Source organism: Opisthocomus hoazin, chromosome Z (assembly GCF_030867145.1).
Source record: "Opisthocomus hoazin isolate bOpiHoa1 chromosome Z, bOpiHoa1.hap1, whole genome shotgun sequence".
Taxonomy (NCBI): domain Eukaryota; kingdom Metazoa; phylum Chordata; class Aves; order Opisthocomiformes; family Opisthocomidae; genus Opisthocomus; species Opisthocomus hoazin.
The window spans coordinates 71,530,023-71,818,380 of NC_134454.1; the positions used below are offsets into that span (position 1 = coordinate 71,530,023).

Below are 288,358 nucleotides of genomic sequence, written 5' to 3' on the forward strand. Positions count from 1 at the left end.
AAATCAAGAGTGATAAATCTATACTGTAAATGCTTGTAGTTCACAGTTCCATTGGCTCTGACATTCCCAGTACCAACTTATGCATATGTATCATGAACCATTGTGAGCAAATATAACACCAGTCTCGCCACTGCCTGCATTGCGTTGCACTGAATGACACCCTGACTCAGATTCTGATGTGACAAGATTCTACCTGGAGATACTCAAAATGCCTTTCTGTTTGAATTCCACCAGATGGAAGAGTTAGAAATGTCCATTACTTTGGAAGAAAATGAGAGCATTTCGAATATAGCTTTTAGGGACTAAATGGCATTTTCTCCTTTGAGTAAAATTTGGAATAACCCTTAAATAGATTTTGGTGGGGTTTTTTTGTTTGTTTTTTTTTCCTTTTTCTTTTCTGGTGCTTAAGCTGCTCTTTCTGAGAAAAGGTGAAATGAAGTCATAAGAACCTGTGGCAAACGAAATATTTATGGATACCCATATTCCTATTACTAATTCACATATTTACAAGAAATCCTTTAAACGCGTTGACCAAATGCAAATGCTAGTAATTAGATCCGGCCTCCCTAAATATTCCCATTATTGTTTCAAATGAAGAAATTTTTCTTAACTTCCCTTACTCAAAAAAGCTGTTATTCCTGGCATGGTATGATTACCCTATTCTTCTTCAGCAGTAACTGCATTTCAGTGGTGGGTGAAGAATGATTTTTACATGTACAGTCTGTAAAACTCTTTGGGATCTGTCATGATGAAAGGCGCTCTGTGTACAACACTACTATTAACTTATTGTATTTCATCAGGTTATTCTATTTCATATCATGTCACTCTACTGAAAAAAGCCTTGCCAAAAATAAAAGTCATGCAATGTCATCAATTGAGAAAACAGACTCCTTCAAGAAGCAATGTAGCATGCAGATAGCATGGAAGTCCCCAGGAGTTCAGGCTGGCATTGCTATAGCATGTAGGGACATCTGCAATTTCAGCATATATTAGGTGTAAAACACTGTGTTTTCTAATGTACAGTGAGATGAAGGATAAGAACTCAATTAGATTGTCAAGAATGCTCAATATACCAACTTTTCAATCAATACTCCTTCAGAACTACTGGAAATGATCATTTATATTTTATTAGTTTATGCAGATGGATGTGATTTGGCAAATTCTGAAACAGTTTGTTAAGCTTTTTAGCAGTCTTAATAAGAAACATCTGAGTCTTCTTAAATGGAAAGCTTCCATTCAATTATTCATTACTTTGAGATAAAATAAAACTGTTTGTTACTTCCATTTATTTTAGTGGGAAGTTGGTGCCTATTACCTTTAATAATCCTCTTTTTTTCCTAGCTAGTTCTTTGTAATGCTATAAATTGTATCATGTAATTTTTGTAAAATTTATGGAAGACTGTTGCAGCTAAAGAACACATACAGTGAAGATCAAACTTATGATCTGATTGATTTTTGATAAGACTTGTGACTGCGACTCCTGAAACCGTAATCACATTCAACCAACTCCTGGCTTCCCAGATGTATTCCAGAATGGCTTATTTTAAAGAAGGAAACTAGACCAAAAACAAGATCTAATGGATTTCCAAATAAAGTCACATCAACACTTTGTTGCTTGTTTTGCAAATCTTTATACAAACAAACAAGTACTACTGTGATTAATTTATTGTATTCCCAACGCCTCATAAATCTACAGGCATTCTGTGACAATATAATAACAAGTTTTGATTTGAAGGTTGTAGCTAATATTCGAGCTAACAAACTTTCCTTTCCTTAAGGCTGAAAGGTGGATTTGTTCCAAGACCTAAGCAAGCGGCAGCGCATTGCTGCACTGCCACTAGCAAAGACCAGGGCTGTGCTTGCAAATTTGGGAACCACCTGATTTTGGGGTGCATTTGCCATCCCGATGATGGGAGGAGGCAGTGATTACACCAGGTCTCTGCCTCTTAAAGGGTGTGTTTCATGGGAGACCAACCAGCATAGCATGCTGTCCCCTCTTTGCTTTGCACTTCCACACTTCCAAGCTATCAGATGGCCCTAAATTATTATCCTTATTTTAAGTGAAAGGAAAACTACAACACATGGATCATATTTTCTGGTAAATCACGCTGTCCTGGGAACAGGGGAATTAAAACTGAACAAAGGGATTCTTCTCTTCACCTTTCTAATTCTGGCCTATGCCTGAAAGTGGTCCTTCCTTAGTGCAACTTGAAACAGTCCAAAAATTAATCAAAATTAGACGAGACTGAAATAGCTCTTCGTAGGCTGTCTTCTGGGGAAAGAACTAGCTAGTAAATGCACCACAGCCATAACTTCTGCAGACTCCTTATCAGGACCTCATTACCTGCATTGGAATAAAAGTGGTACATGGATTAAAGTTGTGAATGCTGCTGCATGCCAAGGGGCAGGCTGCACTCTCTTCACAGCTCTTCTTTAAATGCATAATAATGCAGTGTTAACATAGAAATAAAAAACTATGTTAAAGTAACCTAGTATAAGTTAAATTAAAAACTAAGGTTTCTGATTTCAGGAGCAGATGCAGCTATACCAGAATATTTTTACCACACTTTTGTTAAAATCTCACAGGGTATTATTCTCAGCCCCCTGTGGCTGTACGCACAATGGGTGGACTGAGCATTCACTCCGCATATGCTGCTTGGCTTTAAGTCAGGCTTCTTAACAGTATCTCAGTGGCATTTTCCCCAGGCCAATTCCCTTTGTTGTGTTTTCTTTATTTACAGGAAAAAACTATATGTCACTGAAGAACCACATGAGGAACAGTCTTAAAATTGTGACACATCCTTCATCTCAATGGAAATGCCCTCAGTGTTTCACCTTAATGAAAATATTGTAGGGCTGCATTGAAATGTAACTTCTTATAAGCAAATGCAAGCAAACCCAGAAAACATACACTTGCTACCCTAGACTGAAGTGTATTAAACTCTACTGCTTCACTTTGTTAGAAAGGACTGATGAAAGAGAAGAAAATCAGCAAATGTAAAGCTATAAGGAAGAAGGTGAGGATGTTTCAGCAGGAGGTAAAAGGGAGTTCTGGGCAGAGGATGCTAAAGAGCTGCCTGCCCCAATGCCTTGTATGAAGGGAATAAAGGGGGTTTTAAGACACCTATCTGCTCAAGACCAGTAAAAGAAGAATCATGTATGACATTTTATTTTCCAAAAAGTTGGTTAGCCTAACCCACCACAAGCTTTTGCAAACTGCACTGACTGGGATCTTTTTGGTAAAAATTAGGGTTCTACTACTTCACTGAACTGCCATAAAGAATTAGCAAATATTTTACCTTTAATTCAAACAAATCTGCTAGTAACTGACACTTAATAAATATAACTGACTAGCAAACACAGTGTATCATGGTAATAATACAGTCAATAAATTCCATATATTCATATTTATAGAACCTCTTTCAGGCCTTGAATATACTCTTGGCTTAAGGCTTGATTACTCCACACTACTTCTTACAAAGTTTTAATCTCCCATTAATGGTCAGAAGTTTATTTTTTGTTTATGACTATTACGTGGTTTTTATGGGTCAAGCAAGAGGCCTCAGGAAAAATGCTGGGATGGAAGGGAGGGGGAAGTGCTTTGAATGTTGATGAAGAATTAATTCAGAACTGAATTCATCCAGGCTTTTAACAATGTTTTCTTTCTGGAAAGACATTAGAGTTATTTAATTCATGTGACCTCTATGGCATTGGGGACAATGCTTTGATTTTTTTTCTTTACTATGCTTTCTGTTTTATCTTTTTTATCTGTTATATTTAGAGGTCTTTGTTACTTATCAGATGTGATGTTTAAACTCTGCTGTAATTACCAGCTTTTTTTTCTTTCTCACATTTAGTTTATTAATGTTGTTACTTACATCAGATTGTCTAAATATTTTGAGAACTCTTCAGGGATTGATACAGGGCAATTAATATCTACTGTTCATATTATCTTTTCTTTTTCCCGTGCTCTCAAGATCTTATCTTTAATCAGATGAAAGGGATTGGAGAAGGAGAGGAATTCAAGTCATTTGGACCAGAATTCAGAATCTAAATGTCTTCAAGGTTGTGCTCAGCTGTTTTGGTTTAGCCCTCTGCAGTGACAGGGACCATCTGAGGACACCGGATTTGGGTCCAGGTTTGGATTCCTTGGAAATAAGCCTCACACACAGAGGCAAAGATAAACACACAAACGTACACACAAATGTTCAGGCTGGACTGGACCCACCTCTAGTTGCATATTTATAAAATTGATTTGGTATCATAACAAGGCTACAGTGGAATAATCATAGACAAAAATAGATGGTCAAAGACAAACTAGGAAACCTCTAAGACAAAAACCTAAACACTATTGCTAGACTTTGTTCCCTCTTCTATTAGCCAGGCTGGCACACAGAGCTGGCTTATTAATTTCATGGCATTTTATTGATGAAGCAAAATATCTTCCAGGAGACACTGAAATTTAAAATGTTAAAAGATGCTGGTTGTCTCTAACGAAATACAAGACAGCGCTGAATATGCGCTCAGCAAGAGTGCACTATCCACCGCACTTACTCATGCACACAAGCTCCAGCAGAACAGAGAGAGAGCCAAACCACTGAAGAAGTTACTTCGCAGCAGACTGAAACCTTTCCCTAGAAAAAATGTGGGCAACACCTGATAAAACTGACAGGAGCTAGAAAAAGCTCTCTTTGACCCCGTAACTGTGGGAGGCTAGTGAGATGCACCTGGTATTGACTAGTGGACAATTATTAAATACTGACAAAATGACAACTAACTACATCATCTGGAAATACTTAACCAGGAGGGGAAAAAGAAATTCCTGCAGAATTCAGGGCACATCAGCTGTAGTTCCCCTTTGCTCTTCAGTCAACTTGGCAGTTCTTCCTTCTTATCAGCTTCTTCATGTTTCGTCTTTTCCAGACTTCTAAACTAGTGTATCAGTCAGTGTTTAGAGGTGGAGGGATCAAATCCAAACCAGGGTCTGAATCTCATGGATCATTTTTGAGCTACTACTGGACTTCATTCTGTAGAGTGGAAGGGCTGGAGCAGTTCTTTGCACCGACGCAGACCTCACACTTCTCTAGTGCCTGCCAGGATTTAGGGGTTCTGCATTCCTCCCAAAAGCCCAGAAGCATATTCTCCTAACCCAAGACTTCCTACCATCCCCTCATCTTCCTGTCTTCATCTTCCCGTCTTCCCACCATCCCCTCATCTTCCTCACTTCATCTTCCTGTCTTTCAACTCCTTGGCACAGCACCTTATTTTTTCTCCCCTCTGTCCACTGCTTTTCTGCCTCCCAAACCTGCTCCATGTTTCTGCTCCCACCCTCTCTGGTCTGTGGCACCTGCTTTGTGGGCAGGCTTGGACGTTGGGAAGTGCCAGGTAGCTTGCTGTTCCCAGCACTTCTATAAAAGAAAAATGAATTATCGTGGGGCAGGAGCCCACGCATTGCTAGTAAGGACAGTGCCATTGGCATCTGATAATGAAGGACAGAAGACAGGTTAAACAGGCCAGGTCTGAGGGGATGCTAGGAAAAGAAGATGGTTGCTTGGACTGCCTGGGATTAGGGCTGGCCTTGTTAGCATTTGCACTCCAGCTGGTTTCATCTCGGCTAACTCCAGGTAGCTGGCCAGGTACCTTAATCAGGAATGTATTCATTGTTAGCTCCCTCTTGAAAGAGAAGGGAAAATATTTCCAGAGCGTTATTCATCTCACACCTAAATCCCCCTGATTCTCTTTCTTAACAGACTATTAAGGTAGTCTAGGGCAAACATGGTCCTAATTTAACTCCCTCAGTTAAACTGTGTGAATCAGATCTTTGCATCGAGCTCATGCCCCACAAACCTTAACTCTAGATGCACAGAACTGAGGAAGAATGAGAGGAAAAAGTGTAGACCTGCAGGCAAGAAAGTGATGCAGCTGAATCCTGTGTGACACTTTTATTCAGCCAGTAGCAGAGCGCATGTCATTGCATGAGCTGGCACCACGCATTGTGTGTTGGGACATATGGTAACCAGAGAAGCCACAGCGCTGCTCAGCGCTACAGGCAAAAAAACGTGCCGGTCTTTGTTTCTTACATCCCCAGAGACTCAGCCAGCAAGAAACAAATGTTGAGAGGTCTGAAAGAAACCACAAAAATGAGTCACACAGTGGAACCAGGTCTCCTACTCTCTGAGGAAGACACACAAATAATGACGTTTTCTGCAACTGAACAGCTTGCAACCTAATGGCTTGAGAAAAGGAAGAGCCCTGAATGTTGGGCTGGTTCCAGCTGTGGATCAGCATTTTGTGGTCCAAATCCAATACCTGGACAGAAAGCAAAAATCTAGACCATGCCTCAGCTGAAGAAAAACATGAACTTGATGTTTTTTTCCTGTCTCAGGGCTGACTGCAAACATTTAATACCGCTGACCATGTAAACTGCAGTCAGAACAGCAAGCATACAGAAGTATTTTGGCATCCAGGCTCTTAAGAAACAATGACCTGGTTATGATCTCAACAATACATCGATAGATCAGTGTTAACCCCATTCAAGAAAACGGTATTAGGCTGCTAGAAAGGTAGTTTTTGTGCAAACAAATTCTATTATTGGTGACCAAGATTATTCAGTTCTTACATAAGTTCCTAAGAAAAGCGTCCCACTTTTAAAATAACCATTTAATTTGTAAAAATCCTCTGGCTGTCTCATTTTCTTCTCCACAGTTAGTGATTTTATTTTACTGACTAATAAGGGCCCATTTATGGGCTGACAAGTTTGAGTAGGCAATAAATGTGTGGTCCTGGGTACAGGGATTCATTGACAACTGAAGTGCAACAGTTGAAGAATTTAGCACTTTCTGTGGAAGCCCTCAGAATAATAGACTCATAGAAGAACTGGCACTGGAAGGGAGCTCGGGACATCACCCAGCCCGAGCACTTGCTCAGAGCAGAACTAGTTTCAACATCAGGTCAGCCCGCTCAGGGCTGAGTTGAGTTTTGAATGGAGATTCCACATCCCTTCCGGGCAATCTGTTCCAGTGCTTGCCCAGTAGCATTCTGAAAATACTTTCCTTGGCATCGTGAGGGGTAATTCCCAGAGTAATAGCAGGTGTCCAATTATTTGAACTGATTCAGAAGTCCAGTGCTTGCTTCCCAAATAAAAAAAAAAAAAACACAGAGAAAAAAAAAGTTTCACCTAAATCTTTCCTGGAAGAGATTAAAGACAGAAGTATTTTCTTCTGGAAACTTTAAAAATGCATGTTACAGAATTAGTCTTCTTCCTTTCTCCCCATGAGAAAGCTGCTCTTGGAAGAGCAGCCTTTTCAGAAACTGGTGTAGCTGGAAACTCTAGAGATGCTAGAGCAAAATTAAAATAAAAGGGGCAGACAATGGAGATACTAAGGTTTTTGTTTTCTTTGTATGAATCTGTTGCAGAGTAACCTACAGTTTTGTGTTTTAACTCAGTGTTGTGTATTGGAATTAGAACAACAAACATCAAAAGAGACGTCATTGCCAACCATGGTGTGTTGAAATTCTGGGAATATTTACTCAAAACAACTACACTCCTGGCAGTTCATTCTGTTTCAAGGCTGTTTCAGTCTCTCAAAAACAGCACGGAAAATAAACTATTATTTTAATGGGCCCTGGCTGCAGAGCCCTGTGATGAGACCAATTCGTTGTCAGGGTCATTTTAAATCATTTCTGCCATTGATCCCTGTTTTCCGAGACTGTTTACAGCAACTATCCTGTTCTTTCCCCGTGACTAAGTGTAACACTGATGTAGGGGGCAATACTGTTGTTACATGACAACAGTTAAAGGCAAGTGGTATGAGAATTACCCAGTTGCAAATTTTACCAAGCAAAGGTACTGAACTTGAAATAGTTGCAAAATTTATAATATGTATAATTGTATTATTATCAATACCTACTATTTGCCTCTCATATACTCTGCAAATTTGTCCATCCCACCAGAGGGATTCTAGTCCCATGGGATTGCTCAGTGTAATGAAACCGGGGATCTCCATGCTCATCCCTCGGTCCAGGGAAGGCTAGTGAATTCCCAGCACATCAATGACCAACGTGTGCAAGTTCTAGGATAGTTTTGCAGCAGATGTTAGTGACAAGCACACGTCAGTGAATATGCATCCAGATTTCTCACCTGCAGACAGGCTGGTGTTATACTTAGATTTCTTCTGTAGAAATATATAGGCCTTACTTAACAGTGCGGGCAAAGGCACCCGAGTGATTTGTTTTTGCTTAGAACACCTCTCAGTATCACACTCTCCATAAGTGCTAACAGGCTCTGTTGCTTGCGACTTCTGTGCTGTCTTGCCCTCTTTCCAGCTTGACATATTTTTAAGCTTTAAGGTTATGGTGATCTAGTCTGCTTTAGTCTGCATGGCAATGAAATTATACAAACTGGTCTTAAATAGATACTTACGAGCATAATTTTGTGTATTTTAATCATATTTATTTTCCTCTTGGGGTAGCAGTACTGTGAAAACTCTTGACACACTGGAAAATACTTAGCTTAAAAGATTGTTAAGCTATTTGAAGTACTCCAGTTCCTATAGAATGAAGTACAACCTGTTCCTGATAATTTACATTATTTTTCCCCTTTATATTCTAATAGTGAAAATTGAGATACCTTCCTCCACATTTACTAAATTGTAGCAATGTCTCTGAAGCCCCAGTAGTCTGACTTTAACAATCAAACATCTTTGACAGTGATAAAGACAGAGCTGAAAAGTTCTAAGATGAATATGTAGAAACAGTGGTATTGCAAAGTTGTTGAAAGAAAGATTCTGCTTTTCCATCCCAGGTTCTGCTTCTTGAAAGTGTTGCTCTATCTCATTCATGTGCTGGTAATATATGGCATATCTATATACAGTCCTTTCAAATATTGGTCTTTGAATGTGAGGAGATGAATTTTCTTTTGGAGCTGCCAAAAGCAATGTGCTATAATTTGTCCTAGCTTCCTGAAGAGACCAAAGAGAAGAAGGATCCATAGTAGGAAGAGGCAAAAAGACAAATCTCTGTTCAGCAACATACAAAGGCAATTCCAAGGTGAAAAGTTTTCACAGCTTGCATGTATAGCTAAAGTGGTGCTGTAAATTGCATCAAGCATTACACTTTCTTCCTCCCTGCTGGGTCAAAGGGAATTGTGAAAAGCTAGAACAGGTACCCATGAGGTATAGATGATATTGAGACTGCTCAGTAATTACTTGAAGTTAATTCTGGCACTGTTGCTTTCAGTTTCACAATCTCCAAGATCCCAAGAGAGTCTACAAACCAGGATTGTCACATACCAAGAGATGCAAAAATGCACAAGAGCGTAGAAGTCAATCACAAATCACAGTTCCTGAGGTACACTATATCCCCCTTGGCACAAATACGTTGGATTGTAAAACTAACTCTTTTAGCTTAAAACTCCTCATCTTGCCGCAGAGAAGAAGTATCACTACACTGAGAAACAACTTTTCGAAAAAGAAATCACTAACAGCTCCATTCTCTCTCTGCTCAAACCCAACGAACGACCCAAAGCAAAAGCTCAGAGCTACTATAGGCTTGTAAGCTACAGGTTCCCACTAACCATATTAATTTATGTGTGGCTGAGTGTGTGCATCGTTCAATCTTAGTAATAAAGAGGTTAAAACCAGACATAACCAGTTTCAAACTGGACTGATGCCAGCGCTGCGTGAAATTGAGATGGGAGTTCAGAAGGTCTAAACAGAGGCATTTTCCCTTGGTCCTGCAAGGCACTCCCAAGAAGCTTTTGCCAAAGGAAAAGTAGCAACAGAAGCACCGAAAAAAGAATGATTGCCTTGGGGTCACTGGAGGAGGCTGTGCAGCATTTGAGCCCCTATTAGGTTTGTTATAGATCATATTCATTTCCCAGGTCTGAGTACTGAGCCCAAAGGAAATTCCATATCAACTTCTACTTTGGAGAGTTTACTTTTACATGGAAAGCTTTATTCCAGATTAGTTGAGTAATCCATAGGCCCTCCCCTAATGGTAGAAAGTTACTTGATATTCAAGAGATTTCTCCTCATGACTTCAAATACCACTTCTTTAGTTCAACTAATCACTTGTGAGTTTTTAATTTGATTAACCGATCACAGGGTCTAGACTTATTCTGAAAATACAGGACAATTTTACTTCCAAGGAACCACCCCTAGGTCTGCTCACAGTCATGGCCTGTGTCTGGGGGTACCAGCACCCTGACTCCAGTTGTACAGGTCAGCTGGTGATGTGTAAGGGCAGCAGATGAAACGCAGTTGACTTCATTAACTTGCACCTTCATTTCTTTGACAACAGCATGCTCAATCTTTATGCACAAATTTTTAAACAGCTTCTTTTTTGAATTTAATATTGAGAGAACTGTTACATTCTGGTATCGACACCTGAAGTTATTCTGAAATCTGGCTTCACTTTTCTGTTCTTAAATTCATGAATGACTAACAAAAGACTTTATCATTGTGAGTTTCTACTTACATATGATTGTTATATTGGCAATCCTTAGTTAGTAGACCCACGAGCAGTTTATTTTGGCATGAACCCCACACTGTTGCTGAAATAAATGATCCCACCTTCCCACTGCTTGTTCCCACCCATACCTTCTCTCCTGAGCTGGCATCAATGTCTGTGCAGCTGCATGGTGAACCGATACGCTTTCTTTGCAAAGTTTTTCTTGGCTGCGGCTAGACAGCTTTCAGCAGTTACCACATTCGATGGTGAAGCTGGCTACACTAGCTGAAAATGCTTACAGAATTAGAAATGCTACACGTGTATGTACTACTTCAACAAATACTTTTGTTAGCCTTTTAATACAAGGCCAGTAATGATTAGCATCGGGTTGACTGAAGTGTATCCGCTCATTATCAGAAAAGAGGTAATCACTAACTGGTTACCCCCAATACTTTAAGGGTTTTATGAATTTTGACAAGACTTGTAAGTGCAAGTTCTACAGAAGAGACTGTAAATGTCCTTACTGCAGAGCACATACCCTGTATGTATTAAGCAGACATGGTACGCTTCAAACTTTCCAGCTATTTTGACTTCTCACTGTTTAGGAACACAGGCTTAAGAGGAAGTGATGAAACTATTCTTAGGATTAGCCATGCATTCTGGCCAGCCAGGAAAACCTGAATTTCAGTGGTGGTTTTACCCTGGCATCTAAAATGGAAAAGCAAAGACACATTCCTTTATTTTAATCAATACTCACTTTCCATTTGTATCAGTCCTGCAGAATTTGATTGAGGGAGATCAGCTCTCTAAAAAAGACCAAGGCTTGCAATTCCCAGAGCCCTGTAAAGTTGCAATACATCAGTACAGAGCATGCTTCTCTCAAGCTGCTACAGCCAGAAGTTCTACTACACTCTTGAAGCATTCTGCAGTGCATCATCTAGACTCACTGCAAAGGTGGGGAAAAAAGGGCTGCTGCCGTCTGTCCTTCAGAGCATACACCAGTCAGAAAAAAAGTATGTCCAGGTCCTGCTGCTGCCTGGAAAAAGAGGCTGCAGTTCCCTGGCTGTGGGTGTATATATATTTATTAAATTAAATTGTATAAATTTTTATTAAAAATAAAAATTTGAGGAGTCCAGAAAAAGTCCAGATTAACAAAGGGGAGACCAGGGGACAGGCTTGAGGCTGAAATGTGCTGAGGAAAAACAACTGTGACATGCACTGAACTAAAAAAAAACAAAAACAAAGCTTACACCATAATTCTACTCAAATATCATTTATACTAGCAAATGTTTGTCTTTACCTGGCAGTTGGAAAAAAAATGCCATAACTGCAGTTTGCCCTAATATCTTTACCAATCATAATACTACTTGATCTCCACGGTAAAGATATCTGGTAAGTCATTTGTGTTAACCCATGGAAAACATGTCAGTGCTTCTGCTCATGAAAGGATTATTCTTTTAATAAACAGATTGGGTTTTTTTTCTGTTAATTTGCATTTTAATCATTGAACTGCATTATACCATACAGCACTGGAAAAACAGGAGTCTGTTAGGAGACTTTAGGGCTTGTATCACACAACTTTCATGTTGTTAACACATTCGGATTCAGTTTGTGAAATGGTCCATTTGAATCAACCAACTCTATTTTTGAATTCAAGTGCTAAGGAAGAGAAACTCTTAAGCATACAGGAAGATCCATGCTTTTACTGAATACCTATTAGCAAGAAAGAGTTGGTGAGGAAAACATTACACATGACCTTGCTGTGAATCTGGATTTAGGATCCTGCTGATTATGCCAATTTGTTGCAAATTAGTGGTTAGGTTGCTTAAAGAAACACTGTCAAAGGTATTTGCAAGAAATTATTTTTAATAAGAATTTATAAAATGTGATTTAACAAAGTTCATTGGCAAGGTACACTCTATTACTTATTAAATGAATGGAATACAAAATCAAAGTAGGATTGAGGAATAATGCTTTGTAGACAGATTGGAGAAAGATGTAAGTGGTAAGCAAGACCCTCTTATTGAGTCACAGGGTTCAGAACAGAACCCTGCAATTAATTCTAACTTTTTCCAGAGTTGCCACTTCCCAGTACAATTACTTTTGTGTGTTCAGACCCTGTGCTCTTTGTTTGCACGTGTATGACGACGCATCTGCATTGCTTATCTCCAACACTGCTTTCTGCTGCGACACACTGGTGTCATTATTTTGATGTCATTTTCAGTACCTGGGTCTCCACATACTAAATATGAGAAAGAGTACAACTATTAAAACTTTCTTAAGACTTGTAAACCATGTAGAAGTGGTCATTATTCAGACACGAGCTGCAAATGCAAATGTCACCTACAAACTGATGGGACTATTTCACTTAACGTTAGCTGTCTAAAAGTTAGGTGTCTAATCTAGTCCCACGTAATCCCTCCATAGTCAGTGATGCTCCACAGTTGCCTCTAGACAGTAGGTATCTTACCCACCAGCGTAAGTATCAAAGTTAGGCCTGTGTAAAAGACCTGAACTGCTTTCTGAAGATGGCTCTACCTCTTCATTAACTATAGGATAAATCCTGGCAACAAATAAAGACTCGTTAAATAATCCTTGGACAGCTAAATTTCGGTCAAATGGCTCCCATTCTTTCTGACAGACCTCAGGTCAGAAGCTTCCACAGAAATCGCTGCTACTCTAGCCAGTATTGCCACCGGTCTGTGTTACAGCTTCAGTTTATACTCTTTTATTCTTCATCCTTGTCTTAGTTCTTGTAGTTCCTGTGGTACCTTCAAAATCTCCTCTAGAGGAGTTGTTAGTACCACTGTGACTCTAGAGGCCATGACTCACATGCACCCAATGGATTTTGGCACGCAGAGTGTTATCAGGTTCACAGTTCCCCTCAGGTATGAACACTCCTATAGTGCTTAAAGTACTGACCCTCTCAGGGTTTTACTCGTCAACAAATCTACATTTTCTGCATTATTTCTGTTGTCTCAGTGTGCATACTGAAGTCTTGGTTTCCCTGTTATGCACCATCAGCTTTATGATCTTCTCTCAGCACCTGGAAATTTTATTTTCTCCTATATTATCAGCTATGTTGAGCTAAATTTAGGTCTGACCTATGTTGACCTTTCAAATTACCATTTTTTCTTAGAAAAAATAACCTAAAGATTCTTTAAAGTCACTATTTTCCATCAGGATTTGCAATAGATTCAAACCTTAGCAATTTTTTAATGTCTGCTCCAATGCTCAAGTTTGTTCTCATGCTATGAAACATGCTTCTGTCTATGTATCTGCACTGCAATAAGGACTGAGGATAGTCCTCAGCTCAACACCTTTTCTGACTTTTCCAACTACGTGTCTTTCTGTGAAGAAAAACATTTCCCAGGCTTTCTCCGCTTCAGAGGACTATACTATACCATGATATCTCTGATCTTTAAACGATGGTATTTTGTTTCTCTGCCACCAGAAGAGAGTATTCACTAAAAGCAAGATTAGCCCCCAGAGGCCAGTTTCTCCAGACCACCCCAACAGTCAATGGAGAAACAGTCTTTGGCCAGGGGCAAGCAAGAGAATCTTCTGAATCACTCTTCAGAAAAGCCTATGGGTTTCCACTGTTTAGAGTCTAAAAAGAACAGCCTCACTAGGCTATAACAAGTTTTGTGAATACCCTCTAAAGCACTTTGGAAGTTCCTGAGAAGTTTGTTTTCCTTCAAAATGCTGTCCAGTTGACTTCAAAGCAGAATACCCTTTACATCCCTTCATGTTGTGTGCAGTCACTTCTGTCAAATAACCCTGCAGTCTGTTTGGGAAACCTTCCCTATTTAGCTAATATTTTGTTACATCGTCCTTACTGCATGCAGTCTCCTTGCCCCTGAAGGCGGCCTCAAGCCTTTGCAGTTTTGATTGCCTGATGCTTTGGGAGCTGGGAGAGGAAATGCGATCGTTTCTGTTCTGTGTTTATGTTGGTCAAACGTTTCCTGGAGTTCAGTGGGGAAAGGAAATGGACAATCTTAGTCCTGAATCCTAACCCAGAGTAAAGCACCTATTACTCTTTGCTTTTTCTAAAAGATTATGTAACTTCTACACATGACATGGGTGTTGACTGCATATTTTTGTGGGTTTAATAAAAATGGAGTTAAAGCCTTGGGATTTTTGCTTCCTTTCAAAGCTCAGAAATAATTAACTTTACCAATTTTAATGAGAGTTCACTTACATTCCATTACACAGACAGGTTAAAAATAATTTTATTTCTTTTAAAAACTTAGCATCCCCACATCTCTACTTGATTAAAGTTTATTTTAAGCTTTTCTGTTGAATGTAGAATTTAGGGAAAGTAAAAATATTGCTGCCCTAAAGAATCAGAAAAGAATAAAACAAAACATGGGAACTGTAACATTTAACAGTTCAATCTTTACTCTAGCTCTGCAAGTATGAGGATGGAGTGACCACTGACTGATGTGTCCACTTCAGAAACAGAATACACACTGGTCTGAGAATAAGATGTCAGCTGGTGCCCTCATGTGGATATGTGCACCATTATATATAATAGAAAATGAAACTTTTAGTCAGGAAAAAGGAACAGAAACTTTATCATCTCAGTTCCGCACACAGGATTTCAATAGTTTGCTTCAGACAGGCTTTCACTATTTGTTTGCAGTGTGGGCAAGCCCATATTGCTTAGTTGTAAGCAGAATTTCCTGGTTGGATGCCAGGATATAGCATGGCTCTTAATGAAAATCTGAAGTACAAAACTGAACTCATTCTTAACTGCACAGCCACAATCTATCTCCCTCGCAAAAACTGTTGATTCATATTAAAACGTAAAAGTTATCAAGTGACTGGCTTTAAAAACTAATCACAATACTTTTTTCCAGGGTTTGGAAAAATGTCAACAGAACATAATCTTTCTTGAAAAAAATGCCTTTTTTATTTACAGAGTAAGCATTCCAGCTGTCAGCCAACACAGAGAAGAGTTGAATACATACAGGGCATATAGGCTGGCAGAAATAATTCCACTGTGATCAGCCTCAGTGGAAGAAATTGTCAGTCAAGATCTAGACATGTTTTTCTGGAAATGTGCAAAACAAGTGAACAAAAAGCATACAACACTCCCAATAACAATACTGATGATTCATTTTTATATATTGACTGTATGATGATGACCATCTGCAGACTGTCAGCAAGTGTCCTATGCAGACGGCAGGAAGGTAGGTATGGATGGGAACACAGCATGACGCAAGCTGCAGCCATCCCCGTGGCTAGGGTCAGTGCAGATATACTCCTAGTGTCTCCTGTGCCACTGTCTCTTCAGAGTGCTTATAAAAGTATATGCATTTTTGACTCTATAACTCAAAAACGGTAAACTTTAAGTGTAGAATTAATCAGGGTGTTTAAATACAAGTCCAGCATCCTACAGAATTAGCTATTTAATCCTTACATCTTTAGAGTAAAGAAAAGACTGAAGCCAAACCAACTAGTATAACAGATACCGAAAGAATTAACCATGCGATATAACCAGAATCAAAACTTAAGCTGGACTGCTATTTGCAGAATATCCTGTCACAATTGTGCTGTCTGTGCCCCCAGAGGCAGGTAAAGATACTGATCTGAAATACTGTAAAAAACCCACCAAAACTTCCATATTCAAGCCCAGCAAAGTAGCGACAACGATTATAAAGAATTAATAGGTAGGTTAGCTGCAATCTATAATTGGATATGACAAGTTTCTACCTCAAAACCCAAATTCTGAACTAGTGGGTAAAGAGATTGGTTATATTTTCATTTGCCACCCACAGATCAGAGTAACTCCTGTGGAATTCCATGGGCTTCAGCATGCGAAATGTTTCTAACCTTGTGCAATGTTTCAAATTCTTACACATTATCATAATTAGAGGGCAAACAATTTAATCTGGGAATATAAATTAACACTCTATTATTTATCTGCAAGCGTTTCATGGCTCCCTGTGCTAGGTGCTTTACAAAAGGATAGAAAAGCATACAAGCCAAGAGAAACACTACAGACAAAAGAGAAATTTTATCTTTTTACACACAATATCGGAGACGTGGCATGCAGATTTGATAGCATTCAAAATTCTTTGCCCTTACCACTATTTTGCTACACACATTCAAGGTCTTTACAGGAAGTAATGCATTTTTGATATTACATTTTTTTTTCCACAATGACAGATAACACATTTGATATTTTAAATGTTTAGATTATCCAGAAAAAATACTAGCTAGGTAGTTCAGTACCAGGCACTTTAAAATATGAGGTTCTATGGCTTAAAATGTGTGCTTTCCCTTGGCATCAAAGATTGCAGAAATAGTTTTTACCTTAGCATCATCACTGAATGCCCTAATGCCCTTTCCCATCATTATTCAGAGCGTGTGTTATACCGCTTGATGATCATCCAAAATTCCATAGCTAGCTTTATTTGAATGATGCTAATGTGCATGCTGGTTTAATGCAACCTTTAGCCATCCTTTGGAGCAAAGGACAGTATGAAAATGAGAGGTCATCTTTTTAGGAATACTGTAGCTGTCAACAGAAAAGGAAAATATTTTACACAAAACCTGAAAATTCATGGATTTTTCTAAATCTCATTTAAGAAGTTACATATTTCACTTACTGCTGTTGCTCAATGAAAATAAATTCTTGTAGAATAGACTTGCCCACAAATGAGACAGTTGAACAGAAAGAGTTGTGTGCCTATGAATTACAGTTCCAGACTGCTTATACTCTGCCTTACAGCTGTGTATTCTTTCTCTGTACTTGTGTAATGCATTTGTATTGGAAGATCCTCTTAAATCTGGATGATCTATTGGTTTAGGGAGCTACAGATTAATTCCAGATGTGGTCATGGTCTTCTAGCCCTTCAAAAAGCAACTACCGCACCATCTGTTTTGTAATAGGCAATTTCAAAGAGTGCCAAGGGGAATGTTAAAGACATTGGTCAAACGGCCACATATACCTCACACACAGGAATCCTAGAGGTCATAGTGCCTCAGACAGATTCATGTTTTGACTTTTTTCTCTCCACTGTTGCACCACAGAAACTCAAGGAACAGCTCTCCTTCCTCCCAAAATAGGAAGGAGATGCTTCCCAGATTATTAGCAGCATTGACATGTATGAGGCCAAATTCAGACCTGAATTCAGTGGAATGACTGGAATTCATGGTGACATATCTCTTACACCTGCCCCTCTTTCAGTTCTTTGTAGATTATCCCAAACAGCTTTGTGGATTTTTTTTTTTAAATGAACTCAGTACCAGGAGGCTAAAGCTAAACTGACTTCAGATCTGGCTGGTTGCCCAAGACAAATGAAGGGCGCAACAGGTAATGAATGGTTATTCCAGATCATGATTGTTTTTATTTTTCCTGGTTATTTCAGCAAGCTTGAAGTAAAGGAACTGTGTCTGTTCTTCTAAGTACAGCATTATGCATCAATATCTACATCTCGGGTGTATAACAAAGATGCATTCAGGTCTAGCACCAACATAGCTTAAAATCCTCACAACAGTAGAACTGGAGTAAAAGAAGTTCTCTGAAGACTTCCTAAGTATAAAATTGAACTTTAGAGCAGTAACCCATGATTTATATGAAATAGTCCTGAGAAAAGGTATAAAATGAAAACAAAAGGAAACAGAAAATCTACTAGAGGTTAGACAATCACAATCTTGTGCAGTTCCAGAGAGTCATTTTTGCTGCAGTGACATTAAGTAAATCATTGGTAAGCAGAAGTAAAGATTAACAGTATGTTTCCAGTTCATTCCTCTTTGTTTTTTCCAGTGCATCCAGTCATGTTTTATACCAATTCTTGTAATAAATTATTATAAAAATAGCTTAGGATTAGCAGACTAGTGTACCTACTTAAGTTACATTGACTTTGCTGTGATTCTCTCCATTCAGCAGAACACTGCAGCATGAGTGCCTTAGACTGTAAGCTAAGTGTCTGGGTATACTCCAGGTAGATCTTCAAAGTTTGCTGCTGGTAAGTAAGAAATAAATTAATAGGAATAACAGCTCCCTCAGCATTTGCCTCTCCTTAGTATTATTAGAGTTGAATTTCTCTTAAGCCATGGTCTACTTGGGTGGTGTAAGGGAATTCCACACAGTAAGATTTGCACATTTTCAGTATTAAACATTATTAAAACAAAGAAAGGTTGGACATTGGAACAGGAAATGTCTGCTTTGGGGGGCTCCATCACACCTTTTAAAATTGAAGACATCCAAAAGAAATACATTCTCAGAAGCTAACACACATATTGGTGTGGGAGCATGCATACACACACACCTGTTAGCTAAAGCAAAGGGCACATGACTTAGGACAAGATTTAATTCAAAATATTAGACTCCAGAAATAACACTTTGAACTAGACAGTATACATTGCAGTTACTCACAACTACACTCCAAACCAAAGGCTGCAAGAAGAAAATAAGTGCCTGAAAGAAGGATCCAAAACTTTAAGGGAAAGTCACGTGGAGTTAGCCTACAGAAATGCCAGAGAAGAGAAATCCCAGTCTTTACAGAGCTAACATATCCTCTCCAGAGCTATAGAAACATCTCCTTATTTCATCTTACATAGGTATCTGTACTCCAAAAAAAACCCACAAAGCAAGCAAACAAACAAAAAAAGCACAATCTGAACAAAACTCACTCTTGCAAACCAAGCGGTGTAGTAGTCACACCTCTTGCTGAGGCTGATGTTCCCGGAAGAAAAGACCACCAGAATGAAGAGCTATTTAGGGAGAGGTTTGGTTTAGGCATTCATATTATACCTCAGCTTAATTCCTGCTTTTATTTAAGAACTTTTAACATCTTTTTATCTGTTCTAGAACATAGTTAATAGATTATCAGAGTCACAAATCCTACGCTATTCCTGTGCTTTCTAGGCACAAATTCTGCCTTTAACTAAGTCATGCAACACAGACCTGAAGACTGACCCATCCTTTGAAAAATACTCAAGTATTGACTTAGGAGAGTTACCAGTTGGAGCTCAAATAAATAAAATAAAGATAATCACTACCACTAACCCCTCTCCCCTTATTCCATGGTGGACTTAACTCTAAATTCAACCCTACATGTAGCGACAAATCTTTCAAAGCTCACTATTTTCCAGGACAAGAGGATAATTTGCTCCAGCTGAGCCCAGCACTCACCCACTTCACTCCAAGGACAGGCATCTGTGGCTCATCTTTTGCACAGGGAAAGAACGTACCAGCCCCTTGCTAGCTACTGGCTGCGTCATACACACCTTGTCAAAGTGATCTACTTCATTTAAGATGTACAGATCCAAAATTACACAGCCCAGAAAATAAAGAAAGCAATCATTTTATTCACTTGACACATGCCATCTTGAGTTCAATTTGTTACAGTAGTTAATAATTCACCAAAAAAGAATAGAGTTTTAAAAAATAACTTCTTTGTTCCTTGCAGCAGAGGATTAAGACATGGTGCGCTGGGCAACTGGTATAAGACAAACGCTCCACAGAAGTAATTGTATTTCTATTGCACATTTTTTGGAAAACTTTATCACTTTCATTGTCTTTGTACCTCAGAGGCAAGAATTATTACATAGAAAGGTCTGCTTCCTTTCTCAGCCATCTTTTGAAATGACTGGATAGTAGTTCGTTACTTGTGGGCATTTGTTTTTTTTTGCTGACAGCGCTGCATCCAGTTAGGACGGATATTTTCCACCTGACCACCCGCCCAAATCACAACTACCGACCACAAACTCTGCGTCGCCGATACGGCCCGCGGAGTTCACCTGGCAGAAGGAGCTCCTCCTTGGCTGTGGTGAGGTTTACAGATGTCACCGAGCCCACAGCGCAGAAACGACCCCGGCCACCCAGGAGGACACGGTGCCAAGGCACAACCACCGCCGTGGGTCTCGCCACTCTCTGCTCCTGCCTGGCGCCAGGCTGCGGCAGCTTCGCCAGCGCGCTCCCGCCATGCTGTCTTTCCACCCCGGCAATCGATGAGGGCGTACGGCTGCCCACGGGGAGATGGACGCTGTGGCAGTGTCCGCGTGGAAAGAGGGCCTACCTACCCCAGAAATCCCGCACCGGCGTTTCGATGGAGCTCTGGCTTCCACACGTTATGTGCACCTACCGCGAGCACGTGCAGCGGATGTATAACGCGTGCCAGGCAGCGGACGTGTAACGTCTGCGCTCCCCACACGCTCTGGGGACGGAGCCCATGTGGAAACCTGGCTCTCAAGCCGCCGCCCCCAAAACCACAGGCTGCGTTTGGGGAGCGAAGCCACGGCCTCTCACCATCCCCCGAGGGCCCCCTCCCGCCTCCGTTACCCACGCGTGCGGGGGAACGGCCCCGCAGCGCGGCCGCCCCACGCCGCTAGGCCCGGCCGGGCCGACCCGGGCCAGGCCTAACCGCGGCGGAGCGGGGCCGCGCCGCCCTCCCGGCCCAGGCCGCAGGGGGCGGTCCGGGCCCGGCGCCTCTCGCCCGGGCGCAGGCGCCACCGTGAGCCCGCGGCAGAGGGCAGCCCGCCCGGAGACGGCGGCTCCATGAGCTGCCAGGTAGGTGCAGTCCGCCGGCGGCCCTGCCGAGCGGGCCCCGGCTAGAGGGCGGCGCGGCTCCCTCGGCGGGGCAGAGGCCTGGGTGGCGGGAGCGGGGCACGGATCCGCGCTGACTTGCGGCCTGCCGCCCCCTCCCCGCTCCCTTTCTGACAGCCGGGGCGGGGGGACGGCGAGGGAGCTTATCTGCGTTAACAAAAACCGCCCCGGGGCACGCGTTGTTTTGGTTCCGGGTGCGTGTGCGGTGTTCCCTCGGCAGGCCCCGCGGCGCTGACGGGCGCCCGTCTGTTCCCCGAGCAGGTGTCGGTGCTGTACTTCGCTAGGAGCGCGGAGCTGGCGGGGCTGCGCGGCGAGAGGCTCTGGGTGCCGCGGCAGCTCACCGCCCTGCAGCTCTGGGAGGAGATCGTCAGGCTGCACCCCAGGTACTCGGGGGCGCCGGAGTTCGGCGTGGCTGGCCTTGGGTTGGTTGGTTGGTTGGTTTCTGGAGAATACAAATTTCAGCGCTTAGAGCGGGGCCAGGGCACGCTATCAGTTCTTCGTAAAACCAGCGGCGTTGCCTCCTGCTTGTAAGCGGTAGCAAGCGGTGTTTTGGCCGGTTGGGAACGCTGTAGCTGGATGGGTGCGCGAGGAGAGGCCAGGTCCGGTGGGCCGGGACTGCGGGCGAGGGGTGCCGGGAGGCGCGTGGCAGCCCGGAGGGCCATGGCATGCGGGAAGACCGAGCCGCGCCACTGACGCAGGTCGGTCAGGCCCTGGTGCTCTTTGGGGGTGTCAGCAGAAATCCCCCCCTCGGGGAGAGGCTGAGGGAGGGTGCACAGCCTGGTCGAGAGTCAGTCTGACAGGCACAGGTGCAACGCTGTTTTGGAGCGGGGAGTTAAAAGAAAACACGCTAAGGTAGAACAGAGGTCGAGGCCCTCGGGATTTAGTGCTGAATGCACTGGAATTTCATGGACTTTGGACTTGGGTGCCCAGGTTTTCCTTCAGGCACCATCCTCCTTTATTAGATCTGCTCTCAAAGGCTATGAAAAAAGTTAACTATTCAGCAATGGCATGTGTTTCCAAGTGAGAAGCTCTAACCAAATCTTAGACCAGGGGCCTTTTTCTCACAGAGAGTTGAGACTAAGTGTGTTTTGGGGGAAGAGACAGTAGGGAACGAGCGTAGTTTACTTTGCAGCCTATTACTCGATGTCAGAAGCAGCAACATTAGTACCTTTGGTTGGTTTGCCATAGTATGTCGACCTTGTCCTTTTATGAATGATGACTTGGGGCAGTGTATTTTGCATGTGCAGGTACTGCACAGCGACCTGCTTGGAAAATGCTTCTGCTCCTAGCTTTTCTGGAAGAGCTCAACATAATTGCAGGGCATTGACCACAGACTTCTATTCACATTGCTAATGGATATTCAAGCTGCAGCTTGAGCCTACTTGGCAGTGCTCTTCAGTTCCACCCGTTTTCCTCAATGAGTGAACTTGCAAGTGATATTAATTAGAGCCCATCCTTCTTATGGGCACTTCAGTTCCGTAGTTGCCACAGTTCCTCAATGGCTTGCTTTGTTTTAGTACAGTTTCTCCCTTCAGTGTGCCTTCTGAGTCAGTGCTACTGTGTTTTGCTCAGCCTGTGCCTTGCCTACTTTTGTCTGTCTGGCTGGTAGGAAATAAGATGGTTTTTACTTGTACCCTTTTGGCGTGCCTACTTGTTTCTAGGCAATACAGCTCTCCACTGTCTGTGCCAGATTTTGTAGTCTCAAACAGTAACAGTTATCCCACCTGCACCTTCCAAAGTAAAACGTTGGCATTCTTTTTCTGGTGTCTTAGCAGTGTTGCCCTCATACTCGCTATGTGATTGCACTTAGTCACGAAATTGACTCCCTGCCTCATGGTATCCAGAGGTGTGGACTTTCACAGCAACATCTCACAGATGTGAAATCAGAAAATACATAGAAGATCTGCCAGAATACACACCGTATCTGCTGTCTGAGTTTTGTTGCCACCCCTTATCAGTCGCGAATTTCAGACCTGTAGCTACAAAGGATGCAAAGCCTCATAAAGTCTTGATATTACATAACAAGAGCAACACTTTGACAACCACTGAATCTTCATGAGATCTCACGAACAGCATCCTGCAATGCTTCTTGACATGTAAGAAAATTGCTCCAGTCCAGCCAGACTGAATCAGGGGAACATTTCCTTCTGATCCCAGATTGGGTGGTTGCTGCCCGTTGAGTTACCTGCTTCTTTGTTAGAAGCTGCTGAAGTGGGTGTGGTATATGTTGGTTCATTCTGACGTAGGCCTATGACAAATCCAGTTCCTGACTTCTGAAAATTATACTGAGTTCGTTTCTCCATAGCCACCACAAGAAGGTCCAAGAGTAGGAGGTGGATGTTGTATTTTTGAAAGTGCATTGGAAGCAGAGTTGCGTAAGTCTTGGTGGTATTTACCTCAGCTGCCCTAGACTGTGCACCAGTTTGTTGTTTAATGAAATCTCATGGTTAAATGCAAACACTCTACTGAGAAACCTGTTTGTGCTCCTGCCAATCCCCCTCAGGCTTGCTGTCATCCGGGATCAAGTGGTTTTTGCTGTTCGACAGGAGTACGTGCTTCTTGGAGATCAGCTTCTGGTCCTGCAGCCCGGAGACGAGGTTGCCATTATCCCACCAATTAGTGGAGGCTGAATCTGCCTAAGTTCTGTTAGGTGGGTATCACTTCTTGCTGCGTTTCCTGTGGAGTGTCATCCTGTGCTAAAATAGTTCATGGATTGTGTATGATGTCCCAATAATCTTTTTTGTTTAGGTCCAGAGATATGATTGCAGTTCTCTCCCTCCACCCTGGTACTCTTTCAAGAGAGTGTAATTTGCGTTTCCTGCTGGAGAGAACCGTTGTGCTGACCAGAAGCTGTAAGCTCGTGCACCAATAAATGATTAACACATATGTAGTAAGTGGAAGAAAATTGCCAGAGAGGTCAGGCATTGTTTTGAATGTGGGTTTTAGGTCTTGTTAATCTTCCGTAGTTGTTTCTGGCTGTCAGTAGATACCCAGCTTGCCTAAATAAGACAATAATGAAGAACCTCCTGCCACTTTTTGACAGAAAAGATGATACAGAAAAAGAATTGACTGCTGCTTAAAAAAAACCCCCAACTTTTGCTGTCAAAGGAACAGGTGTCCTTAGAATAGCTTTATTTCTTTGCATGCTTTCAAGTGCAAGTGCATATATTTACTGCAGCTTTTTCCATTACTGCTGCTCAAAATACTTCTTTTCCTCCTCATTCTTAGGTGAACTGATGACTGGTTTCTACTTGGAGAAATTAGACATGTCTCCTGTGTCACTGAAACAGACTGATAGTATGAGGTCCTGAATGTCCTAGAGAGCGTATTAAACTTTATGATTAGAACTCTAATTCATGTTTATCAGAAATCTCCGTTTTAAACTGTGTTTGATTTCAGGATAAGATAGGGAGGAGGGTCTGACAGTCTTGACACAGGTTTACTAGCACAGTGGTCCATGCTGATTGATTTGATTGTACAGTTAGACTGGGGCCTCAGACTAGTTCTAGTTTTGTCGTACTGGACCAGAGTTTCCTACCAGAAAGGAACCTGTATGCATTAAAAGCCAGGTCACTGCTTGATACTTGCAGTTAATGCTCTCTCAGCAAGTCTGTTGAGAAGTGAATTTGCCATGGAAACTGGTCTTCTGGGGTGAGGAAGTAGATAATGCATGCTTTCTGCAGAAGTTTGGGCATCAGCACTGGATAAGTAGCAGTTTGCCAGTGCTGGTATTGCCAAAACCAACCACAGAGTCTGTTTGGTTTCAGCTTTTCTAGTGAGCTATGGATGAAAGCGAAGATGTGCCAAAAGATTTTATCAAGCTCAAGTCTGAAAAGCTGTCTGTAGATGAAGTGTCAGAGCTGGTCATTTCACCATACTGTGGGGCATTGTCTCTGTTCATTGGTGAGTTTAATATTTCTGAGCTGGATCTCTGGTGTGTTAATGGTCTAATAAATGGAACCTAGATTGTCCACACCCCAAACTCTGTGGGGTGTTTCTCAAATAAATAAATTCCTGGAATGAACCCAGGATGTTTAGAAAACACATTCTGAATTATTTAGAACAAGACCATGGCATCTCTTAAAACAGTTGCACTGGGACAAAGTGGTGAGAAGCTTCCCTGCTGGTGTGGCTATCCTAGGGCTGAACAGAGCAGCAGCTCTGGAGTACAGGACTGCTTCGGAGCTATTCTCCCATCCACTTGGACACAGCTTGTTCAAGGTGGGAAGTGGGATGTTATGGCTATGCAAACCACAGGTCCACACTTGCATGAAAGCTCTTGCAGCTCAGATCTTGGTTGAAAGTAAAAATGTACTAGTTTTCCCATGGGCTGGTGAAAGTCAAGGCTGATAGCTCTGTCCTGTTGCTTAATGTACGTGGTACAGACCTTGAAACCCCTTTGTGCTTAAACCTTAGTGCTACTGGGCACCTGAATAAGGAGCACTTAAACTTTGCATGGGAAAATGCAATAGTAGCAGCTTAGTTACCGTGGAAGATATCCCAGCCTTGGGCATTACAGACTGCAGACTTGTATAATGTGTAAACTAAATTATTCCTTGTATATTAAAGATTGCCCTTGTTCAAAGAATCTGTTTACACAGACATGATTAGGGGAGGTATTCATATTTGTGCAGTGGTGACCTTGACCATAGCAGGAGATCCTGGGTTTTACTCAATACTTATATGTAATACATTATTATATAATAAATACATAATATACAGGATAATAGAATACATATTAGAAATAGATAATATGTATTTATTAACCCAGTGCTTTTGGTTGATAAATCATTTGTGTTTAGGTACTACAAGAAATAATTTTGAAGGGAAAAAAGTGATTCACTTAGAGTATGAAGCATATACTTCAATGGCAGAGACCGAAATAAAGAAAATCTGCAGAGATGTTAGACAGAAATGGCCATCAGTCAAACATATTGCAGTGCACCACAGACTTGGGTATGTATAGCCAGACCCCATCCTTCTGCAAGTGGAATATTAATCCTTGTCTGGTGCATGGCTGTGCTTACATAGTTGCAGAATGTGCAGGAGTCTTTATAAACTGTAATGCAGCAAAGCTGACTGCAGGATCAAGCTCTTGCTGTGGAGCTAAGTTTCAGAAATCGTCTATTCAAAAACATGTGTGTTGGTAGTGTTTGCTGCAGTCCTGGAGGTTCCTTGAAGGTGCTGGTGGGGAGAACGGATTGAGATTTCATTCCAGGGAAGAGGAGGCTGTTGGTTTGTTTTGCCTTTTTTTAAAGAGGTGAAGCTGGCCGCACTTTCTTTTTTCTTCTCTCTTGCATTGAGATGCTGCAGAATATTCGTACTGTCAGATTTAAGTCAAATTATGCCATAGGTAACCTGAAAGCCTAGACTATGGGGAGGGGAGAGGCATGGCAGTTGCCAGCTGTGCTTGCCAGTGAACCTTCTGTTGTTCCTTGAGTCTTGGTTAAGCATTTTCTGTTGTGTTCAAAATGTGGAATACTAGTGTCTGACATGCTCTTGAGCTTTCGCTGTTCATCAGGTTTCTCACTGAAGCTAGCAGGATTCGCAGAGTCTATTGCAAATGCGTATTTGTTTTTCTGTCAGCAGAAGGACCTTAGGAAGTGATCGCAAAGGGTAGTATTACCTCTGAACAGTAGTTTCCTTAGGTTTCCGCTATAGTCAACAGAGAGAGTGATTCTCTTGAGGGCAGCTCAAAGCATTTAAGCTTAGATTTTTCCTGTGAACTGTTTGCCAGTGGAGTCTTGCTACAGAGGGAGGGATGGGAAGCAACTTTTGGGAATACTACCCTTGTGAGGAGCAAAACAAAACCTTGTGCTACTTCTGCCAAGTTTGGAAAACAACACACCAAACAAAATGTCCTGATTTGAAGACAGAATTTGCCAAAAATTAAGTTTCATTGCAAAATGTGCGTAGTTGCAAGCACTTAATTTCTTCTGTCAGAAATTTTTGTGCAAACTGAGATGATGTCTTAGGTCTTCAGATAAGAAATGGCTGTCCCTAACTTGTTATTGTTCATTATTAAGCCAGTTTCAAGTGAGTTACCTGTGCATTGTTACAAGTTAGCAGTTTTCCTCTCCTAATTCCGTAGACTTTATTTAAAAAAAAGAAGATAGAATGGAAGAAGAAAGCCTATGTCTGGTGGGTTTATTTATTGTAAAGCGTGGAATTCTCACATCTGGTACTGATTTTGGTTGTGGTTTTCTTTCTTTTAAAAAGTGTGTAATCTTTTGGACATGGCTTGACACTTGCTCAGTATGAATGAGTCAGGAGAGCGTGTGGCCAGAACACTGACGTGACATGGCCACAACTTTTGTGTGCTCTTGATGTTAAGCATTAGCTAAAGCTGCTGTTGTTCCTCTTCTCTCCCTAGTGTGGTTCCAATAACTGAAGCAAGTGTAATTATTGCAGTCTCCTCTCCACACAGAGCAGAATCCCTTGAAGCTGTAACGTACTGCATCAATACCTTAAAAGCATCCGTCCCAATATGGAAAAAGGTATGTTTGAGGACAAATTTGATTTTAGGCCTGTGCCAGTCTTCAACAGCTGGTCTAGAGGCTGCTGCTGCTCTTCAGGGAAGGAGCTGAAGCATTACAGGCAGCAGTTGCTCCTGATGGGTTGCCAGTGTCTAGCACCAGTGGGTTTCCTCTAGTGCAGCCAGGCCCATCTGTGGCAGGAGGGGCACCTGGAAGGCCCTCCCTTGCCTGTACCATCCAGCTCCTCTTCCTTTTAATGCCATCCTGGGGTCAAAGTGAAGGAGTCCTGAGGTCTCCTCTTTTGAGTGGCAAAACTCAGTTCTGCACAGGCTTGTGGAATAACTTGGAGTCAGCTTTGCTTTAGACAGCATTGCAGTTTGCAAGTAAAAGTGCCATTTCTTGTCTTTCCATTTCCCCCTCATCCCTGTGGCCTTGAGAAAGCACAAAGCATTAAGCAACAGCACACAATGAAGGGATGAGCAGAGGTCCCAGAGCTAGTATGGGCACACAACAATGTGTGGAGAGACCAGCCCTAGTCTAGAAAGAGCCTTATTGCATAACCACAGTATTGGGTGCAAGCAGTGAACATTACCTCTGCCTTCTCTCCCAGGCTGAGCTTGGCATGTGGTAGCAGTGATGTTCTCCGCATTAACCCCACTTTCCTGACACCTCTTTTGGGAGTCTGGAGTTCTGTGGTCTCAGAAAGAATAATCGGCAGCTCAGAGCCCTGCTGAATTTGCAGCTTAGGACTGAGCAGCAGTCCAGTCTGTCCTGAAGATCTAATACTTACTCTATTTTGTGTATTTTTGTCATATTTTTAATATTGACGTTTTGTATACACTTCAGTACTTTCCTAAAAATGATGGTACGGTAGGTTAACATAGTGACATAGAATCACAGAATGGCAGGGATTGGAAGGGACCTCTGTGGGTCATCTAGTCCAACCCTCCTGCCGAACCAGGCTCACCTACAGCAGGCTGCACAGGACCTTGTCCAGGGGGGTCTTGAATATCTCCAGAGAAGGAGACTCCACAAGTGGGCAGCCTGTTCCAGTGCTCTGTCACCCTCAGAGAGAAGAAGTTCTTCCTCATCTTCAAACAGAAATTCCTATGCTTCAGTTTGTGCCCATTGCCCCTTGTCCTGTTGCTGGGCACCACTGAAAAGAGTTTGGCCCCATCCTCCTGACACCCACCCTTGAGATAATTATAAGCACTTATAAGGTCCCCTCGCAACCTTCTCTTCTTCAGACTAAACAGTCCCCGCTCCCTCAGCCTCTCCTCATAGGAGAGATGCTCCAGTCCCCTCATCATCCTCGTAGCGCTCCGCTGGACTCTCTCCAGTAGCTCTTCATCTTTCTTGAACTGGGGAGCCCAGAACTGGACAGAGTACTCCAGATGAGGCCTCACTAGGGCAGTGTAGAGGGGAAGGACAGCCTCCCTCGACCTGCTGGCCACACTCCTTTTGATGCACCCCAGGATTCCATTGCCCTTCTTGGCAGCCAGGGCAAACTGCTGGCTCATGGTTAACCTGTTGTCCACGAGGACACCCAGGTCCCTCTCCGCAGAGCTGCTCTCCAGCAGGTCCACCCCAAGCCTGTACTGGTGCATGGGGTTGTTCCTCCCCAGGTGCAGGACCCTGCATTTGCCCTTGTTGAACCTTGTTGAACATGTGAAAAGGGCAGTTTCATATGTGAGTAGTGTGTACTCTACAGCTTTTACATAATTTCCTCTAGATCTCTTTCTTGAATGGACTTCAGTTTAGATGGGCCTTTCTAAATTTAATGAGGCTCAGTCCGAGGTTCAGCATCTGCCCACATGTGTGTCAGTGTGTTCTAAGGGTGCTGCCCTCTTTGCTGTTTGCCAGCCAAGTGCTGTGTAGTCCTGTTGTGATCAGTAAATAATAGCACGATGGCTGTTGTTTGGCCTGGCTTGTGGCTGTATGTTGCAGTCTCCCACAATATTTCCTATTCTTTGTTTATATTTGCAGGAGATTTATGAGGATGAGTATTCTTGGAAAGAAAACAAGGAATGCTTTTGGGCAAATTCTGAAAAATAACTGTACTTTTTTAAAAATAAAGTGTTACTGTTCCTCTGTTCCTAATGAGCATATTGGCTTAGATTTGAGTTGTTTTTACAGAGAATCTATATGTTTTTAAGCAGTTGTAATAGGCATTTCAATCTGAATAATTTAATTATGACTGAATTAAATTAATGAGTATTAATTAGGGTTTTAAAGTGTTCTTGACTCTGCTTTGAAATCATCTCTTTGTACATTTTAACGTGGAGTCAGTTTTTAAAACAGTCTTCCCTAAAATTCTTGCTTGCGAGGTGTTTAGTCCTCTGTGATATATACTGCTTTAGTGCCTTTACAGTGGTAGTCTGTGTTCTCTGGCTGCGTGGGAGGTCACAACAGGACAATTGGATTTTTTTTAAATCTTCAAAAAAGTCCTGAGTAGTTTAATTTTATATGACTGTAGCATAAGTTTGCAAGCTTTATGCTATTTTGACATCTTGTAACATGAAAGCTAGTTGAAGTAGATTAAACATTTTGGTACAGGCAGAGAAGAAAGTATAAACTATACCCCAGAGTTATTAACTTTTTAGTAGTGGTTATGTTCCAGTAGCTCATTCTCACAGAAACATTTTTACTTTGCAGCTGATATTACAAGTCCATGGCATTAAAAATATATGGACAGACCTTGATTCAAGTTAGATCTAATACTCTAGCAGCAACAAACTTGCATTAGCAATAACATGCAAACCTGTAACTACTTAATGATGTGTAGACATGATTAACTTTGAAGAAGCTTTTATGGCTGCGTAATTGTATAGTGCTGCATTACAAAAAAAAAGCCAGCTATTATTACAAATAGACAACTATCAGTTTAATTATAGTAGTTTGACTTTAAACTTGTTGGGATTCAAAGTCAATGAAATGGAGTAGTTTCTCAAAGGAAAGTGAGTCTATTGAACTTTTGCAGTTTATATATGCATTTATATTCACATTTATGATTGTAATAGTTTTTATTTTGTTACTCTTTTCAAACCTAGTTAAAAGAGAAAAGGACTGACATAGTATGCCTGTGCTTCCACTGGAAACAATGGGCTACTCATCTGAGTAAGATCATTTTATTTATGATATTGTACTGTGCCATGATAGTGTTTAGATGCTAAGAGTTCAAAGTCCCATTTTGTATGGCATTCTTACTAATACTGAGGGGCAGTTTTATCTAGTCATCATTATCAATGTAGACAAGGTAGATACAAAGGAAGGGAAATGAGGTAAAGCAAAATGATTTGCACGAATTTATGTATCATTATATCACACAACGCTTAAGCCTCAGCTGTATAATCAATTTCATTGTGTCTGTAGTAAAAATCTATGAACAGCTGCTAGCTGAGAAAAATGGGTGATGATCTTTTTTCCCCCCAGTGATCTCAATCAGTTTTAATACTCGTGATGGCTTCTGTATCTGGATTAAGTAAACCCCAACGAAACATAAAACTTCAGGCAGAAGTATGGTTAAAGTGTGCTTGTTAACTTACTGATGCGCTTTCCTCAGTAGAAGTGAGCGAGTCATTCCTCTGCAGGACACCAGCTGCTTCTTGCATGCTTACACATATGCAGCCTCCAAACCATGTGGGCCCTATTATGTAGGCAGCACTGAGCAAGTTCAGGGTTGAATTTTCCTTCACTCTGGAGGCTGGAGAGAAGCCCTCTGCTATTTGAATGTCATTTTTACTGGGAATTGTACAGAATCGTGAGTACGGATCACTTCCTCTGTCAAATAATTCTTTTTGTTTTTTAGAAATAAATAGAAATACTCAAACTTTTCCATTTTTGGTGTTCATTTCTCCGTGTTTGTGTTTGCTGTTATTACCATGTAGATAATTAGCATATTAATTTCACAAAAATAAATGGCTAGCTTGCCTTGCAGTGGATGGTTTATGAACGAAGTAAAATCCATGAAGTGCTTGATTAGTGGTGCTGTGCTCTGATACAGAAAAATAGTGGTATTTAGAACAGTTAAATGTACTTGGGGCCCTGTGATCAGGGGCAGTTCCTGTGTTGAAGTAGTGCCTCTCCAGTGCTGCAGTCTCCTGGAAGATTTCTCCAGGGTGACCTTAAGTGCACCTTCCCCATCAGCAGTGCAGCTGGGAAGGAGGGTGTAGGAAAGAAGAGAAAGAATAATTGTGTACTTCCCCACAGTGACCAGGAACAATGAATGGAAGAGATGTTGTACTGAGTCACAGCTGAGTGTTACAATGTGTGTACGCTGCCATGGTCAAAACAATGAAATGTCATTTTGTGTCCCTAGCTGTGCATGAGGCAAGTACTGCTTTGTTCTGGAACAATGATGTATCAGTCTTGTGTAACTTTGGGTTCTTCATCTGGCATCTAAAAGCGAAATGGAAATGCCCCTAGGAGGTGTGATGTGCATAATTAAATGTAAAATGTATCTCACTGAAATTTAAGTCCATACTCCGAGCTTGGTGTTCCGGCTCCCTCTGTAGGGCTACCCGCTCTGCTAGGGTAATATTATCATAAGAGGGCAAATTACTGTGTTCTAAGATAGCTGCCTAAGGCTATGTCTGAAGTGACCCAGAAGTGCTTCCAGATTTCCAGGCCAGGGGATGAGCCCCAGCTGTGTCTGACGGCGTGTCTGGGGAGGATGTGGCCGCGCATGTCCTGGCTTCCACACATGCAGGACTAGGCTGCTGGATGAGGGCTACCTTGTGTTCTGGTGAGGTCTGTGAGTGGGATGATAGGCAGCTGCAGATCAATATCCAAGGGAGTCCTAGCTTTCTGGGGCAAGTCCAGCTGTTTCTCTGCCTTGGCTATAGGGGAGGGTAATCCCACCCCTCTGTGCCTCTGCCAGGTGTGTCACAGCGTGCTGCAGAAGTGGTGGCTCCAGGTGCAGACAGATGTTCCTGGGAATAGACGCTGCAGACCAGAGGGTCATCGTCTGATTCCTGCAGAGATCTGCCAGATGTGTGGAAGGGATGCTCATGTCTTCAGAGCAAGAACTTGTTGTTCTGGAAAGATATCTTGGTCCTGGCTGGCAACATTTGAATACACTGATCCATCCCTTTGTCTGGCAGAATGTCCATATACCAGCATTGCTTGATTTTATAAGTTCCCTGATATTGGTCTTTTGTTCTGCTCTGTCCCCAGGAGAAGCTCAGCCCGATGCATACTATGAAAACGGTGACTGATGGATTGCGATGAACTGAACGGGGTCGGGGGGGGGGGGGTCGGGGGGGGGGGGATGGGACCATGATGTGGGGAGCCTACCCAGGAGATGGCAGCCAAGAGGTGGCAGCTGCCAGGTGCTGGCTGTGCTGGGAGGCACAGGCACTTGCTTCGCCTGTCACCCATGAAAGGGCCACGGTCGCACTCGGGAATGAAGCCTTCAGATTGCTCAACCTTAAACTAGATTTTTGGCTAGGCTTTTCTCTCAGCTCACTTTTCCCGTTGCAGGAATGTGTAGTTTTATAGACGTAACACATTCATTTGCTCTATCAAAAACATTAAAAGGAAAAATCTGCTAAAACTAATTATTAACAAAGTGAAATTGTCTGTGAAACCAGACAGTGCTACTTCTTGCCCCCCAAAAAGCTCTGAAAACTTGATCTTGAGCTCTTCTATTAAGTGTCCTGTGGAGGTATGTGGAAGAACGAGAGTTAAGAATAGGCTGATGACTATAAATCAGCAGCTTCTTTGAGTGCCTTAGGCTTGCTTTTTAAAAACAAACCAACCATACAATTTGATGTTGTGAAGTGTTACAAAAATTAACATCCTGATGTATCTTCATAGTAGTTCTGTTTTAAAACTTCCATTTTGACTATTTTAAGAGAAAGAGGCAAATACATTTTACAAACTGCTAGCACACCATAGCCTGTGATTGCATATGAATAATTGATCATAAATGAGGGCAGAAAGGTTGACTTAAAAGATAGGACTCAACTCCTCTCAGGCTTTGAAAACTGATACAAGGACATACTTGGCTCCATTTTAGGTAGTGCTTTTTCAGTAGTATTTCTTCTCTTTAGGGTGCTGTTTAAAAATAAATGAGTCTGTGTTCAGCAGTATTCTTGTTTTTATTGTAGTAACGCTGTTAGGCTCTCAGGTAGGCACCACAGTGATACAGTCCCTGCTCCCTTAGAGCTTACATGCTAGCTTTCAGAAGTCGGTTTGATTACAAACTCTTGTACATCCCCATTCTACACTTAGGCTCATATGAAACTAACTCTGATTTTGGACTTGATTCTAGTACTTCAAGAAGTCAGCAGCTAGATTTCAAGACCAGAATCAGATGTAACTTGAGTTTGCTCAAGGTATTCCTGACTTTTCTTGCTTCAGGCACAAACGGAAGCACATGCTGAAGCTCAACATTTCAGAATATTATTTCACCTGTAACATGCTGTTTTATAAAACTAAAAAAAAAAACCAGCCTCTTGCGCATAGTACAAAATATACATAATATTTCCAGCATTATTTGCGGCTTAAAAGTGCAATAGACTCACCTATTACAAAAACTGAATTAGCTACTTAAGTATTAATTGTAAAAGAAAAAAAACAACCTAGTAACTTGAAGTGGTTAGGATACAAAAACCTTACCCATTGCTATGCCTTCCCCTTATTTTGGGAAAAAGTATTATGTCCAGGCTGGGGGGAAAATCGTGTTGTCTGGGTCAACATACAACCCAGTGAAGACTAGTGAATTGAATCATTGCTACCTGATTGATAAACTGTTAAATCCCCAAAGAAGCTGGATGTCAGATACGGACATGTACCTCCCACCAAAGGTGGAAGAAGGAAATCTGGCTGAATGCCTGAATTTCCCTTGCAAGCAGCACCAGAAATGAGAGATGCTCCCCTCTGCTGCTTTGTGAAATTCCCCCTCTTGCCTGGAGTGCGTGACCCTGGTTATGCAGGAGCTTCCCACACATATGGATGTAGGATTTTGTTTTCTTCCTCACAAGTTTATACAAGAATTGAGGCAGACAAATTTTTATCTTTACTTTCAGAGCATTTTCCCTCAGGGTTTATAATTCCAAGTCAGAGCTTATTCTTTAGCTTTATGCAATTGCCTCTTTTTTTTTTTTTTTTTTAACTTTTAAAATAACTGTTTTAGTCACAAACTCGGCTGATGGCAACAATCTTGTTTGACAATCTAGATCAGAATCTGGATTGTTTTTTAGGAAAAAAAACCCCACCCCAAAACATAACATTTCATAGATACAAAATAAATCCAAAACACATACAAAACTACACTGAGTACAATCCAGCTGTCACTGCAAATGGAGCTGTTATTTGCCAAAGAGATGGCTGTCTCCTGACTGGTTACTGATTAAAGAAGACTGAGTAAAACTTTCAAACGTGCTCAAGCCTAGTTTTTGAGGAGTCCCTCAGAAATTTATCTGAAAGGTGCCTAAGCATAATTACAATCTAGCTTTGGGGAAAACATGATTTTGGGTTCTGAATCAGGCACATTTAAATGTTTTACTCTTCAAGTAAATCACCTCCAGTTGGAAACAATCTCACTTGCATGGCAGCATACATAAGGACAACACACACGTCTTCTCTCACAATCGATAATAAGCATCGCTGCCAGCTGTGAGAAAGGCAGCCAAAAGGCCAGTTCCCCTGACTGTTACCAGTCTTACAGCATGGGCCTTGTTAAGATTGAGCTTTCATAAAAACCAGGCAGCATAACAGCATGTGATAAACTTGAGGTGTGTGACCAACAAAGCCACCCAAGTGTTGTGCTCAGAGCTCCTTCCAGAGCACTACAGTACTTTACTGTATAAAACATAAGTTAACTTCATCAAGACATGGACATACGGGACCAAATAAAATGTGACAGGTAAGGAGGTCATGCTGAACTTTGGTCTCCTGGAGGGCACTGAGATGCTAAAGAAACAAGTGCAGTAAACAATATACAGAGCTTAGATCTTCACTATCCTCAGTCCTAATATGCATACTTCCTCAGTTGTCATCCCCTTTAGTTCACTTCATGGTCTTGCAATATCTTTTGGTACAGAATTAAAGGCAAGATCTTGACTGTCTTCCCTATTTACGTCAAAAGCCAAACTGATGTCAGAGCGATTGTGAGCATAAAGCCCAGGGTAACAGTAGTGGTAGTGCTTCTTGAGATGAAATCTGAAAACCCAATCATAACATTCCAGAGAACATGTTGCAAGTGATTTGAATTTAGTATTTTCTTGAGAGAAGGTATGCAGAAGGCAGTTATATACATACCATTTGGCAATATTTCACCAAAACAATATACTTCAGTAATTTAGTTGTGACCTTAGTGCAAGGAATATGGTGAACTTTTGGAACTGTTTGCCCATCCAATTGTCCTGTGGCACCCAGACAGACATCTTCATATGCAGTTCCCACTTTATAGATCAGTTGACAAAGGTTTGCTGGTGCAAATTATTTCTCTAAAACAATAAGGATGGAGCTAGTCAATGAAAAAATGAGTTTTCTTCTCCCAGTCTGGAAGCAGTATTCACCACACATTCATCATCAACTTAATAGAAAATGTCCTTGACACATATGGTACTTGTCAACTGAATTACGAACTGATGCTGTTCCACAATAATCTGAAATAAATTGCTCTGTTTCACTCTGCAGTGGATCAGGAGAAGGGCTGCTGGCACAATATGTTACTGTAAACTCCGGACCTGCCAGTTCTAAGGGCTAAGTTTGTTTGAAAGGCAAAAATTTACAAGAAAAGGCACTATAAATCATTTTTGAAAGAAACAAACTGTCCTGCAGTTACTCTTATAATAGAGTAGAATCTGTAAAATATTTTCATCTATAAAAAGACAGTTTCATTAAAAATGTTTAAATGTTACTAAGCTTTAAGGCACTCCAGCTGAAGAACCGACTGGATCGCAACTGTTGGTGGCTCAGATCTCTCTTTATCGACATGACTTATCATCTTCAGTCTTTGTCCTTTGTGAGTTCTGTAATTTCATCGACATCTTCTATATCCTGTGTCATTTTCTCATACTGTCTCTTGAAGAATCCAAGCTGTGAGAAGGATTCAATTAACACCACATCGCAGTGAGTCATTCATAGTTGTATTTCTCAGCTAAGCTAAGTAGCGTGATGGTAGAAATGCACATGTGTGCATGCACACACATACAGTGTTTGATTTATAGACAATTCCTAACTCTAAAATGAAAGGAGCTGGGCCTTAAACTCCTGCCTCGTGCAACCAAACGCCACAACAGCAGTGCTGAGCAGCCAGTTGTCTCCCTGCCAAGATACAAGCATCTCCATGCTGCCTTGGTGTGCCAAGGAGCCCTTCAAGCACATAGAAGAACTTTTCTGTCCCCTTCATCTAGGTGTCCTATGTAAATGACTTTTTGCCATTGCCCTACTCTCTTCTCTTTTTGTCTGTTCAGTGTATATCCTCTGCTCCGTGCTTCTAATCCCCAGCCTTACCCACTGGGAATGTCATGGGAGTTCAGAGCCCAGCTGGGGAGTTACGGAAGGAGGCAGGCAGTGTCAAGAGGAAAAAAGTAGATGCCACAGGCCCTGTTTTGAATCATTGGAAAGTCATTTATCATTTTCACCTTGCCAATTTCTATGGGGATCCACTTCAGAATTTTGATTTTTAAAGCCCTCTAAATGCTCCCATCAAGGGTGCAATGCCAATGCAGTATTATTTGTACCACCAAACTGCATGTGTGGTTTTGTTCGTCACCAGGGAAGAGAGATGCCAAATAAAATAGCCCCTTTCTGCTTTTCTTTTTAAGAATATAAACACCTACTTACTTTCCACAAAACGGCAACCAATACTAACAGCAAGAGGAGGCCAGCCAATATACTGCCAATCACAACACCAACTGGTATCTCAGCTTTCTCATCCGGCTTCATTATTGTAACTGGGATCTGAAAGCAGAGAGATTGTGTGTTAGGGGTTAATGTTAACTGCATATAAAATAGGATTTATAAACCAAATACTTCACTAATCAAGAATAGCTGGACTGCACGCATTCCAGGATCAATGACTGGAACACACGAGGCAGTTACAGCCCTTTCACTGGTGTACACAGGTACCTGGTTACACCACCATGGCACACAGCAGTGCAGTTAAGGATTAGGGGCCCTCGTCACGCCTGGCCATGCACAACAGGCAGAGAAGCAATGTCTTCCTGCCAGCTTTCTGCCTCTCCAGTAACAGGAGGTCTTTCAGAGTTGTCCCTATACTGCACACCATCACTAGATAAACCAGATATGATTGCATGCAGGTGGGTAGTAGTCTGGTGTAGAGCCCCATCTGCTGAAAACAGACTTCTGCTGCATTAGCTGGAGAAGAACTACTTCCAAGTGTTGTCAGAGCCTGTTATCTGTGGTCAGCGACTGTAGGAGGCAATACGAATCACAGAGGCCAGACAGCAGCATGCACTCACTGCATCTGCTGAAATTCTCCCCTCCTGCTGGGCAGGTGCCTCCGTCTCCTTTGCCTGCTGTTCCTACCTTCTGGGAAACTACTAACAGCTTCTTAGATCTTCTCATGTTAATCTGTGTTCTCCTGAGTCAACTGCATCAAGTTTCTGTAAGATGTATGGGTCAAACAGGAGTGTTTCTAGCACACCTGTGTTTCCTGAACGGCAAGCAACACCGCAAGCTCCCAGAACAGCATACAGTGTCTGGAAGTTAGTTTTCAGGTGATACCCTATCTAGTTGGATTGGGTATGACCAACTAACTATACAGTCACGTATAACATAGTTGCTCAGGGAGACATTGCTGTAATATTTATGAACTGTCAAATCTTTGGATTTAATCTTGGAACGACATGCATTTAGCATGAAGGTTTTTTCCTTCCTGAAACATGATAAAAGAAGTCATGTTGGTTTACTTTCTCAGGGTTGCTTGCTCAGTGCATTTGTCTGGTGTAATTTAATCTTAAGCTTTCTGGGAAACTTGCGCTGGACTGACATCTCAGTGATTTAAGTAATTTCTGCTGGAAGGCTCCAGTGTTGTGCTAGGTGTGGCTATGTGTATTCATTTCATTGAGGCAGGATGGCTTTGTGTATTTTCTAACCGAACGGCCATAATGATGATTATAGCAGGTTAATGTTCTGTCCTCCAGCTGGCAGTCCTTTCCAACTTGGAAAAAGTCTGAAAGCTTTTATGCAAAGATACTTAAGCAGTTTCCCCACATAGCATCACAAGGCAATATTCATTCATTCGGCTACATAGCAACCCAGCTCATCCAAACTAAAGAGCCAGTCTCATACGTATGTGCAGTTTGCCTGCTAATGCTCTCTCTGTTAGATTAACAGTGAAGTGGCACTGTTGGGAAAGGTAAATCGATGCCCAAGAACAAATACCTGCCCTGAAGTCAAGTTGTGGTCAGTAAGACACCACGTCTGGGATTCACCTCATCTAGTGTTATATATACAATATAGTTCCTTGGCTTCCAGTGGAAAAGGATAGGCTCTTTTAGGATCTAATTCACCCTACTTATTTTCAGAATCATCTTTAAGATGAGATGAATTGCATCTCAGAAATACCTATTCTTTCTACTGATTAGAGTTTATAGAAGGGCTAACTCTGATGTGCATGACTATTGTAGATATTAAATTGGATGAATCCTACTGCCCTCATCTAAAATAACAGGGTAAGTGGGGAAATCCACTCAGATTGCTTCTGCACTGTCCTTTTCCCAAGGAAGTGTGAAGGGCAAAGAAGGAGTATCACTGCTGGCCTGCCAAGAAGTGTATGCAGTGTTGGGTACTGACTGCATCACTGAAGTGTCCAGGCAAACTGTCTGCCATAGAGAGAGTGTACCTCCACCAGCTGGCACATTTTCCAAGACTTCTTGCAGGGCAAGAGGCTATCGAGTAAAGATCAGGCTGTAAGCCTCACCGAAAGCCACTGTGTTTCTTAGAAGCCCTGTGGATAACTTTCAGGATCTGTTCAGCCACTGCCTTGGAGCTGTAAAAGTCCCAGCTGCAGATGTTTCAGTGGCTGGCTAAGGAATCACCTTTTATTTGTCAACGGAGTTAATCAACAGTCATTTGAATAATTAAATTCTGGTTCTCCTGAAATCACCAACAAAACTGCTGGTAATACAAATTTTGCAGTATCATGCTCCAACTGTGGAAAAAATACCTAGTAATCGTGGTTTATGATCTACCTGAAAAATCTGCGCAATTGATGGGAATATTTGTATTGTGCATTAATGAGTTTCATCTCCTGGCAGAAATAATACCATGCCACAAAGCTGAGGCACTCAGCACACTTCAAATACAGGCATGTAATTTTTCTGGAAAAGCATGGCATTATTTCTGGAACTACACATATATTCCCTGTGCTTCTTCAGGCACTGGAGGTTTCCATGAATACAAATGGGTCTGTTTAGAGCTTCTGTGCACAAGAATGGAGTGATCCATGAGAAAACAATGACCAAAAATAGTACTGAATTATGGTCTTATTTCCACATTGAGACAGATCAATCAATAACCGCCTTTATACATATTTAACTGAATTTCCCATTGCCTATGAATGGGCTATGCTACACATTCTCACAGGTATTTGACTCCCTTACTAACCTGCATTTTGCTTTTCAGTGGCCTTGGTTATTTTTATGGATAAACCAGGCTGTTAAATGCTGTAAAAATAAATCTAAGCTTAGTATTGCCAAGGGAACAGTGTTCCTCTCAAGACAGGCCAAGAGAACAAGGTATCTTTTATTACAACAAGACTACAGTGCTAATGTATTCTTCAAATGTTGTTTATGTTTGTATACAGCAGATGGAAACCTTGGTAGAAGGATGCTACACTAATAAAGTGGTGGTTTGGAGACATTTATTGAGATTAGCTGTGTCCATATTGTCCACATGACAGCCATTCCAAATGCAAAAAATACTCCACATTCTTTTACAAATGAGATTATTTGCTGAAGACCTATGCCAAACATCTGTCTACAAACGTCAAACCAAATACACTTACAGAAGTAAGACTATAAATCAGATTTGCGAAAATGTTTCCCAGAGCTCACGTATCTACAAAAATTAATTCTGTTGTGGAAAGAGATCCAAATTTTGGTATTTTCATGAACAGAAAGCTAAATGAATTTCAGAAGTTTCTAACTGTGTTTTTCTAATAGTTCTACAATGTATTTGAGATCTACAGATTTTAATTAAGTCTGGTTTATATAGTTGTTGGCTGAAATGAAAACATTTTAGTAACTTAAGGGAGATTCTGTACAGCCAAAAGGATACATTAGTTCAACATAATCAAATATCACCATAGTTTGTAATTTGCTATGTACTCCTGAAGGACACTGAAAATTACATATTATGACTTTAAGACAGTAAAAGAGAAGCTGAAAAAATAGAATTATCTATCACTTACAGTTAGCGTATTCTCTCCAATTATAAACAACTCAGGTTTATGCGTATCGATTTTTGCCTCTGCAGAGAGTAGTAATGTCTGGAAAGTTAACTGAAAGAGAACATTACAAAAACTGTAAAGCTCTATTACAGGGCAAATCAATTAGAATGTAGACATCCCAAAATAATTATCTTGCTTTGAAATGAAGACTTCAGAACCAGAAAATATCACAGTATTAAAATGAAAATGATCTTTTTATTTGTCCTGAGCTAACATGTCTATGACAGTAATAATGTATCAGTAATCCAGACAATTTTGCTGTTCTTACTTACTAGCAATGAAACTGAAGAATGAGCTTTTTTTCTTTAACATATAGTTCAAGCAAAACAGGAGGAGTTGATTAAATATCCATTTTTATAATTATTTCAAAGCTGTCACTGCTGCTAGCAGGGAAGAGATGGGGGGAAGAATAACAGTGAGAAAGGGAGAAATAGCTCAGCAACAAAAGACAGATGGGGATATATCCCTGGCCTTTGTAAGGAATGGAAACTGGATGTTCTTTCCCTTGTTTCGCCCCCTCACCTCTACCCAATGCTTCCGTTTTTCCCCATTTATTTTTTCCTGTCACTATCTGTTCCTCTCCACTGCTCAAATTCTGACTTTGCTCCCTCAGCTTAAACAAAGACGACAAAAGCCTTAAGCCAGTTCCCATTTGGAAAGGGACCTTGTGCCTGATCCCGCTTCCCTCTGTGCGAGTGCCAAGAGTAGAGGAGCGCGGCTGGGCAGGCACTGCCACCTCCCCGCTGCTCTTCTCCCCGTGCGTGCGACAGGCATGGAGAGGCCCGATCTCCTGCAGCACCTCCGGGAGTGGCCTTGGGTTTGTGGGACCACAGGAGCTCCTGCCAGCCACAGCAAGTGCCATGCCTGCTCTGTCATTTTGCCTCCTCTGCCGTTTCACTGTGGCAGGGACCGGTACAGTGGGCTTGATGGAGGGAGTGTGAGCAGCTGCGGGTCCACAGCAACCAATGCACACTGGAATGACTGCCCCTGCAGCATGCAGTTACTGCACGCCTGCACTGTGGCCATCTACCCAAGTGGTCTGTCTTGTGCTCCTAAATGTTTAGAAACCTGTCTAAGCACTATTCAAAGCACCTTGTTAATTCCTAAACACATCTTTCTTTGCTTTGCTGTCCAGGTACCGGCAAGCCTGCAGTCCCCTTCTTGGAGAATGTCTAGTTGCCACTAAATACAAAAGCTGATTATGTGCGTTACTGAGTGCTTGCAAGAATATTTCCACTGAACATTGACAAACAAATAGAAAATAACAAAGTGGGAGATGAGAGGAAAACTGTGACGTGTGGTCTTCCCTTCGCATCACCCAGTGGTAAACACATTATTTCCACTCGCTTTCTTGCGAGGGTAACAACCTTTTGTTCAGGTCTCCACCTTCTGCCTACCTGACAGCATTAACAAGTGGCCTTGACCCAGCTAATTTGAAAAATACAAACTTTAAAGACAGACAGATGCTTTCCTTCACACACTTGCATAAGTATATTACATTATCAACCTGACCTTTTCCTCTTAAAAGCTGAATGCTAAAGCTGACAACAGCCCTGCTGCTGAATGTCAATACCTGCCATAAGACTTGCCAAACTAAGGAGACTGCGTCATGTTCCTGATGCTCTAGGCAAACCCAGGACTCCAAGACAGTTTGGTTGGTTGCCTAGCTAAGAAGCAAACACGGTCTCATTTTTAAAATCTGGTAATTCATGATGAGTTATATCCTGGAGGACACATGGTGATTTAAAATGGGAAAGTTGAGATACTATTGATGGATATTTTTAAGCATGCTGTAGGTCTTTAAGGAAGGACTATTTCCTTGACACCAATTCTAATAAAAACAAAAAATCAATTAAAAAAAATTTCCACACCTTCTCTTACAAATATAACTGGCAGCACTAACAGGCTTTTCATATTTTGTTGTGACTTAAAGTGATCACTATGTAGGCTGTCATGTTCAAAAGCTAAAAGCAACATTATTTTCCAGGCTATGACGATGGTGTACTCTGCTGTCCTGTGTTGGGTTTCGTGGAAACTGTAGTTCCCCTTGAATGAATTTAACAGAAGCAGAAAGTGTTTTTTTCAGCTGTGAAGATTGCATTATCACAGCATTTTCTTGGGTTTTGTGCTGGACTGGAGGCTATCAGCTCTATTACGCAGCCTCACCACTTACTTTACTTTTAGATTCAAGTTTTCAATCTGGAAAAATACACACAACAATGTAAGGTAAAGGAAGGTCTTTCTAGATTGGAAAGTCTCTTTACTGAACTTTGAAAAATATCAGGAGTAACGAAATATTTGAGTATTGGATCCTTCATGAAGATGCAGCTGATACTCACGGCAGCAAAGGTTCCATTCCAGATTCGGGTGGACACGTTCACAAAGTACTCTCCCTTCAGCATAATGTCTTCCAGTTTGCATGTGATAGTACTGCACTTCACATTCTTACAGTTCTTTAAGGGGAAACAGCAAGGAGAGGCAACAGCATGCATTAAAAATACACTTCAACAAATGTTCTTTTAACATCCAGATTTTTTGCGGTGCAGCCATGAGTCTTACTCACCAGTTCTTTGGAAGCTCTGAAGTTCTCTTTTGTGAAAGACGCAGAATAAGGTATTTTTCCTATTTGCAATGGATTTAGCTGAGCTTGACAAGTAACACCTCTGGCCTGGGAATGATGGCAGGAATGAAACTGGGTGACATCATACTCAGGAGTATATAGTCATTGTAATAATATATATTTCTGGGATGAGACTGTGGCTGTGAAAGGCTGTATTGTGAATTATGTAACACTGGATACTTCAGGAAACTAAGAGACTGTATGTGGTTTTGGTCAGAATTAAATGGCTCTTATTGTAATTTTTTTGCCCAGAGACTGACCTGAAGGGTTTGTCCCAGTCTAAAACATTCCATTTTTACTATAACCTTCCCAGGAACTTGGAGAAGGACCTAGCTGGAGTTCCAGAGTCATACGAAAAGCCAGCCATTGACTGTAAAGATAATCCACATCTGCCAAGTAATAGACTAGCGTACTGCTGACATCGTGGTCCTTCTCCTTCCCTTTCTGAGGGAGGAACAAGGGGAAAGGGCATAGATTCTCTGAATGTCAGCCACACTATGAAGGAAATAATTGATGTTTATGGTACTGATTAAGCCCCAAAACACAGCAGTTCATGTAATTCAGTTCTTTACCTGGTCTGTGGTGACTGCAGTTACATACATCAGTGGGTTGTCTTTGCTGGTGAATTCTGGAAGATAGATTTTTACAGATGCCGTCTTTACTGGAATACTTCCTGTTGTTACCTGCAAAGCAAATAACTCACAATTAATTCAGGTATCTGTACTTCCGTATGCATAAATTATTTGGTATAGCAAGAAAATCAGAAATCATGGAGTATGGAAGAACTGCATTCCTTTGCATCAATGTTTTTTGCACTAGGCACTTACTAGGGTAGTAATTACATTATGCCAATAGTACTGCATAGCTTCAGGTCGCTGCCTGTTTCCTTAGCAAAGCTCACATTAACTGCATGAAATATGTTTTGAAAAGCAAATACTCTGCCACAGTCAATAGGCCTGTTATTTAGTCCTTCAGAGTAGCAGTCACAGGAATGTAAACTGAAGATAATTTAAGTTTCTTCCATGTTGCATATTTGGATCAAAGGTTTTCTGAGTTATGTAATAAATGCTGTGATCTGGCTAATTCTTGCATCTGGTTTGAATGTTTAACCCTTGCCAAACTTAAAGTTTCAAAGTCCAAGCCTGCAAAGACTTGTTTTCCTTTATCAAGTTGGTAGAAGACAAATATGCTTTGTGAAAAAACAGTCTAAGTTGGCCTGAAGTTAAGCATTAACCATCTTCTAAATACGTAAACAGTGCAGGACCAATCCCTCCCCCATTCTACTTGTGCAGTAAGTGCAGACTTCATCCTTAACCTCATAAAGACTGTAAGCATTTATTCCCCAGCTATTTGCAGGTTTTTTTTTCTTACTTGACTGATTCAAAAGCATCAAAATCAGACACTGAAATCAGGAATGTTTTTGCAACTATGTTTTGGGACCAGGCTATAGGAGGAGGTGAGGCAGCTTCCCGAACGAGAACCAGATACTAACCTTAACTGAGAAGTTGAATGTGGGGCCAATATCTTCAAAATTATTCACAGTGGAAGGAATGTTATGACCAGAGTATACTTCATAAAAGTTGATGCTGGCAAGCCTAGTTAACAACCATAAAACAATACATTTCAATTTGGCAGCTGCTTTGAAAACATATGTTACTGCACATGCCTTTGTGAAACAGGTCAGAAGTACAGTCAGAGGAAAAATCAGTCACTCGTACTGCTGTTTGAATATTACCATGCTGGTTAAGAAAATACATGGTGTACCACAGCCTGGAGCCGGAGCGAGCATGTGAAGGTAAGATGGGGGGAGCTCCGCTCAGCCTCCCGCATCCCGTGGTGTTTCAGTGCCACACCGCAAGCTCCGCTCCCAGGCACAGACGGCGACTTTCAGCCTTGCAGTGGTCTCCTGCCTCAGAAGGAGCCCCCCGACAGTCCCCCTTGGTACATCTGTAACAGCAAATACTGACCGACTCTGAAGCGCCCTGACATCACAGACCACAGGCAGGCTCGTTTCCACACTGCCTGGATGTGCAAACACACAGCACCCTGCTCGTGTGCATGGTACATACCATGTAGCCTTCTGTCTCCTCTGGGACACTTTCTTCAGTATCTATGGGTTTCAAAATTTCCAAAGTAACATGAGGGTGGTTGCAACCCACCACAGCATGAAATTACAGGTGTGCGACGGAAGGATGCGGTGCGAGGGCCTGTTGATGCTCGAGGGGCTCGGCCAGCTGGGACCATGCTCAAAGACAATGGAAGCATCCCTGTGTAGTGCCACACATCCATGCACTGCTACCTGTGAGCAGCTCCTCTGCTGAACCATCCAGAACTGTGTCTGTTCTTCATCGTTAGCTTTCATTAGGAGGCTAATTTGGGCAGCCAAAAAGCAAGCTGGGGAGTGAGTTAACAAGAAGCAGATGCTATCATAATTCCTACATCAGCTCTTCCTGTAGCACAAGGTGTAAATCCATCCTCTTTACCAGTGCCGCTCTCCCTGTTTAATCTGAGCAACACCTGTGCATACAATCCCAAACTAACAATGTGTGCAGTCTCACAGAGGTGCTTCTTGATCAGTTTTGCTCCTCCACACTGCACGGTGGGTCCTTTTCAGTCCTCCATACTTCCTCCCACAGGCCCTTTCCTTGAAGGGCCTCCTCACAGGGACTGCTAGGAAAACCCACGTGAAGCATTTTCCGCTTCCTTACTGCTCAAAGCTCCAGTCCTTCCAGGATGCACAGTATCAGCCTGCTTGTCCTTGCAGGAGTCACTGGTAAGACTGATTCCCACCTCTTCTCCTGGAAACTCAGGAGTTTTTCCCTAGAAAGGCTTCACTTCAGCAAGACAACACTTTGTTCTCAACCTCTGTATTTTAAGAGGTTGCTCCTCAGCTGTATTACCTGCCTCAAGAAGGAACTATCTCCAAATAGGTACTTCCGAAATGGAAGAGTGAAAATGAGCTAACTCCAAGGGAAGCATTTAAAATTGTACCTTGGCTTAATGTATATTTCCTTTAGTTCTTTTAAAGTGATTAATCTCCAAGAATAACTATTCCTTTTATGGCAGCAGGGATTCCTTCATGCCTTGACTTGCATATGAAATTGCATTTTCTCATACTTAGGAACTGCACCTGAATTCAAACTCCTGTTTTTCCTTGAGTAACTCTTTTATAGACTCCATGCCTGGCCTTTTCTGAAGCAATGAGTGTCTGTTCATATTTCTCAGCTAATGAAATTTGCTGATTCAAGTTTGCACCATCTCAGTTTCCTAGAAGGCCGCTTAAGTTGCTGTGCTAGCCCCCTACTCAGACGCTCCTGAGCCTCTGTGCCACTGCTAACTTTGGTAACAAACACTCTGCTTCTGCCGAAGTCTCATGCAACCTTCTAAGGGAGCCGAAGGAACTTGCATCACGGACTCAAATGCTTCTCTGCAATTAAAATGATTCGAAAAATTCTGCATGACTCCAGAATTGGTGCATCTAGCCACAGTGAATGCAGGGCCTCTGAATATTGTGAAACTGCTGCTGTGGCCCCTGTTCCAGCTCAGGTCTTCCAACGCTGCCAACAGTTCTCGCAATTGTGGTGATCTTGGAATATTCGTTTTCTGAATTCATTGTTGCTGTGCATTTTTAGCAGCTTTCTCTTTTTCAAATTTCTGTCATTCTTTGAATAATTACTATTTATTTTCTATCAGTTTACGTTTACAAATTTTTGAATGCTTCGGGATGCAAAAGCATTATTCACTAAGAACTGGTGACCAAGTGCATCAGATGCAACTACATGTAGTTTATCCGCTCCCAGACACAGTAATTCAGTAATTGGGAAAGATAAATTTTTTCTTTGATGAAAAGTAAAATATCCTATCTTGATCTGAGAGTGAAACCAGTCTGTTTCTGTTTCTGTTTCAGTGCGTCCCAAATCACCAGGGGTTTCCAGGGCTCAAGATAAGAGGGCATGATATGAAGAGCAGTCTTAAAAGGAATTTTGCCTGTCTCTCTCCCCCTGCCCGCCCAGCCGTCCCTCCTTACAAAGTGCCCTTCCCAGGGTAAAGGGCCCCTCTTGCACAGCCCTGACCTGACTTCTGCGTGGAGGCGAAAGGGCTGACACCAAGAGGGAAGGGCTAGGTGCGAGCCAGAGCATCTCTGCGGGTACATGGGAAAGCGGGGTGTGCTGCTCCCGATGCCAGCACAGCTGCAGTGAGGAGCAAGGGCGAATCTGCCATGTTCAAATTACTATCTCAAACTCCTAACAAGAGTTTGTATTTTTGGTCCAAGTTCAGCAGACATGTCCATAATTTTTTTTTTCTTCCCCCCTCCTTGCTGCAAGTTTCATCTGGGGCATTTTTTTCTTTTTGTTGATATTCTTTTGTTTAGTTTTGATCACTTTAACTCCAGTTTTGATCCAATGTCACCACATTTGAGCCCAGAGGCCCAACCTTATTATATAATATACACTAATCATATTACCAAAACCACAAGCACTGTTGGTTTTTGTACCACTTACACTCACGTGAGCATCTGTAACAACTGTGCAGAGGTAAACACGGATCCATGATTTCTTACTACACATTCCATAATTTTTTACTTATAAGATTATTGGAAGAACATAAAATTCTGCTGCTGTTGATGAAATGGGAATTTCTAGCGACTTCCAAACTGAAAACAGAGTTTCACTATCTTTTCAGTGGCCTTTCAAGACTGTTACTACATTCAAATGCCTTGGCAAAATGACAGTGACTCTTTACATTATTCAGTGTACCTTGTGAAGTGAATTTCTGCATCATACCGCAAAGGAATTGATAAGTTGACGTGGTTGTCCAACTCCTGCTCTTCCTTACTTTCGCTGTTCATCAAAAGACATTTAAGTCAGGTGTTACAATATTATTTCATATAAATAAGGCATTAATACCTAACTTGCTTTCATCAGATTATATACTTTACCTCAATGCATGAAAACTTAGAACTGCCACATTCTGAAGATTTTTCAGGTTAAAATCAAAACTAATATCAAAGGATACCTATGGAAGAGAAAGGAACACACAGTAAAATGAGTTAATGGTACAACACCCAAAGGACTTCCCAATAGCAATGAAATTATTTATATGTGCAACAATCTAGAATTGCCCTGTGTATCTGAATTCTCCACTGATTCCTGTGTAATATTTCAGTAATTTCTAATACTCCAGAATTGCTTTATTCTCGCTTTCCCCTACAAATTGGCATTGTTACATAAAAAGGAGCTATTTGCATTTTTGAATTGTGTATAACTAGCTACAAACTGCAACAAAAGGTGTTCAGGATTGCTTCAATTACATACTTACACAGACTAGCACTAACACAAGCTTTGTATTCACTCTTTTCTTCCATTTGTTCCAACAGGTCCACTTTGACCAATGCCATTAAAAATTCAGAACAAACTTAACTTTCTATATGTAATTAGTTTTTTTTTATCCCCCCCCCCCCCCCCCGACATCATGTTTCTATTCCTTCTAGCAAGTTTCTTATTGCTCTAGTTGGCTGTGCTAGAGGCTGGAAGCCTACTTCTGTTCGGCCCTTGAGGAATAAGAAATTAAGTTCCACAAAACCACAGATGCCCTGAGATTTATGGTATATATGGGAAAAAGGATACATGATCTATCCTAGGGCTGTGTGGGCCACCCATCTCCTCTCAAGGCAATACTGCTTTCTTGGAGAGATGAGATTCCCAGAGCAGGAGAGGGAGCTACCCCAGGTTCACGCAGCAGGAGGAGTTTGTTGGGAATTGTGCTCATTCCCCAGGAGGCTACGCATGACACTCTCTGCTTCTGTCTCCAGCCCTCACCCTCCAAGAGTTACAAAGCTGCAGTAACATTTGGAAGCCATGGGTAGGGACAAAGGTGCTTCAGGAGCCTTTTTTCCTTTAATCTGGCAGGGAGTCACAGAAGTTTAGCCCTCTTCTTTTAATGCCTCTGAAACCCAAAGGGAAGTTAACTGTTGCCAAATCTAAGAAATCTTCACTAGCAGTAAATGCAGACTTAGGGGAAAACAACAACAAAAAAGCTTTTGTGTAACATTCAAGGTTATTTAAACATGCTAGCTGTACCTGTTGTCCTGCTCTGAAAACAGGATAGCTTATTTCGCAAATGATTGTGCTTTGTGCTGTTCCTGTCTGACACGAGACTTCAGTCCCATCACTCTGCAGAGGAAACAGACAGAAAAGTCATCTTAATATCAGGTTTTGACAAAGCAGAGAGCAAGTTCCCAGTCTGTATCTTCAACAAGACATGTATTACACTAAGGAGCAGTACAAAGAGGGGTTATGGCAGTAACTCCTAGAGATGGAGCAGACATGTGGGCCATAGGCAGAGCTAGGAAAGAGGCAGGAGAAAGGTGGTACAAGGACCAGTCCTATGTGGTTTCTTGTGAGCTGTAATGATCTTGTTAGAACTTTGTGCTGGGCTTGGAAAAAGGAATACAGGCTAGAGGTTCGAGACCATCTAAGGAACCTGAAAGTGCACAAGTTCACGGGACCTGATCAGGTGCATGCTTCAGGTCCTGAAGGAACTGGCAATGAAGTTGCTATGCCACTACCCATCATATTTTAGAAGCTGTGGCAGTCTGCTGAAGTTCCCACTGACAGAAAAAGGAGAAATGTAACTCCCATTTTCAAAAAGGGTAAAAAGGAAGACTCCTGGAACTACAGGCCAGTCAGTCTCACCTCTGTGCCCAGCAAGATCATGGAGCAGATCCTCCTGGAAACTGTGCTAAGGAACATGGAAAATAAGGTGATTTGTGACAGCCAGCATGGCTTCACTAAGGGCAAATCATGCCTGACAAATTGGGTGGCCTTCTACGACGGGCTTACTGCCTTGGTGGATAAGGGAAGAGCAAATAATGTCATCTACCTGGCCTTGAGCACAGCATTTGACATTGTCCTTCACAACATCCCTGTCTCTAGCTCTCTCAACATGGATTTGATGGATGGACCACTCAGTGGATAACAAATTGGCTGGATGGTTGCACTCAAACAGTTACGGTCAACGGTTCAATGTGGCAACCAGTGATGGGTGGCATTCCTCAGGCTTTAGAGGTGGGCATATGTGAACCTCATGAAGTTCAACAAGGCCAAGTGCAAGGTCCTGCACATGGGTCAGGGCAATCCCAAGCACAAATACAGGCTGGGCAGAGAATAAATTGAGAGCAGCCCTGAGGAGAAGAACTTGGCAGTACTGGTTGAGGAGAAGCTCAACACGACCTAGCAGTGTGTGCTCACAACCCAGAAGGCCAAACGTATCCTGGGCTGCATCTAAAGCAGCGTGGCCAGCAGGTCAAAGGAGGGGATTCTGCCCCTCTGCTCCGCTCTGGTGAGAGCCCACCTAGAGTCCTGCATCCAGATCTCTAGCCTCCAGCACACGGAAGACATGGACCTGTTGGAGCAGGTCCGGAGAAGGGCCACCAAAATGATCCGAGGGCTGGAGCACCTCCCCTGTGAGGAAAGGCTGAGAGAGTTGGGGCTGTTCAGCCTCCAGAAGAGAAAGCTCCAGGGAGACAATACTGCAGCCTTCCAGTACCTGAAGGGGCCTACAGGAAGGATGGAGAGGGACTGTTTACAAGGGCTTGTGGTGATAGGACAAGGGGTAATGGCTTCAAGCTGAAAGAGGGTAGATTTACATTAGATATAAGGAAGAAATTCTTTACTGTGAGGGTGGTGAGGCACTGGCACAGATATCCCAGAGAAGCTGTGGATGCCCCCTCCCTGGAAGTGTTCAAGGCCAGGCTGGATGGGGCTTTGAGCAACCTGAACTAGTGGAGGGTGTCCCTGCCCATGGCAGGGGGGTTGGAACTAGATGATCTTTAAGGTCCCTTCCAACCCAAACCATTCTATGATTCTATGATTAACTTGTACAGTGCTTTCTGACAGGATTTTTACAGAACTTTTTCAGACATATTTACACAACCTGAGAGCTACTTAAGTACTCTCACTGTAGAAGTTAGTGTGCAGAGCGGAACTCTATCATACTTTTTGTAGGAAAATCCGCAATACTTAAGTGTTTATTTACTAATTTGCAGAAGATTTACCATGTCATCATCCTACATCAAAGACAAACTCTTAGACCATAGACAGTTAACATCCCCTTGAAAAGTATTCCTTAAAATGTACTCTTTTGTTACAAGCATCCCTAGTAGACATTTACTATTCATCAATTTTGCTACAAAACCCCCTCAGACACCACCCATACATTCTCAGCTTGTGCTTTTCTTCCCGCTTTGCAGCAGGCACATTTTTGGTCAAAAGCTTCACTTGCAGGCTGAAATACTAAGCAAATGGGATTTTAAAGCAAAAAAAAAAAAAATCCTAGCTCCAGTGTGGTCTTTTGGCACGAGTGGAATGAGCAATTCTGCTACATAACAGGATGGGGAGGTAGAGGGGCACCCTCAGCGCTGTGTGGAGTACTTCTGCCAGTTCATTGTTCAGGAAAATGCTGCTCTTGGGCAGTGATGCATGCTCCTATCCCTCTTCTCCTGTCAGTGTAGGGATTGCTCTGGATTTCACCCCTAGGATTATCACGCACCTCTCCCATAGTGGCCTGACCACATAAGCCAAGCGCTGAAGTCTGGATTTCATCCTTCATGAATTGTTTGGGAGCAACAGTTGAGATTATAGATTTACTGCAATCCCCAAAATAGTATGTATAATTCCTTTCTTTTCCCTTTTCTAAGACAAAATTAATTAGAAGAAGAGCTTCTGGTATAGCAATCATTTCACTCTGATTGTCTAGCTGGAACATATTGTGTTGGCAGTAACGCTATTTCTATATCCAAAGGCTGTGCTTTAAGGCCGCATCATAGATGCTGCATGCTTGATTTATCAAATACAAATTCCCTGTGGCACAGCAACTGCATTCAGGCATGCTGTTGGGAGTCAAGCAGAAGATGTGGGTGCCAAGGCCTAAAGTGAGGAAAAGATGACTGAAATACTGAGGTGAGGTAAAACTCGACAGATTGCCAACTTTTATGCTGAGTTGGCAGTGTCTCTCCTTGACCTAAATAAACTGATATGCCGAAGGGAATAATTCTGGTATCCAAGAAAATAAATTGGGAGAGAGGTTTGCACACACATTCTTTCCTGGGACAGGCTCTACTAGAAAGAAAAAAAAAAAATTTCTCCGAGAACCTCAAAAATCAGTGGTAATAACAGAAACAGTGAGGTTGGGTATCACATACCGGTAAAGACGATGAAGCAAAAAACAAGTTGTCTGAAAATGTAGCCTGGATTCTGGTGTTATATGCATTTTCTTTTTTATTTCTCAATTTCACATTGAACGTTAGTCTTCTGTTTTTGCTGCTGACAACAAACTGCTGTTTGCTGTTGGAAAATAAAGTCCATTGTTGTAAACAGAGGTACCAGAACAGCTGTGGATCATGAAAATGTGTTGCCTGTAGCCAACAACAAATAACAATCACAGCAAGACATTTCCTACATTTTACGCACTTAAATCCTCTGCTTCCTAAACCCTTTGACATAAGAAAATCTGTGATAGTGTTTCTTAAAACTGAATGGAGTTAGTGTCTTCTCAAAGTGCAGACCTTGATTATGTATGGTAAAAGTCACTTTGCTGAATTTTCAAGGGCTCTACCCTGGCACGAATGCGGGCAGAGCGCGGGCGGCAGACCCGACTGGCAGTTCCAGGAGGAGGCAGCCCGCTCTCTCTGTGTACTGTACATGTATGCATATATCTGCACATGGACTTGCAATATATGCTGCCCAAATATCTGGCCTCAGCTCCCCCATGGCACAGGCTGCTGCAGGATCCTCACTGCTCCCCATGGAGGGACCCAGACTGCTGCTGCAGCTGCTGCTGCTCTCCCAGTGTGCTCCCTCTCCCGACAGCAGCCAGCCAGTCACGATTCTCCTGCATGCTCACTGTGTGTTCAGCCCTAAGGTACCAGAACCTGGGTTCGTCTAAGCTAACAAGAGTCTGAATTCTACATCTGTGTTCTTATCATACCTCTTTTTCCTTGATTAGTTATTGAGACAGAAATGCTATTGCTTTTTTTATCCCTGCTATGTCTAAGTAGATGCTGAACTATAAAGGCATTCTCATGTCGAAATTCATCCAAAGCCTACAGTCAAACCTGCTCATGAAAATTTAACTCCCACCCTCAACACTTCTGTTGATTCAGCTCTTACCCATCATATGCCTTCCGCTGAACATTCAGAACAACATCACAGATACAAAGTTCATCTTCACCACAGTCTTTAATAAAAGGAATCTACAAAACCAAAAAACATTTCATGAATGACAAGGCTCAACTTCAAAATTATCTACAGACAGCAGAGTGCAAACATCTCTAAGGTGAAGCACATTCTTGATTTGCAAGTAAGAAAATCATTCTGAAGGACATTAAAAACTCTGATACATGAACAAGTTAACACTGGATAACATATTGCTACATGTCAACTGATAGGTAGGAATGGTGCACGCTACTGTCAACCCACAACAAATGTGATGTAATCAAAGGAGTTCCATCACTCTTTTACGTACTCTTTTACTGAAGGATAAACTAACGTAAAATAGTTAATCTTTGCCATGAACTAGAAGTTCACAACAGTGACATGGCTCAACCAACATGCTTGTTATGCTGTGGTGCTGGTGCGTGCGTGTGTGTGAGCAAGCCCATGAAGTACAGAAAAAGGTATAAAAGGAACCAGGGGACACCCCCCAGGTGCCTGCTTTCAGCCCAGTGACTTACCTGTAACACCAGTTTTCACTTGCACACACCTCTTTCGTGTTTGTGGGGGCCACACGTTATGAAACTGTGTATAGCCATGCATTTTTCAGTAGTAAGTCTGCATACTTACACTATAGGCCACAGATGTAGGAGAATATATATCTAGGACAGGGCTGGAGCCAGGATTTGAGAGGCCAATGTCAATGCGCAAACTAAGTGAGTTCACTGCATCGGAAGGTTCCTGTAAAAACACATGGTTCAGATGACAGCTGTCAGCACAGCAAACAGGGTGAAAATGGTAATTCCATTGTAAACAGTAAACACAAAACAGTAGTCCAGGTGGGGTCTTCACCAGAGCAGAGTGATTCTGCCCCTCTACTCCGGTCTGGTGAGAGCCCACCTAGAGTCCTGCATCCAGATCTCCAGCCTCCAGCACAGGAAAGACATGGACCTGTTGAAGCAGGTCTGGAGAAGGGCCACGAAAATGATCCGAGGGCTGGAGCACCTCACCTGTAAGGAAAAGCTGAGAGAGTTTGGGCTGTTCAGCCTGGAGTAGAGAAGGCTCTAGGGGACCTTATAGCAGCCTTCCAGTACTTGAAGGGGGCCTACAGGAAAGCTGGAGAGGGACTCTTTACAAGGGCCTGTAGTGACAGGACAAGGGGTAATGGCTTCAAGCTGAAAGAGGGTAGATTTGCATTAGATATAAGGAAGAAATTATTTTCTGTGATGGTGGTGAGGCACTGGCACAGATATCCCGGAGAAGCTGTGGATGCCCCCTCCCTGGAAGTGTCCAAGGCCAGGCTGGATGTGGCTTTGAGCACCCTGATCTAGTGGAGGGTGTCCCTGCCCCGGCAGTGGGGTTGGAACCAAGTGATCTTTAAGATCTCTTCCAACCCAAACCATTCTATGATTGTATAAATTGACAATGCTTAGTAAAATCATACTTGTTTTAAACAAGAAGAAGTAACTGTACAAAGCTTCATTTCTTGACAGACATAATTTTGTGAGATTGCCTGGTGTGGGCTCCTCTGTAGCTTTTGTTGCCATTTCCATGATAAAACTGATTTTCCTTGGATTCCTGGAGACTCTACTCATCACAGTCACTTCTAGGGCTAAGAAACATGCAGATTCTCTGCAACTGCAGGAGCTGGTCCTCAAAAGTCATCACCAGGTGACTTTCATTTTCACCTAGCTGCAGAAGTCAAATTCCTATTCCATTCTTCCTTACCATCACAGAGAGCAGCTAGGCCTGAGCAACACTAAAACACAATACACCTCATGCCTCCTCTGTTTCTTAGTATTGGATGAATACTCTTCTAGCCCTATGGCTCATGGCTCCACAATGGCATTATATGTCATCAAAAAGTCAAAGATATTTGCATTGAAAAGCAAAGCAGGAATCAAAGTCTTCTACCTGACCTAGCATCATGCAGGGGGCTTAAGGCAACTTACAGGGCTGTGTTTGGTCTTCAGTTCTAGAGAAAGATGGAGACTTGCTTATTTTTATTTTTTTCCTAGGTGTATACCTAGGGTTAGCCTGCACCAGAAGTCTGCCTGAAATGTTGTTAACTTGAGAGAAAACATTTGCATGTATGTCTCAGTTCTTAGAGAAGAATCTACTCGGAGGGAAATTAAAATCTATTGAAACTATGGACTATGGGCTCTGTGTTATGTCAGAGCTGAATTACATAATTAAGAACTGCCTCTTCTGTCCTAAAAAGTTCTGCTGAATTTGACAGTTATTAGTTTCTTTGAAATCAGAATCTTACTAAATATTTTTCAGTTGTGGGGGATTTGAGAAACATAAATCATTGAGTACACCATGCATGAAATTCATGTTACAGACAAAAAGTTAATCGTCTTCCTCTGATCATTTTTGTTGCATAAGACTGCTTGCAATTGCACTTACCTGTACACTGAAGACGTCATGAACACAATTCTCCTCATGACGTACCACAAGATCCCTCTGCATGTACCTTTCATTATTTTCTTTGAACAATCCTCTAGAAGTCACTCTAGAGGACTGGAGATCTGCATCCAATGTTGCATTGTACTTTATAGCTACAAGAAAAGTATGAGTAAACTTTTTGCTCAGTATGACTGCCCATGATCTCATTACTATGCTCAACATTACAGAGTGACCAGGATTTCCAAACCACACCAAGTATTTTACTTTTATTGTAGCTAAACACAGAGCAGTCTCAAAATGAAAAAAAATTCTCTTGTGTTTTCCAAAGCAGCCAAACAGGTTTAAATCCTGACGTAAGTTCTCATCCACAGAGAGCACATTAAATGGCAATCAATTCAGTCTCCACTGCAGATGTCTGAGCCTGCCGCTCAGGCAAGAAGCCAGTCAGCAGGGCCAGGATTACACTAGATAAAGGGGCCTTGCAACCATATCTCTGAACTCTGAGGGGACTGTAAAGAATCTGCATCTTCTCTGCAATCACATAATAATTTCTGTCTTCTTCGCTTCATATTATAACTAATATGCTGTGGCAGTTCAGCGTTAATTTTATAGCTCACAATCATATGTTCCTAAAGGCATTACACATAGCACTGAAGGAGTACAATTGGTGTTATCCATGACGCTTAACTAAATAGCTTCATAAGAGGTCAGTGCTGGTCTCAGAGATATTTGGCTCTCTCCTGTCCTCTGGAAAGAAGAGCTTCTCCCCACTGACATCTGCACTGAGCCTATGGAATTTTATTTTCTTTTTTTTTTCTGAAGAGAGAAGTCTGCAGTCTGCTGTTGAAAGCAGCAGGTTCAGAAAAAATCAGCTTCTTGCTAATGATGTTATCTTGGTTGAACAGCAAGAATATAGCTCTCATTTATACATCTCATTTTGCATCAGTACAGGCTTGGGGTGGATCTGCTGGAGAGCAGCTCTGTGGAGAGGGACCTGGGTGTCCTGGTGGATGACAAGTTGACCATGAGCCAGCAGTGTGCCCTGGCTGCCAAGAAAGCCAATGGGATCCTGGGGTGCATCAAAAGGAGTGTGGCCAGCAGGTTGAGGGAGGTTCTCCTTCCCCTCTACACTGCCCTAGTGAGGCCTCATCTGGAGTACTCTGTCCAGTTCTGGGCTCCCCAGTTCAAGAAAGATGAGGAGCTACTGGAGAGAGTCCAGCGGAGGGCTACAAGGATGGTGAGGGGACTGGAACATCTCTCCTATGAGGTGAGGCTGAGGGAGCTGGGCTTGTTCAGCCTGAAGAAGAGAAGGCTGCGAGGGGACCTAATATATACTTACAAATATCTGAAGGGTGGGTGTCAGGAGGATGGGGCCAAGCTCTTTTCAGTAGTGCCCAGCGACAGGACAAGGGGCAATGGGCACAAACTGAAACATAGGAAGTTCCAGCTGAACATGAGGAAGAATTTCTTCCCTCTGAGGGTGACGGAGCACTGGAACAGGCTGCCCAGGGAGGTTGTGGAGTCTCCTTCTCTGGAGATATTCAAGACCCGCCTGGACAAGATCCTCTACAGCCTACTGTAGATAACCCTGCTTCGACAGGAGGGTTGGACTAGATGACCCACAGAGGTCCCTTCCATCCCCTACCATTCTGTGATTCTGTGATTCTGTGATTCTGTGATTCTATACAGTTAATTCCTCACTTTTCAAAGATTATGGAGCCAGTCATGAAAGTAGGACTTAAAAACACTTCCTCAAGCACTTAAGTTTTATAATGATTTTGCCTTACTTGACTTTCAAACTAATGTATCTTTTGAATTTTCACTACTCATTTGAATAATGGACTTTTGAAGAAATTAATGTAAGAGAAGTCACTGAAATACTCTTACCCACTTGATTGTTTCTCTTAGCAGGTCTAAATGTAGCCTGAAAACATATTTTGACAGTTATTTCTGTGTTCTTGTTCAGCAGACTGATTTTCTCAGGTTTAAAGGAGGCAATTATGGACACATTTGCAATGCTTCGTGACCTGAAAAATATTTTTAAAAGGTTCCATGTGGTTTTCAAGAGCCCTGGGTAATGTAGAAGCTGTTGTCTATTACTGTCTGTAAATGTAATGATGATTTTTTTGGTTCCCAATGTAAACATTTTTAAATGGCGCCAGTAAAATTATTTTTCTTTGCATATAAGTGAATTTGTTGATATAGTAGCTTTCAGTAAACACAATAAATAATTTATCATGCCAAATTAATGGATAAACAATGTATTTATACTAATGCTCTAATCCTTCCCTTAAGATAACAGAGAATGAAGCCCTTGTCCTGTTTTCCCAACAAGTAACCTTCTTCTGCTCCTTTAGGGAAGTTACTGAGCTCCTCTGAAGAAGAAGGGCGATTCTTCATTTTAATTGATAATCTTATTTTTCAGAAAAACAACTTTCACATAATTAATCAAGAGTTTGAAGAACCATTTCAAAGGAACCCTGCATGTAAAAACAAACACTTTAATCAAAAGTGAAACTCATTAATCAGACCAACTGCCAGAGTGCAAGAAAAATTAGCATCTTCAGTAATCAAATTTAAATAAATGCTGGTACTCCAAGCAGCATAATTTTCTTTACCAAAATTCCCACCAGCAGCAGTTCTAGTGCCGGTCAAAAGTCCAAGTGACCATTCTTTTTTAATAATATTGTTTCATTATGAAGTAAGTAGCAATTCAGTTATGTTTTTCTTCTTACAGTGGGGAGCCTCAGGCGAGAAGTCAGGTGACAGATACAAAAGCAAGCTACATTTTAATTTAGCTCCTCAGGCAAGTAGTAGAAAATACACAGTACTTAGGAAGGCAGAACATGTGGGTTCTGTGAAGCCTTTCTTTGTTTTATTAAAGTACTCGGATTGCCCTGGCAAAGGCCACATGCCAGAAAAGATGGGTTTCTTGCCAGAAATAGGTGCCAGCTCTCTTTCACTGCTCTCTGTCCTTACCCTGCAGGACAACTCTCTTCTCCCTACTAGCCTACTAGCCAGCAAAGGTCACGCAGCTTGTGTGCGATGTGGTTTCAAGGGTCTGAGGCTCAGCTATCAAATTATGCTGTGGCTACTGAAGTACAACCTGCTGTTACAAATACCTTCCAGCAAGCCCCATTCCCTGCTGCTGCCCTGTCCCTCCGGAGCAGGGGTCTGTGCAGCAGCAGTGGGCAGGGGCATCTCCTCATCCCTGCCCAGGTCCCTCCTGGCAGCCCCCGCCACCCAGCTTTCCCCCATGGGCTCTGGCTCTGCCCCCCACGCTGTCTGCGCTTTTGATGGTCTGGCGATACACATTTAAAAGAGGTGTAGTCTAATGCTGCTTTTCAGCTAGCTATGATAGCAGCGATGAGGCAGTAGCGTGTTAACTCCGAACACAGGGAATGAAAGAGCTTTTTCGTTTGTTTGTTTTGCTGTTTAATTAATTAAATGCTCAACTTGCAACCGAATCATGAAGCGCTTCCTTTCTAAAAGAGTTTACCAACCATAGCAGAACTGCATTTCCATCGGCACCAACTGATACATCAGTAATGTCATCGTCGTCTAAGTCTCTATGGCCATCTACTGATCTTCCAAAGAACTGGAGCCGTTGTCCAAAAGCAGAATCCGATCCTAAAATTTTCTGGAAAAGAGAGTTTGATTACTGAGCTTGCCACAAATGTGCTTCAGTCTCTAGACAGCAGCCTAAGCAATAGATTTTCACCAATACTCCCTGTATACGCAATGTATTGTTTAAACAAAATGCTTTTGTGGATGTTTTCTCAGATGCTTTTAAATACTTTTTCTTCCTCTGTTGGAGCAGACAAGGGACTGGATTTTTCTGTCTTAGGAGCAGATCAGCTAACTGACTGCTGTATGCCAGTTAGTACTTACTTGAAACTTTTTCCATCTCACATGAAGCAACTCAAAGAATAGGAAGCTTAACAGGACTTCTAACAAATACTTTCTGCAACCAGAAAGTCTGCATGGAAAGTGACGTTAAAATTACCACTACAAGAGCATATAGCATATGCAAAGACCCTTGAAGTCTTTTCCTTTACTACTACATCTTTATAATTTACATAGCTGGGATTTATCTAATCTTCGTTGCGGTACACCAATGCTAAAAAACTGAACAATGAATGTCAAAAAATGTATAGGAAATAAGCTGACATCATACACAGGCACCAAAAATTGTAAGAGGCTCAGACGGAGCATCTTGCAGGTCCTCTTCCTCTACATGCTTCAGTTATAAGCACCACATCTTCAACCAGGGCATGCTGACCACTGAAGTAAGGAGAGGCACAAAACTTGAAACAAGCCATGAGAATAACAGTACTCCTTCAAGAGGATGAAACAGTAGCCAATCAAAAGACAGAAAATCTTTCTGTTTTCCTCTAGGAGATCTAAAGGCAGAGTACAGCATTACGCAAGAAATTTGTTTACCTGAGAATATTTGGCACGTACAGTCTTTTGAAATCCATTGTAAATGTAAATTGCTCCAGAGTTTTGATTTTCCAGTGGTGCACCTATTACAACATCGTTAAAGCCATCCAAATCAATATCTGCAAGCACTGCGATCGCTGATCCAAAGCGTGCATTTTCTGACCCCTGTGGACCTTCCAAGAGTTTTTGTTGATCCAAAATACCCTTTAAAAAAGGAAAAAGAAGAAAAAGCAAAAACACAGCTATCATTGCACCAGATTAGACACAGAAGCAGTATCTATGTGCATTATTTTTTGTTTCTGTTTTCCAGTACATTCCCCTTGGACTGCTCAACCCCAAATTCCTTCCCCATTGTATTGCCCATCCAGTTTGCATTATGTCTCAGAGTCTTGGCAAGCATTACGCAGCAAAATCAAACCATGCTATGCAAAGCACTAACAGCAAATATAACCATATGTATGAAGCTTAAATGCTCTCACTGTCCTCATCTGACTGTTCTGAAAGTTTCACAATACATTGAAAAATACAGTTTCCAGTTTTGGATTACCAGTTTTTATGCAGAGGGAATGGAAATTATGTAACTGGACATAATTCTTTGAAACAGAAATGGAATTTCCTTACTAAACTAATGCAAAAAACATGTGTCCAAATGCTAAACTCCTGACCTCTCCAGTGCCAATGAAGAAAGAAAGATTGGAGATCTTGATAGTTAAATAATCACATTTACACTAGCTTAAATTCAACTCTCTGGCAAATATCATTCTCATCTTTAATCTCAGTTATCACACTGTGCTTAAAATTTTAGAAATACCAGCCAAGTTATTTATTAAAAATGACCAGAAAAGTATTATTTGCGCAACATGGACAAGTTGCACAAATCCAGTTTTTTTAAAAAAGAAAAAAAAAATTCTTTCATTATTCTTAACTTTTAAATAATTTTAAACCTAACATTTGACAAAGACTAGAAGTTGTAAGGATTGTCTTTCAATTTTTTCAGCTTTCAAAACACACATAAAAAAAATCCCTTCATTTTTCTTTTCTTCTGTATTTTGCGCCTAATTCCACAGTCCCAAAGACCAATGTCAGCTGCCAGTAGTACCACTTCCAGCACCTACATCTACCCTGCAACTGCCTTAGGATACAGTTTCCTGTTGCTCTAGGATGATCTGACTGCCGCTGAAGAGGATGATCCTTCCTCTCTATTTATCTGATGATTGCAATTTACCTAGTAGAAAGGCCATGTTCTGTTTTCTCTGATGGATAGCAGGTATTAATTTACACTGCATATCCAGACATCCAGTCATTAACTGAGACACTGTTCAAAAGTGCCAGAGGCTTCAGGACTGTTAATACAGATATTCTGAAAACACCTGCTACAGGTCTGAATAAAAAACAGTCAGTCAAGCATCAGACAAATAACATAGCTTCACTGAACAAAGGAGACAACATGAGTAATAGCAAGCATCCAGTGTGAAAGCCTACAAAACAATGCAGAACACTGGCAGAAGAGCTTTTATTAGAACTTCTCTGGGAATACTGTTAGGTGTTGAAACAGATTTGCCAACATCAAATGGCAAATAATTAATTAGCAAAAGCCTCGAGCTAAGTTTTTCAGAGAAAAGGTCAATCTAGTGTTATGATTGTGGACAGTGCCTAGCACAGTGCCTAAAACCCGGACCAGGGAGCCCCCAGAGCAGCAAGCCCCTGGTCACTAATAGTGCTTAGCTATTAACTTGCTTATTGACTCCACTTTGGTCTCTTCCAGATGGCTTACTCCCAGATTACATGCACGAGCAGCTCTGGGGAAAGTTTGCACCTGCTCCTGACGAGCAGTATGGGTGAGATCGCACGGGGAAGGGCTCCATCCACAGTCATCTAACCAGGCAGGCTTGGCGCTATTTATCCCTGCCCTTATGCCCCACCCTGGGAGAAGCACATGCTCCGTTTCTTGTTACAAAAACATCACTCGCACTATTTCCAAAGCTTTGCAAAAGGTACACTGAATAGTGACTTAGAGACCCTGAAGAGATCCAGGGCCAAAGGCTTTTTAGCATGCATGTGGCCAGTCTGCTTCGAACAAAGCTAGCCCAAGCAACGCCGGCCTGAGTGAGCCAGCTGCACCAGTTGGCTGTGGGGCCAGGGATCGGTCTTCTGATCACTCTGATTTAACAGAAAAGACACTGCCACTAAGTACTAATGCAGTTTGGACTGCTTTTTCCTTGGTAAAACTGTAGTCCAGGGAACAACAGTAAATCCCTCTAGCTGCAAACAAAAATGTCAGCACTTCACAGGGATGGAGAGGCAGGAAGCTGAATCCAGCTTTGCTACAGTGCCATGCTTACCTTTGTGATGGAAAACATATATACTCTCCCTTCCTCTTTCTTCAGGTCATTCATAAACATCGGTGCACCCACAAGCAGCACATCTGTCACAGAATCCCTGTTAACATCCACTGAACACACCACACTGCCAAAGTAGGAGCCAATCTGAAATCAGCAGTAAGAGTCATGTTTATATGTGGATTTTGTAAAGCATAATGTTTTAGCACCTACCTCAGAAAAGTTAAACCCAGAAATATTCCAATGCTAATGAATGAAACTGCCCATTGGAATAGAATTACTGTATAACAGACTCTAGTGCTTGAACAATCATACGCTTACCATGTGCCACCTTTTCTGCCCAGTAGCTGCTGCTATGGCTTTACCACTCAGCAATAAGAATGCAAACAGGGAATAAGCTATAGGAGGTATATTTTTTATACTAAACTGTGCACATGAAACTACCCCAAGTGTGATTTCTCACTCTCAGATTTGTCTCACAAACAAAGCCAAACTGATCTAAACTCACTACTCTTTTCCAATTGGAGAAAAAGAGAATGAGCTTCCAAATATCTCTTTTGATGTCATCTACTTCACAACTTCTCAGGCAGAGTGGAGCTCACCGAGTCTCTCCCAATTAGAAATGCTGACAGAATGATACATTAAGTAGCTTTGTATATTATCTTGTACCACTAACTGGATGACTTGCTAAAATACTGCTTATGAGTTACAGTTAACCTTATTGAAATAGTCTAGTCACAGAGAAAATTCAAGTGGATTCTAAATGCATTGCTAGAAAGAGGGATTTTTAAAGCAAATGCATGGGAATTTACTGCTGAGACAATAAAAACAAATGCCTGCAAAATCTGTGTTTGTGACCAAAATATACTTGCCTGCTCGCCCCTCTGGGACTGCACAATTGTGATGTTACCATCACTGTCAACATCATAAACCACTACTTTGCCAGTGTAGTTGGATCTTGGTGCGCCAGCAACAAAATAGACAGAGCTCTGAGTTGAGAGAACAGCAACAGAATAACCTGGGGAGAGAAGCCAACATTTAACATACGTGAGAGATGATTAACTACAAGCCATCAGTTGCTTATCCATGAAGGCACAGAGGATGAGCCAATCTGGTATGTTAGTTGCAGAGAACGATGCTTCCAGACAGGAAGTTAAGGTGGCAGAAAATTTGCAATAGTCTTCAGGAGAGAACAATGACACACTGATCAAGTTCAAGCAGGTTTGCAGAATAGCATGGACAATAGTTTAGCCTATTCAGTAAAACATAGACCACAAAAATGTCATGCTTGTGAAGGAGATAGGAAAAAGAGTGCAAAGAGCATACTTGGAATGAAGGAATAAAGAGAAACATGAGATGAGCATTTGGGCCAGCCTTCAAACTGCGGAGGAACACCTAGCTTCTGCAAAGCTTGCAGTGCATTTTCCCACAGCTCACTCAACCACAGCACGCTGCTTTGGCTGAATAGAAAAGGCTCTACTAATAGCTTGTCAGCTGAAGGGTTTAGGTTGATTGAACTTCTTTGAACATTTTAATCCTCATTGCCATTATTCTAAAATTACTTGCTTTCAGGAAATGTCTTTTAGTACCTGCAAATATTTTAAACATGCATTAGCACTATAAATCTAGCATTAGTACATATTTTACATTTCTGTGGTTTAATTACAGCAAATTTATTTTAACAGAAGAAAACAAAATCATCCTTTATAAAGACTACAGTTGAACTGAATGACAAAATCTCAGTGATTGGGCAGAATATGCAGGTCTTTAGAAAGCTGCAGAACAATGTGAGGAGCGCAGTCAAAAAGGATTATGCCTTGGTCATTACAGGTACCAGTCTAATTCAGATTTGTGTTCAGACACTGTTTTTCTAGGGAGACAGCATTATTGGAGACTAGAAGTTCAACAAGTAACAACAAAATGAGATTTTATTCTGCAAGTTAAGGCCATGTGTTCCTAATTAATACAGCACAGGACAATTAATACGGCCATACAGCCTGGCAATATGCGCTCACAGCCCAGAGGCCAACTATATCCTGGGCTGCACCACAAGCAGCGTGGCCAGCAGGTCAAAGGAGGGGATTCTGCCCCTCTGCTCTGCTCTGGTGAGAACCCATGGGGAGTCCTGCATCCAGCTCTGGAGCCCTCAGCACAGGAAAAACAGGGAGCTGTTGGAACGGGTCCAGAGAAGGGCCACCAAAATGACCAGAGGGATGGAGCACCTATGCTATGAGGAAAGACTGAGAGAGTTGGGGCTGTTCAGCCTGGAGAAGAGAAGGCTCCAGGGAGCCCTTACTGCGGCCTTTCAGTACCTGAAGGGGCCTACAGGAAAGCTGGAGAGGGACTGTTTACAAGGGCATGTAGTGATAGGACAAGGGGTAATGGCTTCAAGCTGAAAGAGGGTAGATTCAGATTAGATATAAGGAAGAAATTCTTTGCTGTGAGGGTGGTGAGGCACTGGCACAGGTTGCCCAGGGAAGCTGTGGCTGCCCCTCCCTGGCAGTGTTGAAGGCCACACTGGATGGGGCTTGGAGCAACCTGGTCTGGTGGAAGGTGTCCCTGCCCATGGCAGTGGGCCTGGAATGAGATGATCTTTAAAGTCTCTTCCAACCCAAACCATTCTATGATTCTATGATTTGAAGTGAGAAGGTGCAGTGTGGAATGCGGGCCAATCTAGCAAGCTGTGATGTGCTCGCAGCCCTTTAGCTTGGGCTCCCCCAAGCTGGTCAGAGAGAGATGGCATGGAGAGCTATTAGTGGGGAACAGAAGGAGGTGGAAGTGAAATTAAGGGACAGAAAAAGCAACAACATTGTTTGCTTCAAAAAGATTAAAAGATGGTATCTTAAGTGCCTTGTGGAGAAGTACTGAAATGAAATGACCTGACCTTTTAGGAATTATTCTAGAAAAGGGAGGAAAGAAAGTCTGAAGAGGTCACACCTGCAAAAGAGCTACTGCTTATTAGGTTAGGTTTAGGTTTATTCATTGTGTTGGATGCAGGTAATGCTAAGCCATAGGGAAGAGAGCATGTTAGTTTCAAAAATAGCATCTCATTAAATAACTTCAAGGATAAGAAAGTAATCAGTGCTTAATGTAGTAGCATCATTCACGGATGAAGCACCAGAGCAGGCATATTGTAGGTTTGTGGAAAATAATTCAGTTAACTGGGAAGACAAACTGACTGCCTTTACTGGGCCACAAAAACATGTGTCAGAAAATATATGGGGGTTATAAATAAGAACTCTGTTAAACTACAGCAATACTTCTAAAACTATAAACTGAACTGGGAAAGGCCAAGAAAACAGTGAGCACAGATAAAACGATAGCAAGTCAACCAACTTCTCATCCACATGTAATTGGGGAAGTACATAGAAATACTAAAACACTAGGTACCCAGAATGATCAGTATGATACACGAAGCAGCCTTCTCAAATCCCTTCTTATGTCTCTGTGACAAAGCCTGATTTTTTTTCAGCCTACCACACTGATATAAGTAGAATTTCAAAAACACAATAAAGAATTCAGAATAAAGATTTAATTCAATGAACTGTTGACTTGTAAAGAAAATCTTACTGGATGCAAAATTATTTTCATATTCTCAAATCAGTTCTTAACAGGAGTTTGGCTAGAGTAGAATTTTTCAAGTCTTTAATATCTTAATAAAGGTTTGATTTCCAAAGATTTGTATTTCAGCCTCTTACCTAAATATGAGCTATGATTTCTGTCCTGTAGAATCTTCTCAAACACATGGCTTGGGAAGGTGGTGACTCTGTCTGAAGACTCCTGAACTACTGTTCCAGTCCAGTCATAGGCCCCAACAGCACCTAGCAGCAGAACATCCTTTAAAAAACAAAAATCAACAATTTAGAACTACCTATTTTAGAAAAAGTGTGAGCGAAGCTGAAGTTACCATATGCAATTTCCTACATCACAGTGTTTAGGGCAGTGATATACAGTGTAATGACTGCAAGCAGTTGACTGGAGCTGCTTATGGTTACCACTTACATACAGGACCTTACTGCCCTATTAAGAGGGATTATCACCCCTCTACTGCAAGAGGATAAGTGACTGCTTTAGCTCCCAGGGCACTGAAACTCAAGATGGAGTTTTATTCAAAATGGGTTTATTTAAACACTGTGATAATTTCCTAAGCCTGTCCACCCTGGAGTTGGGCTTGCCAAGTCTACGCTTTTATGCACTTCTAATACTCAGAAGGCTGAGGATCACACAAACAAAACTGTACGAAAAAGATAAAGCCCCCCTCTTGACAGCCACAGTGACAATGACGGCACACAAAAGCTGATGGGAAGAGATACAAAATTTCATTCTTTATGTAAAGATATGTCCTTGACAGAATAGTTAAATCTAAAATTGAAATTAATATGGCTTATTATACAGAATACTTTATAAGAAATACTTAACCTTAGACTTGTACACAGAAAACACACACAGTTTACATTATTCACAATTATTAAAATTCTTTTCTGAACTGAGATACCATTATACAAAAATAGGCTGTGTAATTTTCCTGAAGAAACCCTCAAATCTTTCTTAGTTTTTGCCATTTTTTAGCATCAAGTACTTGGTAAATTAAAACTTGAATTTGTGCAAATACAGAGGGCATTTTAAAAATTTTTCATCTTTAAGGGCTACGAGAAAGAAACAACCTTCCTGCAATTTCAGTTGAAAACTGATTGAAACACACCTGTATTTTACGGAGAGGACCTATTTGGTCAAGATAATCTTAAAATTGATTAGCATGAAAAATGTATCTGATTGATTATTCTTTCTAATTTCAAAAGTGAAATATGCTTTAAAGAAACATTATTAAATTTATAAATATTATACTATTTTCAGACTTTTTTTATTTACATCTTGGTGACTGCCTAGAAATATACCAGCTTTACAATATGGTTTCAATTCTTCTGAGTTATTCACCTGCAAAATATTAACCTGGAGCAACTGAATTTTTCATGCTATGTGAACTCAGAAATCACTGAAATTATTGGATTAACATATCTCAAAATCATTACATGATAGAAACTGTTACTCAGCTTCACATATAAATGTATATTTTTTCATTTTAGAATATACACCATCTATTAGAATTAATTTTTGTGGTATTCAAGTAATAAAAAAGAGGACAAGTTGACATTCTCCTGCTTGTAAAAATGTCTTAAAATTGGTCATTGTGTTTTATTAGTCTTATTTTGTTGCAATTCTAAGCATTCATGTCTACTCAATTACATCTATTTGTATGACTAAATAATTAAATTCATATACCTTTTTTTGTGAGTAATACGCACTGAAGCCCACCTGTGACATTTCCATTTGGAATGTATCACCTTGATCTGTACCTGGTAAAAAAAATATTCACATATGGTTAACCCTGCAGAACCACACAAGAGATACAATCTTGCTGCCTCGGAGTGTAGCTATCTAGGGACTGTATGTTGTTTTTTCCAAATCCCCCAACTCTTGCTGTAGTATTTCCAACATTTACAAACAACAGAAATCTGAGAGCTGATAAACTGTAGAATATTTGATTATTTAATAGCAAATTGATAAGATGGAGCCACGATGCTATGAGTCTTTTCCAAATAAAAGGCAGAAGATAATGCTAAAGATGGCGTGAATCAGTCTGCACAGTCTTGTCACTGTGGCTAATCTCTTTTTATGTTTCCTACAAAGCACTAATAATACACTGAAATTAGAAGCTTTAATAACTGTATATTCACAGCTTTCAAAACTGTATATTCACAGTTCTGAAACAGAATACGAATATTTATTGACATGTAGGACTTATAAAAACTGTTGTAATTGTGTTGAAAAATACAGTGATGTCCAAGCTAGATGGATGGGACTTGAGTAATAGGAATTCAGTGGGAGCACTCAGCAAAACCCAAGAGGGAGAGCTCAGCTTATCCCCTTGACTTGATTAGCAGCATAGGCCTGGTAAAGAATACATGTAGGTGAAAGAGGAGGGAAGATTTCATCCTCAGCATAGGAACGTTGCAGCTCCTTAGTGTGGGCTGAGGGCAGTTCACAAGTCTCCCAAGCAAGGATTAAATTTGACTTTAAAAACCTGGCTTCTGGGGGGGATGCATTGCTTCTGAGCCATCTCTACAGCACCCTCCTCCAAACAGTACACAGAGGACTGTGGGTGATGCTACAGATGGAGCCTTATAGACGCCACACAGATTGCATTACTGTAGCTTTTAAGTTCTGTAATCAGTAACCTAGTCTTCTGGTTTGCTTTTTAAATTTACACTTGCTTACCATTCACCAAAGTGATCCTGACATGCCTAAAGACATCTTTACTCTTCCAGTGGTAACAGCTCCAAACACATTTAGGTGCATATGGACAAGCCACCAGTGGATGCCCTGAAGCCCTTGACTTGACTGGGGAATATTTTGCACAAACTGCAGAAACTAACCTGAAGCTCAGGCTCATCAGGCATGGAGTAGCTGGGGGACCACCTGTGCAAACCGCCCTCCTGGGGGACAGGAGCAGCCCGCAGCTCCAGCTGCCCCTCATTTCACAGTACTACACTAAGGTGAAGCTAATTAAAATCCTTAGCTCATTAGCTGGAAGAATCTGATCTAATTTTTCAGAGACAGAGTAATTTACCTTCTATACTGAAAATGCGCTCTCCAAGTGTTCCTGCTTCTTCCAGTAGCGCAGCCTCAGATGACACATTAAAGAAATACTTGTCTGTTGGATGACTAGCAATTCCTTTGATTTCTTTAATTAAGTTTTTAGTATCAAGTTCATGCCTGATTAAGTATCCCAAAACCTTGGATAAAAAAGAATAAGAAGAGTGAAGGAAATCATGGTGTCTTTCTGCATTGAGCAAATATTCTACATTTTGAAAAATAATTCAATTACCTTCATTCATATTACTGAATTGCTTATCAGACTGTATTCCTATACAACGGACCATTCAGACAGCAAAAATACATAAACCAAGGCAAAGGAGAAAACCACTGTAGTTGCTCAGGTACTACCTGTTTTGCTTTTTCAGCCAGTTAAAGAAGACCAATGTTTCACTGGTTCAGAAAGATTAATTTCGCCTAGTTTCAGTCTCACCGGTGTAACAACTCATGCATTATACACAGCTTATGCATAGAACATGCCCTTTCATACACTCATAACAAAATGACCTTTCAAAAATTGCAATAATATTATATTATAATCATAGTATTACTTACAGCAATGCCAAATCTGGTTATGTTGTCTTCATTGCATTTACCTATAACTGTTTTCAAGTTGGAGCCATCGTGTGATTCACCGTCCGTCACGACCACCATTACTTTTGTGGCTGTCGGACGTCCTCCCGATTCAGGCGAGAAGGCATACTGTCTGTCATAAAACGTTGGATTTATCACATCAGTTTATAATGGATGGAATTCGGTATATATACTGTAATGAATATGTCCATCACTGACTTATAAAAAGGTCTGTAGTGCTTTTTTATTTGTAAATTAACAACCTGTTATAAGAAGTTTGTTATGCTCCTGATAGCTTCTTCTCAAAGCATTGCTCAAAGAGTCACCAGAAATGTAATCAAGATAGTAGAAACAAAACCAACTAGGCTTGGAAGGTATTTCTGATAGAAATGTACGCTCCAGGGAACAATATTTTTTGTACAAATATTTCTAAATAAAAAGTCCTTTTTGTCAGAACTATTAATGTTTTGTAACACCAGACTAGACAGGAATTGGCTTCACCAAGTACAAACAGAAAGCGAAGAGTATTAATAACAGGTTCCTCAATACTACTCCAAATATCAATTCCAATGAAAGCTGAGTCTGCTCCTGAATAAAATTTTCAATGCCATTTGATTTAGCGTGTTTTTTGGCCTAGAGTCCTCTCCTTGATTCAGCTGCAAAATAGCATCTTCCTATTGAGAAACAAACCTGGTTTATATACATGTTCAGAGTCATAGCACACTGTTTCAAGTTTTTCTCATTTTTCATGCTGCTGGTACTGCAGCGACAAACTCACAACAGGCAAGAGATTTTATTTTCTCTGCAATCAACCAAAGCGCGACCTGCAAACACGAATGTTACTGATCCCACTGAATCCCCGAATAAACATGACTTCTTTCAGTGGCTTTGTATCTTCCCTACAAGTTTGCCCACGGTGTTCGATGCACTGTCATGTTTAGACACCCGTGACAGCCCAAATAATTCTGTTGGGTACCAGTACCACTTTTGTGTAGAGTTTAATCCAATGGTTAAAGACATGCTTTTCAGCAACTCTGGTTTACATATCCCTGCGCTATTCTGCGTGGGGCAGTGTAAATGTACCTGAAGGATTCTGCCTGGCACAGGGAATCGCCCCAGAGGCTGCAAACACATGCACTCCCAGTGGGAAGCAAATTCAGGATGTGCTCGTGGCCTTGTAAGGTGAGTTACAACAGTTAGTTGCACAGTAACCATCAATCTGTTTTACCTTGCACTGTCAATGGCTTTGAAAGTATTAGTGAGATCTCCTCCCTTCTGATACGTTCCCTCCATTGCTTTAACAACCTCGTCCTTTGTTTTATATGTATTCAAGTTGAACACTACACGGGGATCATTAGCATACTGAATTAAACCCACCTACGCAATGAAAAAAATTACGTTAGATTATCATGCATTACAATCAGTTACATACAATCATGACACTTACTTATGTATCAGGTTGGAGTAAAAGATCTGCAGATGAACACTGGGTTATATTTTTCTTTCAACACATACAAAACCAATTAATATTAACATGTTTGGAAAGCAATCTAAAATGCTCTTGCACTTTACGTCATTTATTATGGACTACAAATGTTAATGCAAATGATCTGAAACAGTAGGCATTAAATGTTTGCTTGGTTACTTCTGGAAGAGTTGATGGATAGCAATAATACAGGGAGCTCTGGGAAAAATGAGAAAATAGCAAAAATTCTACAAGCTGATAGCACCTCAATCTGATGTCTCCTAAGGAAATCCTAAAAGTTAGTTACTTGACAGCACTGCAAACCCTACTTATTTTTAATACAGGTGAAGCTAAAAACATATACTAACAGGTGCATTTAGTATGCAAGAAAAAAAGAGAAGATGATAAGTTAAGGGTCAGAAAGGACTGAGCAGGAAGCCTAGCTTTTAAGCACCTCACTTCCAAAGTAGCCCTAGGAAGAAGGCAGCCTTTGGGAGAGAGATTTCCAGTGCCCCAGTCTTTGTTCCCACAACTGTTTATGGAAAATGGACAACTGTAAAGAAAGAAAACGTTTTTAAAAATGCAATAAAATTTTCCTTACCATCATCAGATTAAAAGGAAAAAAGAACTCAAAGATCAGATAGTAACCAAGCAGGAAAAACTCCTGTTTTAAAAGATGCAGCAGACAGAAATGAAGAGCTGTATGAAAGGCCCATAAAAAATCTGTTCTACTTTTAACACACAACCACAGACTATATTTTAATCATGTTTACACCTAGCACATGAAAGGGATCTGACTCCCCTAGATACAACCTAGACTTCTATTTGAGTTGGTTTATGTTTTGAATCAATTTACTAATCCCTTTTGAAACAGGTGAGCTGTGAGATGAGAACACTGAAACAATCTGTGGAGTAACCTGTAGCTTTGGGAGAGGTACTGTAGTTATGCTAAACCACACTAGGTTTCCTTTAAAATTGGTAATAAAACCCCTTGCCTTTCTTATTTTTTGGTCTTTCTCAAAGATATCTTTAACTTACCTGGGTTTTGTTAAGGCCTATGTCTAAGCCTTGTACAAATTTTTTCAGAAATGCCCGCACTGCATCCCAGGGATAAATGCTGTTTGACTCATCGCAAACCACCACAACATCGATGACAGAGGAACACTCTGCAACAAAAACAAAAAGCAGACATTAAGTACACTTTTCGTCTCAACGTACTCACAACTCTTTGGCTAAACCCAGAGGTGCATTACGTCTTACACAGGCAATGCGTCAGGAAGGTTCTGGCCAGAACAGGGTCTCAGCAGAAGCACACGCAGGTGCTGAGCCCGCGCTGGGCAGTGCCTCTGAATTCAGAGCAGCGACTCCGTACTCGTATCAGCACTGGATGACAATCGGCCAGTCCCTACCTGTGAATCACAGGACTTTGCTTTTTGCACATACGTTTTTAAGAAAAAATCCTGAATTATGAGTCCCCGACACAATGTATCTTGATTTCATTTGATATGTTTTTTTTTAATGGACTCTGTCTCGCACATGTTGCCTTACTTTGGACAGCAGGAGAAAAGCTTCTCAGGATCTGGAAACTGGAACTGATTTCAGAACAGACTCCCGTTGCATAGTATTGGCTTCCGCACTGCTGCGCCCACAGGGGACCACAAGTCTTGAAAACAACAACAACAAAAAGAAACGATGAAAGTAAGAAATACTTGTCTGGCTGTATCCATACAAAAAGGCCCACTAAGTGGGACTACAGGCACACAGGATCAGAGGAGCCCTCCCGGGTCACCAGGCCCAGCCCCTGGCGATCACAGCGACGGTGCCATCCCTTTGCCACCGGGAAGGATCTCCAGCCCGGACGGCCCCAGCGCCTCCTCCTGCCAGCCGCCCTCGCCACCGCGACACATCCTCCACCCCCCCCCCATCACGGTCCGCCGGTTCGGGACCGCGGCCCGCCTCTGCGGAGCGCGCGGGACGTTCCCTCGCGGACCGGGAGGTGGCGTCAGAGCCACGAGCAGGCGGGTGGCCGCGCCGGCGCCGTGACCAGGCCGCGCCGCCCTGGCAGCCGCAGGCACCTCTCGGCCGCCGGACCCCTGCTCCCCAGGGACGTTCGCGCTGCCGGCACGCGGGCAAGTCAGACTCCGGCGCTGTGCTGTCTGCCTGCAGCCCGGAGGAGAATTTTGGTCCCTGGCCTCACGTTCCCCTCGGCTACGCGTTTCGTTGCCCTTCAGAGGAAAATAATCCTGCTTCTTTGCTGGAAGTGAGCTCCGTAAGAAGAAACGTTTTCAGCTGGAGCAACCAGCTGGTTGCAGGACAGCCACACCTCTGATCTTAGAAGGACAGGTACAAAAGTACCTAGACAAAAAAGACAGATACTGAGATGGTACTTTGTCACGAGGATATTTGGGAGGGGAAGGATTTTCTTCTCTAAAGAAAATTGCGTTAGGAACTCCTGACAAAAAACACTATCTGAACCTAACCTCTGTCCAACAGCTCCGAGAGAAATGATAGCATCGTTACACACACTTTCTGATTGCCCTGTGCAGTTGGGAGAACCCGGAAAACAGAAAATGCAACATCTCTGTTTCAGAAGAGAGAGTGAGCAGCACTATTACCTGTTTCTCAAGAATTTTGAAAATAAAAGGTAACTAAAGGCAGAAGTAAAAGGAAAATGAGCTAAATCTCACACTGGTTTACCCACGGTAGACCACACAAAATGATCCTAAGATATATGACAAGATGGCAGACTTTCTAGACAAGAGAAAGGAAGTATATCTACATTGTCTGATCTTCAGCTGCTTCTAGCTGCTGCATGGGGCATGGTTAGTTTTTCTGGAAAAGATGGATATTTACAAAGGCAAGAGGTACAAAATAAATCATCTATATTGGTAACTGTGAAGCTGGAGGAGAGTTACTACTCTTTAAAGTTGTTGGTTAACCTAAAGTTCTTTTTAGATCAATCTCGTTTGCCCATTTTCTAATTTTCTCCTGATTTAGTGGTAACTCAGAATTGTAATGTTAATCTTGGAGCAAAAATCAGAAATGTTCTAACGAACTTTACTGATCTTCACTTTTTTAAAAAGGGGGAAAGCTCTAATGTTCTAGCATTGGTACAGTTGGAAATTTGAGATGTATCATTTATACAGGGGAAAACTGGGAGATCACATCTCAAGAACTGATGAACTTGAAAAGTGGAATACTGGAAAGGGGCATAGACTTGCCGTTAAGAACTAATGTTAAGAAATTTGGATGTAAACTGAGAATTCATTGAGTGGAAGAGAGATGAGCAGATGGACTGGGCACTGGCTGATTGTAGGGTGACCACAAGCATGCAGCCAGCATGCAAAGCAAGTATGGCCTAAAGATACGTGACAAGAAGCACTTGCAGTTGAGACAGGGGAATACCAAATACTCTGTGTAGTGCCCTGGGAAGACTCATCACAGCACAGATTTGGTCATTCGTATTTGAGAGAAGTGTATTTGAAAAAGTGTATTTTGGCCAAAAAAACTATCAGTGAAGGACAAAGGAGAATGATTGTGGAGTGTTAAATACAGAAGGGAGATTTTAAATGTAAAGAGATGGAAGCTGTTCCTTTCAACTAAAGCCACAGCACCGCCCCCAGAACAAACTGATAGAAATTTAGATCACAAATCTGGAAAAAAGTTGGTTAACCATCAGTAAAAATCTTAAGCACTTTTCCAACAGGACCGAGCATGCCACAGAAAAATGTAACGAGCTTGTGGCGATGACTGCCCTGTACTTGGGATACCTGTGTGAAGCTGCCCCACGGCATCAAACAGCTGAACCAGCAGGACTCAGGAGCTACAGCACAGACACGCCAGGCTGGGCCACGCTCCAGCCCAGCAGCCCAGTGATGCAGCACAGGCTGGTGTAAGCAAGAAAAATTTCTTTACTGAAAGAGTGGTCAGACATTGGAAGAGGTGGCTGAGTCCCCATCCCTGGAGGTGGTCAAAAAACATGTAGATGTGGCACTTCGGGATATGGTTTACTAGGAGTGGTGGTGCTGGGTGGATAGCTGGACTCAGTGATCTTAGAGGTCTTTTCCAACCTATGATTCCATGATTCTGTGAAGTGGACGGAGGCCAAGAGAGAAGCAGCCGCAAGGGGAAGGAGCACAGCGAGCTGTGAGGAGGAAGCCCTGAGCATAACCCGAAGAGCCCATCATGGAGGCCAGCTGCCAGAGACAGCATCTGGGAGCAAAGTCCTGGCTGGCAGCAGCTTGCAATTAGGAGCAGAGCTTCTCCACTTGTTGTCCAGTTCTTGACACAACTGAGTCATGAGGCTTTTGGTACTTGTTGAGGCTGAGTCACAGATAAGCACCTGTCTCCAGTACCCCATTATCCCCATGCCAAAGAGAACTCCTGTTGCCAAAGGCATGGCTAGCTCTTCATGTCCTAGCATTGAATTTTTTTTTTTTTGTTATTTTATGCAATTTAAGGAGAGTCAATCAGTAACGTATGGATCAGGAAATACTTTTTAACTGAGAGAAGTTCAAGTATTACTAGGAAATACAAATTTTCCTGCATTGTTTTATATGACTGCAATTAGTGATACTGACTAAAAGTGGGTATGCATGGGATGGTATTAACAGTTATTAAAGGTATTATCCAAGAGACAGAATAAGATTTTCTTAATCAGTATCTTCTCAATCCAACAATCAAGAAGAGCACTGTTGCTGTATTTTGAAATTATGATTAAATTTACTATCTCCAAGAGAGCTGCTGGAACAGTTGGAATTAGGCCTACTTTTAAGTACTTCAGCGAACTAGGTGATGTGGTAATGAAGATAATAAACATTTGAATAATTTTGTGATATACTGGGAAGAGGCGACAGAAAAATACAAAGCTTAAAGTGAGCCTCAAAGCTCTTTTGTCTGTAGGTTGTTGTTTCACTTAATTCCTGCACATGCCTACAATGTATGCATCAAACTGGAACACCCTCACACTCTAAGGGTTTTCATGCTTATGGTTAAGATTGTAAAAAAGCATAATAAACAGGTGTTAACTTCCATTTAATTACGAAATCTGTTTTACAGGCTCCAAGGAGAGTGGTTTGCAGAATATACATATAGAAAATGCACCCTCCTCCAGCTCACTAACCTAATAAAACATATCGCAGATCCACGGGACTAGAAATCCTAATATCTCAGGAGAACAGTCATTGTGCAAGCGCGTATGGTGGAGGGGAGATCTCATACTGTCTTCTGAAAGCATAATGAGAAATATACAAGACTGCCTTAAAGATGTCCATGGTGGTAGTATTCTTACCTATGTTGTCTGACTTAAATTACAGAATCTTTAATTATGTGCCATTCCACAGGATATTTAGATAAATGATGAAGGAGAGAATTTGTAATTTTCCTGATTTTGGACCCTAGGTAATGACAGTGGGATGGAATATTTTAAAATATGCAAAATAAGTATTAATCTATGCTGCATAATAAAATACATTCATCATGGATTTATCAAAAAATGTGGAGTATTCTAGTTTCTTCATTCTCCTCAAGAATTTCTGTGTGTACTGAATATGTCCTTGATACATACCAAAAACCCTCCTGTTTTTGAGTTCTGTATCAGAGTCAAGCCAAGGTTCATGTCTTCCTTTATCTCAGTCACATTTGGAATATTTATTAAAGCTGAAATAAAAAGAGATTAAGTAATGACAGAATAGTAAGTAAGATTCAAAAGCAATTTAGTAAGTTAGAATTCCTTTTCAAAAGCTTGATTTCTCAGAATCTAAGAGGCCTTTTCCAAATGGCTGCACACAATTCTGAGACAAGAGAAATGAAAGCTACTCTTTGTCAAAAACTTGCTAACCATTAACTATAGACATGAATTAAGTATGGCCATTTAGAGTACCTGCCCTCAAGAGAGCTGAAGGCAAAAGGGAGGAAGAAATGGTCTAACTGTTGAGTATTTTTGGCTGGCTGAGTAGCTGCAGCTGAGCAGCTACTGTTAAATTCCTCGGGATGCCAGAATCCTCCGACCCAGTGTCAGGCTTTAGACAAAAACCTGGAAGGAGCAGTGAAGGACAGCAATGCTCCACACCACCAGTAAACACAAACCAGGCATCTCAGCATGCTCTGCTGCCCCATATTTTCACTGTACTCAAAAGTGAATCCCATTTCGTGCTTAGTTTGCAAACACACAGAGGCAGAAAAGACTTCGTACCCACTCGCGGACCTGAGGCCCCTCTAAGCCGCCTGGTCCAGCTGTCAGTTTGCTCATGATCATGCACACAGGCACGCCTGGTTTGGTGAAGATGCAGACACTTGATGTCCCGGCAGCCTGCACCAGGCTCCTGGGCTGTGCCTGGCGATCCGGCTCCAGACACCAGCACGGAGCCCCCTCACTCACCCCACTCACCCTGGTGCCCCCCAGCAGCTGGTTTCAGGACACACGCGACTCCCACCAATAAAAGATTTAGTAAGATAGATTGGCCTGGTACAAAAACAAGGAAAAAATGAACAATTGTAGAGAGACAATATCCGTTACAACTTACCTTGTAAACTCAATTTTTTACAGGTGGTTTTGGATGTACCAACAGGACATGCATAGATATCTCCGGTTCTGTTAGCTGGATAGCCACTCCAGGGTGAACCGACCAACAACCTAAAATAACAGGAATTTCATTAGGTCTTTAATGATGCAGGAAAAGTCCAGCAGAACTGCTGCATAGCAACTATAGGTAAAGAGGTAAAGAGGCTTTTACCAGATGTATCACCTAAGGCACTCGGGAATGTTCTCCAGAGCTGTTCAGAACCTTTACTTGCATGTTAATACACTAGATTCACCAGGGGCAACTTTGGTGGAGAAGCTTCTGGGGATTAGACTGCCTCAAACACACATACTGTTGCTTCTGTGACATTATGTCTCAGTGTCAGAAGAAACACAGCAAAGATATTAACATATGCAGATGGATACCAACTTAGAAATATATACATTGGGGATTGATAGACAAAAAATACTGTATTGTTCTGTCAGTTAACGGTTAACTGATTCCTTTTAAGTTACTCTTTTAACTGATAAGAAGCATTTCCTACACTATCTGTTCAGCAACACTCAAAAGCTTATGCCTGAGCTTGAACACTACCACACCCTGACAGCACTGAGTCAGAAAGAAAATACTGCAGGTGATAACAGTCTGCTGTGTGAAGTATTTAATCCTGAACAAGAACGTAAAGACTTACAATAATTAGTGCCTTCAATACAAAGTGCTTCATATTCTCTGACTCATTCCTTCATCTGCCAGTAAGGTTTCCCCTCCAATATCTGCTCCTCCAGACCTCTTTAACTTTCATCTGAAAGCCTTCCCAAAGCTGGTTGGTCAGTTCACCCCCTGGGAATACTGTTTAAGAACACCTGTTTTTCAGCACTACTCTCAGAGTGAAACCACGAGACAATACAGGGCCATGTAGAGCTGGAAGAGAAGGACAATTCTTTATACAGTTTAAAGTGCAGTGAAATGAGGGTAAGACAAAACAGGACCACAGGAAGATGATCTCAAGGGATATGAAAAAATGAAATGGATTATTAGAAAGCAGGGACTGTGGGTATTTGCTCCAGCAGCAGTATGACTTTCTTTCATACAGAGCAGTCTATGGTAGTAATTAATGCATTTATGGTACAGTAAAAGGACAGGGGCCCCAGTACAGAACATGGAGTTTCATAAGAAACCATCTTTTTTAGTTGGTCAATGGGTTGCTAAAAGCTCAACTGTTGTCCTCTAAAATTTTATAGGTAGCTAATGCAAATACCCTGTGCTATTAAAACCCCACGTTTTATGAAATTGCTATGTTTCAAAGCAGTTGCTATATATCTTATTAACTTTACAGGGATAATCTGATTTTACTCTGCAGTTTTATAATGAAGTTGAATAAAATGGCTTTGGTAAAACTACATAGTTTTAGAAGCACAAGGAAGAGTTTGAGTCCCTTTTAGCTCTCAAAGATAATACTGCCAACTGCACTTTTTTAGTTTATTTTATGTCAATTAAACATAAACTTAAGAGCACGAATAATGTTATTCTGTTTTGCCAGTTTGTTTGGGGGTAAGTTCAGATTCTATTTTCTGTGTGCAGGAATATTTTAAAAATACCTACCTCCTTCTCAATTACCTTGTCAAAAACAGTGATTACACAGGCAGCAGGAACAGGATTTTGTATACTTTTAGCATCTCTAAACCTGCAATTCAGGTTCATATAAATACCTCTCTATATAGAAACAGTGCATGTCACACTAGCTGTGAGGAGGCCTCTGTTCTTGTTATGCTCTGAGGAATATCGCCTTTTCTGCACAGTGGAAAGGAGAACCACCATAGCTCAGGACCAAATAACCAGAGCTCATGAGAGACTACTCCATCGCTTATGTGCTGACAGATGCTAAAATCCGCAAACACTTGTGGTGACATAGAGAGTTGGAGCCCATCAACAGTGATTGACAGGAGGAAGACATGGTGTTACAGTCTCCCCCTTGTTAGGTACTACAGACATATTTACAGTTAGAAAATGCTAACTGGGTTGATGGGAGAGAGTAAGGGCTAACAGTTTTTGTGGAAACAGAAAACAGTTTTAAAAAGGATGGCAGAACTGCACATGTAATATCTGAAACCACAGCAGCTTTTCAGCATTGATTGTCAAGCTGAACATCGCACTGTGTACTTTTATAAATATTTGTACATTTTTTCTAAGCTTCCCAGAGGGCAAATGTACTTCAGAGTCCCTGCAGGAGGGCAGCTACTGTTCAAAGAACGACCTTAACGGATCTTGGAAGTACCCCCTGCACCACTCTGTCTGCTCACGAAACTCCCTGTTCACCGCATGGGCATCACTCTGCAGCCATGGGTTATCTCGAAGCCCAAAGCAGAGAGTTCTGCTTACAAAGAGAGAACGAAAGGAGAAGAGGGGGAGGAGAAGCATCCTTGAGCGCTCACTGTCCCAAAATCCTAACCTAACTCCAAGCCTAACTCCAACCCTCACCCTTGCTATTGTCATAAACTAGAGACAAACACCATCCACAGAGTTCTCTCAGCAGTTCTCTCCCTTTCAACATGCATATTTGCGCTCACTCCGTGAGCTTTATGCTGCTCAGCAGTAATGTGGGCTCTGAAACTCCTGTTTTCCCCAACCTCAACATTAATTCCAACCCAGGCATCTGTTTATACCAAGAAACCATCACTCTTTATACCCTGTCTGCTTTTAGAACTTAATATTCACAACTGTATTTTACTTTCACTAGCCCTAAAACTAACCTTGTAGCTGTTGTGCAATACAAACAGAAAAACGTAAGCCAAACAAGACGAACTGTTTCAATTTTAAATTCAATTTTAAATTTACGCCATATGTGCCCAAAGCAAACTTAATTTTGTCTTCCATTCAGCTTTGTACTCCTCATACTCCTCATTACAAGTTATTATAGTACCTTCTCCTTTGCTGTAGCAGCCTTCCTTGTAGGTTTGTACGGTGCATGAATCTCAATGCCGTAACTATGCTGTAGGCCAAAAAATGCCACTCCATACATAGAATTAACACTTGGAATTATTACTGACACTGTGATTTTCAGAAATTAACAGAGCTATTAAACCCCTTCTGTTATTTGACTTAACCACTCCAACCTGCCATCAATACACTGCTGAGAAAAAGTTATTAATCAAATTCTGCCAAGCATAGCCCTCTATTTCTAATTGCCAACCTCAAAGGTCCTAGAAAATAACTTAATTATTATTTCTCTTATATCCTGAGCCTTACTTAAGCTTAATACTAGCCTTAATCTATATTGGAAATCAGCAAGTCCTACTTGCCTTTGAAAATTAACATAAACCATTAAAGTAGAGAATTACACAATACTGCTCTGGGAAAGAGTATGTGTATCTTTCCAAAACATCAGAAGTGAAGAAAGCAAGAGAGTATCTGGCTAGCATCCTGCTAATTACAAAAATATTTGTTTACTATGATTAAACAGGATACACATGAAACAGAGTGAAACAGAATGTATCAGGAAAGAATGCAAGATATTAAATATTTGAAAATGCTTGTTTCCAAATAAACTGTATCATGTATAGTGTATTAAGGGTCTTTTTCAGCCATCAGTTAAATATTTATTTTTACAAAACTTCTTTATGTGTCCTTGTAGACTGTCTTTACACAGTACTATAGGGATTAACATGTAATAATGCCACTGATTTTATTATTTAGCTCCTTAATCAGTCTCCAACACTGTATACAAAGCAACGGAACTACATGAAGTCAAATAAAGTTCAGTGGCAATGCCACACCACATAGGCTGCAGGAGTGGCAGATCAAAGTGCAACAGGAATTATTTCTGGGAAATTACACCATGACAAAGCTAGTAACTGGCAAAGTGTGATGTAGCAGAAAACAAAATCAGAATTCACAGTGAAGGGCGGAATTCCCAGCTGTTGTCAGAGCACGTTTTATATTTTCTGGTTTCTTTTTTTTGTTTTCATGCATTTTCTCTTTAGTTGTTTTGTGTGGTGTTTTTTTTTAAACACAAAGATGGCTAATAGGAAATAGGAGAATAAAAGTAGAAAGGACCTCTTAAATCATCTGGCCCTTTTCCCTACAATTACAGGAAGCGATGAATAGATATGAAGAACAGAAAACTGCTCACTCTCACAGATGCTTCTCTGCACACCCTAAAACACTTATCACCATCTAAAACTTTCAATCCTTTGAACAAAAGACTCAAAACTTCAAAAACTACAGCAAGCTATGGCAAGAGAGTTTGACCGACAAACTTAAAAGGCCTAGAAGACAGAAGCCAGAGCTGCTTCTCCAAGCAGGAAAAAGGCAAACTGTAGGGCATGTAGTTGGGGGAAGCAAAAGCTGGGCAAAGAACCCGTGTTAGCAGTGGTGCTGGCACTGAAAAGACGGAGCTGTAACAATGGCAGCATTTTGTTCAAAAAGAAAAAAAAAGTTGGCAGAAATGACTCTCCTCATTAAAATCAGAAGGCTTTGAAAATGTATTGATTTCAACAAAAGTTGCTACAGAAATGCATCTTTTTGGCGAAATATCTTATTGGTCTGAAGAGGCAACACAACACCTCAGGAGAAAGGCTGCTGGGCTTTGATGACTCGTGAGCAACACGGAATGATTTTTAAAACTATTTAGTAGTGCAATGAGTACGTGATACATCAGTAAGGGCACTGCATGATACAGAATGAAACAAAATATTTTAAAAAAGAAAAATCCCATAAATTCTGAAACTAAATTAAAAAATTCCAAATCCTAAGCATGCAGACATAACTGAGCAGGGTGGCTGCAACTTGATACCAAACAGTACTTCAGTAGCAGACCGAGATTTTAGCTCTGTTGTGGGATGTATCCACAGACTGAAGACACACCTGGGTAGGAAAAGGCATTTTAACAGCTATATACAGCCATTAAATCTTCCTCACCTGAGACAGACATAAAACCAAGTATCAGTACGGAGTAAGTACTGTTATCTTTGCAGAATGTGCTATTGGCTGCTGTGAAGGGCGTGCACATTCAATATGAACTTCACAGGGTACAATCCGCCTTTCTGAAAGATAATGTTTATAAAATAACAGAGAATTTGGTCTCATTTTATGGTTCAAATGCAGATGATCTCATGACAAGGAGAACCAGAGCATAAACTGAATGATGTTTCTGTTGTGGCTAATTACTTGTGTGGTGGACTGTCTAACTTTTCTAATTGATGAGTTTCTTCAGTGTTCACAATTTGCCTTGAGTTCATTAAAGAGCTCCTGTTTTGAAATTCCCACCAGACACTGTGAAAAACTTGAGCTGTGCTTGACTTAAACGTTTGTCCTATTTACAAGCATCACATGCCATCAATGCCCATCGATGCACAGCAGACTAGTGTCCAATTATCCTGGATCATCTGACTCTACACAAAAAGTGCACCCTTGCTTGTTTGTGTCACAGCTTCCCAAAATCTACCAGACCCATCTATAGCTCTACATGCCTGGTTGGGCGCTGCCTTCCCTCTTCTCTCTGAACTCATCTCCAAGCAAAAGTGATAACATACTGCTGCATGCAGTCCCAATTCTGCAAAAATTCTCCTCTCTTTATCATTTTCTATAGCCCTTATTGCCTCAAGAGTTGTACCTCCCAAAAATACAGCTGAATAATATAACTAGCATCTGCTGTTTTTTCTGTATCTGTCCTTCCTGCTCTTTGAAAGAGTACAGGAGGACTTTGAAAGCTGCATTTAATATAGCACCATGTGATTTTATTAACAGAAGCAAAGTTTAGGAAGTGATGAAATTTCTGGTGGATCTCAGATTCTGGATAACATCTCCCTTGGAGAGAGGTGCCACCCCAGCAGTGTTTGATGTGGTGAGCAGCCCCACTGTGCCTAAACAGAGTTTTCAAGTACATCACATTCCTGCTGCACAATGATGGTCTCTCCATAAAAGCATACAGTGATAAATGCTCCCCTCTGACAGAAAGCAGCATCTCGATCTTATGCAAAGCTTGGACCTTTCAGCTCACCCCTAGTTCAGCCATGTCAACAAGCGCTCTGCACATGGAGTGCAGGTTCTGCCACACTTATAGCAGAAACCAACTCTACCGAACGACTTCAGTGTTATTTTTTTTTAAATAATGCACACAAGAAAAAGCTCTATTGTCCCAAGAAAAAGACAATATACTAGAAATGAAGAGAACAAGAGAGTAAACCATGACTGACTTCTTTTTTTAGCATGTCTAATGATTTTACACAGAAGTTTTAAAAAAAAAGAGCTCTCATCTACGGCTGACTAAACACAAAATTAAAGCAGTCAGAAACACAGTGAGAAGCCACCACATCAGGCGAGGAGTCAGGGTAGGTTGGGAGCCTACCCAACAGAAGGAGAGGAAATGCCTGTCCCAGTGGAGAGCTCTTAGTCTGGAGGATACAGCTCTGCTCTCCTCTTACTCTGCCTCCTGCTCACTGGCGGGAAACACAGTAACGCCGGAGATGCAGTGGGATCTAGGCAGTCTTACATCTTTGCATGTGTAACCAATTGCAACTGCACAGTGTCTCTGTGCAGGGCTATGCACAAGTGTGTCAGCTAGCTCCGTATTTTTGCATGGGCTTTTCCAAACTTTAACTGTAAAATACATTTTCATACAAATTTTGTGGTTGCTGAGGCTACAGAAGAGGAAACAATGTGTTTTCCACTAAGTGGGCTTACCGTGGGTTAATACTTTAAAGTTCTTTTTGAAACCAACATTACTAGGAAAAAAAAAAATTACTAATTAGTCCTCAAACCCAATGTTGTGGCAACAGTGGATTTCACAACAAATTTTACAGCTGAAGAGGATACAAGACCTTTGCTAGGATTGTGTTATTATATACATCCAAATATGCCATCCCTTGATAAATGAACACTTTATACTGTCTCAAGACACAAAATGATATAAATTTAAGTTCACTTAATTTTAATATAAACAATTAGAACGTCCCAGCCCTAATATCTTTTTTAACCTCAACAATGTTAAAATTGAAAAATATCCCACATATATGTAATGTGTAACAAAGATGCTGTTGGTACAGGAAGGAATGAAATAAGAGTTCAAATTCTGCAGAAATTGTGAGTCTGAGGAATTTGGTATGCTGGACACAAAAGTAAAGGATTAACAGAAAGAAAGACCTCAGACTGCCTTGTGTAAAGGAAAAAAGCCTGAATCTTGACATGCGTACGTCTTTAGAATATTTCAGTTTTTGTTTTAATAGCATAAGTATTTACTCGTAAAAAGATAACTCTAATACAAAAAGGAATTAACTGGAATCTAAATGAAATGTGGAATTATGAAAGAAAAATGAGTTGCAACAGTTTTTCCTTAATCTTGTAACTGGACATACAACAAGCTGACAAGCTGTTCAAACTGCTTACCATTTGCCTTGTTCATTTACAAACTGCTGAACTGCATATCCAAACTGCTCTCTTGATGGACCGGAAAATATTTTTGCTTCTAGGAGCCCAACATTGTAGGCTTCACAGCAATTATGAAGAATGCCTGTTAACAGAAAGATTATAATTATCACAGAAGCAATTAAAGAAGAATTTTGATCCCAGTGAAAAAGGCTCTTCTTCTGTGCCAGCTCCCCCAACAGAAAAAAATAAAATGTAGCCTTTGACACGTGCAAGAAGAAAACAGCCTTTCCCTGCAGTACCCATCTGCCCATGCGTAATGCCTGTCTAGCACTCTTCACAGGTGTTACAACATTGTGGGCACAGATCAATGACTCATTCACTGTCTGCCTTAACAAAAGTTGCAGCATTACTAATGCAAATGTTTTAGCTGAAAGGAGGCAAGAAACATGATTCAGAGGTCTGTAATCCTCCTTTACCTTAAGGCATAAGTTAAGCTTATGGCAGAGCAAACACATCAACGGCCTGCTGAGGTACATTAAAATGAAAATACACTGACTCTAAACGCTAATACTGTTTGTATTCTAGTGTCTATCTGCAACTTAATGTTTGAAGTAGTGGAACAAAAATCACATTATCTATCGCATCAGAAAACCTACATTTTTGAGTCATTTCATTATCATGCCAGAAGCCTTTGTTTTCAGTCCAAACAGTCTGAACAGTTGTCCAAACAGGAAAACTTAGAAATACAAACATGAGAGGTAGAACTGCATTAATAAATCATGACACTTAACACTGAAACTCCACTTTGCTGTGGTCATGGTATTAATTGCTTTTGCTTCGGCACTTGTGTGCCTGGGAATAAGTATATGCCACTCCATGCCATTTTGGGGGCAACCGGCATTGTGGGCTGGGGACAAGGTCCAAAGTGTCACAAGTTTGCAGGGCATGGGGGAACACTCTTCATTCAAAAAGAACCTGACATTTTTTCTGATCAAGATCTGCAAGTGGACATCTAGGAGAACGTCCACTACGGAAGCTGCAGGAAAAGGGCCTGTGTCCCCTAATTGCTAGGAGTATGCAACTCCTCTCCCAGCATGGAGGTGGAAGGACTGAGACAATGGTGGGACCCCAGGAACAAGCTACAGCCCAGCTGAGGAAAGCCTTAAGGTGCCTCACAACCCTCCAAGAACGGCAGCGATTGAAGAAATCATGACCTGCGGTTGTACTGTGCAGTTACTTACCCAGGTGAGGCAGGTTCATGGAGTCACTCATGGGTTAAACAACATCCCTTGCATTTCCCCTCCCTTCCTGTGGTCCCAGACTGAATGAGCTTTATCTGCTCTACACACAGAATATGCCTCACCATAGTTATTTAGTATGAATCATTGTGTAGTAAAGTGGAAGCCTTTATGATAATCCCTTATAACAGGGACCCTTTAAGGAGAGAGGTGCTGATTCTTGGCATCTTAAAAATACAAGCTTAAATTCTAAGTGTTTCTCTAGTTTTGATGCGCAGACAGCTCATTGTTGGTATCACTCTCTTGCAGGTCCCAAAACCAGCTTTGGAAGAGACATTAACAGGGATTATATCAGCATAAAACAGCCCGTGATAGTAGTTTAGGTATAATAGTAATAACAACAATAACATCATAGTGAGAACATTAAAATCACAACTGCAGGTTTGCAGGCAAAGTTTGCGATGTAAAAAATTTCAAAGAATTTTGTACCTTTGCCCACAGAACAGAAAAAACAAATGTTACTTGCAGAAGACTAAATACAACTCATACAGTTACTACTTTTTTACCACAATCTCAAAACAGGAAATCATATATTAGTTATTATTTCAAACAACCACAATCTACAGCTGGCCTCTGGAAAGCAAGCAATCACCCTTTGCTAAAAGTACAATCCCTTGAGAAACACCCTTAGAGACATATATACTTCCTGAGTCACGTTATTTAAGACTGGAGAAGAGAATGTGTACAGACTTATCACTCTGTGTTTTGCAATACTTCTGACACTAAACACAACCCCATATATTCATAGTTCAAGTCTTGGTTTGAGGGAGATTTGAAAGAGGAGTATAGACAGATATTGACTATTGCCAGTAATTCTTCTGTGATCTAATACACTTGCATTTTATCAAAATGTTTTGCTCATATTACATCCTAGTTTTATTTTTGGGTCTGTTTTTTTCAAATTATACTATCCTCAACCAGAAATGAAACACAATTCAGCAATGCCCCATTCTCAGAGGCCACAGGAGACAACACCACAATGCCATGCCACACATCAAACAGAAGAAGAACTCTCCAAGTTATACGGTGCCCTTGGAAATACACCCTGGCTTTTGAATGAAGAGCCAAAAGTATCCCAGAATGATAAACATTCCTAGTCTGACCTCAAATCCAATGACAACTAGGGAAAAACCCTTGACTGCCCAGACTCTATTACACAGTCATTAGAAAATCACATCGCTAGTCAAATGGAAACTTCGCTAAATGTCTTCTAAGTGTATTGACCAACTTCAATGCAAATGCATGGCAGATCTTTCAAACTGCGCTCAAGGTGAGGGTTTTATTAAATGCTACAGCCGTGGCAAAAACTTCCAGAACTGGATAAAATATGGAGACCAGCTGTCACAACCAACAGCCTGAAGGGAAGTCCCCACGCTGGTTCAGATTCCCCTAGGGTGCTGTGACAAGTTAGACGGGGGTCAACACAAAGTGTGCTGGGTTACACAAAGCCTGTCCACCTCCCGCCCTGCCCTCCCGCGGGTGCTGCAGCATCCCGCCCTGGACCTTCCAAGTCTCCTCTTTCAGCCCTGCTTTCTCCAAGATGAGAGCTGACTTCAAGGAGCAAAGACGCTGCCTGGCTCAGCCCAGAGATGCTTCAGCTCCTTGCAGTTCCTCTGGCCCTCATCACAACTTAGGGAAGCAATGGTCTTTACTCTGTAGTCTCTCATCTTCTCTCCTCACTGAACCATTTCACCCATCCTTCTCATGTACCACCAGGACATGCCTTTATTCTTTTTAATCATTTGCACTACTGCAGCATCAGAGCACTGCTCTTTGAGGGAGAGAATTTCTACCTGGAATAATGGGAAAAGTGTCTGCCAGACCACGGATCTGTTCTCGAAGCTGCTTCTGTCATCCTCAATTTCTGGCCAGAAAGCCAGTCAAGCATAATGAAAAGAAAAGAGAAAAAAAGCAGCCAGAAAACCCTGCCTCTGAAGACATGCTGTCATCTGCAATATTCTTATAGATCAGCTCTGCCTCTCACTCATGACTGCTTTGCAAAATCAAAGTAGAAAAACTGGCAAATACACTCTGACTCACCACAAAAATTATCAAATGAACAGTACTTTCAGCATATTTCAATCACAATCATTTTAAAGTCCACATTTTTATAATCATTAGCAGGTTTTTGATTTTTAGATCTACTCCACACTAATCTTACTTGGTTTGGGCCTAGCAACTACATACTTGCAATAATATACTATGCATTTTCCTGCCATTTCCTCCATCTTATATAGTGCTTACACGATAAGGACATCTTTTATCCATTTTGTACATTTATCTAAATACTGTATTCAGAACAAGAAATTCAAGCATTTGTAGCCAAAAAAAAGAGGAAATGCTAAGTTTGCGTCAAACCTATTTTAAGCCTGTGCCAGAATAAGAGGGTCTCTTATGCATTAAAAGGGTGACAATCATTGAAGCATCTAGGTTCAAAGTACTGTATATTCTAGGCTGGAAAGATTCAGTATCTGTTGCTGCCTTCAGGCAATGAACTTTGATAATTTAAGAACGCTGAAATAAAGAAAACTAATTCACTATCTGGATTTTAATAGCTTTTGGTGACAGATTTCTACTTTGTGACCTAACATCACAATGAGAGATTAGTTTGGCAAGTAAAAACCCACTTCCTAACTTCTGTCTGTAAATGGCACTTTATTTACAGTCAAGTAAACAGACTGCATGGAACAAAGGAAGAGAGATACAAGCCTAAAGCTTCTGAAGGCCCCTCTGAAGACTTCAAAAGCAGCAGTTCCTCTCCACCAACTGGCTGAGGGGCCTATGTGCTTTGGCTTAAAGAGGACAGCTTCATTGAGCAGAGTAGCTTTCAGCATAAAACTTCAGAGAAGAAAAGTTAGAAAAAAATCCTTAACGGGATAAAAATGCCAGTATCTCTTTCCATGGTATTGCTTTCCTGGGAATTCCTGTATTTCAGCAACTGCATTATTGCAGTGTATACCACAGGAGTTGCAGTGTAGGAGTACAGCTGCTTTTATACTTCTGCACTACCATTTTCTTGCTCCTAGTAGGACCAAAAATAATACATGTTCTGACTGTACACCTTTAAGCCTGAACATGTGGGAATTCTTCTGCAACTATAAATGACGTGTCTAATGATGGCTACAATGCCTTCTGTTTGCTGCCGTTGAAGTACAAGCTGAAGCAAGTTTACTGAAGTAATAGCTCATATTAGGTATGCCCAGTTCATAACTGTTTTGATTGTGTGAGCAAAGCTTACAGTTTAAAGTGAGCAAGCAGAAAATGTCTGTTGGGTAATCAATCATTTAATGTCATGATTATCATAGTTGCATGATTGTAACCCCTTATTCAGATTAATCAGTATAACAAAAAAATTGTTTAAGTGGATGAGAAAAAAATGAACTCAGATTTTGTGTATTTGATTACTTGGTTTGTGAAGTAATTTTATAAAACTTTAATAAAATATACTAAAAATATTATTGGTCTGCATTTTGTGTCATAGGTGTCATAATAAACAGGTCATTTTGTTTTCAGCCTAAAGAGTAAAATTGAATTTTCAATCACTTTATACTACATTGCAAAGGTGATGCTCCAATTTAAGACGGCAATATACAACAGAATCCCATAACCGTACAGATTTAGTTATGTCAAATCTCATCTCTCATTAAAACAGCCAGTCAAAGAGAGGCATTCATTGCTGCTGTTATTTACAGCTTGCATCAATCAGGTCTAGCAATCACTGTACAAAAAAAGAAAGAATACACGATGGAATCTGACCCCTGAGTCTATATGGATCCACCTCTTGCTAAATTTAAATTTATTTAGCGTTAACCTCACCAGCAGGAAACTTTACAGGGAGGGAAACTTCATCACTTTTTTCCTTAATGGTATGATGTTCGCTTCTTCAAACAACTGTTAGCTATGAAACAGAAAAAATTTGTTATACAACCCAGCTAAGCAACAACTTGTCTCTGAGAGTGAAGATCCAGGCCAGTAACGATGACAGGAGAGGGACGAGGAAGAGCCCCTGCAGGCAGTTCCCCTCTGCTCGGTAGCATGGCCGCAGCTCCAACCGCTGCCCCTCCTGCCGCCTCCAACAGGGCAGCCGACCCCGACAAACCCAAAGCCGGGGTTTTGGGAGTGGAAGGGGTGTGCATGTCGTCATTAAAGGAGAGCAAGGCCATGACCTGGCATTATGGTAAAACCAAGATAGTATTACACGCATTCTTGCATGGGTTTTTTAGTCCATGAATTGTTTTGGAAAAAAAATCAAGAAAATCCCACTGGATTATTGTCTGTTTCCTGGAGCAGTTTCATAGATTGGCAGCCAGTAAGATACGTACAGCCTACATGGCCTTGCTCAGTCTAGTGTTTTTTAAAGTATCTATTCTTTCCAGAAGAGGGCTTTACCGTGCCCTTTATGTTTGTCTGCTTCATGAGAGCCACTACAAATTCCACAATTTTCCCTTTGGTCCCAAAGATTCCTTCCTCCAAAGAACAGACATTGGCAGGGCCCCGAAGCCTGTCAGACCCCGCTGCGGACAGAGAAAAGGAGGGGGGGTGGGGGAGCTGAGAGAACTCATAACTCTTGCTTTCCACTGGCTTCCTGTCACAGTGGATTGCGCACTCTGGTTCAAGCTTTCTCCATGACTGAAGTTTTTCTAAGGCCTCTCTTTGGGGTGGATTTTGGTGTTTTGTATAAGGCCACACTGGATCTCCTTAGTTGTCAGGGAACTTGTAAAAGCACTTTCGTTTCACTCCAGTACCCAACTGGTTATTTTTTTTCATCCCTCTGCCAAAAAATTGCTGAAATTGGCTCATGGGTTCCAAAGTTAGCAAGGGAGTACAGGCACCTACAGATACCGTTCGCACGATAATCACCTACTGTCCTTGAAATAGGAGGCAGAAGGTGGAATGAAGGCAGGAAGGGAAAGTAATAAAGTTATGAAAGAGAGCAGTGAAGTAGTATTTGCTTCATATTAAATGTATTTAATGTTACTTTATGGATTTTTATTAAAAGGCAACAAAATTTTGGTGTAAGAGTGAAGTTACTCTCTTATTATTCAGAGCCTATGTTATTAGAGCAACAATCCAACTGAACTTAGTCAACTATTCTTACAAAATAAACAGCCCATAATTTGAATAACTTTCATAACACATTGTGTTTTGAAGGTTTTATTGACAAGACTGAATACACAAAGAACAAAAGAAGCAGCGTCCTGTTACCTTATTTTATTGAATTGCACTACAGATATTCTTCATTGTGGCTTTCAGAAGCCACCAAGCAACTCTCACTGCAATGAGCTTGTTCAGGCAGCAAATCTGCCCAAAAAAGGAACCACTTTTTTTTTTTTTTTTTTTGCTAACATATTGGTCGTCAGTATGATCCGCTTCACTGTATTGGTGCGAGCACTGTGTGCATGCACCAGTAATTGCATCAAACCAAGTTCTTTTCATGTAAAACAAGTCGTTCTATACTAGTTGTACTGTTTGGAGATTTTCTGTAAATAAGCATAAATATAAAACACCTTTTTGATACATCTTTACTGTACGCAGTCAGGACCATGTGGAATCCAACCCACTTAATGCAGGGAAAATACAGGACTACTTACAATTCAATCTGGAAAGTTATATTAATCTTTACTCAATACAGTCAATATAAGTAAGAAATATTTTCTTGTTACTTTTCTCCTCTATATTTACTTCTCTATTTTTTGTAATTTTTTCCTCAGTATGCACAACTTCATCAGTATATACTCACAATGGCAAATAGCTATCTTCAGCTCATGTACTGGAACAGCAGTTTTATAATCACAGTTAATCTGTTTTTATTTAAAATCAAACAGATTTCTTATTGAGAACAACCTTCTAAATAAAGATAATGTGAACTCTGACAGGAATCAAAAGGAGCAAAGAATGTGATTGGCAAGACACTGGATTTTTTGTACTAAAAGTCGGAGTATCTTACAATCCTCACTTCAATTACTTTATTGATATTTCATTACCTTTAGAGAAGCCTTAAAAGGTAAGTCTTCATTTTACTGCTTCATCTATTTGATTTACTTTCTTTTATCTTGAGACTGGTATTTTCTTCACATGAGCAACAATATCTCAAACTATTTAATAATTAACAGAGACTGTAACATTGAGTGTAGAAACAAATTATAGGCCACCAAAAAAAACCACCCAAAAAACCCACCACGTGGAAGAAAGGAAAAACAATGCCTCATTAAGTACAAATCCTCCCTCCCACCCCTCTTCCTCCCCTCCTCTCCCACCCTCCCAACAAGTTTTCTTGGCTTAGTTGGCCGACTGCTTCTTCCTGGAAGTAGGTCAGCTTCCAGCCTGAAAGGCTCCGAGCGTGCGAATGCCTGACTCACTGCCTTTCAATTACAACTGTTTATGATCCAAGAAGCTGCACCAAAGAGTCACCAATATGCTGCTCTAAAAGCAAAACAAACATGACACAACACACAAATTGTGAATGAAAAGTTGGAGAGATTGGGTTAACACAACAAGGTTCTCTCTATTTTACTGTTCTGGCACTGCTGCAGAGTAAGAGATGGAATTAACTTTATGCACAACTGTATTAGTTACTCCAAAAGACTTGTCTTTCTCCTGATAAATCGCTATTTGCGGCCCACACATTGCCCTCCTTGGCTCCCAGAGCAGATGAATGAGCTGCTCTTCATCTGGAGTTAAGAAATCTGAACAACGTACTGTACACACAAGGACCGATTCCAAAGTAATGCTTAAGAGCAGTTCCTGCAGGACTGACAACTTCCGATTGTTTTTAATAAAGACAGCAAGAATTCAAGTCTAGTCAAATTTACTTTCCTGGCATGTTTCCGTCATTAAGTTAAGTGGGAAAAACTTTCTTTTATAGAAAACTCACATAAATGACGTCTTTTTAAACTGACCCGTAGTTTTTAGTTTCTTTTATCTTGGCACAACAAACAGGATCGTTTCAACTTTGTCCGTAGACTACCACAATTTGTTCTCAATGGTATCACGAAGAGATTAAAAGTACATGAGGCTAACAAGCTGTACACAGTTGTATGTTTTAGATGCAGTTATATCACTGGCTTTACAAGTATTAAAAAAATCTTCATGTGCTTCCTTGTGATAAAACCAACTTTTCATGCATCAGTTCTCTCCAGCAAATTCTCTTCCCTTGTGTCCACATTATCAGTTGTTGACCTTTTCTTTAAACCAGCAATATTTCCAAATATAGTCAGAGAAGCATGAGCCACATTACGACTGTAAGAGAGGAAATGCATGTCATCACACAGAAACCGATGCAACTCTATCTCTATACCCTGTCTGCTGCATTTGCTCGTCTCAACTGCTGTGAAAGCATGTTTGTACACAGATGAAAACACGTTTGCACATAGGTATCAAGAAGATGGGACAGCAACCAGAGGCGTCTGCATTTCCCTACCCATACCGTACTCTAGGGTATATAAAGACATCAGCATATTATAGCATATGATATAATACACTAATATAATATCACCCTTAAATGTGGCGTGAAAAGGGCTAAATTAGAAGAAGGCTTAGGAACTCACTTTCACCATCAATCCCTCTGCTGCTCCAGTGCTGCAGCCTGCAGCGTGAGGGCTGCAGGGGCTCCAGAGTGGCTGTGCCATCACACTGTTTAGGACACCGCGTTTAAGACCCTGCTCCTCCCTCATGGCTACTGAAGAGCTAGCTGTGAGGTCAACTTTCTGCAGTGTACGAGGACAGCCCCAGAAACAATAACAGCCTCAGCTGTAAAAAGTTTGCTACATCAGCTTCCTGCAACAAGAAAAGCCCTGAAGCACCACAGGATATATAATACAATAGTTGGAAGAGCTATAATTATCAGAACTTTTGTTTTCCTATAGCAGACTTAACAACTATTTCTTTCCCCCGATTGTAATGGGAACTTATGACCAGATAGGTAGGTGGTCCCAATCACTCACCTGAAACTCCTCCTAATGCACATTAAGATGGTCAATTCTCGCACCAGATAGGGCCTAGGCAGAATGTGAGCTCATTAAAATCAGGAAAACGATCCAGGAAGCCCAGACTTCAGCAGCTGCCTAACCCAGAATGAACTTAAAATTATCTGTCACCTAGGTTTCATAGCACAAAGTCGCATAAAAATTTAGAATATGATACAGGTGTAGAAGCACACCTGTCTAAGAGTAAGGTATCCTACCTTACTGTAGACCCACCCTGATACCATGGCCAGAGATGATGAATGCTTCCTGATTAAATAACTTCTGCTCTAAATAATTAAATGATTTAACTAAATAGCTAAATAACTTCTTTTTATGCACTGCCTATTTACCAAATGTGAATTACATGAGCAGTCCAAAAGGGCCAACTCACAACTCCTCTCCTCCCAGCTAAATGCCCCAGACGTTAGGCCACAGGCAAGATGTGTCTTTGCTTGTCTGCCTGGAAACACAAATATGCATCCTGGGATGAGCTGAGACCTGGTTTCAATAGCAGAGGTAGAGCGTGCTTTGCTTTGACTTCTGTATTGCCTGGCAGCAAAGACACTTCTGGCAAAGTGCAAGAGGCAAGTCTACATTACCACGAGCCTCAAGGGAGAACTAAGCCCATATTTCCCAGGTGACTACTACTACCACTTCTCAGGCACCGACTTCCGAAAAAAAGCTGAACTAGACACCTACCTCATGGGAAGGAGGCACCTAATGCAGGTAACTGAGAAAGATGGCGTTCAAACACTCCCTTCAACCCACTGCTTAACTGCAGGAGCCTTCCTGCTTTGCACGTAAACATTTTTCATGCACTTTAAAAGCACCTAAATGTCTCTGCTGAGCCCAAGGCACCTAACTGCGCCCTGGAGCAGGGCGACCAGGTTTGCGGTGAAGCAGGGCTGCAGCATGCACTCTCCCAGCCCTCAGCCTGTACACGAGCCTTCACTGTATCCAGATGCCTGTGGTCAGGTGGGTGACAGGCTATCTCTAGTCAGGTCGGAAAGAAGTTATTTCTGTAAAATGCAGCCATTGTGCATTTTGAGGTCAGAGAGAAGTGCCCATGTACATTTAAGAAGAGCTTTCTGGAGATAATACTTGCTTCCACAAAAGCAGAACAGTTGCTTTTTGTCTTCAGAGAAGCAAAGTCTATTGTAGCTGTCAACTTCTCAGAAAGACAACTCCAGAGACTCTTAAAAGTATTTTTTTACTGTTCAATATGATGAACTGACTTTGTGCAGTATGGAAAAGAAAACAAAAGCAAAAAAAGAGAGAGCAGAGACAGTGAAATGAAAGGATACTCGGTCAGAGTCAAATGGATAACTATTATTAGCAGAGCTACTGAAGGACTGCCATTCAAGCAGTGCTGCTGGATTTTTTTCTCTGTTTTTTTGTTTTGCCCATCTTAATAAGAGAGTTACTTCATTTCCAGTCATTTCTGCTACTCTGAATTTGACTTATATGTATTTCAGGTGTATTTAAATGGGAACTCTATTTGGTGGACTTAGACGAAGTGTTAGGCCACTTACATTTCTTCCACCTAGAAAAGGTCAGCTAAATTCTCATTTGAGAAATTTCAGCTATAATCTGAGTTTAATATCTATAAATCTAATCAGTTCTGTATGCATCTGAAGTAGTGCACATAAATATAACTGATTTTTATACCACACAGTAGGAATACTGGATTAAATTGCTCTCATGTTTTCACAGTTGAAAGGAGACATGAACACAACAGTCACAAGAACTGATAAGCTATGAGAAGTGACTGCTGTGTATGTTGAAAAGGTAGACACCCTGTCAGCTCATCCAGCTGTTTTACCTATGGGCAGAGATCTTACTCCAGGCAGCACAGAGCATGATGCAAGCACACCCCAAAAAATGCTGGCTTCACAACTTCTTGTAACAGCACCCACCGCTGCACTAAGCTCACGTGAGCCGAGCACAGGTCGATTATTCCTCTTTCAGATAAGAAGTCTGATCTTGCAGTCGGTTGAGGGAGTTACTTGCTAGCTAGTCCAGTGGGTCAGGTAGCTTTGGCAACTGTGGTCTTACCACTACATACAACTTTGTGTTGCAGCCTTAACACAGCATCAGCTGCTGCCAGCTTTCTTGTATAACGGTCACCTATATTTGAGACTGATAGCTAAACAGTCAGATAGATTGGTAGATAGATAAGAGGTTAACACCTAATTCAACCTTTCCACACCACCACCCCCATTCTCAAACTCCATTATTTCCTTGGATATTTCCACTGTGCGATATGCTCCCTTCCAGAAGTGTGTTGTTAACAAGGAATTTTCCTGAAGATTTCTTTATTGCCTGTTCTTTAGAAGTCAGCAATCATGTTAGCCCAGGAAATTCGTATAATTAAAAAAAATATCCTTTGTGAAACAAAAGAAGAATGATGAACTTGGAAGCGGGATTTAAAGGGCAAAATAAATCAGGAATAAGGCAAGAGAGTTCCACCAGGGCTGTGCATAACTTCCAAGCCCTTCACCCTGTCTACCAGTAATTTGAAAGGGACAAAGGAATCCGTGACGTTCAACCATGCAGATGCCATTCAGTTATACACAAAATGTCTTTGCTCATATGGCATTCAGAGTCTATGTTTATCTTACTTCTTTGCCTGCATAGTCTCTCTTTTAAGTCCTGAAAAACACACAAGTCTTATTAGATTTTTAAAGTACATGCATCTCCAGGAGAAAATAAAACTAAGTCCTCTGAAGATCCTGAAATACTACTCAGGGACTGATTGAAAGCAACAATTAGTAGTACTCAGAATCTTGAATTTATTTGGCAAGTCAGCACTCCCAGCATGGTTTGGAAGTGACGGAAATGCTCACACAGCTTATGTTGACTCCACTAGATGCCTTTAGTATTCTCCATCTCCAGAAAATGAGTGGAGCATGAGCAGGAAGAACATTATCACATATTGCTTTACAGTGATACACACTCACACTCAGCTAATATAGACAGAAGGTATCATTTATCCCCTATAATTCACTTTCATTTATTTTTATTATCCTCTTATCAGTGCCTTGAGAAGGGGTTATGTTCATGTAACTATTTAGCACAGATACGTGCCAGTCTTTCACCTACAGGTTTGTAAATAAAAATGCTTCTCCGTTATCTTTTTTAACAGAAACGAAAACCAAGGCTGAGACAGTTCTCTGATGTCCTTGACTAATTCGAATGGGAACAGCACAGCCAATTTATTTACCCAAAAAATAAGCTTATCAACATGCTTTCTCTTGCTGTACAGTGTCTGAAATCCTAACACAGCGCACTATCACAGGGTTAGAGATCACTATGTGAAAAAGAAGTCCTAAACATTAAAACTGCTAATGGAAATGTCCCAAGCCAAGCAGATAACATGTGTTGGTATGCAAGTGCACAGCTATGCCGATGAGGACCCAGCCTGTGTCCCGTCTGCATGTCAGCACCGTCACCATGGAAATAGGAACCGGCCTGCACAGAGCCTAACAAAGGAAACCTTTAAATGAAAATAACAACACTGGTTAGAGACTGCCCAAGATTTCTGCTGGGGAAAATGACTTGCTTTACTCATCTGAAGATGCAGAAACTCCCTTTTACCTACACTAACCCGAAAGGAAAGTATTTTATTCACATTCAGTTGTTTTGACATTAAGCTATTACATTGGCAATTCCAGTTATTAGCCCTCATGAAAATACATTACATGAAGTACATGCAAAATCCACTTTCATTCCTTCAAAATCAACAATAGTGAAGAAAGACCACAATGAATAACATTTATACAGTGGCTAAGAAACACAATAAAACCAAGGAGTATTAGTCATTTTACTTCGTTGACTTCTTAAATGAAAATTTTATGTCACTGAATCAAAAAAGAAAACAATTCAAAAATTGTTTAAGAGCCAGACAGCACACAGTCAAAACTTGTTGGTAAGGTCCCATGTTGACTTTGCCCAAATTATGCACAAATAAATATTAACTGTTAATGTGTTTTGGAGTGTGATGGTAATACCCTGTATGCTTAATAAAATAAACATCATTTGTACAAAATACTAGTCCTGTAATACCGTATGAATGAAGCCTTACTTCAATGTGCAATGCTGTGAAAGGCAGAACTCCAAAAATAATATATAATAATGTTTCTACTACCTGAAAAACTCTCTAGAAGTAGGAAAAACTAGAGATAGTTTTAGTTTAAGAAGAGTTCACATTTGGTTTCTGCTTTCAACCAATCTCCAGATTTCAGAATGATTTTTAACATTACTCACAAATACGACAATAGAATGGCAAGGTAACAAAAGATGATCACAAAGAGGGAGAAAGGCAGAAATTAAGATGGGTTGTACACCTTTTAGTTGGTGCTGTGCATGTGTGTTACTCTGCATTTTCACCTGGACCTCCTGGCTTCATTTATTACACCAAATGTGCAATTTTCCCTTGCTGTTCACTTATCAGTTTCGTCCTTGCTGCTCAGTACATGGCCTTGTACTTTTTATATAATAGCTTTACTATTTTAACCTACTGAATTAGCAGCTTCCTTGTGGATTCATCTCTACATATCTTGACCATAAGCATGTAAGTATTTGCAAGTGACAGAGAATTTATTTTTCAACACAAGTGAAATGAGAGATCATCCTTAGCCCCATTAAAAAAAAAAAAAATTAAGGCCAAAAGTACTTACCACTTCTGGATATCTAGTCATACAGCTAAGGCCTCATTTTTTCAGAACACTTAGCACATTCAAAATACAATTTCCATTTACTTCATTCACAGCTGTGAATACACAGCAGCTTTGCATGTCAAGATGCACTTCCACAACCAGCTCAAGCCAGTGGAAGTGCTGGCTGCCACTGAATGGGGACTCTTCCAGCTTCCCTCCCTCCTCTGGACATGAGTTCTAACTGTCCCCTATGCCAGTACTAACACTTAAATAAATTGCTCAAGTGAACAGGATCAGTTTAGCTCATCTCCAAAACCGACCTGGCACAAAAATGGGAAAAAATTATTCAGGCAGATGGGTCCCTGACCTGTTCCCCAGACCAAACTCCAGTGGTAGCACAGGGAAACTGGTGGGAACATGCAATCGCAAGTGGACGAAATGTCCTTGCGGCATCTGCCCCGCATTCAGGTCAGCTTAACCAGATCATGAAAACACAGCTTCAGTTTTGAGAACCCCTGGCTGAGCAAAGAGAAAGAGAGGAACACAAAAGCTCCAACCACGTGTCAAAGATTTGATTTAAATGACTCGCCTGAAATTGCACTCGGCTTTTGTGACAAAAAAAGGAAAGAATCCAATTTTGCGGGGGGGGTGTGTGTGTGTGTGGAATATATTCCTTTTTCTCCATCCTACCTTTCTTCCTCATTCATAGAGCACCTTCTAATTTCAGAAAGCAGGAGTCCCAGCCTCTTCTCTGACCACGCTACCTTCCCCTCTCCACAGGCAGCGAGAGCATGATGCACTGATGTGCAGAAGGGACAAATCCAGGTTGCTTAACTTGTTTCAGGCAATTCCCAACTTTTGCATGTTAAACTCTGTTCTTTTATCACAACTTTCATCCCAATTTAAACAAAAGTGATCTGAAGAAAAGGACTATGTTAGTAGGGTCCTCTCCTGTCACTCTGTACAGCTCTACAGCCCACTGCCATCAAGGTCCGCAGAACAACAGGACGTTTTTCAACAGCAAGAGTCAGATATGCAGCAAACAGAAAAGGGGTTACCCTTGGAAATTCTGGATTCTATCCAAAATTTCAGAGAACTCCCTGCTCCCAATTTCAGATAGGGTTGCTTTCTCTTCCAGGGTGCCTGGTTACCACAGCAAGCCTTGAGGACTTGTGGTCCTCAAGTGGTACTACTGTGGCCCACAAGCCATAACACTTACTTAGCTGAAATTTTTCAATTCTGAGTCAAATAGTGTGTAGAATGTGTGCTTCACAGAGTGGGGATTTGAAGAATGTGTCAGAGTTACATCATTCATGTCCTGGGTTGCTGGAGGAAGGTGCGTGGTGGGATTGAATGTGAAGACCTGCTGAGATAGTATAGGTGTGGCCAGAGTAAATTTTATTTCCTCCACTAGGCACGGTCCTCCAGCACTATCACTTGAGAATTGACTTTGAAGTGAATTATTCTCACAAAAGGGAGAACAAACTGATTCACCAAAGCCCAGGAATCAGCTAACAGCATGCAGTACAATCAGCACAACAGGATCCAGAAGCAAACTGGAGAGCACAGTGCCTCAAACAACAGCGGAGATTGCTGTAAAATACCAAATAACATGAGAACTCAAGAGAGGGAGTTTCTGTGTTTGCAGGTGTCGGCCTAGACCTCACACAGAAACAACTACACTACACTACAACTCCAATAGCAGAGGAAGTCTGACCGAGCTCCACATCAGAGATGGACAGAACTGATGTTAGAATCAAGCTGATAAAAACAGATTTTTTTCCAGAGGAATGCAGTTTTCCAAAGATTTGCTACTTGGCCAAATTTAGGTTGGTTTTCAAGACAATGCAAATAGCACCTTGCTGCCAAATTTCAAATATCTCCTCTGAAGCATGAGGGCACTAGAGCTTTCCAAAGAAAATGTTACCAGAATTTAGCCCAGGAAAGCTACTGTATTTTCCACTGGCCTCACTCTCAGAAAGAGCTGGGCTGTTTTGGCTCTGTTTTTTAAGCACAGAATAAGGAAAAAAATGGATGCTTAAAATGTAAATTCAAAGAACTAAATGTGGCAAACCTATAGGCAGCTAAGAGCAGCGTGTCACAACAGAAAGCATCAGGCTTTGTTGTATAGGTTGTCCCATGAAGTCCTTCACTTATTGCTATTTCTGTTAACATAATCTACTTCTCTATGCTATATGCTTTTTGGTCAATGAGTAACAAGGTTGGTAGCAAAGTCATATCATCAAAATGACAGTTCTATTGCATTTCTGTTCCTTTCTTCTTATAGCATGTACAAAGTCTTAATGACTTTCCAAACACAGAAGTACACACCAACAATGAATAATCTACACTTCTACTAACTGTTGCATTATTTTAGTTGAGTTTGGAGACACAACAAAGCAATACCCCTTGTGGTCCATTTAATACAGCTGATAATTCAGAAGTGAATATACTGACATAAAATCAAGTTTCAAATAAACTCGGAATATTTTCTTGAAGTACTGACTAATTCAGCTAAGCTAGCCCAATTACATTCAAGAATATCGCCTTTGAAAGTAAAACAGTTTGTTAGAATTCAATCAATCTGAAAACGATTATCGGAGAGCTACAACAGCACCACCACAGTGGGACTCCAAATCACTGGGGGAAAATGCTCCTGTCTTGAAAATTGATTTTCCCTGCTGCTTCTACAAGATCAGAAAGGCCTAAATGAGTATTAACTCAGCAATTACATCCACTAACATCCCATGTCACGACACATCTTAAATGAAATTATGACAGCCTTCAACTGTATAAATGATGACAAATCATGGATAGTGCCTGAACAAAGCAGACCTATTCCACTTCTGTCAGTCTCTCTGCCAGGGGAATCCTCCTCTTGTGATCAGCCCTTATCTTCTGCTTTCAGCACCGCTCTACAAACCTTTGCAAGTCCTAAGACCCCATGAATTACAGGGCATGTTAATAGTACTGGCGTGCAGTGACTGTAACCAGGAGAATAAAGGATGGATTAAGCAAAAGTGCAGAGTGAACGTTTTGCCCATTGATACTTTGAAGAGTTTTTCTTTTTACAAAAAACTACCAGGTTGTTTGTGCACTGTGTATCTCATCGCAGGTTAATATTTTTGAATTTGGTTTCATACCCTGCAGCCGCACATTCCACTGCAGCGTTTGCTATAGCTACTGAAAGAACAAGTTGGAACAGCTCATCAGCGAAAACTCGTTTTTATGCTGCTTCTTCAGCGACTTGCTAATTAAGGGTTTGTGGGAGCATACAGTAATATTAAAACTCTGAAAGTGCTTGGGAATTCGCTCATGGCAAGTGAACATGACAGCTTACGGTTCCCAGGAAAATATATGTAATGGTAATTTAGTCAGCCAAGAGAAGGGGATGGTTCAAGTTTCCCTGTCCTTTTCCAAGGAGCGACATCTGCCCAGCTGGGTGGGAACAGACCTAGAGGACTCTTGCAAACCAGGAACAGCAGTCGCAACGAGAACGTCACCTTCCCTTTCAAAGAGGCGTTAAGCACCACACAACCGCGAATTCACGCACCCAACTGCACCCATCCACCCCCACCCCCCCCCCGCACACGCTCCATTCTACGGGAAGGCGAACTCCACGCCAGCCCAGGAGTTCGGCGTGGGGGGGTGGGGGGGTGGGGTGGTGGTTTAACCTGCGTGACGAGCTCCGCCGAGGCACCGCGCCCCGCACGCAGCCGCGCCCGGCGCAGAGCCGTGCGCTGACCGAGCCGGGCGCCGCGGGGAGCGGGACCACCCGACAGCGGGGAGGGAGGGATGGAGGGGCGGAGAGAGGGATGGAGGCAGACGGACGGACCTACCCAGAGCGAGGAGGAGCAGCGGCGGCAGCGGCAGGCCCGCGAAGCCCATGGCGCGGCGCGGTGCGGTGCGGGGGCCAGTCCGTCGCCGCTTCCGAGCTGGCCGCTTCCCAGCGCGGCACTGAGCGCCACCTGCTCCTCGCTGCCCCGAAATACCCCTCCTCCTCCTCCTCCTCCTCCTCTTCCTCCTCCTCCTCCTCCTCCGCTCTCCTCCTCCACGCCCCCTGCGCGGCCGCGGGCAGCTGCCGCCCGGTCCCGCACCCGCGGCGCTCGGCGGCGGGGGGTCCCGGCGGTCCCCTGCGGACCCTGCAGCCCCCCTCGGCTCTCCATCGGGTCCCGTCCCTCCGGGCGACCGCGGCGCTCCCCCGGCCGGGGCTGCTCGCCCGCTGCCCGCCGCCGCGCCGGGAGCTGCTGCCGAGCGGGGACCCGGCCCGGAGGACCCCGGGAGAGCGCTTCGGAGGGGCGGGGATGCCCCCTTCCGAGATTTGGAGTCAGAAAAGTGTAGAAGTGTGGTAAAACGTGGGCTCAGGTCGCACCGTAGAGCGGCCGTCTTCCCCGAGTCCTGAACTGCACGTTTTGTGGCATGAAGTCTGTATCTTCTCCTTGAATAACTTAAATTCCTGCAGACCATGCCCTCAGCTACGCAGGAGCACAGCAGGGCCCATCAGCCCCGACACACGGCTGGTCCGCAGCTGGCAGCGATGGTGAGGATGTGTCGCCTGCGCAAAGCACTGCCTGCGCTGGCTTAGCTGCCAGGCCAGTATCCAGGGAGACAGTGTGAATCGAAGCCAGTAAAAATAGGGAGGCGAGGATTTCGACTTGCTAAGAAATCAGAAGGAAGTGCAAAGTGCAAGGTACTTGAGTGCGCAACAGCCTTCAGCCTATGTAGCCTTGCCAGGGCTGTTTGAATACTGTGTATTCAGAATATTTGATACACATTAATTTTCTCCATGCCACCATTCTGGTAAACATCAAAATCTGTGGTGCTACCTTTTTATATAGGGTGTATTCTGTTTTGTAACAGTGATTTCTTCTGGATAATTTTGAACTTCTTGGCATTAGCGCTGTGTAATGAAAAAGACAGTTTGCCTGGAAAATTGAAATAGAAATGCTTCCTTCCTTCTCCCTTCTCAGCATCTAGGTCACGGTCCTTTACGTGTGATGCAGACCGTAGCTTGTATTTCAGGAGTGCTTTAAGGTTACATGTGTTCTCTCAGTTTCTTATTTATTTTTAACATTCTGAATCTGAATTGTAAGTTAAAATGAAGAAGCCTGTCAACAGGTAGGATTGTTCAACAGGTGTTTGTTTGGACATTGGCTCTTTATGGATGTTCAAGAAAGCTCCGTCAGGACATTAAAATCATTGATGGAAATACAGAAGGGACATGTCCCTGTATAAGTCACACTGATTTCTTTCATGTATTTACTCTTTTAGTAAACACACAGACATGTTACGCATGAACTTGCACGCTGACTTGCTGTTTGTAATCACTTCCCAAGACACCGTCACATCCGAACTCTGAAGCCCTCGGTCAGTCATTGCCAGAAATGACTCACGTGTCTCTCGGAGCAGTCCCGCGGTTTCCTCCTTGTGCTATCGCCAAAGCGCTGCAAACAAAGGTTTCAAGGTGCAGCTGCCTAAGGCAGAAACCTCAGCGTCAGTACCAAGTGTGATCCGGTGATGCGCGGGCAAGTCGTGATCGGGAGCGCAGCTCTAGCCGCTTCTCTTCGCGTCTGCGCTGAGTGTATAAATGTGTGTGCAGCTCTGGGATGAGTGAGAAGAATAATGCTGATTAATGGCTACTAGTGAAAGGACAATAACAAAAAAAAATAAGCAGCATAGAGAAAAATGGTTTATTAATAGATGAGATAAACCAAGAATCCCCTTGTGACCCACCCGAAAATAACCTCCGCAGACTAAGATGTTTTAGTTTCCTAAGAAACAATGTCTTTGATTCAATTACATCATTCTAATTATAAATACACCCTCAGGATACGAAACTTTCTTCCTCATCCAGACACAAAGTTGAAAAATAGTTTCACACACACAAAGGCTGTCTCCCAGGGTGTTGCTTCTCAGACCAACATTTGTCTGTATCTACAAAGAACAGGTCACGGGAGAGAAATACTGTGAGGATTACTGTATTCTTTAACAATATTCCCTTAGATAAATGCTTCTGTTTATATAGGTTATAAGACATTTGATAACTACTCTCTTACAAAATCCTAACTGTGTATTGCATATTATAGAAAACCAGATTTTCTACGATGTCCAGTATTTCACCTTTTTCACTCTCTTCAGCCATTTTATACATATTATTCAGAAAAATTATTCTTTGTTATAGTTCACCTATGCTGGTTAAAAAAATCATTCAGAGGACAGTTTGGTTATTGCTCTTTATCTATGCAATTTAAAATGGGGCCTGATACACACCCTTTGCTCTACATGTCTTTGTTGTTTAATGATGTGTTTCATAGAACCCTATTGTGTCTGCTTGTCAGTGATCACTTGCCAAAAACACTGTATCTGCCTGAGCTGTTTTGCAGAGTTTCAGCCTTGGTCCTATGCAAATATAAATCACTTGCAGATTAGAAGAAAATACTGTGTTGGCAAGGGCCAAACAAGCTTTCTTCTTCACGGTAAGGACTGTGGGAAGCAAGTAGCTTGACCAGTTCCACTACAAAAAGATCACTATAATTTTTGCATTTTCAAGAAAAATGGAAAGTTGCAGAGGGATACTGAGAAATATTCTCTTCTTAGAAGATATTCTGGTGAACATATATGTAATAATCAGTTTTACTGTGGAATTTTGCAACTAATTTGTGTTATTCTCGCTTTTTATTATGATGACAGAATGTACAGTTAATGCCAGCCTTCTCAGAAAACATTCAGGTATTTCCATTTTTGTCTTCTGTGAGGAGTGGCCACAGAATCAGAGTTTCTGTGGTATGCAAAACTGAGGAGTTTTTTGTTAATGTATCTCTGGGAGGAGCTCTTGTGAAGGTGACATAATTTACACTTAGGAGTCCGAGGTGTATGGCTCCAGGTCACTCCTTTGATGTGATTTGTCTGAAGGTGTTAGAGGGAAGGGCTACCAAGTAGCATTTATTATTTTTGGCAGACACATGATGTCTGTAACAAAAAATGTTACATTAAGGGCTGCACTGAAGAAGAAAAGAATAAGCTACTAAAAAAAAATCTTAAAAGGAAATGTTAAAATTAGCTGTGAGGATGTAGTTTAGACATTAGTAATAATTCAGTTTTGGAATTAAACTGGAAAAGGTCAAAAATACAGAAATGAGATTTTAGGAATTATTTAAGCAATAGGTAGAGAATAAACCAGCACTTCTCTACGATGCTGTGCAAACACATTTTTAACATTTTGTGCAGTTTTGGTTCAATCATCTCAAAATGCTGCAGCAGAACTAGAAAAAGTTGAGACAGAGTAAGGGAGGTGGGGAATGGCCTCAGTACCAAGGCTAAAAACTTCCTGGCGCAGCTGGTGAGTGAGCCTACCAGGGGAGGTGCCTCGCTAGACCTGCTGTTTGCTGACAGAGTAGGACTGGTGGGAGATGTGGTGGTTGGAGGCCGTCTTGGGCTTAGAGATCATGAAATGATAGAGTTCTCAGTTCGAGGTGAAGTTAAGAGGGGGGCCAGCAAAACCACCACCATGGACTTTCGGAGGGCAGACTTTGGCCTGTTTGGGACACTGGTTGAGAGGATCCCCTGGGACAGAGTCCTGAAGGGCAAAGGGGTCCAGGCAGGCTGGACATTCTTCAAGAGGGAAGTCTTAATGGCACAGGAGCAGGCTGTCCCCGTGTGCTGCAAGGCGAACTGGCAGGGAAGATGACCGGCCTGACTGAACAGTGAGCTCTTGCTGGGACTCAGGAAAAAGAGGAGGCTCCACCACCTATGGAAGAAAGGGCAGGCTACTCAAGGGCAGTACAGGGGTCTTATTGGGTCATGCATAGAGGAAATTAGAAAGGCAAAAGCCTGGCTAGAGCTCAGGTTGGCCACTTTTGTAAGGGACAACAAAAATACAAACACGTCAACAACAAAAAGAGGGCCAGGGAGAATCTCCATTCCTTATTGGCTGTGAGGGGCAATACTGCCAACAAGGATGAGGAAAAGGCTGAGGTCCTTAATGCCTTCTTTGCCTCACTCTTTAATTGTCATACTGGTTATTCCCATGGTAGTCAGCCCCCAGTGCTGGAAGATAGGGAAGGAGAGAAGAATAAAACTCCCACAATCCAGGAGGAAGCAGTTAATGACATGCTATGCCACCTGGACACTTACAAGTCTGTGGAGTCAGGTGGGATCCACCCAAGAGTGCTGAGGGAACTGGCAGAGGAGCTGGCCAAGCCACTCTCCATCATCTATCAGCACTCCTGGCTAACAGGGGAAGTCCCAGATGACTGGAGGGTGACCAGCGTAACACCCATCTAGAAGAAGGGCCAGAAGGAGGATCCTACGAACTACAGGCCTGTCAGCATGACCTCAGTGCCTGAGAAGATTATGGAGCGATTCATCCTGAGTGCACTCAGTGGACATGTGAAGGACAACCAGGCCCAGCTAGCATGGGTTCATGAAAGGCAGGTCCTGCTTGACCAGACTGATCTTCTATGACCAGGTGACCCACCTAGTGGATGACGGAAAGGCTGCAGATGTTGTCTACCTGGACTTTAGTGAGGCCTTTAACACTGTTCCCCACAGTGTCCTCCTGGAGAAACTAGCCATCCGTGGTTTGGGTGGGTGTACTCTTTGCTGGATAAAGAACTGGCTGAATGGCTGAACCCAGAGAGCGGTGGTGAATGGAGTTTAAATCCAGCTGGTGGCCGGTCACGAGCGGTGTTCCCCAGGGCTCGGTTTTGGGTCTGGTCTTATTTAACATCTTTATGAATGGTCTGGATGAGGGGATTGAGTGCTTCCTTAGTAAGTTTGCAGATGACACCAAGTTGGGCTGGAGTGTCCATCTGCTTGAGGGCAGGAAGATTCTGCAGAGGGATGTGGACAGGCTGAATCGATGGGCTGAGGGCAGCTGTATGAGGTTCAGCAAGGCCAAATGCTGGGTCCTGCACTTGGGTCGCAACAATCCCGTGCAATGCTACAGGCTTGGGGAGGAGTGCCTGGAAAGCTGCCCAGCAGAAAAGGACCTTGGGGTGTTGGTTGACAGCTGGCTGAATATGAGCCAGCAGTGTGCCCAGGTGGCCAAAAAGGCCAGTGGCATCCTGGCTTGTGTTAGAAATGGTGTGGTCAGCAGGAGTAGGTAAATGATCGTGCCCCTGCACTCTGCACTGGTGAGGCTGCACCTGGAGTACTGTGTTCAGTTTTGGGCCCCTCATGACAAGAAGCACATAGAGGTGCTGAAGCATGTCCAAAGCAGAGCAACAAGGCTGGTGAAGGGTCTAGAGAACATGTCTTCTGAGGAGCGGCTGAGGGAACTGGGGCTGTTTAGTCTGGAGAAGAGGAGGCTGAGGGGGGACCTTATTGCTCTCTACAACTACCTGAAAGGTGGTTGTAATGAGGCCGGTGTTGGTCTCTTCTTGCAAGTAATCAGCAATAGGATGAGAGGCAATGGCCTCAAGTTGCGTCAGGGGAGGCTTAGACTGGATGTTAGGAAAAATTTCGTTACTGAAAGAGATGTAAAGCATTGCAACAGGCTACCCAGGGAAGTGGTGGAGTCACCATCCCTGGAGGTGTTCAAAAAAAGTGTAGATATGGCACTTCAGGACATGGTTTAGTTGGCATGGTGGTGTTGGAATGACAGTTGGACTTGATCTTAGAGGGCTTTTCTGACTTATGGTTCTATGATTCTGTGATTCTAATTAAGTAAATTAGGACTCTTTTCTCTGGAAAAAGAGATGCCTTTAAAAGGATATAGCAAATATATACTAGAAGGGGCATGGATCAGGCTGATGGGGGTCAGTCGTGCACTGAGGGAGGGATGTCTGATGAAGCTACCACGTAGGAAGACCGGCACAAACAGAAGTGGACTATTCTTCTTCCAGGGAGCCTGGAGGTGCAGGTCGCAGTGCTGTAGGGTGGAGGATGTTTGAAGTTAACCTGGGCTCCCAGTCAAGGTTAGGGAAGAGAATTCCACCAAGGACTGCTAAACACGTTGAAATCTTCCCAGCCTATGAAAACCTTGAACTGCAAAAATGCTGGAGGCTGGAAGAGTGCTTGTGAGAAGCTGGTCGCCTGCATGCCTTGGTCTTAGGCTTTTCCATTGGTATCTGCTTTGGCTGACATGATACAGGACTTGGTATTGCATAGACCTTTGGTCTGATCCAGTATTAGTTCTTTTACGTGTTTCTGCTGTTGGGCCAATTTACAGTTTTCTTTTCAATTGATTTAATTATAATGAATGATCAGGAAGACAGACTTTTTAGTATGTATAAGAGTTGGTGATTTTTAGCATTTAGCTCATGCTATGATTTAATTCCAAGCCATTACTGAGAATATCATAGCTGATTTGACTTTAATACAAATATTTCTGTATTCTTAATATTGTATTATTAACAAGATAGGTGCTTTTCCCTACTAGGAATCTGCATAGAGGACAGAAGGTTAGTGGCAGTTGAACATATCCTGTAGTTTCGCTTCCTTTTGAAAGCCTCTGCATGCGAAGGGTGGACAGCTAATTCAGGCAGCAAGACTCCCTCTGTATAGATTTCAGTAACACCGACACTGCTGACTTGAAGGGAAAAGCAGTCATTTAATTCAGGAGGACTGGTATGTGTCAGACACCTGAATTAGCGTGAAGTGCTGTGTTGAGCCCCCTCCCCAGACACATGCACATGCACATGCCATGTGAGGCAAACTGAGCCCCACGTTTAGTGCCTGTTCCTGAGCTTAGTGTTCGCAGCTGGAAAGTCACCAGGTACAGCAGTTAATGGGTCGTGCCTGCCATAACTGACATATTCTTTCTGTCTCACTGTTCGGCTGTGCTTTTAAAGCAGGGTAAGCCTGGACTCATGTCTCCTCTTTGCCTGGCTGTGCATTCCCAGCTCTACCTCTTGTGGTGGCAATAGCACTTGTATAAGGTGTAAGGATGCAGTCAGGGTGTTGGGGTGGGTGGAAACAAACACCCATCCACCTACTCACAGCCTCCCTACCAAGTTGCAGATGGGTTACAAAAGCAGACAAAAGGCACATCAGTTTAAAATCCATAGAGTTCTTTCTTTTACTTCTCCATGCATCTCGAACCCTCTGAAAATAATCCAAATCCACTTGGGAAGCTGATTTTCTTACATGGTGATCAAGAGTAACCTACCTTGTTATACAAGCCATCCCGGAGTAAAGATTTTAAACCAAGTAAACAGTTTTCCACAAAAACTCTTAAAAATGGACGGAAAAAGGCTAATAGAGATGATGTAGAATCAGCATGGACCATGGCAAAATGTTTGAAAGTCTGGCTGGGTCAGCATGCACCTGATTTCTTAACCAGGTAATATGAACCTTGGAGATGCTACATGGGATTATGTATTGAAGAAGTCAGAATTTTAGAGAGAAAACACAGCAGCCATGTGCTGTAATGCTCCTTTTCACTACAGGCCAAGAGAAGTACACCAGTTTTCTGCTCTTAAGAGAAGTCCTACAGGAGTAATATTCAAGTCCTTTAAAGTGAGGCTGTCCTCTGAAAAATAAATATGATATTGAAGACAGGGTTCAAAGTAAAACCTTCAAAAAGCACTTGATGCAGGTGTCGTATCCTCAGCAGCAGCTGTATCCCTCACCAGTCCTGCTCCTGATGCACAGCACTGCTTCCTACTCTAGATATACCAGCACACTGTTTCACTCTGTTCTGACTGAACTATGTCCTACCTAACACAGATTATTCATATATTTTTATGTATTTTTTTTCCAGGTGAGCAAACTTGTGCCTGTCATGGGGAAATTATGTTAACGGGAAATAAGGTGGGCAGTGAAGAAATATTCCCATTCACCTGTGATCCCCAAAAGTGAGGCACTATATGGAAGCCTGCTAATGCAGCCTACCTAAGTTCATGCTCTCTAGAGCAGCTGGTGTGCTCCCCCGGCAGCTTTAACCCGTGTACCAAAGCATCAACCATGATACAGCTCCAATAACCACTTGAACTGATAAAAATAGTGGGTATCTTGAAAATATTTCTCAGACAGGAGTTATAACTACATGATGATAAGACGAGAACCTCTATCTCCTCAGAATATGTCTTTATTTACATTTTTCACCATTTCTATTTTGAAAACAGAGTAGTTGTTTTCTGATTTATGGAAATAAGACCTATCCATTATTTCTTTTTGTTTGCCTGTCACAAAAAGTTGCTCAATCGTTTGGTAGTCATTTCGTAGCAAACTTGACTCCCTTAACAATTCCCACTAGATCACATTGAATTTTAATTAATTAGTGAGATTAATTTAAGTCTTAATACATTACTTTGTTGTTTGTTTTTTTTTAATTTCTTGTATATGTTAAGCTAACAAAAAATAATACTGAATAACCCGTCCCCCACTTTGTTATATACATAACTGCTGAATTGGACCTATTCTTAACTGATCAATTGCTACATTATCTACCATTAGCTACTAAGCCTTGATTTAAAGATGAAATATCAGACAGGTGGGTGGGGGATAAAATGTGGTAACGAGGTCAAGTGTCATCTAGTTGACCGGATGTACAGGAGTGTTCCTCATGAGATTGCAGAAATCTTACTCATCCTATAAGAAAAATTCTCTTGGGGGTGCAAACAGGCCAGCCCTCAATAACTGCAGTGAAAACTGAAAGTGCTTTGCGTGACAGGATGAACTATATTGCAGCAGGATCTTATAAGACACATATTGCTCTCTAAATGTACTTGCTAGTGGCTGTTTGCTGAGAGCTATAGGCATCTTCCCCGATACTGGAAATTCATGACATAAAGGAGGCCAGAGACTGTGAACTGATTTTGGCAGATCCCTCAAATCAATGGCAAAAAGAAACTCAGTAGTTTCTGAGGTTCATGAGAGTCTCAAAACTTACAACATCGATACCACGAGAACTTTTTTTTCCTGGCTAACAGGGTAGTGGGAGTTTTCAGCTGAACCCTCAAGTTTTGAGATGTGGTAGCATCTGTCGTGGCATAGTGTAAAATGAGTGAACCCAGAGTACTAGGCTCTTAATGGTGAGATCTCATGAGCCAGCCAACAAGAAAGTGAACTATTAACAGCTATTAATTTGGGCCATGAGTTGAGAATACTCAGTAAGGTTTGTGTATACAATTCCCCCAAAGGAAAGAAAATGAATTATTTTTCTCAAACTATGTCTACTGTCAAAAAATTGCAGAACTTCAAATATTTTTTAGGGAAAACTGCATAGATTCTCTGCTTTTCATCTTATCCTCTCTGATAAGATGAAAATGCTCTGTAATGGAAGATGATATAAATAAACTTTCACTAGAGAAAGAGTGCCTATTCCTTTACCCCAGGAGGAACAACAACAGCATCCTTAACATGAATAAACCTTAAGGACCCTATGTAGTACTGAACCAGGTATGAGAAACTTTGCAGTAAGTATTAACTTACAGTACCAAATCAAGCTGAACCATAACTGAGAAGCGGGATTTCACCATGACCACCACTGAAAGTGAACAGAGGGGACAGGCGGAGTGTGCCAGGACAACTGTCCCACTAGATCTAAATGTGCAAGCCACTTTGAATGCTTCTGCTCCCTCTCCCCTTTCTTTGAAAATCCCTAGGAAGTGCAACATTCAGTGAGCCCTTGAGGAATGTCTGTCCTTTCAGAGAATAGTTACAAGACGGAGAAAAGGAGAAGGGCAGAAGGGTAAGTGCTTAAGAGGAGAAAAACAGTAAAGGAACACTATGCCCCACTGTACAAGAGTCAGAAGAAAAATCTGCCCAATGGTCTTTTACTCACCATTTTTTTTGACTGAATGAGCAAAGTCCAGTATCTCTGGGGTGTCAGTCCTCAGTCTTTGCAATTAAAACGTGATTGCATTGGGGATACTCCACTTTATCATCCGCTTCTTTCAACAGAATCCAGTTGTGCTGTCTAAACTGTGGTATCAGCCAGTTGTTACTGAAACCTGATCAGTTTTTATTCTTTCAATCTTTATTCTTACAGGGCTCAAACCACACGGACTGCATGAACCGCTATTGCCTTTGAACTGTGAAGTGTTAGGGCTGCTTCACCTAAATGCAATGAATTGTAATCCAGTTTTGTGTAAATGATACATAATATTAGACTTCTTGCTGTGAGAAAGTGATTCTAGTTCTTTTTTAATGCATTGAAAAGCAATTTAAAACAGACAAACAAAAACAGAAGTGGCTTTTTTTTCTGATTTTCATTCAAATACTCCCATGGCAAATGTCCAACAAACTGTAAGGATCAGATATGTACAGAGTAGGACATTTGGTAAGCACTCCCCTATGACTAGACAGGATGTTGCTATTAGGGGATTGTGATTCACCACCAAAGTAGTCTCCAGTGAGATAACAGTTAAGTAATTACATGGTTTGTAACATTTTCTAAAAGTTAACTGTCATATAAAAGGTATAATCTTTGTCTTCTAGGAAGTTTGATACAGATGTCTATTAGGGTTTAAGGAAGATGATGTGAATCATTTACAACTATGTAAGACAACGGACTATTTGGGTCACAGGAAGTTGTACAGAAAAATGGTTAGATGGATGAATATGTCTTCAGCTTTTATGTATATACTGTCACGAAAAAAATCCGTGTCAGGAAGATGTATGTCATAATGAAGTCCTATGGTCCTCTGAAAACTTTCAGATGTGGCTCTAAGTACAGAATCCCTGCAACTAACGGCATTGTGTTTCTGATAGCTTGACCACATTCAAGCTTTCCTTGATGTTATGCTGTGCAAGAATGCTTTTTTCTACACTAGCTTTCTACTGACAGGTAGGTGGATTTGTTTTTAGGTCCTGAGATGTCATTACATTATTCCTACATCAATGAAAAGCAAACAAACTACGAAGGAGCCTCGCTAGACTTTTAAAATTTTAATTTTAATCAGTAAAACACATGGAATAATTTTACACAAAAAATAAAATGCTGTGCAGAATGTTCTGATCTTCTTAAAAAGAATGTAAATCCCCTCTTACTCCTGTAAAGTGGTATAATGAACAATGGTACATTCTGATTCTCTTGCTCTGCTTTTATTTTTGAATGGGATCATCATCTATACAATAGTTAAGAAATTAAAACAATTAGACTATGTGGAATTCATTAGATGAGTGTGGCCCTAACTCCAGCCTCTTGGTGCCAAGTGAGATGAAAACCCTTGGCTCGTGTTGAAGGTGGATTCCCCTGACTCAAGATTTGCAGAAGGGGAACGTCATGCTTAAAATCACTCAGAACAGTGTATGTACTAAAGGGCTCTGGTAAGGGGTCAGGATAGGTGCGTTTAATCTATAGCAAGGGCTCATAATACAGACGTAGAGTGACATCAGACAGGCACGGGAACATAAGCAGCAGCCCAGGGAGATTGATCTAACGTAGATGCTGTTTTCTAAGTCTTCTAAAATTCCATACAGGATCAACAACCTCTAGAACAGCCTCAGATGGAAGCAGGAGTGATAGTTTAAAGCTCTTGCTCTTTTCCAGAGAAGCTCTATGCTATAGAAATGTAGCTTGTCCATTTCCTCTAAGAACAGCTACTTCAGTGCTGAAGGTTAGGAACTGAGGTGGGCCAGACTCCCTCCATTGCTTAAGTTCTGGCTATACACGCAATTTTTTTTTTTCAACAGGTTTTTATTTGAATTAAGAAATGTTTAGCTTGTTAGTTAATTGAATCATATTACAACCCTAATGTGTCCTTTTATAGGAACAAAACAGATTATATGCTGTTCTGATATTTTTTGTGCCTGCCAAATTTCAGTGAGATGTTCCTGATGTTTGCGATATTGCTTTCACTAGGCTTTTCTGCTGTATGTAGTGAAAAGCAGTAAAATACTGCTCTTGCAGTGCTGTGTGGAAAGACTCATGGATAAAATAGTGATTTGACTAATTTAGCCTGCATAAGAATAATGTGCTATAGTGGTATTCCCTTTACATACTTGTATTTTAAATAGATATTATAATTGAAAATCTGATAATAGGACAGATGTGAAAAAGGAGAAAGCATCATGACAAAAAGTGGAAAGCAGTGTGGTTATATGAAACTTATTACTGTTTTTACAGTGCAAAGCAAGTCTATAAAGAATGGAACACTGATCTCAAACATACTTTGCATTGATAAAATACATAGGTATTTTTGCGTAGTCTTTACCTAGGGAAATAGACTGTTCTATTGACATATTTTTTCAGTTAGACTGATGCTTTAAAATAAGACATGAAATGTTACCAGAAAAGTAAAAAGCTCTGGTTAACAGCTTATCATAACTAAAAAGTGAAACACTTAAACAAAATAAAAGTATGCTGCATAAAAATTATGTGTGGCTTGCGCAACTTGTGAGTAATTTTATGAAGCCAGGAAAAAAGACCTCATGGTTAACAAACTGGCTGAATAATAATAAATATAAGTATTTCTTCTGCTACCACAGACTCTTCTATGTGTGCATAGGTGAATCACAATTCCTTCATATTTCTGTTCCTGAACAAAACCATAACAGGATAACAGCACTGCTATGCCCTCACAGAGATACTATATGGAATAAGCATTTACAATTCTGAGGCCACAGTGACAAGTGGCATTTAAATCTTTCAAACACATTGGCAAAATCATACATTTTCTTAAAATAAAACCTGCATCGCACAGGGGACTGAGAACACCTATGCGAATATTAATTTATCTTCACTGTTTAACACATGGATTTTTGCCTTCCTTTGAGGACTATTTAACTTGCACAATGAATGAAGCAGGGATTCTATCCACCACTCCTCTATGTAATTTTTTTTTTCTTCCATTCAAGTCTTGCTTCCGTGCCCAGAACCAGGGCAGCCCACCTTGTGCCCCTTCAGACCGGGCGCGCTTTCTGGCGTGCAGACGAGCATGGCAAGCAAGCCCGCTGACTCGGTGGCTCTCACAGGCTCTGCAAAGCACAGCCACCCACTGTGTTCCCACGGAGGGCTTTGCCCTCTCCTCTGAGTCATGCTGCTACCTTCAGCAGACTGCTGTTATGAAATAACCACCTTTCCCACAGACTCCAGGAGAAACTGCAAACGCTTTCAAACTTAATCCTGCTTGCTGCATTCACATAGGTCTCAGCCTTTCCCAGTAACTACTGTCTCTAATTTAGGAACTAAATAGAAGGGACGTAAGAGTGACAGCATCCTTCAAATGATAAAGCACCTTCTGGCACACTTCCAGAGCTGTACTTGCCAGCATGTTCAACCTAATCTATGGTCTCTTCTTCAAGAAAAAGAAGTCGTTATAAAATATATTACTGCTTTTTAAGCTATTACTATAAAGTCAGTGCTAAGTTAAAACCTTTTGGAAAACTGCAATGTGTTTTCTTCATTTCAGTGACATTTGTACCAAGAGAAGGAACAAATTTTCCTGGCTTCCTTGGCAAGGCAAAGCTTTTCTGCAAACAAGTATGTCTTATAAAACTTGGTACGTCCTCAACATTTTCTTATCTATTTGCAATCAATACCAAGTTGTCTCATGCTGAGGCAACATCGCGCTTTGCCAGCATGCCTCCATTTTCTTCTGTTAATTTTATGTGGCTGCAAGTAAGATAGGAAGCTCTCAAGGACAAGGCACAGCCCAAGAGCTGGGGGAGAGATCCTCGTGGAAGGAAAAGAAGCGCATGAAAGAAAGGAGGAAACTGGATAGTCTAAATAGGTTTAAAGAAATTTTTTGCTACCTACATTTCAGTGTATTCTCACTTTTAATCTTTGACACAAAATAAACATAATTTGTTAAGTGCTTATTTGGTATGCAAATTCTTCATCGCTTCTGAAACTGATAAGTAACAAAGATGAGGTGTGACTTATAATACGAGAAGCAGCTTGCCAGTGCTGAGTTTCCTATCTGTGCTCTTTTGTTAATTATCACTTTATACACTTTAAACTCATTGGATTAAATAGATACACAATAAATTTACAGTGACAGTTTACGAAGCACCCTCCTGGCTACTCCAAGATATACAGCAAGAGTCAAACTTTCTGGGTACCTCTAAACATTTTCTGCATAAATATGGACACTTCAATTTGCAGATACAATTGTGCCCCTGCTTATTTCAATACAGTGTGCAATCAGATGGGCTTGAATGTTTTGTGCATACACTTTTAGGCCTGCCAAAAATCTGTGTCAAGTTCAAACAGATATCCAATTTAATGGATGAATCCTTTATGGTGTGCTTGACCATAGAAACTTCTTTCTGGAGTACCCTGGGTTCAGCTGGAGACACTAAAATGAGCAGAAAGAGAAGGCCATGGTATTTCAGTAATTTTCACTCAAAATTCTGCAGGTATTTCTATCTTCTGAATTGTCATTACATCAGTTACTGTACAGTATTTGGTGCATTCTCAAAGTTTGCATGTTCTAGTTCATGAACTGACAGTGTGCTCTCAGAGAACTGGCACAAGGAGGAGATTTTGAAAATCATGCTTTTTCCTTTTGAAAATCATAATGTGATAAAAAAGACCGGGATTGCTACATACAGGCTGACTTGTTGCATAATTTGGAATGAAAAATGATTCCACATACATAGGTATATAAGAATATGATTACGTATTTTCAATATTAAAACAATGTTAGAATCTTTAAACTCAGTCGTTCTCCAAATATGGCTAACACTTGAAAGTATGTCCTTGCGTATCACAAAATGTCATAAGGCTGTTTATTCTTCCTTTGCATCATTCCTTTGCATGTGTGCTTGATTAGCTTCTTCTTGTTTTGATTCTTGCTTTTTCAATGCACCAGAGCTTAGAAAATATTGTGACCACTTTATGTATATTTAAGTTTATAATTTTACAGTAACCTTTTTTGAGGCAGACCTGAGCAAAAATTTCTGCTTTTTTTTTTGCTTCATTTCTTCATTTTCTTCTTCAGTGGTCTCTTGAAAAATCCAGCCTGCAGAAAAGAAAAAAGTAATTAAGAAAAGTGCTCAAAGCATACAACTCCTGTTGGTATCATTCACGTGCTGGTCCTTGCTACTATTTTAAGACTTCCAGTACAGTAAAAATTCATTTAATATTCTACCACTGAAGTACAATCTTGTTTTTCCTGGAATGGAAAAACGGAAGAGACATGTCATGAAAGCAGGCAGAAGGAGTACAGTTAATATATAGTGAGTGACTGCTGAATCATTGTTGTGCTCACATAATGTCAAAGGCTAAAATGCTTAATATTTCGTACTGAATTGAATAAATAATACTTGTCAAATTTTCAAGAGATTATGCATGTTCAAAATTAGAAACTGTAACCTTCTAATGCAAGTATGAACTGAATATTTAGCTTGGAGAAGAGTGCCGACTTGTGGCAATACTTACACCACAGGCCTAGCATCTCTTGCACAAAGAGAAAAAAACTGGTTATCAAGGGCCACAGGCAAAGCTAATAAAAAAACCCCTTAATAAACCCTTAATCGTGCTAAATCTCTTTATAGTTTTGTTTTCATAACCTATGGGCAAATACAGATTTCAAATGGTAAGCACTGCATGTTATAAATCAGAAAAATATAGTGTTGTTTGTTACTTACTCATTTCTACAAGATTTCGCTCTATTAGATAATATTAGTGTCTGTAGGTTCTAGTTTGAGAAGGACACGGCAGAGAAGTTAAGCATATTTTTTTATTCTTATGAAGACAAGAACATGCAATTTACCTTCCACAAAGCAAATATAAGCAGTGCAAGAATCAAGAGTCCAGCGAAGATACTCAGGAGGATAACCCATAAGGGGACTGTACCTGGCGGGAGTTCTTTGGAAATCTTAATCATGGTCTGCAAAGAGTTCAGAATGTAAGCAGTGGATGACTTGTCCCTCTAAAATTTCAACAGAGCAGCATGTTTATCAGTATGCAGTGATTTTTTCAGGGTACCACTTTATTCTAACTACAGGAATTTGTAGGAGAGAATTGAGAAAATAATCTCCAACATGAAACCTTATATTTACGTAGTATCTTGCACTTCGTAGGTCCATTCATTTCAAGGGGGTTGGCTCTGCTATAAGTCAGTAGTCATTGTTATAAAGGATACAGGATTAAAACCATGAGCAATTGAAGTGTACATCAAGGAGTTTCTGTGGTATATTCTTCATCACTCAATGCCTGCTTCCTTGAAAGGTGTCAGTGATTAACAAGCTTCTAAACCATGAAAGAAGTGTAAAAGGCTGTGTAGATACTAATTTGATTTTAAAACAGGCATATCTGGTGTAAACTAAACTGAATAAAGGAATATTCACGTTTAAATAAAAGACGTCATATAGGAGTTTGAATTATGTTAACTTAAGAATTTATTAGTGACACAACTTTATAGTTTAAGAAAGCATTGAAGAGCTGAACACTAAACATTCAACTTGAAATTATGTCTTTAAAAAAGTTAATTCTGAAATTCCTTGGTTTGTAGAAGCAGCTCTCATCATCTGCAAGCCTCTCAGCTGTGTTTTCACTCCTGGATTGAATTCCAATCTATCACTTAAAAGAATCTAACAAAATGAAAGACATTTCTCTTTATACCTGATACCACTACTATATAATGTTACATCCTTTCTTAGCTAAGAAAATGACAGGGAACTTCTGAAAAATAAAAGATCTTGTTTCAAATATATTTCCTGGGTAATAAAGTGGAAAGAAATAGTAACGAAAGAAATAATAAAGAAAAGACAATGTACAAAGTAATATCACTTCTAAATGACCCAAGACAATTTTTAGAACACTGTTGATTCCTTAAAAGAATTTGAATTATGCTTTTAATTTACATAGATGCAGGAAGCATTTATATTGCAGCAAGCAGAAATACTTCTGACAGTACTTCTCACCCAGGTACACTGGTGGGTAATGGGATTTCAGTATCATTGTCTGACTAACTCTGACACTTCTACTCTAGTATGAAATCACTTACTTAGGGTAAGATAATACATTACAACAGGTAACAATCAGTTCACTAGTAATGAATGAAAATAAATGACTTAGTAGCACAATAAATCGTATGAAGAGCAAATCCATGAATTATCGTGTTCTTACCTCCAGTTTTTGATGGTCATTTCTCAAAATCAGTGATGAGTTCTCACTCCTAAGTAATGCTTTCACAACAAGGGTTAAGCTGTGAATACTTGCCTGGAATAAGGCAGAAATGGCTATGGTTTATAACCAGGTATTTTAAAGTAGAAATCATTGTAGAAATGAGGCAGCTGAAAGCAAAATTTAATGCTAAAGTTTTGGGAGATGCTGAAAAATGTGAAAGTTAGCAAAGCTGCTCATGTATGTTGCCTTCAGCGCACACATCACTGCAAGACAGCAATACAGCTTTGAAAGAGTAGAGAGGAGAGATTTCAAAGAAATACTAATTAATCCTGGAATACTTTTGGCCAGTTGGGCCATGGGGACAGATGCGGTCTTTCTAAAATTCTGCTCCATCTCTCTCCCTGTACTGTTATTTTCCAGAGAAAAACAAAGACGCAAAACAGGAACTAAGTATGAGAAATTCATCAGCTGAGCAAAATGGACCACAGCCTGGTCATTGTTGTAATCACCAGGCAATACTGAGGTGTGCTCCGAGGTGTACCCTCTCTCTTCTGCTCTTTTTGATAAAAAAATCCTTTCTAGGCTTGAGAAACCTTTCCAGATTCAAACTTAATTTAAAACTACATGCTTCTACATATCCCTCCTTACATTTGCTGAATTAGAACTTGTGGATGCATACGTAAAAAAAGGACCATCAATACAGAATAAGTAAGGCGTGTCTTCTTACTATGTTTTGAAACTCCTGCTAAGTTCTAAGCACTTACTTTAAGGATAATAAAATGTATGTAACTTAGTTTTGAGGAAATTTTAAAATAGCAAGAGAAAAAATTTCAAATACTAGAGGACTGTGGAGACTTAAGAAAAATAAAGGTATAATTTTAATAGACATTACAAACGTTGGCTTAAGCTTCTCAAAATTCAGAGTATTCTTAATACAAATGGCATTTACTTACTTTTATGATGGTAGGTTTCCATACTCTTAATGAAACATTCACTTGATATACGTCAGATGGGAACAGGGCACAATTAACAGATGCACAGCTGTATGTATCACAGTCCTGTTTAAAAGGCACCAGCATGAATTACTAGGATGAGACTTTCACATTACTAAAATAAAAATACATAAACTACTATCTATACAGATCATAGACTTGCTGTGACACTAAAGCTGTGAGACTACAGTGCTATTAATTACTGGGGCTTTTTATGTAAAAATGACACTGCAGTATATAAAATGAGATATCTATGCTGTGGTAGAATAGACTCCATTTTTGCAGGCTGGCTTAGCCTTGAGGAAGCTCTGTTAGGCAGCAAAAGGTATCAGCAGAGCTCCTAAAGGAGGCACAGCCTGTAACCGCAAGTGTTCTTCTCCCAACACAGCTATGGCTTCTCTGCAGTGTTTCTAGAACCTTTCATATCATGGGACACCTGAATGTTTCAAGCAGGGAAGGATGTGTGTGTGTGAAAATTTAAGTATCTTTACTTCACAGTATCATTTGCTAGCTGGGAGGGCAACAGAGTATTTTCAACACTTCGGAAACATTTGCTTAGCCTAGATCTTTATCACCTGTTAGAAGGGCTGTGATAAGCATGGTGAAACACTCTTCTCATGGCATGATTTCATTTGCATCAGAAACTCAGCTTGTACCTCTGTGCTGAGGTGGTAGTATGATGGTTTTCCCCCTGACATGCCAACATAACTACAGCAGTAAAATCACTTTGCAACTCCTATGTCTGAGAGGCTAATCCTTTCCAAATGGGATTATAAATTACATTTCTACCAGTTGCATGGGAAATCTGTCAGATCAGAGTGCTAGCATTTGAAAGTATTTTCAACTGGACGTTTAAAAAAGTTGCAGGGGAGATGAGAAGTGTTTTAAAGATTACTGTTTATTAATTACAATGACAATATAGAAGGTGAAGATTTACTCAGCTGTAAAATGTGCTGTTATTTACACATTTTCTAAAATTGAAAAAAAACCACATGCCACATTCAGTTCCACATACAGTTTTGTAGACAAATTAGAAATACTAGCTAGTCTACATAAAGATGGCTTTTCAGGCTATTAAGACAAAGTACGTTTCCATAGCATACAGTTTGAGAAAAGCTTTTATACATCTGTTGCAGAAATACTGAATTCAAAGGTCTGGGTTAATATCTGGGCTGAATATATATACTATGTATAGGCTTACCATAATTGTATCCTTTGTAGGTTCTTTTATTTTTGGCAACACAAATGGTTTCCCAGCACTGATCTTTAAGGGATCTACAGGGTAACTAGTTTGGCAGATGGCATTCTGTTAGCAGAAATACAAATGTTATTATCTGAATCTCCAACCTATTACAAAGAAATGCTCTCCAAAAAAGCCAACATTAATAATATTTAATATTTAATGACATTAATAATATTTACTAACCACTAATGCAATAAAATTCCATATTGCAAGAGTGTATAAGAGAAAATTCAGATGGTGTAGGTGGTGAAGCATTATTATTCAAACAAAAAATGAGCTTTTTATGAGATAGTTTAATCCAAACTCTATCCAGCTACTTCAACTTCTGTAGAAACAAACAAGAGCTTCCTGCAAGATAACCACAACATGACCCAGCAAGAGCTGGGCCATTAAAAGAGCTAAACAGCTTTTGCATGAAATCCACAGAAATCCACAGTGGTTCTGCCTTAGCAAGCAGACAGGCAGGTTAAGTGCAGGATCCAGGAGCCCCAGGGGAGGGGGAGCGGGTGCTGGAGCACTGCTAGACCTCCATGTCTCCTTCAAAGGCTGCTGGGAATTCCTTTAGTGTCTTCAGTGTGGGGGAATTTGTTTTTTTGATCAGGTCATTCACTTTTAGATTGCTAGCGTGAAAAGGATTGCCAATCCCCTGCAGTGCACTTTGGAACACTACTATCACTAGGGTGTAGCTAGTGGTAGATGAATTATACCCACAGAAAAAGCACAGATTTGTTGGGTTTATGTGCAAACTTGGGTCAAATGTGATGATTGCCTAGGAATGAAAATAATGAGGGAAGGAATCTAAGAACAGACACAATTACTTTGTATTCTAAACATGAAATATTATGGGGGGGGTTGGATTTTTTTGTTTTAAAGTGAACCTTGAAGATTCACTTAGATCATTTGGGGTTTTTTTCAGTGGTGCCACACCTCAAAACCAAGTGAAATATTTGGAGAGGGGTGCTCATGTGTGTATGTGTATCTAAAGGAAAGATTAAAAAAAGAAAAAGAGGTTTATATCACTGCTTAGTGATATTTGGGTTCTTCAGCCATCCAGTTATTGATATAGATCTAGTTCTAATATCCACAGATCTGGAATGATGGCACTTGCTTGAATGGTAATCTCCTCCAGCTGCTCTGGAGGAGTGAAATGGACAAACTCAAATGACAGCTGCAGTGAAGAGCATTTGAAAGACATGACCTACCATCCCCTTCAAGATGTCTCAGTGCCCCAGAGAAGGAAGAAGCCAGAGGATTGCTAGTGCTGGAAAGCAGACATGCAGAAAGGCTAATTTCAGTAACACAAAGAAGAGGACTGAACAGGAGACTGAGCTCTAGATGTACACAGCAGGACTAGAGCATTTGCAATAAGCACTGCTGACAATGGAGATGATATGAGGCTCAGTAGGCAAAACTAAGAAAGAAACTCCTGTCACTCATATCTCAGTCTGTACGCCTGATCACTTGTCAATATATTATATTAACCTTGTTATAGCCCAATTATTGTTCAACACCATTTTAAATTTGCTGGTTTCTTTTTAAGAAAATACATCTCTCTGTCTTCTTATGCGCATCTGTATGTATGCTTAAAACACCAGTATCTTGTCTTTTAGACTAAAAACAAGATCCAGCTTGAAGCAAGGCATAATCCCAAATGTTTGCATTTTGTAGTTCCTTACAGCAAAATTTTCAAATTTAAATTAATCATAAAAATACAAATTCCTGGCTTACTTGGGAATGTGACAATGCAGTAAGGTAGAGAAGAATGTTCTTGGCTGCTGTTACATTGGGAAATAAGATCTGCAGTGTGAGGTTTGGCATTGGAAAGTGTTCACCTTTTTCGATCTACAAAAAAAAAAAGAAAAATGTTTTCATTAGTACTTCCCTTATTTTGTTGGTATTTTTTGATTGTGGTTTCTTTCCTGTTTTTCTTTTTCTCTCGTGTTTTTTTTTACATGTCCACAGTCAACTATGCAAAAGTGGTGTGCTGAACTCTTACTTTTTCCCCCCAAAACAGCCTGTTGTGAATTAGCAGACACATTCTTCTGTGGTCTTTGGTAATACAATGCTCTATTGAAGGAAATCAAATGAACAGGATGAAAGGGGCCATTTTGATATAAATTCCTTCTTGTTCTCTTGTTTACTGCATCCTCTTATCACCTGAGACTTCTATCTAAGGCTATTTCATTTCAATTTTTAATAAAGGCCCCCAGATGCTTTAACATGGGAGAGAAGCCACTGTACCAGCGGCAGCTCCTGCTGGTTTTTCCTCAGGTGTGCTTAGGCAACAGCCCTCCTGCTCACCTGCTCCTCTCACCTGTTTGCCCCGAGAAGATCACAGGACACATTTGTAAGCTACTGCTGCTTCTGAACATGCCTGCTGTGGCTGAGGATGGAGATAATGCCTATGGGGAATTGCTGGTAGGGGAACTGGTGATCTGTCTCTTAGGTGGATGAGCTTAATAAATACTCAAGACCATGTTTAACTTTTTTCTTCTAACTACTCATTTGTGATAAGCTGCTTGCAGGGATGAATTGTGCTTAAAAGATCATAAATGGTATGCTCTGCAGTCCACCAGCTTTTATAATCAGAAAGCAAAGATTTTGAAATGAGATGAATAAATAACATCCACAAAAGCTTTGAGATTACTATATTTGAACTTTTGGACTAAAAAAAGTAGCTGAGTAAAACACTATAGGTGGACTAAAAAAAAGAAAAAAAAAACCTTTGCATTGCTATTTAGTGAGAGCAAGTACTTTCCCATGGCCCATTTTTTACAGGCAGAAGTTGGTTCAGAGACTTTTATCCTTTTTATATGGCACCCTTGTACAGCTTTGGATTTGACACTGGGAAACAAGGATGCTCTCAAGATTCAGTAAATTCAGTCTTACTGCAACTTGGGGCTGGGATTCTAGTCCATTAAGTATCTTTTCCAAGTAAATTTAGTTTGCAGTATTCATTCCATTATGAAGACAACATTCTTGGAGCATGACATTTGCCTTTTTCAAAGCTGACTGGATTTGGGAAATATCTGTTCTAAACTGAAATGAATGTAGGCCAAGTTCTCATTTACCAGGCCATGCTTTCTTTCCCCTGCTGAGGGTAGCAGCTCTAAAACCCACCAGAACTATTCTGCGTGGATGGACCACTCTAAGAACCTCTGAAAATTAACTCTATCTCAGCCAAAACCAGGACACTCACCTTATTCCAAAGCAAGCAAGAAAAAAAAAGGTGTTAAACACAAAATACCCATGTAGAAGGTTTAACATATTGCACAGCTGCTATTTAAGTAACAGGTTATCACATTAAGCGATGAAAACCAAATTAAAAAAAAAAGAGAAAGCCAGTACCTGTATCACAGAGTTTTAATTGTTTCTTACCCTATAATGTAGAGTAACTTCATCCCCAATCTGCTCTGTTGTGTTAATAGCAGTAGGGACAGTATCATTTGCTGCAATTATAACATGGTGTTCTTTGAAAACACTGTGGGTTAAAGAAACACATAAAAAAGCCCCAGTAAGCACACAAACTTCTTAAAAACTCTAGCAATTAATAATATAGGTATTTTCATTATTTCATGAATCCTCCAGGACTAGTCTTGCAATTAAGAGTGCACTAACACTTTCACTGAAGTTCAACTCACCTATTTTCTGACTAGTACTCACTTTTTATTATGCACATATTAAATGTTTTGTTCAGATAAAACTACAAAATGAGCAAATATTGTTCCCCAAAATAATACAACAGGGCCTGATTTTGCTGTTCTTATTCCATCTCTGCAGTCCCTTATCCTGAGTATTGCCATGTGGAACAGGCAGGACCCTACAAAAGACAGAACCAAGTAAAAAGAGAACAAAACTATTGTGTTCTAAATTCAGCCTTCTTCCCTATGAGACAAATAAAGGCTGGATTTGAACCACAAAATGCACGCAAAATGAATTAGACTTAATTATTTACACCTGTCCACCACATAATGTAATCTATTGATAATTTTTATAATATTTTTCACGGATGGAATTTAACTGAATTGTAGTTATTTCTGAAAATAAAGTGTACTACAAGAGCTGCATTAAAGTTTATGTCTGAATTGATAAAAACAGATGCCTGAGAATCTAAAATTAAGGCTAATTTCTGAAACTGGAAATCAAATGGCCATCAGGAAGCTGGAGGTATTTGCTTTCTAATGTACCTGAAACACCTGTGAATGAATAGATCAAAGTACAACAATCAACAAAAGCTGCTGTTGTATTTGCAAACTGCAGATTAAATTTAAATAGATAAAATGGAGATACAGCAAGATAGGGACAGTAAATGCTCCACTATTTCATGTAACTGTTCTTTTCGATGAAGCCCGTGCTTCCTGTTCATGAGCCTAGAAGCTGGCATCTGTAGGTACTGAGCACAGCTCAACAACAAAATAACACTATATTCTCTTTGAACACCCGCTATTTACTGTGCTAGCAAACAGAAGTACAGAGAAGCATCAATACCTTACAAATATTAATCCTACTTCATATTTTACTGGAATTGTAACGTGTCCTCTGTTGTCACTCAGGTCCTCAGGTGGTTCTTCACTGTCACTAGAATAAAACAACACGTGCCACTCATATCAGACTGTGCAGACTCAACACAACTACTAGGTGGGAAAGGATCTTAAGAAACTGAAATACCTACAGCTCTGGGTATGAAAACACACTACTTCTTTCCAGTTAATTACTATCTCCTAAAAATAAATTCAAAAGACTATTTCCAGTAACTAAAAAGTTAAGTCCTGCACCAGTCCCAGCTCAGGAAAGCCTCTGTGTTGACTGCAGTTGACTGAATGAAAACAGACCAAGTAAGGGCCACTACTCTCACACCATCCTTGGATTTTGCAGGGAGAGCGAACACTGAGGGCAAGTGCATTAATTTACTCTATCACAGACAACTTCTGCAGTGCTTTTACTCTTTGAAGGCCAGAAATTTTTGTTTAGCTTAAACTGTGATACATGTTAAAGTATTCAGTAATTTTGTAAAGAGAATAAACCTATTCTGAAGGTAAAACTACTGGAAATTATGACTCATTTGTGACTCTAAGGCTCCAGAGACAAACAGCTATTTATTTAGTCCACTCAGTCCACTGCTGGACCGAGCACATCTGTAAAGCTGCCAGCTCTGCAAATTGTTTAACCACTTCCGAGTTCAGAAAAGTCATCCTTATTTTACTATGAAACACAAAGCTATAGAGCTTTCTACGAAAAAAAAAATACAACCCAGAAGGTAAACAAGTAATGATTGCAACTAACCTTGTTGCATATACATGAACAGTAGCATTTTCCAGGAGATATGATGCATTGAATTGGAATGATATTTTGAAGGAAATCTGTTTAGAGAAATACATTGAACATTTTAAAGAGACAAAAAAGATATAAAAGAACACTAATAAATTTTGATCTGATGAAAAATGAGCAAATTTTTGCTACTGCTATTTGTGGAATACTTGTTCACTTTTTAACACTTTTCTATGAATGAATCCACTTTTTTCAAAACCTAATAGTTATCACGTATTAAACAGAAGACTCAAATTTTCAGAACTGAGAAGCCTCGGTAACACTTACTATATGGTATATTAGAAATACATAGCTAAATAATTTTAATAGAAATGAACTGGTCTTGCAAGCAATTAATCAAAACCATTTTTTTTTTCTCTAAGGAGGAAGCAACACAACAAAGCTTCAAATCCTGGCAATTACAGTGGAGATGAGCTGTCTATAGAAGGCTCTGGAATCTCACTTAATATATATTAAAACACCTAGAATACCAAACAGAAATGTTTACAATGTAAATAATGACTACTAGGTCTCACAAAAATTCTCTCCTCATTATAACCAGGGCAAATCTATTACAATTTGGCAGGACACAAAATTTGGGAACATTGTCACAAATATGTCCCTCTCCATATCCTGACACTTAAGGATAATTTTATATGAAACAGAAGTTTTACTATTTGTTACTGTACACGATTTTTCAGCTCAGACTTTCTTTTTTTCCTTTAGTGTGTACAAATCTTTATTACAAAGGGACCCAGAAAAAATTGTCTTAGATATTTCTTCATAGTAACAAAAAAAACCAAGAAAAAAAAGACCCAGGAGGAGGCTTTAAAAAGGTATGTATAAGGGATATTTATCAGTGAATCAGAGATTAATTGATTTCTGAATGCAAAGGAGAGTATGAAATTCCTAAATTAAGGGATCTATAGTTACAGAGAAACTCACAATCAAAGCATGAAAGGAATATGTGAAAAATCCAGTAAAGCTAGGAATGGAGCAGTGTGGGCAGTGGCATTGGGTAGTATGCTTATTTGGCTGCAAGAAGTTAACAGCTGACTTAATTTGTACAAGTCCAAGACATAAGCTGGAACATGTACATGGGAGGCAAGTAAAAGAAGATCTCTCCCAATCATCCTGCTGTTATGCGTCTGTAATACAGACACGGTATGACAGAGAAACAGACAAGAAACTGCCAGGAAAGGCAGTTGGTCTTATTTGCAAGCAATTTCCTATTTCCCAGGTCAATATCAGACTATTTAAGTGAGGCTCAGATGCATATTTTCAAAGGCTTTGTTTAGCTAAAGCTCCCTCTCTACTCCAGCAGGAGATACAGACTTACCACTGGAGCTGTTCAAGCTGGAGCTCCATTTTAAGTGGACTGCTTGCTGGAAGGACCTCTCGCTCTCCACTGAGTGGAGGTGAAGTCTTGATGCCTGGCTTTGGCAGATCCAGGTTGGCTTTCCCACATACCAGCTTACTCTCTTTTCAGCCAACTGACTAAATTTTATATAGAAAATAACTGAAGTCATAAGCTCCAACCTGTGGAAGTCTACAGTATCTAATTGTCTTGTCAGTATATCCTAACCAATATCCTATACGCCTGGAGACAGATCCTTCTGGCTAGGTGTGCCACTTGCCTTCTGACAGTGTCAAGGATGGATATACACCTATTACCTCCTCACATACCACAGCTGACTGCCCAGGTACTGAAGATCTGATGTTTTCCTATCTGATTCAGTGCAGTTTATGTCAAGGGTAGCCTGGGAAACATGCATGGACAGGTTTTGGGGAGAATACAAGAGAAAAGAAATTTAGAGGTGATAGGGACTGGACTGGCCATAGAACAACATGGAGCAATGAGAACTTGCATGCAAGGGGGACTTCTTACCTCTTCTGCAGGTTTTAGAAATGGATATCCCACTTTACAGGTGATGTTGTGATTAGATTCACAGCTATCTTTCTGTATATCCTAAAGGAAAAAGAAAGTGAAGTCATGACTTCATGCAAATTCCTTTTAAATTTTGACTAAGCATCAAGGACCTGTTGATCATATATACCATTGCCACTTTTCATCATCAAAACATTGTAAGAGTCAAAGCTTAACTGAACTGGAACAAAAATAGGAAGCCACAACTTCTGCAAAACAGTTTCCACCTATGGACATCTACATCAATTAGTAGCCTTTTAGTGAAAGTGTTTGGAACATTTATATATTATATACTATATATTATATATTATGTATTATGTTTCATTCTATATACAAACTGGACATCATGCAAATTAGTCATGGGGTCTAAGAGATCAACATATGTAAAAGTATAGATTTTTTACACATAATCTTGTAAATCTGTTCCTAACTTGGCAATAAAAGTGGCATTCATACTCCATAAAATATTGCCACAGGGTCAGCAACAGTACTATGGATCCCTGACTTCTCCTGATGTGCCACATCAGGACTGTTGATAGAAAACAAACTTCTCCTGATGTTTCCCAGCTAAACTGAGGTGAATTCGTAGCATATCTGCTGAGGCAAGCAGAAAACCAGGTACTGTGGAAATGCCGTCTGAGACAGAGATGAGGCAGGCGCTGATCTATGCTGCCCTGCTAAGACATTGCTTTTTCTATACAAGTGCAAAAGAAGAATTCTAGAGGCTCAGGAGCTGTACTGACAAATAACAAGGCATTTCTGGCTCTAAAGATGTACAGATGATTCGTGGTGCTGACGTTCACCTAAGATGCAGGCACTTACTGTCTAAGTCATTGTGAAACTTGCATCTGTAGTTAACAGAGGCTAGGCAAGAGTCCACTCAGGTCAAAATAAATACACTTTTTTGGAGGGATAAGCGAGGACTACACTCCCAGGAATCTCTGCCAATCAACTGGCATGATGCCAGAGCAGTGAAATTCAGGCTTAATAAAAAGGCTTCCTCAGATCTCTCTAGTAATATAGGTTATGATGATGATGTAATTAAATTATTTAATGTGATTTAATGATTAAATGTGATATGTGAAAAATTCCTACCTCAATGCCAGCAAAAATAATGTTTGGAGAATACTGAACCAAAACTCTGGTATTATAGGCACTGTCTTTTTTATTCTTCACAGAGAGCTGGATGGTAAACTTATCATTGCGTGACTTTACAATGAATGGGGAAGAGCTGTAAAATAAAGTAAGAATGTTGTCACCTTAACTTTTGAATCTGTCTTTAGCAGAAAGAGGAACTTCTTTCAGTGTCCAGACTGTATTGCTTCTGATTTGGAAAATATGTTACAGCATTATCTTATTAGACTACAGAATTTATAATTTACACAGAAATTTTGTACAGATATAAAGTGATACATTAAACCCAGTGTACTTACCTGTCTCCAGCTATGCTTGCTTTTACATTCAGAACAAGATCTGAAATGCATTTATTTTTTGCTCCACAATCTTTTGTGAAAGGAATCTGCAACAACAGTATTTTTAGTATCAATTTTATTATATTTATTGTTAAATTTAAATACTTGCATTTTAATTCATTATCAAATTTTATATAAGGTCTTCTGTTTGACAATCAAAGAAGTCTTCCCTAATATTAATTAGTTAAACGTGCCAATATGCTGTAAAATGCACAGGTGAAACAAGCTTCCTACTCATTCCCTTCTAAGTGATTCATCCAGATTAGAAAAAGAGACAATAGTAGAAGTATGAATGATGCCAAGAACCATCAAAGTAAATGACTAACATTCTCCTGCTCTATCTATGTGAAAAACGACAATAAAATTGCTTGTACTCTCTTCTATCTTTCTGGACAGCTTTAAAACCCCAGGCTGGTTCCCAGGCACACTGAATCAAGCTTTTGACTCCTGAAGACTCATTTAGGGGAAACACTTTCTAGAGAGGCTCCATGACCCTCCCTCTTTAGCCAATATGTGGACAATACTTTCAGCTCTTGTGTGGGCTATAAATTTTACCTTAAATACTTTGGTTATTAATACAGAATCTTGCTGACTTACATATTCAGATATTGAGTTTGGCAGGTTGCTATCAAGAACAGGTCCACTCTCTGGATCAGAAAAATTGAACTCCAGCAAAACCTTTACAGAGTCCTGAAAGTCAGGCTTATCCTAAAACATAAAGAGAACAAAACTGCTGTTATGTACATTCACTTTAATACCTAAGAGGTTAGAAAACCCCAAACAAAGCTGAGGTAAAATATTTTTCAGTCACACTGTCACCATTCTTGCTGGAGAAGAATTTGAATGCTTGCAATTGATGATAAAGCATTTAATGTGCAAGTCAATCCTTACAAATTCTTCTAATGCATTTGTGTATCTCATCTCATCATAAAAATGTCACATAGCCTGCACATACCCAAACCAGTTTCATTTAAGAATGTCTCAGAACACTCAACTCTCAGACTTTACTCTCTTAGTTGTGCTTAAAGAATCAGTAAAATGTACAGCAACGGTATGACCTTGTGTGAAACAAATTCTGGGCATCATTTATCATCAGTTTTGAATTATGATACAACTGTGAAGTCACTAAACATTTTAAATGTGGGTAGCTTATAATATACATCTCCATTCACTCTAGACATTATTAGCAATCTGGGCAATTTCATACTCACTGTTGCTAATGACATTTCTGTTTTACAGTGAATAAGTATTCTCTACCCCAGACCTAATTTGAGAGATTTTTTATTATATTTGTGAGATTTTTTATTATATTTTAGTAGGAGGAATTGCACCAATATGCAAACTAGGCTTCCAGCTCACACGCTCCTGCTGAGTTTTGAATGCACCTAAACTACTAACCAGGATAGCTTCTTAGGATTAATTCTGGATCCAGATTTTGTTGTCCAATTTACAATTAATAGAATACATTTGGGTTATTATAATGTCAACATGAGAAAAACACTTTAAATGATTTACTTGCCAACATGTAGAAGTTATGTTTAATACATTCCGACCCTTTGATAGTTATATTTTTTTGCATTTTCCTCTCATGGCTTTCTGTGAACAAGCTTCGAGATATTTGTCTTTGTGAGTCGAGAGTAATCCAATACTGCAGACCTGCAAAGGAAGTTCAGATCAATATTATGAAGCAATTTGCCTCTACGCATTCTTTCTTTCCTGAAGTATCTTAAATGTACATTGAATAGTGAATTTAGATGGGCTGCATTCCATTTTTGGAGAAATGAACGAATGCAAGCGTAGCAGTTTTGTGGTGTAAAAGATTCCATAGCTTAGTGCTTATCTACTTACTGGATTCAAATGTATCTTCCTTTGACTTTAGTCTGGTCTTAAAACAAATTGTGGCATTTATGCATATTGTTTTTCTTTTATTTATCTGACAATTTTGTTGTTGGATATTGATGCTTTTGGGTGTAAATTGCATTGAAACATTTACTTCAGCCACATCACGAGACCTTAAAAAACCACAAAGAGAAAAAATGCTTTGAAAATACTAGCAGTAACTTTTTTAAACTTAAGAATGGACTTAGACAATGTACAACATTCAACACTAAAATACAGATATGTGATGGTCTAGACAAGTAGTTAACTATACACTTTATACATAGTACCAGTAAACAACAAATTACAGAGAAAATGGTCGCAGGGTTTCTCCACAATGCTGTACTTGTTTCAGAACAGATACCAGATCAAAGGAAATATTTTCAAAAGCACTTAAGCAACTCTATACAGCCACTCCCATTTCAAAAGAGATTGAAGGCCCGGACTCATTCTCGAGGGTACCCGCAGATGAACATGTTGTACACTAGTTGGAGGTTAGTGTGCCATCTCTTAGGCTGTGGGTAGATAAACAGGCTGAGATTCTTCACCAATATGCTGCACTTTTAACTCCCCTTCTCCCCTGTCCCTGCAACACATTCCTGCCTCTCCCTTTGCTCTGGCTCAGTTCCCTTTTGGCTTCGAGATGGGGTATGCCGGTATACTAAACTATCTAAAAGTTGAGCCGGCAAAATAGTTTTCTTTAGATTTGTGATCTAAACACTGCAGTGAAGGGGCATCTAATTGCATTCACACAGAGCTTTTAGAAAAACAAACTACCAGGTGAAGGTGAGGAGAAGCTGGCAGCTGGAGGATGGTAGCAAGACCTGACAAACTTGCTCACCTAGTAGGTGAGTTGGGTGGAACGGCAGGACGGGGAAAGTGAGGACCTGGCTCACCACTTGCCTTACCAGAGAGAAAAATGTCCTGAGTTGTGCTTTAGAAATGACGGATTACATGTTACCTTCTTTGTTTCTCTTACTGGTATTTTTCTCTTCTCCCTTTAAAAATATATTTCTCATTATGCCATCTGAAGCCTGCTCTTTTGTAAAGAAAATGAATTGATTGTTAACTGGATAGTTTAGTTAAATTTTTCCAAGATTTTGTGTAGGGAGTCAAACTAAGGTTTTCTTATTAGGAAGTCAAAACAATTTTCTTAGTGACCCCTTTACATTTGAACCCGTCCTTGGTATTGCTAATAAGATAATATGCAATACAGTGTGAAAAAGAGAATACTTGGGGTTTCTTCCTCTTTTACTTAGTGCCACAAGTGGACTCAGTTTCTATTCTGAATATGGTCTAGGAGGACAAGGTCTTCGTACTAGGCTAACAAGTTTTCTAAAACATTCCTATATTTATTATGGTTATCCATTAAATTTTATCTCTGTTCCTCCAGATAGACATGAAAATATGAAGGTTCGCAGCCACTGCCACAGCATGAGATGAAACCAGTATCCTCACAACAGTCCAAACAGTAGTGCATAGAAATTACATCGGTATCCCAAGACAAATGGTTATTTTCCGGCCTGACAGCTGCTGTGAGCATCCATACCAGAAGAGGGCAGCCCCACCAAGGCCTCCAATGGTGACATCAATCAGCCCGTCATCATTTAAATCCATTTCTCCGTGCACAGACTGTCCAAAAAATTTCACTTTTTCCCCATCTCCACCTGATGCAATACGCTGTGGAAAGCATTAAGAGGTTTATGCAGTGTGCATGGAAGGATTTTAGAAGAACATTCAAGACGCATTTTTTAGCAGCTAGATGGCTTTTGTACTCTTTAAATATATTAGATTTTCATTAAAATACTCCTAAAAGGGTTACCACGGTGATGAATACACTATAAATCTTCAGAATTGCAAAACACCTACACTTTTCTGGCTGTACAGAACATTTCAGAAGGTTTCTAATAAAAACATGCAAATATATTTTCTAATGTTATTAGAGTCAAATTCCGTTAAATCAGACTGAGTTTAAAAGTACAGAGCATTTTAAAAAAGAAGCTGTCATGACAAGTGAAGTCACAGTTTGATTCTGTGTTGAGAAGACATGGGAAAACAGTATTTGTGCTACGTACGCTTAACAGTGGCTCCCAACCTGTAAAGTTTTAGTTCATACCTGCGAATACTTTTTACTGATTGTGTTGCCACGGCCATGATAAATATAAACAGCTCCCCGATGATCATCCTCTAAGGGAGAACCTATTACAATGTCATTATATCCATCAAGGTTGAGATCCTTCACTGCTGCAATTGCAGTCCCGAAGCGTGCACCGCAAGGCTCATTCTTAAGAACTTTGCAGGTGTCCTGTTTTAACGGCGAACAGCATGTTTGCTTTATCGGTTCGAGACTCATCTGATATGTAAACTTTGTCTGTGAAAGAACAAATTTAGAGTTAGTGGATTTCCACCAACATTTTAGCAATGCAGGCTATTAATAGCTCCTGTCCATATGACTAACTGATGAATTAAATTTAACAATTAGATCCTATTCCTAGTGATTGAGTGCACTGTAGAAACTGTGATTCTGTCACTATAATTCAAATGTTCCTTCTGAGCAGTGGGTGGGAAAGACTTTCTTGCTCCCTCTCTTCTTGCATCTAGATGTTTCTGCATATTTCTTGAAGTCAGAGGTTCACAGGGAAGCACAGTATCATAACAATATCTGGATGTTATTGCAAGTAAACCACTCCATTCTTAAGACAGTGTAATGAGTTTTTCTAAAGGCATTCTCTTAATCTGAGAAGTAAACCAAGTTTCTGATGAAACACAGATGGCAATACTGTTATTCCAGAACAAAAGACAGCATTTCTCTTACATAGACTGAATTCTGTTCTCAGTAGACACATACTCCATGGCCTAACATACATATTCTTCTGGTCCAGTGTGCAACCTATATCAAAACCACACATACAGTATAGAATGTAATCAATCTTTCCAAGAGATTGGCCCCATGAGTTCCATGTTGGAGATCATCAGCAGCAAGCAGTTGCTGCATCTCCTTTATTTGGAGATGGATAAAAGGAAGCACAGGGAAAACAAATTTCAAACCCTCACATTACTGGAGGACATGGAATTCTTGTTTTCTTGCCAACCCTATTCACCAGCAATTTGTTGTTAGCAACATGCATGTAGAAACTGGAAGAGTTCCTTGTCAAATAGATCCAGTTTCTTCAGGTCCTTTTCTTGCAATAACAGTATTTTAGGAGACCATCACTTCTTGGACATACTTTGATAACTGTTATAACAATACACAATGGTACAGGACAAAAAGAAGAAAAAAAGCAGAAAAAGTATCCATAGACATTGGAAGGAGAGACCTATTAAATTAAGAAGTTGAGATGTAGCTGGTCTATTCCTCAATCTAGTTGTGACACGTTTAAAAGCTGTTGGATGTATGGGGTTTAGCTCTAGGTTGGTAAGGAAGTCACAATGATGCTGGAGCATACACCTTTAGGATGCATTGCTCCCTAATCCATGAAAGCAAAAAGAAAATGTGATAGAAAATTAATCCTATAAATTTGCATCTATACCACATTGCAGCTTACAGGACATAGTGCTTATCTATATAATATACTCTGTCAGAAAAAAAGGTGAGAAAACAAGAGTTTGAGAAGAAAGTTTTCAAAAACAATCAATATTCTACTCTCAGTTGTCAAAATCATGTTTCTCTGTTTTCAACAGGTCATCTTCCCCAGCTCAAATTATGATATTTCTTTAAAATAAGGATATGAAGACAGTAAGGAGCATATTCTGTTCCTGGTCAAGAAACATCATCCTTACCTTATTTAAACCATAAACATACACTTTGCCTTGCTCCTCTTTCTCAGTTCCCATGTACATAGGAGCTCCAACAAGAAGGAGGTCTGTAAATGAGTCCCTGTTGATGTCAATTGTAGTAATAACACCCCCAAAGTATGACCCAATCTGCAGGAAAATATAAGGTATAAATCAGAGTCAGCAACATGAGGCAACATTTCCTATTCAGAGACCTGTTTCACAGTTGCTTACGACAATGCCAAATGTTAACCATTAGGCAGGAATTTTCTTTACTACTTAGAAGATCTTTTTCATCTGTTTGCCTTTTAAGCTTGTTTTCTGTTTTAGGGTCTGCTGTCCGATTTTTTTAACTTAAGAATGGTCCATTCAACTTTCAACTCTCCTGAGTTTGAAAGGTACGGATGGTGCCTTCTACCTGCTAAAGGGACTAGAATCTATTAAGACAGCATTTGAACAGAAGTGTACTGGGGAAGCTAGTTTTCTCTTCAGTCCCTACAATAATACATAGAAGGAGCAAAATCAATGGTCTAAAGGTTGCCAAGAGAACAAGATAGGATGGTGGACAAAAGCTCTGAGACAACACCATGCAAGTAGTCTCCAAAATTCCAAAGTTGCTACAAATGCAGAGGAGCAAGAACTACACAAACTCTTAGACATATTCATAGACTGGATACGAGGTGTGGGATTTATCTGATTACATTCACTTCACAGCTAAGCTAGACATCCTACATTTCCTTTACACTCCACATGAGAAGCAGTCCCTTCTAGTGCAAGATACATCTCATCTCACAGAAGATGCTTCAAGTAGGCCAGATCCCTCAAACCTCAAAAATGCTAACTTTCCTCCATTGACTCTAAAAGGATTGATAGATTAGCTGAGTTGCAAACATCAGCTATTCGTGAAAATTGGGTAACCTGAATTCTCCTGAAAGAACTTGTACTGCAGCCTGGGGAGACCCAAGCAGGCAGGTCTTTCAATCCTTATGTTGAAAACCCATACTACCATCTTTAATTATGTGATTATATGTTGTTGTTGTTTTCCTGCAGGAACAGCTCTCAGTGAGCTGCTATTCAATATAACAAGTAGCTATTCAATATTTCATGCTGTCCCAGCTGGTGCTCTCATACAGAACCCTGCTTGTTTCAACCGTTCCCTGCCAGTGACATACCCCTTCCACTCAGCACACAGAGAAAATTGGAAATACAGAGACAAGTACAACTACTTTGACACTGCTGAAGGTTTAATCCTCAGAAACAAAATTTCCAAGGGTCTCTGACTACTGTAGAATCCACTTTCCATTACTTACTATACCAGAGCATCTACCTAACTTTCCTTCTGATCTTGTTTATAAATCCCAGTTTCATTTACTCTTCTGATGCAGAGTTCTCATTTAAATCATTATTTCTATTTCTCATGCTATTATTCCTCTCATATGTTAATCATGAATGCATACTTACTTGTTCTCCATTTAACCTCTGAAGTACTTGTACCTCTCTCCCTTCCATTTTATAAATGATAACTTGGCCAGTGTGATTGTATCGTGGCTGTCCTGCTATGTACAATACGCCTCCAGGTGTCAATGCTGAATTCACAGTATATCCTAGGAAGCAGAAAAGAAGTCAAGATGCAGTACACATAGAATGCATCAGAAATACTTGCTGTGATTCAGACCCTTTTAAAGGCTTATTCTACAACTAGATGTTTAGACCTATTTATGCTAGAGAATAATAGCAGAGTTAATTATAAGAGCTGGATGTGTATTTGCCTACAGTCTCAGAGTCATGAGCACTACTATGTTATTAAACCTGTTCACAGGCTGGTGAGTCATGTTCACTTTGCTATTCCTCACACAGTGTGTGATATGAAGGTACTGACCATAACTCATGAATAGCTGGTTGAAAATCTACTTTCAAAGAACCGTTGTCACTGGTTCACTGTCAAACTGATGGAGTCTTCCAAATATGATTCTGGAGGCATTTTGAACCTAGCTCTGTTAACAACAATTTAACAACTTGGGTGAAGGAAGACTTAAAAAATTTGCAGATGAATCAAAACTGTGGCAGGTTTGCAAGCATTATGGAGGATAGGATCTAAATTTAAAATTACTAAATTTGAGATATTAAAAAAGTAGCATTCTGCAAAAAAGACAAATAGTGTACTTAGGGAAAACAAAATGAATTTATTCTAGTCTTGACTTTTCATCAGTGAAATTGTGGCTTAAATGAAAAAACAGAGCAAACAGAACCATGAGGTGTAGAAAGCAAGACCTAGAGGAGAGAGCAAGGCCACTGATGCTCTTTGGTAGAAAAGGCTGAGAGGAAAACAATAGCCTGCCACTATGGAAAACATTATAATAAAAAAGATAGTGCTAAACTATTCATCTTGTCCATTGAGTGACAGAAATCAGCTTAATTTTAAGCAAAGATTTTGAATAAATCTATGGATATTGTATAAAACTTTTTAACTATCAAGGTGTAGAAAAACTTGAGAAGAATACTAGAGGAATTTACAAAATCTTCTCTGAACAGATTAGACATCTTTGTTGGGCAAAGATATACTTGGGTCTATAAGTGTTTGGACTAGTTTTGTGACTGTAGAAGTAGTAATTTTTGAAAAAAAAAAATCAAGAAAACCATACAGTAGACAGCTCCATACTTTAGCCATTTTCCCAGGCTCCTAGAATATAAGATAATATTCTGTAAAATAGTCTTTGTGAATGAGATTTGAGACAGGTCTTGTAGCATTTGTTAAAAAGTGTTATAAGATGGGCTACTTCTCTTACCTAGATAGGCTGCAAGGGGTTCATTTTTTTCTGAAAGCCTGTCACGAAAAGTGTCATTAGTTGGCATTGAAATACCACTGTCCTTCACCATGAGAACTGTGCCATTCCAGTCATATGCTCCAACCGCTCCAAGCATGATCCAATCCTTATGCAGAGAAAGACAAAAAAGCCTATTCTCGGTGTGAACTATCTTTAGACATTCACAGAATCACAGAATGGTCGGGGTTGGAAGCGACCTCTGTGGGTCATCTAGTCCAACCCTCCTGCCGAAGCAGGGTCACATACAGTAGGCTGTAGAGGACCTTGTCCAGGCGGGTCTTGAATATCTCCAGAGAAGGAGACTCCACAACCTCCCTGGGCAGCCTGTTCCAGGGCTCCATCACCCTCAGAGGGAAGAAGTTCTTCCTCACGTTCAGCTGGAAATTCCTATGCTTCAGTTTGTGCCCATTGCCCCTTGTCCTGTCGCTGGGCACCACTGAAAAGAGCTTGGCCCCATCCTCTTGACACCCACCCTTCAGATATTTATAAACATTTATTAGGTCCCCTCGCAGCCTCCTCTTCTTCAGGCTGCACAAGTGCAGCTCCCTCAGCCTCTCCTCATAGGAGAGATGTTCCAGTCCCCTCATCATCCTCGTAGCCCTCCGCTTGACTCTCTCCAGTAGCTCCTCATCTTTCTTGAAGTGGGGAGTCCAGAACTCCAGATGGGGCCTCACTAGGGCAGAGTAGAGGGGAAGGAGAACCTCCATCGATTCATCAATCATCATGCTCACATTTGGGTAATGCTTCCTGTATACATATGTGATTAGCCCTGCTTTTCCTACCATAGTATGGCCTCTATAATTATATCACGTCTCCCACTATTTTAAAGAAAAAAAACAAAAAAAAACCCCTCAAACAAAAAAAGGACGTTCAGGAAAAGCAGAATGAAACACAGCTCCTGCTACTTCATCCCACCATTCCAGGCCAAACAGAAAGACAAAAGGGATATAGCAAAGCTAATAAGAGAAAACAACACTGCATTTCCCAGACAAACTTGTAGAAACTTGAACCTTTCTTTATTGAATCTATGAGTCTTGTATATTATGCAAGAGCCTTTTGTCAACAAGAAATGGTTTGCCTAAAGGCATGAAAGTAGCCTAGGTAAGACAGACACCAGAGACTCTGAATCTGTCAACGTACCAAGGGCTGAAGATCCACTTCTGAAGCAAGGTCTGATGATAGCAGGTCAGTTGTTTGTGAACTTCAAGCATACGCTCTACCAAACAGATAATCTTATAAATAATCCTTGCACTCCCTGTCAGGATGATACCTGTTTCTAATGTATAATACACCACCTGAAGAATTGTGTAATGCAGTGCAGAGAGTAAAAATGAACAAAGAGTATGTCTGCAATAAAGTATTTACGTTAAACCATATTGAAGATCTTTTATTCTTTTTTTACCAGTGATATGCTGAGCTGTATACAAAGCCATGCTGAAGGTCTTCCTATGTATTTGTCCCGGATTGCCTGGTGTTTGTTCTGTTCAATTGCTCTCCTATTGTGTTCTTTTCCACTGTCATTACTTTTTTGTGTCTTTAAAGCTTAACTCTTCCCAGTTCTTTTGATCTCATGTTAAATTTTAATTTCATTTGTGTACACTGAGCAGATCATCACAATGTATATGTTTTTATTTTTCAAGAATAAATGAAGTACATAGGAAGTTATTTTCAAATTCTCAGAGATGTTTGCATCCTAGTTTCATATTTACCCCCCTGAGAACTGAGATATTCTGTGTGTTAACAGAACAAAGAATAAGGTCTGTTGCTACTAATGCAGATTATATCTATGACAGAAATAGCTTTTTTACATAATTTCTGTCTCAATTTCACTAATACAACACAATATCAATTTATACACTAATATTTAGAGAGAAAAGTTTTATAGTTCATAGAATGGTTTGGGTTGGAAGACGCCTTTAAAGACCATCTAGTGCAACCACCTTGCCATGGGCAGGGACACCTCCTGCTAGATCAGGTTGGTCAAAGCCCCATCCAATCTGGCCTTGAACACTTCCAGGGAGGGGGCATCCACAGCTTCTCTGGGCAACCTGTTCCAGTGCCTCGTCACCCTCATCATAAAAAATTCCTTGCTTAAACCTAACCTAAATTGGCCCTTTTTAAGTTTAAAAACATTGCCCCTTGTGTGGTCACTACAGGCCCTGGTAAAAAGTCTTTCTCTGTCTTTTTTAACATATTATAGAGTATTCTACTGGTAGAAAGCGCTCTGGGAACATTAAATTTAGAGTTCATGTGAAGAAAGTATTTGTTCTTTTAAGCTTTTGTTGTTTATAATCATTCTTTACATACATTTTTATGAAAAAATAACTGGATCATGGGAAACTTCCAACAGCAAACAGGACTGTACAAAGAATTCTGAAATACTCATTTCAAATTCATGCCATCAGCAACAAAAATATACTTTGTAAAAGAACTTTAATTTTTCAGTTTGTTTACCTGAGAGTAATGAGCACTGAAACCAGCCTGAGACATTTCCATTTCAAATGAGGCTGCCTGCTGGTCTGTTGTTGCTATCAAACAGAAAAAAAAAGTAAGTTTCAAAAATAAATTAGTGTTAATCTGAAAAAGTACCTGAATAGTGTAATGAAAATACTCATACGTTATTAAAGGATAGCATAATTAACGAGAATATCCAGTGAATATAGTTTGCCATAGATTTTTATAATAAATACAGAAATAAAGATCTGTGTTAAATGCTACCATTAAGAAGGAGAGTTTCCATTTTAAGATCATGTCTCAGAACTTGTCCAAGAAATATTTCTGGGCTAAAACTGACCAGATTTGACCTCAGGCTGATGGTAAATATGTTTGGAATGTTTGATTAATATGGTTAAGCCATTTTCCACTTGAGCTAAGCGAACAATAAAACATCAGCCATGTAACCCTGGCCTTGTATTCAAGCAATTGAAAATTCGTAGGCAGCCGGTAGGACTTTAAATGAAAACCACTTGATGTTTTTATGAACCTTTGCAAAAAACAACATTGGAAAATCTCAGCTGTCCAAGATTCATCAGCCTCAGGGAAGGGCTTGGGAACTATAATCCTGCCCACAAAGTTACTTGAAAATCTTCCTGATTTTCTTATGCGACTGAATAAAAAAAGGTATCAGGTGATTTAGTCCTAGTTTCAGTATCTTGTCAGGTAGTCATCTGCTAGTAATTAAACTCTGATGGGCTGCTTTGCTCCCAGGTACACTATAAATATCATCAGGGAAGAGAAAAATCTGCCTCTTCCTCTACCTAAAAGCAATACACAAGGACTATTATGCCACCTTAAGCACCACAAGTAAGGTAACTATATTCTGCATATTGATTCCTCCTTGAGAGTAAGGTGCGGTAATATGCAGTAGACGGTAACTATGAAACCTGCTCTGATGCTTGTCCAGCAAGAGTTCATAATTTGCTACCAGCTGAGTGCTGAGGCAAACCTCCAACTGTGTGAATGAAACTGAGGCATAGCAAGCCATGGCTGCATGAATTTCAGGCATGTGGATTATTAAAGAATACTGAACTTTTGATACTCAGCAACTAAACCACAGAGGTTGCTCCTTGGGACATGATGTCTTTGCTAATTGCTGGGATTTATGGCCAGTCATAGGAGCAGACATGATCTCAAACACAAAATGTTTGACACACAAACACAGGCCATCATGTTTCACTAGATGTAGTTGCTTTGCTAAGTCTGAAAAAAAAATGGTCCTTTTTAAGCATAAAACTCTTAAATTGTGCATTTGCTGACAATATTTTCATGCAGTAAAGGATGCTCCTTAATGAACCGAGAAAGACAGGAATGTCATAGTCCGAGGCAGAGGACAATGCCAGTACTGTTGGTGTGTGCAGCTCTGAATGTTGCTTAGATAATAGCTCGCAGTCTGACTTTCCATTGAGTTTCAAACTGCCAAGCATCCTACAAAGGACATTTTGTGAGAAAACATGTGTGCCTGACTACGGGTTGGATAAAACCTAAAATTGCTGTTAAAACCAGAAGTCCATGCCATGAGACACACAGGCATATGAAAAAGATTATGTGTAAAAATTCACTGGCTGTCAAGTGTGTTTTTTTGTTGGATTTGATTTTTCAACTCTTTCTCAATTTTTCTTTGCATTTTTTTAAAGGCCAAAACCAAAAAGAAAACAAGAAATCCAAGGAAAAAATAAAATGCACTATTATACTACCAGAAGGCTATTTAGATTGAGAATTTAAACAGATTCACATACAGAATTTCAAGAATCAAAGCTCCTGTGACCTCCATATTAATTATTAATTAATAAGAAGTTAATTCAGCTACAGTGTATAGCATTAATCAATTTGTTCTACATCGCACACATCCAGTAAACTGAATAGTCACCAGAAAGCTGGGTGTGACAGAATGAAATCTGCTTTTCTCCCCTGCCACAATAATGTGTCCATGGACACAGTTGCAAATCTAGAATAGTTCCTGAAATGCTTTGGGAGGGACAGGAAACCATGCCTGAAGAATGAACAGAAACTGATTTAGTCATCATTTTCTAGCTCCAGCCTTACCAACCCATTGGAGCAATTCAGCATTGTTATGTTTTAACGTAAAGCTAAGATCCCAGTTCCACTTTCCATTCTGAATTCCCTTGCATCCAGATTATGTGATTTCTGGGACTTTCACAGGTGGAGAAGGCAACATCTCATCTCATATCACAGGTATCTTATACAGAAATCTCAGAACAGACTCTGAGTTCCTACTGAAAATCTATAAATCAAGAAGTCTTTTGGGAGTCACGAAATCACCTAGCTTGTGTCTTACAGTGTGGATGAAAAGAATATTCCACATTTTTTGTTTCAAATATATATTGTTTGCAATACAGCCAAGGCTATATAAAATAAAAATTAAAAATAAGGCAAATATATCTAGGCACAAATATCCTAACAGTTTATAATAAGTTTATGTTAAATAAAAAATAATAACATCCAATAAGTAGATATTTGTTACTGCATCTTTTGAGGAAAATTCAAGCTGAATTCAAGGAGTACTTCAGAACTTGTTGATATTTAAAGAGGTACCATAGGCTTAAAGTACCAAAACACTGGAGGACACGATGATGAGGATTAGTCATCTCAAGACCTGACTACCATATAAACAGATAACATTTCTACAATTTAATCAAACAGTTTCACCACTGTAAACATGGCTACATTTGTTTAGACATTTTATTAAGCTACAGAACTTGTTTAGTGTTCAAATGTTTTGTAATTTTTTCTGATGATTAGCGTAATGAATTACTAAAGTTAATGGAAGGGTTGCAGCTCATGATATAAAGCATTCCACACCAGCAGGGAGTTCAAGCCGGCACAATTTACTCCACTGTTTGGAAGCTAGGCTTTCATGCGACAGGCAGGCACCACCTAATGGCTACTGATTGCTAAAAGGGACAAAGTGGAGTGTGACAAAGTGAGACTGTCTCTTCCAGTGGCATCTGGTTGTTCAAAGGTTTTGAGCTATGGCATGAAACATTGAATTTGAGTACACAGATGTCCATGAACTCAGTCATGTTAGGTCTTATATCCTTTGTCTGTTGTCTTGCCTAGCAGTTGATTTTTTATTCTATATCTATTATGTGTAATAGGTATAACTAACATATTTTAGTCTACTAATGAAAGACAATGTTTTTTCTCACTTTTCTGGAACTATGAAGTACAAATTGAAGACTAAGTTTTCAATTTCTGTTTGAACAACTGTTTTTCCACTGAAAGTGTATTCTTCCTAGTAAACAGGGACTTAACAAAAGAGCCCCCTTTTCAATGATCTTTGAAGTACACAAGAGCTTAAGTAGGCTAAACTTTAGTCTTTACACAGATTAAATTCTCCTCAGATTAATTTGTTTCAAGAAACAAAATCTTCCAGAAAGTAAAAAGATAAGAATGTACAAACTAGAAAAAATATTTGGTAATAATCAAGACTGACATTTGATTAAGCTAAATTATACACTGAAAAAACCCCTAAATAGGTCTGAGAAATATAGCTCCAATTTAAAAAACTTTAGAACACTCTCTCATATTTGTACTACTTCTTGACATTCAGGTCAACATTATCTTTTGTTCTGGCTGTAAATGACACTATACCAGCTACTTGGAAAGTTGAGATATTGAAAAAAATAAGCCCAAATAGATGGATGTTTTCTTGGTATGACATGAATACCTTCACACTTGGCCAGTGTAACTTGTAGCTAATAAACTCGGTCTTCTATTACCAGTAGTGAGCATTGCTTAATTTGGATGGAGAAAGTAAAGCAGACATTACAACACAATGACTCTTCTGTGCTAAAATCTGAGTATCATGAATATTTCCAAAGTTAAAATATAGCCATGTCAACTCCATACATCAACTGCAGGTTAACTTGCATAGTAAAGTAATATGCTGTAATAAATAACTGACTGAAAGGAGAAACTAAAGCTATAGGCAGACAAACACATGACCATGTGGTAATCAGGATATGGTCTGCAATGCTTTTTTATCTAAGGGAAGGCAACTTCATGTTTACTCTAGCTGAAACAGTAATGGTTACTTACCCTTTTAGGGTATTGTCTCCGTCTCTAACCCATCTGAATATATTTCACATCATTATCTACATTTTTGATGTCTATTGTAAAATATTTTTATCATCAGCATGAAAAACTACCTGCATAATACAGTTTATGCAGCACAATACATTGCAAAGGAAGATAAAAGCAGGTGGTCTTCTATTTTTTTCAGCTGTAATGCAGTCATGAAGTAAAAATTTAAATAATGTCATACCTTCCAGGGCAAATATTCTCTCTCCAAGTGCTTCGACAATAGTTACAAGAGCTAATTCATCTGAGACATTGAAGAAATGCTTTTCAGTAGGCTTACTGGCAATTGATTTTATTTCCTCTACAAATTTCTCAGTACTTAGATTTCCTCTGCTGTAGCTGCCAAGAATCTAAAGTATTAAAAAAAAAACGTCAAGGATACATTTTATAACCGGTTTTAAAATATACCTTTGAGGCAAGTTGTCAGGGAAAATTGGGAAATCATATTTAACCTTATTTGTTCTGTTAAAATCTCCCTCAAACAGATTTGAAACCATCCCTTTCCAATGAGAACAGCACTGTATGAGGGCTCAGTTGTTTTTCCAAAAATATCAACAATAGCATACAAAGCAACTGTATGGTGTAATGCCTGCTATCATTAACTGTTCTTTCTTTCTTTTTGTCACAAAAATCTAATGATTTACTCTACCATCCTATGATTTGTTGAAATAGGCCTCAATTTAGGAGAAAAACAACACAACAGCACCCAACACAACAGCACCCAAACCAGAATAGACATTTGCACTGGATTCTGCATAGATACCACCAGTTCTCCTCATAAAGTGGTATATAGGCAATTAATGACAACTTAATTAGGCATAGAATAATTTTTGTGTGCAGATTTGCCCTATAAATGCACATAACAACAACACTTGCATTCAGTGTTAACAACTCCATCACAGTATCAGACTTTAGATTTGATTTGCAGTTTTTACACCACTGCTGTAAAAATTCAGATGCCTCAGAATTCAGCTTCTCCAATTCCCAGACTGACAAGTAATTTTCATATAAAAAAGTGCTCTATACACTCTAACTTGTTTTGAGAGGGAAATAAAATAAACTCTCATGTTCTAGCATTCCTGGACACTGGAGCAATTCAAATTTGGTTCTAGACAGGGATTTTATTGCTAAGAATTACGCAGCTTCAGGACTGACATTTTTCTATAATGATCTCTAGTTTTATGAAGGAAACCACTGAAAATTTGTGTGCTTCTGGATTCAACATTAGTTTTACATCCTTCTTTAAACTGATAACCGCTTTCTTAAAGTTGTATGGTTCCATACCACTTCATTGCACTAAAAGAAAGGTAGAAATGGAGAAGCAACGATCTTCAAAAAAACCTTCAAAATTAATGAGAGAAAACTGATGATTTGGATATAGAATACACAAATGCAGTGCAGTGTTCACACCAAATCTATCATTAATATTTCCATATTTCTTGATATGGGTAAACCTCCATCATGTTCATCCTCTCGTTCAGCTAAGTTTGCTCAGCTTGAAAATCACAACTTTAGAATGCCAGCACACAGAACAGCCATAATAAACCTGTTTTTTATTGATGGTTTACATTTGCTTTTTTCCCCTAAAGTAGGTAATGTGTCTATAGAAATTATTCAGAAGATTTGAACTAATTCACTCTGTTCAGTATTACTCTTAATAAAAAGGATTTGATTTTATAATGGCCCTCCAACTCTTTTTCCTTTTTCATCACACACACACACACACACACACCTGTCATCACCTGGAAGACAGATAGATTGTTTTTCCTTATGTGTTATAAAATCAGAAAACAAATTTTTAATGTTTTCTTCAGGTTCTTTCTTTTTTTCCTCTCTGAAATGATTATATTTCCATAAAGATTCTGTGAAATGAACTTTTTAAACAGGAATTACATTTGGAAGATGAAACATGCTTTTAAGATTCTGAATTTTCCCATCAAATTTCACTTACAGCAATAGCAAATCTCTGAATGTTTTCATCTTCACAATTATCAATCACTTCTTTTAATCTGTAGTTGTCGTGTGATTCTCCATCAGTCACAATAACCATTACTTTTTGTACTCCTCTTCGCGCACCACGAGCCTCAGTAAAAGCCTCTTTCCTAAAGGGAGCATAAAGCGTTTGGAGAGAGGCAATGTCAGCATTTAGCACATGCATCATATTTGCACAGTCAGCAGTAAACTAAAATACTTTATATTAACTAAGAAGCAGGAAAATTAGATTAATGAACAAATACAAACAACAACAATTTGAACTTACATGGCAGTTCACAGCCAAAGAGTTTCATAAGCATTCATTCATTATTCACTCATTTAAGGGCAACAGCAGAAAATACAATTGCTGGATAGTGAAATATTCTTCTCCTTTTCAAATAAACTGCTGGCACCTTAGAACAGTTTTCGGCACATAAAAAACCCCCACCTATTTCCACCCTACAGCAGCACTTTAAGTGGTCAAAGTATTTACTCAGCTACTCTGCACGTCTACAGTAAAACTGGGTGTTTGGGATGTGGCAGCAGCAGGCTGCACGCGAGCAGCAGGAGGCAGGTGGGGGTGACTGGTCGAATTCTACAGCCACAGATGGGTAAATGGGCACTGAGTTTTTGGGCAGCTGCTCACCCAGACTCTGAAGGGGACCAGGAAAGGCGAGGCTGGATGAGGGCTCTGGAGGAGAAGGAAGGAAGCAGGGCTTCCTCTTTTTAGAAAACCATCACAGAACTTGAAGACTGGTCACATGAATGAAAGCTAAGATCTACCACTGATGATGGCCAAAAGTGGATGGATGGGAAGACTGCAAGAACAGAGGAAGGTTTTGCTGATAGTTTCTGTACACACAAGCCTGCAGCAGTGTGTGGTGCACAGGGGCTTTCTGAACCACACGTGGTTTCTCAGTATTTGGCAATTTTCAACTGGCTCTGCTTTTTTGGATCCCCTCAAGCTTTTGCTTGTATCTAAGCAAAACATTTCTGGTGAATATGTAAGAATTTCATTGGATTTAAGACATCTTCTCAACAAATTTTTGTCAGATAATCAAATCGTTCGTCAGAAAGATGCTGCATATTTCACTAAATGGTTTTTCGGAAAGGGTGAATGCAATCTTGTAGGGAACAAAGTCATGCTGTCATGCCAGAAAAATAAGGTAGAAAAGAAAAAAAGACACCAGGACAACAGTGCACAGTCTGCAAGTGTCTGAGTGATCTTGCATTTTATTTTTCTCATAAAGGAATTATTTCTAAATAATGCTATCACTACCACAAATCTTTAATCTCCCAATGATCCAGAAGTTTCAAAGACTTTGGATATAATATTTCTAGGCTTTCTGAAAACCATGGGCTCAAACCCTATAATAATCTTAACATCAGAATGAAAACAAATTAACATTAAAAAGTTCTATATTTTTCCTGTTCCCTCTGAAAAACTTCATTTCCTTCATCCCTCTACACACACAGTTCCTACCTGCTCTATCTGGACATCAAAGATTGTCAGCCCTTTGCTTAGAATTACAGCCTTGCTCCATGTCTCTTCTCCTTCCCTATTTCCTCCATTCAAGAGACAACTGCCTTTTCAGGGTGCCATACGCATCTGCTTCAGATGCTCGACAGAGTCTGTTTATCCACCCTCCTCCTAAATTTTGTTTGCTTAGCTAAAATGAGGTCAGACGTCAGCCACATCATATTTTTAATTTCTAAAATCTGAACCATCACCATACCTGTTCATGTTTGTTTCTACCATACCAAGGACAGTATTTTGTGAACGTACCTTGCCATATCTATTCCCAGGGCTGTCATAGTTTGCCTGCCACCCCGCTGACGTATTCTTGTGGCTGCAGCTATCACATCTTCTGTCGTTGAGTATGTATTCAGGAAAAATTCATGGACTACAGTCTCTCCGTACTGAACAATTCCAACCTGAAACACACAGTTCATGTTAATAATAAACTGCCCTTAAATAAAACATCTGTGTCTCCTGCAATGCCTATCTGTACCTACAGCCAGGAAAAGAACTGAAATCTATGTGTTTCCCTCAGTATGAAATACAGATCAGCGTTTGAACAAGACAGCCTAGAAGATGCCCCACCTCATGAAACATTTTGAAGTTTCTAAACCGTTTTTCTTAAAAATAGGAACAAAATCAAAAGCAGGCTTAACTTCTTGTTCTTCCTGGCTTGCGGTAATCTGTGCCACAGCTCTACTCTCTGCTAGGCCAAGGGAGACCAATGCCTTAACCGCCAGCCGCAACTTCTCAAAATAGTTTTCCCTAGCATACGAGGCCATGGTTCACTCGTAACTCTCTTCATTCCACTCAAATATAATATTCCTACATCTGATATTTCATTTACACTAAACCTAGCCTAGAAACAGCCTGCAATGACACATGTAGACCCTCAGGGTGAGAGGAAGATCCAAGTACCCCTAACTTGATGAAGACAGCAGGGCAGCCCAGGACATGACTGTTCTCCCAGCAGGAGGTAAGCCAAAGTAGAACACCTGACAAATGCCAGAGCGGACAACGTGAATAGAATGGTGGCTTCCGGAATGGGGGAGGATGATGGAAAGACTCTAGATGACCTCAGCAGGACAAGACTTTGTGCGAAAGATCAACACATGGGATCGGAATCAAACCACAAATGCCTGAGGGAACCTGCTGCAAAACAACTGTGAAATAAAAAGACCAGCAATATTCTTCAATATTGATTAATTTATCTCACTCATCTCTGTCAGTTTTACTGTTCTGGCAGGTTCCTGACAGCTTTTACTGGGAAGATTCCACACAATGTTCCATTAGCATATTTCAATTTTATGTTACACATGGCAATTTATAGGTGTTATTTCGGATAATGCAGTATTTTGTGGCATATTTATGTCTCACTCATCTATTATTAAAAGCACTCTAGCATTTAGGTACTGAAGATCAGTAAGACCTCTGGGATATTTATGCCATCATATTATTTTAGAAGTGGCTTAGTATGTACTTTGCTACTTCTTTATAGGTGGTTTTTGAGGTACTTTCATAGCCTCTCAGATTCTGCACAATGTTTGTTTGCTTGTAGTAGGAGGGTGAGAGTTGGATAAATATCTGATACTAAACATCAACATCATGATCATTATGAAAAGCTAGTTACATATGATTATAGGACTATGCTTATAATGATATGTTCTAGCAAAATCTACCCCACTTCATTTCTGTATCCTTCTGAAAATACAATCAAATCTGGAAGAACTGATTGAGTTCAAAGTTACGGCAAGTTGCTGCCTTTTAAGATATTTTAATTCTCTCTCGGAGGCATGCCGTCCTCCACCTGCAATCAAGCATCCAGAAGCTGCATGATCTTGTGGGCAGCAGCCTATTAATCCTGCACAGTGTTTACACAACACGCTGAGGCACATGCTGCATTACTGCTGAGAGCAGTCATCCAGCACCAGCTAAACCCCAAGCTGAGGATGAAATTTTTACCCTGTTCCCTCCAAGGAAACTATTTTGTGGCATGCATCTTAAGTGACACACAGCATAATCTGAACAGGATGCTACTAATAATTTAAAAAGACTGCTGTTAACTGGTGATGAACAACAGGTTTTCATCATATTTGGTCTTCTGGAGAAGGAGGAGTGCCTCCAGTATTCCAGGACCACGTGCAAGTGTAGCTAGAGAGTCTTATATGCCAGGGAGCCTGCCGCTGTGGATTCATGGACTCCTCATCTGCAGCTTTGAGGATTTTACTGGTATCAAGAACTAAATCAACTACTGACAGCTGCCAGGGTGAAAAGTATCTGCCAGTCTGTCATGATTCTAGAGACCCACATTGGTGGTGTTGTTTCCCTGAAAAAGATTACAGGCTGACATTGAGTTCTATCATTTCCCATTTGAAAGGAAACATTGTCCATGATCACAGCAAGTAAACATTTTGAGCATTTCCTTCTCAGGAAGTGAATGGGAAGAACATCTGAGTCTGAAAAACTGCACTGTGTTGCATAGCTTGTAAATCAGGAAGGAAGGGGGGCATGTGGTTATCTTATGGGATACAATTGTTCTGTGGGACCCTTCCTTAGCACTAGTTTTGAAAACACCTAGTTTTTCAAACACTGATCATCATGTTCTACATATTTCATGGCATCAAAGACGAGCCATTCCTCAAAGAAGGGTAATGAAAACTTCCCAGAACTGAAAAAGTACTACTAGGCTGCTTGTTCCATTTTCCTACAGATTCACAGAATCAAGTCCATCTTGTAAAATTAGAATTATATTCTCTTAGACAGCAATGAAGGTTTGAGTTTTTGCAGCCTTTTAAACTAGGGATTAATGGAAAACTATAAATGACACATCTACGTGATGCAAATGTTTCCTTTATGGGACCATAAACCTGTTCAAGCTGTGCAACTTCAGCAAGCTCCTAAGAATGATGCTTACAAGCGTTGTATGATTTGCTTGTTTAAATCTGGAAAATGTAATAGTACTACACAGATGGACGTAATTCTGCTCTACTCCAGAAAACCTAATATTTTTCCCAGCATTACTGACCATAATCTATTGAACATCTTTGTAATTCCTAAGTTTATGTTCCCTTCCCTAGCATTCCATGGCTTTTATATTACACAAGGGAGTAATTCTTTAATTGTCCCCAGTTCCTGTGAAAAAGGGTCATATGAGAGAACAGGCAAGTGAAGGACTGTTCTACTTCAGGACAAAATATTGCTGAGGCAATTTTTTATTGTTATTCTATAAGTGAATACAACCCCTTATTTGGAAAGTACATTCTGGCTGTCCCAATAAATTATTAAGCTAATCTATTTGGTAAAAAACAACAACAAGAAAAACAAAATTAAAGGAAAATCATTTAGTACATGGAGATGATATGCTAGTATTTTCACTATTGGGATGTGGAGAAAAAGAAGAAATATTTTTGTTTGTATTTAAATCATATTTAACGTAAAAGAAAAGCAGAGATGCCTTGGGAAGCACTAATGGATAATACATTTCATCATATGGAGAGCTTGATAAAGATACCTGAATCAGAGCAAAACTGAATTAATTCTGGTACGTTTTGTTTCCTCCCAGGGACTCAAGACAGAAATTACTCATAAAATATTGCATCGGTCTTTCTTCATCCTCAATCTTTTTAATACTTCTTTAATACACTTCTGTTCTTCTGGAGATAAAACTGATCATAAGATATGACGTGGCATGACTTCTTAGTCCACTGATACAGTCCCTTTGGAGATACAATAAGATGCAGGCCAAACACCTATAACTGCCGATGTCATATATTAATGGAGAAAGAAAACCTGTCTGAAAATTTCTGAAGGCCATTCCAACATAGCTTTAAAGCTGGAACTGAACATATCAAAGTATTCTGCTTTCTCTTCTGATATTCTTCTACCACAGAAGGTTGCTGACATGTAAAGGATTAAAAAACACACCTTCGTATTACAAAGACAATTATCTCTAAAACAGTTAAAGAAAAGAGAAAAAAAAAATGTTGCTTTGCAGTTACATTAAAATCTGGAATAGGGCCAGGAGAAATGATCTGTTCCTACTCGTTCCATGTTTTCTTATTTAATTGCTTCTTCTTTTTCCACTTTTCTATCACCGCTTTGCCTTTACTGCTTTTACCTCTAAGCTCAGGATATGCAGCTTAACCATCAGTATGGTGCTGTGGATTTTCTGGAGAACGGAAGGAGGAAGGGAAGGAAATACTTCTGAAGAAATTATACTGTAAACTTTGGCTTTTTGCATCTGAATCTTCTGGCTTTCACTTTCAAATTTGCCAAATTTGGGATACTGAGGAATATCTCTTCTGACTTGCCATGAATCTAATGACCATTGTTCATGGAGGGGATAAGTGGGAAAAAACAAACCTTGCAAGCCTCTAATCAAAACATGGTTTTGAACAGGTCACACCCAAGCTGCTAAGGAGTTGTTCCGTAGTCACTTCATTCCTTTCCCGTGCAAGAGGAAAACAATCTGAAGTCAGTGAAAGTCCACCCGTTTCTACGTGCTCAACCATCCCCAGAAGATTAACATGGAAAAATCAATTTAAACATACAGAAAGTAAACAATTGTTCCTTTATTTCTGTTCTGTGCTCCCAGAGGAGAGGTGAGAAATAAGCCTGTTCTGTAATTTCTCCTCTTCTCCATTCAACAGACATTGAAACACAGTCTCCGAGTAAGGAGACAGTGTGGGTGGAGGGGATTGTATAAACTCTTTACTACCTTTGGCTGTGCCAGGGTTCACAAGCAGGGCACTCAGAGGAGAGGAGAAGGATGGGATGGGATGGGATATGTTCTGGGGAGGCAGGGGAAGGTAAGAGAAAACAGAGAAAAATACACCTAGCTTTTGCCTTCCATTTCCAGTTTTTCAGACTCTCTCCCCCTTATCCCATTCTTATCTCCCTCTCAAATGTTTCTGCTTTTTAGCAACCAGAAGCCAAAGCTGACGTTCTTGACTGAATAAGTGTACATGTAAGAAGAGGAGTAGCTGTGCCAAATCATGGGCAGAACGGATTTTGTAGGTGGAGATGGCGGACTGCTGGAGTGCAGGCCAACAAGGGACCTTTTGTGCGCGAGCCAAGCTGCACAGACGAGCCAGGATTCCAATAAAAAAAAAACAACAGAGGTGTGGAAATTAAAAAATTTAGGAATTTCAGGGTGAGGAGGAGGGGTGAGGGTGCAGTAGAGTTGATTGTCTTGTGTACTATTCCCACGAAACCCTTTGGGCAGAAGGCAGCAATGATTTCCATGCAGCCATTGCCCTGTACTGGGAAGCTCAGGTTTAAGTGTTTTCTCAAGATGGCACATGTTTGAGTAATCACAAGCTTAAGGGACCAGGAAGAATTTCTTTTTTTTTCCTTTTTGTTAAATTTGACAAAGTGCTTTTCCTTCCTCCCTACAATATCTGGAAGAACAGCATGTTTCAAATAACAGGACACGACTGTAAAGTTGACAGTTTATAAGTAACAATTTCATTTGCCAGTGTTCAGTACAGCAAACAGGGGAGTTGGGTGGTAACTCCCAAATCCCAGCAAACTTGGAAAATGACGGGGATGCTCTGTGTAGACAGAGGTATCCTTTACACCTTCTCAGAGTCTCCTTTGTGAAGGCAGGAGCTGAATGTTAGGAGCTAACCTGAAGTAGCAAAAACTCTAAGCATTGTCCTACAGCATATCAAATACCATAGAGGATCCCAGAAAATCCTTGATTTTGGGAGGGGGAAAAGGGAGAAGTGAAAGGAAGACCTGGTTGCCTCTGTTGCTGTTAATAAAGCTTGCTGTGTTAATAAAGCTTGCTGTGTTAAAATGTGTCCCTGCATGCATGTTTCCCCCTTCCCTGCGTGCTGCTGGAATTGCTATTTACATACTCTATTCAGCAGACTGTGAAACATATGTCAGATCCTCAGCTGGGGTGACTGGTTGTAGCTCTGATGACTCTGGTGGAACTGTGCTGATTTACAGCAGCTGGGAATCTGGGCCTCTCCACTTATTATATAAATGCAGCTTCTGCCATTAATAACATGCAGCTTAACAGCCACTCGTTAATTATGATTTCAAATGTTTAAAAGCTGAATGCTCAGTGCTCCACAGTACGAATATTGAACACTGCTCCAAAAAGCTTATAATCAAAGGCTGTCTGAACCATGTCTGTGCATGAGCAGCAATGACCTTTGTGCTATGATATGCAAAAGAAGACAAGAGGAGGTTGTGGAGAGGAAGGAAGTGGGAAAGGACAATGTTCGAGTGGCCTCACTTAACGCACTTAATTTTTGTCTCTATGTTAGCAAGTTGGTTTCCTCAAACTGCCTGAGCACTGGGGGGAGGAGAGCCTCCCTGACATCGCTACTTGGTGGCAGACACTGACTTAGTTGTGGTTTCAGCTATTTTGTTTTACTACCCTGTTGCTGTAAGTTCTTGTAATTGAAGAGCTCCACAGACGACACTCTCATCCACTTCCTGTAAATCCTTTTTTTTCTTGCAAGTTAAACAGCCGTAAAATATCTACTGTGTTACCTGTGTTTGCTGAGGACCAATATCCATGTTTTTCAGGAGGCTGTTTAGGAAGGCTGTGACACTCTCCCATGGATAAATGCTGTTGGACCCATCAAGGACTATGATGATGTCCAACTGGGTTTTACACTCTGCAACAAGAATTGCCACATAAGAATCGATACTAACAAGGATCAAATACAGCTCACAGTTCCAGTTACTTTTGCGATCAGTAACAAACACATATCCTTCTACAGTGGGGCTGAACTGACATGTTTGACGCCAACCGTCACGCATCAACTTTGCATCGTATTTTACGTGGTTTGTGTTCCCTTTATCAGCAAGGCACTTTTTTGTAAACAAAAAATTAAGAAAGGGATAAGATTAGAAGAGCACATAACTGAAGTAGTATTCACTAGTGACCCCTACCTTCTTCAAAACACCAAACTGTTCCTCTTCAATTCTTTCAAAGGACCAGGTCTTTTAAGATTTTTATCTACATTACTAAATTGGATTTGTATTAGGTCTTAACATGCCATCATTATTTAAAAAGAGCCTTTTGGCCATAAGCAAAAAACATAAGCAACTATTTTTAGCAATTATGTTTGGAAGTTACATAGCGCTCTAGTGATTGTTTATACTGAGATAAATTCCAAAAGTAGCAAGAATTTAGATTATATACGGACAATGAAAACATTTACTTAACTTGGTAATGCTGGTAGCTAAGTTAAGCAGTTCATACTTTTTGGTATGCCTCTGTGTATACATTTGTCTTGTTTGGCATTTTGTATTTTTGGACACACAAGAGAATTCCTGTGGCACGCATACCTTGTACAGACGGAGCAATCGCCTCAACAGTTTCAAAAGTGGAGCTGACATTAGAGCAAACTCCAGTTGTGTAATGCAAACGCCCACATTTATAAGCATAAAGTGGTCCACATGCCTTTAAAAGATGAAAAAGGGTGAAATGTTTTTGTTATGGTACCTGAGCACAAAACAAGACTGCTTTTAAAATCGACTAAAAGTCCTTTCTTACCAGAAAGCCTCCTTTTGGGTTAGTCACTAAGGTTGTTCCAAGAGTCATGTTTTCCTTTACTTCCACCACGTTAGGAACTGAAGTAGAAGCTATAAATAGATTAAAATGTTAAGTATTTGGGAACGTGGAAACAAAATGTTTAAGTATATAGTCCCTAGCATGGAGCTTGCAGCTTCTAAAATAAAACCCAGACTGACACTGGTTTCATCAAATATTTTAGCGCCCTTCCTCCTCCTTCAATTGCAACAATCAAGAAAAATTTCTGAGACTGGCTTTTTTCCCAGAAAATTTGTCTGGGTTGCTGTCTCAAATAGTTTTCTTGAACCGCAAGAAAGAAAAAAAGTAAAAATAACAGCACAATGAAAGCAAGAGATTACTGTTCACACAGTTTTGTTAATTAGAAAACAAACATTCATTTTTTTACCCTGTTCTGCTATAAATGACTTCACAGCTTTTGTATTTGTTATTGTTATGCTACATTAGCAACATTTAGGTTTTCAAGGAAAAGGAGGAGATAAAAAATATCACGACAGGTGTATTTAATGAAAGCCATATTAATCGGAAGACTCTTCCTGTCTACATCGTGTATCTCTTGACATGAACAAGTAAATTGTTAATAATTACCTGTATCACATTAAGACGCATCACCCTGGTTTTGGCTAGTTATGTTCTCATCAAAAGCTTACCGATGGCATTATGAAGGCTCTGGCTGGCTTCAGAGCGTTTTGGAAAGGGTAATCCATTAATCTATGCTCCATGGCCTTTCTGGTGCCATGGTCAGGACTGCCAACCACAGTCAATTAATGCCAGTTATAATAAAATTTTTATAACAGAGTCAAATGCCCATTCTAAAATGTTCTCCACAAGACAATGAGAAGATTTAAAATAAGCTTATTTTTGATGTTACAAACATAACTTCCTTCAAATTTAGGTCTGGAGTCCTAAGTAAATTTTCTCCATAGAAACAATTCTAATGCATATTTACTAGATAAAAATATCCTGAGATCTGACATTATTCCTCCATGTGACACAGCTTTATTTTCTTTCATACCTGGTAAGTTCAGTTTTATGCAGGGTGATTGGTTGTCCCTTCCTACAGGGCATTTGTATACATCTCCTGTTCTTTTCTCAGGTTGGCCAACTAATGGTGAACCAATAAGTACCCTGCAAATGAAACAAGTTACCTGAAATTTCTTCTTTCTTAAAAGGCATGAAAGTCAGCAAATAAAACTTAGAGAGAGAGAACAGCTGCAGCAAGCTCCATACAGAGAGTACAGGATGGAGAGCAAGAAAAATATCTATAATGCTAGTTCAGATACAAGCAAAAGCAGCAATTTCGTCTCCTCTTTAATAAGTACACAGAGAGGAAATGTGCCTATATACCAAATAACACAATAGAATAACATTTTAAAAAATTCCAGTGGAAAATAAATGCAATATCGGTGGATGGATGACAAGTATTAAAACTAAAACAGAAGAAAAAAGTCTATTTAAAATCTCCTTGACCTTCAATATATTTTAGAAGAAAATGTATTTTCAGTGCTGAGAGAGCAAATACCAAAGAAGAGGCTCACAAGCACCCAGAAAAAGAATGCAGTCTTAAGTAATGTGATCTAGCAGTGCAAAATACATTGTTTTTCCCCTCATTAATAAAAAATAATGTTTTTAAAATGGTTATTAAAGGAAATATCAAATTTTTCAAATGTTAGGGATTTTTATCCTGTACATTTTTTTTAGAATTTGATGTGACCAAAAATCACTATTCTCATACTGTACTTTGTAAGCACCACAACTTAGCATCCACACCCAATCCAGTTTTCAGCAGGAAGTGTCATTTAGAGATGGACACTGTTTTTGTTCTCAAATCACCTTTAGCTACACTAAATAGCCTAGCATTACCCAGCAGACAACAACTGGCTCCAGTAAATGTGTAAGGAAGAACATCGATTAAATTAGAATTCACAGCACACACTGGAAACAGAAATCCTGCCATTAAGAGTAATAGTTCAGTAAGATTTGCTCCTGGACACTTAAACGATTGTGAAACGTTATTGAGAGAAACATTTCAACCTTTAATCATAGATTAGTAAGTCCAGGCATAAGCTATTTGAACAGAATGATGTAACAGGTAAAATGTAGCCTACAGATTTAAAAAAGACTGAAATGAGAATTTAAAGCCAGTACACAATCCATCTTCCAAAAAACCCTACTGGAACAGCTCATTGTGATCCATCAGGATTTTTTCATGAATAATAAAATAATTAATTCTAAAGCAAAATAAAATGCTCCAAGTACATACTGGATCTGACCGCTCTTTCAAGCTATATGCTGTAACGTATATATTTTTCACACCAAAACTTAGAAACAGGCACCACAGCCTGTCACACATCTTTGACTCCCATTTAACTTCAGAGAAGCTGACTGTGCTTGACATCCCATGGGAGGTGATCAATGCTCAGCAGGATTATGTCCCCATGCTGTTCTTTTCTGAGAAATAGCCCCATGAACAGAAAGAAGTGATCTGAAATGCTATTCTGTCTTTTTGCAGAGTGGGCTTTTTGAGGGGATGTCAGTTTTATTGAGAAACAACCACGGTCAGGTTTACAGAACATCTGTTGCTAAAAACCTCTATCTGTGGTATCTAGGTAGCGTTATAGCAGTTGACGAAGCATCACAAGGCTGCTTTGTGCGTTTATTTTTAACCTACAGATTTCCTGCTCTGGATGTTGCCACGCTGAAAGCAGCTTGAAAGCTTGACAATTTAACAGCAGTTTTGGAGTTTAATTTCAGACATATTCAGATCTAGCACACTGATCTAGATTCCTGTCTTCCTTCAGACAGGAAGAGTCGCCATTTCCAGCTCATATTATTTTTTGCTTTTGAAAGGTTTCAGGACTGTTTACAGTAATAAAGCTTACTTAGCAAAATCCCAGCTCCAAGAATGGATACCATTTCCTGAAGGTCTAAATTAGTTCAAAGAAGGTCGTCGTTATTTGCCCATGACCCTCATGCAGACATATATTTAAACATCCTACAACCTGGGCAACCAAAAGCTAGCATTTTTAAAAGCAGGCTCTGCAATTTCATTTCTGTGAACATCCTCTATGGCTAATGGTGAACACTGTGTTGTGGTGGTGGACAGACAGCCACAGTGCTTGCAGGGGGAAATGCTTGGGCAGTGCAGAACAGTCGGACCTGGCTGTCATGCAGCCACATGCCCATCATCCCAGGCTGCCCGCAGCAGTCCCTGGGTTTACCAAGAATATAAAATTGTTGGCAAAGCTCTGGAAAGACCAGAGCAATCTGCAAAGAATGGTGGAGATCTCAGGATTCCCAAGCCTTTTACCAGTCAATCGTTATTTCAGTTCTGCAGCCCACTGGTTAGCCTGTGAAGTTTTTTCTTATAAGAGAAAAGCACAAGCAGGTGTTTATCAAAAGATTGAGAAGCAATGATACCAGCAAGCACGCCAAAATGCAACTTCTAATTCAGGAGCAAAACAAGAAGGGAAAGGCAGGCTAAGGAGGTGGCTCCAAGTCCCAAATGTGAATATATTACCAATTTCGAGACATAATTAGCCCTCCAAAAGGAAGGCGGAGTACTGTACTAATAAATATTTTGACAGGGGAATCTTTCCACCAGTTACAAAACTCAGTTCCGACAACCTGTAATAGAAACCTTTAAGAAAAAATACATAGTACAGATGAGTTAAGTAAAACAAGAGAAATTTCACTGCCAATACATTAACACAAGGAAAAGATAAATAATTATTTTATTTGGTAAATGGGAAAAAGAGCAGTCAAGCATAACACAAACACTCAGCTCTATCAACGAGGGAGTTTACCCACTTTGTGAACTCATTTATGTCCTTGTGGAAATAAATATACATATAAATTTGGATCCTTAAGTATCCCAATCTTTCCATGTTTCCCTAGGACTGTGCATCAGTTTAAGAAACACGACTGACATAGTCTGACCCTTACATAGCAGGAATACTTACAAATAATAGTATAGCACCTGAGTCACTGAATACCTGATGATTTGGAGTTTCCATTCAAGAAAAGAAAACCAGCTTACCATTTCCCCTCCTCATTTTCATACTGTTGGACTGTGTACCCAAACATGTCTTCCAGAGGCCCACTGAAACTCATTGAATTTTTCACATCAACATTAGAAGAGCTGATGAGGTGAAAGAGTGCTTTAAAAAAAAAAAAAAAAAGTAACATGTAGAAATACGCATAAACCTCAAGACTTTTAAGAAATCAAGGTTCAGTTATGGCTTCACTGAGCATACAAGACAGGGGTTGAAAGTAGCATTTTGGGCATATTTATCACAGCTGGTAACAAATTTAAAACATACTTCCACACACATACATAGGCAGCTAACTTCAGAGATGTTAGCAATTGGACTTCTGTATCCAAAACCTATTTCGCAAAGCCCACCACTCATTTGTAAATCACAAGTCAACTAACATCAAGTAAAATATTACTACCTTTAATAGTAAATAAAACATTCTTTGATTATTTTTACTCCTTTTATCTCCATGCATTTCTAATGTAAGAATTTTACACAAAATGTTCCTTCCATCATTCAAGGTAGTAGTTCTCAAATTTTCATAAATTTGAGAACTAGCTGATTTTCAACAGTTTGCAGAAGACACACACAGGAAAACAACAAGGAAAAACTTTCAGACATTTTTAATTTTAATCTATATTACAGAAAAAAGCATATAGATTCCTCAGTTCTATTATAGAGTACCTGTAAACCTTTCATATTCAGAAAAGAATAAAATTTTAATGCAACTAGATGCTGTTATCTCCAAAGTACCTGTATGCATCTATTTGTAGAAATCCAACATGTACCCACTTAGGAAAAGTTGCTCTACAACTTTTTAGTGTGGTTGGAATATCACGGTATCAGCTTCTTCAGACTGATTTCCCACACTAAAGTTTAGTGATCATTATCAGGGAAAATACTGTAAAAATATGACTGTATGCCAAGTAGCATAAAAATGAGGTATATAAGGTGAAAAGTCCAGCTCGAAGTGATAATTTTAACCCACTGTAAGGCTCATTAAGAAGCCAAAATTACTGTTTATATAAAAAAATAAGAATATCCTTTCTTTATTTTTATTTCTCATACTGATCTCTTCCATGTTTGTCCTGTTGAAGCCAGTTTTAAAAGCAACCCACTGACTCTGCTGCTGCAGAGCGGTGTGTTTAATACACAAGAGCCAAAAATTAGTAGAATTTGTGGAACATCAATACTACTTAAAAACACAATTATACACAACTTTCATTTTAATGATGTGTTTCATGATCATTTGCTGACATTTAAAAGCTATATAAAAATACACAAATCCATAATACTTGCTGCATGTCAAAGCATCTAAATAATGTCCAGTTACTAAAATACATCACCATTGAGACAATGATATTCTCATAAAAAGCTTGTTACTATAATTAAGCTCCCAAGTGGTCAATGTCAATCTGCCTCTCTCAGCATCTTATTTCCTGCCTAATGCAGTAAAATTATCACAGAGGACTATTTATCACTTAGTAGGTATTTCCAGTTTCACTGGACAGTAAAAAAGGAAAAGTTTCATTTGTGTTATTTTACCTTTTATTCCTCCAGTCAGAGTCAGGAAATCTTTATAAAGAAGTCAACAAATTAAAACAGAGTTTACTTTAGTTCTTCAGAAAAGATTTATTCCAAGCGATAAGAAAAAATTCATCACTGATGGTCTGATGGGAAATAATGTGCCAGAAAAGTAATCCACGCATCTTTTGTTTTCCTTAAACATTTATGTTTAAAGAAATTCTGCTCTGTGTGTTCATGTGCAATAGTTGTTTTCCTCCCCTACTCTCGGCCATCAAAGCGTAATTAAAATCAGCAAAATAGAATTTTAATAATTCAGTGAAGTTATCACTGGTTCAAATGTTCTTTTATTACATTTCAGAGTAACAGTAAATTCTATTATTATTTTTGACACCAGGTGTGGGATTCTCACCATGTCATTTAGACTCCCAGCCTACCTTCTAGAAAATGAAACGATTCTAATGAGATCACCTGCTAAAGTATGTGTCTAAGTTCACTATTTAGTTGAAGAAGAAAGCTAGATGCAAAACCTATCCATGTCGACTATCCTCTTCAAGATCTCCAGAAATCTGTTTGCTTTAGCACCTGAATAAGATGGACAGAACATCCTGCTAGACGTCTTCAGAAGCATGTTTTTCACCTTATGATGATATTTACAACATATTATGACATAAAATATTAAAGGTCACAGATTCCAGCTCATCCTTTCCAATTCACTTTCTCCTAAAGCCATCAAAGGTTACACGTGCACTCTGTGCTCTGTACACTCCATCATAATAGCCTCCATCATCATTCCATCATTTGCTGACAGACAAGAAATTTCTTCACAACTGTGAGGTATTGACAATTACTGTGATTTTTACTGGGCATTCACTATACTAAATGGTCTTGAAGCTTCCCAAATCTGTTATGCAGTATACTCAAATCTCTTGATTTTAAAGAATACACTTCTAATCCTCATAGCTGTAAGAAAAAGTCTGAAAATATGAAATGCTAAACCAAGCTAACTAGAAGACAAAAAATGCCAGCTATTTGCTACTAATAGCCCAAATCCTTGTATTACTGCGTGAGGTCAAATTAGAACCAGCAATTATAATAAGTGTTCCTCTAAAAAATAAAGCTAGTGGAATCAAAAGAAGCTAGATGGGCCAGACTGGTCAGAAATAAAAAGGAGATGACTCACACAGCATGGAATAGACCTGTAGACCTTGCTGACAAAGGATGTTTTGGATGCTAAATGTTATGTATTAAATAGGTAACTGAATAAGTTAATGGAAGACCAAACCACTGCAGGTTACAAACCATACAGAACGCACATCTGGTGCAGGAAATCCCCTCAGCTGGAAATATTCGGAAACTAGAAGAGGAATATTATATATGCTTCCTCAGTAATTTTTTGTCTCCAGCTATCAGCTTACATGTACTCCTGAAGACATGATACTGGACAAAACACAGTCTTGATTTAATCTGGTATGGCTATCATTTTGCCCTCTCTTCTTCCCATTCTATCTTATCCAGAAATCAGACGCTTCAAAGTTTGACTTCACACACAAACTGTGAGGTATATTTTAATATGAGGATGTATCACACTACCTTCTGTGGCTTGCAGGTGCTGTGAAACATCATGAGCATAATGTACTTGAGTAAAAGCAAGGGTCAGGATAAGCAGTGTAAGATTAATTTACAAATAATTAATAGATTTAAAGGTATCTTATCATGTTCTCCACAGATTCTGTGAAAGGAAATCTTACCAGTCAAAGACAAATTCAAATCTGCAGATGCTAAATGGAAAAATGGAGTTTACAGAGACCCACATTACACTGTTAACTAACAATAATCTACCGATTTATGGTAACCTGGCTTTCACATCTTCTTTAATTTTTCAGTACAATGAACATTGTACACGTGAGCTGATCATTCAGAACATTTAAAGATATCAGAGATAGTGACTGTGAAAATTATACTCTATATTAATAACAATATGTAGTTTGCACTCTTCCAAACTTCCAGTTTCTGTCTAAGGCGCACACATTCTCATCTGTTTCTAGCAAACCTGTGTATATGAATTAAAAATACTACTGGCAGAAGCAGTGGAAAAAGAAGAGCTACAGAGAAGTTGGAGAAGATTCTTTGGAGAGTTATGGAGACTAAGGAGAAAAAAACCCCATCTTTTTGAAAGGTTAGTAGTATTTCATGATATACTTAATCACGATTAATACAGAGAAATTAAATAAAGATTTTGAATTATTTCATGTTGTGTTAACAGAATGACCTGAAAATACAGATCAAAACACTCAGCAGAAAAGTAGAATATAAATGTTTATCAAAGAAGAAAACTGAAGTTCAGCCTGTAACTTCATGCTCTACACGAAATGAGACACTGTAGAAGACCTGGGATGTCCCTCTCACTACCAGTTTAAACTGAGGAGAACACTAGCTGACACATGCGGGATTCTTTGCTGAGCACTGTTTGTACCTATATGTGAAAGGTTAACAGTCAGTCACCAAGACAACAACCCAAATATTATTTCTGTTACAAACTTAGAGTAGTACCTCATACTTATCCAGTAGCCACTAATAAATCTTTTTCTGTTCTATTTAATGAGATCCTTTACCAAACGTTCATGCTGTCTGCCTGGTTACTCTGGCTTGAAACTGCAAAACTAGATTTCCCTGGCGCTTCTCCATGTGCACATTGCTTGGCCACTCCAGCCTTTGCAAACAGTGAACTGCAGAATAGGCACTCTTATTTTCCTACAACAGATGGATATAAACAAAACCTGAACTGTAGAACAAAGCCTAACACTTGTGCATGGTCTGTAGCAAACAACAATTGCATCCTATATAAACAGTGGTTATTCTGAGAAATACAAATGTGTTTTGCACATACAGGAAAGGACAAATTTGCACTTTGCATTGAACACGGCTTACAGGTTGGCCACATGCTACTTCTCCCCACCAGCATGTGGTCAAAGTGTTATTTTTGCTCCATTTCATACTTGCTGCTATAGCATTTCAGGTGTCCTTATTAATTCCTCTTCATTTTGCAAGAAGAATCTGAAACAAAGCAGGTCTAAGTGCGATCAGAGAGGACAACAATCCAAGTAGAAATGTCTTGCAAAAGTATGCACAAAGGGAAAATACTGGAAAACTCAAAAAAAGTTCTTAGCAAAAAAAAAATCAGACTGCTTCCATCCTGGGAAACAAAAACGGACAGAGAAATTTAAGCTGAAGATTAAAATATTTTATGGAGTTCTCATATACATGGACCTTTTTTTTTGGGAAAAAAAAAAGCTTTAATGTCTCATACAGCATGTATTATGACCAATGATGCTGTAAGCATATTTTAAAGACTTGGAAACAACACAGGAGTGCAATACAGAAACACAGAACAGTGCATCTGATCAAAATGTACTGAAAGCTAAGTGATATTAGAAAGGATGTCCTCGTTCAAAAAGCAATAACCGATTGCCTTTAAAAGTATTTTATGCTGGTATTGCAAAAGACTACCTGTCCCTGTTGTGATCTTAGAAAACACACAATGAGAACAGCATAATCGGAAGAAATTGGGATGCTTCTGACAGTTACTCAATGAGGGGAGCCGGAGTGGGAGCACTGGCTTGGCCTCGCACAAAAGCTTGTTTTCAGAACGGTGGCAAATACTATCTTCCTCTGCGATGAGAAAACTTTTCCACTTGAGGAAATTGATACCACTCAGTGTTGGCATATGCTGGCTATAATCAAGCCAGTAGCAAAGAACAGACTGTGTCCTTCCATAATTGCAGCACCGAGCCTTAACAAATAAAACTTGTTGAAAGCTGTATCTTTTTAACTGCATCAACACAACGCCGTGGATTTGGGTTCAAGGCTGGACTGCATCTGGCTGGTAGCAAGGGAAGATGAAACATGCATCTCATTCAAAGACATACCTATAAAAGTGCTATTTGTGAAATCATGGCTCAAAGACGTGAAAGTGTATTCTTTGCTCGACCAGCAAATGGATAATTGTCACATTTTATTTTTTGCTTCATTTCTGATAATGTCACTGCAGGATTATACACTCTTGTCTTATGAAAAAGAGATTTAGTCACAGAGATCCCAAGTGGAAGAAAATACAACAGCATGGTACAATTGCTGTCTGTGAGCTCAGGGGCCACAGTGGTCTGGCCTTATTGCGGAAGGCCAAGGAAGCTGTGGTAGAGTTCCTGCTGCATTCAGTTCTGGCTGGCTAAATATCAGCGTATTTCAAATAAAGCTGTATATAAAAAAAAATTTCAACCTGTGAAACTTTTTCAGTTCTGCTTAAATCAAGCCTTTTATTTTTCATGGCTACAAAAGAACCTTTGTATAATTTTGCTCCCAGCATTTTTTCTTTAATCTTTAACCTTTGAAGAGCAAAAGTCTGACTTTCTGGAATTAGACCAAATAATTAATAAAAAGACTTCTTATTAAAAGTAGATAAATATCCCCAAAAGAGAAAGAAATACATATTTGAAAGTGGTTCCAGATTCAGTAGCCACATGCTTTTCAAAGCCAATTAAATGCTTTGTACAACCCACTAATAAAGCTTCCTTTGCTGGTTTTGTACTGAATAATTCGTACTGGAAAATAGCTTTCTAATGCGGTGTCAAGCCTGAAAATATACTGAATCAACACTTTGTAATGTGGTCCCAAATGAGTAACATAATGCAGTAGGCAAAATTTTTGAAAATACAGTATCAGAGACCAAGAAATTGTGTTTCACTCGGCTGACAGTCATCAGAACAAAACTATTTTGTTCAAAGTTTGTAAAGTAGTCCTCTCATTGGCACAGTTCTTATCATTGGGCAGTTTCTCACAGAAGGGAGAAAAAGCCTTAGAAATACGCAGTCACATGCACAAAACTTTGTGAGGTCGGCTACTACACTTGGATAGATGTACAGAGTCTTAGAAAATTTAGCAGCTTGACAGAAGTGAAACAACTCCTAGAAAATGTTTCAGTTTGTCTCCAGTCCATCATTTGGGTGCAGTTTTTCCATCAACACTTAACTACATTCAAGTCCCTGCAATGTTTGCATTCCCCTCTAGGCCCAGCCTCCTTTGCTATCAAACCACTTCCTCCTGAACGTCCCACTGTAACTCTTGTGTACTATGATCTAGCTTTATCTGTAAGCCCACAGAACCCTTTACCTCGACTTTATTTTTTTTTTTTTGAGATAGAAGATATTTATAGTCACCCATAATTAACTCAGATTTCACACAGAAAGCATGGTTAAAATGAATGTGTATGGTATTTTCTGACAAAAAACCCAGAAGCTTAAAAAGGAGCAATAGATTAATTTCACTCAAAAAGTGAATAAACAAGGACTCTTTTACCTAAAGAAAAATGTGTTCTTCACAATACTGCCCAAAACTGCTCATGCACCTGTATGTTTTCCTCTGCACAAAATTCCTCTAGACTGAAAGGAAGAGTCAAGTATGAGGTGGTTTACTGCAAGCTTTCTACTTGCCCAGTTATGCTGAATCCCAGTTTTGCAGGCTGTTGTCCTGCTGCTGTAAGCTTTCCACTGTGTAGCCTTATCAAAACCAGAGAATGTGAATCACAGTACACACAAAAATAATCAGCCTATCTGATCAGTCAAGACTTCATCAGTCTGTCCTATCAAACTTAAAATCACCCATCTATAAAACACCCCAGGGGGACAGAAATTCCATTTGAATATTCTGGGAAATGTGATAATCCAAGAACTGATGCAAAAAATGATGTCTAACTGAAAACTTATGTTACTATCTCCCTACCAGGATGAAGGACAATTCTTATTTTTATTGCCTTCCTGCCTTCGTATCATTATTCATTAATTCCACCCTCTCCCCTCCATTGTTTTCAGGGATTGTTGGGTAATTTTTCTCAAAGGTCAGCAGTCTTAAGGCTAATTTCAGATTGGACATGCTTTGGTGGCAATAAAGGCTTTCTGAAAAGCAGCAACTTTTTCCATCTCTTTACTTGCCAATGGCTACAAACTCCTGTCTTTCGTCACCTTTTGCTGAGCATAACAATTGGCTTGCTTTCAATCAAATCACTCCAGGCTTCAGGAAGAGAAGAAATCCTCCAAAAGGAAGTGCAAATATCCTGATATGACCCTCTCACATTCAGCTAGCCAAAGCATCACAGAACTTAAATCCAAGCCAGTTTTTATATAGTACAGCAAAACCACATGCAGTCAACACGCATGCTAAAAGCAAATAGTTCATGTCCATAAAACGCATCAGTATCAATTCAGCTGTGATCCAAGAAAGTGCAGTAAGAGAAGTGGAAAGGAAAAGACGGAAGCTTACAAATACCTGTTTTTTGCTTTGGTTCCACATAACTCTGCTATTCAGTGGTGTGGCGGGAGAGGGTGAGGTGTGTGGAAAGCAAGCAGGGATCTTGAGAAAGCACAAATTCCAGAGCCGTGGGGGGATGGAATTTACTCACATGGAATTACACTTCAGAATTAAATCTCAGATGTGCATATTTAAAGGAAAAAAAACCAACAACTCGCAAACTATAGTCAAGTTGCATAGAGAATACCTTTCCTATTATTTCTTAACAGGAAATAGTTTCTATTGTAACTTTCACTGGAACACAACAGACAATTCATTTCCTTTATCTGAGCCATCTTCTAGTAGAGTAAGAGAGAACCACAATGTTGCTCCAGCTTCTTATGTCATGGCTACATAAAAATAATTCAGTCTTTTCCTGTTCCCAATAAGTACTCCTGTACTTCAATGGGGACTTGAAAACTCATAAACTTTAAACCGCTTCTTAGCACAAAAACTTACGTTATTTTTCAAACTCCTCATATAAAGCAACAGGTTCCAGAAAATGTAAATCAAAATGATTTTTACAAAACTGAACTCCATTTAAATGGCACAGGGAGATGCTACAGCAGTCTAAGACAGAAAACACTTTAACAATCATAAGTATGCTAGTAAAGTTTAAACCATTTTTTTTAAATTTAGATAATCATACTTGCAGTTGTCTGAGAGCGGAACTGGAGAGTAAGGGATTAGACTTACTGTTGCTAAAAGCGAATTTTGAAAGGTTTAAAAATGATAGACACTGAGCTTAGACTGTAAAAAATGAACCATCATCCAAACAATTCTTCTTTTCTACTGTAAATTCTTTGCAATGAATCAACTGTATTGTCAATAATATTGTTAAAGATTTTTTTAAACTTTTTCTCCTATCAGTAACCACTACAGTGAGAATATAGCTGATATGAGATTGCTACAGTCAGTAATGGAAAACAAGTCACATATTTGTTGAAATGCTGGAATTCCACCATGAATGGTCCCCAGCTGCTAGCGCTCTCACACCATGAGGTCAGATGGAAGGGCCTCTTCATTCCCAACTGCACAGCAGTGAAAAACCCGCAGGGAACACCAGCGAACTTTCTGTAAATGGATTCATGTACTAGTAAGTCAGGAAGTGGCGTACAGGGTTCACCTGAGATCATCAGGAAAACTGACAAAGACAAAATGCCAACTTCACACTGGTATTGTTCAGCTGAAATGAGATCAAAAGATACCCCTCTAGTGTACCTTAGAAACTTTTTCCCTGAAATAATAACGTGTGACATGTTTGAAGTGCAATATGATTGAGATTCATACCTCTACCATTGTCATTTCACAGTGCAGTCTGGGAAATAAAGTAATTTTAAAAACTGCACTAACAGTTTATGGGAATTTAATAATCTTCTTCTATGTGGTATATTTCTACAGTCAAGATAATTTTTTTCAATTAAAAGGTTGATAAATTCTCCAAAATCCAGTATATCACCATGAATTATCAATATTGAATAGCAACACACTGAAAACTTTACCATAATAATATGCATCATAGAATCACAGACCAGTTTGGGTTGGAAGGCACCTTTGAAGGCCATCTAGTCCAACCATCCTGCAGTGAGCAGGGACATCTTCCACTAGACCAGGTTGCTCAGAGCTCCTTCCAACCCGACCTTGAATGTTTCCAGGAATGGGTCATCTATCACCTCTCTGGGAAACCAGTTCCAGTGTTTCACCACCCTCATTGTAAGAAATTTCTTCCTTCTATCCAGTCTAAATCTACCCTCTTTTAGTTTAAAACCATTACCCCTTGTCCTATTGCAGCAGGCCCTACTAAAAAGCCTGTCCCCATCTTTCTTGTAGGCACCCCTCAGGTATTGGAAAGCTGCTACCTTAAGTACTGGAAGGCTGCAATAAGGTCCCCTGGAGCCTTCTCTTCTCCAGGCTCAGCAGCCCCAACTCTCTCAGCCTTTCCTCATGCAGAGGTGCTCCAGCCCTCGGATCATTTCTGTGTCCTCCTCTGGCCCGGCTCCAGCAGGTCCATGTCTGTCCTGTGCTGAGGGCTCCAGAGGACACAGGACTCCAGGTGGGCTCTCACCAGAGCGGAGCAGAGGGGCAGAATCCCCTCCCTCGACCTGCTGGCCGCACTGCTTTTAAGGCAGCCCGGGATACAGTTGGCCTTCTGGGCTGTGAGTGCACATTGCCGGCCCATGACCAGCTTTTCATTCATAAGTGCCCCAAGTTCTTCTCGGCAGGGCTGCTCTCATTAATCCTGGCCAATTCAACTGCTGGGAAGGCGGGTTTCAGCCCTGCAAACTTTCGCTGACTCTTGCTCAGTGCTGGCATCACGAACTATATCTACTAATTTTTAAAGACCAAGACACTCAAGTACCTCAAGCATTAGCACCTCTTTTGCTGTACTTTTGGTGTAGGGATTTTACTGGTAAACCAGTTGAAAGCACTATGGAATTAATCTCAGGTTTTTTTACTGCAAATGTTCTTTTTCACTGGTCAATAAACAATTCAGGGAAATTTGGAACTAGCTGTGAAGAGATTGTAAGAGGAAGGTTTGTTTTTCCCCCCAAAATTAAAGCTGGACTCTAGAGGTAGAAAAACATCCTGTTTTTTAGATGCAGTTTAAGATAGAGCTTTCTACATGAATTATTGGCGCTAATAACTTACATTTCCTACTCACAGCACATGAAGTACACCCGTGATTTTAAGATAGCTGTCCAGCACAGTCCTGGTCAGAAAGTATTCTGGTGTTACCAGGAGTTCCATAAAAAAACCTGTTACTCTTTTCTTTCAAACATCTGCACCAACTTCACAAAACTACCATGGAAGCTGAGCAGTGAGGAAATGTTATTTTCTTATGCAGATGCCACTTGTCCAGGCTAAACTGAAGCTTGCAAAGCAAAGGTCAGTGTTGCTGTTATTTAAGAGTGACTCAGTCTCGTAACACTCAACAGGATCTATGAGTGTTAAAACAGGACCTCCTAAAAAGGCATAAAAGAACTTTGTGCCACCACCTCGTGTCCCACAACACCCCTTTTGCAAATCCATGCTACCTCACCATAGATTTAATATCAGCTTTATGCAAGAAGCACCTCAGCTATAGTTTCAGCAGCAGAGTGGCAACAGATCACTTCCAGCTTTTCCTTCCAGCCCAGCTACAAGGCAGCACAGCAGTGCTGATGCTGCGCTGTTTTTATTCTTCTTTGGCCTACAGCTCTTTGGATATGGCAGCTGCCTTTGTCTAAAACAGACTCTTCTAAGCTGCGCCAATTTACACAGAGGACCAACTCACAGCAGCTTGCTTCAGAATCGTTGGAGAAAACATGCTTTCTAAAGGAAACACATTTAATGATCAATAACTTGAGTCTGGTGCCTATTTACAAATAAAATGCTCAAAAATTATTTTTTAATACAGAATCACAGAATCACAGAATCACAGAATCACAGAATAGTAGGGGTTGGAAGGGACCTCTGTGGGTCATCTAGTCCAACCCCCCTGCCGAAGCAGGGTCACCTACAGTAGGCTGCACAGGATCTTGTCCAGGCGGGTCTTGAATATCTCCAGAGAAGGAGACTCCACAACCTCCCTGGGCAGCCTGTTCCAGTGCTCCGTCACCCTCAGAGGGAAGAAGTTCCTCCTCATGTTCAGACGGAACTTCCTGTGCCTCAGTTTGTGCCCATTGCCCCTTGTCCTGTCACTGGGCACCACTGAAAAGAGCTTGGCCCCATCCTCCTGACACCCACCCTTCAGGTATCTGTAGGCATTTATAAGGTCCCCTCTCAGCCTTCTCTTCTTCAGGCTGAACAAGCCCAGCTCCCTCAGCCTCTCCTCGTAGGGGAGATGCTCCAGTCCCCTCACCATCCTTGTAGCCCTCCGCTTGACTCTCTCCAGTAGCTCTTCATCCTTCTTGAACTGGGGAGCCCAGAACTGGACACAGTACTCCAGATGAGGCCTCACCAGGGCAGTGTAGAGGGGAAGGAGAACCTCCCTTGTCCTGCTGGCCACACTCTTCTTGATGCACCCCAGGATCCCATTGGCTTTCTTGGCAGCCAGGGCACACTGCTGGCTCATGGTTAACCTGTCGTCCACCAGGACACCCAGGTCCCTCTCCGCAGAGCTGCTCTCCAGCAGGTCCACCCCAAGCCTGTACTGGTGCATGAGGTTGTTCCTCCCCAGGTGCAGGACCCTGCACTTGCCCTTGTTGAACCTCATCAGGTTCCTCTCTGCCCAGCTTTCCAGCCTATCCAGGTCACGCTGAATGGCAGCACAGCCTTCTGGTGTATCTACCACACCTCCCAGTTTGGTGTCATCAGCAAACTTGCTGAGGGTACATTCTAACTCTTCATCCAGGTCGTTGATGAAGAAGTTAAACAAGACTGGGCCCAGTACTGACCCCTGAGGGACGCCACTTGTCACCAGCCTCCAACTAGACTCAGCGCCGCTGATGACAACCCTCTGAGTTCTGCCATTCAGCCAGTTCTCTATCCACTTCACCGACCACTCATCCAGCCCACACTTCCTCAGCTTCCCCAGGAGGATATCATGGGAGACTGTGACATCTTTAAAGCTCCTGGAGGACATCAAACTAGCAGAGATCAAAAGGAAAGTACTCATTAAACCATAACAGGTACTTAATCTAAGCATCTTTGCATTATCAGCTCAGACAGGTAATCCCTGTCTGACACAAGGTCAGTACTGTGGTGCAATGTGGTGCGTCTGTTGAGATGTGGTGCGAACACATGCACTGAGAATTGGACTGATATAAATGGGGCAACACAGTGCTCTGGCAAAATAACAACAGCAAGCACTCTGCTTCTGTTCAGAGCACAGGGTACAGGATTGCCAAATTGATTCCTATCTATTGCTGGCAACTAGATCGTATTTTTCAGGGTAAACAAATTCCATATAAAAGCGACCTTTTGCTCTGATTTTTTCTGACTGGAAGGCTGTTCCAACTTCTCATTTTTCCAGTAGTAGGAACTTTCTGCTCTCCAACATACACTTATTTCTTGCCAGTTCTTATGTCAAAATAAAAGTGCTTAATCTAGGGAATGAAGTAGTTTTAAAAGTGTTCTAGAAGTGAAAATTTTACTTTCAAAATATTACTTCCTAAGGCCCTGAACACTTTTGAGTGACAATTTCAATACTCTCCCCTGAAAAAAAAGAAGACTATTATAAATTTACATAATCTGTTTAGACTAGAAAGACAAGTCTTCAAAATTAGGAAAGGTTAGACTCACAGTTGTCAGCATTAATTGTCAATATTAATTTTGTTCTTTATGAACACTTAAAAGGACTTTTTTCTTATAACAAAAACACACAGAACCATGCAAGTAGACTTGGATAAAACATACGCAGATGGCTTGCAATTGCCTAAGCAATCACAAATCTATTGTTTACCAAGATCACAAAGATTGACTGTGTATTAACAGATTTTTAATAACTGATTTCTGAGGCTTTCAAGAGAAAAAGTCTAAAAGCTTGCCATTTGACGGACTTGACTGACTAGTCTTGTTATCTTAAAGTATAATGCTTTAGTTAAAACAACCTGAAACGCTGTTAAAAAAACCCAACCAACCTTTTAACACTATTTTTTCTCTGGCTTTCTCTGACCATTTCTTCTCTCTAAGCGCCCCCTCAAAAACTCTGGAAGATTTATTTCCATCAGCTTCTGTTGTGTTTTTTTTTTTTTTTTAATGTCTGACTAGAAATTTGTCCTTTGCTTATCAGACTGATTGCCAACCCAACACACCAAGGTGTATGTTTCTCAAAGCACTACATACTACTTTTATAAAACATGACTTTCAGACAGATATGAAAGGAAGACAAAGATAAGTCTTTCACAAGCCTCAGATACAGCAATGACTCCATGTGTGACACCTGTGTAGCAGGCTTGTCAGAAGTTGGTTACTCCGTAGTGACAGCATTAGCAAGGTCTCAATATCTCAATTGCAAGTCTCAGCCTCAGGCTCAATGCTCCTCTCCGTTGGACATAAGCTTAACAGCATCGGCTGGCATCTTGCCCTCAATTGAGGATGAGTTGTTAGAACTGAGTACGGGCATTTCAAACATCCACTGCAGTTCTCTTTGGAGATGAAGTCTTGTGCCCAACACAGCATGTCATGTTTTCCATTCAGCCATAGCTTTTCATCTTTCCTCACCGCTCTGGAACTTGGAAAAGCTCCCTCACGCAGCAGCTGCTCCTCTTCTGCCACCGCTGTCCCAGCAGCTCCTAGGTACAGCCTCGCAGCGAGGGCAGCCTCAGGACATTGCTCCAGCAAAAAAGTCCATTTCAGCTTCTTTTAGCCATCCTATAGCAGAACACCAATTTCTACTCCAGAGAGGAATAAGTGGGATAAAACAGTTCTCTTTAACAAAGGGAGTGGAAGTGGTGTTATGACAACTATTTGGGTAAGATCAACAAATACAATTATTAATTTCTCTCACACCTAAACTAAAATAGCTCTACAATTGAAGTCACCAGGCTGAACACTGAAGGTCAAAGAAAAGGCAATTCTCTTCAGCAAAACCTGCGGCAGGCAGCTTTCAGAGCTTCAGAAACCACTGAAGGAGATGTTCACGAGCATTCAACAACCATCAGACATCCTAAATGTAGCTTTTGCTACCAAGGTCCATTTACCATAAACAAATCTTGAGATCTGAAGATAACTATCAAGCCTGTGACCTGAATCACTCCTTCAGCTACCAAAGCAACTACAAGCGAAGAGTCAAATTAGCTTTTTTTTTTTTAACTTGAAGATACCACACTCTTTGAGGATACTGCATCTTTATACACACACACATCTTTCCATGTATTTTGTGTTTCATTTCTTTGTTCTGAAGCCCTTTCAGTAAAAAGTCAGCTAAAAGCATTTGTTCTAAGTCACCTAAATGCCTAAGGTTTTGTATTAAGGCTGCATGGGAAATTATCTACCTGTTTTCGAAAGTGGGTTTGCTTGGGTGCCACCAGGTTCAAAATCTTTTTGAAACATGGAAGCCTACTCATCGCTTTTTTCTGAAACATGAAGACTACAGTTGGAGCGTGTTAGGTAGGAACAGTCCCAGCTTTCAGTCACTTTCCTGTCCCATTCAGATCAGAAATCTGAAAATTGTCTCCCATATCCCAAGATATCACACCTGAGACAGCTGTGGTTTAGCTGTCTCAGCCAAAATATATTTATTTCCTCATACAATGTGGAAGAGCACTTAGGGAAGACACTGGCAGAAAATTGAGCATCTTTACCCTAATATTAACAATGAATCAGAAAAAAGCCTAAAGATTCGTGTCTTCTGCCCATATGACTCCTTAAACCCTCAGACTCTTTCTTTGCTGTTCTAGGCTTAACTTTGATTAGAAATTCCATTTTGGACCAGAGAAAAAAGTTCCCATCAAGTCTGGTATGTACATTCCTAAAAAGGAGGACTGGTTTCAGCTAATTAACATTCTCGAATGGAACAGCTATTTTGTCGGAGGCTTCATGATCAGCTCTAACTTGACTTCTACGTAACTGTCAGAGCAGCATGACAGTAATTACATTAGCTGTGAACATAGCATTTCCCAAAAAGAGGGCAATAAATTAGAGATTGATATAGCAAAATCTGACAAGAGCTGGCAGGGCTTGAAAGCTGCTGCTTCGTGTTGCACTTCCCAGAAGAGACTGACTTGGAAGCAAGTGCTGTCCTGGTATCAGCCCCTCTCTCTGTTTCTTGTACAGCCCTCAAGTGGGACAAGAGGAAGAATTATTTTCAGACAACAGAATAAACAAGCATGATTTCAGGGACCTTTTCCTCACACTCTGTTTTAGGCTAAGACACCTTAGGAGACAATTTTTTCACATAAAAGCCATACTGCATTATCTGAAACAGTAAAGTTCGGAAGTTCACAGAGAATATGCACTACAGCTTGGTTGTTAAGACTGGAGACATTTCTTTCCTTTATATTCTGTATCGTGCAAGCAGTTATCCTCAAATCAAAGTCAATGCCCTACTTGAGTCAAGCATAAAAAATGTGGCAGGACTAAACATTGCGCTTATTAAGCAATTCTTTGGGCAACTGTCACACAAGAAGCTCCACAGCCTGTGTTTACTCTTTCCACTGCTGAAAAAGCCCAGGCTTGACCCACATCAGAGCCTGAATTAAGAACTGCAACAACAATCACAAGCCCTAAATGGTTAGGAATTTTCTTAACTCTAAATTAGCAGAATAATCAGTTTGCAAAATACTATTTTCCTATACAAAATCTGAATACAGTAGACTCTAAAACCAAGTTCTGGCCACTGCAGGAGAAACAGAGATTCTGCAAAATAATCTACTGCAATGCCACGTCTCTCTTCTGTTCCCACCACCTGCTAAATCAAACCAAAACCAAGAATCCTAACAGCTTCAAAACTTCTACCATTCACTTTGTAACAAGTGGCAGGTGTGTATTTAACAAGAACTGAGAAGGGAAGGACTCCCAGACCTGTATCATTCCCCACATTAGCACAGCTTGAGAAAGAAACTTCTGTTTTGTTTGACGGCCATCAACTTGAATCACCTCAGCTGCGCCTAGCTCTACATTTTAAGAACTTCATTCCAAAATAAACATTTTAACTTTATCTTAAAAAAAAAGGAACTGATAAAAGCAGTGGCATACCAGAGAGCAAGAAAAAAAAATTCAAGTCTGAAGTTTTGCCGTACCTAAAAAGTACAAAGATAAGTAGTTCTCCGAAGTCATTCCTTAATTTTTTTTGTTATTATGTGTCTTACAGGAATTCCAATTTTGAGTTATAAACAAGGATTCCTTAGAATTACAGACATTCTAATTGCAGTTTCACATTTTAAAAATTGCTTTCGTGGATCTTTTGTGGAAGAAATAGATCACGCACTCCACAAACGTGGCTTCAGACAGAACAACAGCATAAACATTCTGAGAACATGGTTTTTCCTGCAAAACTAGACATCTGTTCTTTTATGAAACAGGCTTGTTTTCTTTAAAATCAGATATAAAAATCTGACAGAAAAGCGAATGGACTGGGCGACTAGATCACATGCACATGATTACACCTTTTATCCCCACTTTGCCTTTATGAAACTGAGCACATTCTCTAGATGGATAATGCAGCTTCCAGAAAGAAATCAAAGAGGCTCAAGCTATAAATCAGTCAGCTGAGAAGGTAGCTACAATATAGCTTCATAGAAAAACGCAAACCAAGGTCAGCAGCTCAGAAGCTAAACTAAGAAATTTTACAAGGGAAAATACTATGGTTTTAATACTCAGGGCTACTTAACCTTTAAGAAAACAGTAGCAAGTGAAAATTACTTCAGACATTTACATGGCTTTAAAAACATCATGCTAGTTACATCACAAATTAAGCTGAAGAGCTATGGGCTCTTGTTATACTGGTGGTCAGGGAGTGGTCAAAAGATCATTTATTACCAGCATTTTACTCATATAGTGTGCAAGGGTGAAGACAGTAAGAAGGGATATGAGGAATTCCTTAGATGAAATACTGTTAAATGCTTTAAAGTTTTACTGAAAGATTTATCTTATACTTTGCTTTATAACCGGTAGGATTATTTTGGTCTCTTGCTGGTGGTGACCTCATATTTTGCACCATATTTTACTCAGTAAAGAGCCACAAAAACATTGGTATGACTGGATTTAAATGCCAAAGGTGATAAAACTAACAACTGGGGCCTGTTCCAAAGTATGAGTTTATAAGAGAGGCTTTATGACCTAAATGAATGAATTTATTTGAATCTTTGAAGCTAAGAGCACAGCAGTGTTTAGGATCAAGCTGATTTCATGATACTTTTTAAAGCTTTCTTCCTACCAAATGAAATAAACATTAAGAAGTCCTACAATGTGCATTTATTTTGAAAACTGAAAAAATGGAAGATAAATCATGCTAGTACTTCACAGGATTATGTTAAAACATAATCAGAAACTGAGACACTATTCAAAATTACTAAATACTTCATGGTGCAAGAGAATAATTTTCACATTGCATGCAGTTTTTAGTTCACATATGCTTAGCTCCGAAAAAAAGACATTTTCCCATGGCTCTAGCACTTAGTCATTTGATCTGCAGATAACATGCATCTTCTGCTTAAATGTGTACAAGCAAGCATCTTTGTCAATATGGACTTTCCAACTATTTAAAGTGCCTCTAAATGTAAAAGATACTAGCAACGCTGGAACTTTGCCGGGTCAAGCATCTGCAACTACTGAACACAGCCTACGCTCAATACCAGGCCCCTAAGCTGCTTCCTGAAACAGGATGCATTTGTCTACATAGTGATTGTATATTTATTTTGCTACAAAAAGACTTACAAAAAAAATCCCACCCTTCCATACTTTGGGCAGCTAGATGTGTATTTCTTTCAGAGACTCAATGCCATGAAAGCAATAGCTAAAAAAAGAAAAACACTCATAAACTGTAACATCAGTCCAGAATTTTAATTCTAAGTTTAAATAATTCAAAGAATCACTGTGAACATATTTTCTTACCAGATGTTTGCTGTTATACCTTAAAAAAACCCAAATAAGCCACAAAATGCCTACTTCTTTTCCTTGGTGATACAAGACCACAAGCACAAAACACAGACTTGCAGAATGGCCACTGCAATCTCCCTATACTACACAGCAAAAACTCTTCATAATTTCTTGTTTAAGACAGAATAATTGAAATCAATTTGGTCTAATAGAACAGTAAACCATTCCACAACTGAGGAGCAGTTTGATTTGTCTCTGTTTTCTGAGAATTAAACTAAAAATGTCCTGGTGTAGCACAATTTTGAATATAAGTATCATTTGTGTACCATTACTACAAATTATCATTCTAATCTACAAGTTTAAATAGATTAACGACTTTATTTAGACATTGTGAGCTTATTTAAAGCTGCAACTTGCTGCATGTAAGGAATATTTATTGAAGGTCAGATTCTTCCCCCTGTTTCATATGTTCTTTAACTCTGTATATAGCAGAAATTAGGGTGCCTTCTATTCTAGCGTATAATCCACTTAGGCAGATTTTTAAAAGAAAAAAAAAGAAATTTAAATTTAACCAGTCCTAACTGCTGAAGGAAGCCTACCTGAGCATTCCATGACTTATGGCACTCACCACCATTCAAGACAAAAATGTAAAGCTCAAATACGGTAGTTTATCTGTGCAAGCTGACTGTAAACAACTGTCTTAATGGGCTTGCTTGTCTTCAGTGAGAGAAGAATCAAAGTGTTGACAGAAGTACGGGTCTAATGTAAGTTTTATTCAATGCATTCCTTACACTGTATGGATGATGTGAAAAGGGGAGATGGCTTTTAACCCAGAAGTACTGGGTACCATGTTTTTCTTAAATGAAATGTATTTTTAGTAAGTTTCTCCTCCACCCCCCACCCTCCCCCCGCATTTAAAAAAAAAGAAATGCTTATTTGCACACACAACCTACATCACCAAATACTGGTTTAAAGTCAACAATCCACTTGCAGGTATGTCAGAATCTGACAATGGTTTCTGCTTCCTCAACCTAAGATTTATTGCCCAGTGAAGAAACAAAACTCAAGAGTGGCTCTCAATACTTTGAGCAGATCACATAACTGGAAAACTAATTTTCATTTTTACAGTTGTCATTACCTTAAGCTGAAGTTCAATTTATCAATTTGTAATCCTTACTTCTGTATCACCAGGTATGTGTATTTTTAAAGAGGTACACAAATAGACAAATACTAGATTATGAACTCAATTATATTTTGTAAAAAGACTCCTCATGGAAACTAGGGTCCTGATTTTGTAAGCCTTTTCATATACGTTCTCAGAACTGGGTGCTAAACAGTCCCGATGCCAATTCATCACAACACAGTCAATGACAACATATATCATAGCTTGTCAGTCGTCAGGACAATCTCTCAAGACAATAGCATTCAAAAGGGTAACTGAAATGGGTGCACTGAGCTTCACAAATTGTTTTGCATCTACTATCACACTAGGGAGGAAATGGTTAGTTTAAAGGGTCTGGTTTCTGAAAAATTGCTTCAAGTGTTTCACAGAAATATTTAAGTGGTTAGACTCACACCACAAAAAAAATGCCCTAACAGATGATGTTGATCCTGTTCCTTTGCCACATCTTAGGAAGAACGGTGAGTTCCTAATAAAATCAAGCACAGTTTTGATAGGTCTTGCATGCAGTTTACATTTGTTTTGCAATACTGTTTTCAAGCATTTAAACAGAAATAGACAGTCTGACATAATTTTCTCCCACTTAGTTTATTATCTTTTCATATACATTCCAAAACACTAAGACGCCAGTCTGCCTTAGCATGCAGAACAAGCAACTTTGGGGAGTCAAATCAGTTTCTTGTATTGCTGGAGGTCCAGGGTGTAACTTGCAAAACCAGTCAGCTCTGATGCACAGTAAACCAATAATCATTACCATCAAACAGATGCGCATTACTGTGCTAAGCAGAGCTACAAAGTATACAAAATACTATCAAAAACTTAAATTACATGTCATGGCACATCTGCACACAGTATTTAGGAAGGTGGGGCCTTTAATGTAATTTCAACATGACTTGGAAAAGAAACCATGAATGAAGTCACTGTTATCAATCCTCTTCAGAGCTAGATTCGTCTTCCTGGTCAGACAGCTCTGCAACAGGAAAGCGCAGGATGGCTGCCACGCCTGTCAGCTGGCCAAGCTGCTCTCCAGACACATGCAGGCTGGAGAAAATGCGTACTGTGCCCATGTTCTCTCGTACGCTATCTACCAACTTAACATAGCGGGCACGTGTAGCCACATCCTGGTGCCGGAAGAGCTCATCGCTGATCAGCAAGGTATCAATGGCCATGGCTTCATTGGCCTTCTCCACATGTTTTAGCCCATAAAAAGCCCGGTCAGGCTCATGCTGCAGCATTTTATAGAAGTCATCTAAGGCTTTGACCTCACCAGCTGCCTTAGTGTCAGAGAGACGGCTAGTTACAGCTGGGTCGCAGAGGGCTTCCTTCAATGCGTACTTATGTCCTGAGGAAGAGTGGACCTGTAGTAAAAAAAGTCAAAGGTTTGGGTTTTTTTTAAATAAAAAAGATCATTTGCTTGATTAGCCAATCACAAACAGCTTCCACTATACACAATATTTATCTTGATAATTATTAAAGGAAGTTATCTCTTCCTTGAAACCACACGATTCTTTCCCTAAAGGATCTCTCCTGCAACCCAAAGCTTGTACCAAATCCCTTAAGCTGTATTTTAAGAAGTACAGGAAAGCTGTTTCTCTTGTTCAAAGACTGGGTTAAATACGCAAGCTGTTGCAGACAGTTCTCAGCACAAGGCCACTTGAAACTACCAAGAAATAAAGCACTGCAGAAGAGGAAGACCTCTTAAGACTGCAGACACACAGTACAAAAGCATTAAGTCTTGCACAACTGCTTAGCTACTATGTTTGCAAAGCTGTGAAGTACACTGAAACTTTTCACACTTACTACTACTACTTTGCTACAAAGGCTTCTTGGTGCAATTTGTCTCCTAAACTTTGTGACCACTAAGTATTGGCATACGCTTCTCTGCCCCCCTTCCCGGCTTTTTGCAAGCATACATTACAGGCCTATAATATTAAAAAATGACACAAGTATCCTTATGAAAGGGACAATTTATTTTAGGCTCTGAGTTTGCCTATTTCAGTGAAAGGTGGAAAAACCCACCGACTCAATCAATGAGATTACTAAAGAACAGGAAAAAATGCTATGGTCTGCATAACTTTTAACTATAGTACAAAACTAACAACACAACTAACTTCCATCACATCCAGGTACTTCTTTTTTTCTTCTTTAAACAGCTTTAGAAAGCTGTTATTAAACATGCATGCTATATAGCATGACAGATTAAACTATTTTTCAACATGTGCTTCCCTTTTAACTTAAGATGAAATATGTCATTATAGGGAGCTTAAAGTTCTTAATATTCTTTACTACACATTAAGGTATTGTATGAAAGAGCCATCCCTGTATCCTATGTAACTACCTTAAAGTTTGGGAGGTATGAGAATAATTTCCATGTGGTGCTCAGACAGAAATTTATTCTAATAAATGAATTATTTCCCATCACCCTTGTAATCATGTTCAGTTATGACAGACAGCTCTTAAGCCTCTTTTTACCCACTTCAGAGACTGCTTAGCTCCTTACCTGTAGGAACTTGGACCTGTTCTCCAGCAGAAGCTTGTTGTCAGTCTTGACCGCCTGCTGGAACATGTAGTCACAAAACTGCTCCCGTACAAAGCCTGGGCTAGCCACCAGCACACACTTCACCACGTCAAAGTTGATATGCCGCTGAATGGCTTGCACCACCTGCTCATAAAACCTCTCCAGGGCCCGGTCATGCTGACTGCAGTTCCCTTTCCGCTTGCGGGGGATGTTCACCTCCACCTTGGCACGGGTAAGCGTCATGCTTGGCGTGACCAGGCAGACGTGAGCCAACCCTTCCTGCATGACCACGGCTGCCACATCGGCGCTCCAGGCAGGGTCGCAGGCCTGCTCGATGCGCTCCAGCACCACGCTGTCCCACTGCTTCTTTGCCAGCGTGAACTGTCGGTTGGGCTCTAGCTCGATGGTGTGGTAGGCCCCCATCTTGACATACTCATTCTCTTGGATGTTGGTGCCCTTGACGCGCAGCTGGCAGGCCTGTGAGTCAAAATCGATGGCCTCCACACAGAGGGTGAGGGTGGTGCGGATGCGGTTGCTGCCCACGCTGCCCGTGGCCGACTCGGTCTGCACCTTCCGGATGGTGGAGGCCCGCAGGCTGTCACCCACCTGCAGCAGGTTGTAGGTGTGCCACATGTCCTCGGGCTCCTCGGGGATCAGAGTCACCTGCCCCGCGTTATCCTTCTCCAGGTCCTTCCTCACCAGCTTCATCCTGGCTGTTCCTTGGGCCGCCGCGCCCACCCCGGCTTCCCCCTACCCGAGGCGGCGGCGGCCAGCAGGCCCGCCCCGGAAGGCCCGGCGGCGGGAGGCGGAGGACGAACGGCCTACCCGGCGATAAGCGGCCTTTCCCGAACACCGGCGCGGCCCGGGCCCGCGGCAAAGCCTCGGCTGCACCTCAGGCGCGGTGCGGCCGAGCCTCCGATCGCTCGCCGCCCCGCTCAGCGCGCATGCGTAGCGCCCAGCGCCCCAAGGCGCATGCGCAAAGCCCGGCCTAAGAGGCGCCGGCCAGACGCGCGCCTGGCCTGCCGCCTTCGTCCGACACGCATGCGCGCGGTCGCTGCCTCCCCGCCACCGCTGCCTCGGGACGGGGCGCATGCGCGGAGGCGCTACGCGCAGAGTGGGTGCGCGAGGCGCGCGGCGGGGCAGAGCTGGGGCCTCCGCTGGCAGGGGCCGCGCAGGGTCGGGGCTTTCCAGCGGGAAACCTTCTGGCGGAGGGCGGGGGGGTCGGACAGAAGACTAGGAGGCAGCCGCCGCGCTCCTGCGTTGCTGTGAGGCGGGAGAGGACCGCCCGTTGGTGCATCCCCCCCGCTACCGCCTCTGCCTGTGCGGTCGGGGTCCGCCCTCGTCCTTCTCCAGCTCTTTACAGCCACGATTCAGCCTCACGTTTGCGAGGAGGAGAAACAAACCCCCAAAACTAAGCATTGGTGGAAGGTTCTGGTTACAGACCGAGAGAGGGATGGGAAAGGTGCGGCCACGCAGGCAGCTGTCTGGGTGCGGTGAGCGGACGCCGCGGCGCCCGGGGCCGGGGAGGGCGGGCGGTGCGGCCCATCCGCTCCGCCCGTGGTGCGGTGCCGGGAGGCGGCGGCTGGTCAGGCCGCCGTCACCCGGCGAGGTGAAAACCAGACCCGGGCAACGTCAGAACCTGGACTGTTACTATGACATCGCTCTTAAACTGAACTTCACTTTAAAAGATTTTGGTTAACCCCGAAAGTGACGCTTCAGCCCATCCTGAAACTTGACCTGCTTCCTGAATCTACTAGTTACTCGGTCAGCATGAGACAGTTACGAGAAGCTTCAGAGGCAGATGAGCACGTTTCAAATGAAGTTTGATGTTGACAAATGTGATACGCTTTGCAAAAACACACAGATTACTTCAGTAGTATTTGCACAGAAAAGCGGCCTGAATGATAACTACGCAGCTCAATTCACAGCCTAGACAAATTTAACAGAAATAATATAAAAATACGTAAGCCAGAAATAATATAAAAAAGATAATGACATTATGCAAGTATTGCAGCTTATTTTGAAATGGTGTATGACACTGAGAGCTCCATTTCAGAATGAATGTTGCAAATTTAGAAAGAATGAAGAAAAGAATGGAGAATAGACAAAATACTTGTATGAAGAATGACTCGAACGAAAAGAAATGCTTAAAAAAGCAGACAACGTAACGTGCCATGATAAGTGTATCAGGACAACTCTAACAGATACAATAAGTTTGGAATATCTACACAGTCTGATAACCAAAGAGGACATCCTGTCAGAGATGAGAAAGTGGCAAATTTAGAACTATTAAAAGGAAGTTTCTGATTTCTTTTAGTTATTTCTTTTTTGGAAAAAAAATACTGTGGATTATGGAATTTGGCAACTTGGAAGGAAAGGCTTTGGAGTCAAGGATTTAATGACATAGAAGGGTACTGTGAGCAAAAATCATCCCATATCTCCCATTATGGTGTACAAATAAATTTTTCTCAAGTATCTAGCACTAGTCAGTTGTTGTGACAGGACACTGAACTCAAATCTGGCCCAATAACGTGTGTTCCTTGTTTCTAAGCTTGATACTGATGTAAAAACAACTTTATCAGATATTACATAATAGGATTTATTTATGAGACCTTAGACTCTCTTCCTGTGAGTACACATGCTTAACTGTGTTAGCCTGAATAGTTTCACAGAAGGAAGCTGGACCACCCAAGGGAATATAACATAAGCACATGTATAAAAAGCTGTTTAATTTGGGCTTGTACATACTCATAATTTTGTAATGCTTTGTGGCTTAGGCAGAGAGCATACATTCAACTTTTCCTTAGGAGTTCCTTTCACTGATCTATGTAAGTGCTGCATGGTGGATTTATGATGAATTTTCTTCTGTACATTCTTTGCCATTACAAAATTGCAAGGGTTGACCTCATGCTATTCTTTCAAGAAAAATTAGCTGTAGTACATATTTACCTTCCACATCATTTATTTTTTTTTTTATTCTTTTCCTGCTGTGTATTTACAAACTTTTCTCTGCTCGTTGGTTCCAGTCTAATTTTCACAAGGAGCCTTACATCCCTGGAGATGCGATATACTTTAGATAACGGTTGCAAGTTGGCATCCAGTACCATCCAGTAGAAAATAAACATTCAGTTCATGCAAGCAGGTGACTTGCTGCATTAAAAAACCAAACACAAACCAAAAAACCCAACCCAAAACAAAGATCAACCTCAAAACAAAGTTGCCGTTCAACATATTAAATTGACTGTTGTAGAAAGCGACATTTTGGGATGCGCTGAAGTCCTTTCTCAAACAAAAAATCATAAGATCTTAATACAGTTATGAACAGTGATCCACAAGTATTTAGAGGCAACTCTAAGTTTGAATGATGTATCCACAATTAGCAAGACCATTGTCAACTCACAAAGGAAAACATTTACTAGTGATGATGCTTTGCCTACTCTGGTAAAAAGTTAGTACTGGGTATTGTTATTTGTTTGAACACGTCAAAGAATGAGCAGTAGAAGAAAAATGACACTTCCAAAAATTTAACAACCATATAACTGTAAGTTTGTAAGTTTGTACTACTTTTGTTAAGTCAAGGAGAGAGATGAAATTGACCCCAGTCGACCTAAAACAACTGGATACTTTAAAATCTACATACAGTTTTGATATAAGTTTTGATAAGAGTTCAAAATTACATGGTCTGTTCCAGTCTTGGTAAAAGAGTATGTGCAGAATCTGACTTTTCTTGCCATTTATCACTTTTTAAAAACAATTTTATAGATACTAATAGTTGTAGCAATTTGGCGTCTATTTTCAGACCTTAAGTGCAGTACAAGACAAAAATGGTGACGGCATATATTTATAGGGATTTTGGAGCCATGCTGGTTTTGTAAGAGTATTACTATTTTAAAATACGTGAGACACACTGCCCTACATCTTCAAGTTTTGATCAGCTGCTTTCTGAAGACAGGTTGTGTACCAATTCTGGACAAAGAGAGGTCATGTTCACAGGAAAGCCCTTCTCCCCTGTATTACAGCTATTTTAGCTAGAATTCATACAAACACATTCAAGTCCTGGATAAGAAAAAACAGTGGGAAAGAATCTCAAATATAGGGGAAAATCTCTTGAGATTTTGGACATTATTGTTGCAAGAGCAAAGGAAGAGAAAAGATAAAGATGGAGAGGGAAGCTGGGGAGAACGTTCTTCTTCATGCCTTGCCTTTATCCTGCGTCTGTCCTGCCTTTGCAGGCTCTGGACAGAGATCACTTCATTTTCAGCATACAGTTCTGCCTTTATGATTACTTGTATTTTCTATTATAAAGATGAGTACTTGTAATGAGTACCAACAACATGATCAACACCAATGAGGACAGACTTCCAGGAGGGAGCAGGCTATGCGTAAAACTAAGTGAAGAAGCATTAAAAAGTAACGGAACCCTTTGGATTGATTTCTTCCTTCCTCTTCTGTTGAAATGTAGGGCTGGAGAAAACTTCCGCAGATCTCTAGTCAAACCACTTACACTGAGGCCAGGTGAAGTAAACATCAACCATCCCTCACAGGTGTTTATCAAACTTCATCAAAACTTTCAGTGAAGGAGAATAGGCGGGGCAAGTTTTTTTTGGTAGCCTGTTCTAGCAGTTCATTACCTGAAGAGTAAGAAATTTCTTCTGAATATTCCTTGAGATTTTGCTCAGTGAGTCACATTGGTTTTCTCCTGTCCTTTGTTGGACATGGAGAACTAGCTATTCATCAATCTCTTTATAAACCAACATACGTGATAGAGCAAGTCAAGACTGAGCGCTCTCACAAAGCAAAGACAACATTGACAACTGGAAGAATAGTCTCACTAATACTACTTTGGTAGAAACACATATTTGAAATGCTCAACACTTTACCCTTAGTTTTCTGTCTTCTAGATAAACTAGCCTAACTCATTCAGTCTTTCTTGACAGATCACTCTCCTCAGCCTGTATCAGGCTTGTCACTTCTCTGTGCACTTCAGCCTGTCTGTCTGCATGTGTCAGACTTTCTGTACTCAAGATTCTCAGAGGCCTCACCAATGCCAAGCTGAATTGAAAAAAAAAAACAAACCACAAACCTGTATAAATACACAAACATACAACTCTATGCACCTCCTTTTTTCTAGATTGTTTTTGGCTGCTAGTGCCTGCCAGATATTTGCCCTTTTTTTTTTTTCTTTTTGAGAAAGAGAAGCATGTAATTAATTTGCATTTATTTTTTATTCCACTTTAATTCTATGTAATTTCAATGTAACTCCTTGTCCTTATTTTTATGACATTTTGACTTGTTTATGTAGGGCTGCTTCTCTTATCTGAGACAATTTGAACCCCATTGCTGGTATCTGTATTGCCTGCTCTTATTTCCCAGTGTATTCTGTTTCACACCAACTTTTTAAAAAATAAAACCCAAAACCAACAAAAAGCAGTAAGCCCCTGACAGACCTGGACGGGACCCACCCTTGAGATATTTTCCTATCTGACAATAAACCTTTTTGTCACTACTGGTGAATTATCTGTCAGCAGCACCAGTGGCAGCTTTGCAACTCTGATGGGAAGTTGTGGCACACTAAATGGTTGCCACTTTACGAAGCCTCCTTCTGTGAAGGAACACAAACAAAAGCACATTTTGGAGAATATCACCACATAAGAAAATGAATGGAGACCTCCATGAAGAAGGGCTAAATACGGCACACCAAAGGGCTACATTCAGATTTTCACATTTTCCCGTACCTGTTCTTTCTTGCACAGTAAGCACAGAGCGACGAGTTAAAAACCCTACTCTTGCCTTTTGCCCGCTTGCTGGCACCTGCGTTTTGACCATTCTTACGAAATCGATTTCCTCCTCTGTGCTGTCTCAGGTTCACTGTGCTCTAGTTGTCAGCGCAAGAGCTGCCGGGGAGCTCCGTGTCCAAGTCTGCCAGCACATGAATCCCAGCGCTGCCTTTCGCCTCTTTCCCACCTCTTGGATCCCCCCGATTTCAGATGCAGAACATTACTACAGAGGGGGATTGTTAATTGCTGTATTTGTTTTACCACAAAAGCAAGTAAGTCCCTAACAATAAATGAAACCCTAAAAGGAAATATTACATATTCCACCTCCGGATGAACTCATCTTTCTGAAGTTAGTTGGTTGTAGTTAACTGCTTCCTCACTTCCCCTTGCGCCACTCAGAACATCTGAAAGCCAAACGGAGGAAACCAGAAAAACTACCCTAATTTAAAAAAAAGGTGCCAGGTGCACCTCTTTTCCCCAAGCCAGAGTCAATTATAGTATTTCTTCTCACTCATCCAAGTTCATCTAGCAGCCCCGATTTCCCCCCTCTCCCTGGTTCCCAGACTGGTTCAGGGATTACATTTCCCGCAGAGAAGCACACCGAGGAAGAAGTCCCCGCCGGGCTGCAGCTGGGGGCAGCTCCGGGCAGGGGCAGGTGGAGGGGCCGCGGACGGGCTCCCCCGGCTGCCAGCCCCAACAGCTTCACCCCCCCTCCCGCAGGGAGCAGAAGCGCCTTCGGGACCGGGGTCTCCAAAGCAAGACAGAAAGGGGTCTTTCCTCACCTGCCAGGATCCAGTGAGAGGCCGCCATGGCGGGGCTCGGGCGAGCCCGGGGCCGGGAGCGGGGGTCCCGCGATGCTGCCCGGCGGTGCTGCCCTGCCAGCGGAGCTCAGCGCTCTGCGCCGCCCGTCCGCCTTGCAGCCGAGTTAGGCATTTCCTGTTTGTTGTTCGGTCTTTACGTTGTTTCTTCGCATCAAGAAGAATTTAGCTTCCTCCCCCCCCGCGCAAACTTCCCTCCCACCCACCCCTCAAAGACCTCTGAGCTCTGGAAACCTCCCCGTAGAGCTAGCCCGGCGCTAAGATGTACAAATAAAGCCAAACCTCCCCCTCAAGCCTCCGGCTGCAGCCCTCGGAGAGCACAGCAGACCTTAAAGGGACATCTAGCCCACTCACAATTAATTAATAAGCGTTTCCTGTCGGCCAGCCCCCCTCCCAGTAGGGCAGGAGAGAGCTGGGCGTGCTCCGCGGCCACCTCTCGCCCTTCTCAGCAGGACAAACACATCGTTGAGGTAGGGGGTGTGTTTGGCTGGTCAAGTTTTATTTCTCTTACATCACCCCTTAAAAACGCAGTCGACGGCTGGTCATTTGCCTGCAGGAGGAAGCCAGCCACCCCCTCCCCATCCTTAGCGGCTCTGGGGATGCAGTAACTCTTCAGACAGTGGGCGATTTTCTCGAGTCTGTGTCTCTCTGGGCTTTGCTGCGCGGAGGAAATACCAGGCAACTGCCTTTGCCCTCATCTACCAATCGTTTGTATGGCATCCTTTCCCGTCCTTTCGCTGCCCCCTGAATGACTTCACTAATAAGTAACTGAAAAGGTAATAATCAGCCAGATTCAGGCCTGGGAGCGGGGATTTTCAGGGTTCACTAAACACTCAGTGAAAGAGCAGCTTGCAGGACTTTTTGTGTTTAGCAGAGTGATGCTCAGGTGGAGTGACATCCCTTCAGCACTTCGTGAATTCTTGCACTGGACCTGGTAAAATAGTCATCTTGTTGTTCATGCAACAGGAGAACCCACAGTCCCTCACGCAAGAAAAAGAGAACTCAAAATACTCTGTAAAGATATGGAGGTCTTGGTACTACCAGAAAAATCCCCCATTTTTTTCTTTGAATTGGAGCAAGAAATTTGGTGAATAAGTGGATGTTAGTGGAATTTTTGTAAGTTCTTCTGAGGCAAATAAGCTACAGCTGTTAATCATCACTATCATAGTTAAATATGTCTTCGAACTCCTGTCTTAATTTTATGAGAACGCTTTGAGTGAACCTTTACTGGTAGATCTGTGGAAATTTTAGAATATACTGCATCATTTCAAAGATGGGTTTAAGAGCAAAGGTCCTCATACATTAGTAATTTATGCATATGCTTGCCTTTACACATTATAAAATATATTATCACAGTGGGACTGCTCAAAGTTGATGAAATTATGCACATGTGTAACTTTTGCTGAATGAGGATCTGAGCTCAGTTGGTACCAGTTTAAAAGACTACACACATTTTTCCAGTTAAAGGTCTTATGCGTGAAATTAAAGAAAACCAAAATAGCATTCAAACTAAAAGAGGACTGAGATTTTGGAAAAAGCTGTAGTTTCATTTTTTACAAATGAGTTGTGTTACTACTGCTGGCTTTACCCCAGTTTCAAAGGCGGCAATAGCTTCCTGTGGGTTTTTTTTTTAAACTTTGTATTCCCTTGCTGTCACTATACTTCAACTAAATGCACGTGGAGGAGTTGAGCTTACTTGCAAATCATAGTGAAGGGTTTCTTTCCATGATACAATTAACTACGCCAGAGGAAGAAACAGGAAAACTAAGGACTTTCACAGGGATTAAAATAGTCACTTCAAACCTGTTTGAATTATGTGTGATATTTGGTACATATGTGGGAATGTGCATCGTGTTGGAAAATAAGACTTGTTGGGAAGAAAAAGAAAAATTCCTAATGTAGGGTTATTCCTAATTTCTTCCAAATTATGCTTGTATTGTTATTTATTGCGTTTTTTTGTGTGGTAGTGTCCTGTGCATCTTGCATCAGGCAACGTCAAAAGGAAGACATTAGAAAATATGAACTGCTTTACTGAGCTAGCATATCTTATTAATTTACACACATTCAAAGATGTAAAATACATGACAGACTTACAGACCATTATTTGTTTTGCAATGCCAAACTAATTCAGAAAAATGAAAATTTCTATTGCTTGTAGAATAGCTGCTGCATCTTTTCACAGTCTTTATTGCTTTGGGTGCATTCATTCAGGCTACTGTTCACAACATATCGCTAAATGCTCCCTTGGAGTTTGAAGTTTTATACGTTAGTAGTAAGGAACACATGTATTAAGCAGGAATCCCTAGATGAGGTGTGCTCAGGCCCAGAAGTATTTAGGTACTAGGTAATTTCAATATTGGCATAATAAATATTGTTTGTTTCATGGTAGTATAGAAAATCGTTGACTATAATAGTGGATAAAACAAAAAGGTCAAATCATTTTAAAGAATATAGTTGGTCTGTGTGTTCTTTTATGCCTTTCTAAAGGGTCACAGCATGCTGAGGAAGGATTTTTTTTTTCCTAGTGCTATAGATTAAATGTGATTTGTCATTTTAAACTCCGCTTCCTAGTTTGGTTTCAGCAAAGTATTTTAGAATATGCATTATAAAAGAAGTACACTGGTAGTTCCCTCAAATCTGATAGAAGCATTTGTCACTCATTTAAAGGCTTTGAAGGACTAGACTTTGGAAAGACAATGAAAATTAAAAATATCAGGAAGACACAATTATTCTCCTTTCAAGTGGGTGTTATTCCTGTAAAAAACACTGGAAATGTGTTCTATCATCTCAAAGTTGAAGGGTGAAGGAACAGGAACCAAAGCTTTTCAAATAGTTTCAAAGCCAGGCAGTCTTCTAAAGAGTGCGACTATAATGTACGTAGAACTCATTTTCCACAGAAATTGTTCTTCCATTCCTATAAAGGATATGAACAAGTTTATTTTAGCTTGATTGTTAGGTGGAAAGGATCTCTGACCTGTGACACAAGAGAGCAATAAGTAATGAAAGACTTCTTTGACTTGAAATAGCCAGAAGCATCTTTAACTTACTTCCATTAAAGGAATAGTATGACAACATCAGTAATTGTAAGAAAGACGTAATATGTTTCTGAAATGTTCACTGTTGTTATTACACTTTAGCATGCACTGCTTGGAAAATACTACAGAGCTTGTTCATATAGCTTCTAACTGAAGATTTATCATTGAAAGCTCTTATTATCACCTTTGATCATTTACATTGGGCTGTAGATTAGTGACAGTTTACATTTACATTTTTTTCTTATATTTGCTTATTCACAGTCTCCAAGATGTCTTTCACCTTGATTACTCTGTTGTTCATCTTCATACTCTTCATTTTTTCCTATCTGATTCTAGGACCATTCTAGAATTCAGTTGGCAGAACTTGTGGGGCTGTAGTCCTATTTTTATTATGTCTGAGATACTCAAGGGCTCGTTCTTCAAGTACCAGAACTAAGACCTTGCATGATTTGGTATGGTTCCAGCAATACTGTATGCATAAATCTTTTCATGTTTTACAGCTCAGCTTTTAGCTGATACTTGATATTCTTGGAGAATGCCCATGTTTCTGCTCCATATGTATTAACTAGTGGTACAAATGTGCCAAAAATCCTTTTTACTGTACAAAGGGATCTTCATAAAAATTTTGTTTTGCAGCTTGTGTTAGTTTAATTAACGTTGGTAGGAAATGTTTTGGAAAATGCCATTTGTGTTCTGTGTTAAATTTGTTCTTTACAGTATTTTTTGTGTCTTCTTTGTTGGTCATTTTTGGATTGTAGATGAACTATCATAGAGTATTCATGAACAAAATTAATACACAGTCTGTATTATTACCAAAATAAAATAGTGATTTCCCTCCTTAACAGATTTAAAGTGTCTCACATCCTCAGTCATGATGCTTCTCTTTCCACATTTTCTCTGGATACATTTTTTACAGTATTCATCCTAAATTTGTGGAGATGAAAACTAGCTGTATCGCAAAATACAGGAAGACCAGGAAAAGTCGAGTCTACATAGCATCATTTACTGTTACAAATCTTCCACCACTCGCTTTATTTTATGATTGTCACTTTATTCTCATGTAGGATTTTTATATTAGAATAGAATTTAGGATTATTGCAGGTGATACCTCTACTCTTTCCATAATTTCATGTGCTATTTCTATTTACTTTGGCTCAAATTCTTATAATTTAAATCTTGATTCATTTTTCTCCTTCAATATGGTTTTAATTTTCTGCTTGCTTATTTACTTATCTATTTATCTGTTTTGCTATGTCAACAATATATCTTTGAGTTCTGTAATGTATTGCCCATCCTTAACGTGAATATATATTTCTTCAAAGTATAAGCTACAAAAAAGGCTAGAAAAACACAAGCAGGTTTATCTATTCATCTTGAATGAGGTACTAATCACTCTGGACTGATTATTTTAGCCTTTTTTGTGCTGAAGCACTGCTTCTGCAGCACTGAAGTCATTGGAGCTATGGCATTGAGTCTGAGAGGAATGGAACCGGTAACTTCAAGAGGGGGGACGCAAAAGAAAGAATTCATATTTTATTTTAGAAAATCAAGGGGCTGAACTAGATATTGCAATATGTTTATAAACTTTTTGACTGAAGCTACATAGAGCATCCCAGCTAATGTTGGTCCGTCACTGCATTAGCTCCAGTGCATTATACAAAAGAAATTACTTGAAATTAGGCCAGTATTTTAGGGGCAGAGGATTAATTGATTCTTATTATTGCCTTGGGCTTTCTGCACTCCACCCACACTTCTTTTTATTACAGGTTCTTAACAATGAAATGCCTTTTTTTAATGTGCTGCTCATGGTATGTTGCATAGCCAGCATTATTTATTGTTCAGGTAGATTTCAATTATGAAACTGTATAAAAGAATAACTTACTGAGAACGTGCTATGAAGGGAGACCAACAGATGATAATAATTTCTTAAAATAATTATGTAGTCTGCAGAGTTTTACATTGTATTGCATTACACTGCCTTCATCACCTTCACAGCTGGTCTATATAATGTAATCACTTATTACTGTTTGGTTACAGAAGAAAGGCTGTGTAACACCAATAACCAAGTTGAAAATTCTTAGTTTATTCTATTTTTTCTTTCTATTCTACATTGATAAAAACATTAACTTTCCTCTTTTTCCTTGGTGCATGCGTACATTCCTCTTCCATTTCTATTATTTTGCTCAGTTAGCGCAAAAGTAATATTTAAATATAGATCACTGCCTAGGCTTTCCTTTAATCTTCATGATCATGAAAAAAATCTTGCTTTTTACAGGAACATGAGCCTGGGCAGTATATGTTTTATGGCATACATTAGAAAACCCAAAAAACTAAACAGCACATACACAAGAATATTATCCCTGTAGCACAGAAACTTCAGCTTTTGTAATGATTACCTTTTTATTTTTTAACTATGTGATTTTAAGACAAATTAGGAGTTTGCAACAATTGTTCTATAATGAGAAATACATGGCTACTTTTTTAGTGGATATTGCAAACCAGACTCCTGCTGTGATTTCAGCTTCTGTAGATTGCTATAACTCTTTGTTTCATGGGTGCTAAAAGACTTTTTTACCTACCAAAAGCTGTAATCTAAATCCCACTTCTCCACCTGCCTGTCCGTGTATATAATTTGTTTTTGTGGTCTGAAACCCATCAATGGTTTTATCTTAGTGTTTAAGTCACTCTGGTAAGAAGACAGTCCTGAGCTTCATATAGAAGCCCATATTTGGTTTCATTATCCTGTACTGGGTTCTCCAGAAGTAAGATGATTATCATACAGATGGGTAAATCTGAAATCCAGCCTCTTTTTCAAGCCTAGGTATTTTAGTGCAAGACACAGATAGATGGGTATCTCTAGTCACCTCCAGGCCCAAGTCTGGAACCTTCTGAATGTGAGTTATATAGAAACACTGGTCAGCTGACACAGAAATTAATGTACATCATTTTGTACCAGACTCATAAAGCACTCAATTTCAAAGTCAGAATTATAAGATGGTGTTCTTTTTCACATTGAACGACTATTGAAAAAGCATCTCCAGTCTCCCAGAGTCATGCCAACACCAGCAGACTTTTGCCTGACTGGCTGTAGCATTCTGTTGAAACTAGTAGTGCAGACGCGAGAACCAAGTTTTCTTCAGGCCAGAAACGGGTAGCTGAACAGTAATTCTGGAAGCTGCCACAGTAAGACTTTTTTACCCATGTAGGCTGAGTAACATAGCTCTTTATATCATGAGATATGCTCTCCTCAAGTAACCAACATATTAAAACGTCTGTCACATGACTAAATACACAAGTATATGCCCTGTCAGATGAGTACAGTGCAGATATTCGATGACATTGTGCTCTTGCCTATTAGAGATGATAGGCAAGCCTGTGATGATGTGATGAAAGAAGTGCTGCCAGGCCCTATGAAAGAGTGTGACAAAAGACAAGGCTGCCAGGACAATCCATTTAGTATGCTGCCTGCTCTGTCACCATATCCAAACAGCCTACAAGTAGCCAGGAGGAGGGCCTTAAATGTCACAGAATCACAGAATCACAGAATGTTAGGGTTTGGAAGGCACCTCTGTGGGTCATCTAGTCCAACCCCCCTGCTGAAGCAGGGTCACCTAGAGCAGGCTGTACAGGACCTCGTCCAGGTGGGTCTTGAATATCTCCAGAGAAGGATAATCCACAGCCTCTTTGGGCAACCAGTTCCAGTGCTCCGTCACCCTCAAAGTGAAAAAGTTCTTCCTCATCTTCAGCTGGACCTTTCTATGCTTCAGTTTGTGCCCGTTGCCCCTTGTTCTGTCACTGGGCCCCATCCTCTTGACACCCACCATTAAGATATTTATAAGCATTTAGAAGGTCCCCTCTCAGCCTTCTCTTCTTCAGGCTAAACAAGCCCAGCCCATCAGCCTCTCCTCATAGGAGAGATGCTCCAGTCCCTTAATCATTTTTGTAGCCGTCCGCTTGACTCTCTCCAGTAGCTCCTCATCTTTCTTGAACTGGGGAGCCCAGAAATGGACACAGTATTCCAGATGGGACCTCACTAGGGCAGTGTAGAGGGGGAGAAGAACCGCCCTGGACCTGCTGGCAACACTCTTCTTAATGCACCCCAGGATCCCATCGGCCTTCTTGGCAGCCAGGGCACACTGCTGGCTCATGGTCAACTTGTCATCCATCAGGACACCCAGGTCCCTCTCTGCAGAGCTGCTCTCCAGCAGGTCCGCCCCAAGCCTGCACTCGTATGTGGGGTTGTTCCTCCCCAGGTGCAGGACCCTGCACTTGCCCTTGTTGAGCTTCATCAGGTTCCTCTGCACCCAACTCTCCAGCCTGTCCAGGTCTCGCTGAATGGCAGCGCAACCTTCCAGTGTATCAGCTGCTCCTTCCAGTTCTGTGTCATCAGCAAACTTGCTGAGGGTACACTCTGTCCCTTCATCCAGGTCATTGATGAAGAAGTTGAATAAGACTGGGCCCAGTACTGACCCCTGGGGGACACCACTAGTTACAGACCTCCAACTAGACTCAGCGCCGCTGATGACAACCCTCTGAGTTCTGCCATTCAGCCGGTTCTCAATCCACCTCATGGTCCACTCATCCAGCCCACACTTCCTGAGCTTTCTTGTGAGGATGTTATGGGATACAGTGTCGAAAGCCTTGCTGAAGTCTAGGTAGACAACATCTACTGCTCTCCCCTCATCTACCCAGCCAGTCATGCCATCGTAGAAAGCTATCAGATTGGTCAAGCATGATTTTGCCTTGGTGAATCCATGTTGACTGCTCCTGATAACCTTCTTTTCCTCCACTTGCTTGGTGATGACCTCTAGCATGAGTTGCTCCCTCATCTTTCCCAGGATGGAGGTGAGACTGACTGGCCTGTCGTTCCCTGGATCCTCCTTCTTGCCTTTTTTGAAGATTGGAGTGACACTGGCTTTCCTCTAGTCCTTGGGTACCTCTCCTGTCTTCCAGGACCTTTCAAAGATGATGGAGAGTGGGGCAGCAATGACATCCGCCAGCTCCCTCAGTACTCGTGGGTGCATTCCATTGGGGCCCATGGATTTGTGAGCATCCAGATCGCTTAAATGATCCCTCACACAGTCCTCCTCGGCCAAGGGAAATTACTGGGTTGTTCTGGTGGTCTGTTCAGTCATTTTAGGTTAGTTCATTTACATTGCAGTGTCCTGAGCATCTTATAGAATGCATATGGTCCCAGGAGAAGGAACCAGAGGTCAGGACTCTCTTATCACCACAACGACAACTTAGACATCCTATCAAAGGACTCAGAAGTTTGGACATTTTCCTTGGGGTGTAAGATGTTATGAATCTGTCCAGACTGGGAAACGAAGTGAATCTGATGAATGCTGTAAACATTAATCTATTACAGAAAAGGCAGACGCAGCCTCTTCTTCCACACATGCCTTAAAAGAAGGGGTGGCAACTGCATTTTGTGAGGAGACCAATCCTGTCAATTTGTGCTAAGTATGCTTTGAGTGTGTCTACAGGATCTAGCTCTTTAGGAAAATTAAGGGGAAGAATGTCTGGTCTGGAGACCTGATCCAGACACCAAACTACTTTGGAAGCACAGTTCTAGCCAAGCAAATCCAAAATGCTAGAAGTCTGGTAAAACTTACAGACTCAAACAGGTTAGTGGCCAAACAGAATCCTTCAGAGAAGAGCAGAAAAAAGAATTTTTAGATCACAATTTTGTATTTAAGTACCCAGTTTAATTTAGGAATTGCTTTACTAGTAGCAGTGGATCTAGATTATGGGGAAAGCATAGAATTGGGTCTCATTTTGAAAGAGAAGGATTTCTTACAGTATTTTAATCAAAAGGTGGCAATATTTGCCAATAGAAAAATTAAGAAGCTCTGTTCCATTTCTGTAAAATGATCCTTGGGTATAATAAATAAATATAGCTTTAGCACTTCCTAGAAATTGTTTCAAGTATATAGTCATAATGAAAGAGGAAGTTCTGCTCTGACAATACCAGTTAATGTTCAGTAGCTTTTTCTTAGTCTGAGAACTCCTCTGCTGTGAAACACAGCAAAGTTGCTCATGCTGTATTATTCTCCTTTCTAGCTTATCAGCAACAGAGCTAGAAATTATTACAAGTGTATGTTTATGTGATGTCAAATTATTTTCTGTTTGTTGTAAAAGTGTAATCTGAAAAAAGGAAGGTAAAGATATTTCTTCCAGCTTGCAGGAAATTGTAACAGGTTTTAGAGACCAGAACTAACACAAACCTCAAGGGGCAAGGAGAAAGTTGTCTCTTATGTGGAAATTTTTAGAACTGATGGTTGTCACTGTTATAAAACAGGAGTCCTATGGACAAGTGTGCAGTGTTCTACTGTGGGGTAATGTTGACTCAGATGATACAGCATTAACAGAGGCAGCTTGAGAGTGGCTTGGGTTTTGTACACAGGTGGAAGTAAAAACAATTCTTATTTCTTACATATTTGTAAGGTCTAAGGAAACAATTTTTCTTCATCCTCAAGATATTCTCCAGTGTAACAAACATGAAAAAATCAACCTTCTATGATGGGTTACAGCGTTGGTGGACAAAGGACCGGCAACTGACATCATCTACCTGGACTTGTGCAAGGCATTTGACACTGTCCTGCATGATGTCCTTGTCTCTAAATTGGAAGAACATGGATTTGACAGATGGACCACTCGTTGGGTAAGGAACTGGCTCCATGGATGCACACAAAGAGTTACAGTCAATTGCTCGATGTCCAGGTGGAGACCAGTGATGAGTGGTGTGCTTCAGGTGTCGGTACTGGGGCTGGTGCTGTTCAGTGTCTTTGTCAGCAAGATGGAGAATGGGACTGAGTGAACCCTCAGCAAATCTGCCGATGACACCAAGCTCTTTGGTGTGGTTGACATGCTGGAGGGAAGGGATGCCATTCAGAGGGACCTTGACAGGCTGAAGAGGTGGGCCTGCGTGAACTGCATGAAATTCACCAAGGCCAAGTGCAAGGTCCTGCACGTGGGTCAGGGTAATCCCAAACACAAGTACAGACTGGGTGGACAGTGACTCGAGAGCAGCCCTGAGGAGAAGGGCTTGGGGGTACTGGTGGATGAGAAGCTCAACATGAGCTGGCAATGTGCACTTGCAGCCAAGAAAGCCAACTGTATCTTGGGCTGCATCAAGAGAAGCGTGGCCAGCAGGTCAAGGGAGGTGATTCTGCCCCTTTACTCCACTCTCGTGAGACCCCACCTGGAGTACTGCATCGACCTCTGGAGCCCCCAGCATAAGAAGCACATGGATGTGTTGGAGCGGGTCCAGAGGAGGGCCACAAAGATGATCAGTGGGCTGGAGTACCTCTCCTACGAAGACAGGCTGAGGGAGTTGGGGCTGTTCAGCCTGGAGAAGAGGAAGCTCCGGGGTGACCTTAGAGCAGTCTTCCAATACCTGAAGGGGGCCTACAGGAAGGATGGAGAGGGACTTTTCGCAAGGGTGTGTAGTGATAGGACAAGGGGGAATGGCTGTAAACTAAAAGAGGTCAGATTTAGATTAGATATTAGGAAGAAATTCTTCACCATGAGGGTGGTGAGGCACTAGAACAGATTGCCCAGAGAAGCTGTGTCTGCCCCCTCCCTGGCAGTGTTCAAGGCCAGGTTGGATGGAGCTCTGAGAAACCTGGTCTAGTGGAAGATGTCCCTGCTCATGGCAAGGGAGTTGGAACCAGATGATCTTTAAGATCCCTTCCAACACTTACCATTCTATGATTCTATGATTCTATGAACCTGTTTCTCCAGGCTATGAAATATGCTTTCCCTTTAATGACATTGTATCACTTTCATCAAAGATGTCTTATTATATCTTATAGCAGAGTCCAAGCATCAAGTGACCACAATAAGATTGTTAAAATAACCAACATATTTGCCAGAAGCAGAGTTACTTTTATGAATACTAATGTACTTATTGGTGAGTCAGTGGATATGAGTGTTATGCCTGGATTAATTTGTGTTTACTGTCTAAGGGAATCTTGTTTCTTGGGCTCACACCCAAGACCTTGGTTCAGGTCAGCACCCTTTGCAGAGGCTTTAAAGCTAGCTTAGCAATCCAAATAACTCCCTGGGGAGTAGTTCAGGAGAACATTACCTCCAAACTCGGCAGCCAAATTAGCCTGTTTGACCTTGTCCAGAACTCATAGGTTGCAGCTTCTTGATTAACTCAGTGTGGCACCATTATCAAATACCTGTGCATCTAACATGCATTTATTTACATGTGATCTTCAAGTCTTTTAGAAGCCAGGTTCTAATGTAAGATCTTGTGTCACCAGGATATAGTTTAATTTTGACTCCTAGAAGAACAGCATTCATTTACTTTTATGAGTGCTCTTGTTAAAGTAACACGAATGGTTATATCCTTGACCATGTTTATTCTCATTCCAATTTCCTCTCCTGTTTAGAGTCTCATGGCCTTTTCTGAAAGTATTTTACTCCGCCAGGGTGGAATACATATCTCGCAGATGTCAAAACTTCCTTTCTTGTAGGAATCTATTGCTTCAGGAATCTATCCCCTCAGGAGCTTGCAGGGCTCATTGACAGGGCTTTAAACTAGATCTGAAGGGGGAGGGAGAACATATCAGGCTTGCCTGTGACAAGCTGTGGAATGACACACAATGGTTAGAGGGACAGGGTGCTGGTAAGGTAGTAGGAGCCATCAAGGAAACTTCTGTGAAACACCTCAAGGGAAGTAAGGGGTGTTCTACTAAGAAGGTGACATGACCAACAGCCCAGCTTAAGTGCCTCTACATGAATTCGCACATCATGGGCAACAAACGGGAGGAGTAGCAAGCTACCGTGCTGCTAGCAAGCTGTGACCTGGTTGCCTTTACTGAAACTTGGTGGGACGAATCCCATGACTGGAGTGTGTCTGCTGATGGCCACAAGCTGTTCAAAAGGGACAGGCGAGGAAGGAGTGGCAGAGGTGTTGCCCTCTACATCAAGAAATGGATAGAGTGTGAAGAGCTGTCCCTGAAGAACAGCCATGAGCAGGTTGAAAGCTATGGGTAAGAATCAGAGAATGAGGCAACAAAGGGAACCCTATGTTTGGTGTCTACTACGGCTGCCTGGTCAAGCGGAGCCTGCTGATGAAGCCTTCTTCCTCCAGCTGCAGGAGGCTTCTCGCTTTCAGTCTCTCATCCTACTGGGGGACTTCAACCACCCCAGCATCTGCTGGAAAAGTAGCATGGCGAGCTGTAGGTAATCCAGAAGATTCCTAGAGCGCATTGAGGATAACTTCTTAAGCCAGGTAATAGACACCGCTACCCGAGGGGTTGCAATACCGGACCTGATGGTCACCAATGCAAGTGAGCTCATCAATGACGTCAAGATTGGAGGCAGCCTGGGCTGCAGTGATCATGCGTTGGTGGAGTTCACACTCCTGAGGGAGGTGGGAAAGACGAGTTTAGTCAGGACCCTAAAGTGTAGGAAACCAGACTTCCAGCTCTTCAAGGAGTTAGTCAGACGAATCGCCTGGGAAACAGTCTTCAGGGACAGAGGAGCAGAACAGAGCTGTCAGATGTTTAAGGATGCTTTCCATAGAGCACAAGAGCTGTCAGTGCCCAGGTGTAAGAAATCAGGTAAGGAAGGGAAGAGACCGGCATGGCTGAGTTGAGACTTGCTGGTCAAACTAAAGAGCAAGAGGGAAGTGCTTTGGCAGTGGAAGCAGGGACAGGTATGCTGGGAAGAGTGTAGGGACGCTGGCTGGTTGTGTAGGGATGTGGTCAAGAGGGCCAAGGTGCGGCTAGAATTGAATTTGGCAAGGGATACAAAGGATAACAAGAAGGGCTTGTACAGCTATGTCAACCAGAAAAGGGATGTTAAAGAAAGCATACCGCCCTGATGAACAAGAATGGTGACCTTGTATCAGCAGACGAGGAGAGGTCTTAAGTACTCAACAACTTTTTTGCCTCAGTCTTCACTGGCAACTTCTTTCCTCACCCTTCCCAAGCTGACGGACCACAGGATGGGGACCAGAGGGGTAAAGACTCTCCCACTGTAAGGGAAGATCAGGTTCATGACCACCTGAAGAACCTGAACATATGTGAGTCTACGGGACCTGATGAAATACATCCCAGAGTCTTGAGAGAAATGGCTAATGTAGTTGCCAAGTCACTCTCCATAATATTTGAAAGGTCATGGCAGTCAGGTAAAGTCCCTGGTGACTGGGAGAAGGGAAACATTGTACCCATTTTTAAAAAGGGTGGAAAGGAGCACCCTGGGAATTACTGATCAGTCAGCCTCACCTCTGTGCCTGGGCAGATCATGGAACAGATTCTTCTAGAAGCTATGCTAAGGCACATGGAGGACAGGAAGGTGATTTGAGACAGTCAGCATGGCTTCACCAAGGGCAAGTCCTGCCTGACCAACCTCATGGCCTTCTATGGTGGAGTGACTGCGTCAATGGACAAGGGAGAAGCAACGCATGTGATCTGTCTGGACATCTGTAAAACCTTTGACACGGTCCCCGACAACATCCTTCTCTCTAAATTAGGGATATATGGATTTGATGGGTGGACTGTTCAGTGGCTGAGGAGCTGGTTGGAAGGTCGCATCCAGAGGGTAGTGATGAATGGCTCAATGTGCAAATGGAGATCAGTGACAAGTGGTGTCCCTCAGGGGTCCGTATGGGACCAGTGCTGTTTAATATTTTCCTCAATGACACAGACAGCGAAATCGAGTACACCCTCAGCAAGTTTGCAGATGACACCAAGCTGAGTGGTGCAGTCGACACACCAGAAGGACGGGATGCCATCCTGAGGGACCTGGACAAGCTGGAGAGGTAATCCTGTGTGAACCCCATGAGGTTCAACAAGGCCAAATGCAAGGTCATGGATGTGGGTCTGGGCAACCCCTGGTATCAATACAGGCTGGGGGATGAAAGGATTGAGAGCAGCCCTGTGGAGAAGGACTTGGGGTTACTGGTGGATGAAAAACTGGTCATGGGCCGGCAATGCGCACTCACAGCCCAGGCCAACCATATGCTGGGCTGCATCAGAAGCAGTGTGGCCAGCAGGTTGAGGGAGGCGGTTCTGTCCCTCTGCACCGCTCTGGTGAGAGCCAACCTGGAGTCTTGTATCCAGTTCTGGAGCCCTCAGCACAGGACAGACATGGACCTTTTGGAGCAGGGCCAGAGGTGGCCACAAAAATGATCCCAGGGCTGGAACACCTCTTCTATGAGGAAAGGCTGAGAGAGTTGGGGTGGTTCAGCCTGGAGAAGAGAAGGCTCCAGGGAGACCTTATTGCGGCCCTTCAGTACCTAACAGAGCCCTGTAAGATAGATGCGGATGATCTTTTTAGCAGGACCTGCTGCAATAGGACAAAGGGTAATAGTTTTAAACTAAAAGGGGGTAGATTTAGACTGGATATAAGGAAGAAGTTTTTTTACAATGAGGGTGGTGAAACACTGGTACAGGTTGCCCAGAGAGGTAGTGGAGGCCCCATCTGCTGGGTATGTTCAAGGTCAGGTTAGATGGGACTCTGAGCAACCTGATGTCCCTGCTCACTGCACAGGACTTGGGCTAGATGACCTCTGGAGGTCCCTTCCAACCCAAAGCATTCTATGATTCTATGCTATGATTCTATGATTCAGTTCTCAGCTAAGTTGTAATGGCTACTTTAAAAGTGATTGAAAAAGCTGGAAGAAAAATATTTCTGGTAGGTCTTTGCTGAGATTCTGAAGTATTCTGCAAATGAGATCTTTTTTTCCAGGGATGGTCCAAAGCTAGTATTTCACCAGCTTGTCCACCTGACGTTTGCAGCCCACTTTGTGAGCTGATTTGGGGCCAGCCGTCACAAAGCTCCAGGAGCTGTATTTTGTTGATTCACAGCACCTTAACAGATGTGGTTCCTAAACTCATAGATTGTTGGTCTGACAAGGAGCTAAAACCATTAATCCCACATTCCAGGTTTATGATTTCTAGAAAGACATGGATACTGATGTGTATATATCCAAGGAGGCTGCTAGATACACTGTACCAATTAGGAAAGTGAGGCCTATGGTGATATGGAGATGTGGGCTGGTCCACCTGAAGTGTTTCACGTGCTTCGTGGAGAAGGATAAGAGCTGCATAGTGAATTTGAACAAAAATAAGTCATACAGGATAAAAATCACCTTTTTGCATACAGCTGAGTAGATTACGCTGCTTGTACTGTAGCCATTCCTATGACTCATGTAGACACACTTGAAATTATTTTATAGCTAGTTTCATAGTTACATTTAAACTAGCCGTATTAGTGTGTTTGAGTCGTGCAGCCAGCTAGTACTTAGAGCAGCTTGAAGACCCACCTCAGTAGCCAGATAAAGAAAGGGGTGCAGAAAGAGGGGAATTTAGGCCACAGTGATTGCCACACTGCTTTGCCTTGTAGTCACAATATCTAATTTAAGATAAGACCGCCATCTTAGTTGCACCTGTAGCAACAAGATTCACAGTAGTGATTACGATGCTGAATCAGCGTTGTGTATTTCATGTGGGAAATAGCAAAGCTGTGGAGAAGAGCGACTTGAAAAGTCACAAGGTTTGTAGTTGTCAGAACATAGCCACTCAAACTAAAAGAGAAAGAAACTTTGAGACCAAATTTTTTTACTGTTGTTAATCATATGTACAATGCCAAAGGAATTTATGCAGCTAGGTACATAGTAGCAGTGTAGGTACACAGTATAAGTATTTCTAAGAAGACTGAGCTTTCCAGTTAATGAAACCCAGTTTCTTATTTGAAATTTTGCATGTGGTATCAGTATGTGTTTTTTATGAACCAATAAAGCTATGAATTAATGTCAAGAACATTCTGAACTTGGTGATTCTTTTAGTTATTGACTTTTCCAAAATTTGTCTGCATACAGAGCTTGATTGGCAGATTGTCAAGGGATTGTTTTGTGAATTAGATTGATAGTAAATTTGTGCATTTAGTAGACATAAAATTAGAGTAAGTAGTATAATGATGTAAGACATATAATGATACAAGCACTGTAATTATAACATTATATAATAAAACTGACTTCTTAACATTTGATTTAACCCTTCTTGATACATTATATTTGATTGTTTACATTTTTTTAGTACTGTTTGGACTTCAGAGACTCTTTTGGTGAGAAGAACAGCATTTAAACTCAGATAAATGCTGAGTTATGTATTTTCTTTAAGCATTCAAAATCCAATATATAATAAAATTTTAAAATAATACAAGCTTTTCAATCATTTTGATTTGATATTTTGCATACCAGGTTGTCTTCAGTCCTGAAGTGCTGTTGTTTGGTGTTACAAAAGTAATTTACTGCATGTGTTTCAAGACATATTTTATTAACTTTCTCTAAATCTGTAAGCCTGCAAATACGTAAGAAAACTTGTCACAGTGGAGGAGTTGTGTTTCCAGTGGGATGGCCAAAAATTTGTTTCAGACTGAACAGGCTTTAAGGCCACGGGAATTATTATTATTGTTTAGTCTGACCTGTTGTAGAGCATAGAGTTTCAGTTTAATATTCTCTTTAGGTCAGATAAAAGTCTGAAATACATTTATATAATATTAGATAAAATACAGTTCCACCAGTGTAACAGGCAAATTTTAATTCTTTTATCTTAGATCTATCCAACCCTTTCTGTTTTGCCTTTTCCAACAGAGCGGAGAATTTTCAGATGGGGCTTCAACTCCAGCCACTAGGGTTGAAGGAGAAATTAGAGAACAAAAAAAGGAAGAGAATTAGAACTGATATCCATTTACATCCATTTGTTAAAATCCTCGCTCTGAACATTGCCAATAACTTTTGTCGAAGCAGGCAGTGGGTAACTTGACTTAGGTCTAATTTTCAGCTTTTTCATGACTTCAGAAGGCAAGCATCAGCCAGCTTATGAGAGCAGATACGTGCTTAAAAGTCTAACAAGTCATGGTATGTTTTTGTTGAAATGCACCTTTTCACATGAGAATATTCCAGCCAATCCACTGGCTAGCTCAACATGTTTCATGCTATTAACAACTGAGTTAAGTCATGACTATATTTTGACTGGTATTAGGAGGTGTGATGCGAAATCAGAATTTACAGATACAATGAATGGACACTGTATTTTGGACTACAAGTGTAAGTTGAATGGATTGGAGTAGATCTTGGGGATTTCAAGAGGGAGAGTGAGAAGGGCTTAAAGGATAAATTTTGGACTGTTTTCAAAATATAAGGACTATTGCGAAGAAAAAGATAAAGCAGTATAAACTTACACATCAGGAGGTAAAGAGTTAAGCTATAAATAGTAACATCATTAATCCTGTGTTTATTATGAACCTAACCTAGTTTCCTGTTAACCAACTGTCTTCTGTCTGCTCCCCAGTATAAAAGAAAAAAAAAACACCCAATGCCACAATAGTAAACATTAACTTAACCTACGTTAATCTTTGTCAGAGTTCCACATGTAAAAGAATCCTACTAAAGCAGCTGAGGAAATAGATTAGCAGACATGCATGTAGCAGACAGTGAATAATCCTGACATTTTCTCCTGTCATGGCCTCACAAAGTGAGTTCTTAAAGAATGGAGTCTGGACATTTACATAGTCGTAACATCCAACAGAAAGGATCCTAGTTAGTCCCTGTGAACTAGAATTCTATTTGTTTTTTCTTTTATTCGTTGATTTGAATGATGAAGCTTACTTAGGAATGACAGGTAAAATGATCTTGCAAGAGGAAAACTGTGACCGTTTTACCTGAAGAAGGGAAATACAGCTACAAAGAAGCATACACTTTACATTGATAGATGCTACTTGTAGTTCACAAAGAACTTAATAGTACTGACTGTCTTTACCTGTGACTGAACTAAGTCCTGTGAGTAAAATTTAGCTGAGTAAATGGAGATATATTTAGCTGAAATAATCTTTTTAGGCTTTTCTTATGATCAGCGCAGAGAAAAGAGGCTTTTCTAGTGTGTCAAAGATGTCATATTGTAAGAGGTCTAAAAAAGATGATATAATTCATAACCTGAAACACCCTTTTTCTCTTTATTGTCTATGAGGCACTGTGGTGGATAGCTGAGAAGTAGAAGTCTGTGCTGTAGACATAGAAACTAAAGAGTTGAATCCATTCTGGGAATTAAATCCTTAATTTAGAAAAATCCATGACAAATCTTTTGGCGGCTTCATTACGGACAGAGCGTCAACGTGTTCTGCAAGGTATGTACACACTGTATGGAAGGTAGCTAGGATTATAATAACTGGTTTTCTACTTCTAATTTTCCACCTACACAGCTGATATAACTGCCAGACATTCATTATGTGTTTATTAGAAGGGAGAAAATCTTTCTGTTATGTTGTGGCCCACATAATAAATACATGGAGATTTCCTTGTTCAAAGAATCGTGAAGAGAAACCACTTCTGACATGCATGCCAGTGGGCGTTTTCAGAGATATAAGTCAGAGTTAAAATGTGCTTGATGTGCAGCTATAGTCATTACCAATCTTTTCTGCATATGTTGATGACAAAGAAAGATTTGTCACCATAATTAGGAAGGGAAAAAAAAAATCCACTTCTTTTAAGATACACCACAAAAAATAGTGTTTTCACATGTCTTTGTGGTGGCTGATAGTATGAGTGTACATTGTTATTGATCAAATATTGTTTTAGAGTGAGCTCTCCTGTCACAGAAAGAGAAAAATGAAAAAGATGACTGAATAAAGAGAAGTAATAAAGGATCTTATGATATGGAAAGGGCATTAGAAGTCCACCAGATAGATTTTCCTTTCAACTTCTCTCACATTTGTTTGGTCTATATTGCTAGACTGGAACACATGGCACACATAGAATTCATAGTCATAGTGCCTAGTGCCTAGTCTTTTGCTGTATTCTGTAAGGAGATTTTTTCTGTTTTCATTTCTTTGTTCTTACAAGGGCCCTGCTAAAATTCCAGAGACTGATTTAGAGTAACTATGGTGACCCCATTTGGTCAAGAAAATGGTGTTTTCAAATGATGACTTTTTCAGCATTTAATTTTCTGATTTTAATCACCCTTCTGGAGTTGAAGATTGTGCAATTATACTGTCAGTTTATCAATTTGATTGCTTATGTCCCATTTTCCCGAGTAATCTTTGAATTTAGCAGTTTCAGCTGATTCCATCTAAGGGAGAAGCAAAAGCCTGAGTATGGTCTCACAAGACTGGGGAAGTGTGGGCACTAGTCAGATGAGTAGGGGTAAATTAGAGCCTCATCTTTTCATAGAATCATAGAATCATAAAGGTTGGAAGAGACCTCTAAGATCATCAAGGCCAACCATAAACCCAACACCACCATGCCTGCTAAACCATGTAGGATGATGATAAAGTCTCGATCAAGCAGTATATATTATACCAGATAGCTAACTGTCATGGTTAAAAGTTCAGTGTAGCAACAGCATTGTTGTCTCATGCATGGGGAAAGGTGTTTCAAGGAGGTGTGTGCAAAGGGAAGGAAGGAGACGTTGAGATTGTCACAATATGGGAAGAGATTTGCAAAACAAGCTCACAGAAAAATAGCCATTTTTCATTAGTTTTGTCATTCAGAGAACATTTTTTTTAGATTGAAAATAATTTGCGTCATTTGTATTTAAAAAATTATTTCAAAAACAATAAACCTTTACGGTCTTAAATTAACTTTCAGTTCGATACTGAAAGTGAAAAAATTTTGTTCCCTTTACAAGACACCCAATTAAAAGACTGAAATTTGTGGTAAATTTGCTGGAATTCTGTTGCAACATCTCTGAACTGACCGGGCACAGCTATCTGTTCAAAATTACAAGACAGTTTGGTACAGTAATGAAAAAAAGTCTTGTGAATTTCCAGCCACTGTTGTGGAAAGCAAGAGTATTTTGTAAAATTTTAGAGATATTGACATCCCATTCTTTATACATATAATATTGGAGAAAAATCAGATACTTTGAATGCTCTGTTCAATCTAATAGGATTTTAAATATGCTACTTTGAAATAACAATCATGAATTGATACATGATACATGATTTTTTTCTGATTTTATCTCTGATTTTTTTTTTTTCCTGGTGAAATAGGTAGTAAAACACTGTAAAGTAAAAGTGCAAGAGAGAATCTAGAATTAAAAGAATAGGAAAACTTCAACAGCGTGCTTATAGTATGTTTTTTTTTTAATAGTTACACAATTGGAAGTACTTTTACTACTGAAGTACAATATCTATAATTAGAGGTGTAACTGTAATATGTATTTTTTGTTATAAGTCAAATACATAGTTATATGTAGTGTGAAGAGTTGTATTGTATTTCTAAACAATATGTGTACTATTTCCTTATCAAAATAAGCTGATGAAGTAGCTTTATAAAGTTAATTTTCAGGTCCAGCATAACAGCTTCTTTTTCCAGCAATTTGCGCATAAACACAGATTTCCTCCGGTGTCCTTCTGCAGTGGGACTGTGAGAGTTATTTTGTGACACAGGCCATCCAGAACTGCAGAAAAGCCAACACAATAGCAAGAAAGCAAGATGTTATTTATATTTTTTATCACCAGCTTTATAGGGTCACTTGTGCTTATTTCCTGTTACAGAGGTCAGTATAAAAGCAGATGCTATAATAATTAATAGAAGATATGCTCCCAGCTATGAAAGGCAATGCATATTTTCATACCAGCTTAAATTCCATCTAGAACAGAAATATTTGAAGGAAAACTGCATGCTATATTTTGCTGTAGGAAGCAAAAACATTGGGAGATATATATCCGCAAAAGAACAGTGTTCAAAAAGAAGTGGAATGGATTTAAAAGGTTTATAACAAAGCAAATTCTGTGTAAACATAGTTTTCAGGAAATTTCGTATGCAAGCTATCCACGCCTTTTCCTGACAATGCATTGTATGATATCTCTGAAACCACAATTCTTTATCCCAGGTCTAGCACTTACAAGGATTTAAGTTATCTTAGACAAGTGGCGGGTCAAGGTTTAGTCTTTTTTTGTTTAAATAAAAATCGCTGAGGAGTTTCACGTGAGAGAGAGGTGGATTTCAAAGAATGCATAGAGGGCAGTGCAGAGAGTGCCTTGAAGTTTGGTGGAATTTGTTTTCTCAAACAGACCACTGAACAACTGCATTTGCATGTCATGCTCCTCAGATACCAGATAGCACAAGCTTTTCATGCTGCTTGGAATATAAAAACAGGTTTTCTGAATAAGTTTGTACAATATCTCCCATAAGAGATAAAATCAGTTTAATGAAATTTCCCTTGATTTGTTTTTTACGGAGTCAGATAACATTATTTATCTTATTGCTCCAAAATGACAGTTTAGCTTTTAAAAGTCCTCATTCTATTGAACAGTTAAGTAATTCTTTGCCTTTTGAGAATCAATTATCTCTAAAATGTGCACTATTTGATTGTTGTAAAGTATCATCTAGGTTAATTTTTATCTGAAATGATAACATTATTTGACAAAGCCCAGAATTCTCATATACAACAAAGTGAAATAAAAATACGATACTTTGGAGGCTGGAAAAGGGACATAAAATCTGAAAGCCCGGAACAAATCAGATTCAGCCTTGGATGAATTCTAGTGCCATTAGAGTGCATATCAGCTACAGGGTTTTTCATTTTAATTTCTGCTAGGTTTCTAAACAACGCTGACCCTGAAGTTCAGCATTGGAGAGGAATCCTTAGTCATACCACTTCATTTTGTGGTAAAGTACACATTTAAAATATGTCTGTCTAATCTAAGCCATTTCTCAAGCTTTGTCGTACAGTCAACGAAAGGAAGTAACCCCCTAGCTATGTCTAATCCACTTTTCTCAGACCAGCTACCGTAGCTCTCCTGTACCTTGTTTTCTCCCTCAACTCTAGAGGGAGACTACCTGCCATGTTAGGCTAAAACTAGAACAATTAGATGTTTAAAGATAGGGGAAGTGAAGTAGACCTTTTGTTAACTTTCTGTGTCTATATATAATATGGAAGTATTACCATTGTTATTGTTAGGAAGATATCCATTAGTATCAGGTAGATCATGATTTGTTATATATGGGCATTTTTGTTTATTGCATATTTCCTCCTGTAGTTCTCTATCTTTGGAGTATTTTTGTCCTCTTCAAATCCATTTTTCAGTATCAAAATTTGATTAATATTTTCTTGGAAATTGTTTGTAAGTTTGGGTGTGTTTCTTTTTGTTCAAGTTTATTAAATTGGAAGTGAAAGTAGCTAAACAGTGCATGACCTTGAATAAACTAACATGATTTTAACACAATGTGTGTGAACCTCCCAAGCAAAATAAACAATGTGGCAAGTTCTTGAAATGGTACAACACATGCTGTTAACCATTAAAAAAGCACTATGTGGGTAAATCCACATTTGAATATTCAGGATAAAAACATTTCACACTTTTTCCCACATGCTTCAACGTTCAGGGATGCAAAAGGAGATTTCATTGCTTGTCTTCCAGGAGGAGAGCTGCAGTGATATATAAAATAAAAACAGAGCTCTTATTTGCTGTCCCGGTTTCTAGCTGGGAAAATAGACTGAAGATAAGATGAGATAAAAAGTATATCTGCTGAGGTTTTGCCTTCAACTATAATATAATCCATGGGTGGTTAGAAGCTGGATTACCCTAGAATGGTGTACTGTAGGAGAGCCTGAGAGGTTTTTAAGCAGCTAAGAAGATCTGAACTGGGATTATAGGAATCCAGTTCCTTAGAAGATTTCTACTGAGATAAAGGAATCTTATTGGAGACAGCCATGTTCTTTGTCTTCCTTGAAAACTGCTGACATCTTGCTACAATATTATTTTTGAACTGATAAATCCTTTCTTACTCCCTCTATGAATAGTTCCATGGAGAACTATATGGTAGGCAACTCCTATTAATGTGTTCATCACGTCACTCTCTGATTGGGGTATAGGGATTCATGGCCAACCCATGTATCGTTACAGCCTCTGACAGATCTTCAGAAATCACTGTGCAGATTCAGAAAAAAATGTACATTTCAAAGGTGAAATACTTATCTGTGAGGGTTCTCACCCAGCAGAGCAGAAAACTATTGTCCCTGATCACCAGTTTCAGAGAAACCTCTATCTCCATCTTAATAGGAGAAGGGATTCAGAACTCGCATCACAGACAACATTTCTTTCAGGAAATCATGATTTGCTTCTACTCTGGCAACCAAGTGTGGGCTGTGCCCCATTTTCAGAAGCTGTGTCAAGTTCTGTTGTAATACTACTGCAAAGAAAGCTGTGGTTTAGGTTTTATTTCAATAGCTCACACTGGCTCTCACAGTTTCAGGTGGACTTCTGTACAAAAGTGGAGGAAAAAGCACCTGGATCTATTACAGTGTGGCTGATGATTACCTGATGTTTTCTTCTGGGGCTGGATAGGAAATTCCAGTGGTTTTAAGGACCACTGCAATACAAAGTTACAGGGATTTTTTTTGTTTTGACTCTTTTTTTGTGGTGTTTTTTCTCTTTTTTTTTTTTTAACTGAAAAAAACCTCCAAACCCAAAACAACCCACCTCAAATTTCAAGAATTGGTCTTATTTCTGCCAATATCACTATGGGTCCAAACATTAAGCAATGGGACCGCCATCCTTCAGGCATCCTGTTACATAACATCTTTAGGAGCATGGGTGTGCTATTAAGCAGAGATTTTGATTCAGCCCTATACAGAATTTTATTCTACAGAATTCTAATAATAATTCAGTAATCTCTTTCTACATAGTTGAAAATACTGATATTCTTCAGAAATAATAATTGGAAATAGCATATGAACTTTAAAAGCAAGGAGAACATTTTATGTGACTACTCACTGCAGCATGGGAATCCTCTTTGCTGAGTCAAGTAATGACCTCTAGTTTCCTTTTAACAAGAAAGTTCATAATAGATCAAGGCAATTTTTGCAATGCTAGTGTGGAAAAGATCGTTTGGCCTTCAAGCTTGCAATGACACTATACTTCCTTGCCATTTCTGTTCTGTAATTAACAAATATTTGTTCCCAAAGCATTTATACCTGGAAGAATTATTTCTTGCTTAGACAAGTAGTCCTTTCAGACCAGTTGGATCTGTTCACTTGACTAAATATTGCTTTACTAACCGATGACTGCAGGACTGAAATCCAAATATACATATTTTTTTTAAGTCTGGATCTATGTAGAACATAAATCAGTTATTAATTTAAGATTACTGAAGCAACCTAACCTTTTAAAATTTCTGGATTTTCGTAGAATTGTAGAATCATGGAGTCATAGAACGGTTTCGGTTGGAAGGGACCTTTAAAGGTCATCTAGCCCAACCCCTCCTGCAATGAGCAGGGACATCTTCCACTGGATCAGGTTGCTCAGTACTCCATCCAGCCTGACATGGAATGTTTCCAGGGATGGGGCATCTACTACCTCTCTGGGCAACCTGTGCCAGTGTATCACCACCCTCATTGTAAGAAATTTCTTCCTTCTATCCAGTCACCTACTCTCTTTTAGTTTAAAACCATTACCCCTTGTCCTATTGCGACAGGCCCTGCTAAAAAGTCTGCCCCTATCTTTCTTACAAGCCCCCTTTAAGTACTGGAAGGCTGCAGTAAGGTCCCCTGGAGCATTCTCTTCCCCAGGCTGAACAGCCCCAACTCTCTCGGCCTTTCTTCATAGCAGAGGTGCTCCAGCCCTTGGATCATTTTTGTGGCCCTCCTCTGGACCCACTCCAACAGGTCCATGTCTTTCCTGTGCTGAGGGCTCCACAGTAGGATGCAGGACTCCAGGTGGGCTTTCACCAGAGCGGAGCAGAGGGGCAGAATCCCCTCCCTCGACCTTCTGGCCATGCTGCTTTTCATGAAGAAAATGGTCCGAGGGCTGGAGCACCTCTCCTACGAGGAAAGGCTGAGAGAGTTGGGGCTGTTCAGCCTGGAGAAGAGAACACTCCAGGGAGACCTTACAGCAGCCTTCCAGTACCTGAAGGGGGCCTACAAGAAAGCTGGAGAGGGACTTTTTACAAGGACATTTTGCGATAGGACAAGGTATGATGGCTTTAATAAAAGAGGGTAGAATTAGATTAGATAAAAGAAAGAAATTCTTTACTGTGAGGGTGGTGAGGCACTGGCACAGGTTGCCCAGAGAAGCTATGACTGCCCCCTCACTGGAAGTGTTCAAGGCAAGGCTGGATAGGGTTTTGAGCAATCTCATCTAGTGGAAGGTGTCCCTGCCTTTGGCAGAGGGGCTGGAACTAGATTGTCTTTCAGGTCCGTTCCAACCCAAACCATTCTATGATTCTATGATATTTAAATTTATATGGTGTTTAGGTATTAGCACAAAGGTTAATTTAATTGTCTGTAAATTGCATCTTGGAGCTTATGAAGGAAGAAGGAGCAAAGCTGTAGCCAAATACTTTAAAAAATCTCTTTTTGGGGTGTCACAGTTCTATGGATTGGCTTAGATTCATGTCCTGTTTCATAGCTTGAGTGTATATGAAACCTGGACTTTTCCTGGCCCTATGACAAGTTCTTTGCTAGGTTACCCAGAAACACCACTTCTGTTCAGACTACGTTTATCCCATGTCTTCACTAGGACATGCGTGTGGAAAGGCCTTGCATTTCTTTGATTCTGGCTATTCTCCACCTCAATTCCATTAACAAACAGATGGAACAGCTGGATTCAACAGTGCTGACAAAAAATATTGCTGCTCAATTGGAGCTGAACTCAGTTCTATGACTGTGCAGCATAATACATTGCATTTCCCAAGTGTTTTTCAAGGTCCCAGCTGGGGACAGTAGATATTATTCAATGAGGGCAGGAATATCTGTATGGAAAGTAATTTTAGGAACACTTATCATTTTGCGGTCAAACTGAAATAGTGTATTTTGGAGTTATTAGGTCTCTGAATCAGTTCAGGCCCTGTGTTGAGAAGCATGTCCAAGGTGATAATGAACACCCTGGAGTCAAAAGAGAGCGCTTCTACCATGAGAAGCAGCTACCTCTGGGAGAGTGACATCACACTGGAGTACACCAGAGCTTCCGTGAGGAAGAATGTGTCATAAACTCTAAGACCAGTTTCCATGTGCTGGCAATACTGACAAAAACTAGAATGAGAAGTATCTTTAGCAGACGAGTCAAAAGGAGTGAAGTCTAGGAAAGAGGCAGGAGACCTTCTGGGATCCAGGAACCTTAAAGATGTTCAGAACCTATGCAGTAACCTGACTGCCATAACGGATGGAAAAAAACACTTCTGTGGACACATTCTTCCCTCTCCATTTCTTCTTTTAGTTGCTTCTTTTTTTGTGGCTTTATGGTAGATTTTTCATATGAAACTATTTTGGTGGGAGTGTGCTTCCAGTTAAGGTTCCTTGGAAGCTGGACTTTGTCAGTCATTGCTTGCATTATGTTTCCTGGAACAACCTGGTCACCTCTGCTATGATGTCCAGGTTACACAACAGCAAGTTGAAGGGAGCAAGTGGAACCACAGATGTTCTTGGCTGACTCAAAGTACAGTTTCTCTATGAGTGAAGCACCATAAGCCACAGTTAGCCTGAATTAAGAACATCCAGACAGCAGAGGTTACTTTTTAATTGTGAACTATTAACTTTTTGACCCAGAATGAGCTTGTAATGAAGTGGGGATGAATATAGATTTTCAGATTCTGAGTGGTCAAATCACTTATTTAATGCCCGTTGGCATGTTGGTTTCATGCCCCTCCAAGTAAGGAGAGTGCGTAGGGGCAGTCTTTAAATGTCACATCTCCTCTCCCTCAGTTTTTTGTACTCTGGTGGTCTTCCCACTTTTGTAGCCTTTGCTCGTCTGATTGCTTTGCTCAGCTTTACTCTTAGGACTAGCGTTGATAGCTATGGAAAACAATACAGCTTACTAAGGGCATACAGGACCTTGAGGACTGTCAGACTAGACTATCTCTTTTCAGAGTCCTTATGCACAGCCACTTCCAAAATGTGATTTCTGATCCCACCAGCCTAGAACCTGAAGGAGCCAAGGAATATCAGAGTTCATCATGTGGAGAATCCTATGTCAGACACAGGGAGACCAGGAGTAGCTTGTGTTCATAGAATAGGAGTAGGCCTTCCACTAGAAAAGACTTCTCCAATTCCACCAAGACCATGCCTTCTGCAGATACAAGACCTAGGCAAGGATATGCTACTCCTGGTGCAGATATACTGAGAAGCTAGAGAGTGAGGGGTGAGATAATGGAAGTGGATATTTCCTTTGGGAGGTGTTAAATTCTGAACCTCCAGCTCTACTGCTTGCTTTAGGCACTGTCAACAAGGAGCAGTCAATACCAGGAGAGATGGTGACTCCTTCAAGAGACAGCTGGTTGATCTTGATATCTGTGCAGTTCTGACTGAATTTGTGTTGACAAGTGATGTAGTAATGGACAGAAATGATACAACAATTATAGGAGTGTTCCCTGACCCAAGTTCACCATGAGCTAACTGAGGGCTATGTACCAGAAAACTGCATGAAACTCTCATTTGTACTTAAAAATTGGTTGCTGGAAGAAGAACAGAGAAAGTAAGCTTGCTGGAGTTCTCTGTATGTGACCGTCTTGTAAGGCAGGATGCTGGTTCCTCTTTGTTTATTTTGAGAGTAATGTACTTGCTAGGGTGTTTTTTTTTTTCTTTTTTGAGTGGTTTGCTTCATTGGTAATGCTATTTGCTGTTCTAACACTGAATTTTATTTCTGGCAGGACACTGGCAGAAGTAACACAGCAGCAGCTGGAATGATGGAAGCTGTAATTAAAAGTGTTTCTGAAATTAACTGCAAGGGCAAGCAGCAGCATCTTATTGAAGAATACATGTATTAAATCAAGAAATGTATAATGTACCATTTGTATTTGCTTCCCAAGGCTGTGCAGTAACTTGAAACAAAGTGGTAACCCCTGTCTTCCCAACCCCCTTCTCATAGGACTGTAAAACTTTTCAGACCTGGATACACAGCTTTAGACACTGCCGACAAAAAACAGAGGGCCATTTTAATGAGAAGAACTCATAAATCTAGGATTTATCTCCCAAGGAAACAGATCAGGAGCTAAAGGACAGCGAGGCTGTTTCTAGTTTAGCTACGTCTAATAGAAAATGGAAATGTAAAGCTATTCTACCTCTGTCCTTTGCCAAATATCTGTCAAAAAAATACCACTCTGAATAGAGGAGAGAGTGTTTTGTTGCCCATGAGGAGCTGTGCAGTTACCAAGCCTGAGGACAGCCATTGTGCCAATAGTGATGGAAGCCCAGGTTCATTCATTTGGGTGCAGTCTGTGTTGCAAAATTTTCACTGTAATTCTGGCTAAGGGTATTAGAACCCTCTAAGAAGAGGGTTTGTACCCTCTTCTTGTCTCTCCTTCTGCTCAGAGATCACTAGCTTTTGCATTCTTTGTCCTTTAGTCTAATGTAACCTGTTACAGTTCAAGAACTCTGCCACGAGTTTCTGTTTGATCTTATGACACAGGGATATTAAGAATTACCTCAGAGTCTAAATCTAGAATGAACAGACAAGGCTGTTATATGTGCCTACAAAAATCAATTGTTAAGCCTTATAATTGCCTAATCTAGAGGAAATGCCGTAAGACAATAGATGGCTAAAGATTTGGTGAACTAGGCCAACCAAGTTTCTCTGCAAAGATGGTTTTGCAGAATGGAAAATCCCCAAGTCAGGCAAAAAGCACTGATGTAAGGCTTTCTGAACCAGAGACTGATTGGGTCAGCAGTGACTCTGTGAACCATAGTACATGCTTGGGTGAGAAAAAGGAAGAGGTGAGGATGTTATACAATGTAAATATGCAGAAGATCTTGTATGACAGATGAAGAGCTGAAGAATAAGAAGCAGTGCATTGGGGCAGAGAGAAAGAGAGAAGAGTGACCCAGGTTTCTAGGGGCATGCTGTATGTGTGATGACATCCTGCCTACCTCATATCACTCAATTGATTAGATTTTTCCACAATTTCCTTTTAGCGTGGTAAGGAAAGAAGGCAGAGAAATGGGTTACCGTGACATTTTTTTAAACGTAAATTAAATGTAAATTATGGATAAATATACTTTTGGTTGAGTAGGGAGGCAAGCTCTGACTGAGGGCTCTGGAGTCCCTGTTCTGTGAAGAAACGTGTACCAGTCTGCTAGGAGAAACAGTAGTCCTTCCTTTCTGGGCCCAGGGAAGCTTCAGAGCCCAGAGGCCCGGTAAACCAGAAAAAAAAAAAGAAAAAAATCCAGTATGTGGGTCATGCAGCAGAAGGAATATAATAAGTGTTTTAATCTGTCAGAAGGACAAGATCTTTTAACCTGAGCAGGACCGTTGCTGCTAATAAGAGTAATGACAGTTCACAATAAGCTGTGGCAAGATTTAGTACTGAATGCTGGGCTTTTTTTTTTTTTTAATAGATGCATCTCTTTAAATATTTTAAAACATAGATATATTACATTAAGTATAGTAATGCATAATGTCATTTAAAATATAGATGCCAATGAAGCAAAGAGTTAAGGGACAAAAATCCATTCAATAAACTGTGGAATGTTACCCTGTTATCATTACTGTTAGAATGACAGTAATGTCTGTAGCGTATCAGATATTTTTGACACTTTTAGGTGGTCTTAGGCCAGATTCTTAGCCAACTTTAATAATCAGTGACATTAGTGGGGGCTATATTGGTTGATGGCCTCTGTGGTTTTGTCCCTTTCCAGTAGCACTATGAAAATCTGAGTATGTCTCTAGGTAAACCAACACAGTAGCCAAACTTCTTTTTTCTTTCAGTATTTTTTCTTCACTCTCTGTTGTCAGTAGGATTCCCAGAAAAATAAAGCAATATAGTAGGCCTGATACCAAGATTGCTGACATCTGGGGAGTCTGTCACTTCCTTCTCCCCGACACCACAACCTGGCTTTTGGATCAAACCTGTAACTTGGGAGAGGAGTATAATGTAACTGTGAGCACCTGCTGAGTTGTACTAACTCTTGTTTTGGTTGCTAGCAGGAGAGTTGGCTTTTATAAACAAAGATATTTTTCATTATTTAGTTGTCTTAGTTTTCACATACAACTTATTTTTTCTTCAGCCTCAGTTATAAAATCTAGGAGTTTCTATACTCACTTGCTAGATAATGATCAATTCCAGTATGAACAACAAACTTGTTAGGAAAACAATCAGGAAATGTCTTAAACATCACCATTAGTTTTAGTGTATTATTGGTCATAGTAATGTATTACCTAATTTACAACTTTTGTCCCTCTGAGACACAGGTGAGTGACACTGAACATTGAATGATGCCTAAAGTGTTCTCTGAAAACCCCTAACAAAACCCACTTTGTTCTCTGAAACTCCAGTTCACTCATTGCTCTTCCCCATTCTTCTAGAGACATTCTGAAATCCTACTCTCCCTTATCAGCATCTTGAGGACCCAGAAGTTACCTCAAGCTTTCCCAGCCCTTTTCTTTACCCTGACCTCCACTAACTATCCCAACCGCTGAAACTCTCACTAACATTTCCCAGGCTCCCTCCCACCTCCAGAACTTCCTGGACTCCTCCCAGGTACTTGTACAAGAATACTACACTGCTGAGCACGAGACTGGCTCTGTTCAGGTGGACCATTAGCAAGGCTTAAACAGCAATATACTGGAATATAAAACTTGGATTTAATAACAGTTCACAGACTGCAGGAAATGTTAAATTTTTTAGAAGTGCTTCCTGGATTCCATTAATTGGAAAGCATAAGGCAAGGGAATTTTATCAGGAGTTTTAACAGCTATTGCCATATCCCAAATCTAAATAATAGAATTTGTTTTAGTGTTCAATGGAACATAATATTTCTCTGCATCAGTAGAGACTTCTTACTTAAAGGTTCATAGCCAGAATCACTCTAAGGAATAGAAGTCAATATCCAGCTATTCTTCAAAATACCTTGCTTAAGAAGCAATACTTTTTGGGTCAGATCTCCAGTCCCTGACATGACTGCATAAAGCAACTGCAGAGATTTAATGTAGAAGTCTTCCTGATGTGTAGACATCTTCCTTATGTGGAAGAATACTGGTTATTGGAAAGCTCTTGAGGCTTTTTCTAGATGTTTGCTCTGCTACGTGCTATGGCAAGGTGAATGTAGGATTGGGAGATAAGATCTTACATTCGGTTGGTTTACTGTGGTACTAATACAGGTATGGGAACACTAATGAACTTTCCATAGAACACAACTGTTTGCATCCTGGAGAGAATGGGAAAGAGGAAGAAACATAAGGGTGATCAGAAGTTATTCATCAGCTCAAGAATAGTCTTTTAAGCAGCTATCCACTAAATATTGTTCTTAATAGAGGACTGTTTTTTGGACTATATGAAACATTTTAAAAATAAAACAGATCTAGAGTATTGAGTAAATTATTTTAAGGTATATGAAAACACTCTGGCAGCATCTTCTTATTTCTGCTAAATATCTCCCTAACTTCAGAAGTAGAGTGAGTGAACGACAGAAAAAATAGATGTTGCTTGGATGTTGATCGCAGGTGAATTTATATACTGACAATGAATAAAGCAAACCTTTAAATTTATACAAGATGAACGGATAAAAAAACCTGAAAAAGGCAGTATAGTACAGTGTTCCTCTCTGGTGTTAAAAAGCTGCTAAAAATGGAGAATGTGCTGCCTTTCTGTGATTAGTGTAATTAGTCCTTCATATGTTCCTCCACCCATAATACTTTGGTAATTGTGAGGTGGGGCAAACTCATGTTATCACAGCTTGAAAGCATACTTAGTGTCATTGAGACTTAAGGCTGTAGATATGACTTCCCATTTGCCTTCTTTATGAACATCTACATGGTCAAGTGGTGCATCCCTTATAACATTAGAACAAAAATCACGTGTTCAGATGTCAAGAGATGAAGCTGATCAAACGTATTTCCTCAACAGCAAAATGCTTAGAATAAAGAATACAGTTAACACTGACATCAAATCCTAGCCTAAGTAAGCTACCAAACTTCATATCCTGCTGTTTCTGCATTGTTGTTTTCAACTATAGTGAACATACAATAGTGACGCACACATCAAAAGTACTTTGACATGAACTTCAAAATGCAAAATCTCATGTCTGAGCTGCTAGTGTTATTTTAAATAATTTATTGAGATTTTTTTATCTTAACATGGAAATGTTAGACTTTCCTCTAACACTTATCCATAATAAATATGATTACCTTTGCCATACACAATCAGCTTTGCACACCAGCCAGAATAAGCAAGTAAAGATATTTAGTGTCCTCCGTTACCTCTTAAAATGCATGATGTGTGACATTATTCAAGCATATATGGACACAATAGTTCAATATTATCTGGGCTTTGAAGAGATCAACAGATGAATGCAAAGGAAGAATTTTTCACCATAATGGATCCAAAGACTATGTGCTTACATTTTAAAAATGGCAAGGAAAGGAAGGACAGAGAGAAGTAATGCTGTATGGGAGGTCATGCATACTATGGAAGTTCAAGATTATGCTAGTCAGCTGTAATGAGTTGTGAGTGAAGTTCAGGATGAAGAGGAATGGGAGAGAAGCATGAGCTAACAGATGAACACCATCCTATTGAGCGTTTCCATTCAAGGAGGAGCAAAAGAATCAACAAGCTGTTCAAGTTACTTGAATTAATGTTTTGCCTGTAATTCATGAAAATATCTTAGCTTTATGTTCTTAGTCCATCTTAATTTGACCTGCTTCAGAGACAGGCTTCCGCTATGATCCTAATCCAGAGAAACTGGGTCATTTTGTCTGTCTTTAATGTTGTTGAACAACACTATGTCCTAGAAACTTGACTGGTATTATGGTAACTGTGAGATTCTCAGAAGTCTGCACCAGCAGGAAATAGTATGCAATCTAAATGCCAATTTTTTATGCATGTGAAAAGGCCAGTTAATTGCACTGTGCTAACAGGCATCACAATGTTAAGTCAAGGCAACATGTCTACAGTGTGTCTGGGATGATGTGCATTTGTTTTAGGCAATGGCATGTCCTCACTCCCATGTTCGTTGTTCTAAATCTTATGAAAACAACTGGACATTCATGGTTTTTTTTGTCATTTCTTCACTGCAGCCACATCAAAATGTGTCTCTTTGAGAAATGAGTTCAAGTGTAATAAAAAGGTGGAGAGCTAAAATAACCAGGCCCAGTTAGTTCATGTTAGTTCCTCTAAAACCTATAGCAGAAAAGAATGTTCAGGTGTATGCTTATTCTTAAGTGGTTTTCTTCCACACTTTACTTCACAGAAACTGACTGCAATTACAATAGTTTGTGTTTCCTCTTCTTTACCTGTTGCAAGAACTTTCTGAGTTGTAGATTTAGTAACCAAACCAAACAAAACAGTGAAATGGCACTTCAATGGCATTGCATTGGAATGGCAGTTGGGGAACTGAGGTGTATGCTAAAATCCCAGCTGTGTGTGTATCAGCATGTGTGTGTGTCAGCCTTGTTAACTTGGTATTCTGCCTACATTTTTAAACAACTTCAGTGTTCCACTTTCAATCACATCATATGGTTTGTATGCAGGAAAGTACTTAGATATGAATTTAAGTTTGATTTCCTGGGAATGCAAAGAAAATATAGATACAAAACTACCTAGAAGAATAGTATAATGGATTCTTCTTTTGCCTTTAAATGCGTTTATCTCAATGTAATCTCATTAGTATAAGGGGACCTCAATGACTGTGAGGGGAAATTCTTGTTTGATGTAGATAGTATGACTTAGATACTTCCGTTTCCTGCTTGCCATACCTGTTGTTATACACTGAGCTGCTGATGCAAGCCATAGGGAGCAGCATCAGACTTTTTAGATGGGAAAGTGCAGGGATCAGCTTGGTACGGGATTTTCAGGTGCAGTTGTGTCATGTTTGGTATGATTTTGTTTGGTTTTGATTTGTATGCTGTTCACAGAAATTATATATTCAGCAATCATGCTCATTGTTCTGTCTTGAAAACGTCAGCCCAGGAGATGACGGATACTTATTGGTCTTTCAGCCTTACACAGTTGTCTGGTTGCAACTTTGAACAGGGAATAGAATAAAGAACAGCCTGAACGGAAGTACCCTGGGCAACAACTGAATGTATTGAGGCTTCATATCGATGCAAAGTGTATATCTAAAGGACTTAATGTAGTGGAACTATTACTAATGACCCTGAAGTAGTCCTTATTCATACTGACATCAGTTTCATCAGGGATTTTTTTGGATGAAGATTTTGGAATCTAACAAAAAATATCTCTTGTTGATCCATTGCCAATGCTAGATCATTGTTATTACTGTCAGGTTTCTTTTTTCACATGCTTTTAATTTCTCTGAAAATGCCGTAATATTTCAGAGATTCTGGCTGATTTCTTGTATTCTACACAGAATCCTATTCTGCAAGAAAAATGATGCTAATGCAAGTATTTTTTAAATGCTAGAAGGGACTCTGATTTGTCATGTCATACATCGTTGTGTTTGCTTTTACACAGATCCCCAGGAACCACAACAATTTTTATTCTCAGTCTTTTAATAAACCAGGAAAATGAATGTGGAACCATCATGCTCAATCAGACCAGTGCTCCACTGAATCCATGTAGCTGTACAATCTGTAAGCAAAACCAACTGATTCAGAGTAGGATACGCAAAACCTACAGAAGATCGATGATTAAGTCTCTCCTCATCTTCTTGACTATTAAGGTCTGATCACACCTTAAAACTCATTGTTAACATTAGTAGTCTCTGCTTTACATCTGACAGCAGTATTTCAAACACTCACTCTCTATAAAGCACTTGACTTCTTACTTCAGCTTTTCCAAAATTGTAGCCATTAAAAATAAAATGGGAATTGAAGTGTTGAAGAAATCAAGATGGTATTCAGTTTATTATGTTTTGCCTAGACTTAGGAAATCATCAGTCATCAAGTACAGGTAGCAGTCAAACATTCTAGACTATGCTGCCAGACCAGCAAACCATAAAACGCAGTGCTGAGTTTCTGATTAGTTTTTCCCTGTTTATGGTTAAGTGCCATCTATCTAAAGTGCTTTAGGTGATCTATACAGAATTAAGTGATCTATACAGAATTAGATGTGATTATTTTTGTTAAGGTTTCAGTAAGCTGATATGGGATGCAAACCTTCAAAGAACACGCACAAGATTTTGAGTGGATTTCTAGAGTTAGTTAGTGCCTATCCAAATGGTAACTGAACAGCTCTAACATCCATGTACATGGTATGCCTTGTTGTGTATATAACTGCGGTGCAAACCAGATTGTCCAGAAGAATAGCAACTGGTGTTTCTCTTCACCCTGAACTAGCAGGTTTGCTCTTGCAAGATCAGAAGGTAATTCATGTATCTCCAGGGAATCAAGTTGAAAATCATATGAAGATTTTTTATTTCTTTAGGTGCAGGGGTCCCTGTAATATCTCCAAAGACAAAGATACTGTTAATACAGATGCTTATTTTGCCCTCTACTGTTTCTCTTTTTACTTATGAACAACAAAAAAATGTTATTTTTTTCTATACTTTTTATGGGTAATAATTTTCAGAAGTTGTAAGTAGGAAACAGTTGTCACTTCTACTATGTCTGTAATATATATTTAATTTGGACTACAATATTCTGCAACATTCTATTTTTAGTCAGTCTATTATTAGCAATTATAATGGTGCCCCACTAGTCAACTAAATCACAGAATCACAGAATCACAGAATTACAGAATGGTAGGTGTTGGAAGGGATCTCTGGAGATCACCTAGTCCAACCCCCCTGCTAAAGCAGATTCACCTAGAGTAGGCTGCACAGGACCTCATCCAGGTGGGTTTTGGATATCTCCGAAGAAGTAGGCTCTACAGCCTGTCCCAGTGCTCTGTCACCCGCAAGTGAAGAAGTTCTTCCTCATGTTCGGATGGAGCTTCCTCTGTTTCAGTTTGTGCCTGTTGCCCCTTGTCCTGTCACTAGGCACCGCTGAAAAGAGTCTGGCCCTGTCCTCTTGACACCCACCATTAAGATACTTCTAAACAGTCGTGCGATCCCCTCTCCGTCTTCTTTTCTTCTTCAGGCTAAACAAGCCCAGCTCCCTCAGCCTTTCCTCATAACAGAGGTTCTCCAGTCCCATAATCATCTTGGTAGCCCTCCGCTGGACTATTTCCAGTACCTCCTCATCTTTCTTGAACTGGGTGCCCAGAACTGGACACAGTACTCCAGATGAGGCCTCACTAGGGCAGAGTAGAGGGGAAGGAGAACCTCCCTGGACCTGCTGGCCACATGCTTCTTAATACACCCCAGGATCCCATTGGCCTTCTTGGCAACCAGGGCACACATGGTCAGCTTGTCATCCACCAGGACACCCAGGTCCCTCTCCACAGAGCTGCTCTCCAACAGGTCCGCCCCGAGCCTGTACTCGTATGTGGGGTTGTTCCTCCCCATGTGCAGGACCCTGCACTTGCCCTTGTTGAGCTTCATCAGGTTCCTCTGCACCCAAATCTCCAGCCTCTCCAGATCTCGCTGAACGGCAGCACAGCCTTCTGGTGTATTGGCCGCTCCTTCCAGTTCTGTGTCATCAGCAAACTTGCCGAGGGTACACTCTGTCCGACTGGGCCCAGTAGTGATCCCTGGGGAACACCACTAGCTGCAGGCATCCAGCTAGACTCTGCACCACTGATCACAACCTTCTGAGCTCTGCCATTCAGCTATTTCTCAATCATCCTCACGGTCCACTCGTCTAGCCCACACTTCCTGAGTTTCCCAATGAGGATGTTATGGGAGACGTTGTCAGAAGCCTTACTGAAGTTGAGGTAGACAACATCCACCTCTTTCCCCTCATCACTCGTTCTTCAACCACCCATAGGCAGAGCTTGGTACATTCCAGTTGCTCCCTCAGATAAAGAGGAACTCCCCCACCTTGCTTTTCTGGCCTATCTTTCCTAAAAAGTACATAGCCATCTATGAAAGGATTCCAGTCATAGAATCATAGAATCATAGAAAGTTTTGGGTCGGAAGGGACCCCTAGAGGTCATCTAGTCCAACCCCCCTGCAGCGAGCAGGGACACCACTAACTAGATCAGGTTGCTCAGAGCCCTGTCCAACCTGGTCTTGAATGTTTCCAGGGATGAGTCCTCCACTACCTCTCTGGGTAACCCGTTCCAGTGTTTCGCCACCCTCATTGTAAAGAATTTCTTCCTTATATCCAGCCTAAACCTACTGTGTTTTAGTTTAAAAGCATTACCCCTCATCCTGTCACTGCTGTCTCTACTAAAAAGATTGTCCCGATCTTTCCTATAGGCTCCCTTTAAGTACTGAAAGGCTGCAATCAGGTCTCCCCGCAGCCTTCTCTTCTCCAGGCTGAACAAGCCCAACTCTCTCAGCCTGTCCTCACAGGAGAGGTGCTCCAGCCCTCGGATCATTTTTGTAGCCCTCCTTTGGACCCCCTCCAACAGTTCTATGTCCTTCTTGTGCTGAGGGCTTCAGAGCTGAACGCAGTATTCCAGGTGAGATCTCACCAGAACAGAGTAGAGGGGCAGAATCACCTCTCTCGACCTGCTGGCCACGCTTCTCTTGATGCAGCCCAGGACACGGTTGGCCCTTTGGGCTGCCAGCTCACATTGCTGGCTCATGTCCAGCCTTTCGTCTATCAGTACCCCCAAGTCTCTCTCAGCAGGGCTGCTCTTGATCCTTTCATCCCCCAGCCTGTATTGATACCGGGGATTACCCCGACCCAGGTGTAGGACCTTGCACTTGGCCTTGTTGAACCTCATGAGGTTCACACAGGCCCACCTCTCCAGCTTGTCCAGGTCCCTCTGGATGGCATCCCGTCCTTCTGATGTATCAACCGTACCACTCAGCTTGGTGTCATCTGCAAACTTACTGAGGGTACACTCGATGTCCATGTCATTGATAAATATATTGAACAGCACTGGTCCCCAGTACGGACCCCTGAGGGACTCCACCTGTCACTGGTCTCCATCCGGACATTGAGCCGTTGACCACTACCCTTTGGCTGCGACCATCCAACCAATTCCTTATCCACCAAACAGTCCACTCATCAAATCCATGGCTCTCCAATTTAGAGAGAAGGATGTTGTGAGGGACCATGTCAAAGGCTTTACAAAAATCCAGACAGATGACGTCTATTGGTTTTCCCTTGTCCATGCTTGTTGTTACACCATCATAGAAAGCCACTAGGTTGGTCAGACAGGACTTGGCCTTGGTGAAGCCATGCTGGCTGTCTCAAATCACCTCCCTGGCCTCCATGTGCCTTAGCGTATCTTCTAGGAGGATCTGTTCCAGGATCTTCCCAGGCACAGAGGTGAGGCTGACAGGTCGGTAGTTCCCAGGGTCTTCCTTTCTACCCTTTTTGAAAAGGGGCACAATGTTTCCCTTTTTCCAGTCACTGGGGACTTCCCCTGACTGCCATGACTTTTCAAATATCATGGAGAGTGGCTTGGCAACTACATCAGCCAATTCCCTCAAGACTCTGGGACGCATCTCATCAGGTCCCAAGGACTTCTGTATGTTTAGGTTCCTCAGGAGGTCCCGAACCTGATCTTCACTTACAGCTGGAGGGATTTTACCCTCCTGGCCTCCTTCATGGCATCCATCGACTCGGGAGGGGTGAGGAGAGAGGTTGCCAGTGAAGACTGAGGCAAAAAGGTTGTCATCCACAACTCAAGTGAGCTGTCCCACCATGTCTCTGTAATTGCAATGAGATCAAGGCCCTGAGACTGCATACAGAATTCTAGTTCTTCCTGTTTATTCCCTGTGCTGTGTGCATTGGTGTACAGGCATTGAAAGAAATACTAATTTCACTCTTTCTTAAGTATACACTTCCAGTACTTCCTAGATATTTTTATAAGGTTAAGAGTTTGGAAAGTTTGCCATGCCCTTTTTTTAACAGAAAAGCTGTTCCATAACATCATAACCCTGCTTTGGCAGGGGTGTTGGACTAGATGACCCACACAGGTCCCTTCCAACCCTGAACATTCTGTGATTCTGTGATCAGATAATTTAGCAGGAAACCTGCTTTCTGACCTGGCTGAAATGAGAATTTATGCAGTGTTCTGACTATATCAATAGGCCTGAAATAGAGAAAGAAGGGGAGAGGGAGGGAAAGAGAGAAACCAAAGCCTATTCTGAAAATCAAATGCTAATTGTAGCTGAAGATAAGCACCTGAATTTCTGCCACAAAGGGAGAATAGTGTTGCCAAGAGCATTGCAATGGCCATTTGGCATTTCAGCTGTCGTCCCTGCAGCATATAATCACAGGGTGTATTTAAGTTCTCCAGCAATTGCAAGCCTACTAAAATTGTAGCATTCTGACATCCATCAAACTGAAGGAATGACAGGTAAAAAATACATATGAATATAAATTGCGTTCTTCCTGAGGGCGCTTCTTGTATAAAAAGTGATAGAGCTTGCATTTGAGTGAGGTTTTTTCATTCTTCTTCTTTGCAATCTTCAAGGTAATTTGGTAACAATAACACAGTGTAATTGTTTTATGAAGCTATTAGAAGTATTTAGCTTCGTAACAACTACCTGTGCACTATGTAGAGAGAAATTTTTCACTGCTGCAGTACAAGAGTCTCTGTGCCTTTGAAAAGTGCATGCCGTTTCCCTCAACATGTCAGTTTTAGGGATGGTTTTGAGGGATTTGGAAACCACAGCTGTCTATCTTTCCTGCTCCTTTGGAAGCTATCTGTGCTAACAGCAATAACCTCTATTCCCTTCATGTGATGACATTCCCAGAAGAAATATGTTTTATGCAGTGGCTTCCAGGTCATAGAAAATAAAAGTTACTGAGAGGTCTGTGTGGCAAAACCTAAAGAAACAGAACGAAATACCAACATGGTGGTGATATAGAGTAGAAACTCCATATTGTAGGCAACTAGCAGTTAAGCCCTTGCTTACCTCTATCATTGTGGGCTCCTGGTTGAAAACTTATCTTCAGGCGCTAAGATATTAAGGTCCCTTCCCAAAACACCACTGACATATAGGCTTGATTTTAAGTATGTTGATAATTCTACTGAGTCAACAATAGTCTTCATGTCATACAAGAACTTTCCATTTAGAAATCTCAAGTAGGCAGTGCAATACAGGCAGAATGTTGAAGAATGGAATGGAAAACATAATTTTAAGTCACTAAATCAGGAACATCTTTTCCATTGAAGGCTGAAACATGACTTATTTTTTTTTTCCTCTTCTGGAAATACCTTCCTTGAAATATATTTTCTTCAGCTCCATCTCAGTAGTGGCAAAGGGACAAGTCTAAAGGTCAGACCATAAGAAGACCCTGTATTTCAATGCCTGCAAGGATATTGCACAAACTAAAACAGTGTTGCAAGTCAGTCTCCAATTTGGAGCATTGTGGACAGAGCTAAACTGGATTACTGACAGCAACCTAACTCATTAATGTGTTTATTCTCTCAGACTGAATATACCTTGCTTACCTGGATGTAATAGCTTAATTTTTTCTTCGTGGCACTTAGTTCTATCTCAGAGGTACTGTTACACGGCAAAATCTTAATTTTGTATTAATTTTGTTGGAAGTTGTGTCTAAATAATGGCACAAAAATGAGCCTTCTGCATCTGGATTGTTCACCCCACTGAAAAAGCACAAAAACTCTCCACTCTGGCTCAAAATCTGGTTCAACGTTACACACATTTATCCAAATTTATAAGCAAATGTACAGCTAAAATAATGCCTCCATAGCAAACTACTGTTGCAGGCATTATAAGAATATCTGCATCAAGGCAGGCCGAAATAATGACTCAGGACCATCTACTGTAAAAATTTTCTTGAATAGCAAGAGGTTAGTGACGGTGCCAATCCTCCATTATACCCTTTGTGATTTGTGTAATGACAGGAGCACTTGAAAGTTCAACAAATGTTAGGATTAAGTACACTGTGAATTTAAGAAGAGTCGACTTGTGTTCTGGTGTGCATAGAAAGTAGATCTTGAGAACAGTCACAGCTACCACTACCCAGACTGAGGCCAGACTCTGGGCTGGAGTGGGGCAGGAGACGTGCTAATTCAGTGTAATAGCTAGAAAACCTCTCAATCTCAACCATGGCTGCAACAGAGATATAAAAGGAATTTACAGCTACTTCTGTGACAAAAAAATGAAGAAAGACGATATTAAATGCAGGCCAGAAGGCCACATACAATCCCATAGCTGAGGATTCCTGAGGGGAAAAAGAGAAAGGAAAACAAGCCCACGTGAAGAGGTGCCCTTAAAACATTCTTGAAACAAAAATCTGTGGTGACCACTGATCTGATATTACTTATTCCCCATCTCTAACTGTGAAGTTTACAGACCTCAGCTGGGCCCATTTGGTATTTGTCCTTTCTCAAGGGAGAGAAGGGAAAAAAAAGTGTACAGACTTCCCAGTCTTTGAAAGCCCAAAATAATAGCTGTTATGCTTCACATTGGCTGACCTTTGCAAGTGAGGACATGTCTCCAACTGGCTCAGCTATTTTCTCAGTAGAGATGTTAGTGTGCTGTACATACTCCATGTCACCAAAGGCAACTTTAGGCACATCTTAGTAATCAGGACTCCGATGAAAGCAGCTTTCATTTTCATGAGAAGATTCCTTCCAATCTGCACCTGGCAAATTAAGAATTGTTGTGAGTTCACTGTGTTTAGATTGTGTGACACTGCTAAACCTAACAAATGGTATTACTTCATAAACTAAACATACGTTTTATTGTAAGAATGCATCAAAAGATGGTGCCCTAAGATAGTTCTTCAGATAACTCTGCAGGCACTGTAAAATGATTACTTTAATATATGAAAGCACAAGAAAGGCTGTTCTTTGTAGTCTGTGCTATAGACTTTTTGACCAAGATTTTAGCTGCATCTGGTCTAGCCATTTGCTTTGAACTTCCGAACTGTGACAAAGAATACCGCTTAAAAATGTAAGATTGATTTTTGTCGTGATAGTAGGGCTGCCTAACAGCTCTTTTCTCCTTGATAGTGCATCAGCGACTATAGTAGGGGCTGGCATCAAGTTTAATAAGGCTGCGTCTTTAAAAAGATGGGGGAAAAAGCATGATAAAAATGAAATCAACTTCAAAAGAAAAGTACTTCTTAATCCTAAATGCTCCACTTCCTGGGCTATAAGAAGGTCTCAGGGGAAAAGGAGGGCAAATGAGAGAAATGTTCTTTCTTATTCTCCTGTGCATAATACCAAAGACCTTACTATCTAGGTTGCAACTTTACAAGAAAAAAAAGCTCTGAGACAATGTGAAGCACCTAAACTTGTGGATGGATTTCAAAGTGTGGAGAGTAGTGGAAAAGATGTTCTCAGTATTGGCTTAGTGGTAAATTATATTTTAGGTCCCAATCCACAGGAATTTAACAGAGACTTGGAAGGTCTATTTACACTTGCGTATGATATGGCTGGATAAAAGTGCTGGGAGCAGAATGAATGAAGTGGAGTGTCTTGAGCTTGGGGGGCTGGTGTTTTACCACTGGGCAGAAGAAGAAGTTCTAGTTTGCAGCTGCCATATGGCCACCCCATATACGTTTCCAAGTCCTGATAGCAGCTGATGTGAGTTTCAAAATCATTTTTGTCCAAGACTTTCTCTATTGCAGCTGAGATTTTAGAGGCCAGAGATTTTAGAGGGTGCTGAATTCTTTCAGCTCCAACCAAACACAGCAAAAGTTGAAAGTATGCAGATTGGACCTTTTGAAGATACCAGTTGAACATCTTGTGGGAAAACTGTTTGTGCTTACATGATCATGCTGCTTTGTGTATTATGCATCTTGGAAACAGAAGATTAATGTTGTGCAGGAAATACTGTAACAGGCCAGAAAACTAAACAAACAGCAGTCATTCCCAACTCTTGGCTATTTCATCAACTTTCTGCTATTTTTACAGATGGTTTGACTAAAAACAGAGAGAAGTGAGTCTGAGAACCCCTCCTACAGGAAAACCTGCAGTGCAGCATAATGGGGAAGGAAATCTCTGCAAACTCTATTGGAGGGTTCTTCTCAGTCATTCCAAAAGGAGAAGGGAGGAGGAAAGGTTTGCTTTCCTGTAAAAGGACACAGCAAATTCCTGTGGATATCAGCTACAGTCTGATGTCAGGGTGATACCAAGCAATCAACTGCAGAGCAAAGCATTCAGCCATGGAGGCATCTAACAAACTTGCACAAAAGGTGATCCCTGGGGAGAAGTTTCAGGATTAATGACACACATAATCCTATTATGAAAGAAGTCACTTCTAAGTGTTAAAGGTTAAATGACATCAAGGACCTCCCAAAATAAAAACAAAACAGATCATCAGGGAAATTGTTTCTGATTGTTAGAATATCAGAATAGCATTGCCAGTTCAAACACTCTAAAGGACATTTGTCAGAGAAACCATATGATACAATTAATCGGACAATGACCTGCACACCCAGCAAGCTGCTATCTACTTACTAATACTGGGTTCATGAGGAGGAGAAGAAAAAATTGCTATGAAAAGAACCACCATAGGATTGCAGGCAGAAAATTCAGCAAATAAACAAAACTCTTGTGAAACTATGATTCACAAGAAGATAGTTTCTTTTCTGGATTACAGACTAGGAGAGTCGTATGGATTCCTAAGACCTGTTAGAGTTTCAGGTACATATTGTGCCTCTTCACTGAGAATACTTCACGGTTTACTGAACATGAAGAGTGCTCATGGTATTCCTAACCAGTCAGGGTTTGGTATGTCTAAAGTAGGGCAAAATTTGATGTCTTTGTTTAGAATAAAATAAAAAATGCTGCAGTGTGACAGGCAGTTCGGAGAGGAAACATAAAAATTCTTACTTGAAAAGGGTGGACATGAGAAACATGCAAATGCCGTGAAGGGAAAAGTGAAGGGGAATTTATTGTGGAAGAAGAGGCCGGCTGTGACATGAAGACTTGTCGGTTCATAACATACAGTACTGAGCTGTGATAAACCCAGTGTAATTTTCCAGTGTTGTTTCTGCCTTTCTGATGTACACATTAAATTTTTATAAAACTGGGTTCTTTAAGTTGTTGCATAAGCCTTGAGACTGTTAATTTTGAATGGGTGGATCAGGAACATGCGAACTGCCAATAGCATGTAGAATCATAGGATTATAGAATGGTTTGGGTTGGAAGGGACCTGAAAGGCCTTCTAGTTCAAACCCTCCTGCCATGGGCAGGGACACCTTCCACTAGATGAGGTTGCTCAGAGCTCCATCCAACCTGGCCTTAAACACTTCCAGGGAGGGGGCAGACACAGCTTCTCTGGGATACCTGTGCCAGTGTCTCACCACACTCATACTAAAGAATTTTGTTCTTATATCCAGCCTAAATCTACCCCCTTTCAGTCTAAATCCATTGCCCCTTGTCCTATCACTACATCTCTTTGTAAAAAGTCCCTCTCCAACTTTTTTGTAGGCCCCCTTCAGGTACTGGAAAGGTGCTCTAAGGTCTCCCTGGGGCCTTCTCTTCTCCAGGCTGAACAACCCCAACTCTCTCAGCCTTTCCTCATAGAAGAGGTGTTCCAGCCCTTGGATCATTTTTGTGGCCCTCCTCTGGACCCGCTCCAACAGGTCCATGTCTTTCCTGTGCTGAGGGCTCCAGAGCTGGACACAGGACTCCAGGCGGGCTCTCACCAGAGCAGAGCAGAGGGGCAGAATCCCCTCACTCGACTTGCTGGCCGCACTGCTTTTGATGCATCCCAGCATAAAGTTGGCCTTCTGGGCTTCAGTCGCACATTGCTGGGTCATTTTGAGCTTCTCCTCAACCAGCGCTGCTGAGTTCTTCTCCTCAGGGCTGCTCTCAATCCCTTCTCTGCCCAGCCTGTATTTGTGTCTGGTATTGCCACAACCCATGTGCAGGACCTTGCACTTGGCCTTGTCGAACTTCATGAGGTTCACATGGGCCCACCTCTCAAGCCTGTCAAGGTCCCTCTGGACGGCATCCTTACCCTCCAGCATGTTGTCTGCACCACACAGCTTGTTGTTGTTGGCAAACTTGTTGAGGGTGCACTCAATCCTACTATCCATGGTGCCAACAAAGATGTTAAACAGCACCAGTCCTAATACTGACCCGTGAGGAATGCCACTCATCACTAATCTCCACTTGGACATCAAGTTGTTGACTGCAACTCTTCGGGTCAATTCCTTATCCACTGAGTGGCTCATCCATCAAATCTATGTCTCTCCAATTTAGAGACAAAGATGTCATGCAGGACACTGTCAAATGCTTTGCATGTAGATAGACAGATGCATATAATTATTACCTCACTTATTTAACTAGCGCTTACATGCTCCAGAAGATAAACAGAATGATAGAAGTTGGTCATCAGGCATTTGAGTTTATGCTGTTAGAATGGCAGACTGAGCCACCTGCACCACCTTACAGCAGTTTGTCTATTATTTTATCTGTTTTGCAGTTGGAGTGGTTCTCCCTACCTTTGATTGCCCCAAGATTTCAGCTGCCATTATCCCATTGTTAACTTTTCAGACAAGAACTGTTAGACCTTTTCCAGTCTTGCCATGTGCGTTTGGAAGGAAATTCCCAAGATAAGAATGCCTCTATCTCCAGCCAAACCAATCTTACCTTTTTTTCCCCTGTGATGCCTACAGAAGCTTCTGCAATCATTATGTTATTGACATGCAGAGCATTGCTTAGGACAGTAAGACAGTATCTTTGTTGCCTGTACTCTTCATCTGGCTCTTTCAGTCCATTGATTCCTGTAGATTGCAAGACATTTTCAGCCAGCATCATAATTATCTTCTGTGTTTGTAAACAATGTAGAACTGGGACTCCAGCAAGGGTCTTAAGAGCCCCAGTAAACAGCAACAGTATCACGCAATAACAAAATAATGCATGTTGTAGAAATTATTTTGTTGGATGACTATTTAATGGAGAAGACACTAAATATTTTTCTTAAGATTTTTTGCATGTTTGTTTTTTTATGAGGTGAATGGTGTTGCCAACATGAGGAAATTAAAAGAGCTGCACTGGGAGGATTTGTGGCCGACTTGACATCACAGACACGAAGTTCAGGAGTTGTTTAAATTATTTTGAGGGAAATAGCTAAATAGAAATCATGTTTTTTGTAGTGAATTCAATGATAGCTGGAGTTCGTGCAGGTAATCTTTAAAGAATGGGAAAGGAAGTAAAGACGCAAGGGGGTAATATATACAATGAGTGAACACAGAAAGGAAGAATTGTCTAAAGTAAGCAAATGATAGAGAGAAAGAAAATTATGTTAAAAGGTGTAACAGACATATCTAGGAAGAAAGTAAAAAAGAGTAGTTTTGAAGGCAGAACAATCAGAAAGTGGAAACAGGTATTGGGCAGTTAAGAGCATCAATATTTGAAAATGTGCCTGTCTTCCAAAAGCAAACATGGGAAATGAAATTAAATAATTTATACACAGAGTACTTCAGCAATCAATTAAAAGGCAGCATAACTAAAGAAATAATAATGGAGATTTTTTTTAGCAAAGATTTAAACCATTATTGCTGTAGCTTGGTATTAAAATAACAGAAGAAAACTGATTGTGTTTTACAGCATTGTAATCTGGAAAACCATGTTCGGCAGATAAATCTAAAAGATATAAAGGTGGTAAACTGTCGGTGAGAGCTGAAGCGCACTAAAGAAGTACGAACTGTGTTTCACAGCGGACTATATTTCAAGTTACAAACCCAGCCATTTTGGTGGTACATATATGTTAAGATGCAGTTATTCAAATACCCTCCTCTGGAAACATTTATTTGAGATTTGATCGAGTATTTCTGTAGGGGATCTTAACTCAGTTTATAAGAGAATGATAACAACAAAGCTGATATTCTGTGTCAGGCCTATGATCCATGTAACCCAGATCTCTCTGCCTGGCCACCAAAGACATTTAGTTAAGGAATATTAGAACTAAAGCAAACACTGACGAATACTTTTTCTCTATGGATGCAGCATTCATTTATTCACTAATATAATGATGCTTCTCCTTGATGGTCCATTTCTTTCCTAACTTTGTTTTTATTTTGTTGTTTGTATTTTTTAAAAAAGTTATTTTGTGCCTCAGCCAATCGTTGAATAGGCATTTTTCAAATAATTTAAATTGGTGGTTCTCTTTTCTGACCAGTAAGAGATAATTCAAAGGCCAGCTGTTTTTTCCTGGATGCCCTTAGGAAGAATTGGGCAGTAAACAGTCCCACAGGAATGTCTATTATTTCCCCCAGTAGCTTTGTGAAGATTCTCATAGAATACTCCTAGCTGTTGTTTTTTTTTTTTTAGGAAACCGAAACCTTGTCAAAAGTGAGTTTGTGACAAAGGGCTGTCAAAAAGTAGGAATGAGTCCAGCAGGCTTATTGCATGGATGGTGCACTGTATGTGACACAATGCTGACAGTATGACAAGAATTATATAGCATTTGTGAAGTATCCCTGTGTTCTACCATGTAGTGCTTATTCTTGCTTTCTTGATGAAACAGCTGGGGATGACGATGAAACAGCTGGGGAAGACATGTTTCAAAGAGTTTTCTTCTCTTACCCTGAATTTTGCATCTGAAAAGGTCAACAGAACCATTAGCATGGGCAGTCATAGACACGGAAATGTGTTTACAAGTACAAAGAATATAGGGATATACACACAGAGTAATTTGTTCATTTGCACAGGGACAAATTCTGCTCTCAGTTACAGCTGAGACACAACCTTGTTGACCCAATTAACATTACCGAAGGGCCACACTGGCCTGAGGCTGAGTTGGCCCTTCTTTTTTGAATAACGTTATTATTTGGAGAGGCAGCTGTAGTAGCTGTAGTCTTAAGGCGGAGGTTAATAATCTAGTCGTGTTACATTGCGGGCTAAGAAAACTGTGGCATCTGAGTGTGATGAATTACTGAAGAAGACAGAAGATCCTGGATGAGGTAGCAGAGATGATAAAAACAAACTTGTTACAATTAGTAAGTATCACTGAGGTAGCTTATGATTAATTTACTGCAAGGGAAACTGAAACAGCTGCAGTCAGTAAAAAAGAAAAGTAATGAAGTGAAAAAGAAGCATGCTGGATATAAATATGAAGCAAAAAATACAGAAGATTATAAGATCGAGCATAAAGAATTATAATGCAATTAGAAATGAACAATATTTAATAAATAAGTGCCCAACTAAAACAAAACTCTCATTACATAAGAAATAAAGATAGGTTAGAAGAGATAGCAGAGTCTAGGATTTATCTGATTTACTGACAGAAAGAAGTATACACATCTAGACTTATAAGAAGACTTTTTTAAGTGAGGACTCCGATAAGCATATAGGGACAGACAGTAAAACACTCATTTCCCAAAGGGAGTAGAAGAAATACTGAAGAAAAATAAAACTTGCCAACAGAGATTATCAGGGAATTAGAATGCCTGAAGCCTGTGAAAATGTCAGGACAAACAGATCTATTCCAGATCTCCCAAGGAAGCAGCAGGAGAGATAGGGAACGTTTTAGCAGATACATAATAGGCAAAGCCATTCTGAAGGAGACAGGGAATGAAGCATTTGCTTTACTTAATAGAAGATATACGGGTTAGATTAAGATGACAAATGACCTCTGAAATTAAATCAGCAGACCGTACATCTGGAAGGCAGCACTGACCAAGATAAATAGCACAGTGGGTGTTTCTGAGTCTCGTGGTTATAACAGCAAGTTAGTGATACTGGCAAACACTCAATTTATGCCTCTGTTTTTCCATCTGGAAAGTTGCAACATTGATATTCACTACAAAGAATTGTAATTGTAGCTAATTGATTATTTATAACTTTTTTTGGTCATGATTTCACATAATTTGGAGAATCTCAGCCTAACTTGTTGTAGATTCCACAAGTCTTTGTGGTCCGCTTATAGTATTTTTGACAGAATTTCATTAGCTACAAAGGACACCCTTTTCATATGAAATCAGGAATGCTCAAATACTGTGGATTTTAGCTCTGTTTAGTGTTATGGTCTCATCTAATCCAACTATTTTCTGGTGATTTAACACACAGGAGAGACTCCTCAGTTTCTCAGTATTAGACAGTTTTTGCCTTATGCTATAGCATTCAGCCAAACAGGAGATGCAAAGCACTGAATTCTCTTTCTGAATTTCAGTCTTGTCTATTTTTTGAAGTCAAACAGTGAAGCTGTAGTAGATTTGGTTTTCTCTGTCTTGATTTCTATACTTAAGATCACAGAAGATTATTATAAGGTGATTTACTGAAAATCATTTTGGTTGTTTCAATGATCAATGGTGTCACAGAGAACACTTAGAATTTTTATTGGAGTGGAGAGATTTTGCAGAAGCATTATAATTTCTGTTAAATTGAGGGTTTGCTTGCACTTCTAAGGAGAATTGGTGCATTGTGAAAATGTGTATCACTGTTGCAGTGGCTTCACATTAATTCTTTTCACAGGAACTGGTTTCAAAATTGCAGAGCAATTAAAAGAAGGTAGTAAACAAACTGAGCTGTTTCCACAAGGTGACAGACAGTACTGTACATAAGCCTGAATAGTTCAGAATACAGTAATATTTTGTAATGCGAAAGATACTAAAAAGTTAAATGGAAATTTTTGGGAGAACTCAGGTGTTTGTTTCATTAGCTTTAGTGGATTTGGTTTAGACCAAGACAAAAATCTCATTATGTAAGTAGCTACATGCTAATAAAAAAATAGCAGAAGTGATCAATAGAAATACAAAAGCTTTTGAATGATGGTAATTCTGTCTCATATATTAGGTCTTTTAAAGACTGTTTAGAATTCTCTGCTTCTATCTGTGGGGAGAATTTGGTCAGATCTCAGTTTCAGAGACATTCTTCCCTTCATGAAGTCCATATTTAGGCACAGATTCCCAAGCTGATGATTTGCTTGAGAAAAATTTATCTGTGTCCAGCTGAAGTGATTTGAAAGGTTCCTATTGGCTCCAAACGGCAGTTAGAGCAGGCTACATGTAAGAAGGCGATCCCTGATCTCTCTAGCAGACTACCTCATCGTTGCTGCTTTTTAAATGAGGTTTCCTAGCACTGCCAGATCAACCAGTTTCAGTTGCTAAACTTGATATCAAACCAAGAGATTTCTAAGATAGATATTCTAGAACAAGCCAACCTCGTTTAAATAGCCAACATTGAGCAAAATACAGTAAAAAGAGACAAAACTGTACAAAGTAAAATAGGATCAACTCAAATAATATTAAGCTATCTTGCTGTTGCTGAAAGTAGCACTTTGACAGATGTTAATGAAAGTTGATTTCCATTGGTATAGGTGGGGAGTTTTAATACTGTCAAATGGGGAGGAGCATTTCACTCATGGTGTCACAAACTATTTCCTTTTTGTGCCTTCCCCCTCATTTCTTGCATATAATGCTGTTCTTTTCCTCCTTACACTGTTAATGCTGTTTTCGATAATAGAAGACATCTCCTGGATTAGCTGGCCTTCAAAACAATGGAGAATCTTTCCAGATATTAGGAAAAATATATGTTAGACACATTTTGCAATTGAAATGGCCTCAGTACATTTATTTGTCATGGAACAATACTGTAAAAATCTTGATGCAAAAGCAACACAAAGTTATGGGGATGCAAGCCAAATGGTCATAGATCCTTGTCTGGTACACTTTGGCTCAGTGACCTGCTATTTGCAGGATCCAACCTCTGCAGTGGCTATCAAGCTCTGTAATTTTGGTTTTGGGGATTTTCCCACTTCACCACATTCATTAATGTCTCGCAAGCTTCTGTTTCATACAGGGCCGTTCCTAGGAATGACGGCGGTGGAGGAGTAAGATAATAATTCACACAATTGCTATGCTTTTGCAGAATGAATTCACAGACTGTATTTTCATTTACATTTCTGTTGAAATAAGTGTGGAAGAGTTGGAAGGTTTCCTGACAAAAGGGATGTGTCATTTATTCATTATAGACTTTACAAATTGGTATATATAATAGATTAAGAAGCAGCCAGTTTTAGGGGTAGTTGCAATGCTCGTATATTTACATTAGCATAAAGTTTAGCTCTCTTGTTTTCTAACTCTGAGAGTTGAGAGCAATCAGATCTTAACAGCTGACGTGTAGTAAGATAGTGTGCTGCAACTATGTTATGTATTACTCAGATATGATAATGCTGTAGACTGTAGATAATGCTGTAGGATACAGGGGAGATGATAGAAGGAGGGACAGAAGATCAGGTGAAAACCAATTGGAATCAGTTTCAAAACATGTACAAGAGGTATTTCATGCAATATGTAGCTGATTAGTGCAACTCGCTGCCAAAGGATGCTGTGGGTAGTAAAATTGTACATAGATTTGAGAAGAAAAGGGAGAATGTAATGGAACAGAAATTCATTGAAGTTTGTGAAATGTATAGAAACTATTTATAGCTCATGAAGAGCTGAAAATACTTGAAGGCTGGAAGGTTTTAGGGGTGTACAATGTATATCCTTGCCCTTTTATTACTTATACTTAGGCATCTGCCTGTGATTCCTACTGGAGACTTGGCTCTCGGCTTTAAAGAATTCTGCTGTCATCCAGGATGGCTTTCTAATGTTCCTGTATTTCAGGAATCAAAGTTTAATGTTTACTGAATACAATAAATAATTTTCATTTACCATACATTATATATAAAACACAAATATAAAAAATATTCCTTATCTGAAAAACAAATATATACTACAAGTTTGCATAGTCTTCTTTTTCTTTTGATGTTATATTCCATGAAAGAGTAGTGATCTCATTGTACCACTGTCTGTCTCCCTATGAGCCATAATTTAATTATCAGGAGAGCTTAAACTAATGGTGCTTAGAAGTAAGTTTTTTGAGTGGGAATTTGAATGCTCTGCTTTGTAGTGGCTTCATTTGCCCAGAGTGGGTAACTGGAGTTCTCTGAATATCACGTGTCTTCACTGGGGCATTTAAAATAGAAGCATTAGAGAATTTTGGTGAAACGACATATGCTTTTTCTAGAAGAAAACATTTCTCCAGCCTAAAATGAAATACACGTGGACAAACCCCAAGTGCCTTACAGTGAAAATTAGTGCAGGTGGAAGGGTCCACCCATATGGATTAAATGTGGGACTGGATTCCAAATATGTAACCCCCCCAGCTCCATGTATCCACTGAAGGTTTTCTGAACATGAAACGTGGTCAATGATATATCATTTTGGATGCTTTTCTGATAGCATTCCATAACCCCTTTAGCAATTTTTCTGTCTCGATATGATAAACAGTGCCATGCATTATGGGGTGAGAAGTCTCTGATTTATGAGCATTTCAAAGGAGCAATGTGTACTTGTTCATGTGGTATATGCAAGAACAAACTCTAGAAAAACTTGTGTGTATTTTTCTTTGGTTTGTTTTCACAGAATCACAGAATGTTTGGGGTTGGAAGGGACCTCTGTGGGTCATCTAGTCCAACCCTCCTGCCGAAGCAGGGTCACCTACAGTAGGCTGTAGAGGACCTTGTCCAGGTGAGTCTTGAATATCTTCAGAGAAGGAGACTCCACAGCCTCCCTGGGCAGCCTGTTCCAGTGCTCCGTCACCCTCAGAGGGAAGAAATTCTTCCTCATGTTCAGATGGAACTTCCTGTGCTTCAGTTTGTGCCCATTGCCCCTTGTCCTGTCGCTGGGCACTACTGAAAAGAGCTTGGCCCCATCCTCCTGACACCCACCCTTCAGGTATTTGTAAGCATTTAGAAGGTCCCCTCTCAGCCTTCTCTTCTTCAGGCTGAACAAGCCCAGCTCCCTCAGTCTCTCCTCGTAGGAGAGATGCTCCAGTCCCCTCATCACCCTCGTAGCCCTCCGCTGGACTCTCTTCAGTAGCTCCTCAACTTTCTTGAATTGGGGAGCCCAGAACTGGACGCAGTACTCCAGATGGGGCCTCACTAGGGCAGAGTAGAGGGGAAGGAGTACCTCCCTCAACCTGCTGGCCACACTCTTCTTGATTCACCCTAGGATCCCATTGGCTTTCTTGACAGCAAGGGCACACTGTTAACTCATGGTTATCCTGTTGTCCACCAGGACACCCAGGTCCCTCTCCGCAGAGCTGCTATCCAGCGGGTCCACCCCAAGCCTGTACTTGTGCATGGGGTTGTTCCTCCCCAGGTGCAGGACCCTGCATTTGCCCTTGTTGAACCTCATCAGGTTCCTGTCTGCCCAACTTCCCAGCCTGTCCAGGTTGTGCTGAATGGCAGCACAGCTTTCTGGTGTGTCTACCACACCTCCCAGTTTGGTGTCATCAGCAAACTTGCTGAGGGTACATCCTAACTCTTCATCCAGGTCACTGATGAAGAAGTTGAACAAGGCTGGGTGCAGTACTGACCCCTGAGGGACACCACTAGTTACCAGCCTCCAACTAGACTCAGCGCTGCTGATGACAATCCTCTGAGTTCTGCCATTCAGCTATTTCTCAATCCACCTCACCGACCACTCATCCAGCCCATACTTCCTCAGCTTCCCTAGGAGGATATCATGGGAGACTGTGTCGAAAGCCTTGCTGAAGTCGAGGTAGACAACATCCACGGCTCTCCCTTCGTCTACCCAGCCAGTCATGTCATCATAGAAAGCTTGTTTTGCTGAAGCATTACAAAATTGAGTTTTAATATTTATAATTTACTGGAAAAGAAATGCATATTTTGATTTTTTTTTTAAATTTTTTTTCTGAAGCCTAGTCCAAACTCTTTGAAATCAATGGAAACCTTGATTTGATTTTGGCTGGTCATGGATCAGCCTTTTAGTCATCACAGAATAAAGATAGATTCTTTTACAATCAGGCCATACTAGCACAAAACTTTATGTTTAACTCTGTGATCTTTTTAAAAATATGTTTAAATGAATTCCTTTTATTCTCTTTTCAATTATTCATCTCTGATGTCTACTAGTGTTCTGCTGCTTCATGACTATAATTCCTCTATTTATGATTTATTCTCTTCTTAACAAATAGTCATTCTATTTTGTCCTTATGATACCCTGCTTATGTGTAGAAACATTTGTAGAAGACTGAGGTTATTTCACTGCAGTATTTATGCATTAGGAATTATGTGGCAGTAAAGGAAATGGTGAGTGGAAAGAGGTCATGTCTTTACTCTTTCTTTTTTAATGCAGGATCCAGTGGGTGTGATTAGCAGCAACTTCTAGTTCAGCATCTGCATTTAATCAGAAGTTATTTCCTGATTTCCTAGAATGCTTAGTGTAACACTTCACCACTTTACCTCTCTTCTTTGCCAACCAGGCAACAAGAGAAGGGTTTCTAACATTCTCCTTCTTTTTGACCAACTGTGATAAAAAAAAAATCTGATTTTCGGTAAATAAGTGATAACATAAGTAAAGTAAATTACTAGACAATACTTTTTAACTCTTTCTGAAGTTTTTGTATAGCATGGTGCGGGAGTGACTCAGTTATACAGACTAGGATGAAAATATTTGAATAATTACCTACCTTTAATTTGAAGTTCATGTATTAATTTCAGTTTACAGTAAGTAGAGGTGCAAAAGAGCAGTGTTTTCCTGGTTTCTGGCACATCAATGACATTTACTGTGTATCAAGGCTCATGAGTTTGCTTTAAGGAATCCTCAGCCTTGAACCTCTGACAAAGGTGTTTAATCTGCTCTTCTATGTAAGCAGTGGATCAAAAGGAATTCACATATCCATGGGAAATTACATGAAGAAAGAACAATATAACTATATAAAGCTGAAAGATTTTTTTGCCTTTTTTTTGAGAAAAGAAGCCTCCCTTTCCCTGTTGTTTTATAGTCACAAAACCACTGACATTCACACTCAAATGTAGGTAATTCTTTATAAGGTACAAGTGTCTTTTTCTTATTTTCTTCTTTTTTTGTTTGTTTTTGTAATCAGACACCAGATACCAATTTGGTTATATTGAAAGCAAAGATGGATAAATTACCTTTAAAATGATCTCTTTCATGAAAATCTGCCAGCACGTTTAATTAGTATTAGGCAATTAATACATTAAAAATTAATTCCATATTACTTTTCTTTGATCTAATCTCTCATAAGATTTGTAATTACATTTGGTTGCCCTTCTGCTTGCTATATCTTTTCTTGCCATCATGCCCAAATACTATGCAAAGATTTTTATGGTACATACAATACGTATGAAATACCATCACCACAAGGATCAGACTGGATGGGCCCATGTGCTTATGCCCAGAAGTTGCAGATAAGAAATAATTAGTAAAAAATGTCAGCAATTTTTAGTTCCTGTAGGTGAGGGGTTTGTGTGACCCTGTGCAGCTTGATACCAGACTGAAGCTAATTACCTGTTCACTTCCAGATCATGGGAACTGAAGAAGATTCCGAGAAATTAGTAAAATATGGAAAAAAAATCTTTAACAAGTTAAAAAGTTAATAGTTCAGAATCCTTTATTAAGTGTTAGGATTTTAATAGATCTGTTGCAGAACGTTCCTCTGGCCATGAAAGTGAAGGATTTTAAAGTGTTCTCTATGGGGGCTAAAATCTGTTTCTAAATACTTAGAGAAAGTGATTCCTGTCATCTATGATCTGAATTTCCTGAGAGCTTAGACCCTTGAGGAAGCGTACCCTTGAAGTGCAATAGTAACATGAGGTAAAGTACAAACTACAACAGAGGAAAAGAATATGTCAACTCAAATAGAAGTTTTTTTCACTCTGCAGTATATTGCACAAGCACAGAAAGCAAGGCAGCTAGTATTCCTTAGAAGTCTAGAACAGAACTGATAGATAATGATATTCAACTCAAAAATATTTTTTCCCTCTAAAGAGTTTAAACAGAGAAAAAGAACTGTAGCTCATGAGTTGTGAAATACAAATTTTAAGTCTTTGTCTTTAATGAGATTATGTTACACATTACCCAGCTTTTTTGCTTTGCTTATCTTTTTGGACATCCATTACATCATGTAAGTGGCTCAAATTAAAGTTATTCTGCTACCTTGTGGCTGTAACTTGAAATACTGTATCCTCAGTGGTTTAAATTGTAAAATTCTCCATTACGTTCATACTTTTTCCACTAGGGATTTGTTAAACTGCATCCAGAATACTGTATTTGGTTTTAGATGCCTCCCCAGTAAAAGAGACAACTGTCTTGCACAAGTGGCTGAGTGTCAGAGATGATAAATTCTTGGTTTTTTCTCACCCTTCTTCCCTCTCACCTTTGAAGCACAGAAACGGAACATGAAGGCGAAATCTGTACTGCTGCTATTCTTGTCCCTGAACATTTTTCAGACTTTGATGAGAGCAGTCCGGGGACTATGGAGAATGTCACTCATAATCCTGGAGAGCTGAAAAATGTGACAACTTTAATGTTCAGATGACACAGAAATTGTATGTCTTCAGGATCAGAATTTTATGTACCTCAGTGTTGTGTAGATACCACTTTATATACCCTTTTTTAGCTCATCTTACATACGCTACTTTTGAATATTTTTTACTTTTCTTGAAATGAAAAAGGTATTTAGTTCAGAGAAATCATCTTCTAGGCTCTTGCAGTGACCACGTGTGTTATACTTCTTTGTCAGTGGTGGGCAAAGCACAGGGTAAAGAATTTGTCCAGTCTGTGGATAGCTGACCCATAGTTCTCTTCAAGGCACTTCTAGAAAGGTCTTCTTGTGGACCTTTAGACATGAGAAAGATGTGATTTTGTAAAACTGAACTCTTCCATTAGCCTTTTCTCTCTTTTCCTGAAGGTCTTGTAGTGTGACGTCCATCATATGCCCAGACATACGTTTGTCTAGTAGTAAAAAGAGACTGTATAACCCATTTTAACGGAAACTTCCTACCCTGACTTAATTAAAATGAGTATAAATGGATTATCATAAGAATTACTATGCTGAGACACTGAATCTCTGGGCCTTTCTAGTTACCTAATTTTGAACAGCGTTGAACACTTATTTAAATTCCAAAGTGCTCAGAATTCTCAGTTTGTGGTGTCTGATTGTAAACATGTGGACATTAAAGCATCACTGACTTAATACTGAAATAGCATAGAAATAGAGAGATAGTTTCTAGCCTTAGTCTAACCATAATAATAGTAAGATAATTCATATATCTAGGATCCCATTCTGTTGCAGGTATTTTGAGAAATACTTTGTATAGCTCTAATTGCTAGTTCATCTTCAGGTGACCTCAAAAGACTGTTATGGTTTGGCTGCGGCCGGCAACAAAAGCGCCACACGGCTGCCCCTCCCCCCGTCGGGGTGCGGAGGAGAATGGAAAGAAAAAGGCAGAAACTGGTGGGCCGGGATAAGGGCGGTTTAACAGAACAGCAAACAGAGGGAACAGTAATAACGATGATACAGATGAGGAGAAAACACAACACAAACCGCACAACCCAGAGAGAGAGCCGCTCTCCACGACCACTGCCGTGCACTCCCGAGTCACGAGTGAGTTCCCGCCACCCAGCTCCCCCCCACCGGAACCCAGCGTGACGGCACATGGTATGGAATACGCTGCTCTGTTTGGCCAGGTGGGGTCAGCCCGCCCGGCTTTGCCCCTTCCTGGAGTCCGGTGAAAATTAACCCTGTCCTGGCCAAATCCAGGACAAAGACCTATTCTCATTGAAACAACCCTTAGATCTGTCCTGGTATTTGTAGCAGTTCTTAGCAGGATCAGTTTGAATAACTCAATTAGCTTTTAAAATAGTGTAATATAGTGAAAGAATAGGGTCTTTATCTTGATTCTTTCAAGCCATATTCTAAAGCAGTAATTTTTTCGTGCTAATATTGACAATGATCATAAAATACTGCAATGAATCATTATTGTTTATTATATGCCAAATATACAGAGAAGTCATTGCTTCCTAATATCCAGTTTGTGCTGCACTGAATCAGATTTTCTGGATGAACTGTCTTCATCTTCTGTTTTACATAAAAACACATTAAGTAAACTTCTCAACAGTTTTTTCCTGCAAGTGTTTTTTTTATATATTAAGAGATATCAAGGGTCATGCTGGATAAAGAGAGAGCTTCAGAAGATCTCTGTTTAACATAAGAGAAAGAAAAAGCCTTCGTTTTTGAGTTATCAATTTGTAATTCCATTAGAGGCCCGTAATACTTATGTGATGACTATTTTGTACTTTAAACACTGAACAAATTTTTGCTTTTGAAAGTGAAAGGCAAAGTCCCACTGTCTATTGACAGAAACACATCTAACACAGAAGTAAGTACATATTAATGTCAGACACTGAGAAGTTAAGGAAACATTATGCAGCAGAAGTTGTTTCAGGAAGTGGCTGTGTCTGGGGAAACTGCTGATAGAAAAAGAAAATAATGTTCCATTCATGTTACAACGAAGGCATTTAGGTATGAAACGACACTGTCATGTAAAACCAAAGCCAAATAATTGTAGATTTGTATGGGCAGACACTGAACACCATATTTGTACAGGAATAGAAAATAGTAAACATTTTCTTGTATTTTTATACCAAGGAGATGTTCAGCTGGCATACAACCTATTTCATTTTACTGTAGGAGACAAACACACAGTATAGGCTTTACCTTGCTGTGGAATCTCATTCACGATTTACCACACTGTTTACTTTCTGTGGCAAGATACTTCTGCAGTGTAGGAAACAAATCTTCTTAGAGGGGAGGGATACGTACATTATTTAGTATAAAGTCAGCATATACTGCCATTGATCAAATTACATACCAACTTTTTCTTAACAGCTACACCGTGTTGCCAGAGAACGTTATGTATTATCACTAATGTTGAAAGTGGCCAAAACTCTACAATTAAAAAACCTTATTTATTTTCCTTATAGGAAATTTGTAACTCTAACTTTATTCAGAATGGCAGAGTACCAGAAATACTGAGACTGGAATGTTAACGCAACTAATCCATTAATCTGAAACTCTGTTTTTTTCCAAACCTTCAAAATAAATGCCTTCCTTAAAACATGCCTGCAGAATGGCTTAGATTAAAAACTGCTTAGTATGTATGTTAATCCCATATTGGTTGATGGGATATGTTAGTACAGCAGCTTATGTGCCTCATGAATTTTTGACATAGCATTATAAGTTTTCTCTCTTCAGTCTACAGCAACAGTTCCTTAAAAGGGAGACAGAAATTTTTTTTTTAGGATGGCGTTGGACAATAGTAGCACAAAACTTAAGATTGTGATCTAGATATGAAAGTTATGTATTCCAAAAGAGAAGATCAAATGTTTTTTCTTTGGATGTAAATCTCAAATCATAGATTAAGATTTTGCCACCACAATAGAGACACCTAGAAAATGCTGTGACCCAGACTTTCTAAACATCCTGTTTTAAACAGCTGAACAGCAGTAGCATTTAGCTGTTCCTTCATATACAGAATCATCTTTACACGGTCGAGTGAAAGCTTTTTTATTTTTAGCTCCCATTATTTTAATTACATATGTAGTCTGTTGTGGGAACTGGATTTATTTATTGCAACATCTTTGAGACTGTGCTTGGACCACTCTGTTTGACTTTTTAATTTTCATCTGTGGACCAAATGAAGTAGCTAAAATCAATTAAGATTTGAAGTTTTCCAAATGGAGGGGTTTTGATTATAATTATATTTTGATGCAGAGGGTACATTCATTTCAGACTTGTGACTCCCTTTCTATAGTTCATGGGCTGCTCCTCAAGTTAGTTCTCTATCTTCAGCAAGGAAAAAAACACAACTACTACTAAAAATTCCCATCCGTCTCACCAGAAGGACCTGCTCCCATGAAAGGTAGAGGAAAACTGTTGCTGAGTGGTGCTGCTTGGCTATGTAGGATAAGAAATAGAACAGAAGTGCTGCAGTATTACTGCACATGGGTCAAGGAAATCCTAAGCACGAATATAGGCTAGGTGGAGAATGGATTGAGAGCAGCCCTGAGGAGAAGATCTTGGAGCTGCTGGTGGAGGAGCTCAACATGACCTGGCAATATGCGCTTACAGCCCAGAAGGCCAACGGTATCCTGGGATGCATCAAAAGCAGCACGGCCAGCAAGTCGAGGGAGGGGATTCTGCCCCTCTGCTCTGCTCTGGTGAGAGCTCACCTGGAGTCCTGTGTCCAGCTCTGGAGCCCTCAGCACAGGAAAGACATGGACCTGTTGGAGCGGGTCCAGAGGAGGGCCACAAAAATGATCCAAGGGCTGGAACACCTCTTCTATGAGGAAAGGCTGAGAGAGTTGGGCCTGTCCAGCCCGGAGAAGAGAACATTCCGGGAAGACCTTATAGCAGCTTTCCAGTACCTGAAGGGAGCCTACAAAAAAGCTGGAGAAGGACTTTTTACAAGGGAATGGAGTGACAGGACAAGGGGTAACAGCTTTAAACTGAAAGAGTATAGATTTATATTAGATATAAGAAAGAAATTCTTTAGTATGAGTGTGGTGAGACACTGGCACAGGTATCCCAGAGAAGCTGTGTCTGCCCCCTCCCTGGAAGTGTTTAAGGCCAGGTTGGATGGAGCTTTGAGCAACCTCTAGTGGAAGATGTCCCTGCCCATGGCAGGAGGGTTTGAACTAGAAGGTCTTTCAGGTCCCTTGCAACCCAAACCATTCTGTGATTTTAGAATTCTATGATTCTTTTTGAGTTTTGGTCATTTTATGATGTGCTCTGAAATTAAAGACCAAATCTGTGCAAGTGGCTGCTGGAATTGGTGAGGCTGCACTGCAGAGCTTGGGACGAAAAAGCTGAAATGGGGACCGGATGGTTCCATCCCACTGCTCTGGAATATCGTAGACTCAGATACAGTGTTGTCTGGGCAGTCTTGGACATCATTGTGAAATCGGGACGCAAACAGTGCTGTCTGTCTGGCAGATAAGATATTGGAAAGAAACAGCAGGGAGGAGCCAAGCAGAAAATGAAGGTGGCAAACCAACTGTTAACATAGGTTAAACAGAGCAGAAACTGTTCTTCACAGTGTTTTCTAGAGTTCTGACTAGTTGCTTTTTCCTTTGACTATGTCAGCTAGGTGATTCAGTCCCTTCATACCTTCCTTCTCATCTGTTTAGTCCACCTTCTCTTGTCTAGGTTCTCCCTTCTGTACCTAACAAGTGAACTGTACTGTGTGTACGCAGTCTGCAGTGTTACAGTGCATATTATGTGTATTTACTTGTTTTTCTCCAGCTTTTCACTTGTCTTGTTTGTGTGGAGGTGGTGTTTATAGACTGTCTTTTTCACTATGGATGGTCCTGTTTTTGTTCCTACATAGGCACTGCCATAAACACAATTAATAACAATGCAGAAATTACACAGTATGATCACCCACACATGGCGTAAGGGTAGAACATTACAAGCTGTCATTTTTTCAGTTCAAAGTCTCAGTTAGGCAGTAATAAAAACAAATATTTAGTGTATGATAATAGCCTCATTACTACATTGAATAATGTAAAATTACTCAGCCCAAGAATAACATTATGTTCACACGAATAATGGAAACTATTAGCCAAAGTTTCCTTAGCGTGAAGGGTTCATCTTGGTACAGTTAGATGTATTTGCACCTAAGCTACGCTATGCTCTGTGAAATGACCACAGAGGAATGCCGTGGTTAATATCATTCTGAAATAGGTGTCTACAACTGGTCAGATGAATCATGTCTTAAAGTATCTGTTTCTCTTCACTGAGTGTATTAAGAGTCTAAATGGATATGCTCACATGTGAAATCTATGTTACAGAAATCTGAAGTGAGGTTAAATGAGTCACACCTGAAAGATTTTGTTTCAGTTTTCGTTACTGTTAACAAACGCAAAGCCATGAAGGTGAAAAGCAAAATTTATATATCTGTCAAAAAACAAAAGGGGAAAGAAATATTACAGCCGTGACTTGGTAAGAAAACAAATCTAAAATACCCAGCAGTTGACTGTTAGGATGCCACCCGCTTCGGGTACTCATTTCAGTTATGTAGGTTGCCTGAAGGCTTCACATTTTCCAAGAAATTTCTTCATTAGTAGACTATAAGCTTTGTGTGATGGAAAACTACTTCCATGTTTGTTGTTGATACTCTGCCATTGTGAGTGGCGTACTTAAATATGAGTTGCTGGATATCAAACTTCTGATGGACTGAAGCCTCTTCATGTAGTGAACACTGGTCTAGTGTGATTATGAAAGAGGCAGGTATGGCATACTACTCCACACTCTCAGCACCCAAAATGTCCTGTCTCAGATAGGCAAATGGGCATACAGTTTCATAATTAATTTTTTCTGAGGTGTCAGGCCAAACAGTGAACAGGTCTGAAAATCCCCAGTGGCATGCTGGGGAGCAGGAAAGACTGCCAGTTTTCAGTTCAATTTCTGCTAAATATACTTCCTTCCTCCTCTGGGGAAAATTACCCAGATAAAACCAAAATAAAAATACCCACATGAGGAGAACATAGACATGAAGATTTCACCAAACCCAGACCTTTTTCTTTGAATGATTAAGACCCTGATTTTGTAGCTGATGAGCAAAAGGCGGGTGGCTGGATCAGGTTTGCTACCATGTTTTGCATGGAAGCACAATATTGCTCTAGTGATCGGTGTAACCTTTTGTAATACAGTTATTTTAACACTGTGCATCAGTATCAATACTCCTGTTTAGTAATGTAGAATTCATGTTGAACTTGAAGATCTGAAACCGTATGGTATTACTTAGCAGTTAAATTAAATTTCTCTTCTTGGCATAAGAAGTTAGTAACTTAATTCAGCAAGCAGGAAACCTTTTGGAATTCTGTACTTGTAGGAAGCAGTCGTGTGCTAATTTGGTTATTATGTATATCCCCACTTAGCATCTATATTTCAACAATAGCTGCAGTAGAGAGTCATGCACATGAATTTTGAAGATACGACTTCAGGAACTGCCTCAGGCTAAAGACCGTTGTATCTATTGCGCTGTTACAGAGGTAGCATGCTTACTACATCTAACAAGAGTTACATCCTAAAAGATATATTTATCTGTGGCACATTATAATTGCACAATATTTTTCTGATGTAAAGTTTTCTATGGGAAGAACTTTTAATCAAAATCTGTGTTTTCTACAGGAATATATTAATCTGAGAAAAATTTTGTAAAAATTGCTTGAAGGGGGATAAAGTGTTCTGACTTTTTTCTGGTCTTTTAGTATTTCCCAGCTATGTGCAAATGAAACACAGTCTTATTCAGTTTAAATTACTTGTCACTTGAATTAAATGACAGGCCGTAAAACAGCTTGTCTGACCCAAAGTAACATTTTAAAAAATTCTGTTGAATGGTAGAATTATTTTTTGTTCTGATTTCTAATGGGAAGAAAATTCATGGTCAGAATTTCTTCTCAGCTGTCTTTTACCTGCCTCTATTGCATGAAAGCTGTGATTAAAATTAATAAATATATATTAATATGAATATTTTTATTGAGCCTAGAAAACAAGGCTGATGTAATCAACAGTTTGCTGGTACACCGTAGGATTTGAAATTGCTGGCTAATTTCAATCATATTTAGAGGAGGGAAGAAGTCGCAACAGTAAGTATGTTTCTATAAATTTTACAAACACAGAAGCTGGATGGGGGAGTGGAACACAGGTCATTATGTTCCCAGAACAAAGTGGAGGCAGAACTCAGCTGTTGCAGATTTTATTTGGCAACAGATGGCTGCCGGCTAGTCCTTCAGACCAGACTCAGTAGTGGTGATTCTTTCCATGGTGCGGATATTGAAGACGTGTGTTGAATAATATGAAGGAACAAAGAACACAAATTCTGAAACAAAGCTCCAATAGTTCTGCTGACCACTATAACAGTTTTTAAATGTTAAGGTAGCATTCTTAGTGTGTAGTCAGCAAGTAAATTATTATCCTCAGTTTATCTTTGACATCTATCACATTGGACTAAGCTTATCATGTTGGATTGGGACACAGTTGACGTGATTTCTGATGATCTTATGTGAGACTAGGCCAGACTGGCAGAGAAGCTGTGCAAACTGCCTTTGAGAATGCTGTATCTGTATTGTAGACAAATCAATTCCTGATATAAGTTTAGCTCTATTGTATTTAAAGTATCCCTTATAAAATTATGCCTAAGCTCTTAAAGTGTGCAGTCATAGAAGAACTTACAGGAAAAGGACCTCTGCAGCTCTTCTACTTTGGCTTCCTGCTCAGTGCAGGACTCACATCAGGCCTCAACGTGAGACTCAGTGCAAGACTCTTGTGACTTTAGGCTCTTGCTCAGCATAGGACTAGTGCTAAGGTTAGATCAGGTTGCTCAAGGCCTTGTCCAGTTGAGCTTTATGACCTCCAAGAATGGATGTTTCACACCTTCTCCAAGCAACCTCTTCCAGTTCTTCAGCTCTATCAAGAAGAATTTTTCCTTCATATACAGTTACAATTTCTCTTGTTGCACTTTCTGACTGTTACCTCTTTTTCTTGTGCATTTTCAGAAGAGAAGGCTAGAATGCACCTTCCAGTAGTGGAATCTGCAAGTAGGTCTCCTCTTCCTCAGGCACACACACACAAAGTCTCTTCAGCTTCTCTAACAGCGTGTTCTCAGGTCACTGATTGTCTTAATGGCTGGCTCTCTTCTAGATTCTCTCAGGTCTATCAGTGTCTCTTTTGTACAGGGTAAAGTGTCTAAAACTAACCCCAGTATTCCACATGCAGCTTCACAAGTGTCTAGTACAGCAGCGTGGTCACTTCCATCAGTTTGTTGGCCACACTGTTGTTAATACAACCCAGCATATGTTTCATCTTCATACTGGAAGGGTACACCCCTCACTCATGTTTAGATATGGTAAACATCCCTCATGCCTGGTTCAGTTGTTATCAGGCAATGTTCAGTTATTCAATAAGCACTGGACAACTTCTGCCTCAAAGGGGGGCTTTTTTTACTCACACTGAAACATACCAACAAATTGAAACACTAGCCAAAATTGCTAATCCCGTTAAGGTGTACTGTCCTGTGTGCTTAGAGAGTAGTGTAGAGTTGAAGATGTTATTGTTGCTGCTCTTCTTGTGTCTTTTCTCCCTTCTTACAGTCTGTATCCTATGAATAAGGTATTTTATTCATATGAGGCTCACATGCCCTGACTTCAGTCTTGTGATCCTTCATAAATTTACACTGCTTTGGAGGTTTATGAGCAAATTTGCAGACAGATAACTCCATTCACTTGAGGAGTTGTAATTCCTGGGTTATGAACCTTAGCTGAGCACTTCTGATGAGACATTTTGCCAGCAGGCTTGTTAGCAAACAATTAGGGCCCTCCTGAGTGATTGTTGTTGTCTTTGAAAATGCTCTTCATGAATCTTCTGCTTTTAAAATGCTACATCTACCATGTCTGTTGAGCAATGACCTTGCTCTCAAGGCCAGGTTCACCTGCTGTCAATGCTGTTACCCTGCAGGAGAGCTCGCTGTGTTTCATCCTTTCACCTTTGGTGAGACAGAACCCTTTACTACATGCACGGTTCACAGATTTCCATGTAGTCCCATTTCTAAGTCAATAGACTGGGCCTTGGTCTCATTTCAGTCACCTGGGGAGGTAGGTAAGAACAAAGCGTAGTGTTTGTAAGCTAGAACCTTAAAGCTCCCTAAATTTTCCCAGTCTATTTATTTAGTTTTATGATGTGACGCAGCATACTTAAATGATATTCAAGCTTCTTTAGAGAGTTTTTTCCTTCCATATTTTACTCTTCTCATTAAGATGATCCTACCTGACTCATCATCTCTGTAATTGTCATCCATTCCAACTTTGCAACCACGCTTCCAGCTGTGTTTTGACTGAGAGCATGATCTTCTGCAGCTGTATGTTGGGCATTTCCCAGGAACTGGCTATGTCCAAATATTAAAGGAAATAGGTCAGTGTCAGTGTCTTCCAAAGAGAGCTTACGCACTCTCACATTGGTGTTGGCATTAACACATGTTATAAATTAGCGCTATTTTTACTTTGAAATGCTAATCTAAGATCAGCATACATACTATTTTAGGACTTGTATAGACACAATGAAGTGACAGAGTAAACAATTTGTTCAGCAATGATTTGTGTAAGTAAGTAGGATATATGGGTACCTAACATAGGACCTGTACAGAACTTTTAATGACGCACAGCAGTCACAAGCTCTTCACTTCAGCCTTATGCAGACAGCTAACAAATCAAGAAGAAAATCCTTTGGAAAACCTAGGAAAAACAAGGCTTGTCGGCATTTCTGAGGCTTACAGAATTTCAGGAATCAGAGTTGTATCAATTGCATCCAGGTGCCATGAATGAATTGCTTCTTTTAGCTCCATCATGTATCCTTAACTGCTAGTACTACCTGCTGCCCCACTGGCTTATGGACTTTCATCACATCCCTGCCTTCTTTCAGAAGCCAGAAGCGGATTTCATCCTCTCAACTTCCTGCAATTAGGAATTTGCTACAGAAAGTCCATGTCTTCTGGTTAAGTGTGGATGAAAAAAATTCCACATCCTTCCTTCTTTGAACAGAACGTTGGCAGCTCTAGGATCCAAATTTAACTACGACATGGAAGAAAAATTACATTCAAGTAAATTCTTGTTTATAAACTGCATGAAACGATCATTTTTTCATTTTTGTTTGGATACGTGCATTTTCTTCATCAGCCACAAGATGGGAGTAGTGACCTTTAAGACTGTGATTTAGATTTTTTTTTTTTTTTTTTTTCGTTTTTCCCTTGTGCTGTGCCAGGCAAAGACTTTGAAAAAATGTTTTGGTCCCTCCTGAACAAGTTTTTTTGCGATGGATTAAACTGGAGAGAGTTTCTGGAATGTCAGCCTCATTCTTAATATGAATCCAAGGGGTAAATGTCACAGCAAATGTCACGTGCACGTTGAAGGAATTTCTTGTGACTAAGCATGATGTTTCTCTGATACAAGTTTCAGAGTGGTTCTTTTTCAGTTCTGCAGTGACCTTACACCTTTTCAGTTAATGGTTCCCCTTAGCACTCTCACCAGGCTGTAAGGATAAGTGGAGTAACAGATCAAAATGCTTCATGCTGTGTTTAGAGGTCACCATCTGCAAGTCTGATAGAGCACAGGTTACTTGATAAAATGGCCAGCTCTGAGTAACTTTGGGAATGAGAACTCATGTTAAAAAAACATTGAGAAATAGAAAATCCTGTGGTTAAATTTTACTGTATGGGCAACTGGACAACTACTTATTCTGCCTTAAGGCTTGTTTCTGAAAGGTGTGAGCATGCAGTAGTGTCCTATTTGTCATGTGATACATAGTGCCTATGAAGGTACTAAAGCAAAATGGACCATTCCCACACTATTGATTCTAAAATTTATGAGCATTGAGGAAGTTCAGATATGAACCTCCTTGGCCTGTTCTCAAAGCATTCTTAACTTTTGGGAAACTTTTACCTGCACGTAAGCTCTGTGACCCATATCCCTCTTACATCTGAAACACAGCATCATCCAAGCTGCCTTTTTTTGTTTGTTCAGGTTTTTTCTTGTCACAGCAATTCTCCCCTTCTCCTCCACCTAAAGAGGGAAGCATTTTACTAAGGAGTGTGTAGGAAGTACTTGCGTACATTGTTACCTGTTAATGTGGTTTGTATATGTATATAAATGTCTGTGAACAGGATTGAAAAACTGTGAAGTGTAAGCAGGCATGTACTTGTTTCAAACCAGTTGGTGCAAAGAAGAGAATGAATGAATAACAATTACATGCTTTCTTCAGCTATTAAAGCAAGAGTATTCAGAAAAATAATTTCCACTTTGGCTCATTAGGTTAATGTTATTAATGAGAGTTGGTTAATGCTTTTGAAAGGTAATATCCATTTTTGAAAGAATTTGTGATCAAGAATTTTGAAATTCAGATACTGAAAAGAAAAAGCAGAGTTTTTCAGAATCACAGTACTTGCCATTGAGAAATTTTAAGTCAGACTGTACGGTGCACTGTGTTTTTTTTTTTTTAAAGCAGCACTCTAAAGTTTCATTCTGTTTTGTTCTTTTCCATTAAAAAGTCTTAAAACTGATGCTGGGTTTAGGCCAGTTTATTGAAGGTAGATATAGTAGGAAAGAGGAACCCCTTATGTGGTTGCATGATACTAGTAAAAAATTAATTAGCCATTACATTTTGCATGAGTGATATCCATCTTTTCAGGGTTTGCCAACTGTACACAACTTTTGGCTGCATTTTAACAAACTGAAAACTGGAGTCTTCTTGCTCCTATGTTGCAGAGACACTAAAAACTTTTGAGGTTCTGTTCCTTCCATGCCTACAATAAGGAACAGGAAGGCTGAGCTAACTTGTGGCAAGCCGTAACAACACTGCAGCAGATGTATTTACGCTCTCCCATATGCCTGCACCTCCAGTTAAACCTGAAACCTTATCTTCCCTCGCTGTGATCCTGGTAGGAATTTGATATTATGATATTTGATATTTGATAAAAGACACTAGTTTTAGACATATACAAATAGTTGAGGAAAATTGCCTTAGCAATAGTGCTACAATTAAAGAAATAAAAAAGCCTTGCTAAGAGAAGGAAAGCAAGTACAGGGTTTGCATGCAAATAGCATGCTGTTCCTTTGGAAGAAGTGAGCTTGGAAGAATAGGCTGTCTGCCTCTGTTCCCTTGTCTGTTTTCTTCCTGAGTGCAGTTGTACTATGAAAATTGGCTGATGCCTTTTTGTACTATGTCTTTATTCCTTCTGTATATGCAGAAGAAGACCTGTTTGCCTTCAGGTCAGTAAAACATTTACTTTTGTTTTTCCATTTCTGTTAACAGTGTAACTACATAGCTATGTAAGAATCTTTCCCTGAATATCCATTCACAACATAGTTTACTAGCTTGCAGTATTTTAATCCTACGTAGTCTCCCACACAGCCTTAAGGTAGTTTCTGGAAGAAGAGTTCAGAGACAGTAGGTTTTGCAAAGGAGTACTCAGTGCCTTCCTAAGGCCCTCCTGAGCCACCTGGTGCATATTTATAGAGGAGAAGAAGGATTAATTCCCAGGTGGGAGGTAGACCTAGCTCAAAGACTAAGAAAATGTAAAACTAATTGTTTGCTGGGCTACTCCCTTAGCAGGGAACTCCTGAAGAAAAATAGAATTGTTTTTCTTTCCTTTCACTGTATATTTTAAAGGGCATTTGGAGTTTCTGCATGTTAAACTGCTTGGTAGGAAGGAAGCAAAAGACCTTTGCCAGCTATGAATTGTTTTGATTAAATGAGAACTCCTTTGATGTAGAAGTAGAAAGAATAAATTGGATGATATAATATTGGAGACACCACTTTATTTAAAAATGTTATCTGAGTGAAAGAACTGCTTTAGAGTAGCATGCTATGTTATTTCTGTCACATTTTCAATGGTTTCTATGTACAGTGAAACTGATGTTAATCATGAAAATTATGCCCCTGTGTGCCCACAGGCCTGAAAGGCTGAATTCAAGTCTGTTTTGACCCTCTGTGATAAGATGGGAGCAAAAGGAAAATCACAAGCTGGGTGAGACAGGAGTCGCAAGTCTCTAGGCAATGCCGTGTCTGGATCAATAAACAGCCATGAGAGGCTTCCATGCACATCTTATTCATTTGGGTGTTATTAAGGTATTTCTCATTGCCTCCTGTAGGAGATTTTACACTGGATAAGTTGACTTTTGTGGTTTGTATTATAAGGAAAACAATTCTACACAAGCATTTTATTGAGGTCCCTCAGCACCTGCCTCAGAGCTGATGACACAATGCAGTCAGGTATTGGACGACTTTGGTCTTTTTGCCATGTCTTATTTACAAGTCCAATAATTTCAAATGCATTGGCAGTCACAAGGAAGGCAATGGTCCTTGTCACATGCGCTTATAGACTTAGTGTCTAGAAGACCTTTATTTCTGTATTCCTGAGAAGTTACCCAAATGTAAGATACCATGTTATAGTGAGGGCAACATTGATAAAAGATAACTTACTGCAGTTGAATTCACCTGTTTTTGTTGAGTTATTTTACCACAACAGTTTTTGTTGAGTAGTATTTGTCCATGGACATTTTTTTCAGTATGGTGACAGAGTATATTAAGAAAGCAGCATCACAGAGGTATGAAAGACAGAAACATGGTACCATAAAGAACTGTAGAGGTATTTAAGTTTTTCATCTGAAATAGTGATTAAAAAGGGGCAAAAATAATTTTCTTTAAAGGTCTAACAGGAACGGGGATAAAATGCTGGCAGCATTTTTAATTCACTGAAGGCTGTGGGCAAACAAAAAAGTTTCCCTTACCTTATGCAAGTTCAGAAACTATTGTGTAACAAGTCTGTAATGCAAACCTTGTGGATGTGGAACAGTAACATCAGGCATTTCTGGTCTTGGTATCTCCTTTACAATGCTGTTTATTTTTTGTTCTGTCCTGAGGTTGCAGTCTGGGTGTAGCTGCACTGCCCAAGAAGCCTGTCTGTATGCATAGAGATCACATGTGTGTCATGTGCAGCACTGCCTGTGGTCTCTGCACACTCCCTGGAACAGTCAAGGCAGAGCAGGAAAGGAATACGGAGAATTGGCGCTGGAGTGGAACTGGAATTCAATTACACATCTGTTGTGGGCCCATCCTCATCATAAAAACTGGCCTGACAATTTTAGCTTTAATCATCCCTATCTGAACTCTCTTTGATGTTAAAGATGGGTTACTCTCATCCCCCTTTCTTGTCATATTGTGGGCAGGCATCACTAAATCAGGTAGCAAGATGCAGACCTCTCAGGAAACCCAGGCATGGACCGAACACTTTTCTCCAGCCCTTGAAAGTACATGGGATTGATCTGTTTGCTGTACAATCCCCAAGCCCCAGGCTAGGGATAAAATTTCTTAGAAGAGAGGCAAACTAAATCAATTCTCTTCTGTTGCTGGGGTAAAGTTGGTCAATAGCTGATATTTTAAAGCTCCTCCATCAACAATTTATGAGATTTATTCAGTTTATGTGAAAGAGCACTCCATAATCATCACTACACAGTGATGGCCCAACAGGGTGTTGCTAACTGGATATCATTTAATAAAAGTTTTTCAAGTGCTCAGCATGCTTTCATCAGAGGGTGATTTTTGTTTTTATCCTTGTTTTGTATGAACATTAGGAGGTAATCAAGAAGTTATAAAAGTTGATGATTTATGAAGCTTTTTAAGTGGTGGGTGAAATTGTAGGCTAGATATAATGCTCATATTGATCATGCTGTTGGTAAAAGCATGATAAGACTGTTGACTAAAAGTACTATTAAAATAAATTTTATGACAGGTTGTTAAGTAGAGATTTAGTATTATTTTCATGACTTGATTTTGGTTAATAGTGGTCTTGATCAACACCGGGCTGTATAGTGTTGATAGAGGTATAAACCTCACAAATATTACCAAAACCGGTGGACATTCTCCTGTGTGTTTTCAGAGTTGAGAGTGTAGTTACATAGTTACCAAAACTCTCCTACGCCAGCTCTTCAGTTTCTTAGGTTGCCTCAGTATTCTGGTCTCTTACACTAACCTTTTGAAATTTTTGTTCTGTGCTTATGGGTTCATCCAGTCTGCTTCTTCGATCCCTCACCCTCCTCTTGCTTGTTGACAATTTTTTACACAGTTCTCCTATTTTTTCTTCTTTTTTCTTTATTCTTATCCAAAGACTACTTTATTACCTTTCTTGTTCCAGTTTTGAAAACACAAGGGAAAACAAAGTCATCATATACATTTTTGCATGTATAGTCCCATACCTGTTAGTTTCTATCACACATTATCCACCTTTTACAAAGAATTCTGAAAACTTCTTGTTAAATTTTCGTAAGTTTCTCTGGTTCAGTCATTCTTTTTGGCTCTTTTCTCTCCCACTATTATGTCTTTTCATTTCTAGATATTTTCATTCTGAAAAGTCTCAGAAATTCTATTTCTCTTTCTGACAAATCACCACCAAAAAATAGAAGCAAATTTTGGCCAAATTTTGGGTTCCCCTTCAGTCTAATCCACACAAGCTACTTATGTTCATAGGTGTTGCAATCTTTCCTCTCTCACAGATAAGCAAATGGGGTAAAAATCACCAGAACAAGATTATCAGTATCATAAAACCATTCTGAAAAGGACTCTTTCGCTCATTTAGAGTGAATATTTTGTTATTCTTTTAAAATCTTCTTTTGACAAAGAATAAAACTTAATTTTAATTTTGTTTCTCCTAATAAGTATTTCAGAAACAGAGATTCACTAATGTTAGTGATTGTGTTCTGGTTCATTACAGTAGCTAAACAAAGATTTTAAGAGTAAAATCACTGAAAAGACACAGTGCAGTTGCTGGAAGTTTTTTTCAAGTTCATTTAGAGAATACTGCCAACAGTAGAGGCATTTTTATTGTTCATACAGTCAAAGATACCAAGATACCTATGACAAAATCTCGGCAAACCTAGAAGTACTGTCAAATGGGGATGTAATTTTCATTTATCTTGAAAATAAGGTAAGTTACCTCTGGCGTATCTGCGAAGCTGGGAACTTCTAGGACATATTGGAAGGACTTTCCAAACCAACATGTGTTGGTATGTCTCTATTCGAAGGTTTGGTTCCAAAAATCACAGAAAACCGTACTGGGATGACTCTCTGTAAGCCTATAATATATACAGAAATTAAATCAGATGTTAAAACCAGAGTAAATTTGTGATTAAAGAATAACATTTATGTCAGTTGCTATTACACTTAAAATTTATTACATAGTCTTTCCTGAAACATGTAAAGTAGTACAAAAGATAAAAGAGTAAATTATGTCAATAATGAGGGACTAGATTTTCCACCAAATCAAAAACAATAAACATTATTCCTGTGATAAAAATAACTTAGTTGTTCAACAATTGATGCTCTTTTAAAATGCTTAATTTACCTATCTTTGCTGATTTTTGACGTAGTAATAAACATGTTTATATTTAACATGAACTCATTCCTCTTTTGGTAATGAAGAAATAACAGTGAAGAGGAATTTAAGTTGTAAAGACGACAGAAGTTCTGAGGTTTGTTAGGCTGGTGTATGTAATGTCAGTTTGAGAGCAAGAGAATATTGAATTAGAAAGAGGAATCTTTTAATCCTTGGGTTTTCTGTGAGACATACAGTGAAGGGCTAACAACACAGAGGTAAAATTGTTGTAGACTATAGTAATTAGAATAAAATTGTGGAAAAGCACACAAAGGATTGGGGAAAATTTGGCTTAAGAATGACCTTATATAAGTTCACATATGTGATCTTTAAATGGCTAGCTGTATTTATGGACATTAGAGAAGTATACAGTTCATTGGAAAGTTATCTGAGTGATATGTGAGTTCTAATATTTTCATTCATGATGACCTAAATGATGACAACACTGCTAAGCCTAAATATTGAAAAGAAATCTATGACAGAAGATTATATAATTTTTAGGGTGGTTTTTTTTTGTTATAACAGTGAACTGAACCATGCTGTATAAAACAACTGAGTCTTGCCTGCTGAATCATTGATTTGGCATGAATCTTCATCTTGCCTGAGAGTTGCACAATATTCTACTCCTAAAGGTCCTTATTTTCACCTGAACAGATGTAGGAAAAATCTTTTGTGGTGTTTTAGAAAATTGGCGAAAACTTTTCTATGTTTATGCACTGGACACTGATCTTTTTTAGCATGGATTCCCACATGATACAAATCAGAACAGCTCTGTTGAAGTCAGTGGAGCAAATCAATCAATACTGGCTAAAGGTTTTGTCCCCAGTCAGTGTTTTGAAGGGAGGACAGAAAAGGGACACTTTTCACTGTCACGTACTGAAAAACATCATGTGTCTTACTGGGTCAGGCTAAAGACTGCCCTTCGGAAAAAAAAAAAAAATCACTGCCTCTTGGCTAAGCAAAAGAATTGTGCAGTTTTGAGTACAAACAATAGAGCCTTTGAACTCAAGATGTGCAGGCATGAAACTGTTTATTTACAGGGAAAAATGACCCACTTCTCTAGGAACATGACCCAATTTAATCTGCTAGAAAAAAATTGAAAAGCTATTTGACCTAAATTTTCTGAAGCAAAAGGTGTGTGGCAAACAGATAACTGTCCATAGAGCTCACGAGGCAGCATCATTTGCAGGTCACTTGCTCAGTGAGTCAGACAGGATTTTGTTTCTTTTAATAGGCTGTGATTAGGAACATTACCTGACGAACTTCCACAGAGCTTTGATCTGTAGTGTCACTCCTTAGCAGCTGTCTTAGGGATGCAACTACACTGTAAACACCAGTATCATTTAAGTACACTCGGAGTCCCAGGACAGGCTAAGATAACATTTGGTGATAATAAAGTACCTTCCTCAGACGGATGTGCAGTGACAGGAAGACCTGATCATTGAATTGTCAGATCTGAGATAATGTAGTTAGAAGATTAATCTCAGTATGGTTGTTGCCAGAGCTCAGCCTACAATACCGGTGCTTTTAGAAATGGGCACAAAAATTAGAATTTGATTATTTCAAATGGTCAGTGTGGTGGAAATCTCATGTGCTTGTGTGGTCTGAAGAAATTCATGCCCCTTTGTCCATTCAGGAGTCTTTCCTGGGAACAGACCTGCTTTAACTTTGACCTATTTCTTATTCCCTACATATCCATCATTCTACTGAATCATCAGAGACAGAAAAAACTGAGTCACTGCAGAACTGTTTATTCACAGTCTTTCCATGCACTCTACTCAATGTGAATACCAATTCTGCAATTGTAGAGAATCGTATGAGTGGCATCTGGTATTCAAATCACATTGACATTTTTATTAAAAGCCTGGATATGTCCATTCCTCTTCTGAAGAAAATCAAAAGCAGGGTAGAGAATACTTGTATGTGTATAGGCAATGTGTGACAAATAGGAGACCAGATTTTTTGATTAATGTTTTTGATAATTTGTTATTTTGTAGGTACTTTGTATTACCTCTGTTTGATACTTTGTGCTGACTCTGGATGGGCAGCGAGAGGTCCCATGTGAACATGGGAAGCAACTGAAGGGTACTGGAAAGTAAAAGAAGACTGGAGGATACCCTCAAAGGATATGGTGGCCAGAGGTAGACTGACATTAAAGCATTTTATTAGGTCCCAATAATTCTGCTTTTCTCAGTGATTTACCTTACTACAGGTAATTCTTGTGGTGTCATAAACCTTCAGCTTTAACAGCTTGATTCAGTGGGTATTACTGCTAGGATTTTTACTGCTGTCATGATATAGAAAATCATAACATCTTTTGTAGAAGGCATGTAATAAAATATAGCAGCATACCAGAGAACAACAGATTTTCACTCTGCATAAATCTCAGTTTTCTCTACTTTCTTCAACAGAGTATACACTATGTGGTTCACTCAACCACTGAACATGACTTCATATAAATGTATAAATGCGGTGACGTGGCATGTACAGGGCCTGAACTGGCCTTTCCAGTTACCCCTACTCAGCTCTATCTATATTGCAGAAACTCTAATAAAAGTCAAATCAGTCTGATGAGCAATCTGGGAATAAGTACCCATATCTTTAAAAATGAGTAGGATTGGCAGAAGATAGCAGTTATCTCAAACACAAAAATGGAGCAAACAGCAAAATTCTCCCAGCCCAGGTGTGCATATGTCATAAATAAAAGACCCATGAATATCATCATATCAAATTGACTCCTTCCATTTGTAAAGATTTTCAGATACAAAATACCTTTCAGTATCTGTCCAATCTGTCCAACTGAAATACTTGCTCATTCTGATGAGATAATTTTCTAGCAGTATCAATTTTGACAGTGATTCTTAACAGACAAATGGTTTATCACAGATTTTTTTAGTATCTGTAGTGAATCTGTTGGAAATTTTTAGATGCAGGGTTTAACTCCCCTAAACTAACTAGAGCTCCCCAATTAGTGTTTGAATTTACTTGCTTGTTTTCTTCACAATACTCATCTTCAAGTTTTCCACTTTCATATTTGCCCTTGCACTAAGCATTGCTTGTATGTCACAATGACAGATTTACAGCCTTGATTACCCATAGCTTTCCTAGTCATCAACAGTGTGCATTCGAATATGAACCTTTCACAACAGACTCATCTTATTTACAGACAGCATGTGGCTTACCATGGCCTTTTTAATCTAATGAAGGAGTTTAACATTAGAAATCGAAGCTAATTAAGTAAAGATAAGAGCACTGCCGGTTGTTGCACAATTGGAAATAAATAACTGAGATTGGTGACTGAAATTAGAGGAGTATTGGACTGTTGGGACTAAGAAATTTTTTGATTCTTTAAAGGAATACTTTACAATTATAAATTTATCCAATGTAACTGCTAAAATCATGTGTTCAGAATTTCCTACAACAAACACTAAAGAAAAAGAGAGCCTTGAGCTTTTAGAGAAGTTTCATATCAAAGAGGTATTGTCAGAAGTACTTGGCTGACAAAAGCCCCCATCTTCAAGGTCACCTGCAGGTCCATCCTACTTTTCTATCTCCCTGCCAGAGGTTCTACTGTAAAGTGGTGCTGCCACAGGGGTACAACTACTAGAAATCATGAACAAGGAAAACTTCTTATGAACATTTTTAATATCAGGTATAACAATACAGCTATTAATTTCTTTGGACATTAATTTTATTTTGAATCACAGTTATTTCTTTACAGTTAGTAGATTTTTTCCCAACTCGCACACTCCCAGTATCTACACTTCAAAAATCAGAATTCTATCATTATTTTAGATATGGTTATTTAAAAATTATTATTTAAAATTTATCTGCTTTTTTCTTCAGGCTACCTATGGTCTATACTGATATATTTTTATTAGTCTAATATATTTTTATTAGTCAATAAAAGATACTTTTTATTAATTTTTGTTTAAAAATATTTTTTTGTTTATTAGCAGCTGAATTCTCCTCAAAATCCTGCTCTGTAGAATATATTTAAATGTAATTTTTGCAAGTGAAGCAGAGAAGGTTGTTTTTGTTTAAGAGAAAAAATTGATTTATGCACATACTAAGTGTTTCTGGAATAGAGTTTGCAGATTCAATCTTACAGTGCTGCACAATTTGTTACAGAGCTGTGATTCAGCCCTTGGCTTGGGAGTAAGGAATGAAAAAATATGAAAAAAGGAAACACGTCTCCCCCCATATACACAAAAGGTATGAAATAAATTAACATTTACCATGTTTTCTAAATCACTTTCTTGAATCTAATAACCTCTGTAATAGACATAACCGCATGACTGCCTAATGGCATTTATCTTCCGTTGTTGCTGTAGCCACATCCTGGTTACAGGAGAGCGCAAATGACACCACTTATTGTGGAAGTGTGGTACTTTCCCAGTCTCCCATTTGGGAAGAGAAGTGCTGTAGAAGTTGCAGCAGCCTTATGGTCTGCACCTTGCTCAATTTGTTTCAGGCAGTTTGCCTTTCTTGCTGCTGAATGAAGCTGTTGCCTGAATTCCTGTTCTTGAAATAATCACCTGCCTTAATTCAGTTTTGCAGATTTTTTTTCTGCCTGTTTTTGGAGTTACAGCCTTCATGAACATTTAATCATCAACATCCATTCCTCACAACTCCTTCTTTTCCATGCAGAGGTTTACCTCCTCCAGCATCGGGTGTGTATTCAGAGCAGTGTACCCCTCGTGCAGCAGTGAAAAGGTCTGTCCATCACACATCCCGTCTGAGTCTTCACGATCTGTTATGATGCAGCTGTTCACCCCAATTTCAGCTTGTTCCTTTTCCAGTAGCATTTTCCTGATGTACTCATTCCAACACCTGTCTACCTTTATTCCAGATCCCTATCCCAAGCTTTTCCTCTCCAAAATTATTTTTGCCAAATCCTGGTTCTAGAACAGAGCCCAGAAAATCAACAATTCTGGCCATTGTTTACTGGGGAGGAAATGGGATCCTTTCCCCAGTTTCCATCTGGGAGGAAGGGTGCTATTGGCCCAAGAAATTTTCTTTGTCATTTGATGACCCTACCAGCAGGTTATGTGCTCTGCAGATTTCCCTCTCAGCGAAAACCCATTTTATTTTAACTGTCTTCCTCCTTTCCAGTCAGCCTCACTATCATCCTACAGTTCTTTTTGCTTTTGGCAGCTCTCCCAGAATGCTGGGCTGAAAGCAGAAAGAAACCACACTTATTCTGTGGTTTCCAGAATAGACCAAGGCTCCTTATTACATATTTCATGCAGCTGTGCTTTCTTGGCCATCTCTCTCACTTTCCCAGCTAAATCCCAGTCTTCTTTCTGCGTTAGCACGTACAGATTTCTAAGATGATCAGGTATATGACTCATTGTACATGCTTGTTAGAGGGGATCATTTTCGAGGTGCTTTACAAGGAAGTGGTCTAGTTCAGTCTGGATGTTTTGGAATTCGTAATTACTTCTTTTACCAGTAGAAAGAGTAGGTGCTTCTATTTTATGTCTTCATGAGTACTGATAGGCAGCTTTTCATGCTAAAATACACTGATTTGTCAATATCCAAACTGTATACATCACTATAAAGTCACCTTTAAATACGGTCACTTTTAGTAAACCTGTACTTTCTTCTGAGCTTTGTCAAGATTATGGAAATATGGATTTCATATGTGTGACTGTGAGTACGTGTGTCAGTATATATGTATATTTTCATATATGTTTGTATATAGAGATAATACCGATGCTTTTATGTATCTTTTTTTTAAAATAGAAAAGTAATTAGTACTCTCAACCAATCTTTGCAATATAAATTCTGAACAGACCTTTAATCACTATTAGAATAAGTATCAGTTAGAGAAATTGTATATGTAGAGACAAAATATTTTTTTAGATGGGTAATCCAAATTTATTTGTATTGTACAGTCAAAGAGGAAAAAAAGAGAGGCTGTCAAATCTGTCCATTCAAATTGCAGTAATTTCACACTTATTAGATTTTAGGAGATAATGAAACATTTTACTACCATTAACATCCGAAGATAAATGTTTAGCTCTTGGGAAAAAAAATAGGAATTGGACAATATAAGCCAACATTTGGAGTAGGAAGAGTCTGTATATTATTGAAGGTTAATGAAATGTAGTTTTAGGTTCATAAATATGTGCTCCTGTGATATTCTCTTTAGTCTTCATCACCCTGTTTGCTTGAAGGAAAGGTGTGGTTAGAACCTCTTACCCTGCATTTGGAGGTGCACAGAGAGCAACAGAAATGTGTTTAAGGAGCCTGTAGCCCTGTAAATCCTCAGAGCTGGCTCCTGGTGCAGCTCTGCAGATTCTACAGAAGTGAAGTTCTTGCTTTGTGGTAATTATAAATGTGCTTTAGAAATTAGAAGTCAGACCTCACCAAACTTTATGCACTGAGGAACTGTTAGCATGACTTAGTGTCACAGGCTTTTATACAGAGAATGAAATGGCTCTCCCTGTCCAGATGGCTGCCTTCATCTCATCCCTACCTTCTGGTCCCTTTTGTCTGCGGATGTCAGTCCAATTACATTTCCTGACACCCGATAGCTGTGTTTAGCTGTGGTTTCTAGATCATGGCTTTTTCAGTGGATCCAGTGAAAATGGTGGGGAAGTTCATGCAGCAATTTCAGTTATAAAGAAAGTTTGCATTCTAGATATAAGGAGAACACTTTTGCTCTGAATAGTACTGCGTTATGAGAAACAGGAAAATAAAAGAATAACAAAACCACAATTTCTGACAGAGAACATGTGGCATAGGTTCATTCTGTGCTGTAGAGAAGGGAGTCTCCCTCATGCAGCAGCAGTGGTTTGAGCAGGTCAGGGTACTTTAAGAAGGCTCCATGCAGGAAAAAATAGGCACTGCTGCACTGCAACTCTGATGTTTGGGATTGCGCAATTGGAACAAGCTTGCCGGGTTCATAGCTATTTTAATCCCTGGGGTTAAGACATGCTGAGAGAATGAACTAAGGGTTTTGCATAGCTAATCGCCAATCCTGAATTTGTCTTGAATGAATGGTAGAAGGATGCAGCTGGGTTGAAGGTGGTGTGTTTAGTCTGGCTGACGATTTCTCTCCCTGTTTCCTTAACTAGTCTGGTAGTTCATCTCATACATTCTCCTGTCCTCTTTTATGGGCATGAGTGTCACTGTGTCACTGCCATCTTTGCATTTTTGTAAATGCTGAAATTCACTTCAGCGTGTGGCTCTTTTACACTTCAACTTGAGGGAGTGATAAGGCAGCATTCCAACACTGGGTGAAAAAATAGAGTGAAAATGAAAAAATCCTTAAGCACACAAATATTTACAGCAAAGCTGTGCATTTTTGCTTGGTATAGGCTTTCCCAACACTGTGATACACCCTTCTTCAGACTCAGGCTTCCACTTCTGTGCAGCTGTACTCTGATATGAATTTGTGGAAGGGTTATATGAACTGTGGATGAACTTTTCTTGGCTACCTTGCTGCTAAAAGTTTTCCTCCATCACAAAACTCCCAATTAAGGTTTAATTCATAAATGCTTCACTCGTATCAACTAAATGGTTACTGGATGCAACTTCATGTGTTAATAACTTCTGAAGTAAAATACTTTAAAGATACATTTTTAATGGGTTAAAAGATTATTACTGCAGCAACGATACAGGTATCTTGCTTTCATTTATAGTATGATAGCCTACAACAGTTCAGAAGAAATTTTTCTTCCCATGTGTAATTAGCTAGTTACATTAGAAGAGTGAAAGGGGATTTGATTGTCACTGAAATTTCAGGTGTTAGACTATACTGCAAATATGATGATGGCTAGATGAAGTAGCAGTCAATGCTGGGATGGAGACACCTATTATTCATAGATTTTAAGACCCAGAAGGGACTATTATGATAATTTAGTTTGACCTCCTGTATAACATAAGCCTTACAATTTCACACAGTAATTCTTGCTCTGAGCTCCTGACATGTTCCTGTGCATTAGTAGAACAGTTTTAATAAACCAAATCCTGAAGTCTTACTTTGGCACAGAACAGAAAGTGGAAGTCAATAAGAGGTAAGAATATCTCAGTCCTTTCTCCGTCCTGCTGAAATCAGTGATAGCTTCACCTGAGTACATAATAAAGGACAGTCAGTAAAGGATTTCAGGGCACAGGCCCATATTAATATCCTGAAATATGAATAGTGTAGAAGGTATATGCCAAGTTTAAATATTGTAATTTATTTTAAATTGGAGAAGAGCATTATGGCATATTATAGCTGAGACTAACTGTAAATGATTCATTAACATTTCTGAATTTTATTTCTGTATCACCTTTGACACCATGAGAACAGTTAGAGCACACCTGTCTTGCTGTTAGTGTGCTCCTTTCTGCTCTTAGCGTGTGTTTCCATTTTGACATTGTTTTTCTGTGCTAGAGGAGGTCTTTTAATGCACACAGTGTCACCAACTTGTAATGCTGAGAGCTGCTTCAGCTTATCTGCAGGGTAATGTTACTCTTTCTGAGCCTGACATTCTCTGTGTTTTTTCTTGACTTCTGTCACTCTCTTATTTCTCAGCTCAATTAACTAATTCATGTTCATGCAGCTGAGCCTAAACATTCATACAGGTGGATTTTCCTGTTTTCCCTCTGTTTTCATCTTCTCAGTTCTCTCATCTTTATTCAGGGCCAGGCGGATGAGGGAAGAGAAGACTTGCAATACAGTCCTGCAGAGCAGGCAAAAAACCAGCTTCATACTCTAGTATTTTTTTTGCTGGACAGTGGTGGATAAATGTGTCTTAGCTATTCCTGGGACAGCCTAAGCAATGAGAAACATAATTTAGACAGTTTCAGGGGAAGTGTTGTTTGTATTCCTCCTCTTTTACTTCCTGTGCTTCTATCACAGTCATATCTTCCCTTCAGTAGAGACAAGTTCCTCAAAGACATTATCAAACATGTTCAATATGCTATTTTGCTTTTAAATATTTTTCAAGATTGAATGCATGGAAGATTATTCTGACAAAAGGAAACTGGGTTGTGATTTTTCATAGGAGTCTCTACCGGGCAGAATCAACCAGTGTGTTTCTAACACAGGCTTGTGATAAAGAAGTAGTATAAACTTCGGTCCTTAGATGGATCTGCAAGTTGAATCAGGAAAAGTGTGCTCTGGATCTTAAGTTCGTGGAAGGCATTAAAAATAGCATTAGAAAGCCACTATGTAAAGGGAAAGTTGCTTATTCACTTCAGTAGTGTTCAAGCTTTCTTGATTTTTTTTCTAAAATATTTACGAACTGAATCCTATGGCTTATATGGAAATACTGGCATGTATTGCTAGTATTACAGATCAAATAACAAGCTGTTCATGATAATACCCATGTATGTATACTAATTTAAGCTCTTACTTGCTACTTTAAAATAGCATATTAAATAAAGGAAATAAGTTAACATGGAACAGTGTATTCTTTCATTTTTAACAATGCACACTAAGAGCTTGGTTTCCATGATTTATGCAAAAAAAATTTTGCATGTACTGGTTAGTTTAGACAATATCTGTGTGGTACTGTTTTGGTGGCTAGATCAGTAACACCAAACCTTTACATGTATATTTTTAATACGGTGATGGAGGAGGTAGGGTGCTCCAAAATTCTTTCCTTTTGGTGACTTTGCTTCTAAATCTATGTCAGTCCAATCTTTAATTATACTGTAGTTTAGTCTTCATTGCAATGGTAAAGTAAGAATAATGTGTAAAAAGACCAGACTGTCAGTTTAAGGTGGATCAGACCAGTAATACTCAGCAACTTTGCACATAATAACTTCTGTCTTTGTTTCTGTGCTCAGGGTCTTTAGAAAGAGCTGAGGAAAAAAGTCATTTTTCTTGTCATCTATCTTAGTATTGTTTTTTTCTAAGTGTTGTTTTGCCTGGAAAGTAAACCCCCACTGATTAGTTTCCCATTCACTTGACAGTCAGTTTCATTTCCATTTTTCAGGTGTTCATGTTCTCTGTGTGTGTGTTCAGATATATGAAGCATCCAGGAAATGCACATATTCCTCTTTTTGCCCTTATTGCTTTTTATTTTAGCTGTATGGAAAATATAACAGTGTGTTCACAGTGTGTCATTTCCTTCAAAATATGTACAGAATTGCATTAAAGTATCTTTTGACCAATCTACAGAGATAAAGAGATCTCAGAAATATCCTGACTATATGACCTGAGTTACTAATGCCAGAATAAAATGCAAATGGAAAAAGGGAGTATATATGGGGTTTATTTTTATTTATTTTCCCACTTCTTGGGTGGCAACTATAGAAACTACACAAGCTAACCTGAGAAAAGAGGTATGATTTATCTACTGCATCATTAGTTCCTAACATCTTACTTTTGCTCTGCTGATACATGGCTGTCAAATGTACCAGGGCAGTCTGTTTCTGAACTTTATCAAAACATGAGCAAAATAAAAGAGAGGTTTGGCAGATTGACATGTAATCCTGATACCTATACTTCTATAGCTTAAAGATTTGTAGGTGTGGATAAGCTCCCCTGCATGTGACCAGGCTGTAAGCCAGTCTGCAGATAGGATAGAGGGAAGTAGTTATATTTATAGATGATGGAAAGTTTCAGGAACTTTGAATATACATTATTTTAGAAACAGGACTGCTTTTTGAAGCAGGGATTCTCAGCTTAAAGTCTGAGTTCCTCAGGAAACTTGCCAGGACAATTCATGTGATCTATCACCTACTTTGAAAAGTTTGTTTCCTGGGAAATTTTGGGCTCTGATGTAGGCCATGAAGCACATAGCAGTGATATTAGCCTTCTCTTGATCACTGTCCTTCCTGGATCATTGCTCAACCCCTTTGCATTGTTATACAAACACAGAGCAAACAAAATGCCTGTGAACTGCCCCATCCATCACTGAAAAGACTAAATTCTTTTGTTAGCTAAACTAAATTTGCACAGGCAGGTGCAGAGCTGGAGACCTGTACGATATGGTGAGAAAGGGACTTGGGAATAAGTCCCAGAAGAACAAGTGTATTCCGCTGATGTCCATTACCATGTAATTACATCATTTCAGAATGGTTCTATTGTTATTTTTATATGTTTTCATTATCATTAATTCACATAACTGTAAGGATAGAAGAAACTCTAATTACCTTTCCAACGACAATTAATATACAGATGTCCTGACGTTATGATCCCTTAGCTTCATGATAATATAGCTGTTATTTCTAAGTTGCTATTTCTGATATAAGTGCCTGCAAAGGAGGACAATCACAGGCTTAATTTTGTGGCTGCATTTCTTTATGTCCTCATCGATCCAGGTTCTTGTCTCTGCAAATGAACACTAATATGCTCTGTTTGAGCCCAAGAAACACCACATTTTACTGAATTTGCATTATTTGTCCTTGCATTTGCTTTTTAGGAATGTAAGTTTGGTTGTTCTGTAGTTAGGCGAGCCTGCAAACATATATAAACAACATGCAACACAAGAAGTAAAGAAGTCAGAATTCTGCTTTGGTCTTTGTTGCTTCTTAAGAAGAGAACGAAATGTAAAGATGAGACATTTGTGAAACTGTAGCCTCCTTCTGGATTTAACTCAGAAACATATAAGAACAGGATGTAGCAACTATTTGGAACTATAAATAATAAATCCAATTCCCAGTAGTTCTTACATCCTAATTCTGCAACAATGAGTGTATATGTAATATGAAAACCCTACCCCACACAGCCAAACCCTACCCAAGTAGAAGAGAAGGGGCACCTAAAGCTTAACTTCTAAAAAAAGAAGCAGATTTAAGATTTGGATGTCTCTAGGCTGATGCTTTCAGAGAAACCCAATTATGAGCCAAGTAATTTCCCATTTTGTCCTCACTCAGTCTGTGCAGGGTTAGCTACCAAAAGGAAATACCAGTCTGCTGAGACAATGAAATTGAGGACAGCCTGTGTGAATACTGTAGATGCTTCCAGATATTTCCTACAATTTGCTACAATTATGCCCCTGCTGACACATTGTCCATCTTCCAGTGATTCTTCTCACTCTATAATGAAACAGTCAAAATTATGATGATCCAAAGGAGCACTGGGCTTCTTGAATGATGAGAAAATTATCTTTATTTTTGTTATTTTTTCAGATGTCCATCTCTAGCATGGGAAAAAGCCATCCTGTGTGTGTGCCTGAATTGTCCACGTACCTGGGGTTTACTCTGAAAACTCTGTTAGGGTAGCAGATGGCTGGGGACCTTAAACTGATTGATATGAGTTTTATGAAAGGCCAGTCTGGGCCAGAACAACAAAGGTTAAATGTAATCACATTATAAAGCGTGACAGTACTGGAAAACAAAGAAGAGGGATACAGTCTGTAAAATATAGGTACATTCTGATGGAAACATAACAAAAAAAATATAGATTAATTGAAACTAGTTACTGCAAGAATAAGGGTAAATGGGATCGGGAGTTCAGCCCTCTAAGATAAAAAAAGTAGTAAGCTACCAAAAAGTGTAGCTTAATTTTAGTGTGGGGTTTTTTTTTATCATTTACATTGGTTTAATGATAAAATATTTTAAAAGTGGGAAGGAAAAGTAAAAGATGCAGAAGGTTTTAAAATTATTTTTTTCCACATTTACTCAAAAGCACTTTCCTCTTAGTTTAATTACACTTTGAAATCTAAAGCTTTGGTAGTAATACAACATCCATATTCAGGCCACATGGTTCATCTTCTGTTTGGAAAAGGTGAATTTTAAATCAAGTAGGGCATTGTAAAATTTCCTCATTTGTTTAATGTGTTTTTATCTCTTAAGATTGTATCTTCCCTGATTCAATTAACTCAGTGGTGACTCCTGGGTTTTCTTCAGATTTACTGCAATAGGGTTTTTCTTTCTGGCATATCTGATATGCAGAGGAGTTACCTCATGTCATTTCATTCAGAGACGGATGGAAATGCTAATTTTCTAGGGAGGAAATCTTTGTCTGCAGTTTTATTAGTAATATGACTCCAAATTATCTTACAGGTGTTTTTCAGTGGTGAGGTTAGACTCCATCTCAATCTGATAAGGCATTCCTAATAAGGGGAAATTAGGCCAGTACTCACAGGAAGAATAAAGTGCCATATGTCCTGACTTTCCACAGTGATCATTAAATCCCAGGAGGACATGTACACAGCATATTCAATTCTGAGAAAACAAAGCCAGTCTTCATGAAGCAGTTACAGTTTTCTAACAAACAGCTAATTAAGATCAAAATATTAGGTATTCTGGTTAATATAAGAAGAAAAAGAACATGTCTGTAAGCAGAGAACTCTGCAAACTGATCCCTTTTGTTAATCTTGATGGTTTATTTCTATGCATGAGCACAACAAAATACTATCTGAGTTGATACATTCTGAAATATAATTCAGAAAAAACCCCAAAAATTATACTTCCATGCAATTTAATCACATCCCTCTTTTTATTAAAGATTTCCTTCTTTATTTTTTTAAGACTTATTTGTGAATTAAAGCCTTCAAAATCTCACAGACTTTACTTGTAAGCCATATGAAATAAGCAGTTCAGAGATTGTAAACCATCCGTTATTACTTATAATCTAAATCAGAAGAATGAAATATTCCAGGAATACCTTGTACCTTCATATTTATGAAATTGTAAACCACAAAGGCGTTGACGCTGTAGTCAACGTGAAATTTTCCACCAGGTTTTAGTGATACGTAGATTTGCGATCAGATACTGCTGCCCCTTAGTGGCCTATCTATGAAGCAGAGAATCACTACCAAACGCCTCTCGCTTGCCGCAGCCAGCGTTCAGCCAGTGTGTTTCGTACAACATTTGTACACATGTCACAGTTTAATTTTAAAAGAACGATTAGAACTCTGTTCTTTGAAATGAAATTTGGGTTTGGTCTTTACATTGCCTACTAAATAATGGCACTACATTTCAACCCAGTAGCCATATATATAGCAGTAGAAATAACATGGAAAGATACATATTTTTAGGGAAATTCTGTTCCATTGAATTTTCCAAAATAGCACAAAACAGTGCATTGTGGACTTTTTTTAATACAAGTGAATGTAAAACCCCTACAAACACTGTGAATATTTGTTCTTTTCAGATAGCACTGAAGCAAAGAATGCAAAATGTTCTATACAAATAACAAGAAAAAGGCAAATGCAAGCTGCAAAAGTCAATTACTTTAGTTTTCATCAGGGGTAAAATTTGCTAACTCAAGCGTTACAAAAACAAATATGCTATGGAAAATATACAGTGAATTATGTATAACATGTTTGGGAAGGCTAAGCGTTAATGCAGATGCTTAAATTCAGAGCAAATTACTCAGGAACATAAGAAAACAGTACTTTTCTTAAAGAAAAACTTCCTTTCATTTTGTAAGACCTTTTTCCTTCTTGCAAAATAGAACATACACTTAAAAGAAGTATGATGGTGGTATTTATCTTTGATTTATTTTATTGTGAAAACATTATTTAGAGAGAAATTTATTAACAAAAAGAATTTTGTTTTCTCCCCCCTAGTTAGCTCTAGGGACAAATTAAAGCTTCAGTTTATTGCTTTCAGGGAAGTGCAGCATATATGAGAGTCAGTAAGATGTAGCGGTGCCATTAGTATTTCTGTTTAGATCATTGCTTCCTTGCAGTTAAGATCCAAATTTTGAAAACTTTCTTGTTAGAATCAGGTATGACACAGGTCAATTTTCAGAGGTTTTGTATTCTCACCACCTTTGAAAAATCAAGCAGTTAGCTGAGGTTTTTAGCACTGAAGTGCCTAATTCTAAATTCAAAGAAAATGAGATTGCATTTACACTGGTCATGAGCCCCTGGAAGAGAATTCATAGATGTCAGTCAAAAAAAAAAAAAAAAAAATCATCCGAGAACTTTGATTTGTCTATGGAACTCTGTCTTTGGTTCATTCCCAGCACAGTCTTTTGTGGACTTCAGCAATTGTATTAGGGAGAGGCTTAAAGACATATTGACATTTCATGTGCTCAATTAGATGTGCTTGTTGAGCAAAAAAAATATTTTCAGTACTGCAGGAATCCTGCAGATTCTTCATGAAAAGTATAGGTAAAACCTGCAGTTCTCTTAAACTTCACAAGCTTCTGCCTGTGGAGAATTATGCAATTATTATCTCTTTCTAAATAATGACTTTTTTCACACTGTCTAAAGCCGAGAGTCCTGTAAAGCATGGTTTATTCATGTACTGGAGAACTGAAGCCTGATGATTACAGAATGTAACATAGCCAAAGAGCTAAAAAGATGTAGCAGGACATCTACTGCTTTAAACAACAATCACACTGTATGGGTGAAAATTTTATCAATGCTGACAGGTTTACTAAATTCCAAAAGCTGCTCAAGAGAACAGCAGTAGCACCAAGGCCATCGCACTGAACTCAGAGTGTAGCTCTCTGTTCACCCTCTGTGGCACATTATTGGATGAACTTTCTCTGACTGTGAGCAATTTTTGCACTTTGGAACACACTGATGTGAGCCCTGGCTTCTATCATTGATTTGAACTTAATCTACATATTGTATTTTTATGGTATTGCCATGATTCATTTAAAAGCAGAAGCTTTTGAGCATGGCTGGCTGGCTTTCGTGATAGGGTGGGCAGCCAGAAAATGAAAACACTTCAGTGGTGGGTTGTTTTGGCTTATGTCTGGAAGGGAAAATGGCTAAAAACATTAGTCTCTCTACTATTCAGAGTTTTGACTGCTTTAGCTAGGGGGTCTGGATTCATGATCCATTTATTGTTTCCTGTCCAGCATCTAGTTGGTGCATTATCTTACATGTCTCTTTCCATTAGCTGAGCCCTATATGAAGTCAATTGAGAAAAGCAGTAGCTGTACATTGTAAAATCCTTGTGATGGTATGACAATGGCTGTGTTAGAGTGGTCTTTTCCTTGGTTCCAATGTACATTTTACCATTATATTTCATGCCTTCAGCTCAGCCGCAGTGACAGAGAAAGGTTCAGATATAGCCCAGCTTGAGTTTTAGAATTTTCCTTGAAACATTGCATAAGGGAGCACTTGACATGGAAAACACTGATGTTCCTTTCAGTTTACCAAATGTAGGACAGTCATCTCAGTAACGGGCCTGACAACATTGTAGATACCTACTTCCCTTCAAAAAAAAAAAAAAAGCAAAACAAAAAATATCTTCGTAAAGTAGAAATTGTATGTTTTCACAATGTGTTTAACTGTAATGATGAAGAGAAAGTGTTTTTGATGATGGTAAATTAAAGGAAGGTAAATTAATCTGAAGTCTTATGAGACACATGATTACACTTCGATTTGGAAGGGAGTTAGTGTAATGTAATTTGGAAGACTAGAGCAGTAGGAAGGCAGTCTCTCTTTTAGCAAGAATAGGGTTCTCATTCAAAGTTGGATCATACTTAAATTGAAGATTTACCAAAGGAAGAATCACAGCAGTTGTTCAGTTTATGAGCTCTTACTTCATGCCCAACTTTGTGTTAAAGATATATGTGATGTGGATTTGTTATACTAAGAAAGCAGTTATTGATTGACTTATCAGCTACTTTCCATAGTCATAGCAAAAGCTACACGAAAATCCGAATGAACAGACAGAATAACCGAGACCTTCAAGTCAGATCTTCAAGTCTGTCATGCCCAAAGTGTGCCCCACTTCTGTGCAGAGTTCCCCATTTGCCTGTATTTTATGGGTAAATGCAACTATACATAGGGCTGCCATACAGCTATGGCTCTGCCTGTGGAGACAAAAGTATCACGAGACACTGCAACTACCAGTGCTTTTTCTACTAACAAACTCCAAAGTACCCTATGAGGTTTATTAGGGACAGAGTATTGCAGTGTCTGGTTAGGGTTAAAAAAATGTTTCCACTCTGAAAGGCCAGTTTCAATTCACTGTAGTTTTTGTCAGTCTGTTATCTTGCAAGCTGATATTTTGTAGGTTCCTGTGCAGAAGGTAAAAAATTTTCTCAAAAAAAAGGCAGCTGGTGTGTGTGTGTATGTAAATATTTCTCACTACATGAAAAGAAACCAAGAATTTGTTAAAGTGCACAGCAGTAGAAAATGCACGTCTGAGAGAAGGAGAGACTCTGGAAGTAGGTATCTGAAAAAGAGGAAGGTAAAATGCGGGTGGCTTACTGAACTGCATTCTCCTTGCCATATGTAAACACATGCTGTCCTGAGAATGTATCTATTTTTATAGAATGTTTTGCACACATCGCAAAAAAGCATGCTTATTTTATTGCGTTATCAGTGATAGAAAATTAATCTGTTTCTGAAGTTCATCCCCCAAAATTGGTCAAAGGATCCTTTTGATACCTAACCTTTCTCAGTGCTTTTTTAAAAAAGAAATGAGATTTCTATTGTTTCCAAACAGAGTAGTTGAACACAATTGTTCATTATTATTTTTCCTTCCCTGAAGGTTGCTTTATTGATAATTCATTACAGGTTTATGTGACTACAGGAGAACAAAACCTTTTCTCTAGTCCTCTCAGTTCACGGGAGGGCATTTTTTAGTTTCTCTGCTTGTTGATCTACCCTGTCTATCCCTAGTCCCTGATTCTTCATACAAATAAGACTTTTTTTATGTCTGGACTGGAGCTTGTGAGAACCACAGAAGCAGCTGAAATTATTCTGTACCATCGTGTAGACTACTAACCTCTGAAGCTGTCAAAAGAAATCAGAGGAGAACTATGCTTGTGCTAGCCTCTCTAGCTATTATCTTACAGTACAAGTAGTAATCCGGAAGCAGACTATTACAGAAAGCAAACTCCTAATATCAGAAAAGATCCCGGAGGTCCTCTGAGAAGATTTAAAGCACAGACAAGAAATGAACAATACTAGAGTACGGTGAAGCCTTGAAGAACCTGAAAACTGTGAAATTGCTTTTACTATAGGATCCTAAACAATGTTTAAATCCCAAAGAGAGTAATTGTTTATATTACAGAACATATTCCCATCATATTATTAGTTAAAAGAAGCTATGCATTTCTGCCTTCCAGCTTTTCCCTATGTCTTTAGTAAGAAAGCATTCTTAGCTGTACAGTATTTTGCAAAAGTAGTGGACAAATGAAGATTTAAGAACAGTTAGCTGCCTTGTTGCCATGGTTACCAAGAGTAATCGACACTGATTGCTGAATACAATAAAATAGAAACAGAACGTACCATTTTAAAGAGGGTACATCTGGAATATTTAAAAGTGAATTAACACTCTAGAAAAGAAAAACAACACAATTTATTTTAGACCAAGTTCCCTGCTCAATATAGTTCTGTGCACAAAGCAGATTTTATAGATGACAGGGTGATAAAAAATACTTCCATCATTTGAAAGTGGTTTTAAATAAAATATCTGTTCAGTTCTGTAGCTGGAAGTGTGTGTCTGTATGTGTGTGTGTGTGTGTGTGTGAATGTGCAGACATGATTATGTGTTGTAGGGCAGTAGACAAATAGTGTCCTTTATTCCAGATACTGATATTAGCATACAATTTAATGTATACTCTGTGTGTTAAAATGCTTAGTTGTTATTCTATATTATAGACAATTTATGAAGTCAGATTATTTGTTTTCCAGAATGCTGCTTCATGTCATAATTTCACATGAAACTCTTAAATAAGGTACCTTACTTAAATATAATAGAAACAAACAAATGAGGAGTTTCGTACCTCCATACACAATGCATTTTTGTATCAAAAGCAAAACACTTTTGGTTTTGAGCAACTAGAACACAGAATATCTCTGAATTTCTGTAAAATAACATTGGGTTTGCTTTTCTATTATTGTTTTTCTTTAAAAAGCCTTTAGGAGGCTTGGACAGGGACTAAGTCTTTTTTTATGTGTTTTGTCTGTGACTGTGTGTTTAGCCCTTAGGATTTGTGCATAATGAACCAAGTTAGTGTTGATCCTGCTTTAAGGCTAGGAGATGGACAGGTGTGATGAACTTATACCTCGTTTCTCTATGATTTTCTTACATTAAAAAAGGTTTTGTAATAGGCAATTATCACCTAAGCCAGAATGTAGGAAACAGTGAGATTGTGTTTGTGGTTCGTTAGATATCTATTGCACAGTAGATTTTTATTTACTGCTGTAACTTACAGGCTACATAGAAATAACATGAGATCTAATGACTTTCACTGAGGAAATCTACTGGGGTAGATTTTCTGAGTATGTGTTACTGCATTTAGACATTAAACGCCATCATTTTCGAATAAAAGCTCAGGTCCCTGTAAGACAAATTTTTAAAAGCTTGCTGCTTATTGGACACTTTTGAAAATCTGGTTTCTTGCTTAGGTGCCCAAAATTGGGCTACATCATTAACAGATACAGAAGCTAAATGATCAGCGTTCTATTGAATCAAAATCATAATCCATTTTTGTATTGAACTGCACCATTTTCTCATGGCAACTCATGCACATAGTCTAGTTGGGAACCAGTTGAAACAGTAGTCTTAGCAAAATATTCGTCAAGAAGAGAATTCAGCACGAAATCATCACCAGTGCAGCTAGAAAAGAGAAAAAAATAATGATAATTAAATGTAATGATCATTTGTCATTCAAAGGTAAATCAAACGTGGATACAACTTAATGTTAGTAAAAAGGAAAGATTTCACGAAAAAGAGGGACTTTCACATGAGATCCCAGTGAAACAATTAAGAAGAATTAAAACTATGAATTATTGTGTCAGTGAAAAAGAAATAATTATCATTAAGGCACACCTATGGTAACAATCTTGAGTAGCAACATCTTCAGGTTAGGTGAATTGGGACTCTGTATGCCCAGACTGTTTTGATCATACAAACTTCCCCAGCTTTGGGACTGAAAGTCTTTGCTTTGTCTCTTTTGGCTTTCTATAGAACTCTAATAGTTCTCACACCTCAGATGGACCCTACTCACCTAATTGTTTCTGCAACAGTATTAAGCAGGAGCCATCACTGCGATGTATATTGACCCTTTTTAGATCGGCATCAAAAGAACAGCTTTGGAATTTAGGGGAAGGAATAGCTGGACTAGTTTTGCCTGTAAGCCTAGTGAAGCAATGGGTTTTAGGGGGTGGAAAGCACATCTCACCTGACTCTAGTGAGTTACTTAGGTAAATAAATGTCAGTTCCCAATGTGCTTTCTACAGCACTTTGATCTAGGAAAGTGGTACTTGAACAATAAAGACAAGGAGATTAAAGTGAGCTCTGGGAAAACTGGAAGAAGGGGATTTTCTAGACTGGTTTCTTGCACAAGGAGGAGCTGCTTCAGTTGCTGGGCTAAAAAAATGAAGGTGATAGTCCTCTGTCTTCTTCTGTCCCAGTTTAAATTTGATGCTTTGTCAATGTACCATTCCTCTGGCCATCCAGGACTGCTTGCAGAATAGGCTTTGTGTGGGCATGTAGCTTACTCCTGACTATAATAATATAGGGGTATCTATTGATATTTCCCCACCTTGATGACTGGCAATGAGTTACCTAGAAGTGAGGTGAGCTGGGTTGAGGTGCTAGGCACTGATGTAGAGTGAAGGCCCTGGAGACTTTTCTGCTCTGGGATGGGAAGCTATATGAGAAAACTTCCCCATTCAGCTGCTACTGCACCCCACCAATCCCCTCGGGGTATGTCTATGCTTGCAGTCATAAGTGATTGCAATGCTCGCTGTGTGTGAAAATGCACATTAGCTAGGTATAGAGGTGGAAAATAAACCCCAGAAGCAGGGTTAGTATGCTTAGCAAGGGTGTTCTGTGTACCTGATCAGGGATGTTATCAATAGCTTGTGCACAGACAAATGTGAATTGAATTGCTGCTGTGACAGCTGCATAGACAGATTCCTGGCTGTTACAAGGACTACAGGCTTCACAGTCCTATTCTGAACTTGTATGTATGTGGTGGTTTTTTTTAAAACACATACACAAGCATTTTCTCCTTATTATTTTCCTAATACTGCATTGTGGTAAAGTTACAATTGCCTGTCATACTGCCCGATCACATGACTAGAAAATGATATTTTTATTTTGAAATAGAATTGCTACCCCTGCTGGTAGGTAAATTTGCAGGGAGCATCCTGTAACAGCGACTGTTTCACTTCAGATAACAAAGCATTATCCACAGGTTTAATTTTATTATTGCTTTTAGTTTTCTGCCAAGGAAGCCTAATAAGAAAGGTCAAGGTATCATCAAAGCATAGACAGATTTTTGCTGAATGACATAAAACTGTCAGAGATGCTGAGCTTTGATGTTCCATTAAGTGATCGATGTAGATTACTGACTTTTGGCTAAATGCTGCTCAACTCTGTAAGGTCAATATTTGTTAGTTCATTGGTAGAATAATTAATCAATCGATACAGGATGCTTGAAGTCAGGAAAAAAATATTGCCAAGACTGTGTGTCTGGCATTAGTAACTAAAATTATTTCACAATGTCTTTGGAGTGTTATTAACTCCCTGTGTACAGAATTTATTTGTAACCATCACATTTCTAGTGGAAGGAAGGAAAAAAAAAATCCAAGTGAAGAGCACTTCTTGTAACCTTGAGCTCCTGGAAGGAAAGACCTCTAACAAGCAGAGTGCATCATCATTAGTTCTTCCCTTTCACATCACACTCAGCTTGGGAAATAATTACATGCAATTTTTCTATTTTACAGTTGGGCCACATGACACAATGTTCTTTCTTTAGAGCTCCTACTCCAGTTCTCCCATTTTGTCTTTTATTGTCGTCTATAGCATTGCTGGTAGCCTCTCACGTGTCTCCACTGGAAGCTTTTACAGCACTGCATGTACAGTGCCTTGCACAACGAGGCTCTGAACCATCAGCTGGGACTTTTAGACTACAGACTACTGCAGTAATATTAATGAATAGGGATAAAGGGCTTCCATAGGTACCCTGGGTATTTTCCAAATGTAATAGCTTTAAACTTCACAGTTCCATTAGATTTTATACTCTAATGCACCTCACATTGCTTTCAACTTGCATGCAAGAAGAGTGTATAAACTTATTCTTGTCTAGAATACTAAGATGAGCACTTCTTCACTCACTTCACGTGTCCAGGATGCTTTCAGGCTGTGAGAATTGAAAGGAAGACCTCTTTCTCAGAGGATTACAGAAGGAGATGTTTGTAATGGAGGTTTTTGGAAAAGTTTTAAAACAAATTGCTTCTTTAGGTATCTTGTAGTTTTGCATGCACAAATGTTATCTTTTTTGTGGTAGATTTCTGCAGTCCTGAGCACAGTGAGATCTCAATTTGTGTATAATGCAGTAAAAATAATAAATTATAATAAAAGAGTTCTTTTTAAATACTTGCACATAACTCATAGCTGCATTCAATAATGAGATCCAAACATGGTCTTGAAAATTAAGGAAATGCCATGCTGAATGTTTGAAGAATAAATAGCTGACCCCTATGGCAGAAGTCCACAAGGAAAGAAGCATTAATATAGTTTCCTTGTATTTTTCTTCTTATCAAATTTAAATATCAAATTCAATCAATATAAAAATTAATTAATAGAAGTCAAGAAGAAGGGAATTACAATACAGATACTAGCTTTGCTATGATCAATCACTTAGGACTTGGATAAGTAGCAGAAGAACAGCTTCATGGTGTTTTCAATGGTGAGAGATGCAGATGTATTTCGTCAATGCTTAGGAGCTCTATGCCAGCTGGCTTGCAAATGCTAGTCCTAAATAAGGGCATTTCCCTGGCTTTGATTTTTAAGTAGGCCACACTATGGTTTTATGTGACTTCCTCAGCCACGTGGTCTGGTACAAAGATTCTGCAAAGGAGACGCTGAGCAATGCTATGCTGTCGTCCTTCCCTTGCCGTGTGACACTGGGGGCACATCGTTCAGAGCAATTGGGGCTGCACCAAGTAGAAAGGGGAAGAAATTATGGTCCTTTAGACCCTACTTATCCTGACAACAGCAGCAGAGACTTTTACTTTCAATTTAACAATGGAGAACTGAACACAAAGATCCTACGTATCTTGAATTTAGAGGAGAGCAGGAAAATGTGCCCAAATTTACCAAACCATAAATTTATTTTGAATCAAGTGAAAACAAAGATGCCCTTGGTACTTTATTGAAATTACCAGAAGCTTGATGTAATCTTACAAGAAGTTTGATTCAAAGGATATGACAGTTATGTCACTCATATTCTCACACAGTTGCCTCAAAGCCACGGCTTTATGAGGCGTTCTGAATTCTTATGTCATCTGATTAATTTTTTAAAGAGATATTTTATTACAGAAATATCTGTGATTTACCACGATGGAACCCAGAAAAGACAGTCTCAGAGCTTTCTTGTATATAATTGGTTAGTTTGAATGTTGTATGATGTCAATCTAAGACCACAAATTACCAGAAAATTCTCTGCCATAACTTCTCCAACAAGGTGAAAGTTTTAAAGTTTGACTGTTCAACATATTACCTCATGGTTTAATTTCTCTGGGTATCTGTGTTGAATTAGAGGAATGTACTTTCCTTTTCAAATCTTGTAATAACATTAGAGATCCATTTGCCTTGCACTGTCATCTACTCGTTCAAGTTGAGATGACTCAACGTGTCAGATGATCTGGGTTTAGTAGAAGGGAAAAACAGCACTGCACTGAAGTTTCCTTTGTACCATGTTTCACTGGATTGTACTGGGTTACTGTGCCACAACATGTTATGTTGCATCACAAGTAACACGGAACGAGAGAAATAAGTCAATAAGGACAAAGGTACCACAACACTTAGCTCTAGCAAATGCATACAAACCAGAAAATCAAATGACATTGAAACAGATGCAGTACCTCGTTACCACAATTTCCTTTTCACCAACAGTTTTCACACAGCGATTCTAGGATTTTTACTCTGACAAAAGGCCATAATGATTCAAACTGACATTCCATGCAGGGGTTAAGCATCTCTCTGGAATGGGAAAGCCTGCTTTGTTTGAACAACAATTACTCTGAAAATTAGAAGTCTGAAAAAGAGTTTTCTTCCTTAATATGAGACTGGAAAAATAATCTCTAAATTTACGTGTTACTGTTGTTATGCTGCCTGTTGTACGCCATCAGGTTGCAAATATCTCATTCCTGTGTGGCTGTATAGACATACAGAAAGACATTTATTATTATTATTATTATTATTATTATTATTATTATTATTGTCATAATTAGTATTATTATTATGATAATTAACTTGAAGTTTGAAAGAAAGTTGGAAAGAAAGTGGAAGTCCCAAACACCTGTTTTCACTGGGAATCAATAAAAAATGAATCCAGGTTCTGATGATGGTGCAAGTTACAACCTAACAATCTCTTTACCATCACAAGGTGCTGGAGAGCTTCCCAAAGAAGGCAATGTCGTCTCTGTTTTATAGAAAAGGGGAACAACGAATTGATTTGTTCAGAATGACCCAGGAGACGAGTGGCCAAGGCTAGACCAAGGGCAATGCCACCAGAGGGGTGAATAAGTACTACTTTGTCTGCTCCATGGGGTGCACATTCTAGGACTTTAGATGAAGAAACTTTCCAAGAAATAACAACATAGTTAACCTGTACTCAAAAGTCACCTGGTGTATAAGCATGCTACAACTACCTGCCTATAATCATGTCCTCTTTAGAATTTTTTCAAGGAAGGTTCTTCAAAACAATTATGATACCAGTAGAAGGTGATATCCTTGTAAGAATTTTAACTATTGGAAGTAATCTTTTTCTGTAGAATATTCTGCACATGAAATTATTGACGTTAGTAATTTTCTCAGCTTGTTTTTCCCCTCTGGCTGAAAGCATTTACCTCAGAGGCAGAGGAAGACTTTTGCTTCCTATGAATATTGTCCTAAAATGTTTTTTTTTTGAGAGTGGGATGAAAATATAGGCAAAAAAACCCAGGAGGTGATCATTGTTTTCCTGTTTATCCATCTTGTTTTACATTTTGCTGCAGCAAAAGAACACAGATAGATGATTTGCTACTATTTAAATGTGAGTTTTGTCTTGAACCTTGTCAGAGTGAGTAGCACTGAACATCAAACTGCAAAATCAACAACTGCTAGGATGGGTTCTTACAAACAGCATTAGCAAAAGTCGCAGAGATATTATCCTTTAACATGCCTGGATGGCTTCTTCAGCATGAAGCCATGCTTATTATGTCTAGATGCAGCTTGATATGGAGATGGATACTTGTGTTTCAAAGCAGAGCGGTCAGCAGGTAAGTTTTCTAAGCCAGACAGGTTGCCAATGTAAAAGGATTAGAATAGCAACCAACGTTATGGATACAGTTGTTTCCTGGATTAGAGGAACATACAATCCTGTGAAGTTTGCTTTGCAGAGTGCAGCTTGACAGAACTAGACTTTCAGAGGTTAAGTACATGTAAATGGCATTCCTCAGTATACTGGCATATATTTTCACGTATTTTTAATGGGCAGACATAGAAGGAAGGTTTGTAGGAAACTTGATGCCATACATATCCATTATACCCGATTAGGAAATGCTGCAATGGGGGAAGTGATAGGCAACCTCTATATTATGAATTCTGATAGGAAGCACTAAACATGAAAGTGTTGTTCTCCTTTGGCTGCCTGGGGGCTTACTTAAGTGCTAGGCTTTTGATCATAGTGACGGTTTTAAACCCTGTAAGAAAACTAGAACTGAGAATAAAAAAGCTGACAGCTGTGATTCACCTCTCTGTCTCTCTTTGCCTTTCTATTATCCTAAACCCTTGAAGATCTC

General features: G+C 40.0%; 4 protein-coding genes across 13 annotated transcripts; 1 reads left to right on the top strand and 3 right to left on the bottom strand.

The window, feature by feature from the left end:
- The first annotated feature begins 20,874 nt into the window (after positions 1 to 20,874).
- Positions 20,875 to 43,260, top strand: MOCS2 (molybdenum cofactor synthesis 2). Of its 8 annotated transcripts, XR_012761923.1 has the most exons (6): positions 20,875 to 20,974; positions 21,272 to 21,393; positions 23,514 to 23,660; positions 23,759 to 23,862; positions 27,384 to 27,507; positions 32,662 to 32,739. XR_012761923.1 is itself a non-coding variant. In XM_075411336.1 (5 exons), the coding sequence occupies exons 2-5, from the start codon at positions 24,793 to 24,795 to the stop codon at positions 42,099 to 42,101; spliced, it is 450 nt and encodes a 149-aa protein (XP_075267451.1). In that variant the 5' UTR covers positions 23,760 to 23,862; positions 24,778 to 24,792; the 3' UTR covers positions 42,102 to 43,260. The 8 variants fall into 8 exon arrangements, 6 of the variants coding, with proteins under 6 accessions (XP_075267451.1, XP_075267450.1, XP_075267447.1 ...); XR_012761924.1 differs by lacking the exon at positions 23,759 to 23,862; XM_075411336.1 differs by lacking the exons at positions 20,875 to 20,974; positions 21,272 to 21,393; positions 23,514 to 23,660; positions 32,662 to 32,739 and adding exons at positions 24,778 to 24,913; positions 25,813 to 25,966; positions 42,051 to 43,260 and having other exon boundaries at positions 23,760 to 23,862.
- ITGA2 (integrin subunit alpha 2) lies at positions 33,549 to 103,372 on the bottom strand. Its single transcript, XM_075411330.1, has 30 exons — positions 103,275 to 103,372; positions 85,534 to 85,657; positions 78,154 to 78,263; positions 77,196 to 77,287; positions 73,178 to 73,292; positions 72,668 to 72,795; positions 71,393 to 71,541; positions 70,147 to 70,297; positions 69,566 to 69,731; positions 68,218 to 68,291; positions 66,636 to 66,774; positions 63,810 to 63,955; positions 62,941 to 63,084; positions 60,599 to 60,802; positions 59,659 to 59,795; positions 58,043 to 58,182; positions 56,156 to 56,307; positions 54,377 to 54,487; positions 53,705 to 53,787; positions 52,738 to 52,879; positions 49,616 to 49,708; positions 48,475 to 48,551; positions 48,293 to 48,376; positions 45,028 to 45,130; positions 44,108 to 44,218; positions 43,479 to 43,583; positions 43,255 to 43,368; positions 40,877 to 40,966; positions 37,285 to 37,401; positions 33,549 to 36,534 (listed from the first exon to the last, which is right to left on the bottom strand). The coding sequence occupies exons 1-30, from the start codon at positions 103,321 to 103,323 to the stop codon at positions 36,445 to 36,447; spliced, it is 3,540 nt and encodes a 1,179-aa protein (XP_075267445.1). The 5' UTR covers positions 103,324 to 103,372; the 3' UTR covers positions 33,549 to 36,444.
- Positions 103,373 to 114,232: 10,860 nt separating this feature from the next.
- On the bottom strand, positions 114,233 to 190,564 carry ITGA1 (integrin subunit alpha 1). Of its 3 annotated transcripts, none has more exons than XM_075410778.1 (31): positions 190,478 to 190,564; positions 190,088 to 190,241; positions 161,506 to 161,626; positions 158,482 to 158,594; positions 157,431 to 157,519; positions 157,223 to 157,337; positions 156,419 to 156,546; positions 150,179 to 150,327; positions 148,370 to 148,520; positions 146,603 to 146,768; positions 142,273 to 142,346; positions 139,780 to 139,924; positions 138,455 to 138,597; positions 137,000 to 137,143; positions 135,336 to 135,590; positions 134,769 to 134,899; positions 133,190 to 133,353; positions 132,861 to 132,997; positions 131,939 to 132,049; positions 131,303 to 131,388; positions 130,965 to 131,100; positions 129,831 to 129,911; positions 127,919 to 127,995; positions 127,124 to 127,213; positions 126,014 to 126,116; positions 124,364 to 124,477; positions 122,594 to 122,698; positions 121,354 to 121,458; positions 120,401 to 120,493; positions 119,043 to 119,159; positions 114,233 to 118,289 (listed from the first exon to the last, which is right to left on the bottom strand). In XM_075410778.1, exons 2-31 carry the CDS (start codon positions 190,113 to 190,115, stop codon positions 118,245 to 118,247), a joined length of 3,516 nt encoding a protein of 1,171 aa, XP_075266893.1. In that variant the 5' UTR covers positions 190,116 to 190,241; positions 190,478 to 190,564; the 3' UTR covers positions 114,233 to 118,244. The 3 variants fall into 3 exon arrangements, with proteins under 3 accessions (XP_075266893.1, XP_075266894.1, XP_075266892.1); XM_075410779.1 differs by lacking the exon at positions 190,478 to 190,564 and having other exon boundaries at positions 114,233 to 117,623; positions 118,214 to 118,289; positions 190,088 to 190,269; XM_075410777.1 differs by lacking the exon at positions 190,478 to 190,564 and having other exon boundaries at positions 190,088 to 190,269.
- PELO (pelota mRNA surveillance and ribosome rescue factor) lies at positions 179,771 to 184,495 on the bottom strand. The gene is made up of 2 exons (XM_009943676.2): positions 183,511 to 184,495; positions 179,771 to 182,368 (listed from the first exon to the last, which is right to left on the bottom strand). Exons 1-2 carry the CDS (start codon positions 184,234 to 184,236, stop codon positions 181,937 to 181,939), a joined length of 1,158 nt encoding a protein of 385 aa, XP_009941978.1. The 5' UTR covers positions 184,237 to 184,495; the 3' UTR covers positions 179,771 to 181,936.
- Positions 190,565 to 288,358: the final 97,794 nt, after the last annotated feature.

Excerpts from the sequence above, each read along its gene's own strand:
- PELO (XM_009943676.2), bottom strand. The coding sequence starts at position 184,236 with ATGAAGCTGGTGAGGAAGGACCTGGAGAAGGATAACGCGGGGCAGGTG. Across the intron at positions 182,369-183,510 it reads ACAGGTCCAAGTTCCTACAG|GTCCACTCTTCCTCAGGACA; the intron begins GTAAGGAGCTAA and ends TTTTTACTACAG.
- MOCS2 (XM_075411332.1), top strand. The coding sequence starts at position 24,793 with ATGGATGAAAGCGAAGATGTGCCAAAAGATTTTATCAAGCTCAAGTCT. Across the intron at positions 24,914-25,812 it reads GGCATTGTCTCTGTTCATTG|GTACTACAAGAAATAATTTT; the intron begins GTGAGTTTAATA and ends ATTTGTGTTTAG. Across the intron at positions 25,967-27,383 it reads GCAGTGCACCACAGACTTGG|TGTGGTTCCAATAACTGAAG; the intron begins GTATGTATAGCC and ends TTCTCTCCCTAG.
- ITGA2 (XM_075411330.1), bottom strand. The coding sequence starts at position 103,323 with ATGGGCTTCGCGGGCCTGCCGCTGCCGCCGCTGCTCCTCCTCGCTCTG. Across the intron at positions 58,183-59,658 it reads GGAAATGCAGTTCTGCTATG|GTCACGAAGCATTGCAAATG; the intron begins GTTGGTAAACTC and ends AATATTTTTCAG. Across the intron at positions 36,535-37,284 it reads TGGTTGCCGTTTTGTGGAAA|CTTGGATTCTTCAAGAGACA; the intron begins GTAAGTAGGTGT and ends TCCTTCTCACAG.
- ITGA1 (XM_075410778.1), bottom strand. The coding sequence starts at position 190,115 with ATGGCGGCCTCTCACTGGATCCTGGCAG. Across the intron at positions 146,769-148,369 it reads TTCAGAGATTTGCTATTGCT|ATTCTTGGCAGCTACAGCAG; the intron begins GTAAGTGAAATT and ends TTAATACTTTAG. Across the intron at positions 121,459-122,593 it reads CTACAAAGGATACAATTATG|GACTGTGATACATACAGCTG; the intron begins GTAAGCCTATAC and ends CCTTTTAAACAG.